The 222,081-nt window shown below is 43.1% G+C and overlaps 2 protein-coding genes across 19 annotated transcripts; both read left to right on the forward strand.

The window, feature by feature from the left end:
* Positions 1–22,668: 22,668 nt before the first annotated feature.
* On the forward strand, positions 22,669–74,505 carry Ddo (D-aspartate oxidase). 10 transcript variants are annotated; one of them, NR_133568.1, is made up of 5 exons: positions 22,669–22,749; positions 24,264–24,438; positions 30,003–30,179; positions 67,244–67,457; positions 72,004–74,505. NR_133568.1 is itself a non-coding variant. In NM_001316716.1 (5 exons), exons 2-5 carry the CDS (start codon positions 24,267–24,269, stop codon positions 67,260–67,262), a joined length of 504 nt encoding a protein of 167 aa, NP_001303645.1. In that variant the 5' UTR covers positions 22,669–22,749; positions 24,264–24,266; the 3' UTR covers positions 67,263–67,573. The 10 variants fall into 10 exon arrangements, 9 of the variants coding, with proteins under 9 accessions (NP_001303645.1, NP_001303647.1, NP_001303646.1 ...); NM_001316716.1 differs by lacking the exon at positions 72,004–74,505 and adding an exon at positions 25,569–25,704 and having other exon boundaries at positions 67,244–67,573; NM_001316718.1 differs by lacking the exon at positions 72,004–74,505 and adding an exon at positions 25,596–25,704 and having other exon boundaries at positions 66,344–67,573.
* A 597-nt stretch (positions 74,506–75,102) lies between these two features.
* On the forward strand, positions 75,103–205,391 carry Mettl24 (methyltransferase like 24). 9 transcript variants are annotated; one of them, XM_006512767.4, is made up of 6 exons: positions 75,114–76,322; positions 122,645–122,785; positions 130,333–130,472; positions 138,990–139,218; positions 157,591–157,628; positions 203,064–203,095. In XM_006512767.4, coding segments are annotated over exons 1-6 (858 nt in total). In that variant the 5' UTR covers positions 75,114–76,013; the 3' UTR covers positions 203,065–203,095. The 9 variants fall into 9 exon arrangements, with proteins under 9 accessions (XP_030100990.1, XP_030100992.1, XP_006512828.1 ...); XM_006512765.4 differs by lacking the exon at positions 157,591–157,628 and having other exon boundaries at positions 75,112–76,322; positions 203,064–203,744; XM_006512768.4 differs by lacking the exons at positions 157,591–157,628; positions 203,064–203,095 and adding an exon at positions 145,612–146,165.
* The last annotated feature ends 16,690 nt before the right edge of the window (positions 205,392–222,081 follow it).

Below are 222,081 nucleotides of genomic sequence, written 5' to 3' on the forward strand. Positions count from 1 at the left end.
ATTAAGACACATTTATGCTGGCATCCTGCTTCATCCAACCCCAGACTACCTCATTAACTGTCACATCAAAACTTGCTTCCAGGACAGCTTCAAAGTTCCTGAACCGAGTTGGTCCAGCCTCTCGACGGTTCCAGGCAGGACTTCATTTAAGGCCTGAACTTTTTCAGCACACAGAGACTGGACAACAAATGTTGTCCATCTTTCTTAAGACTGGCCAACATCCCAATTTTCTTTTGGCTTTCAAAAGAAACCAATGCCACCAGACAGCAGGAAACAATTTAAAGAGACCAACACCTCCATTCCCAGGAGGTGGGTTTGGATGGCTTTTGGTCATTTATACGGTGATGAACATCTGTTGTTGTTAAAGGAAGGTTGTAGGCATAAATGTTTTGCAACCTACCTTTGTAGTGTTCAACCTCTCCTCTAGCCCACCACCCACCAGAGGTAGTGGAATTAGGATATGGGGGAAGTGGACCTGTTCAGCCATAGTTCTGTGGGTTGAGCTCTATCTTCTTTGGCAGCAGCTCAGTCCTGTAGCAAACACCAAATATGACTCAGCAGCTGTAGACCAGTCTTTTAGGCAGGCAGACACCACACACAAACCAGCAGCTTCAGTCCATTCCTCTAGGCAGGCAGACACCACGCATGAACCAGCAGCTGTAAGTTTAATCCTGAAGAAAGCCCTCAAGGCTTGTCAACCGGCCCGAGGTGAGGCCACAGAAGCTGCAACCCGCATCAGGAACCCCAGAACAGTTCTCGGGTAAGTTTCTTTCTGGTGTCACCATTAGTGGAGATCATCAATGCTATGTAAGGTGAACCAATACATATGTGTCGTTAGTAAAGAATTGGGAGGCAGAGCAAACCAAACTGATGCTTAATGCTCATCTCCCACTGTCTGTGGAGTCATATTTATACTCCTTCTTCATGGGTTCTTCCAAACGTTTGCTATATCAAAGCATTCTTTCACCTGTGTCTGCTGCAGGAAAACATTCTTTCATTCTTTTGCTGAGCTGCACCCTTACCACACCTTCTACAAATACCAAAGGCTGAGGTCTTCTGGAGGAGTCTCATGAATGCAGAAAAAGTCTGACCATAGAATGGAAACCATCTTTTGGGACAGCTTACTGTGCTTTGTTGCCTCAGAGGGTCCTGCGGCATTCTTTGCTCTGGGCTCAAGGCTCCGGCTGTTGCTCAGGAGTCTCCCAAGTCTCTCTGGGTGTTCAGCTGAACTCAAAGAACAGGTGCTTCCTCTGGAGGTGGTCCCAAGTGACGTTCTCCTCTGCCAGATGTCGCCTGCCCTCTTTGGTGTTTCTGTCCAATGTCCTCTGCTTTCTGCAATATTGGTGGGCTTTGTCCTTCTCCAATTACCTTGGGCACCAGATATAAATATATGTTTTATTTGCCTGATGTAGTTGTCTTGGAGGCTTATTACTGAGAAAGCTCACCCTTTTTAGTTCTTTCTGAACTCTTCTTTTTTTCTTCCTTTCTTTCTTCTTTCCTTTCTCCCTTTCTCTCTCTTTCTTCCCCCCTCTCTCTCTCTTTCTTTCTTTTTCTTCCTTTCTTTCTTTCTTTCTTTCTTTCTTTCTTTCTTTCTTTCTTTCTTTCTTTCTTCCTTTCTCTCTCTCTCTTTCTTTCTTTCCTCTTTTTCCTTCCCTTCCCTTCCCTTCCCTTCCCTCCCCTCTCCCTTCCTTTCTTTTTTCTTTTCTTTCTTTCTTTTTTTTTTTTTTTTTTTGGTTTTTCGAGACAGGGTTTATCTGTGTAGCCCTGGAACTCACTTTGTAGACCAGGCTGGCCTTGAACTCAGAAATCTGCCTGCCTCTGCCTCCCAAGTGCTGGGATCAAAGGTGTGCGCCACCACACCCAGCTCTTTCTTTTTCTCTTTCTTTCTTTCTTTCTTTCTTTCTTTCTTTCTTTCTCTCTTTCTCTCTCTCTTTCTTTCTTTTTTTGGTTTTTCGAGACAAGGTTTATCTGTGCAGTCCTGGCTGTCCTGGAACTCACTCTGTAGACCAGGCTGGCCTCGAACTCAGAAATCCACTTGCCTCTGCCTCCCAAGTGCTGGGATTACAGGTATGCGCCACCACTGCCCGGCCTTCAAATTCCTTTCTAAAATGACTGATTTAATCTGACTTATCTCAGCTTCTCACTGAATTGCTCTGCTTGTCCTCAAACTAACTCTGGTAATCTGTTCTAATCTTCTGATTCCTTTTCATTCTCTTGATCATTCTGTCTTCACCTGTGTCTAACTTGTTCTCAATATAATCTGTCTCTGTACAACTGTCCTTGTAAAAACTGCCTCTGAAATTCATGAACTTAAATACCATGAACCCCACTCCACCCCACTGCTTCTCAGCTCACTGACTCAACCAGACTGACTGACTTGAACTCAGAACTGCCTCTGTCTCTTGAGTGCTGGGATTAAAGGCATGTACCACCACACCTGGACCTAAGCTTTTCTTTACCTGAAATTTGCCCTATACCAGGCTGGCCTTGAACTCAGAGATCTGCTTGCTTCTGTCTCCTGAGATTAAAGGCATGTCTATATACTGACCAGATCACACAGACCTAGAAGGTCTTTGGATGTGATCCCTTGCCAGAGCAGCCATGTTGCTGGATTAAAATTCCTCTATATATGTGCACCGGTGAGTCTGGGAGTCCACTGTGTGAATTTAAAAGGAATTGCTAAAATAAGGGAGCCATTTGACCTAAATTATTGAAACATTTTATATTAATTCAGTTCCTAGGGTAATTGCTTAGATCTTCATTTGGACTTTACACTTGTAAAATAAACAAAAATACCTTTTCTCCTCTTAAAATTGTTGTGCCTGTTTTATGAACCCAAAAGATCACCTATTCAGATGCAATCACATTAGGATCTTTAGTCAAGCTTGAGTATGGGCTACACTGTCACCACTGACACAACAGGATGAAAGGGTGAAGCCCTGAGTTTCAAGCAAGCATTTATAGAGGCAAGCAAACAAGCAAGGAGGTATCCAGATTGGCACACATCTGATTGGGGGGGGGGCTATTATAGAATTTGATGCTCTTTAGAATGACTGGCTGGTGCTGGGAGCCAAACCATAAACTTTTTAAAGTAAATATCTTTAGGTACAACTGTAATGTCTGCTTTTTTCCTTATTGGTGGTTGTTAGGGAGTGACCTGGAGACTAGGACTAGGTGCAGGCTTGTTGATTAACTTGAGTTCAAACTTAGGTCAGGCTCTCTAAGATGAAATCTGAACTCAAGATGTAGTTGGTCTGGTTTCTCAAAATAAGGCAAAATAAAACCAACAGGAGGATGAAGAAAGAAAAGTGTCTCAGGACCGCTATGACAAAATGCCATGAGCAGACGTACCTTGGGGAAGGAAGGGTTTGTTTCAGCTTACAGTCTCCATCACTGAGAGAGGTCAGGGCAGGAACTCAGACAGGGCAGGAGCTGATGCAGAGGCCACAGAGGAGTGCTGTTATGTAACAGCTCCCTTTTCAGCTAACCATTTCTGTAAAGACCTCATCTCCAACTGTAGTTACAGCCTAGGGAGTCTGGAATCCCATGTAGAGATTTGGGGTATTTCTTTACATTTTATTGCCTGATGCCCCATGCAGCTTGGGTTACAATACAAAAATATAAACTAGTTACTGAACCAAGAATGAGTTATTTGTCACTGTTCAGAAAGGTATAAAGTCCAAGATCAAGATGCTGACAGAGCACACTACATTATGAGGTCTCCTTCCTTAACTTGATGAGGAATGACATTTTACTGTGTACCCACTTGAGAGTGTAAGAAGTGTCCCATTCTTATGACTGCACAACCCCCAGGAACGTTTCAATGTTCCTGGTCACGTTGGGAGTTAGGGCTCTGACATTATTAGGGGACATAAATATTGAGACCACAGCATCCGTGTGTTATGTGTACCAGAAAGCATCCAGACAAAAGAAAGCAAAACAACCTAGAAACCATTCAAGATCTTTTAGTCAGAGAAGGGTTTAATGCATGAATCAGTTGCAAAAGTGTGGAGAGGATTTACAGGATAAACTAGACCAGGAAAAGCTTCCTGGAGACCAAGAAGTTGCTCACAGCTGGGCAGGAGCCCATTAGCACTGCTTCTGCAATGCTGGAAAGATAGCTTTGTTGCTGACCTGAAACCCACCCTTCTACCAATGAAGCTGTAGTCATGCTTTCAGCTTGAATTAAACAGAAGTTTCAGATTAATTTAGGGAAAGCTGAATCTTTGTTCTGCTATTATCTCTTCTGTTAATGATTGTCTTTGTGTCTTAGTTAAGGTTTCTATTGCTGAGATGAAACACATGACTAAAAGCAAGTCAAGAAGGAAAGGGTTTATTTGGCTTCTACTTCCACATTGTCATCCATCATTCAAAGAAGTCAGGACAGACAGGTCCCACCAGGAGAGAGCTGGTCTCCCAGGAGTGCTCTCACTCCCAGGCTCAGATGAGATCACCACTTTCTCTCCAATAACTATCCAAATTGGGACCAGCCAGGAGCACACAGGGCACAGGAATGGTGGAGCAGCTGGGACATGATCCTTTCGGTCACCATCTGGACCCAGGAGCTAAGGCTGTTCCATAGTCCCTGTACACAGGTCCATCCAGGAGAGAGATGGTCTCCTAGGAATGCTGACAGAGGCTTACAAACCCACAGGAGGGACAAGCTCCAGCCAGAGACAGAAAGGCCAACTAACACCAGAGATAACCAGATGTTGAAAGGCTCACACAAGAAACTTATCAACAAAAACCAAGGCTACTTGGCATCATCAGAACCGAGTTCTCCCACCACAGCAAGTCCTGGATACCACAACACACTGGAAAAGCAAGATTTGGATTTAAAATTACATCTCATGATGCTGATAGAGGATTTTAAGAAGGACATAAATGACTCCCTTAAAGAAATACGGGAGAACATAGGGAAACAGGTAGAAGCCCTTAAGGAGGAAACATAAAAATCCCTTAAGGAATTACAGGAAAACACAACCAAACAGTTGAAGGAATTGAACAAAACCATCCAGGATCTAAAAATTGAAGTAGAAACAATGAAGAAATCACAAAGGGAGGTAACTCTGGAGATAGAAAACCTAGAAAAGAGATCAGGAGTCATAGATGTAAGAATCACTAAAAGAATACACAAAGTAGAAGAGAGAATCTCAGATGCTGAAGATACCATACAAAACATTGACATAACATTCAAAGAAAATGGAAGATGCAAAAAGCCCCTAACCCAAAACATCCAGAAAATTCAGGACACAATGAGAAAACCAAACCTAAGGATAATAGGTATAGAAGAAAGCAAAAATTCCCAACTTAAAGGCACAGTAGATATCTTTAACAAAATTATAGAAGAAAACTTCCCTAACCTAAAGAAAGAGATGCACATGAACATATAAGAAGCCTACAGAACCCAAATATACTGGACCAGAAAAGAGATTTCTTCTGTCACATAATAGTCAAAATACCAAATGCAAAGAAAGAATATTAAAAGCAGTAAGGGAAAAAGGTCAAGTAGCATATAAAGGCAGACCTATCAGAGTTACATCAGACATCTCACCAGAGACTATAATAGCCAGAAGATCCTGGACAGACTTCATATAGACCCTAAGAGAACACAAATGCCTGCCCAGGCTACTATACCCAGCAAAACTCTCAATTACTATAGATGGAGATATTCCATGACAAAAACAAATTTAAACAATTTCTTTCCATAAGTCCAGTCCTACAAAGGATAATAGGTGGAAAACACCAATACAAGAAGGGAAACTACATTCTACAAAAAGCAAAAAAGTTATCTTTCAACAAATCCAGAAGAAGATAGGCACATAAACATAATTCCACCTCTAACAACACAAATAACAGGAAGTAACAATCACTTTTCCTTAATATCTCTTAACATCAATGGATTCAATTCCCCCCAAAAGACATAGACTAACAGACTGGATATGTAAACAGGACCCAACATTTTCCTGCATACAGGAAATATACCTCAGTGACAGACACTACCTCAGAGTTAAGGGCTGGAAAACTATTCTCCAAGCAAATGTTCCCAAGAAACAAGCTGGAGTAGCCATTCTAATATAGAATAAAATCGACTTTCAACCTAAGTTATCAAAAAGGATAAGAAAGGACACTTCATACTGGTCAAAGGAAAAATCTACCAAGATGAACTCTCAATTCTGAAAATGTATGTGCCAAATGCCAGGGCACTCATGTTCATAAAAGAAAGTTTACTAAAGCTCAAGGCACACAACTCACCCCACACAATAATAGTGGGAGACTTCAACATTCCACTCTCAGCAATGGACAGGTCATGGAAGCAGAAACTAAACAGAGACACAGTGAAACTAACAGAAGTTATGAAACAAATGGATTTAACAGACATCTACAGAACATTTTATCCTAAAAGAATATACCTTCTCAGCACTTCATGGTATCTTATCAAAAATCCACCATATTCTCAGACACAAAACAAACCTCAACAAACACAAGAATATTGAATTAATGCTATGCATTCTATTAGACCAAGGATTAAGGCTTGTCTTCAATACCTCATAAACAATAGAAAGCCCACATACACGTGGAAGCTGGACAGCGCTGAACTCAATGATAATTTGGTCAAGGAAGAAATAAAGAAATTAAAGACTTTTTAGAGCTTAATGAAAATGAAGGCACAACATATCCAAACTTATGGGACATAATGAAAGCAGTAATAAGAGGAAAACTCATAGCTCTGAGTGCCTCCAAAAAGAAACGGGAGAGAGCATACACTAGCAGCTTGACAGCACATGTGAAAGTTCTAGAACAAAAAGAAGTAAATACATCCAAGAGGAGTAGATTGCAGTAAATAATCAAACTCAGGGCTGAAATCAACCAAGTAGAAACAAAAATAACTATACAAAGAATCAACAAGACCAGGAGCTGGTTCTTTGAGAAAATCAACAAGATAGATAAACTCTTAGCCAGACTAACAGAGGGCACAGAGACAGTATCCAAATTAATAAAATCAGAAATGAAAAGGGAGACATAACAACAGAAACCGAGGAAATTAAAAAAAAAAAATCATCAGATCCTACTACAAAAACCTATACTCAACAAACTGGAAAACCTGGATGAAATGGACAATTTTCTAGACAGATAGCAGGTACCAAAGTTAAATCAGGATTAGAAAATGATCTAAACGCTACCCTATTCATTCTATGAAGGCACAACTACTCTGATCTCTAAACCACACAAAGACCCAACAAAGAAAGAGAACTTCAGACCAATTTCCCTTATGAATGTTGATGCAAACCTCCTCAATAAAATACTCGCAAAACCGAATCCAAGAACACATCAAAACAATCATCCATCATGATCAAGTAGACTTCATCCCAGGGATGCAGGGATGGTTCAATATATGGAAATCCATCAAAGTATTCCACTATATAAACAAACTCAGAGGGAAAAAAAATCACATGATTATTTCATTAGATGCTGAGAAAGCATTTGACAAAATACAACACACATTCATGATAAAAGTCTTGGAAAGATCAGGAATTCAAGGCCCATACCTAAACATAATAAAAGCAATACCCAGCAAATCAGTACAACATCAAACTAAATGGAGAGGAACTTGATGCAATCCTGCTAAAATCAGGGACTAGACAAGGCTGCCCACTCTTTCCCTATCTATTCAATATAGTACCCAAAGTCCTAGCCAGAGCAATCAGACAACAGAAGGAGGTCAAAGGGATACAAATTGGAAAGGAAGAAGTGAAAATATCATTATTTGCAGATAATATGATAGTATACTTAAGTGATCCCAAAAATTCCACTAGAGAACTCTGAAACCTGATAATTTCAGCAAAATGGCTGGATATAAAATGTATTCAAACACATCAGTGGCCTTCCTCTACTCAAAATATAAACAGGCTGAGAAAGAAATTAGGGGAATATCACCCTTCACTATAGTCACAGATAAAATAAAATACCTTGGTGTGACTCTAACTAAGCAAGTGAAAGATCTGTATGACAAGAACTGCAAATCTCTGAGGAAAGGAATCAAAGATCTCAGAAGATAGAAAGATCTCCCATGCTCATAGACTGGCAGGTTTAATATAGTAAAATTGGCCATCTTATCAAAAGCAATCTACAGATTCAATGCACTCCCCATAAAAATTCCAACTCAATTCTTCATAGAGTTAGAAAGAGAAATTGTCAAATTCATTTGGAATAACTAAAAACCTAGGATAGTGAAAACTATTCTCAACAATAAAAGAACTTCTGGGGAAATCACCATTCCCGACTTTAAGTGGTACTATAGAGCAATTGTCATAAAAACTGCATGGTATTGGTACAATGGCAGGCAGGTAGATAGATGGAATAGAATTGAAGACCCAGAAATGAACCCACACATCCGTGGTCACTTGATCTTTGACAAAGGATCCATCCAGTGGAAAAAAGACAGCATTTTCAACAAATGGTGCTGGTTCAACTGGCGGTTAGTATGAGAAGAATGCAAATTGATTCCATTCTTATCTCCTTGTACACAGGTTCAAGTGTATCAAGGACCTCCACATAAAACCAGATACACTGAAACTAATAGAAGAGAAAGTGGGGAAGAGCCTCAAGCACATGGGCACAGGGGAGAATTTCCTGAACAGAACACCAATAGTGTATGCTCTAAGATCAAGAACTGACAAATAGGACTTCAGAAAATCCCAAAGCTTCTGTAAGGCAAAGGACACTGTCAATAGGACAAAAGAGCAACCAACAGATTGGGAAAAGATCTTTACCAACCCTACATCCTATAGAGGGCTAAAATCCAATATATACAAAGAACTAATGAAGTTAGATTCAAGAGAAGCGAATAACCCTATTAACAAATGGGGTACAGAGCTAAACAAAGAATTCTCAACTAAGGAATTCCAAATGGCTGAGAAGCATCTAAAGAAATGTTCAACATCCGTAGTCATCAGAGAAATGCAAATGAAAACAACCCCGAGGATTCACCTCATACCAGTCAGAATGGTTAAGATCAAAAATTCAGGTGACAGCAGATGCTAGCGAGGATGTGGAGAAAGAGGAACACTCCTCCCTCCATTGCTGGTGGGATTGCAAGTTGGTACAACCACTCTGGAAATCAGTTTGGAGGTCCCTCAGAAAATTGGACATAGTACTACCTGAAGACCCAGCAATACCACTTCTGGTATATACGCAGAAGATGCTCCAACATGTAATAAGGACACATACTCTACTATGTTCATAGCAGCCTTATCTATAATATATAATAGCCAGAAGTTGGAAACAACCCAGACATCCCTGAATAGAGGAATAGAAACAGAAAATGTGGTACATTTACACAATGGAGTACTACTCATCTATTAAAAACAATGACTTCATGAAATTTAAAGGCAAATGGAAGGAACTAGTAAATTTCATTCTGAGTGAGGTAATCCAATCACAAAAGAACACACATGGTATGCGCTCACTGATAAGTGGATATTAGCTCAGAAGTTTTGAATACCCAAGATACATTTCATAGACCACATGAAGCTCAAGAAGAAGGAAGACCAAAGTGTGGATACTTTGGTCCTTCTTAGAAGGGGAAAAAATACCCATGGAAGGAGTTACAGAGACAAAGTGTGGAGCAAAGACTGAAGGAAAGGCCATCCAGTGACTGTCCCACCTGGGGATCCATCCCATATACAGTCACCAAACCCAGACACTATTGTGGATGCCAAAAACTGCTTGCTGACAGGAGCCTGATATAGCTGTCTCCTAAGAGGCTCTTCCAGTGCCTGACAAATACAGAGGTAGGTGCTTTCAGCCAAATATTGGACTGAGCACAGGGTCCTCAATGGAGGAGAATGGATCCAAGGAGCTGAAGGGGTTTGCAGCCCCATAGGAGGAACAACAATATGAACCAACCAGTACTCCAAGAGCTCCCAGGGACTAAACCACCAATCAAAGAGTACACATGGTGGGACTCATGGCTCCAGCCACATATGTAGTAGAGGATGGCCTAGTCAGTTATCAATGGGAGGAGAGGCCCTTGGTCCTGTGAAAGCTCGATGTCCCAGTGTAGGGGAATGCCAGGACCAGGAAGTGGGTGGATTGGTAAGCAGGGAGAGTGGGGAGGACATAGGGGATTTTCGGAGGGGAAATCAGGAAAGGAGATAACATGTGAAATGTAAATAAAGAAAATATCTAATTAAAAAAAAAAAAAAGAAGAAGAAATCAGGACAGGAACTCAAGGAGCTGATGCAGAGGCCATGGAAAGATGCTGCTTAGTGGCTTGCTCCCCATGGATATGTCAACCTTCTTCTTATAGAACCCTAAACAACCTGCCCTGAGATGTTACCACACACAATGGGTTGGGACCTCCCTCACTGATCACTATATAAGAAAATTTCCCATAATTTGATCTTATGGATCTTTTCTCAATTGAGGTTCACTTCTTTCAGATGATTCTAGCTTGTTTCAAGTTGACATAAAACTAGGCAGCACACTGTTTGCTTGAGTTATCTTTTAATGTCTCTTAATGAAATATAATTTCATTCAAAACAGTCTTGCATAGTTTGGGTTATATTATATATGTATATATACATGCATATATATATATATATATATACATATATATATATATATATATATATATATATATATATATATATATATCATACATTTTGGGAGAATTTTGTACATACTTAGGATATGTTTTGATCAGATCTACCCCTATATCTTTTCCTCCAACTCTTCCTTTATACTCTACATTAATGTTTCTTCTTCCCTTCACTTCTTTTATTAAAGGCACTGAGTTCACATAGTGTTCATGGGTAGAGAGCCATCTACTGGAGCCTCATGGCATGTATTCTGACACTTTCCCTTCTACTGCAGCTATTAATTGCCAATAGCTAGGGGTTGGACTTCAAAAGCTTCTCTCTTAGTGATGCTGTGATTTTTTTTTCCAGCTTGGTCTTGTGCAAATCTTGTGTATGCAGTTACAGCATTCTGAACTCAGGTCTGCAATGGTCCTGTGGTCCAGAGACACTGTTTCTCAGAGGTCATCTGCTGCCTCTGGCTCCTACAATCTCTGCTTTCTTTCAAGATGATCCCTGAGCCTGGGGCAGGGGTGGTGGTAGTGTAATATACATGTCCCATTTAGGGCTGAGCTCTCTATAATTCTTTATTCTCTGCATGTTCACTAGTTGTGAATATTTTTATTGATTGTCATCTACTTCAAAAAGAAGTGTCTCTGATAAGGATTGAGAGATGTGCTAATCTGTGGTTCTCCTTTAGAATCTATGATCTAGACAGCCATGAGTTCTTGGTTTAGTTAACAGTATCAGGCATGAGTTCCATCCAGTGTAATGGGATGAAACCTAATCAATAAGTGTTTGGTTATGCCCCTAACATCTGTGCTACTACTATACCATTAGGCATATTTCCAGACCAGTTGTCATTGGTAGATTGCAGGGGTCACAGATGGGCAGGACTACTGAGTATTTTTGTTCCCCAGAAGTAGACACAGCAACCATATGCTATGTCATAGCAGCATGAAAGCCAGCCAGCAGAGATGAAGCTTGCAGGCTGACACCAGCCTGAAGAGTAATAAAGAACAACGGCAATAGCCTATAATGTTTGAGGTGACCTATGGGGCCCCCTAGATCAACAAGTCAAAAACCCATACCCAGTACAGGCTTTTTGTTTAACAGCCCATGGTGTCTGAGAGGGGCACTATTCTCCCCCCACTGGAATGGAACTCAAACTAATCTTTTTATTAATTACATTTATGCATTTCATGAAGCTTCTACAATAGCTGGTTTCCAGATGGCTTCCCCAAGGTCTTTAGTGTTTGTTTTCCATCCCCCAATCCTTCGTGTTCCCTGTCTTCCCATCCTCCACCTCACATGACCCTGGCTACTACTCTTTCCTTTTTGATGCCACCTGCTTTCTGCACCCCTCCATCCCTCAAAATTCCCCACAAAGGATCCTTACTTTACCAACCTACATGGAACTGCCAATTTAAACACATCTAAAGAGTCAAAGCTAGGATCCACTTCAAGTTTTGGCACAGGTGAGGACCCTCTGAAAATACTGCAGTAGTGCAAGGATTAATACCAACAACTGATACACGGGACCTCATGAGACCAAAAAAGCTTCAGTAGAGCAAAGGGCATGGTCACTGAGTAAAGAGGAAACCTAAAGAATGGGAAAAATCTTCACCAGCTATACATCTGAGAAAGTGTTAGTCTCTAGAACACATAAAAGAACTTTAAACACCAAAAAAAGCTCTATTTTTAAAAATAGGGCGTGTAACTAAATAGAGTTCCCCAAAGAATTATAGTCAGCTAAAAACTATTTTTAAAAATATTCAACATCCATAGCCATAGGGAAATGAAAATTAAAACCACTTTGAGATTTCATCTTACCCCAGTATTAATGGCCAAAATAAAAAACCAAAACAACACTAATCCCTCCCAAACAAAACAAATAAAACCAATTAACAGCAAATGTTGCCACAGCTACAGGGACATGTAGATACTTAGTCACCATTGGTGGGAATGCAAACTGGTGCAGCCACTAAAGAAAAGCTAGAATTAGATCCACCATATGACCCAGCTGCTCCTCTCTGGGCTCACTCTCTGAGAACTCCTGTCTTCCTGTAGAGACACCTACTCATCTATGTTCTCTGCTGCTCTAGTCACCATAGCTGGGAAATGGAAACAGCCCAGATGCTCACCAGCTGATTAGTGGATAATGAAAATGTTCTGTATTTATGTGGCTCTCCCTGCCATCAGGGATCATCGGCTGATACAGTCCACAGGGGCAAGGGGAAGAGAGATGTTCAACTGGGGATTAGGGAACTCTGGGTACATCCAGTGAATGATTACATCTGGACCAGCTTCAAGGAGGCAGATCAACTTTACTTGGGGTAAATAATATAACTTGGGGGACTAGGAGTAGGAACATCTGGGATAGGCAAAGGTCACTGGCTGAAGGCTTAGGGATTATGTTGCCTCATTAGCATGGGGAAGCTTTACAGGAGTCTCAGGGGCCAGCTGAATGGGTTCTTATCCCACTCAGCATCTATCGAGCATCGAGGCTGTTTCCAATCCCAGCTATGGTGACTGGAGCAGCAGTGGACATGGATGAGTAGGTGTCTCTACAGGAAGATAGGAGTTCTCAGAGAGTGAGCCCAGAGAGAAATGAGCCCAGAAGAAAGGAAGTTGAACCAGTAATCTAACTGGTAGATGTGTGTGTGTGTGTGTGTAGGGGGGTTTGAATTCCCCAGACAAAGTCAGAGAAAGAGAAGCCCTGAATATCAAGGGAGTCCTAGACTATATCCTTAGTTAGTTAGTTAACAATTTACACATTGGAATTTCATCCATCTGTAAAAACATGAAACTTGCAGGTAAAGGAATGAAGCTGTAAATAATAATATTTGGGTATATTCATTCCCAGATGTAAATTTCTATGACAATTAAAAATGCCCAGGTACTCCTTCTGGTCTGGTCTGGTGCCCTGAGCAGACCTTGGGCAAGAATTCTGCAGCCAGTCCCACAACACCTAGAGGAAGAACCCCTCCCAGGTGCTCTAACATGCCCAGGATCAAAGGATCTGAGGTGCCCTGAGCAGACTTTGGGCGCTAAATTTGCAGCCAGTCCCCCAACACCCAGAAGAAGCTCCACTCTCAGGTGCTCTAACATGCCCAGGACCACAGGATCCCAGGATCCAAGGATCCCAGGAACTTGGTCACACCAGGATCTCAGGGTCCAGAGGCAGCTTGACTCCCTAGAGCTCTGAGACACCCAGGAATTCAGGATCACAGGATTCCAGAATCAAAGGAATACAGAAACAGCTGAACTCTGAGGAGTTCTGACACAACCAGGATCACAGGAAGGACAGTCAGATATAGAGAGGACAGGTAGCACTAGTGATAATCAGATGGCAGGAGGCAAGCATGAACATAAGCAACAGAAACCAAAGTTACTTGGCATCATCAAAACCCAATTCTCCCACCATAGCAAGTCCTGGATATACCATCACACCCAAAAAGCAAGATTCGGAACTAAAATCACTTCTCAAGATTATAATAGAGGACTTTAAGAAGGACATAACACCCTTAAAGAAATATAGGAAATCGGCCATCATTGGAAAGAGAGTCCCATCGGTCTTGCAAACTTTATATGCCTCAGTACAGGGGAACTCCAGGGCCAAGAAGTGGGAGTGGGTGGGTAGGGGAGTGGGGGGGGGGGGAAGGGCATGGGGGGACTTTTGGAATAGCATTGGAAATGTAAATGAAGAAAATACCTAATTAAAAAAACAAAAAAAGAAATACAGGAAAACACAGGTAAAAAGCTAGAAGCCCTTAAACTGGAAACACAAACGGCGCTTAAAGAATTACAGGAAAACACAATCAAACAGGCGAAGGTAATGAACAAAACCATCCAAGATCTAAAAATGGAAGTAAAAACAATGAAGAAATCACAAAGAGTGTTAGAAAACCCAAGAAAGAGATCAGGAGTCATAGATGCAAGCATCACGAACAGAATACAAGAGATAGAAGAGAGAATCTCAGATGCAGAATATACCATACAAAACATTGACCAAACAGTCAAAGAAAATGGAAGATGCAAAAAGATCCTAACCCAAAACATCCAGGAAATCCAGGATACAATGAGAAAACCAAACCTAAGGATAATAGGTATAGAAGAGAGCAAAGTTTCTCAACTTAGAGGCACAGTAAATATCTTCAACAAAATTATAAAAGAAAACTTCCCTAACCTAAAGAAAGAGATGCCCATGAACATACAAGAAGCTTACAGAACTCCAAATAGACTGGGCCAGAAAAGAAATTCCTTCTGTCACATAATAGTCAAAATACCAAATGCAAAGAAAAAATATTAAAAGCAGTAAAGGAAAAAGGTCAAGTAGCATATAAAGGCAGACCTATCAGAGTTACATCAGACATCTCACCAGAGACTATAAAAGCCAGAAGATCCTGGGTAGACGTCATATAGACCCTAAAAGAACACAAGTGCCAGCCCAGGCTATTATACCCAGCAAAACTCTCAATTACCATAGATGGAGAAACCAAGATATTCTATGACAAAAACAAATTTAAACAATATTTTCCATAAATCCAGCCCTACAAAGGATAATAGATGGAAAACACCAATACAAGAAGGGAAACTACATTCTAGAAAAAGCAAGAAAGTTATCTTTCAACAAATCCAGAAAAAGATAGGCACATAAACATAACTCCACCTCTAACAATAAAAATAACAGGAAGCAACAATCACTTTCCCTTAATATCTCTTAGCATCAGTGGACTCAATTCCTCCAAAAAGACATATAGACTAACAGACTGGATATGTAAACAGGACCCAGCATTTTCCTGCATACAGGAAATGTACCTCAGTGACAAAGACAGACACTACCTCAGAGTTAAAGGTTGGAAAACAATTTTCCAAGTAAATGTTCCCAAGAAACATGTTGGAGTAGCCATTCTAATATTGAATAAAGTCGACTTTAACCAAAAGTTATCAAAAAGGATAAGGAAGGACACTTCATACTGGTCAAAGGATAAAAAATCTACCAAGATGAACTCTCAATTCTGAACATCTATGCTCCAAATGCAAGGACACCCACATTCATAAAAGACCATTTACCAAAGCTCAAGGCACATATTGCACCCCATACAATAATAGTGGGAGACTTCAACATTCCACTCTCAGCAATGGACAGATTGTGGATATAGAAACTAAACAGAGACACAGTGAAACTAACAGACGTTATGAACCAAATGGATCTAACAGATATTTATAGAACATTTCTTATCCAGTAAAATACTGCAAGAAAGCATGCAAGACCCTCCACACTATCGCAGGGACAAATTTGGAGCATTCTTGCTATGGGAATGCCAAGGTTCAATGAGGCTGTTTCCATGAAACTCTTTGCCTCAGGACTGCATCCAAGCCTTTAGGCCTGTCACATAGACTTCACTGGAGTGGGTGTGGCAGGTACCCACATTCATAAAAGGTTACTAAAGCTTAAATCACACATCAAACCCCACATATGAATAGTGGTAGTAATCAACACCCCACTCTCACCAATGGACATGTCATCCAGACTGAAACTAAACAGAGGAATAATGAAGCTAACAGAGGTTATGACTCAAGTGGAATTAACATATCTATAGAATATTTCATCCAAACACAAAAGAATATACCTTCTTCTTAGCATCTCTTGAAACCTTTTCCAAAACTTACCATATACATCACAATGCAAGCCTAAACAGGTACAAGAAGATTGGAATAACTCCTTGCATCTTATTAGATTATCATGGATTAAAGCTGGACTTCAAAAACAACAGAAAGCCTACAATCTCATGGAAATAGAGCAACCCTCTACTCAATGACCATTGGGTCAAAGAAGAAATAAGAAAGACTTTCTAGAACTCAACGAAAATGAAGGCACAACATACCCAAATTCATGGGATATATTGAAAACAGTGCTAAGAGGAAGGTTTATAGCACTAAGGGCCTTCATAAAGAAATTAGATCTTATACTAGCAACTTAACAGTACACACAAAAGCTCTAGAATGAAAAGAATCAAACACTCACAAGAGGAGAAGATGGCAGGATATAGTCAAACTCAGGGCTGAAATCAGTCACAAACAAGAATAATTCAATCAATGAAACCAAGAGCTGCTTCTTTGAGAAAATTAACAAGATAAACTCTTAGCCAAATTAACTAAAATGCAGAAAGACAAAAATCAGATTTGGGGGGGGGCATGACAACAGGCACTGAAGACTGCTAGCAGAATACAAGTTTCCAGGCAGCTAGGATGAGGACCTTTTTTTAAAATTAGGTATTTTCTTCATTTACATTTTCAATGCTATCCCAAAAGTCCCCCATACCCTCCCCCCCACTCCCCCACCCACTAACTCCCACTTCTTGGCCCTGACGTTCCCCTGTACTGAGGTATATAAAGTTTGCAAGACCAATGGGCCTCTCTTTCTAATGATGGCCGACTAGGCCATCTTCTGATACATATGCAGCTAGAGACACGAGCTCTGGGGGGTACTGGTTAGTTCATATTGTTGTTCCACCTATAGGGTTGCAGACTCCTTTAGCTCCTTGGGTACTTTCTCTAGCTCCTCCATTGGGGGCCCTGTGATCCATCCAATAGCTGACTGTGAACATCCACTTCTGTGTTTGCTAGGCCCCGGCATAGCCTCACAAGAGACAGCTATATCGGGTCGGATGAGGATCTTATAACCCACAGTGACACACCTACTCCAATAGGGCCACACCTTCTAATTGTGCCACTCCCTGGGCGGGGCATATACAAACCATCACACTAACCAAGCAAGTAAAAGATCAGTGACAAGAACCTCAAGTCTCTGGAAAAAGAAACTGAGGAAGATATCAGAAGATGGAAAGATCTCCCATGCACATGAATCAGTAGGTTTAATATAGTGAAAATAGCCATTTTACCTAAAGCAATCTACAGATTCAATGCAGTCCCTATCAAAATCCCAACACAATTTCTTAGACACCTTGAAAGAGCAATTCTCAATTTCATATGGAAAAACAAAAAACCCAGGATAGTTAAAACAATCTTGAACAATAAAAGAACTTCTGAATCACCATCCCTGATCTCAAGCTGTACATACTGATTAAAATCTGCATGCCATCGGTACAGAGACTGTTGTGGGAAATAATAAAGGGGGAATGGCAAGTTCCCTAGCTACACCCAGCTACTTTTTGCCCCGGCGGGCTGGACGGCTATGCACTGGTGGCAATGGCTGGCCTTTTCTTAGAAAGGGGATACTTTCTAACTCAGAGCTCCAAAATCTCTCCACCTACCTCACTAAGTTCCCATTGGCCAGCCCCATGCTTCAAAACCGCCATGGCCTTTGTGGTGCACACGTGGCAAACCCACACTTTGCTGCTGTACTGTTCTCTCTGGAATGCCACACAGGCTTAGTCCAGAAACAAAAATAGACATAGTGATCAGTGGAATTGAATAGAAGACCCCAAAATAATCCCCTATGGACACTTACTTTTTGATCAAGAGGCCAAAACCACATAATGGAACAGAGAAAGCATCTTTAACAAATGGTGCTGGTCTAACTGGGTGTCTGCATGTAGAAGAATGCAAAGAGATCAGTATTTATCACCTTGCAGAAAACTCAAGTCCAAGTGGATCAAAGACCTCAACATAAAACTGAATACATAGAATCTAACAGAAGAGAAAGTGGAGAATACTCTTGAACACATTGGTACAGGAGACAAGTTCCTGAACAGAATGGACACCAATAGCTCAGGTTCTAATATCAACAACTGATAAATGGGCCCTCAAGAAACTGCAATAAGGCAAAGGACATCATCAATAGGACAAAATGGCAGCCTACAGTTTAGGAAGGAATCTTCACCAACCCCACCGCTGACAGAGGACTAATGATATCCAAGAACTCAAAATGTTAGACACCAACAAACCAAATAACTCAATTGAAAAGTGGAGTACAGAGCTAAACAGAGAATTCTCAACAGAGTGGTCTCTAATGGCCAAGATCACTTAAAGAGATGTTCAGTGTCTTTAGTCATCAGAGAAATCGAAACCAAAATGACTCAGAGATTCCACCTTACACCAATCAGAATGGCTAAGATCAAAAACTTAAGCAACAGTACATTTTGGAGAGTATGTGGAGCAAGGGGAACACTCCTCCATTGCTGGTGGGAGTACAAATGTATACAACTACTCTGGAAATCAATTTGGCAGTTTCTCAGAAAATTGGGAATAGGTCTATCTCAAGACCCAGATGTACTATTATTGGGCATATAGACAAAAGATGCTCTAGTAGACCACCAGGACACTTGCTTCACTATGTTCATAGCAGCCTTATTCATAATAACCAGAAACTGGAAAGAACCCAGATTCTCCTCAACTGAAGAATGTATAAAGAAAACTTGTCATTTACATAATGAAATTCTACATAATGAAATTTGCAGGCAAATGGATGGAACTTGAAAATATCATCCTGAGTGAGGTAATCCAAACCCAAAAGGACATGCATGGGTATGTACTCACTTATAAGTGGACATCAGCCATAAGGTACAGGATAGCCGTGTTACATTCCACTGACACAAAGAAGCTAAATAATAAGGAGGGCCCAAAGGAGGATGCTTGAACCTCACTCTGAATCAGAAATAGAATTGTCAACAGAGTTGGATGGAGGGAGGGGACTGGGAGGGAGAGAGGATGGGGAGTGGACAGGGGTGGAGGTGGAATCAGAGCCTAGGAGAGAGGGCTAGGAGAGTGAATAGAAATTAACGTGGGAAAGTGGGGAGGCATTTCTAGGATGTACCAGAGACCTGGGATGGGGGAGGCTCCAGAGAGTCTATGAGAGTGACTCTAGCTGAGGCTCCTAGCCATGCAGGATACAGAGCCTGAAATGGCTACCTCCTGTAGCCAGGCAGGACTCCCAGTGGAAGGATAAGGACACCAACATACCCACAAAAACTCTTGACACAAAAACTGTCCTGCCTACAAGAAGTGCCACAGAATTAAGGGATCCCATGGACAAGAACCAATCTCTGACACTATTAATGATGCTCTATTATGCTTGCAGACAGGAGCCTAGCACAACTGTCTTCTGAGAGGTTCCACCCAACAGTTGACCAAAACAGATATAGAGACTCACAGCAAAACTTTAGATGGAGCTCTGGAAGTCTTGCGGAAGAGTTGGGGGTAGGATTGAAGAATCTGGAGGGGACAGGGATTCAGAAAGAAGACCAAGAGAGTCAACTAACTTGGACCCTTGGGGCCTCCCAGAGACTGAACCACCAACCAAAGAACATACAAGGCCTGGACCTAGCTGCCCCTCCTCCCACATGCATATGCAGCAGATGTGTAGCTTGATCTTCACGCTCCAAGTCTTGGTCTCCTGGAGCAAGGGCTCACCCTGAGTATGTTGCCTGCCTGTGGATCCTGTCCAGACTCCTAACTTGGCTGCCTTGGTTGACCTCAATGGGAGAGGATATTCCTAGTCCTGCGGTGACTTGAGGTGTCATGGTGGGTTGGTACCCAGTGGGGACCTCACCCTTATCAGAGATGAAGGGGAGGGATAGGAGGAGGAGTGGTGTGAAGGGGGGACTGGGAGGAAATTGGAGGTTACGATCAGGGTGTAAAGTGAATAACTAAGAAAATTAATGGAAAATATAAATAAATAAAAAATCACACACACACACACACACACACACACACACACATACACACACACACAGAGAGAGAGAGAGAGAGAGAGAGAGAGAGAGAGAGAGAGAGAGAGAGAAATCCTTAAATCTTTTAAAGTCTTTGAAGTGTTCCTTGACAGAGGGACTACTCTATAAGCAGTTCCTGATTTTTAGCTGTGTTCAATAAAATATGGATAATAATATAAAATATGGATATGGGTAATAATAATAAAATATGGATATCACCTGGGATATAGTGCAGTATACATTTGGTTTTTATTCTCAAATCCTGATAGCTCCTAAAACTCTTAGCACCTTGAGGGTTAGGAGTGTCTTTTGTATGCAGACTCATCGATTTGTTGACGATGGCCTCTGCCGTGAAGGATCCTTCCCACAGAAAAGAACAAGGCATAGTTAGAAGGTAGAGACTTTCAGCATCCTCCCTCAGATTCTAGGGAAGTGAGATGTATAGCCAGTCACATCTGTGGATGTAAGTCAACATAAATATCTAAAAGGACAGGTGTGGTGCTTTGAGTATGTTTGGCCCAGGAAATAGCACTATTAGGAGATGTGGCTTTGTGGGAGATGGTGTGGCCTTGTTGTAGGGAGTGTGTCACTGTGGGTGTGGGCTTTAGGACTCTCATCCTAACTGTCTGAAAGCCAGTCTTCTGTTTGGCTTCAGAAGAAGATGTAGAACTCTCAGTTCTTCCAGAGCCATACCTGCCTGGATGCTGCCATGTTTCCCACCATAATGACTGAACCTCAGAACCTGTAAGCCAGCCCCAGTTAAATGTTGTCTTGTAAGAGTTGCCTTGGTCATGGTAACTGTTCACAGCAGTAAACCCTAACTAAGACACCAGGGTTAGTGGTTTCTTTGCAGCCTTTATATCAGACTAAGCTCTCCTGAGTTCTACGAGGTACTGCAGCAAACGAATTGAACCCAGTGTGGGCAACCTAGAACCCCAAATTTGTGGTGGGACCCAAGGCACAGGGCACAACCCGAGGTTTGAGATATGCATCTGACCTTTGATAAGGGGTAAGTCTTAAGACCTGAGCCTCCAACCTGTGGTACCAGATACCATCTTCAGGTAGAAGGTGCCAGAATTGAAAGAGAATCCTGCTGAACCGGATGTGTCTGCTGGAGAGTCTGCTATATTGGTTGCTGGATGTGTGTGGAGAAAGAACCCATTCCCCTAGACACAGAACTGTTCCATTTTCTGTGACTTTGGGATTGTGGACTGAAGGGACAATGCCCTTTCTTTTCCATTTTGACACCCAGACAGCCTTGTATAAAATCGTACCTAGCTGAGCTCACCAGAGGCTCATGGCCACATGCAAAAGGAATCATCTTTCTCTCCTTTTCAGATGGGAAGACAGACTGAGACAGCCTCTGACTTGCTCAAGATAAGATAGTGAGGACCCTGCTTTGACAAAGAGGACCTCTGCTTGGCTGAGAGCATGCATAGGGAGTCTGCTACACAGAATGGCCTTTATCACACAAGAGACCATGGGCTTTTCCACATGTCTTGGAGCCTCGGTTTATATCTGTAGAATAAGGAGGATACGTCTCATTTCACAAGAGAATGGTGTTACGTGGTGATACAGTCATGGCTAAAGCGAAATCTCTTATTAGTATATTAACGTGGTTAATATTATTCTATTAAATATTATCTGGGCTGGAGAAATGGCTCAGCGATTAACACATGTAATTGCCAGCACCTTCATCAGGTGGCGCACCACCACCTATAACTCCAGCTCCAGGACATCTGGTGCCCTCTTCTGGCCTCCATGGGCACTGCGTGCATGTGAGAACAACATGCAATAGACCACAGACCAACAGACCACAGCAATTTAAATGTAAAACAAATCTTTAAGATATATTATAGCTATTGTGATACAACCAATTACGTCTCTAGAATCAAATGACTTTCAGGGAGGTTTAATGTGGGCTTTTCCTACTACTGAGCTGTGTGTGTTTCTGAGGAGGTGACACTCAGCAAATACCAGTTCCCTTCTATAAATATTTGGTTCATCCTAACTTATTTTCTGAATAAATTTTCCATCTGCCACCAGGCCGGCATCTCAGCTATCAACAACTCTGAACAATGCGGCAGGGGAAACGAGTGCTTGGTTCTAGCTGGGACTTTTTGGAAGTCAGACAGACCACCCATTTATTTGCCATGCAAACAAATCAGCCGGAGAAACTCCAGGCTGGTGGCAAGCTGAAGTTCTTGAAAGCCAGACAAAGACAGGTCATAGAGGACGAAACTTCCCCTGCAGGCTTGGCAGAGAGGCAGTTCCACAGAGCTTACACGTGCCTCTCTCCTGGGGAGTCAGAGGCAGACACTGTGGCATGGACCAATGGAGGGTAAGCTTAGAGAGAGTGTCCTTAATAATTTCCCCAATGGGAAGGAGTTTTGTTTTCCCTGTCTCTTAGGAGACCAGGCTAACAGGTCACTGGAAAACAAGTGTTGGTGCCAGGACCTCCGGTGGATACCAGACTGCTTTTTCAGAGACAGGTATTTGAATCCTCACTCTTTGCTCTAGGGTCGTTCTGTATGCACTCTGGGATTTTAGGGGTGTGTCTTGGTGGGGTTGGGGCCAGAGATTGATAGGTCACACTATATCAGGACATGCCCTATGTTTCTGGCTCTCTTTCCACTCCACTGGCAGCTGGTTATTCTTAGCCACAGATTGCTTTTCACCCTAGTGTTAACTTATTAGAGCTGTGGCGCAAGGCTGCTAGATAGGCAACTAGTAAGATCATGGCCGTCTGTCTTCTATTACCTCCTCTGGAAACAAGTCCAGGACCTCCCTCTCCCAGCCTTCCCCACTGGACTGTGTCCTGCTGGGAATCTTCTCTTGTCTTTCTTCAACCCTGGCAGTCTGACATCTCAGCTCACCTGCTCAGAAACGCACACGGCTCAGTTGGAGGAGAAGCGCACATTAAACCTCCCTGAAAAGGCTTCAAGGCTCACGGAGTGGGAGTCAAGTGGAGCTAGGGAGGAGGCAGAGAACCACTCATAGCCAGACCTCATGATGTCTGCCATGGCTAACCTCACCTGGCCTGATGCCCTGTTCACTGCCTGTTGCAAGAAGGGATTGTACCAGGGGTGGGTGGGATTTAGGCTAACAACACAAGCAGCTGGCTGAGAGAACTTTACCCCTAAGGAATGGCTATAACTAACTGGAATAATTACGTTTTGTCCACTCTCCTTAATCTGGAATTGAGCCAGATAGAGGGAGTTGGGCATGGAGCACACATAGTAAGACAAAGAAGTGAAGGCGGGCAGGAGGCTGACAGGTCAGCACCAAGTAACAGATTCCTGCTGCCTCTGCGGAGAGCGTGGAGGACACTGACATCTTTGCCCCTCTCTCTACCTTCCACACAAGATGTCAGCCTTGGGGTGCCTGGCGCAGGCGCCTGGTATCTACATTTTCCCTACATCCTCCCACAGGGGATCTATTTGGGAGACAGCCTCAGCGGCCTGCCGTTTACTACTCAAAGAGGCTAATAAGAATTCATTTGGTGCTGTCTTCAGGTGAAGGCACAGAGGCTAAAGGACCGCGGCCATTTCTTCCTGTTATGCAATCATCTGTGGCAGCCAGACATGACCTCTGTGTCTGCTCCCTAGAGTCCCGGGAGCAGAAGTCACAGCTCGGCTGCTTCCCAGGACTAGCTTACCTCCTCAGCAGTCCCTAGAATGTGCCCATAGGGAAAAAGTTAGGCAAGGGCACTATGACTAGAATTCTACCCCCGAATGCCATGTGATTAGTGCTGGTGAGCACGGCAGGCAAACCTAGGCTGATTCTGTTTTGGTAGCAATTGCCCGTAGAGAGACCTCGAAGTTCGCACTGTTATTTATGGAATGAGAGCTTAAAAGGTTGCTGGGCTGGGTCCTGGGGACCCTTTTTCGGAAGGAAGTTTTACTCTGAGAGGCTGCCTGATGTAAGGAAAGAACTTTAGGGTCAGATTTCATCCGGGGAGAATAATGCCCTAAGCAAGGTGGTCCATTTGCGTTTTCCTCCTTAGGCCATGGACACAGTGTGTATTGCGGTCGTTGGAGCTGGCGTGATAGGGCTGTCTACTGCAGCATGCATTTCCCAACTGGTTCCCGGATGCACCGTCACTGTCATCTCAGACAGGTTCACTCCTGATACCACCAGTAATGTAGCGGCTGGGATGCTTATTCCTCACACGTGTGCAGGTGAGAGACGGTACATTTGCAAGATGCTAATTTCACACCGGCCACCAATAGGCATGAGTGATCCTGAAGATGGCCTGGTGTCTCCCAGTCATCTGAGAGTTCCTCCAAACACGAACCTCCACTCTCTCTGTGGCTGAGTGCCTTGGTCTCCTGGATCAGCTGCATTTTCTTTCTGCTGTTGTTAGATGAAGGCTTTGATTCGGTCCCCACATTTCTTCCTTAGACATGATTCAGATCAAATACTTTCTACTCCTATGCCTATCCAGCGGCAGGCTCTTGTGAGGATTAAATGAGCTAATCACAAAGTTCAGAACAGTGCCCTGCACAGAATCAGCCCTCTATCAGCATTTGCAATTACTCCTGCCTCTCTGGCTACCAGTTTTGCTTGACCAGCACTTGAATATGAATTAGGTCACAAAGCTTGCTCGATCCACAGTTGAATTGGAACTGTCTGTTATTTGGGGATGATTGCTGTAGCGTGTGGCTCTTGGCCACTAGTCTGTTGTTTTTAGGTTCAGGGGCAGGAACATGGACATGCATATTAAATCAGCTCTCCACACTGACATAGGTCCTTGGCTGACAGTCCATTGAGGTCTACTGTAATCATGCAATACAGCTATCATTTCTTCTTTATCTCTAAACAAGCAGCCTATCTGAAAGTTATCGAGAGAGTATGGCACTCACATGGGTATACTTTTAATTGATGTCAATGCTTAGTCAGTATTATGGAAATATTTATTGATTCTATAACCAGTGCTTTATTTAAAAGTCTTGTTACTAATATATCCATATTGACCTAGGGTCCCTGCTTGTCACCTATTGTGCTTCCAACCCTCTTATAAAGAGCCTCTCAGGTCTTTCTATTGTCCCAGAAATAAGCCTGGCTGGATTTCCCAGTCATACACCCATTCCTTCTCAGGATGGCATTTTAGGATTATACCTTGTACCAAAGACAAGTTTCTGGCCCCTACGTCTTTTACTTTGCCTAGCCTGTTCCCACTCCATCAGTAGATCATTACAAGAGTGAGTCAGACACATCAGCATGTAAAATTCTGGGAATTCTGTCAAAATGTTCCTCCCTGAGTATCTTTGTGGCAGAAGCATGGTTGCAACCATTCCCTTCATTCCAGCCTTTGCTTTTCTCCATGACCTCTCAGATACCCCGGTACCCACACAGAAGCGATGGTTTAGAGAGACCTTCGAGCATCTTTCTGAAATCGCCAAGTCTGCAGAGGCTGCAGATGCGGGTGTTCACCTGGTATCTGGGTAAGGAAAGGATTCTGAAGTTGTTGTAGGGTAAACAACACAGACATCAGAGGTCAGCAGAACATTTGCCAGCCTTAGGGAGGATTTAGAAAAGACTCCAGAGAACTTGAGAAACACTACTTACAGAATTAGGGGGATTGCTTATTTTTGTTTTGTTTTTAACTGCTATTTCTTGTCAAAATATATTACTAAAATATAGTAGTATATTTTATATAATATAATATAATATATAATATAATATAATATATAATATATGTATAATGTATTGTATATGTCTAATATACATATAATGTAACACATGCATAGTACATTGTATATGTATAATATAATATACTATATTAGGTATAGTATATGTGTAAGTAGTATATAAATTTACATATAGTATTATTACATATAGTATAAGTTTTATATATGTATAATTTTCCTGAAGGAATGTGAAGTGGTTTGTAAATATGGAAAAAACAAGCAAAGGTCCTGAATAGCAAATAAACCCTGAGTCTGGGTATGTGGAGGGTGGCATAGCTGATGGAAATGAGACACAGTCATGGGCAGAGACCTTGGGCAGAGGAGAGTCTAATTTATTTGAGAATCATTAGAAAACAAATGGCCCCCAAAGTAAGTTTTGTGCATCCATCACTGAAGTTGCTTTTGTGGGGAGGGGTAGTGTTGGAAATTGAGCTTAGGGCCTGTGCGTGCTAGGCGTGTGCTCTACAACAGAGCTTTATCTCCAGTCCTAAAACTACCTCTCAAAGCGTCATTTGGAAAATAGTGTTTCTGAAAAGATCTATACGCTTCTATCTGATTGTTACTATCTGATTGGATGCACACTTAAGTGAGGTTTGAGGACATATTGAATTTAGCATTTCTAACGCAGACAGCACTCAAAGCATGATGATTTCATCCTACACTCTCCTAAGCAGAGATTGCTAAATGTTCTAGCATCTTTAACTCAGGTCATCAAATTAATTGGTGTCGTCAAATGACAAAAGACGTTTGTCACCCGTGTTATCCTATGTGCCAGCACTGCCTTCTGAAGAGCAGAGGGTTTTCAATGGCAATTCTATCTTTGTGAAATTAAGACAGGTTAAAAAGTACCAGTCTCGGAACTGGAGAGATGGCTCAGTGGTTAGAAGCATTTTCTGTGCTCATAGAGGACGTGGGTTCAGTTTCCAGCACCCACAACACTTCTCACCACACCCGCAGCTCTGGTTCCAGGAGCTCTGCACTTCCCCCTGGCCTCCGTGTGGCTGCCTACACACAGTTTTCATAAACATTTGCAGACACACATATAGTAAACAAATAATATTGAAAAAACAGAAGGAAGAAAAGTACCAGTCTCTCCATTTGATGCCAGGCCCTGAAGGACGCCTCTTCTAAGTTCATGCGTGTATTGAGTGCACACTTGTGTCAGAAGAATTTCTACTCTCTCTCTCACGCCTTCCCTCACCATAGAACCAACCAGGATGGATGTGAAAGCCTTACTTTTCCAAAGCCCCTAGCCCAGATGGCAGATTTTGCTTAAACATGAAGCATCGACTTCTTTCTATCAATGGCAGGGTCTAGTCTCCCTTCCCAACGTGAGTTATTGAGCCACATTGAAGCATGGCATTCACTGTGTTATGGTCGTGCTTAACTTGTTCCAAAACCAATAGGATTCACCGACACTGCCTCTAAGTAATTCTTAGAAACAGATATGCTCTAATTCTCTTTCCCTTTAGAATTAAGGCTTTTCAAATATCTCATGTATCTCCGATATGACTTTAATCTTCAATTCATTTCTTCAAGAGGACTTTTGACAGCCCTCTCTGCAGCAGGTCTTCTAGGACTTAGGGATTTGGCAATAAGGGACTTCATATATAATAAATGCTTAATGTATTAGTTAGGGTTCTCTAGAGTCATAGAAGTTATGGATAGTCTCTATATAGTAAAGGAGTTAATTGATGACTTACAGTCGGCAGCCCAATTCCCAACAATGGTTCAGTAGTAGTTGTGAATAGAAGTCCAAGGAGCTCATAGTTGCTCAGTCCCACACAGCAAGCAGGCGAAGGAGCGATATAGCGCGACTCCCTTCTTCCAATGTCCTTATATGGTCTCCAGCAGAAGGTGTAGCCCAGATTAAAGGTGTGTGCCACCACACCTTTAATCCCAGATGGCCTTGAACTCGAAGAGCTCCCTGTCTTCAAGATCTCCATACCAAGATCCAGGTCAGAAACTTCTATCTCCCAGCAGATTAGGGTCACTGGTGAGCCTTCCAATTCTGGATTGTAGCTCATTCCAAATATAGTCAAGTTGACAACCAGGAATAGCCACTACACTTAATAAATATGTGTTAAGTGAATTTTGCAGAAGACAGACACAGTCCTGTCCTCAAGTGATTGTGGCCTATGGGGAATGTCCCAAATCTTATTAATTACAAATGAAGCATCAGTTACCAAAGGCTGGAGTACAAAGAGCTATGGAAAAATATACAGAGAGAAGACACTTGCTTTAAAGACTCATCAGAAGCCACGTAAGAAAAAGTGATTCTCATGAGACCCTCAAGAGGAGTGTAAATTCATGCAGATTGGAGCTCAGAGGAGACAGGTCCAGGAAAAAAGAAAGGCACACACACACTGACCTGTCTCATGTGACTGTGGTGTATTGGAGAACTCAAACAAATCCATGGTATTGAACACAATGAGGTAACTGTTCAGATTTGCATTGCAAAGGCATTTTATCTGCAGTGGAGAGACTAAACTGTGGAGAGAGGTGATAGTAGGATACATTGATAGTGAGCAGACAGATTAGTAAACTGCTTAAGAGGAGACTAGATGAGTTCAATAGTTAAGCCAAACCAGAGGCAGGGAGATCTCTGTGAGTTTGAGGCCAGTCTGGTCTGTCAGGGAGACACTGTATCCAAAAAAAAAAAAAAAAAAAAAAAGTGTTAATGATGTGGGGAGCTAAGGATCAAGGAGGGCTCTTCTGGGCACCTGGCAAGATAATTAACATTTTAGACCTGGGCCCTGTTGGAGGTGACATGAGGTGACATGTGGAGGAGGGCCTCAGAACCCAGGAAGGGTTTGCACATTGACAAGGAAAAAGACTTGCCCTGCCCAAGCCATACTTCCTCCTTCTCAGGGTCTCCTCTCTGAGTAAACTGGTGTACTTAAGAGACACAAACTCCGGGATGTCAGCAGCCACGTCTTTAACATTCAGATTGAGTCTTGCTTAGAGCAGGGACAGTGGTCAATTGCTGACAGAAACAGCCCAGGATTTAGCAAGTCCCCAGGCATGGAGCAGCTCCAGGCAGCCGGTTGCAAGCTTTTTTTTTTTTTTTAATCTAAAGTTTTGTTCTTTTTGTTGTTAATTCTTTGAAAGTTTCAGGCAATGCCCTCTGTGGTACCAGCTTCTTGCTAATGACCAACAGTACTGGTGACCCTCCACCCCAGCTGCGCTGTGGCCCCAGTACCCCCTCCATAGTCTCCTCTTGGTGACCCCTTACTTTATGACCTAGAACTTGACTTAAAAGTCACATGCCTGTTTCCTTCCATTATCCAGATTTGGTGATGCATATCTTTAATCCCAGCACTCTTGTTAGTTTCAGGCCAGCCAAAGTTTCATGGGGAGATCCTGTCTCAAAAACAAACAAAATCCTACTAAATAAGATATCATGTTCAAAACCAAGGCTATGCTTTGGATTCCTTGCCTTTGCCTTTTCTCCTTCATGTGAAGAGTTGTGCAAAAACATTAAAAACTTTTCCTCTAAAATACACAGTCTCATTTAAATAGTGGAAATCATGGAAAAACATTTCAGAAAAAAAAAGTCTAGTTTGTTTTGTTTTATTTTGTTTGGTTTCTCTGTGCAATCCTGGCTATTCTGGAACTCACTCTGCAGACCAGGCTGACCTCGAACTCACAGAGATCCACCTGCCTCTGCCTCCCAAGTGCAAGGCACGGACCACCACTGCCTGGCCTAATAAGTACAAAATTTTAAAAGGCATACTATTTATTTTTATTTTTCTGTCATGCTGGGGGTTAAACATCTGACCTGTTGAGTGCTAGTTAGGATTTATTCACCGAGTAAAGTCCCAGCCTTGAGAGTGCTTTATAAACACCCGACGCCTTCAGCTGTGAACGTCTGAAATCTAGCTACTCACTTATCAGAGAATGGAGGGATTCCGCTGTCCCTCTTTGTGTTTATAGGAAGTAAAGTTTTTAAATGCCTTATTGAGTTGTATTTGAATGGAGTTTAGGGAGTTAATGAAAAACACACAACTTCACCAAAACGTAAGGCGCACTTTCTACCTCTGGTGCTTCAGTTGGCAGATATTCCGCAGCGTCCCCGCTGAAGAAGTGCCTTTCTGGGCTGATGTGGTGCTGGGATTTCGAAAGATGACAGAGGCTGAGCTGAAGCGGTTCCCTCAGTATGTGTTTGGCCAGGCTTTTACAACCCTGAAGTGCGAGACTTCTGCCTACCTCCCGTGGCTGGAGAGAAGGTTAGTTGAAATGTCTCTGTGTTTTGTCCTGTTTGACATGGTGATAAATTATTGTACAGCCTCCTAGCTCACGCAGCAGACTCTCTGGGACTTTCTTGTAAGGTCTTGCTGCTCACAAAGGGCCAGGGGTCTATGAACGCATCTGGAGAGTGTTTGCCAGGCAGGGACTAAATCCTTAGCACACTCGTGATAACTTGGTGTCTCATTCATCGCCATTCCCTCAGAGCAAAACCAGTTACTAAAATCTTAGTTTCCTCAGTTAATAAAAAAAATTAAAAAAAGGAGGCATTCGGATAATACAGACCTTTAGTTCTTATGATTGGAAAAATCTTATATTGATCGTGAATTATTGTTTAATCTTTTTCTCATCTTCAGTAAAAATAGCTTCACTGTTTATTGTTGCTAATGTGTGATGGGTGAGAACATTAAAACTGAGAACCTTTCGGAGGCCTGTACTTTACACCTTCAGCCTTTGACAGTTCATTTTGGCTTGGCTTCCGCACATCCTGTGTCCAGCTTGTTAGGAGTCACAGCGAGAGTGTTTTCGTTTGCGACACACCAACAAATCTCTGGCTGATTTTCTTAGCCATTGCATGATGTTTGCGGGGGGGGGGGGGGTCGGGATGGGTGGGGTTGTTAAATATAAGCGCTGTCAGTCCCCAAAGCCGGATGTGATGCAAAGAACCCGAATCTAAAATGTTTGGGACCGGAGGCATTTTGAAATTAGTTTTCTTTTTGTTTTGTTTTTTAGTATAACTAACGAGCCTGGCATCTGGCCAGATGACCAATAGGGGATGGCGTGGGTTACCTGCCCCCTTTTCTTTCATAAAAGGCATTGTGGGACAGAGCAGGGCCTCATAGCAGCCCAAGGGGAGGCCTTCAGGCTGGAGGGAGGTGGGGCAGTGAAGGAATTGGACATCTGGGGCTCACTCTGTGGGCTGGGCAGGCCCAGATGGGCAGTCACACAATCCCTGCTGCTTCTCACACTTGGGCCTGTTCTGTCGCCTCCTACGCCTCTCCCCCACAGTGTGAGCACTCGGTCTTCTGTGTCCTGATTCAAAAGGGAACATTCCTCTCAGTGAGCTTTGGAGCAGTGTCTTCAAAACCCAGAAAAAGCCTATTATTTTATTACAACTTAAATCGTTCATTCGTTTCCAAAACCAGCAAAGGTCATCATACCCTTCTCAAAAATTGCCTAAACAACCCGATACTCAAAAGCCCTCAGAGGCTTAATCACCCATACAGGTAATATTTTATATCTTGGGACAGTAAAGTCACACACTTGGCTGTGTTTTTTTTTTTTTTTTCCTTGCCATCCCAGGAAATGAATCACAGAGACAAGAAGTCTCCTGCCAGGCAGCCTACTTAAATACATTATTCTGAAGGGAGCAGAGTCACCCTGCATTTGACGGCATCTAGAAGGCCTGGTGCTTCCTATCCGCGCTGGAGGCCTGTAATTTAGACCAGCTGATTGCTTCCAGGATGCCAGGCTTTACCCTGTGGCCCACACAGATCACACCGCTGACCTCCCTGCCCACGCTGTTGGCTTTTCTGCTGTTTTTCTGGGCGGGCATTGAATCCCTGAGACTTCCTCACATTCTTTGTGTTCTTCTCCCTGCCTGACACCGGTGATTTCCTAGATTATATAGAAATACACACCTACCCTGCACGTCGCCTAGGGGGCAGGCTGTCCCAGCTTTATGCTTGACCAACTTGCAAGGGCCTTTTCTTGTGTGTGGAGCAGACTCCTGTGCCCCTCTGGCTCAGCCCACACTGGGCCTACTGGAGCATAGCCTGTCTGAAGCATCCCTTAGGGACCGCCACCCCAGCCTATCTTCTGTCCTCCAGTGTCCGTTAGAGGAATATGAGACCGCACAGGCTGCAGACACAGTTGAACGTGCTCACTGTTGTTTTTCCCCGGGTGTAAGCAAGGACGAATTGAGAGAACACTGTAAAAGGCAGAAAGAGGCTGGTGCCTGCTTTTCCTGGCACTGGCGGTAAGCTTTGTAAGGAACAGATGCAGGGTGGGTGCAGTGGCCTCTGCAGGTTTATTAAGGCCTTCGTCTGCTCGGAGGCATCTTCCTGGCTGTATCTTCCTCGCCACCGCTTCTGTGAAGTTAAGGGAGTGTGACTGTTTCCCTTTCAGGCCTGCCTGCCTACAGAACCCCTGGGCCACGCCCATACACCCTCCGTGGAGGGTCCAAAGGACCGGAAGCTGCTTTATACCCGATGTCTGATGTGCTTGGAGTGATTTGTGTGTATTCATGGAGTCGGCCAGGCTGGGGTGGACGGACACTCCCAGAGGGTATAGCAGCAGCTCATTGTCAGAGAGACAGTGATGGCGTCAAGACGGAATTAGACCATATGCATCTGGCGGCTTTGCCAACCTAAAATACATTTTAAAGCTCTAACTCTGGAGCAATGTCAGGCTATGAAGAAACCAGTCTCTAAGACTTGCCAACTGAGACTTTAAACTAGGCTTCTTCTTGTTTCTGAACAAACTGACTGAACATAAGTGACTTTTTGTTTTGTTGTTTTTAAATCTCTGATGAGAAGGTGCTGTTCTTTGGGTTGAGATCTGCGAGTTAGCTTTAAAGCTGACTAACAGTGCACATGCAGAGAGCAGTCCTAACACAACTCGCACAAGTTCGCATCGTCCTTGAGTCCCACCCGGCCATCCTTAGCTCTCTCTTCATCCTCAGTGTGGCTGTTTCTCACCTCTCCACTTCAAACCTGTTTTCCTATGATGCCTAAAAACTCATTCTGATTGACTTTAGAGACTCCTAACAAGGTTGCCTCTATTCATTCTCGAGTGAGAGGAGACCTAACTCCATACCAAGAGAGATGTTTTCCTTCAGATACTGAATGGTTGGGCCAGAGCTCCTGGCAGCTCTAATAAGCCATGTTTGGCCCCATTCTCCACAAGCCAATTAAACAATGGTGAAAAGCAAAGTGGAGCAAACAAACCAACAAAAAGGAGTGTTATTCAGTCTAGCCACATTGTTAACAAAATCCAGTCCACCCTCCAGAACCACACCCACCATCAGGTTTAAAGAGAGGGGAGAGGTATGTGTCACTGAAGCGCTCCGGTCAGGGTGTGGTCTGGGTACCACGCTGTGTCCAGCCGCAGTCTTTTCTGCACATGGTCTAACAAGTTGTCAGGACTGCCTGAATCTCTTTCCAGGAGACACTCAGCCTCTAACACTGGGGTTCAGCCTTCCTCTCTCAGCATGAGATTCCTGGGGGAAAATGGGGTCCATTTTCAACAGTCTGATAGCTAAAGCAAGGGGACAAACGTCTCTCAATTATCTTCGCTCCTACCGGGATCCATTCCACATTCAGCTCTGAGCCCCAATTCCAGGCAGCCTTGCTCGGCCTCCAGCCTCCTCCATTCTATTGGGATGGATGCTCTCATCCTCTGAGGTAGGATGCACCGCTGCCTGAGTGTTGTGTCTGGCCAGCAGATCACAACCTGGGTTCTAGCCTGGAAAGGCATTTTGGAAACCTGGAAGAGAAGAGGGGTTGGGCTGCGCGACATAAGGAAGGAACCAAGACAAAGCTCTCTGCTCAAGGTTCAATTTTTACTATTTCAGCACTCAGTTATAAAGGAAGGGGGAGGTGCCCAATTCCCGCCAAATAATCTTGGAATCCAGTAGCAGGGTGATCACGTGATGGTTTCGGAACAGCAAAGCGGCAGGTTCCAGCAGTAGGCGTGGCAGAAAGATTGAGCGGGAAGCTCCATCCCTGAGCAAGCAGGTTTCAGGCTGGGGGAGGGGAGACTACACCTGAGAAGCCGGCTGGGCATGGGCAAGGTACCAGCCTCCTTCCTCTCCTCTAGCTGCAGAAGTCCTGGGCAAGTAGTCTTCAGGGACATAGCCCCAAGTCTTTTACCTTGTCTCTGACATTGACTTAATCTGCAAAAGGAGTTTTCACCTTATAGCTTAGCAATGCAGGGGCTTACTTGGGTAACATTCTCAAAATAAGGTATAGTCTGTCTCAAAGGAATGTTTGCCAGCTTAGAAACCACATAAAATTTAAATGATTTTCAAATGTCTACTGTTCTTCCTTTTCTCTTCATCAAGTTCCTATTTAAAAATTAGAATGTGTCTCATAGGTTGGTCCAGGTGAGTGGGTTCCAGGGCACGGTCGGGCAGTGCTGTGGGGTGAACTTGCCCTCTGCACTGATCTGTTCCCTCCACCCTGCCCTGCTCTCCCATCCAGAGCTCTCTGCTCCCTCCTGCCAGTCCTCACTACAATATTTCTCCAACAGAGCCCCTCCTTCTGCCTCAGTGCCCTGAGCCAATACAGCTCCCTTTTCCTCATGGGTTCTCAGCCATGGCATGCTCCCTCTACAGGATGGGCTCTCCCTCAGTTGCCAAAGGCCCAGAGGGAACTAGTTGAGTGTTTTTACAGCCCTAGCTTCTGTAATAGCAGCTTCATATAGATAATGATGGGTGGGCAGCATCATGCATGCCCATTCAGACAGCCCGGGCTGACCTGCCTCTGGACATGGACAGCAAGTCTCCTCCATCCAGTCCAAAAGGACTCGGCACAACAAGCCTGGCCAGGCCTTCCAAAATCCCAGCCATCCGCCACCTGGCTCCTCTCCCGTAACATGTTGGACTTTTATCATAGCTCCCAGCGAGGGCTGTTGAAATAGAAAAGAACATTTGCGTTTATTGAATCCTCTCATAGACCTAACTACTCTTTGAGCGGGCCACTCACTTATCCCTGGGCTATTAAGGAAACAAGTTCAGTGAATTTAAGAAAATTACATGAACCCCAAGGCTGAGAAGTCCACTTACCTCCCTGAATTAGAAAATTAACCCTGAGTTCTGATTTGAATGATGGGGCACAGGTCAGAACGTTCAAAGACTAGCACACAGAACCCACAGCCTATTAAAAGAAATCAAAGCCAAGATAGCGTTTAAAAAGAGCAACCACATAAAGCCTTTAAAGAGACAAATGGTTGTAGTTAAATATAAGCAGTACGAGGGTGTGAAGCAGGGCTACCCCCAGGTCACAGAGCTGGGATTGTGCTTTATAGTGACCAACCCTTGAGTGTCTTGTTTTTCTAGGAAAGCAGCCGCAGCAGTTGTGGTGGGTCACAGTCTGATACTTGCTCCTTTCAATTTCACAATGCGCTGAAACCAGGGCCTCACAGCATTATGGCGGAAGAAGCTAGCTTAACAAGGTTGCAGGGACAGCGAGGGGAGATGGCTCGCTCCCCAAGTCTTTTCCTGGTCCTTGTCTGCTTTTAGTCTTTGACAGTGTGTCACACATTGAAGGACTTCTAGTTGTTTTCAGTTCCCGTTACCCTCTCTCCTGCCTCTGCCTCCTCTGTTCAAACGCTTTGTCCTTGCTTGCTTCCTGCTGCTGTGAGCAAACATGGTCAAAGGAACATGGGCAGGAACATGATCATGAGGGAAAGTCAGGACTCAAGGCAGGAGCTGATGCAGAGGCCATGGATGGGTGCTGCTTACTGGATTGCTCTGCGTGGCTTGCTCAGTGTCTTAGGGTTTTATTGCTCTGAAGAGACACTATGACCATGGTAACTCTTATAAAGGAAAGCACTTCGTCGGGGCTTACAGTCCAGGGGTTCAGTCCATTATCATCATTGTGGGAAGGGTGGCAGCGTCCAGGCAGCCACGGTGCTGGAGAAGGAACTGAGAGCTCTATATCTAGATCTACAGGTGGCAGGAAGTGACAATGAGACACTGGCCAGGCTTGAGCTTCTGAGACCTTAAAGGCCATCCCCTCTAGTGACACACCTCCTCCAAGAAACCCACACACACTCAGCAAAGCCAAATGTCCTAATCACACCATTCCCTTCGAGCCAAGGGGGACCATTTTTATTCAAACCACCACATCTAGTCTGCGTTCTTACATAACCCAGGATCTCCCGTCCAGGAATGGCACCACACACATCAGTTACCACCCAAGGAAATCCCCTTCAGGCTTGCCTGCTGATGGCAGCATTTTCTCAATTGAGGTTCCTTCTTTTCAGATAACTCTAGCTTTTATCAATCTGGCAAAACAAAACAAAACAAAACAAAACAAAACAAAACAAAACAAAACAAAACAAAACAAAACAAAACAAGACCAAGCAGCTCACCCTTCCTCCGGACAGCTCCTGACCTACTTTTGTGTATTTTTTTTCTTTTTGTGACCCACTGAGTTTAATTAAAACGTGTGTGTGTGTGTGTGTGTGTGTGTGTGTGTGTGTGTGTGTATGTGTGTGTCTCTCTGTGTGTGTGTGTGTGTAGGTTTATTACTAGAACATGGGCACATTATCACTGGCTACCCCTCTGAAATAAACAATACCTCTTCCTCCAGAAGCTACCAGGGAAAGGAGGGGCCTCATGAGCCCTTCCCTATCCAGGAGGAAGCATTGATGGGCCCAGTCTGTGCCCATCTTTTGCAGGTCACACCGGCTGCTGCCAGTTCACGGTTACAGCAGCTAGAGGATGTCCAGAAGACCGACTCACCGAGCACTCCTCCCCACCTTCTGGCTCGCACACTTTTTCATTCCAGGTTTCTGTGGCATTGGTGCTTATTGTCTTAAACACCACCAAACAGTGTGCTGGATAGAGTCACCACAAAGCACCGACTCATCCCTCTCTCTGTCTGAGAGAATGGCTTCACCTTTAAAGACAGTCCATTAATGTACATCCAACTAACATGATCTTGGCTTCCAAATTGTTGCAAGGAGAGAGCAGAAATTTATGTCCATGAAATAAAAGGTTCTGTTCTCACCTATTTAAGTCACTCCATCATACTAAAACTTTTCATGGTTATTTGTGGTCGGTGCCATGAATGCTTGCCAGGGTCTTTGATTTTCTCGTCCCAAGTAAATGGCATAGCCTTTCACTGGTTTTCTGAATAATAAGCAAGGATGCACAGGGTGAAAATTAGTGCCTGAAAGGACCTCTGGACCGAATGGAAAGAAAATACACTCCAGGTTCGAATTACTGAGGGCTTAGCATAGCTGGCCTTCTGTAAATATTTAGTATATGACTCAAATCCAGAGGTTTCCAGCTGTCCTTTAAATTGCTCAGTGGTGAAATGGTCCCCACAGTGGGAGGAATGTGGCGGTTGACAGACCCATCTCCAGCCACCCTCAGCTGAGCTGCGAAGGCAGCTGTCGGGTCTGTGACGCTGGGGAGTGGCAATGTTCTCGTATACTCTCCTCTACTTGTGGCGTTTTCTAGAAATGAGACCAGTGTCAGAAGGCCAGTTCCTCACAGACCTCAATGCAAGTCTCAGTTGAACTTCCCAGCTAGCAAGTGGGAATAGAAAGCCAGAGTCTTTTCTTGTTGCGTCAAAATCAACAATGAAACTGTGCCACCATTTCCAGCCACGATTATGCTGTCTGGGAGGTTCTGCCTTTTCTTGTGTTTTCCTTCTTGTGAAACCTTTGCTCATCCAGAATGGAGGAGGGGTGTGTTGAGAACTGGCATGTGAACTTCTGCTCTCTCAGAGGCACAGAGGGTACAGGCATCCAAACCTCTGTTTGTGCTGTCAGTCAAGTCGTCCCGGGTTCTCTCTTGAGTGACAGTATACAGGGAGACAAATGTTTCTGTGGTACCAGTCTATTTGTCAGAGTTATCCAGAGATGGAGCTGATTATGGGTTTGTGTGTGTATGTGTGCACCCAAATGCATGCATATGTGTGTGTATATGCATGCACATATCTGTATGTAAAGGCATGGACATGTGTGTGTGTATGTATGCACATATCTGTATGTGAATGCATGCATATGTGTGTGTATATGTATGCACATATCTGTATGTTAATACTTCATTCTTTCAGCTAGCTACACACTCTCCCAGTTCTTTCTCTGGCCCCTGAGAAAGAGCACTGGGTCTTATTAGATTTTGTTCCTCTTAGCAATGTTTTGCTTCTAGATGGCCAACCTGCATCTGTTGAACAGTACTGCCAAGAGTCTCTTAGAGTAAATCCCCTGTATCCTATAAGTAACCCAGGAATACGATTATAAGATTACAGGGGATTAAGATTATGATGACAAGATTACTGGGGTTATTTTTTTTAAATGGCTACAGAATTTCTCCATTCAATAAGAAAAGTCTCTGGGATGGGTGGTGGTAAGGGTCATACAATGATACAAATGAGCTTAGGGCTACTGAGCTACTTAGAAATGGCCCCTGTGGTGAGGTTTTACTCTGTGTGTATTAGCCTACAATTCAACAATGATTATGAGGCTTGGCTAAGCCATTCCTTCTCATTTGGTCCAACAATAAGTGGTCATTTATTCCATCAGTTCTCTGTATTGTTCCTTTTGTAAAAACATCCCTCGTACCTGTGAGTGAGCAGGTGTTTGTGTGTGTGACAGACAGAGATAGAGACAGAGAGGGAACATGGAGCAACCATCTACTAGAGAGAGCTGACAAATCCCAAGGCACATGCAAGAATTAACAGCCTATGACGGAGCAGGAGCAGGAGCAGGAGCAGGAGCAGGAGCAGGAGCAGGAGCAGGAGCAGGAGCAGGAGCAGGAGCAGGAGCAGGAGCAGGAGCAGGATCAGGAGCAGGAGGAGGAGCAGGAGCAGGAGCAGGAGCAGGAGCAGGAGCAGGAGAAGGAGCAGGAGGAGGAGGAGCAGGAGCAGGAGCAGGAGCAGGAGCAGGAGAAGGAGCAGGAGCAGGAGAAGGAGCAGGAGGAGGAGCAGGAGCAGGAGCAGGAGCAGCAGGAGCAGCAGCAGCAGGAGCAGCAGGAGCAGGAGCAGGAGCAGGAGCAGGAGCAGGAGCAGGAGCAGGAGGAGGACCAGGAGCAGGAGGAGGAGCAGGAGCAGGAGGAGGAGGAGCAGGACCAGGACCAGGAGCAGGAGCAGGAGCAGGAGCAGGAGCAGGAGCAGGAGCAGGAGGAGGAGCAGGAGCAGGAGCAGGAGCAGGAGCAGGAGCAGGAGCAGGAGCAGGAGAAGCAGGAGCAGGAGCAGGAGCAGGAGCAGGAGCAGGAGCAGGAGGAGGAGCAGAAGGAGGAGCAGGAGCAGGAGCAGGAGCGCAGGAGCAGGAGCAGGAGCAGGAGCAGGAGGAGCAGGAGGAGGAGGAGCAGAAGGAGGAGCAGGAGCAGGAGGCAGGAGCAGGAGCAGGAGCAGGAGCAGGAGGAGCAGGAGGAGGAGGAGCAGGAGCAGGAGCGCAGGAGCAGGAGCAGCAGGAGCAGGAGCAGGAGCAGGAGGAGCAGGAGGAGGAGGAGCAGAAGGAGGAGCAGGAGCAGGAGCAGGAGCGCAGGAGCAGGAGCAGGAGCAGGAGCAGGAGCAGGAGCAGGAGCAGGAGCAGGAGGAGCAGGAGGAGGAGGAGCAGGAGCAGGAGCAGGAGCGCAGGAGCAGGAGCAGGAGCAGCAGGAGCAGGAGCAGGAGCAGCAGGAGCAGGAGCAGGAGGAGCAGGAGGAGGAGCAGGAGCAGGAGCAGGAGCGCAGGAGCAGGAGCAGGAGCAGGAGCAGGAGGAGCAGGAGGAGGAGGAGCAGGAGGAGGAGGAGGAGCAGGAGGAGAAGCAGGAGGAGGAGGAGGAGCAGGAGGAGGAGGAGCAGGAGCAGGAGCAGGAGCAGGAGCAGGAGCAGGAGCAGGAGCAGGAGCAGGAGCAGGAGCAGGAGCAGGAGCAGGAGCAGGAGCAGGAGCAGGAGCAGGAGCAGGAGCAGGAGCAGGAGCATCTGAGCAAGGAGTGCTTGGGTGTTTAAAGCACAGCTCAATTTGGTATTTGTTTTGCATCTAGATAAAGGAACTCTGTGGAATATTAGAGGAACAATTTGTGATTTTTCTTTGGTTTGGATTTCCAAAGATTAACCACAGGAATCTCTACTGGCCAAGCACAGAGCCCGACTTTGATGCGATGCGGGTGAACCCTCAAAGCGCCCGAAAGCCTTTTGTTCCAGTCACCCTTCATTTCTGGGAAGTGGGTGAGCGGTGGCTACCAAGGCTCACCCCAGTCTCTCTTTCCCAGGATAAAGGGGAGTGGAGGTCTGCTACTCACCAGGAGAATAGAAGACCTGTGGGAGCTGCAGCCATCTTTTGATATCGTGGTCAATTGCTCAGGCCTGGGAAGCCGGCGACTTGTAGGTGACCCCATGATTTCCCCGGTAAGGGGCCAGGTGCTCCAGGCACGGGCCCCCTGGGTGAAGCATTTCATCCGAGATGGGGGCGGGCTGACTTATGTTTACCCTGGTATGTCCTATGTAACCCTGGGAGGAACTAGACAGAAAGGAGACTGGAATCGATCCCCAGATGCAGAACTTAGCAGAGAGATTTTTTCTCGATGCTGCACTCTCGAGCCTTCCCTCCACAGAGCCTACGACATAAAAGAGAAAGTGGGGCTGAGACCCAGCAGGCCAGGTGTGCGGCTGCAGAAGGAGATCCTAGTCCGGGGACAACAGACGCTGCCTGTGGTCCACAACTACGGCCACGGGAGTGGGGGCATCTCTGTGCACTGGGGCTCTGCTCTGGAAGCCACCAGGCTGGTGATGGAGTGTATCCATACCCTCAGGACCCCTGCTTCCTTGTCGAAGCTGTAGCTGACACCAAGTAACAGCAGCTAATCCAGGTGATATGGGTCAAAGCACAATTTAAGGTCCGTAACCGGGTCTCGTAACTTTCATACTGCTTGAACGTTGAGTCTGACCTTCTTTGTTTTTACGCAATGAGTATCAGTAGACTTAGAAAGCTTGTCAGTAATGACACAGAACACAAAGCTCGGTTTTTGTCAAAATATGTGCTATTTAAAAATACTTGTTCTATGGGGTAGATTTGGGGAGGATCGAATGCTAACTTATATGAATGATGTAAGCGATAGGGAGTTCGTATTTTTGGCTCAGAAGCACATAAGCACATAAGAGAAGATTAATGTGTGAGAAATATACTTGGCTCCCTGTCAGCCCTAGAGCTGTGCATGATCCTCTCAGGTCATAGAGCCAACAGAGGAAGTTATCATCCCACTAGATGGGACCACACAGTGTGGACCCCCGGTATTTAACCGAGGGTAGGCAGCAGCAGCTTCCTCACGCCAGCTGGTATTCATGGTAGCTGACAGAGGTGGAGTTGCCCTCGAAGGCTGCGCCAGTTTTGGAGCAACTTTGTGTCTGTTTTGTTGTTTCTGGGACCAAACACCTAACAGAAACAACCTAAAGCATTGTTCATAGCTGCAGCCCATAGCGCCAGGGAGGGCCTTGTAGAACAGAGCTGTTCAACTCACATCTGCAAGAAAGCAGTGTGAACAGGTAGCAGGGCAGATGGGGTGACAGTGTCTAAGCGCTCATTCCCAGTTGTCTACTCCCCGTCCCAACTTTCCTCCTATACCTCTACCATCTCCCAACAGTTCATTTAATTCTCAAATCTGTCCATGGATTGAGTCATCGATTAGGTCATCCATATCTAGAAACACCTTCAGCCCCACCCAAAGGGCGGGCTTTACGTCTGTCTTAAGCAATCCCCTATCTTGTCAAGCTGCCAGGAGGGATTTACCATAGCAATCGTGGAGGCTGCATACTTCATTACCACAAATGATCAAGAGCTGCTGACTGCGCAGTGAATGAGCACTGTTGGAGACTGAATCGTCTATGCGACCTAGGAGCTAATTTGCTAATGGAGACGAAACAATCATTTTTTTAAATGACATACGACACAAAGTGTTCATGTCGCAAGTATTGGGGAGAAAGGGAATATGTCTTGTGATAATGTAAGTTTGAGAATTGCTGAGTTGAATAATTTTACCTGGCTCCCTAACTTCAGGCTACTCAGAACCTTTACCGTCCCGGGTTCATTGTAGGTCCTCGGGAGGGTTTTTGGCCTGGGAGAAGATTGTTCACTGAAGTAAGCAATCCTGGAGCAGGGATGTCATTACATTTTGGAGAGAAGTACTTTTTTGTTGTTGTTGTTGAATAATAAAGCCTGTTTTGAACCTCCTAGGAGTCTTACGATTGGCCATAAGTATAGGGACAGGGCTGGAGAGATGGCTCAACAATTAAGATTGCTTGTTGCTCTTCCAGCAGACAAGAGTTTGTTTCCTAGTGCCCATGAAGTGCCTACAACCTCCTGTAACTACAGCTTCAGGGTTTCCAACATACTCTTCTGGCCTTTGTAGGTACACACACACACACACACACACACACACACACACACACACAGAGGAATTAAATAAATCTTTTAAAAACATTATAAAACTTATGGACAAGAAGCTTGTGTTTGCGTTTTTGTTGAGGTTTCGTGTGCGATTTTGTTTGAAGAGAGCACTGAGCTGGGGTTTCATACCAAACAGTGTTTAATGGGCTACAAAAATTCTTGTTAAATCAAGCAGTCTCATTTCTATTAATTTTCACCAGGGGGCGATGTTGTATCAATCTCAAATAAACCAGAGCATCTGAAAATTTAGAAATGACAAGATATAAAATAAAATAAAAATAAAATAAGGAAGTGTGTGTGATCTCTTCTCTTCTCTTCTCTTCTCTTCTCTTCTCTTCTCTTCTCTTCTCTTCTCTTCTCTTCTCTTCTCTTCTCTTCCTCCTCCTCTTCTTCCTCCTCCTCCTCCTTCTCCTCTTCCTTGTTCTCTTCCTTCTTTTTCTTTTTATTGTGGAGACTAGAGTTCCTATGGCCAAAATTAAACTATTCTGAACTCTATTTAAAGTAGACAAGAAATGCCTGTATTTACATCAATTTAGAACATGTGCACTGCATGGGAAATGTAGCATGAAAAACTGGCATCTTAACATGACAAGGTAACCTTTTTAATGGTTACAAATAAAAACAAAGGGTGTCACTTGATACAGCGGGAGTCTTGTCCCTCACGGGGCAAGTCACATTTTTCATACAATGTACTTTCTCATGCTTCCCCCTTTCCTAGGCAACTCAGACTCTCCTCACTTCCCTATCCCCACACCTTTATGGTCTCTCTCAAAAAACCTAAAACACCCACAAGAACTCAAAAATGAAAAAAGTGTAACCCCCTCAAACCCCCAACAAGACAAAAAAATCCAAAAAACCCCAAAAACCTAAAATAAATGGACAAAACCAAAAAGCCCATTTAAAAAAAAAAGTAACCCAAGCAAAACTCGAAGCTACAGAATTCATTGTGTACGCCTGGGCATGCCGTGGAGTGTGGTTGATATGTGGAGTGCCACACCAATGGAGAACACTGACTTCCACTTTGCCATCAGGTGTCGACTGTAAACAGCACCTTGGGTAGGGGTGGGGACCTGGGTCTACAGCCCCTCAGTGCTGGGACACCATGTGGCTCGAACGTGCTTTAAATGTCTCCTCATCCGGTTCTTGCACCATGTGGATGCCCAGCCTCTGCATTTTGCATCTCAAGTCTCCCACACTCCATGACCTCTTCCTGTTTGCCATTCTGGCTCAGTTTCACACCCATTTTATATCTCTAAAGCTCCACACTGTAAGACTGAAAGATCAGAGGCGTCCTGGCTACCTGCCCCGATTTCATTGTCACTAATTGCTGAAGGCTTCCTTGGTATTTCTCAAAGGATATTATTCATGTTGGTCATGAGCTGCCCTTCTGGGCTGCATCTTAAGATCACATAGGGAGTTAAGGGTGGGGGTGGGGGTGGGGGTGGATCCTGTTGCTCAGCCTTGCTCTGTTACAGCAGAATTTCGAAGACAAGGGGTGAAGGAGGAGGAGGTGCAGCGGCATTAGTGTGTGTTTAGAGCTGTCCACAGGGCTCTGACTGAGCCTTTCCCTTAGAGCTACTGCTGCTGCTATAAGCTTACCTTCCCTCCCATTCTCCCTTGCCACCATGTTGCAGAGCTGGGAGAGTGTGCTGGCTTCAGCAGGTTCATCCTTATGCACTCTGGAGAAGGCGGCCTGTGAGAATTAGCTATCTCCTGTAATGGCTCTCTAGAAATGCTGGAAATTACCTCAACAGCTGGAGGTTAGCTGCTGAGAGACAGCGCCTGTCTGAAAGATGAGAGGTAGACTATACACATGGACAACAGCCTGCACACGTAAGACAACAGAGGTCTGAGCCATGACCTGCAGCCTTCTGTCCAGGGAATCATCCCCCAAGATGCAGCACAGGAAACCAGCCTGCTGTGTGTCAGACTTGCATGGCTCCAATCCAGAAACCTAAACAATACTTCTGTAAGGATTGACACAAAATGCTCAGAGCATGATTGATAACCAAGATCTTCCTTAATTTTGTCTTTCCTTCTAAATTTGGATCAACCCAAGGAATCAAAATATGCACCACTATCCAGTGATTGTGGATGTCTGTCTTTGTGGGCCTGCTTGCCGTTTCCCATGTGGAAGGTCTCCAATCAGCACATTACTGATGCCTTCCCCCTCTTCTATTCCAAAGCTTTCTAACTCCTCTGCCTTCTTTGAGTACCTGCCAAATGCAAGGGATTCAGGCCGACTCCCACACAAGCATTAAAGAACTAGCCCTCATTTTTCTTTTGGCTGGTATATTAGTCAGCATTCTTCAAAGAAATAAAGCCAACATACAGCTCTATAGAGATTTATCATAAGGGGGCCATGACAGATCATGTGATCATGGAGGCTGAGCAGATGGCTCTAAGATCTCCATTTTGCAGATGATGGAACTCTCCACCTTCATCCAGGAAAGCAAGTGGTTCAGCTCTAGTCCAGGCCTGAAGCCTGAGAACCAGGGCAGCTCCAGTCTGGGTGTGAAGGTCAGGAGACAGCCCAGTTCCGGCAGAGAAGAGATTCATCCCCCCCACCCCCCCTTCCATCCATTCAGGCCTGCACTGGCTGTCTCATGCCACACTTCAGAACTCAGTCATCATCTCTGGTCAGTAAAATAGCTCAGTGGATAAAAGCATTTGCCACTCAAACCTGACTGTGGGTCAGAGAACCGTGGTACCAGAAGGAGCAGGCCTGGAGCAAGAGTGGAGTCAAAGCCTGTCCAAACCCTGAAAATCTCATCCCGAAACTGACAGGAGTAGGATCTCTCCCACTCCATTCCTGGGCCTACATGTCCTGGCATATGTAGTCCTGTGCCCCCATCTCCACCCCCATCTTTGCCCCACTTAGCCTGGCAAACTTCCTTTTGTCTTATAAGGTCATGTATTCCTCTTTGTGCAAATGAGGCATTTCCAGAACCCTGGCTCTGACCAATGATATACATATGCCTATAGCCCCTACCCACCCCCAAAGGTTTAAATAGCCTTTGCTCCCCCAATCAACGGAAACAGTTCTCTGAAGCTGTTCCCGCATGTGCGTGTTCTTTGCACACTTGCAGTTGATCAAGATACTGCCTGCACGTACCCAGGTCCTTCTGAGCTTCTCTTCCTCCAATTCAGCCTGATGCACCACAGGCTTCGCTACCCTGAGGGGGAGAAGCAGACAGGGGCCAGCACCTGACAACCGAAGTTCATCTTCCAGGACCCACAGCAGAACCCACAGTAGAAGGAGGGAACTAAATCAAAGGCTCATCTCTTCTGGAGACATTCCCATATCCACACCCATGTCCACATTCGACCAGCTATTTGGGTGCTTGTAACCCAGGCAATTAGCACATGAAATAAACCACCCATAACTGGTCTTTATTTCTAAGAAGATTTCACTTTATGTAAGTAGGATTTTTTACTGGAAATTGCTGCTGTCTGAGAATGGGACACCTGTTTTACTTCTCTGTTTCCAATTTTGGAACACCATTTATGATTTTTTTTTTTGGTGCTTTTTAGACACAGAGGACAACTGATTTCTCTCTTAAATCCCTGCTTTCAAGTGTGGGGCCTTTGTGGCTGAGTGTGTGCCTGCTGTGCTGTGACCTGGGGAACACAGCTACTTTGAGACACTGTCATTGTCAGCATGGCGCTTCTGTGGACAAAGGTTATGTTGAGAGTTTGGGATTTTATTCACTTGGAAAGAAAAGATGTTGAACAGAAAGACCACAGCCCAGCTGTGTGTAATGTATAGAAGATAAGCTATTTTAAAATGACACATATTCCTATTACAGAATAGATGCATTCAGATGAGCTCTCTTTCTCTCTCTCTCTCTCCTCTCTCTCTTTCTGCTTCCCCTTCCCTAACTCTTTGCCTCTTTCCCTTTTCTTTCCTTCCTTCCTTCCTTCCTTCCTTCCTTCTCCTTTCCTCTCCCTAACCCTTTTCTCTTCTTTTCCTCCTCCCCCCCCCCCCCCTTTATCAAGACAGGAACTCACTATGTAGTTCTGGTTGTCCTGGATGTTACCATGTAGACCAAGCTGGCCTTGCACTCACAGAGATACTCTGCCTCTGCCCCTGCCCCTGCCCCTGCCCCTGCCCCTGCCTCTGCCTGTCTCTCTGTTTCCTGAGTATGGGGATTAAAGGCGTGCATCACTATACTCAGCCTTTCCTACAGGGTCTGTAGCAGCCCAGGCTGGCCACAAACACCAATTGATATTTAAGCCAATTTTTCTCAGTCAATTAATAGTTTTTAGAAATAATGGAGAACAGTAGCGCCCTGCCTGCTGGGAGTTGTAGTTCTTACAAACCTGCCACAGTCTCTGCTAATGTCAAAGGTTTGAAATGAACACAGCTTTTCTAGTATTTCCTTCCTCAATCTCTCTCATCTTTCTTCTTGAATGTGTGACGGATGGAGATACTTTTGAAGCCTTTTTCCTCAGGATATCACTCACCGGAGAAAAGCGGATTGAGATGTTTAAATGGTATCTTTCTTCTTGAAAAATCTCAGCAGTTTGCTGCCAGACCTGGGGGTTTTATTATCCTAAGTGACTTTGCTGTCTATAAATCACAGCCCTAAGTAGCCAAGGGAACACGTTAACCAGATCCCTTAAAAATATAACAGAGGCTTTCTCAATTGTTAGTGGAGCAATTGACTTCCTCAGCTCAGGGCACCTGATGACCTGGCCCGGAGCCAGCTGCTCACAGCCTTCACCCTGGAACTGAACTTACCTTGGCTTATATTGTATGGCATCAACCCACTCCCAGTTTTGTGATGGGCCTTAGTATTTCTCTTCACTCAGACCCAGGTTATCTGGCATCATGTACATCTTCTGAGTGCTTAGCTGGCTCTGCCCAGGCCCCTTTCTGGATCCCTGCAGGGATCAGCTCAGCCATCTCACCCATGTCCTGGGCTTTTTTGTGAGAACAAGAACATTAGATATAGGTTCAGTTGCAAGGAATAGAAAGTCCCCAAATATTTGCATAAATTAGCATGAAGGAAGCCAGGAAGTGGGCTGGTTAGGGCTGTAATCACCAGTGGCCCAAGCACCTTGGATATGGTCCTGTGCTCATGAAAGGAGAGACTCCAGCTAGCGCATCATTTTGTCTTCCCTCAAGGAAACGCTCCAGAAGACTCACGTGGCATTCTGCTTTCATGTTTCTGTGTGAGATTTAGTCCCAGGACTCCACAGAGATTCGAAAGATGGTGGGAATCTAGTCTGCCAAATTGGTGGCAAGAAAAGGCCAAGTTCTTAGATCTGTTTAAAGTATTAAACTATTCATAGAGTTTCACCAGCTAGAGTAAGAACTTGTTCTAAGTGGGCTGGAGAGATGGCTCAGCAGCTAAGATTGCTGCTCTTCTGGAGGCTCAGGGTTAGATTCACAGCACCCTCAAGTTGCTCACTACCATCTGCAACTCCAGTTACAGGGAATCTAACATCCTCCTCTGGCCTGTTGGGCACCAGGCTCATAGGTGGTGCACAGACATACATGCAGGCAAAACACCCATACACATAAAATAAAAATTAAAATGTTTACTAAGGGATTTTGTAATGGTTTCCAAGTGACTACAAGTTCTAGAAACATGTAGACCATAGCTGACAACCAGATGATTCAGATTTATGTGGGGGAAGACAGGCAAGGCAGAAGAAACCACGGTGGCAGAGAGGGAAGCTTGACAAGGGGCCATGGAGGTCTGAGGATGCATCAAGGTGGCTTCAGATCCTGACCCTTTGTGACGTCTGAATGTGCACAGTCAATTCTACGCTCCTCAGAAACTTTCCATCAGAAAATAAAGGAAAGAGAGTAGAGGAGAGGAAAGGTGGAAAAGGGGGAAGAGAAGGAGGAGGAGGAAGGAGAAGAGGAGGAAGACGAGGAGGAGGAAAAGGAAGAAGAAGAGAGGAGAGAAAGTGGAGGAAGAAGAAGAAAAGGAGAGGAGAAAGGGGCAGGGAGAGGAAAGGATGTTTCAGATTCTCTAAGAAGTTTCTGCGCTGGAGAGAGAGAGAGAGAGAAAGAGAGAGAGAGAGAGAGAGAGAGAGAGAGAGAGAGAGAGAGAGAGAGAGAGAGAGAGCTCAGTGGTTGAGAACATGTTCTGCTTTTACGCAGGATCAGAGTTTGGTTCCTAATACAAAAGTCAGGCAGCTCACCACTGCCTGTCACTTCAGCTTCAGAGGGTCTGATTCTCAGTTCTGGTTCTCATTGGCACTTCCAGTCATGTGCTTGCTTGCAAGAGCGTACACACATGTGATTAAAAAATAAAATAAAATTAAGGGCTGGAGAGATGGCTTGGTGATTAAGAGCACTAGCTATTCTTCCAAAGGTGCCAAGTTCAATTTCCAACAACCACATGGTGCCTCATGACCATCTATAGTGTGATCCGATGCTCTCTTCTGACACTCCAGTATACATGCAGGTATATACATAAGAATAAATAGTGCTGAAGAGATGGCTCAGTGGTTAAGAGCACTGACTGCTCTTCCACAGGTCCTGAGTTCAATTCCCAACAATCACATGATGGCTCATACCGTCTTAATGGGATCTGATGCCCTCTTCTGGTGTGTCTGAAGACAACAACAGTGTACTCACATATATAAAATAAATAAATAAATCTTTTTAAAAAAGAATAAATAAGTCTTAATAAATAAATAAAATACATCTTTTTTAAAAAAAAGAATAAGAAGTTGCTTTTTTGGGGGCCTGAAGAGATGATTCATTGAGTTAAGTGCTTTCCCTGCCAGTGTGGGGACAAGGGATCCAATTCCCAGCATCCACAGCAGGCCAGGCAGGCATGGTGGCTGCTTGTGGTCCAGCGGCAGAGCCAAGGAATCCCTGGAACAAGCTGGCTGACTGCACTACCCAGAATTGTCAAGCTCCCAGTTCAGCGAGAGACCTTGCCTCAAAATACAATTTTAAGAACCATCTAGGGAGACATTCAATATTACAAGCTTGTGCATGTACAGTATCGGCATACACATATGCTCATACATGTGTAAATACACATACATCACACATCACACATACATCACACCACACACACATACAAAATCTTTTCTTTTCCTCTGCAGTAACTGTAGTCAAATGCTTTTCTATGGTGGTGAAGTAAAAATTACAGGTCATTGCTTTTTTCTAAGATCACACATAGCCATATAGATCAGCCTAAAATAAAATGAAATCACTCACAGTAAAGATGAAACTAAGCTGTTTATCTGACCTTCCAAGAAATTAGGGTCACAGAAGCAAAGGCCAAGTTTTCCAGACAAGTCTGTGTCAATTGATATGATAATGAAATTCTCTCGGCTGCAGTAATAGCTGCAGTAACAGGTAATAGAAGGTAAGGCCCTGTCAACCAGTCAGTTATTTTTCTGTTCTTGTCTTGAATGACCAATAACTTCTTTTGCTTCTGATATTTTTCATTTGATAAAATCAACATCTTCTCTTCATACCATTAAAACACTTAATGTATTTCATGGAATGAAGTTCTGCCTGAGTCCAGAAAGGAAAAGAAAGCCAGTTGTGGTGTTTGAGTAAGAATGGCCCCCGTGGGCTCACATATTTGAATGTTTAGTCAACAAGGAGTGGAACTTTTTGAAAGGTTAGAAGGATTAGGAGATGTGGCCTTGTCTGAGGAAGTGGAGGCATGCCATTAGGGTGGGCTTTGAGGTTTTAAAAGTCCATGCCATACATAGTCAGTCAGTCCGTCAGTCAGTCAGTCTGTCTGTCTGTCTGTCTGTCTGTCTCTGCCTGCAGATCAGGATGAAACTCTCAGCTCTTGCTTCAGTGACAAGTGTGCTGCTATGCTCCCTGCCATGATGATAATGGACTAAGCCTCTGAAACTATAAACAAGCTCCCAGTCAAATGCTTTCCTTTGTAAGAGTTGCTGTGGTCATGGTGTCTCTTCACAGTACTAGAAAACCACTTAACTAACCTAAGTTTGTCTTCTAGCACTAGGTAGCTCAAACCTACACGTACAGTGCAAACTCAAGGTTTGGTGACATGTGGCTTCATTTCCTATCATCAGAAAGGGCTCGTTAATAAACTCATATCTCATCTGTATCATCACTCGTTGCTAGGCTAACCCAAGACACAGATACCCAAGTAAAGCCCCAGGATACTCAGGAAACACTGTTCGATTCTATGGAACTAGCCCTGAGCATTTCATTAACTTCCTGGTTGGAATCGCATGACCAATGGTAACTTTAGCAACGTTGATTTTGTTTTGGACAGGGCATGCAGTTCAGTGGTACAAGGCTTGCTTAGCTTTTGCTGGTGATGAAAATCAAAGAAACTTGTTGAGCAGTGTAGGGCAGGGACCTGGAAAATGCTTCTTGCCCTTGGCAGGCAGCTCTGTCTTGTCCAGAAGCAGGAAATGTCTTTGGTTTTATGACATTTTATCCTGGCCAGGATATCAAAATTCCAGAAATGTTTAGGGGACCTGGCTTGTGTTCTGGTTTCTTGTTATGTTTTTTCTCTTTTGCATATGACTTAGTCAGGGTTTCTATTCCTGCACAAACATCATGACCGAGAAGCAAGTTGGGGAGGAAAGGGTTTGTTCAGCTTACACTTCCATACTGCTGTTCATCACCAAGGAAGTCAGGACTGGAATTCAAGCAGGTTAGAAAGCAGGAGCTGATGCAGAGGCCATGGAGAGATGTTCTTTACTGGCTTGCTTCCCCTGGCTTGCTCAGCATGCTTTCTTATAGAACCTAAGACTACCAGCCCAGGGATGGTACTACCCACAAGGGGCCGTCCCCCTTGATCACTAACTGAGAAAATGCCTTACAGCTGGATCTCATGGAGGCATTTTTCAACTGAAGCTCCTTTCTCTGTGATAACTCCAGCCTGTGTCAAGTTGACACAAAACTACCCAGTACAGCATAACAACCAAGTGAACCCGGTTTATTAAAAATGAGAGGATTAGAGGTGGAAGACATGCAGAGGCTTGCCTGTTGTGTGTGCAAGTGTGAGGTGTACAGATGAGAGAGAAAGAGAAGCAGAACAGTTTGAGCATTATGAAGAGAGATGGAACCAGGGACTCAGGGGTGGAGAGAAGTAGCCTGATGTGAGCAGCCTGCACTGCTACCTAAGGCCATGGTGAAGTTCCAGGCCATGCTGCTGCTTAAAGCCATGTCTGTGGGTTCATGATCATGCAACAGCAGGGGTTTGTGTCAATGTCTGTGGCCCATGTTACCACCAAAGGTACCACCAAAGCTGCCTCTACCTCTCACTGGCTATAGCACTCAAGAGAGCAGGCCCTGTACTTTGCCTGGACAGCATAGTAGAGCTGGCTCTGTTAGTGGGAGTGGGAATGAGCCAGCCTGGTCCCTCATCTGTCTTGAGAGTTGGCATGGGTGTGGTTGAGCCACCCCTTAAGTCATGAAAGCAGGAGAGCTGTCTCTGCCCCTTGCCGACTGTAACATTGGCTGAACTACCCAGGACAGTGGCAAAGCTGGCTCTGGTGGTGTAGGTGTGGGAGAGCTAGCAGGCTGCCCAACTTAGCTACCACTTAGGTCCAGATCCAGGGCTTTGAGGTAGGCTGCCCCAGTGTCTACCTCATCAGTGAACTTCTGGAGTGAGTGAAGAGGCTAGATTCAAAACTGCAGGATCCCCATGACATAGGGCAGCAACAGGATATCTGAGAGGAGTCCCAGTGAGGATCCAATATTGATAGTGTAGCAGAAGCTGTATAGACAGAATGATACATTGTGGGACACACTGTGACATACTGCAGCAAGATTTTTGTTTCTTTTTCTTTTTTCTATTATTTGGGGGGTGGGTTGCAAGGGCAGGGGGTGGGACAGGGAGATGAATGGGGTTGGGGTGAATGATGTAAAATTCACAAAGAATCAATACAAAGTTTTATAAAAATGAATGGATTGCCATGACATAGAAATAGTTCAACCATCTACTAGGACTAGATTGACAAACTGCTTTCATAGAGGTCCTGACAGCAAATGATCAAGGTCATGCCGGCTACAGAGGCTCTGTTGTAACTTAACTACTTGATTCTTCAAAATTGTCACTGTAGCCTGAGAGCACTCATATATAATGGTAAACATACAGCCATATTGTGTTTCAATAAAGCTTTATTCACAAAAGATTTATCCAGCATAGCCTGAAGGATAGAGTTTTGTCAACTCAGTTTTTAAGTTACATATGGGCAGGGACATGTCTGATTTGTTCGACACTTTTATACCTATCTGGAGGTACCAAGCCTAGTATATGACAACATTTCTTGAGCAAATTATCAATGGACTAATTACCCAACTTAAACTGAAAGATGTAGTAAGACCCATTTATCAAGATTTCTTGTTAGCTTTTTCATTGATTTTCTTCAAGAACTGTCCTACAGAGAATATACAATAATGACCAGAATCCTTGGGTAGCTCAATTATCTAAGCATCTTTCAGGACTAGGCCAGTGAAGACCTTCTTGGGAGGAGACCCGCCATCTCTGTGCTTTGGTCATTTCTACACACATTCCCTGGCTCAAGTCTACTAAGCTGAGATTATGGTGTATGAGGTGCTTTCTGGCGGTGTCTTTTCCCTGAGTCTGTGATCTTGGTGGCCTCCAGGCCTTTTAGACTTAGAATGGAGCTCCTCCCACAAGATGAACAATATGGAAACATCAAACCTGGGTTAGAAGCGTCTTTGACCAAAGGCCTCCTGGTAAGACTACTACGGTGCTGTCTTAGTTGGGGTTTTACTGCTGTGAACAGACATCATGACCAATGCAAGTCTTATAAAATATAACATTTAGTTGGGGCTCAGTCCCCCAACCATAAGTTCAGAGGTTCAGTCCAGTATCATCAAGGTGGGAAGCATGGCAGCATCCAGGCAGGCATGATGCAGAAAGAGATGAGAGTTCTACATCCTCACCTGAAGGCTGCTAGTGGAAGACTCACTTCCAGAAAGCTAGGGTTAGTGTCTTAATTCCACACCCACAGTGACATACCTACTCCAGCAAGGCCACGCCTCCTAGTAGTGCCACTCCCTGGGTGAAACATATTCAAATAATGTCATTCCACTCCTTGGCTCCCATAGACTTGTTCAAACATATGAGTATCTATGTTTAGATAGATACCCAAATCTAGCCATAGCATAACAAAAAGTACATTTAGTCCAACTTCCAAAGTCCCCATAGTCTATAGAAGTCTCAATAATGTTAAAAGTCCAAATCACCCTCAGCAATAAAGTCTTCCATCTTCCTACTCGGTTGGCCCACTAAGCCCCATGTAAAGCATTCCACTGCTTTCCAAATCCAAAGTCCCAAATCTACATTCTTCTAGACAAAACCATGGTCAGGCCTATCACAGCCATCCCCCAGTCCCTGGTACAACTTCTGTCTTAGTTAGGGTTTTACTTCTGTGAACAGACACCATGACCAATGCAAGTATTATAACAGACAACATTTAATTGGGTCTGGCTTACAGGTTCAGAAGTTCAGTCCAGTATCATCAAGGCAGGGACATGGCAGCATTCAGGCAGGCATAGTGCAGCAGAAGCTGAGAGTTCTACATCCTCATCTGAAGGTGGAAGTGGAAGACTCACTTCCAGGAAGCTAGGGTGAGGGTCTTAATCCCACACCCAAAGTGACTCGCCTACTCCAGCAAGGTAACACCTCCTAATGGTGCCACTTCCTGGGCCAAGCATATTCAAACCATGATAGGTGCCTAAGCTTAGCCCTTCTTTGCACTGACTCCTGAGTCCTGCTGCCCTCCTGGCCACCAACAGCACTGATCACAGGCTTGTGATCACTGATCCACAGGCCATACTCATCCACTGAGTATGTGTAAGTATCAAGTGGGTTGCTATAACACAAACAAACAAAACATTCATACCTTGGCCCCAGAATCTCTCCATTGGCAACTGTGGGCAGCAGCATTTTTACTTCTAGAGGATCTGAACACGCATGGAAGATAGAGAGCCACTGACCTAGAGTTCTAGTCCTGGTGAGAAGCACTGCTTTGTTTACTTTAACAGATGCATGGATGTTCATGCTCTATTCAAGCCTTCAAGGTCAGAGTCTCATAGGGTATGGGAACTGAGCTGTGTCTTTCTGAAATGAAAGCTCAAGGGTTTTTCTGATGACCCATCTTGATCCCATTCTTAATGGCAGATTAGATCTACAGTGAATTCTGGGCTTAAAGTCCCTTCTCTTACCATCTAGAAGATACTATTCCATTATCTTCTGGTCCCAATTGTTGACATAGAGAGGTATGATACAGGTCTATTTGTTGACTTTTTGGGTAACTGGCTTTTTCTGCCTTTCCTCATACTGCAGCTTGTTTTTGGACACTGCATTACATATAGCTTCATGGTATTTCTCTCCTCATCCCTCATTCTGAAGTTTTAATGTCTCTATTATTCTAGGAAAATTTCAGGAACTTTTCCCCCCATTCTGTTTATTTTCTCATTGGAGAAATATTCACAAACTGTTTGCTTTAATTGTATTAGGTGAGAATTGGGGCATGTTTATGTTCTTCTTTGGACAATCTAAAATCATTTTATTTCAGAAAGATATGTTAACTGCATATTTCTCAACAATGGTAACATAGAAAAGAAGAGAATTCATTGTTCTGAGTAGTTAGAATATTGGAGTAAATATTTTTTAAAAAATATTTATTTATTTATTATATGTAAGTGCACTGTAGCTGTCTCAGACACTCCAGAAGAGGGCATCTGATCCCATTACAGATGGCTGTGAGCCACCATGTGGTTGCTGGGATTTGAACTCAGGACCTTTGGAAGAGCAGTCGGTGCTCTTAACCCCTGAGCCATCTCACCAGCCCCTGGAGTAAATATTTAAAATCCTGGCCTGAGGTTTCTACCCCACCTGAGACCATTTAGTTCTTGAATGAAAAACACACTTGAAGCCTTTTTATTTACAATAAACCCTAAATGGCACAATAGCTGGGCAGCTGCCCACCCTCCATGCTGTAAGAATCTACTTTCCTACTGATAACCTCGAGTTATTACTATGTGCTATGTTCCATCCGGGCTGCTCTTGACTGCAATTGGGCAACCCTTAGGGTTCTCTTGACCCATGATGGCTTCTCCTTCTTCCTCTCCCACACCTTCTCTTTTTCTCATGATCTTTCTCTCCCCCAAAGCCCTCAAAACCTAAACCCCACCTATTGCATTTCTGCCCAGCTATTAGCTCAGCTATCTTTATCTACCAATCAGAATTACCTTGGTGGCAGGGTCTCAGGGGTTTTGTGCAGACTCCAGGTCTTGGGGGCCTGCACTTAGCATTACAGTAGGTAGTAAAAGGAGAAAGCCCAACACTGGGGGTCTTTAGGAAGAGCAGTTGAGGAGGGATTTAGTATGAGGAAAGCATCAAGCAGAGGACTGAGTTGTGAATGTGTTGTATGGAAATGGACACAGCAGGTGAGACTAAGCCTTCTGAGAAGAGAAGTTCATCTGTTCCTTTAGGATGAGAGAGATCAGATGCTGAAGGAAATAGTCCTTAGGGTAACAAAAAGCCACGCCCAAGTGTTAACTGGTGTACACATGACCACTCACCCCTGTAACCTTCCCGGCAGAATGAAGTTGTTCTAAAGAGAAACTTGTGCCCTTCCTCGTGACTGTCATAATGTGAAAACTGGTCCCCAGGAAATTAGAATTTCCCCCAGGATTCTAATGCTGAGAGAAGGAGAAAGCTGAAGCCTTGTACTAGTCAGAGGCTGCACCTGTCTCCTAGGAAGAGTTTTCACAGTCTAATAACTTGTAAACCACCTTGCAGGAGAGACGAGCTCAGATGATGATGGGTGGGACCACGCCTCGATCAGGACTTTGTAGGTCTCTGTACTTCCTGTCCTCTCTTTAAACCTCAGCCTCACATCAGGACTGTAAAGGTGGATTCAGACTGATCCCAGGACCTCTTCCCAATGCAGCCACACTGAATAACTATCTGCCTTCTGTGTTTGATTATTACTTGTCTTTTCAGTTGGTTCACTTAGGACAGGTGGTCTAGTCCAGCTTGTTAGGGCTGATGTTAAGGCTCAGGTTCTGATCCTAACAACTCTGGTAAAACTGAGAAGGCAGTGAGAGGCAATGGTAGAGAGAAATACTGTGCTGAGATAGCCAACAAAGGGAAGCGGCTTCGGTATGTCCTCAGGCATGGCTAATAGTCTGCTGGGGTTATCACCTGATGTCTTCGATTGTTCCCTGAACAGTGGGGAAACAAAATCTTTTGCTGTTAATGAGTGAGAAATTGTAGCATCGGTATGGAGAGACCCCTGAGAGCTCTGTTCTAGTTTGTTTCTGGTGTTGTGGAAATCAAGTCTGAGAAAAGCAACTCAGAGAAAGAAGGCTTATTAGCTCACAGTCCCGTGGCGGGGAAATCGCAGCAACAAGAGTAGGAAATAGCTAGTCACCTTATATTCACAGCCAGAGAGAGTGATGATTGCTCTGTGTCTGTGCCCAGATAGCTCTTCTCACTCTTAAACAGTTCATCATCTCCTGTCTAGGGAATGATGCTACCCACAACAGGTGGGTCTTTCCACCTCAACCAAAGCCATCAAGATACTCAGTCCCCCACAGACATACCCATAGGACAAGCTAACCAATACAATGGTTGAGACTCTCATCTCAGGTGATTTCAGAATGTGTCAAGTTAATAAAACAAACTATAGACTCTGACTATTCTCATATGCTGTTGCTCACTAAGTGATGCCTGGAGGTTAGTGATCCTAATGTCAGAGCTTCGATTCTGCAAATTAATTAATTGGTTAATTAATTAATTAACAAGTCACATTTATTAAACTGTAACACTGTATCAGGTGTAGTTCTCCAACAAAGGAGTGTCGAACAAGAGCTGTCTTCACATAGCTAATGTACAATCGGAGGATACATGATATGTAAGTGCACACTGCGCTCTAATGCTATACGGTGTGTGCTGTGAAGAAGGGCGAGTTTCTTTTGAAGTGGGGGATCACCACTTAAAGGAACTATTTTTCTATTCTTGCACTTCAGCTGGGTTTGTCCTTGAAAAGATGTTTGCCTGATGTAAGGGAACAAAGATCCACATGAAGAACTGAATGAAGGACATTTCAGGCAGAGTGAAATGTGCTTGGTATACACAAGGAGGCCAGTGCGGTAAGGAGACAGGAAAAGACTGAGCCATGATCCAGATCCAGTTGAGATCATGTGGTATTGGATCTGTGTGGACCTAATCTCATACATAAAATGCAATGGAAAGCTAAAGACTGTGATGGCGTGACTTACATTAACCTGGTTTATATTTGGAGAGTGTCTTAGGGTTTTATTTCTGGGAAGAGACACCATGACCAAGGCAACTCTTATAAAAAAAAAAACAAAAAAACCAAAACCCTTTAATTGGGGCTGGCTTACAGTTTCCAAGGTTCAGTCCATTATCATCATGGCAAGGAGCATGGCATCATCCAGGCAAACATGATTGAGAGTTCCACATCTCCATCTGAAGGTAGCAAGGAGAGACTGTCTTCTGCAGACAGCCAGGAGGAGGTTCTCTTCCACACTGGGCAGAGCTTGAACACTAGGAGATCTCAAAGCCCACCTACACAGTGACACACTTCCTCTAACAAGGCTACATCTATTCCAACAAGGCCACACCTCCTAATAGTGCCACTTCCCACGGGCCAAGCATATTCAAACCATCACAGAAAGTAAACTGAAGAAGGGGCAAGAAAGCAAACAGAGAGACAGGGTAAGAAACTCATTGCAATGATGCAGGTAAGGAGTAGTGATATTCTGCAACCATTTTGAAGGTAGTACAGGCTTTGCTAGGCATTGGACATGGGGTGTGAAGGTTAAAAAAGAGGGGATGCTGACTCAGCAAAGTTTGGTCCGAGCAGCTGCATGAATGAAACTTCTGTGTTCTGAGGTAGAGAACATTAGTTGCAAGGCAGGAGTAATGGCTATTCTGGAGTTTGGGGCATGTTAAATTTGAGATCTGTATGAATATGTAGGCTGTGCAGGTCAACAGATGGTTCTGAGCGCAGGGCTAGCATGGAGGTATAAATTTTAGAGCTGTCAGGATATTTGAGGCTATGGGAATTTTATGGGGCCACCTGGGAAGTATGATAAAAAGAGAAAAGAAGATGCTGGAGAAGGCAGCTGAGGCCAGCCAGCACTTAGATGGTGGGATGAGGAGGAGGCAGCAGGACAGAAGACAGAATAAGACTCTTCCATGGGGAGAAGAGAACCTGGGAATGGGGGGGGCGGTGGAGCTGAGTGAGGAGGGAGGATATGATTTCCTGTGTGGGACACCATTGGAAACTGAGGCCTGGGGCTTTGGCGGGAAATCACTGGTGAGGAGAACTATGTCTCTAATGTGTAGGGAAAGATTCTGACAGGAGTGGGTTTAAGAGATGGCGAGGAGAGAGGAAGAACAAATACCAAGTGGGAGACAAATTTTAAGGGGTTTAGAGATGACCAGGGACAGAGATGAAAAGCAGCAATATGAAGAGAGCCACTGAGCTGTTGGGCAACACGGAGGATATGCATTGTGGCACTAGGTCAGTTCATGGCTGATGGACTGTAGGGTGAATACAGCCAGTGTGGTGGTTTGAATAGTTTGGCCCTCATAGACTCATGTATTTGAATGCTTGGGCCAGAGGCACTATTAGGAAGTGTGACCTTGGAGGAAGTGTGTCACTGTGGGGGTAGGACTTTGAGGTCTCCTATGCTCAAGCTACACCCAGTGTAGCACCCAGTCTCTTTCTCCAGTAATATGTCTGCCTGCATACTCCCATGCTCTCCACCATGATTATAGTGTACAAAACCTCTGGAACCTCAATTAAATGTTTTCTTTATAAGAGTTGCCTTGGTCATGGTGTCTCTTCATAGCAATAGAACCCTATCTACGACAGTGAGGGACATAATGTGGAATGATGCAAGGTCAGTTCATGGCTGATGGTCTGTAGGGTGAACCCAGTGTGGGAATGGAGGCAAAACCACCTCGGGCACTGCTCAGAGTAGCTGAATTGGGGCCCCAAGGAGAGGCCAAGGAGGTGGGCTGTGGTCCTGGAGAGGGTTGGGTGGCCAAGGAGGCAGGTTGTGGTCCTTCAGAGGAGAGACACAATGGCAAACGAGGACAGGACATTGTTTTGTAAAACGTAGTCTACTTCAGGTTCATTGGTGTTTCTCGACATGTGAGTGCCCTGGAGTTTTGAGTGACAGCTTGGTGGCTTAGTTAATCAAGTCCCAATGGCCTATGCCATATTCTGCCCAGTGGAGTTGTTAGATACTGAGGGTGTAGAAAGTTTGGGCCTTATACACTTATCTTCACTCACCCACAGGTGAGCATCATGGCAAATATCTTGGGAAGAAGAATGTGAGCTTGAGCCACAGTTTGGCTCTAGGCCTCTGCTTCCAGGGACCAAGATTAAAGACACTTTACGTTGGCTTGTAGCTCTCTGCCCAGCCTCCTGGGTACAACTCCAGCACACAGCAAATGCCTTAAAGTGGAACCCAGCCACTACTGAGGCTTACATCAGCTGTTTCCATCAGTCTCAGAGGATCCCTGGAAATGTCACTTAACCCCCCCCTGTCTTAGCCTACACACCACATTGACAGATGTTTCCAGGGGAAGAAAATCTCCCAGAAGACACCCACCCCACCCCTGTCCCTGGAATCCAGTTTTTGCACTCTCCAGTCTCAGCTTCTACAGGTCTCATCCAATGTCCTTTAGGAGACTTTTGGTTATTATAATGTACTATGGCCCATGAACATGGAATGGACAAGATAGAAGTATAACAATACAATACACCTGAGCAGAATGGGGGGAGGGCAGGAGAGTAAGTGATAATAGATGAACAGCGCAAAAGCATACTTCTTTCTCTTCCTCTTCCTCCTTCTCTTCCTCCTCCTCCTCCTTCTCCTTCTTCTTACTACCACTGGGATTTGAACCCAGGACCTCACACATTTTATACAAGAGCTCTACCACTGAGCCTCTCCCTAGCATGCTTTATATCTTGAGAATGGGTCTAAGTTTGGCCTTGCACTCATGAGCATCCTGCCTCAGCTTCCTGAATTATTAGGACTGTAAGGGTCTAAGAGTTGCTCAGTGTGATTCGGGAATCATATCACTGTGAACCTTCTATGGCTGGGTATTTGTGACACTACTTCCTAGTGTTTGAGGAGGACACATGCAGGAGCTAGCTGTCCTGTGTTGTAGCTGATGTGGCTCAAGCCCCTCGAGCTGGCAAGGCTAGCCCATCCTTCAAGCTCCAGCCACTGATCTTCTGATATGCAATATAAAATACAAATGGGGTCTCTGTGTTGGGATTTAGAATGAGAAGATCATTTGATATTTTATGAAGAAAAGCCTTCTGTGTTTGCTAAGAGGTCTGGTGCCAATTTCTGGCAAGAGAGATGTGAGCTAGTAGTCACACACTAATGCTTGAGGAAGACATATCCAGCTCCGAGAGAAGAAGGAAAATGTGGGCAGATGTTTATCCCTTGGGACTAGACTGTAATTTTTTTTTAGGTTGAGGACGTTTGAAACTTTTAAGATTTTACCTGTGATGGCCATTCTTGATTTTCAACTTGATTATATCTGAAACCATCTAAAAACTCAAGCAGCTAGGCACACCTGCAAAGGAATTTTTGTTAATTGGATCATTTGAGGTCAGAAGCCACCCTAAATCTGGGTTACACCTTCTGATGGCAGCCTACATAAAAGACTGGGAGGAAAGGGGCTTTGTCTTTTGTCTTCTTGTCCTCATTCTTGTGGGCAAGCTCATCTATCCTGCTGCTGAGGCAATTCTTCACTGGCACTAGAGCTTGCTTTTTCAGGATCCTGACATATACTGAAGACTAGCTGAGACATCCAGCCTCATGGACTGAACTGGACTCTTGGACTTTCAGTTGGAAGACAGCCATTGTTGAATAGCTGAACCACAGCCTGCAAGCCCCTCTAATCTCTCTCTTTCTCTCTCTCTCTCTCCCTCTCCCTCTCCCTCTCCCTCTCCCTCTCCCTCTCTCTCTCTCTCTCTCTCTCTCTCTCTCCCTCTCCCTCTCCCTCTCCCTCTCCCTCTCCCTCTCCCTCTCCCTCTCCCTCTCCCTCTCCCCCTCCCTCTCCCTCTCCCTCTCCCTCTCCCTCCTCCTTGGAACCTAGGGAAGTGTGAAGAGAGGCAGGGCTAGAAACATCTGCTCTTGCTGATGCAGAAGAGGACAGGGGACCATTGTCCAACCTCAGCTGCTTCCTGGTTCTGCTGCATACTTAAGACTGGAAGGGGCTTTCCCAGCAGGGGCAGAAGCATCCAGGAGTTGGCCCTTAGCACTCACCTTTCTATGATTCAGTAAGCCACAGACTATGTAACAACTACTATCATTGGATTGAATGAAATCTAACACAACTTCTGTTGCCCCTCATGCCAGATGTTTGAGAATCTATCCAACCCCATCTCCCTAGCTAGCTCTCAGGACCTTGTGCCAGGATGCTGGTTGTTGGCTAGCTTGCCTGTAGACCAGGCAGCACCCAAGGCCAGTGGCTTCTAAGCTTGGAATGCTCTCTGTTGGTGACTTAACTGTCCTCAAGTTTCACCTGAAGGAGTCCCACCCTTTCAATCAGCTTAGCTGAAATGCAATGCACCTCCCACAACCCCACCACACACACACACCATGGAATGACTTCTTTGCATATTTTGGAAGGTGTGGCCGGAAAGAGACACTAGCCATGTACAACTTGCCTTGAATGTGTTGCAAGTTTCAGAGAGTGGTTGTCTTTGATAGTGTGAATTTGGCAGTGAGAAGGGCTTCAGGGTAAAGGGTGAAAATAATTGGAAAACTCATATGTGTGTAGTGTCTGCTGGAGCCAGAAGCATTTGTTGCCAAGGGTGATGGTACTTGGAACATGGAGGTGGATGAAGACAGTTTAGCTGAAGGTGGGCCACACCATCACTGACTAAGGCTTAGGTGAAAGAGTAGAAAATACTGATACATGCAGATATAAAGAGCTGGTGTGAATGGTGGGCAATGCTTTTGCTGGCTTGCTAATTCCTTCCCAGGCAGCACAAGGCTTCCCAGGAAGGCACTGGAGAGATGGTATGACCCTCCTCCCCACTTGCTGTCAGTCATGCATTTAACTCATTTGGGCTATGGATGGGATGATCTTAAAGAGCTATTCAGAAACCAGGGAAGGAGCTGCTTGGTTAGTTGAACCAAGAACGTTTAACGGTTGAGATGGAGTCAGTAGAATTACTTACAGGTTACAATGACATGTTTACCCACAAAGCTTTGCTCCATTCTTTCCCAGGTGATTGAGGAGCAATTTCACAACGATCTAATTTGAATTTTCCCAGGAGTCTTGTGAGGTAGCTAAGAACCCTTCCTACACTTTTTTTTTTTTAAACAGTTTATAAAATTCCATGACAAGTATTTTCCAAAGAAAGCACCCGGGGCCGAAGTGTGAAGCCAGCCAGATAAGTCTGTCTGCTCAGGGCAAAGCTGTGCATCCTCCCTTCTTTCCATTCTGACCCCTGGGCCACCAATAGCCTTCAAGTGTGGTCACCCAGGGCTTGGCACTGACCGACAGTAGCCCCCTAGGAATGTTAATGTTCAAGACTTTCCTATGGCCCTGGCCCTGGTCTGTGCATAGAGAATGATTTCTTCAGCTGGGCACTGCAGAGGCCTCAGAGTTGCAGAAAAAAAAAAAATTGAGACAAGATATTGTGAACCCTTGGGGAGTGGTCTTTGTTGGGCAACTCAAAAAGGCTTTCTTGGAGCAGGAACTGATCAGGAAAGGTAGATTAAAAAAGAAAGATTATTTGCCATTGTCTTCTTATTCTATTGTCTGAGGAAAGAAATAACACCGTTGCTCTGCCCAGCTAAGTTTTACTGCCGTCAGCAACAAAGGCTTGATTTCTACCGCTGGTGATGAGTAACAGGTACAGTGTATCTGAGATTGTTCAGGCCCTGAAAGAGAACGGAGATTCTTCCCTTTGTTTAACACAGGATTTGAAGAAGGTTACATGGAAATAGCTTTATTTCATGAAAGCAGGCAGTCAAGGAGAAAAAGACCCGTTGTGTGGAATCGAATTTCTGTTTAATGAGATCAGATTGAGGCGGGCTATGGATTTATTTTTGATTGTATTTCTTATCAATGACTGCTTAAGGCATCTCCTTTTCATATTTAATTGCTAAAAGGAGCTTAGGCCTGGAGGTCCCTTGCAAAGTCAATTCTTTTTTTTTTTCCATTTTAATCTAGAATTGGCAAAATGAAGGACATAAGAGGTCATGTGTGATGCCCAGCATGTGCCCGCTTGGCACTTCAGCCGAAATTGAATTCTGGAAAAGATTGCAGTGGCTTCCAAACAATCTCTAGTATTGTCCTCCAAACTTAGCAAGCATGTAATCTAATATACTAAATATACACACATGAGGCTCCCTTAAAACGTCATCAGTGCAGCTAGAGGTTGGGGGCGGAGCCTTTGATGTACAGCGGCACTCATGGCTCCGAAGCTGTTGGTATATTCTTTGTGCTTGTTGGAAACCTGGATTACTCAGAAATAAATATGCTATATCATTATCTAATAGTTGGGCAATGACCACAGCATTTTGTTAAATCCTTATGGATTTATGGCAGGACACTCTACAGTGAAGGGAACCGATTCAGTCTTGGGTGCTAAGGGTAAGTCTTTGTTTACAGTCATAGTAGTTTCCCCCCAGAAGATCTATAATCAATAGCTAATGCTTTGTGTTTTCCACGGTGAGATGCTGTTTTATTCTGAAGTTGATAAGACAGGGCATTGGAAGGACCCTTCCCTGCATTCTGAGGTCTACCAAGGCTGTCGTCAGGGTCTATTCTAAGCCATGCCAATGTCTGCTCAGAGATCATCAGTGACTTGAGGCTGGAAAGAAGGCTCAGCAGCCAAGAGCACTTGCTGCTCTCTCGGAGGACCTGGCTTTGGTTCTCAGCACCCACATGGTGGCTCACATGACCATTGTGACTCTAGTTCCTTGGGATTCAAAGCCCTCTTCTGGACCCCCTAGGCACTGGGAACACATATGGAGCATAGGCATGCACACAGGCAAATACTCATATACATAAAATATAAATTAACCACCCATATAAACCATCAGTGACTCCCTGTGCCGATAGTAGATCCAAACTCCTCAGCCGCCTGTTTTTCAAACCAACTGTGATTGTCCCATTTCTTTTTTTTGGTTTTTCGAGACAGGGTTTCTCTGTGTAGCCCTGGCTGTCCTGGAACTCACTCTGTAGACCAGGCTGGCCTCGAACTCAGAAATCTACCTGCCTCTGCCTCCCAAGTGCTGGGATTAAAGGCGTGCACCACCACCGCCCGGCGATTGTCCCATTTCTATCACAGAGCTTTTACTGCCAGGTGCAGAAAGTGACCAGGGTAAAGGCCTAGAGGCAGGAAATCACAGTGCCTGCCTTGATAGTGAATGAACAGGCCTGAAGATTGGGCCTGTGCCATGCTTGACATGGGAAGGCTCCTGAAATTCTCTGTCACACACATTGTACTGAGTTGCTGCCAGAGACGGGCTGATAGCAGGGAGGCAGAAACTATGACCTCACCATGCCAGCTCCAGCCTGCATCTTCTGTGGGTTCAGGGCCGGTAACAATCAGCGCAGATGCGCTAACAGCTTTGACATCTGCTCAGGTCCTGGTCCTAGCAATAATGGAATGTTTTCTTGATTTAAAAAAATGTATTTCCTCACATTATAGCACTATTTAAAATCACAAAGACCTTAAATAGAATCCTTGGCTATTAGAAACTTAGCAGTGACATAGCCGTAGTGGCTGAAGCAGCACATGCGTGTGCAGGTCCACATACGTGAGCACACACACACACATACACACACCACAAACCCCCATAAATACACACCACACAATTTGCCAACATACACCACATACTCACACACACACTTACATACCATACACATATCACACACACATAAACACACATACCCCATACCCACACACACACACCATATACACATGCACACACACATACATACATACCATGCACACATATACATACACATACATACAAACATATACACACATATGCACACATACACATGCACACTCATACACACATACACATACCACACAGATATGAACACATACATATATACATACACACACACTTATATATTACACACGTACTCATACACTCATACATATACACACAGGTATACATACATACTTACACATACAATACACATACTGTACACACTACACATACCACACACACACCACACACATACACACACATACACACACGTATACACACATACTACACACACATACATATACACACATATTACACACACACACACACATGTACACACATCCCTCCACCCTCTCTTTGTTGTCCACCCCGGGTGGTGTTTCTCCTGGCTATCCTTTGTGACACGGAGTGATTTCTCCTCTCTCCTAGCAACAGCAGAGTCCATTTAGAAGGCATCTATCTTCCTTTCTGAGCAACTGGCTCAGTCAGTTGGGAAAGCGGGAGACAAGGCAGGGGGCGGCTCTAGGCCTCCTGCTCCCTCTCAGTGGAAGCTGCTCTCAGCTTCGGAAAATTCCAGAGGGAGGGATGCTCTGCAAGGGGTTTGCATCTGATAATGAAGATGTGAGGTCTAGTGGCCTCTGGCCGCTGATGCTGTTCTGGGGGGGTGGGGGGGATAGAAGGGCAGGTGGAAGGAACATAGAGGTGATGTGGCTTTAAGTACCAACCGAGAGTGAGCTGCAGAGACAGAGAGAGGGTGGGGTGAGCACCCCAGTGGAGGAAGAGGAGGAGATAAAAGTGTGGGCTTCATGCTGCACAACAGTCCGAGACACAGAAATGAAAGGAGAGCTCTGTTAGCACGGTTGTTAGCACTGTACACATCAGAGGGGATGATCCGCCAGTTAAGTCAGATCAGTGTACTTTCAGAAATAACAGGAACTCTGGAGAGCGCCATCTCCAGGCTTACAAGGCACCGAGGAGAAAGATCACAGGCTGGGGAGGGTTGGCGATGGATGGGCAGACAGACAGACAGATGTAGATGGTCATCATCCTCTTCTTATTTCAGGTCATTTGAGACCCTGGAAGCCCAAGGCACAAACAGTTCAACTGAAGGCAAGGGAAGGAAAGCATAAATCGCTGCAAAACACAGAATGGAAGCAAAGGTCCCTTTAGATTCACAGACAACAACGTCAGCAACAAATTATACTGTGGGCCCCGCACATCCCTGCAAGCTCTTTAGACATATGAACTCACACAGGCTTGGTGGCTTGGGTGGGTAAAAGCAGCTGTCTAGTAAATATATGAACCCATTTCATCATTACAACAACCCCATAAAGAAGTTATTTGCATTATTTTACTATTATTACTATTACTACTACCTTTATTTTATTTTATTTTATTTTATTTTATTTTATTATACCAGTTTTCCAGAAAAGGGCACTGAGGCAGCTGAGAAAGGCTATTTCTCAGCTGGAGGGCACTGCCTCTCAGCCAGGTTAAGCAGATTTCCTGTTCAACTGTAATAGAGATGCCTACTCTACTGTTCTGGGGACTTCCAAGAGCAAACTGGGGAAGGAAAAATGGAGGGATGGGAGGAGGGACTCTCTTCACCTCTCCGTGAGAAGAGGTGGGCGAAGACCAGGCTGCCCTGGGAGAGCTAGCTTTGGACACGGAGACTCTTTGTCCACGCTGGCAATCTTTGTTAGTGTTTGTACGGAGGGGACTGACTTGACTCCTCCCACACTTCCTCCTGCTCCAGGGGGTGGGGGCAGTGCCAAAGCATCTACAGCCTGGACCACGGGCCACCTGAAACATAAAAGGACCGCCTCCGCCGAGAACTCCCCTGAGGCGGGGCTCTTGCCACTGTAGCTGAGCAATGCTCCAGCAAGATTGATAAGCACACCTACGCGTTTGAGAGTCTGTGCGTTCTGATCTGAAAATAATACAGTTTTTGTGTTTTCTCTAGGGCTATTGGCTTACTGTGAGGAGAAACCAAGATGGCTTTTGCCCTCAGGATTTTTAACCTAGTCACAAGCTGAGCTGGAATGACAGAGCCCTGAGAGTTTTGCCTTCGGGCGTGCTCTGCCTCAAGTCTGTCCTGTCAGGTCCCTGGTGATTTTTTCTGACCTTGAAAGGTTGAGGAGAGCTCACAGTGATCTACATCTGGGGGATGATTTCTGGTATGTGTCATAATGGTAAGATTGGTGGAAGGTATAGGAGGGAAGTGCTCCCTAGGTGGTCCTATGAAAAATGATGTTTTGGTCATTCCTAACCAAATTAAAATCTTGGAATGTCTCATCGTGGGAGCTAATTTATATAAACACATTTTCCCCCCTAAGAATGCTTGAAGTTTGTTTCTAGAAAGTGTCTAGAAAGTATGTGTGAACATGTGTGTGCACATGTGAGTGTGTGTGTATGTATGCATATGTGAGGGCATACATGTGTGTACACAGGCGCATATGCATATGAGTGTGGGTATGTGTGCATATGTGAGAGTGTATGTGTGTGCACACAGGTGCATGTACATATGTGAGTGTGTGTATGTGAGTGTGTGTGTGCATGTACATGTGTGTGTGTGTGAATGTGTGTGAGGATGTGTATGTGTGCATATTGAGTGAGCATGTGGGCTCACACGTGCATGTACATATGTGAGTGAGTGTGTGTATGTGTGCATGATGAGTGAGTGAGCATATGTGAGTGTGTGTTACATCTTTTGTCAGTAAAACTTTCTGACAGAAACCCAGGACCTAGGGCTGACATCAGAGCCAACTGTGGTTTCCACCCTTCTTGAGCACTGTTATTTCCACAATTGTTTATTTGATCTGTGCCGTTTTCCTCCCAGTGAATTCCATGACGATGGCTCTGATTATTCTCTGGGTCCTACAGAGCAAGAGGTAGCAGGAGAGAAATGCAGTCTGTGAGCAGGCAGTCTAGGTTTGGCTGAGACTCTTATTTGGTTGAGATAAGACAAGCAACACGGTCTGTTGGAAGAAATGCTGTGTCTTGCATCCAATCACTCCATAGGGTCTGTGTGATTCCTGTTGTTCATCGATCATCCTGTCACGTGGTTGAGACCAATCCTGTGGAAGGCTTTGTGGGAAGAGGCATTAAGGGAAACAGATTCTCCATCTCTAAGTGTGAGAAACATCCCACAGGTCTACAGCATGACCAACAGAAACAGTGTAACAACCAAGTGTAAGAGGTCACAAAAGAGAGAAGCAGGTTCCTGCTCACATTGCCAAGCAGACCAGGAGGCTCAGATACACCACCCGGGTACTTCCTCCGGCCAGCCCATAGCCAGCTCGCATAGCTTGAAGACTAGTCTGTGAAATGGTATCAGTCAGGGCTCTGGGTCTCAAATAGGCACAGCGACTGTTCCGTTACAACTTTAGCTTTGGTCTTGAGAGCTTCCAACTTTGTGAGTTTGACCTTGAACGTGGATGTTTTTGTGATGCATGCATGAGTCATGTTCAGCTAGTTTCTTATGTAGCTATGACTCCGGGAGATGGGGGAAACGAATTCATAAGCCACTGAACACAAATCCTGTCTGGGATGTGGTTTGGGAGGCATTTGAGGGGAGGTAAGTATTGGAGGAAGTAGGAGACCAGACTTGCTGAGGTCATTCTTCTGTTGCAGCAGGCTCAAGGCTACAATGTTTCCCAATTATGGTCGTTACATAGGATTAGAACAGTCTTTTTGTGGTATGCTTGTAACAACACTTTTCATCAAAAGACAAATTTCCCTCAAATTAGCATTCCACTCTTAGGACTGAATATGACAAAATAATTAGTTACCAAGCTAATGTTTAAGGTATTGGGGCAGTAGCAATAACTTGGATAAACAGTCCTTGAGCCCTTGGAGTGTATGATATGGCTTGGGAAGACACGGTAAAGGTAACACATTATTCTCATAGGCAGTTCTCAGTCTACATCAGAGGTTCTCAACCATTTTTATTAGGAATAATACTGACACCCTTTAATATAGTTCATGTTGTGGTGACCCCAACCACATAATTTTTTTTTTTGCTACTCCGTAAATGTAATTTTGTGACTGTTATGAATTGTAATGTATATATCTGATATACTAACTCATGCAAGGGTGGCGACCCACAGGTTGAGAACCACTTGCCTATCTTCTAATCGCTCCCCTCAGCTTCTTCCCCCTAGAAGTACATTTTTCACTCTGTGTTACTGCGGGCAAACTGTGAGGTTTCAAAAGTCCATGCCACCCTCAGTTCTCTCTCTCAATCTCTCTCTCTCTCTCTCTCTCTCTCTCTCTCTCTCTCTCTCTCTCTCTCTCTCTCTCTCTCTCTGCCTTGTGCTTGTGGATCAAGATGTAAGCTCTCAGCTGCTGCCCAGCACCATGATGGCCATAGACTTACCTAACCCTCTGAAACTGTAGCACCCCCCCCCCATAATCTCTTCTTCTGCAAGTTGCCTTGGTCATGGCATCTTATCATACTTGTAGAGAAGCACCCAGGACACTTGGTTTCTGAGATCCACGTTCTCGTATCATGCTAGGCATCTAACTCAGCACCTTTATTGAGCTCTGCTTGTGTTTCTGACTTTAAATTGGTGAACACTGGAGCTAAGTGCTCAGAATCTTCTTATCTCCTCCTCTTTTTATGCCGATGGTCTGAAGTTATGTTTCAAGTCCTTACAACTTCTAGGAATTTTAATTTCAAACCCACCTGCCTACTCTACTTCTCACTAGAGAAGTTTTCAAATTTAGCATAATCACTAAAATCAAACTCTTGGTTTTCTGCCTCAAGAGTCTTTTTCCTTTCAGTCAACGACAACTTCATCCTTATAGTTACTCAGAAAAATCTTGGAATCAGTCTTGACTTCTTTCTCTGATCCTGCAGAGATGTTCACAATTGTGTTTTTTTGAAACGTAGAACCTTGAAAATGATGTAACTGTTCGACAGTGGAAGAATAGATAAATCGTGCTACTCCTAGTCATTAAAATAATATTGAGATCGCTAATAATCATAGAAGGTAAAAGAAAAAACACGATGAGATCCACGAAGATGGTGTTACACAAAAGAGAAGAGATAACACCTCTTGACAACAACTGTAAGCAAGGATGTGGGAACTGGAGTCTATGGTGGGTAAGAGTATAGATCGGTACATTGATCATGACAAATATGGTAAGCCTTCTACAGGAATTAAAACTAGACATGTCGCCAGGCGTGGTGGCGTACGCCTTTAATCCCAGCACTTGGGAGGCAGAGGCAGGCGAATTTCTGAGTTCGAGGCCAGCCTGGTTTACAGAGTGAGTTCCAGGACAGCCAGGACTACATAGAGAAACCTTGTCTCGAAAAATCAAAAAACACCAAAAAACCAAAAAAACCAAAAAAACAAAACTAGACATGTCATACTGGCCAACAAGCCCTCTTCTGGATATATGCTTAAAGAAGAGAAAACCACCACTTTGTAAAGACATTTGTGTCCCTGCCCTCACGGCTTTATGGTTCACAAGAGCTAAGAAATATAAGTGCCCATCAGTAAGCATGCATAAAGACCACGTAGTGTATTTATATGATGGCATAGTATTGCCTTTGGTCTAAGAGGAGGCGTTGTTATTACCTACAATATGGATGGAGCAGAGGACGTTATGCTAAGTGAAATAAGCCACAGGCAGCCATAAAAATGTTACATGATTTTTATTACAGCAGAGTTCGAGTATACAGACAATGAAATAGTGATTACCATTGATGGAAGAGGAGAGGAAGGGAAGTGGGAACAGGCGGGTCAAAAGGAAGATGAGTTTGAGAGGACTAATGTCCAATATGAAATCTCTGATTAGCGGAACCGCAGTGCATCCTGTTAAATGTCATTACTAGATAAATACCCCATTTCTCCTTTACCTGACTTTTGATTTCAACAGTTTCCGTTTCCTGAAGATAACTTAGGTGGGAAAATATTAAGTGGAAAATTCCAGAAATAAAAAAAAAAGTTTATACGTTTTCTTTGTATACTGTTTTGGTAGCATGATAAATCAGCCATCCCTTTGGTACACCAGTGCTGAATGCTCTACTAACCAGCCACACGGTGTCTCAGTTAACACACTGACTTTTCATTCTACAGCAGTGCCTGGGTCTATTCTACAGCTTCAGGCATCAGTGTGGGTCTTTGGAGCAGATCTTCTGTTGGTGAACAGTATCTGGACTACTGAGATTTTAGTCAATCTTGCCCTCCCCAAATAGGAACCATTTGAGATTTCAGATGTTTGAGATTCCAGATGTGCCAGTCTTTACGATAGTGACAATGGGGACCATCCACTCTCTCTGACAACATCTTATAAGCTATCATGAACTGTCAGTTGTGTTATTTTAAAAATGTAGCTACTAGCTTACAATTTAATACATTTTTATCGGGCATGACTTCAAACATGCTTAGTGATATAGAATTGTGAATCCATTACCAAACTGTAACAACTTACAGCCGTTTTCTGCTTTGTTTATGCCCTACTCCCCCTCCCCCACCTCTCTGCACAGGATTATTTTAATGCAAATCTCACATGTACTATTTACAAGTGGTGATTTTTATCTTCTTTGGGTATATATAATAACTTTGGGTATATAATAATGTAAATATTATGTTGCAAATGTAGATTTCAGGAGAATGCATATGGTTTCCCTCTGGTAAACAGGGAAGAGGTTGACAGGATACTTTCCTCTGAATAAAAACAAATGACTGCTCACATCCTCCTTGGTTTGTATAGATCTTGCCAGTGTACATGTGGAGAAAAGACGATGGCCGTTGGATGAAGCTGTTGATGCCCACCCTCCAGCTTTATTTGTCATGAAAACCTGATTGCATTGGTTCACCCCGAGTGCTTCTGCTTTACACAGCAGAGCAGGCAGAGCCAATCCACGAACGTGAGAATCGTTTCCGCTGGTCTCTCTTTGCTCCTTGGCACGTCAGTCATTTAAAATTTCAATATCAGCATCTACCATGGCAGCATGCTTTCTCATAGTCAGCTCTGCTGACATCTTGTGCTGGACCATGCCTTATTGTGGAAGGCTGTTTATTTCAGTGAAGGATGTTTATTAGCATCCTGGCTCTTTACCTATTAGATCCTAGTATCATCTTCCTCTCTCCCTACCAGCTGCAATAATCACAAGTGTCTTCGGGCATTGCCAAGTGTCTCTTTGTAAGGTAAAGCTACCTCTGGCTGGAAATCACTGCACTCCAGTGATATATATATATATGGAGATTAGCGATAAAAACTTTCATTCATTTTATTGGCTAAAACCTCATGGAGAATGTAATTTGTGATCTGCTAAAAGTTGTTATTGTGTTTTACTGACCTGCATATCTAATTGACAACTGATGACACAATGGCTAATGATAATCTGCAAATTTCAGACATACCCAGGAACAAACTTGACTTGGTCAACTCTGAGAAAAGCAAAGGTCGTGAATGAAAGCCTGCTTGCCCGCTGTGGCGGTGACCAGTCACATTTGTCTCTCCAGCTTACCCTCAGAATGCTTCAATAGTCTTTACCATCCACAACACAGGGAAATAGTGTGTGGAGGTTAAGAATGGAAGATCTCTGCCTAGAGAATTAATGACGTTCCATACGTGTCGATGGGTCTTTTGATCAGTAATGAAGATGTAGACGTGGGTGCAAAACATAAAGGGGAGGGTATCTAAACATTGTGTGTAATTTGGAGGGTTTCCCCATCCCTTAGTGGAAACGCTTCATTGAGAAGTGTAAAATGAGATAAGGGGGAGCATGAGACCACCTCGCCCCTTCTCTTCAAGGGCTACACTGTTCTGAAGTCTCCCTTCAAGGGCTACACTGTTCTGAAGTCTCCGTGTCTCCGATGCCTTCCCAGTCCACAGTCTTATTAAATACCCCCATTTTAGCAATATAAAAAGTCCCACGATTCCTCTCTATAGATACTCAAAGGATAAGCAGAGGGCATGAATTAGTGGTGCCATGGTCTTTGGAAGATTTTATTTAGTGGCACTGTGTTAGACACATAGAAACAAAACACAAGGAAACAAAACCTAACCAAAGTCCGCCTCAGACATTGCTGAAAAGGATTATCAAACACTGTACGTGTTGTTTTAAACAATTCCATCTAAGTATACAACTCACTAGAGTGCATTTGCAGCATCTTGAGTTTGGGAATGGACGTCAGGGCCTTGCACACGCTAGGGGGAATATGAAAGCTAGTGCTTGTCCACTGAGCTCCAGCTCCAGCCCTGGGATCATGAGTCTAACGTGTCCTTGAAACTGTTGATGCTTTAGTCAGGTTCGCTAGAGGAACAGAATCAAGTGGGTGAATGTATTATCAGGTAAGCTTTAAAATAACGACAGCCAAGTCACATCTGAGACAGGAGAACCCAGCTCTCAGCTCCTCGATCTCTTACTGGGAGCGACGCCTGTAGCTGCCCAGTCCACATCAGTAGTCCCAGGTGGATGCTGGAAGCCCACGAGGTTCTCCGAGAGCACTGGTCCCCATTCTCCCATGAAAGCTTGGAAATGCTGGCTGTGCTACAGCAGACAAATCCATCCCTCGGCCCAGGAGCAGTGAGGGAAGGGTCAAGCAAACCAAGGTGAGAATTAACCGACTTTGAAATACCCTCACTGGATCTGAGCTACCACCTAAGGGTGTCACCCACAGTCTGGGCCGGCTGATTCACATCAGTGGAGACAATCGGGAAAGTTCTTCAGGTGAGGCTTTCCACTGAAGTGACATTAAATCCAACCATAATACAAAGTATATGCTAATTATATGTAACAGCGGGCTTCATAATGGAGATTTTATGTACAAATATAACCTATTTTTACCATATCAGTTGGGAATTCCTAAGCCAAGAGAAGATATTTATAAATCCTAAGTCAATGGTAAGATGTCTATAGATCACTTTGTCTTATATTTGCCCATCTTTTAAAAAATGCATACTTTTTGTGACAATATTCATAATTTTGTTATTGGTAAATTATTATTATTTAGGTACTAAATACAACATAGTTATGCAATATATGTAACCCTAAATATTGGTCTATTTTCCCACAGGAAAACAGAAGCTCAGAAAAGATACATATTTTGTTTAGTGTCTCATATCACTCAATGAGAGGGTCGTGAATCAAACACAGTTCAAGTAAATAACTGCAGGATTTGAGGCTGTCTCTCTCAGCTTGTGTGAATGAAAGTTTATAATCTTAATAAAGACTTTTAGCTGCAATTTCCCTGGAGGTGGGCAAGTAGATATCTGTCTGTCTGTCTGTCTGTCTATTCCCATCACGTGTGTATACTTTCAAGCATAATAAAACCTCCAAGCCCCTGAGGACCGGTGATGGCCAGGGAATGCACTGGATTAGGCTGATAAGTTCTGTGACTGTGGGGAAACAGGTTTAATGCTCTCTGACAAAGAATAATTCTGCCAAAAAGGAATGGGAATCTCAGAGAGCAGAGCTCCCTATGGAAAATCCCAACATTCAAATGAGGAGGTGGCCAGACTTCATTCTAGATCTCTGTTGTCCGTGTCGCAGGCTAGGGAGAGAGACAACCTACATAGAAGCATGGAAAATATATCCATATGTGTGTGTATGTGTGTGTGATGTGTATGTGTGCTTGTGTGTGTGTGTAATGTGCATGTATGTATGCTTGTGTGTGTGTGTGTGTGTGTGTATGTGTGCGTGTGTGTATGTGTGTGTGCGTGCATGTGTGTGTTGGGGGTGGGTATCTGGCCATGGTTTAAAAAAAACAAAAGAATCCCAAAGAACCTGAATGTAAATCTAGAAATCAATGTCACCCTAAACAGGTGGAGGGAAAGAATCCTAACAAAAGTGGGATACCAACCCCATTTGTGAGTCCAAACTATGAGCATCTAGATTTCTTTAATTAAGGTCAAGGTGACAATGGCAATCCCGGCTAGGGAGCGTTTTGCCCAGAGATAAATATGTCCCTCTGCATTTCTGCCAGGCAGCAGGGAGGTGTGTGTTTGGAGCTAAATTAATTTGATTTCCAGCACTCCATGGTAACTTCTGTTCCCTCTTTCCCGCTGTCAGATGTCTTCGCTGGCTGTCTCCCTTCCCTTCACCCCCACACATTTCATAACACCGAGGGAGAAAGCATGGGCTGGCTTCGGGCAGAATTTAGAAACTGAATAACTAATTTGATTCTTCTGCACGGAGTGCTATTCTCTCCTCTGTACGGAGTGCTATTCTCTCTCTCTCTCTCTCTCTCTCTCTCTCTCTCTCTCTCTCTCTCTCTCTCTCTCTCTCTCTCTCCCCTTGAGGGAGAGAAGTTGTAAACCTGAGCATAAGTATGATTATTTTTATATCATGCTTAGTGGCAAAAACTGCTTGACAACTTTTTCTTTGGGGCCAAACCTGGCGGCTCACCTCTCCTCTTTCCTTGTGTCTAATACTAACACCAACAAATGAAGTCAAAGCTCAGGCGCCCCGGAGGAACGTGCTCTATTCTGACTCTGGCTCTCCCCACTAGCCAGACTTTACAGGCTGGTCACACCTAAGGACACCCAGCCCTGTTATGGCAGCCTGGGTGCACGCCTAGCCCACCGCCCCTCGCTCTTCCTGCTGCGGCTGGGCAGGATAAGGTTACGCCGGGGCCTCCCCGGTCGCAGGGAAGAAGGCGGGCCGCTGGGGAGTTGCCACAGTTGTCAGCCCGGTCCGTTGGGAACGCTTCTCTGCAGGCGGCTGGGAGCTGAGGGTGGGACCCAGAGCACAGCCGGAGGTCGAGGTCCCCGCCATGGCCACTGTCAAGCCTCCCGGGCGTGGTTGTGGAGCCCTGCCCCGGTGGCTGCTCGGTGCCGCGCTGCTTCTGGGCCTACGGCTTTGCATGGAGTTGCGCCACGCGGGCTCGGGACCCCCGGGCCGCGGCGATTCCCCAGGGCCACCCCGGACACACCTACTGTCGGCGCCCGGCTCCCCACGCGGAGCCAGAAGGAGGCAGGTGACCTACGTGCGCAGTGGGCGCCGAGTGCTGCCCCGGGGTGGCGGGAGCACGACGTCCCCAGAGCCGAGCTGCTGTGCCCAGGGCGGGCTTCTCCGCAGGAAGGTCAGTTGCAAACCATGCAGACATGGACCTTGGAGTTGAGCCTGCACCCAGATGGCGCTAGGGAGCCTTCTGCTCAGGCCACTGGGACCTCAAGACTCTTCTATTTCCTTCTAGCTGAGCTCTCCCTGGAACTTTCTGTAGTCTCACTCAGTATCCCTATAGAATGAAGTGGAATTGAGCAGGGATCATGCAAATTCAACTAACGTTTGCTGAGCGCCTACTGTGGCAGACCTCCTTCTAGGAAAGGAGCACCAAGCAACCACACCCATTTCAGCAAGGGAGGGGGCGCTGAAAGGGAAGGAGGCATGGCTTGCCATTGTGTTTTCCCCACCCAGGCCTGGACAAAACCGGATGGGTAGACACTATGAAAGGCTCATCCAGGTGATGGTCAAGATCTGCCTTCCAGTAGCATCCAGACACCGCCCCCTTCACCCACTCCGACCCCAGAGTCCCTACCCAGCAGTGGGAACTGGCACCGGGTGAGAAGCCAAACCCATAGCACCACTTAGTGGGAAATAATCGGATGCTCCAGGGCCAGATCCTTGCCTTGTTAACTTCCCGCACTTCATTGAGTAGGTCAGTTTAAACCTCTGGTTGTTGAAGCCTCACCTTACACCTTCTTTTGGGAGCTCTGTGGTACCTAGGACTGAAAAGATTAGGAATTGGATATATGAGCTTGCCACATCCTTACACCTGCCACTCTTGCTTCCAACTGCGGTGCCATCCTCCGAAGCAAGGCTGGCTGTGCTGCCTGGAGTCGGGTTTTTCTTGATGGCATCTGAGCACCCAGCCCCCACCTGCGAGCTGGCCCCTGCATTTACCAGCCTGCTCTTCCTTTGGCTCCTCTACTCTAACACCCCCACTACTTTCAGTGATTTTCTTCCCCCACTTTTATATGCCCTGCGCTCAGTCTTCCCACATGGCATTGCTTAACAGGCAATTCTCTTATGTTCTGGGACGCACACAGCTCTTTTTTCTGTCTCCGAAATGCACCTCCTATATAAAGACTTAGCTAGTTACTCTAAAAGAGACACCTCCTTCTCACTGTGTCCATGCAGTTCCCATGATGCTGTGCTAAGCTTTCAAAACCCTTGCCAAGGGCTTCCACTGGATGCTGGGTCAAGTGCTGCCAGCACAAACTGAATTCAAAGTGTCTGGGGCTCAGGAAAGTCATACAATTTGATTCAGGCCTTGAACCTATGAAGAAAGATCAAAAAGTGAACAAAGGAGACATTTGAACTGAGATTTGATATTTTTTTTAAGAGTCTGGCCTCCTTTGTTCCTCTGTGGACACCCTTGAACACTCTGTCTTTGATAATCTCCCCTTTCTGAGTGATTCTCCACAACTTTTGTTTCTGCTGTCTCCTGTTTAAGGAGACCTAAGGGGTTGTCTTCCAGGTTATTGGTGACTAGAGCCTGCCTCACAGTGTTTAGGTTTGGAATGCATAGAATCAGGGGGTCACTGGGGGTGTTTGTGGGAAGTTCACCTCTGTCCCCTGTGGGATGCTGGAACAGAGATCAGTCTGAAAATGGCAGGCAGGTGGTAGCTATGGAGGTGGCGAGATGTAGCAAACATGGGGAATGTTGGAAAGTTACGGGGAGAAGCAGCTATCTTGGTTTATCTCTGTTATCTGTTTATCTTTGGTAGATTACAGATAGAATGTGCTGACCCCAGATAACTTTCAAATATCTTTTAGTGATTCAGTTGGAAATGCCAAATAGACATTCAGACACATTGATCTGGGGCTTAGAGGCAATGTCCAGGCTGAAGTAGCAATTTGGGGCTATTGCTCGCAAGTAGCATTAAAACTATGAGATGGTATGAGGTCAACTGGGGGTGAGTGTGACTTACAGGACAGGAGTCTGAGTACTGGGGTTCAGTCATTACAATTAAATTAAAAAGAAGATGAAAGGAAAATGTTAGTGTCTAGCATGCTAGAAACACAATGTAACAACTTTTATTTTCTCTAAGTTGTCTGAAGCGTTAGCTGCTCCTCAAGTGTAAACTGTTACAGAGTATTTACATTCTTTTGCCATATCCCGGTCCTGCTCTGCGCTCCAACCTGCATCTTGTCAATCTTCTGCCCATTCCTACTTCAGACACTTAGGTCAAGGTTCACTGAGAACCCACTCCTATCTCCATGCCGATCTCTCTGCAGCCTGTGATGGCAACGGACAGCAATGCCTTCTGTGAGTTTGAGTTGCTTTGTTCCTGCGGAGACCTGAGAATCCATTTCAGATGGGATGCTTTGTCTGAACAAAGTATTCTCCGTTGGGAGGGATTTCATTTCCCATGGTTACCATGGTAAACTCCGGAGACACTAACATGTGAAAGGTGGATACAGCTACTTCTTGAGTTTCTAAATGTCTTTATAAAAAGTAAGGCTTATCACTATTGTAAAAAAATTGTTATTAGCCTCTCATGGGAACATTTGCCTTACTTAGATTATCTTCTCCATAGTTAGTAACTTATTTTATATGAGATTTTTGAAATTATAAATTTATAATGAAATTATAAATTTACAAATATATTTTATATATAAGCTATATATTTCATATATAAATATATGTAATTACAATTATAAGATTATAAACTTTACTTACTTCATAGTAAGCATTCTTATACTCATTATGAGAATATTTATCTCATCTCACTAAGTTCCTAAACAGGATTTTGGATTTGTTTCACTTTGCCAGTCTTTCACAGCTGAGTTAAAATATTCCTCAAAACTGGAAAGGGCAGTTACTCCATCTGTGTTCTGATTTATGGGGATGGAGTTCACCATCTTATATCCTGGGATAAACTTTGTTTCTTTTGAGCCACACAAAGCAAGGTATAATTTAAGGTGATGCACCATTAATAAAAGGAAATAGAATTTGGAATTTACCCATGGAACTTTTATGTATTTTAACTTTATTATTTTATTTTAATTGCTTGAGAATACCGATCAACAGTTTCACAAGATTTTCGGTTCCTTTGCCCTGGGAGGCTTCCACATGGGTAAAGAAGAACAGATTTCATTCCGTGAGCAGCTTTCTGGGTGATTGATGAGTGCTTGTGTGAAACACTTACCTGGGTTGCAGAGTGTTTCTTGCCACCAAGCTTTTGTTGCAGGAGTGAGAGGTACAACCATTCAGCAATTATATTACCACCTTATATGCTGCTCTTAATGGAAACAATCTGGAGATACATGCATACGTGCACACACACAGAGAGAGAAAGAGAAAGACAGACAGATACAGAGACGGACACACATACACACACAGAAAGACAGACACACAGATAGACAGACAGACAGACAGACACACACACACACACACACACACACAGAGAGAGAGAGAGAGAGAGAGAGAGAGAGAGAGAGAGAGGATAGTCCTCCTGTAATTCGCTCTCTCTTCCCGCATCCCCCTTTGCCAGGCTATATAGAGCTAGCTCTAAATATGAAGTCCTGTGTATAAAGAGTTCTACTCTGTGAGCACTGGGAGGTGGGGACAGATGGAAGATGGTAGGAAGCACTGCCTCTCCTGATCGTGACGATCTTGGAACCTATCCATCCCTGAACATTAACCTGTGAGCATCTCACCAGTGCTCTTAGTCCATAAACTTCCCAGAGTACATATGTGTTGAAACATCCCTTATGTCTGTCTTTACTTTCTGTTTCCTGTATGTGTCTGGGGTTAGCTGTTGTTCTCTTTCTTAAATAGGCATCTATGGTTCCTATGGATGAAGTTCTTTTGTGGGGGAGGCTTTTTTACATAATATTTATGTGGTCACTATGATATAGGCTTCTTATGCACTCTTGGGGTGCACGTGGTACCCCTTACAGGTCAGAAGTCCACCTACAAGGAAGCAGCTTTTTAACCCCTAGGCCTTACTTGTTCTGGTGATACTTAACCGAGGACCAGGCTGCCAGAAGAAATGTCTTTTCAGAGCTATGTCACTTGACATTTAATATCCTGGCAAGAAAAGTGACTTGTGAGTCACTAAGCTACAGAACCCAGCAATGTGCTGCTGACTTGTCTGGTATGCTACAGATCCTTTGGAATAGTGTGCTTGCATGAATGTCTTAGTGTGTGAATGCATAGGGGTGTGTGTGTGTGTGTGTGTGTGTGTGTGTGTGTGTGTGTGTGTGTATGTGTGCATGTGTGGGTTTGTGTGTGTGCCTACATACATACATGTGTGTGCATGTTTGTGTGTGTGTTTACATGTTTCATGTGCATTCTTGTGTGTACATGTATGCATATGCGTGTGCCTGCATACATACATGTGTGTGCATGTGTACATGTTTGTGTGTGTGCTTACATGTTTCATGTGGATTCTTGTGTGTGCATATATGCATATGCATGTGCCTGCATATATACATGTGTGTGCATGTGTGCATGTGTGTGTTTGTATGTATGTGCCTACATATATGCATGTGCATGCATGGATGTGCTTAGGTGTGTGTGTGTGTGTAGGGGAAACTGTTTCCTCTTCTGACCAAATGGCAAATGTAGTCTGGCTTCTTGCCCTTCTCTTAGTTCTCTAACTCTGTAGTTGTCATCGAGAAGATGGGGAACTGGCATGTGTGCCCTCCAGGTCTACCCAATTGTCTTAAGAGCCCTTCTTGTTTTCAGACTCCTTGCAGGAGAGACACAGAGAGAAGACATAGTCCTGTGATTTGCTTTCTCCTCCCCTTTGCCGAGCTCTGTAGAACTAGCTCTAAATATGAAGTCTCCTTGCACATGCAGAGTTCTAATCTGTGAGCACCGGGAGATGAGAACGGATGACAGATGGTGCGTAAGCACTGCCTCTTCTGATTGTAACAATCTTGGAGCTCAGCAGTCATGTCCAGCCCCTCCGGTTGTGCATATGTACCCATACTTCTGACGTGCAGGGATCAGCATGAGTCAGCCCTCACCCACTTCCCACAGAAAGCTGAACATTTCCATTTGAAACAAAGTCAGTAGAGAGTCTGTGGGTGTAAAACAGCAGTTGCTTAGTTTCATTACAAAAAGTGGGTTTTTATTACAATTTTGATGTGCCTTAAGGGCTCTGCTTCTACCCAAACCCTACAGTTAATTTCTTGGAGTGTGTTCTGTGGGCAGAGGACTGCTAATGGAGGCCCTATTGTTTTTCAACAACCAGAGGTGGGGATTTGGGGTTTTTGTGTATAGTCTGCACAGTCCATTTTCTCTAAAGAGAAAAATCACCTGCTAGTTTTCTCGAATGGAATTGGTTTTCCTTTTTCAGTCTGTGAAGAGAATCAGGGCCTCATCATTAAATTGAAGACTGGCAAGGGTGGAGGGCCCTTGTGTTTTTCCATCTGTACAATGATACCTTTGCAGGCCTTCTGCCTCTGAGAAGTTGGGCTCTTTGTTCTCTCATACAGGGGAAGTAACAGGAGCCTGCTTCATTTACCATGAAGTCTCAGCACAGCAATCTGCCAGCAGAGATAAGCGTCTTTTTAAACAGCACCTGGGCCCTCTGGATATGTCACAATGGACCCATTAGTGTCCTGTGGAGCTTTCTGATAAAGAAGGGTGGGAAAATTTACTCTCCAACAAGCATTTTTATCCCAATCAAGTGATTGAAAGAAAATTGAGTTTTAGAAGCCTTACAATCCAGGGGCATGTGTAATTTAAAATAATAGCAAGCTAGCCTGTTAGTTACCCTGAAGGTAAATATAGCCAATGAATTTGAATCACATAGCATTTTTTTTCTCTAGTAGTGGAAACTGAACTCATACCTGCTAGTGCTCTACCTCTGAGCCCTACCTTCACTATAATGCAAATGTCTTTAGATGGGATATCCAGTGGGATCCAGCACTAAGCCCTGTAGAAAAGTTTTGATGCAGGTCACATTGAGTGACCTGGGTCTGTGTGATCCAGCTGGAATGCAGACATGCCACATACCTTTAATCCCCCTGATGGAGTACAGACACAGCTTTAGTACACACCATTATGGTAAAATTAGTTTGTAGAAGGAAGCAGCCATGTTTGAAAGTAATGTCTGGTTGAGAGGCAAAGTGACAAATCAGAGAAAGATTTGACCAAATGAATCAGAGACAGGAATTGCCCAACTCTCATGAGACTAGCACAGGAAAAAAAAAAAGCTATTTAAGAGCAATTCAGGGAGAGAGAGTCAGTTGGGAGACAGTGCAGTGCAGTGCAGTGGAGTTGAGTTCATTCTTGAGTTCAGTGCAGGTTAGGAGAGGCAGTTGAAACCAGAGAGTGAGAAGAAGCCAGAAGATTAGAACCAATTACCAGAGTTAGTTTGAGACCAAGCAGGGCAATTCGGTGAGAAGCTGAGAGAAGCCAGATTGAATCAGTCAGTTGGAGAGGAATGCTACCTTCACTTGCCTCTTGGTATTTTGTTCCAAAAGTGAGAAAGCAACAGATATGGGTGAATTACCTGGGGGCAGAAGTAGACACTGGGGAAGATGCTCATAAGGAAGTGTATTTACTCAGGGTAGCACTGCTTTGGGTTTTACAACAAAAACAAGAACAATTACAAATCACCCAGTTTTTGTTTTTTAATATTTGTTTATTTATTTATTTAATGTATTGCGTACACTGTAGCTGTCTTCAGGCACACTAGAAGGGGGTATCAGACCCCATTACAGATGGTTATGACCCACTGCGTGGTTGCTGGGAATTGAACTCAGGACCTCTGGAAGAACAGTCAGTGCTCTTAACCGCTGAGCCATCTCCCCAGCCCCAGTTTTTGGTTTTTAAATAAGAAAATTGCACTCTTGCCTGATTTAAAACAAACAGAGAGAAGAATTAAAGAAGCCTGTTGGGGAAAGCTGGTGAATCCTCACTGAGCCGGAGGGGAGGAAGAGCTCAGTCCTTCCCTTTGGAGGAGGGGGCTGTTCAGAAAACTCCAGTTTTCAGAGTCTACTGTCCTCATTTCTGAAGGGTCAACAGAAGGTGGCTTTCCTTGCTCTACCCTGGGACTAGCTCCCTAATGTCCACTTTGAATTGGCCAGCTCTGACCACTTGCTTTAAACACACCACAGGGTCATCTCCTGTCCTGAAAGCCATTCTTAGAGTAAGGGAAACTGTCACTAAGTCACAGGCTCTAAACAGCTAAGTCCTTACTGCTCCCTAACCACTTGGAATATTTTTTTTGTTCTCCTCCTTAGACTTTTGTTTTCTCACAGTTTATATGATTTTGATTGACCCATTTTGGAAATCTTGGGCCCAAGTCCTAGAAATAGGTTATTACTTTTGTTTTGCTTTGCTTTTACTAGTCCCAGACCCTGTCCTGTACGTGTGAGTTTATATGGTAATGTAGGTGTCTACTTTTATCTCATAATTATTTACCTGTTAATTGTATCTTTGGGGTGTAGGCATTGTTTGTCCCCATGTGGAGACCAGGGGTTGATATTAGATATCCTGCTTCATTGCTTTGCTATTTTTAAAATAAAGATGTATTTATTTTTAATTCCTGTGTATGAGTGTTTTGCCTGTATGTACATATGTACCATGTGCAGGTCTCGTGCCAGAGGACGCTGACAGAATGCATTGGATCCCCTGGAGCTGGGGTTTCAGGCAGGTGTGAGCTGCTGGATGGTGGGTTCCTGGAATTGAACTGGGGTCCTTTAGAGGAACAGCAAGTGCACTTAACCACTGAGCCATCTCTCTAGCCCTGTTCTCTAACTTCAATTTCAAGACAGTGTTTCTCATTAAATCTTGTGTTGACCTATTGGCTGGATTGACTGGCCAACAAACTCCTGGGATCCTCGTGTCTCTGACTTTCTATGCCAGAATTATAGCTATGCAATACTAAGGTTTTCACATGAGTGTGCGGAATCTGAGCCATTCCCCAGCCCCTGTTTATTATAGTCCAGTCTTAGGGGTTTACTGCTGTGAAGAGACACCATGACCAAGGAAACTCTTACAAGGACAACATTTAATTGGGGCTGGCTTACAAGTTCAGAGATTCAGTCCATTATCATCAAGGCAGGAAAGGAACATGGCAATATCTAGGCAGGCATGGTGCAGAATGAGCTGAGAGTTCTACATCTTCATCTGAAGGCTGCTAGCAAAATACTGGTTTCTAAAATACCAGGCAACAAGTAAAAGGGCATTAAAGCCCACTCCCACGGTGACATACCTACTCCAACAGTGCCACTCCCTGGCCAAGTATAAACAAACCATCACAAATCCTATACCCAGGTTGTATTTGGCAAGAAAGTGGCATCTGATGCACACTCAGTGGGTGTGTATACACAGAGTCCCTATGTATGGGTTTCCATTCATCCATCTATGCCTCCATCTCTTTTTTCTCCCTCCCTTCATTTCTTCTTTATTACTTTTTAAAAAAAATGTTCTTTGGAAAGACTTATAGAAAAGTAAATAGCAATAGTTAGCTCATCATCTCAATTTAGGTTCTCAAACCCAAATTAGAGTCTTATAGTATTTGATTTTTTTTTTGTTAGTGCAGTTCCTTTTCAAAAAACGTCCAAGTTATTGCATAGTATGCCTGCATCTTTGCAACCTCCTTTTTTTCTTTCTTTTTCCTTTTTTATTGGATATTTTCTTTATTTACATTTCAAATGTTATCCCCTTTCCCAGTTTCCACCCTCCCAGAAACTCCCAATCCCTTCCTCCCTCCCCCTGCTTCTATGAGGGTGTTCCACAACCCACCCACCCACTCCTACCTCCCCACCCTCGATTCCCTTACACTGGGGCATCTCTCGAGCTTTCATAGGACCAAGGACCTCCCCTCCCATTGATGCATGACAAGGCCATCCTCTTCTACATATGCACCTGGAGCTATGTGTACTCCTTTGTTGATGGCTTAGTCCCTGGGAGCTCTGGGGGGCATCTGGTTAGTTGATATTGTTGTTCTTCCTGTAGGGTTGCAAACCACTTCAGCTCCTTCAGTCCTTTCTCTAACTCCTCTGTTGGGGACCCCGTATTCAGTCCAATAGTTGGCTGTGAGCATCTGCCTCTGTATTTGTAAGACTCTGGCAGGGCCTCTCAGGAGACTGTCATATCAGGCTCCTTTCAGCATGCACTTTTTGGCATCTACAATAGCGTCTGGGTTTGGTAATTGTATATGGGATGAATGCCCAGGTGGGACAGTCTCTGTGCTACACTTTATCTAAAAATTTGCTCATGTGAGTATTTTTGTTTTCCTAAGAAGGACCAAAGTACCCACACTTTCATCCTCCTTCTTCTTGAGCTTCATGTGGTCTTGAATTGTACCTTGGTTATTTGGAGTTTTTAGACTAATATCCACTTATCAGTGAGTGCATACCTTGTGTGTTCTTTTGCAATTGGGTTATCTCAGTCAGGATGATATTTTCTAGTTCAATCCATTTGCCTAACAATTTCATGAATTCATCTTTTTAATAGCTGAGTAGTACTCCATTGTGTAAGTGCACCACATTTTCTGTATCCATTCCTCTGTTAAAGGACATCTGGGTTTTTCAGCTCCTGGTTATTATAAATAAGGCTGCTATGAACATGGTGGAGCATGTGTCCTTACTACAAGCTGGACCATCTTCTGGGTATATGCCCAGGGGTGATACAGCTAGCTCCTCAGGTAGTACTATGTCCAAATTTCTGAGGAACCGCCAAACTGATTTCCAGAGTGGTTGTACCAGCTTGCAATCCCACCAGCAATGGAGGAATGTTTCTCTTTCTCCACATGCTCGCCAGCATCTGCTGTAACCTGAGTTATTGATCTTAGCCATTTTGACTGGTGTAAGGTAGAATATCAGGGTTGTTTTGATTTGCATTTCCCTGATGATTAAGGATGTTGAACATTTCTTTACGTGCTTCTCAGCCATCTGGTATTCCTCAGTTGAGAATTCTTTGTTTAGCTCTGTATCCCATTTTTAATAGGGTTATTTATTTCCCTGGAGTCTAACTTCTTGAGTTCTTTATATATATTGGATATTAGCCCTCTATCGGATGTAGGATTGGTAAAGATCTTTTCCCAATCTGTTGGTTACCTTTTTGTCCTATTGGCAGTGTCCTTTGCCTTATAGAAGCTTTGCAATTTTATGAGGTCCCATTTGCTGATTGTTGATCTTAGAGCATAAGTCATTGGTATTCTGTTCAGTAATTGTCCCCCTGTGCCCATGTGTTCCCTACTTTCCCTACTTTCTCTTCTATTAGTTTCAGTGTATCTGGTTTTATGTGGAGGTCCTTGATACACTTGAACTTGAGCTTTGTACAAGGAGATAAGAATGGGGAGATTTGCATTTTTCTACATGCTAACAGCCAGGTGAACCAGCACCATTTGTTAAAAGTGCTGTCTTTGTTCCACTGGATGATTTTAGCTCCTTTGTCAAATAGCAAGAGACCATATGTGTATGGGTTCATTTCTGGATCTTCAATTCTATTCCATTGATCTTCCTGCCTGTCTCTATACCAATAACATGAAGTTTTTATGACTATTACTCTGTAGTATAGCTTGAGGTCAGGAATGGTGATTCCCTCAGAAGTTCTTTTATTGTTGAGAGTAGTTTTCACTAAGCTGGGTTTTTAGTTATCCCAAATGAATTTGCAAATTGCTCTTTCTAACTCTATGAAGAACTGAGTTGGAATTTTGATTGCAATAAATCTGTAGATTGCTTTCTGCAAGATGGTCATTTTTACTATATTAATCCTGCCAATTCATGAGCATGGGAGATCTTTCCATCTTCTGAGATCCTCTTCGATTTCTTTCTTCAGAGACTAGAAGTTTTTGCCATACAGATCTTTCACTTGATTAGTTAGAGTCACACCAAGGTATTTTATATTATTTGAGACTATTGTGAAGGGCATTGTTTCCCAATTATTTTCTCAGCCTGTTTATCTTTTTGAGTAGAGGAAGGCTTGTTTGAATTAATTTTATATCCAGCCACTTTGAAGTTGTTTTATCAGGTTTCAGAGTTCTCTGGTGGAATTTTTTGGGATCACTTATACTATCATATCATCTGCAAATAGTGATATTTTCACTTCTTCTTTTCCAGTTTGTATCCCTTTGACCTCCTTTTGTTGTCTAATTGCTCTAGCTAGAACTTCGAGTACTATATTGAATAAATACAAAGAGAGTGGGCAGCCTTGTCCAGTCCCTGATTTTAGTGGGATTGCTTCAAGCTTCTCTCCATTTAGTTTGATGTTGGCTACTGGTTTGCTGTATATTGCTTTTGCTATGTTTAGGTATGGGCCTTGAATTTCTGATCTTCTCAAGACATTTAACATGAAGAAATGCTGAATTTTGTCAAATGCTTTTTCAACATCTAATGAAATGACCATTTGGTTTTTTTTCCTTTGAGTTTGTTTATGTAGTGGAATACGTTGATAGATTTCCGTATATTGAAACATCCCTGCATCACTGGGATGACACCTACTTGATTGTGGTAGATGATCGTTTTGATATGTTCTTGGATTCATTTGGCAATAATTTTATTGAGTATTTTTGCATCAGTGTTCATAAGGGAGATTCATCTGAAGTTCTCTTTGTTTGGTCTTTGTATGGTTTAGGTATGAGTGTAACTGTGGCTTCATAGAACAAATTGGGTAATGTTCCCTCTGTTTCTATTTTGTGGAATAGTTTGAAGAGTATTGGTATCAGGTCTTCTTTAAAGGACTAATAGCATTCTGCAGTAAACCCAGGTGGTCCTGAGGGGTTTTTTGGTTGGGAGGCTATTAAAGACTGTTTCTATTTCTTTAGGGATTATGGAACTGTTTAGATGGTTTATCTGATCCTGTTTTAACTTTGGCACTTGGTATGTGTCTTGAAAATGGTTCATTTCATCCAGATTTTTCAATTTAGTTGAGTATAAACTTTTGTATTAGGGTCTGATGATTTTTTGAATTTCCATGGTTTCCATTGTTATCTCTCCTCTTTCATTTCTGATTTTATAATTTGTCTCTGTGCCCTCTGGTTAGTCTAAACAAGGGTTTATCTATCTTGCTGATTTTCTCAAAGAACCAGCTCCTGGTTTTATTGATTCTTTGTATATTTCTTTTTGTTTCTATTTGGTTGATTTCAGCCCTAAGTTTGATTATTTACTGCCATCTACTCCTCTTGGGTATATTTGCTTCTTTTTGTTTTAGAGCTTCCACAAGTGCTGTCAAGCTGCTAGTGTATGCTCTCTCCAGTTTCTTTTTGGAGGCACTTAGACCTATGAGTTTTCCTCTTACCACTGCTTTCATTGTGTCCCATAAGTTTTGGTATGATATGTCCTCATTTTTAATAAATTCTAAAAAGTCTTTAATTTTGTCTTTATTCCTTCCTTGACCAAGTTATCATTGAGTAGAGTGATGTTCAGCTTCTATGTGTTTATGTGCTTTCCATTGTTTTTATTGGAATTTAAGACCACCCTTAGTCTGTGGTGATCTGATAAGGTGTATGGGATCATTTCAATCTTCTTGTGTCTGTTGAGGTCTGTTTTGTGACCAATTATATGGTCAATTTTGGATAAGGTACCATGAGATGCTGAGAAGAAGGTATATTCTTTTGATTTAGGATGAAATGTTCTATAGATATCCATTAAATCCATTTGGTTCATAACTTCTGTTAGTTTCACTGTGTTTCTGTTTAGTTTCTGTTTCCATGATCTGTTCATTGATGAGAGTGGGTTGTTGAAGTCTCCCACTATTAATGTGTGAGGTGCAATGTGTGCTTTGAGCTTTAATAAAGTATCTTTTATGAGTATGAATAAAGTATCTTTTATGAACCAGTATGAACTGTCCTTTCCTTATCTTTTTTTTTTTTGATAGCTTTTGTTGAAAGTCTATTTTATTCTATATTATAATGGCTACTTCAGCTTGTTTCTTGGGACTGTTTGCTTGGAAAATTGTTCCCCAGCCTTTTACTCTGATGTAGTGTCTATCTTTGTCACTGGGGTGTTTTTCCTGTATGCAGGAAAATGCTGGGTCTTGTTTATGTATCCAGTCTGTTAGTCTATGGCTTTTATTTGGGAATTGAGTCCATTGATGTTAAGAAATATTAAGGAAAAGTGATTGTCACTTCCTGTTATTTTTGTTGTTAAGGGTAAACTTATGTTTGTGTGGCTATCTTCTTTTGGGTTTGTTGAAAGATTGCTTTCTTACTTTTTCTAGGATGTAGTTTCCCTCCTTGTGCTGGAGTTTTCCATCTACTATCCTTTGTAGGGCTGTGTTCTTGCAACGATATTGTGCAAATTTAGTTTTGTCATGGAATATCTTGGTTTCTCTGTCTATGATAATTGAGAGTTTTGCTGGGTATAGCAGCCTGGGCTGGCATTTGTGTTCTCTTAGGGTCTTTGTAGGATCTGCCCTGGATCTTCTAGCTTTCATAGTCTCTGGTGAGAAGTCTGGTGTAATTCTGATAGGTCTGCATTTATATGTTATTTGACCTTTTTCTCTTAATCCTTTTAATATTATTTGTCTGTTTAGTGCATTTGGTGTTTTGATTATTATGTAATGGGAGGAATTTCTTTCTGGTCCTGTCTATTTGTAGTTCTGTAGGCTTTTTTTTGTATGTCATGGGTATCTCTTTCTTTAGACATTTTCTTCTACAATTTTGTTGAAGATATTTACTGGCCTTTTAAGTTGGGAATCTTCACTCTCTTCTATGCCTATTTTCCTTAGATTTGGTCTTCTCATTGTGTCCTGGATTTCCTGGATGTTTTGGGTTAGGAGCTTTTTACATTTTGTATTTTCTTTGACTATTGTGTCAATGTTTTCTATGGTATTTTCTGCCCCTGAGATTCTCTCTTCTATCTCTTGTTTTCTGTTGGTGATGCTTGCATCTATGACTCCTGATCTCCTTCCTAGGTTTTCTACCTCCAGGGTTGTCTCCATTTCTGATTTCTTTATTATTTCTATTTCCATTTTTAGATATTGTGTGCTTTTGTTCATTTCCTTCACCTGTTTGATTGTGTTTTTCTGTAATTCTTTAAGCAATTTTTGTGTTTCCTCTTTAAGGGCTTTTAGCTGTTTCCCTGTGTTCTCCTGTATTTCTGTAAGGGAGTTATTTATGTCCTTCTTAAAGTCCTCTATCATCATCATGAGATGTGACTTAGAGTCTTGGTTTTCCAGTGTGATGGTGTATCCATGACTTGCTATGGTGGGAGAACTAGGCTCTGATGTTGACAAGTAACCATGGTTTCTGTTGCTTATTTTCTTATGCTTGCCTCCAGTCCTCTGATTACCTCCAGTGCTACCTGCCCTTGCTCTATCTGACTGGAACCTGTTCTTCCTGGATCCTGATTGTGTCAGAACTCCTCTGAGTACAGCTGTCTCTATGATCATTTTATTCCAGGATCCTATGATCCTGAGATTCTGGGTGTGTCAGAGTTCCTGGGAGTCAAGCTCTTTCTAGGACCCTGACATCCTGGTGTTACCAAGGCTCCTGGGATCCTGAGATCCTGGGATCTTGTGGGTGTTAATGTGCCTGTGATTCGAGCTTCTTTTGGGTGCTGTGAGACTGGCTGCAGAGTCTCTACCAAAGGTAAACTGGCTCAGACCATAAGGAACCTAAGCCACTACTCGCACTGAGTTCCTGCGCCCCTGTATCCTGCTGTTCCCAGTTACTCCTGGTGGTGTTGGAACTGATGCGGTGTCCTACTTAACACTGTTCCTATGATCCTGGGCATGTTAGAGCACCTGGGAGTGGAGCCTCCTCTAGGTGTTGTGGGACTGGCTGCAGATTTGCACACAAGGTAAACTGGCACCGACCAGAAGGCTGCAACCTCCTTTCTAATAGGCTAGTTTAGGATTCCTTAGTATAAATTACTTCTGTATCACTTAGGACTTGGGTTGTGAGTGATGGACCTAGTTGAAATTTGTAAAACCAGAGAATGGTTAGAACAGTCTGACAAGACAAAGAAGAAATACTGAAGCAGGGATAGCTCCAGAAAATCCAGCAGGGGCTAAACTGAGCCTGAATACCCCAGCTATCTGGATGACTCCGTGTTGCAGTGTAGTGGATATCAACTGTTAGTTGTGCCTGTACCTTTTCCTCCTCTTCCTGTGTTTGCAGAACGATCTATATTTTAAGAAGACATTTTTCAATTTTTCCTTGCACCTGATGTTTCTTCAAGGGACCTGGGCCTCATTCCTCAGACACGCTTGCAAGGGAGATTGGATTATGCTTCACAGATGTAAAGAAGTGGACAGCAGGAGGACCACAGCATAGTTGAGGCCAGCGTTCTTGTGATGGGGAAGTGGGAGGTTTGTGGTGTCTGTATCCAGTGGTGAGGCAGTGCAGTCTATACTAGTGTGTCTGAAGGTGGTTTCTGTAAGCCAATAAATCTTTAATCAATTCCCTTTCTGCTTAACTAGCTAGAGTGGTTTCTGTTGTTTACAACGAAGAACCTTGACAGAACAGTAAATTAGAGCTGGTACTTTGGCATATTGCGACTATAACTTTCCTTTTCAGTTTTGCCTGGGTCTGTTTAATTCAGGTTTTGGAACATAATAATCGAGTGCTGGGTGAACTATGGGCTGAGGGATCTCTCCCTGACAAGATGATAATATTTAGTTTCAGACACTAAATTATACAGATCTGCTAACTCATCTCTAAAAATATCAAGCCATGTTTCATAGTGTCGTTTGCCTGGGGTATCAGGAAGGAGGGAACATGCGCTTGAGGATATCACAAATAACAGACCAGGAACAGGCCTCACACTGCTGTAGGTTCATTTCTGGCTGGGCCATGTGTAACTTATGGATTGCATGGATGTGTGCCATGCTATTCTGAGTTATAACTGTTCTTTCCCTGGACTCAAGTTTCTTACTTACCTAAGCATAGGATAGGTGCTCTGGTGAGCTTTGCCTGGCCTTATTAAAAGCCCCAGCCTGGGGACTGGAAAGATGGCTTGGCAGTTAATAACCTAAATGTTCTTTCAGAGTATGTATTCAGTTCTCAGCACCCACAAGGAAGTTCACAATTACTGGTGACTTCAGTTTTAGGCTTCTCTGGACTCCTGCACAGGCATGGTACACATGAACATATACAGGGATATATGCAAACACATAATTAAGAATTGGAAAAAAGAAAGCCTAGAAGGGACATAGCTCTCTCTTGCACACAGTACAATGTTTAGAGATACCCAAGGCCAGCAGTGTCCTCCCACCAGATGCCAGAAGACAGCTGCAATGTTTAGTGAGCAGGGCAGTGTCATTACAGAATGTAACCTCTCAATCATGGATGTCTTTGTGGACACTGTCTAGGTCATGTTTTATGTCTATGTTTGGAACTCCTTGCTGATCGGCATGTTTGATAGTATTGAAGAAAGCATGGTTGTTTGTTTTCCGGGGCTGAGATATGAAATGAAAAAGCTGTCTGTGATGTTTTGAATGATAATGGTCCCTATAGGCCCATAGGGAGTGGCACTTTTAGGAATTGTGGTCTTGTTGGAGGAAGTGTGTCACTATGGTGGGCATTGAGGTCTCAGGTGCTCAAGCCAGGCTCAATCTCTCCCTCTCCCTCTCCCTCCCCCTCCCCCTCCCCCTCCCCCTCCCCCTCCCCCTCCCCCTCCCCCTCCCCCTCCTCCTCCCCCTCCTCCTCCTCTTCTTCTTCTTCTTCTTCTTCTTCTTCTTCTTCTTCTTCTTCTTCTTCTTCTTCTTCTTCTTCTTCTTCTTCTTCTTCTTCCTGCAGATCCAGATGTATAACTCTCAGCTCTTTCTCCAACACCATGTCTGCCTGTGAGCTGCCATACTTCCTGCCATGATGATAATTTTCTAAACCTATGAAACTGTAAGCCAGCCCCAATTAAATGTTGGCTTTTATAAGTGTTGCCTTGCTCATGGCATCTATTCATAGCAATAGAAACTCTAAGAAGTTGGTACTGGGGACTGAAGTGTTGTTGTGGTAGGCCTGACCATGCTTTGTTTGTAGGAATCTGGTCTTGGGACTTTTGATTTTAAAAGCAGTTGAATGTTTTTAGTGGGTCTAATGCGTCACATTAACAGAAACATGGAAAACAGTGGAGCTGAAGGTGATTTGAATGGGGCCTGGCTCAAGAGGTTTCAGAGGAAAGCAATTTTAGTATTATTAATTGTATTACTAGTATTACTAGGGACTGTTCTTGGGATATTTTGGTGAAGAACATGGCTTCCTTTTACCCTTGTCCAAAAAAGTCTGCCTGAGACTAAATTGAGAAATTGAGTTTTGGATTGATTGTGTTGGCAGAGAAAATTTCAAAACAACCTAGAATGGACTCTGTCCTGTGGTTTTTAGTGTTCATCTTTGTGCAGATCTATAAAGACAAGGAGCAGGCTGAGCAAGGAAAACTACAAAATACACAGCTTGAGGAGAAAGGGACACCAGGAAGTGGAGGTAAACCAAGGTAAACCCTATGTTCAAGGAGACAAACAGACTAAAGAAAAGCTTGAGGTTAAATGGAATAAAGGGAGTGGTGATCTCAGGACAAGACCCCACCTGGCTAAGCTCCCAATGTGTGCAAAGGAACTAAAGAAACGCCCAGGGATGGGCGTACAGCACTCGGATGTCGAGGTTGATGGATCTCTAAATTCAAGGCCAGCTGGGTCTTCAGAGCTAGTAACAGGACAATCAAGCTTAGGAAGTAAAGGAAACCAGCAAAAATAGAGCTGGTGAAAAATGTGTTTGAACAATAGGACCATGTTCATCCCCAGCAAGCAGAAGAAGAACTTGGCAGCTTCTTATCTGCTGAGGTCAGGCATATGTCAAGGGTGTCCCTCCACGGAGACTTAGAAAGGCCATTGCATGAAGCTATGAAGTTGAAGCCTGGATTGCCTTGAAGACCCCCAGAGTTGTCAGAGTTGTGGGATACCTGCTAAGAAAAGCTGCTAACAGGGTGTGGAAACAGCCTAAGAGAGAGAAGAGTGATGCAGTCAACAAAGCTGAAAGGAGTTGTAGATCTGAAGATGGTTTATGTTAGAAGTATGTGATCTGTTTTTTCATTTTGATTTTACAGAGGATTACAGTTAAGAGATTGCATGAGTCTCAGAGGTGACTTTGATTTAAATAGTGCTGATTCTGTGATAAACCATGGAGACTTTTGATGCTGGGCTATCATACGGCTGCAAGTCTACGTTGGCCAGGGAGCAGAATGTGGTGATTTGAATGAAAATGGCTCTCATAGGAAGAACCGACCATAGGGATTGGCACTATTTTGAGGTCTTGTTAGAGGAATTGTGTCACTGCTCAATTGTTAGAGGAATTGTGCCTCAGATGCTCAAGCCAGGCCCAGGGTTGCTCTCTTCCTGCCGCCTGCAGATCTGGATGTAGAACTCTCAGCTACTTCTCCAGTACCAGTCTGCCTGCATGCTGCTGTAACAATAATGGATTAAACCTCTGAACTGTAAGCTAGCCTCAATGAAATGTTTGCTTGTATAAGAGTTGCCATGGTCATAGTGTCTCTTCACAGGATCAGAAACCCTAACTAAGATACAGTCTAAATTTAGTAGTACTGTGTAATAAAAACAGACTTAACATATAACTTAAACATTGCTGGAACTAATCCTGGCGTCTGTTAGACACAATGGTTCTTGTTGACTTTCCTTATGTTAAACTCTTCCCAGGGCAGATGGAGGAAACAATTTATTAAATAAAATTATGAATGTAAAGGACTGGGAGATGGCTCAGCTTCTTCTAGAGGACTGGAGTTTGGTTTCAGCACTCATGTTAGGTAGCTCACAACTGCCTGTAACTACAGCTCTAAGGGGAATCTGAGTCCTTCTGGCTTCTAAGAATATCAGCATGCATGTGCTCATGATCTCACACACACACACACAGACACACACACAAAGACAGAAACAGACAAGAGACACCCACAGTCACACACACAGATGCACAAACACTCCAAAGCACAAACACACACAAGCACACACATTCACAGACACACAAAGATGCACAGATGCACACACAGACACACACACACACACAGACACACACACAGATGCATACACACTCCAAAGCACACACAGAGACACACCCAAACACAGACATTCACAGACACACAGAGATGCACAGATACAGACATACACACAAATAATCACACACAGATATATACACACACAGAGACAAAACACACACAGATATGCCCATAATTTGCAGGACACACACAGACACATGTATTCACAGACCCACACAGAAGCATTCACATAGACACACACACAGACACTGAATCTGTAAAATAAACAAGCCATGGATGTAAGTGGAAGGCTTCCAGTAAGAGGAGTCAAACACCGTCTCTAAAACCATGTTTGTGGTGATCATTTTCTCATTTGCACTTGGAGTTAACTGAAAGAACTCAAATATACTTCTGGAGCATGGTTACAGATTGAAGGCAATACTTGAGGTGGATACACACATAACACAACATGACAGCCAGCAATTTAGTTTATTTCTTATCTACTTTGAGTGTGGAACAAGAGATCGCTTAAAAGTCCTGCTTAGTTAAATGCAAGGCCACTCAGAACTCCAAGTGATTAGGGGGCAGGAAGTGGCTTTTTTCTGCTGACTCTTTTGAGAGGAGAGTTTGGAAGAATGTTAACACACGAGATCCTAGGACACTGGCGACATTCATTGAAATGTCATGCAAATACTCTGATACAAGTAGCTTGCTTGTGAGGTTTCTGGATTCTCTGGTGTTCTTTTCTGTGTTATGAGTCAAGCCCAGGGCCTTGTATATGTTAGGTCCAGGGCTCCCATTTTTATGTTTGAGGTCAGGTGGTAAAATTCTGTTCTCGTACATGTTGAATGTAGACAAGAGAAGTCATTTTATGAACTTCATTTCCTTCTTTTCCTCTTTTCTTTCTGTCTGTCAGTCTGTCTGTCTGTCTGCCTTTTTCTTTTCAAGGTTGAATTTCAGTTTTTAATTATGCGTGGGTGTGCATGTCTGCCTGTGGGTATGTGTGTCAGTGCAGGTGTCCTCCAAGGCCAGGGGCAATGGAACCATCCCTCCCCACTACAGCTGGAGAGTTACAAGTAGTTGTGACTGTGAGCTGCCCAAGCATGGGTGCTGGGGGCTTTAAGGAGGAATTTGAGTCCCTGCAAGGTCAGTAAATATTCTTAACCACAGAGCTATCTCTCTGCAAAACAAAACTAGTTGGTAGTGCATAACTCACGGGGCTTCTGTGAAGGTGGAATGAGAACATGGGGGCAACAGAAAACGTCAGCAGGGTGTGTGGCCCAAGGACAGACACACTCCTGTCACGGTCACTGGTGTGCAGCGTTAGAGAGTGACAGGTGTGGTGTCTGAGGAATGTGAAGTCAAGTGTTGTGATTGTGTTTCCTCAAAAATAATGGTAAGTTTGTCTGTCTATTTTAAACAAAAGTGCTGTTGAGTTATTTTTGGTTTGTATTAGTGTTGTAATGTTATTCTAAGCTTTTGCAACATAATCTTTCCTCAAAACAAATGTTTACAAATCTATTTATGGCCTCATCTATAAACACTCTATTATCTTTACAGCAAGGGAGGCCTGGTGGTGCATTCAAGAGTTAATTGATAAATTGGTTTGCTGTTTTTGTCTCCTACATCTTAGCCATGTCGAGTGACTATTATTATATTCTGTATTTTATGTGCCTTTTAAAGATAAGCTTGACCCAACACATCAAACAGCATGTACATATTAATGTTGTGCCTGGAATTGGGGGATATAATTCCTTCAAGCAGCATAGACTTTGAATGAACCAGGAAGAGACCATTCTCCTAGGTAGGAATTGTCCTAAGCCTGCACACAGGAATTCAGTTAACACTGGAAGGACTGGCTGGGTGCACAGCTCAGTGGGAGAAGGCTTACAGAATGCAAGCTAGACCCCAGCTCTGCTAGAACAATTCCATTATCACAAAAAACATTTGAAAAGTACAAGAGAATGAAAAGACAAAAAATAATGCGCACATAGCTAAGGGTGATCCACTCTACTGATATGTGGGGCAGGCAGATCGAATAAGATTTCAATGAGATTATATTTCACCCACATCTTATTGGAAACAAATACACCATATTTGATAAAAGCTGATCGTGTGGCGAGAAGCACACTCCAGCACTCTGCTTTATTCAGAGTTGCTTCCAGCTCCTACTCTTTAATACATTTATTGTCTCCATGACACCACTTCTCTGCCTGTCTTCATCTCTGTGTGTGTGCTGTGTGTGTCTCTCTGTCTGTCTGTTTCTGTTTCTGCCTCTGTATCTGTCTCTGACTGTCTGTCTCTCTCTTTCTCATGTTTGCAGTTTCATGCCTCATGAAGCCATGAAGGCAGAAAGCTCATCTGACTTGCTGACAGTTCTATCCAAATTGACTGCAATAGTGCTAGCACATAGTAGGTATTCACTAACACTGGCTGGGAGAATGATTTTCTTCATCGATCCTGGTACTAGCCAATGGGTTTGAAGCCACATGAATCTGTTCAGTGCTGTGCTGTGTTCCCTCTGAGGTCGCTCATTTCCAAGATGCTGAAATCCTACAGATCTTGGCACAAAGCAACCACCGTTTACTTTGCTTCTGACTACAGGATGGAGGCTGGAAGTCACATCCGTCCCACACCTGTCCTTGTGTGGCCTGGGAACTCAGAACTACTCTTACAAATAGACCTTTGCAGTCATTTTAATGTTAGAAACATCAATCCTGAACACAAATGAGACAAAATAAATAAAGTAAAAATTCCAATTTTTTCTTAGTAGTTCTACATTACTAAAATTTATGTCTAATTGCTATTGTGGCTTGGATTCTTCATGAGAAATGTAAGATTGTCCTTTTATCTTGTCACGTGACCACAGCCTTTGAGGGTTTATAGTTGTGAAGGTCTGTGTCTTGTGATCATAGCCATGCAGTGAGCCTTTGAGTGGTTTACAGTTGTGAAGACCTTTGTCACATGACCATAGCCATGTAGTCAGCTTATGAGTGGTTTGTCATTTTGAAGGCCTTTGTCTTGTGACCATAGCTATGTAGTGAGCATTCAGGTAGTTTGTAGCTGGCTTGGCTTACTAGGACCTGCTCTTGATTTTCTAACATAACTGTAGGGTTGTTGGACAAAGTCTGGGGTCACTTACATGCAAAGGGCATGAGCCACAAAGTAGATGTCAGTATCTTTCCTTCTGTATGATATCTGATAACGTCTGGGAGCCTCACATTTTCTGTCCATGTCTCTGAATCTGACTTCTAGTTCAGTTTCTCTTCTCTGGCCTGCCCTACCCACTTCTTTAATCTTCCAGGGTGATGCCACAGAGGCCTAAGGGGATCAATTCAGCTCAAAACAAATAAAATCAAAAGCATTCTAAAATCAATTCTTCAAAGTTGTCCTGGCAGTTGGGTCTTAGAGGCTGGCCTTTCTTCTCAGGCTTCTACTACACAGTTGTTGCCCTCTCTAAACACCTTCTTCCATTGTTGAGCTTTCAGTCTCAGACCACTCTTTCCTCTCTCAACCTCCTAACAAATTACCAATCCATTCTCTCTCTCTCTCTCTCTCTCTCTCTCTCTCTCTCTCTCTCTCTCTCTCTCTCTCTCAGCTGAAGCAGGTTTATTTTACTTTTCAAGTCTGCTTTTATATCATTCTAGGTGCATACAAAGAATATGATCAGTCCTAAGGCATAAACAGAGCAGTCAAAGGAAAAGAAAAAAACAAACAAACAAAAAAAAAAAAAAACCAAGGCATAAACATAGGTCTCCTGATTGCTGAATTCAGTCTTTTTTTTTTTTAGAACATGATTTTAATATTTTCAACTGTTAATATTTAACAAACAGAATAATTATTTTAAGACTTATTTCATTGTTATGTCTTCTTTATTATTTCTGATTTTATTAATTTGGATACTGTCTCTGTATCCTATGGTTAGTCTGGACAAGGGTTTATCTATCTTGTTGATTTTCTCAAAGAACCAGCTCCTGGTTTTGTTGATACTATCTATAGTTCTTTTTGTTTCTATTTGATTGATTTCAGCCCTGAGTTTGATTATTTACTGACATCTACTCCTATTGAGTGTATTTGCTTCTTTTTGTTCTAGAACTTTCAGATGTGCTGTCAAGCTGCTAGTGTATGCTCTCTCCAGTTTCTTTTTGGAGGCACTCAGAGCTATGAGTTTTCCTCTTACCACTGCTTTCATTGTCCATTAAGTTTTGGTATGATATGTCCTCATTTTTATTAAATTCTAAAAAGTCTTTAATTTCTTTCTTTATTCCTTCCTTGACCAAGTTATCATTGAGTAGAGTGATGTTCAGCTTCTATGTGTATGTGTGTTTTCTGTTGTTTTTACTGGAATTTAAGACCAGCCTTAGTCTGTGGTGACCTGATAGGGTGCATGGGATCATTTCAGTCTTCTTGTATCTGTTGAAGCCAGTTTTGTGACCAATTATATGGTCAGTTTTGGAGAAGGTACCATAAGATGTTGAGAAGAAGGTATATTCTTTTGCTTTAGGATGAAATATCCTATAACCTACCTGTGAGATCCATTTGGTTCATAACTTCTGTAAGTTTCACTGTGTCTCTGTTTAGCTTCTCTTTCCATTATCTGTCCATTGCTGAGAGTGGAAAGATGAAGTCTCCCACTATTATTGTGTGGGGTGCAATGTGTGCCTTGAGCTTTAGTAAAGTTTCTTTTATGAATGTGGGTGCCCTTGTATTTGGAACATAGATCTTCAGAATTGAGAGTTCATCTTGCTAGATTTTTTCTTTGACCAGTATGAATTCTCCTTCCTAACCTTTTTTTATAACTTTTGATTAAAAATTTGTTTTTAATCAATATTAAAATAGCTACTCCAGCTTGTTTCTTGGGATATTTGCTTGGAAAATTGTTTTCCAAACTTTTACTCTGAGGTAGTGTCTGTCTTTGTCACTGAGGTATGTTTCCTGTATGCAGGAAAATTTTGGATCCTGTTTACGTATCCAGTATGTTAGTCTCTGTCTTTTTTATTGGGGGAATTGAGTCCATCCATTCTAAGAGATATTAAGGAAAAGTGGCTATTACTTCCTGTTATTTTTGTTGTTAGAGGTAAACTTATGTTTGTGTGGCTATCTTCTTTTGGTTTGTTGAAAGATTGCTTTCTTGCTTTTTCTAGGATGTAGTTTCCCTCCTTATGTTGGTGTTTTCCATCTATTATCCTTTGTAGGACTGGATTTATGGAAGGATATTGTGTAAATTTGGTTTTGTCATGGAATATCTTGGTTTCTCAATCTATGGTAATTGAGAGTTTTGCTGGGTATAGTAGTCTGGGCTGGCATTTGTGTTCTCTTAGGGTCTGTATGGAATCTGTCCAGGATTTTCTGGCTTTCATAGTTTCTGGTGAGAAGTCTGGTGTAATTCTGATAGGTCTGCATTTATATGTTATTTGACATTTTTCCCTTACTGCTTTTAATATTCTTTCTTTGTTTAGTGCATTTGGTGTCTTGATTATTATGTGATGGGAGGAATTTCTTTTCTGGTCCAGTCTATTTGGAGTTCTGTAGGCTTCTTGTATGTTTATGGGTGTCTCTTTCTTTAGGTTAGGGAAGTTTTCTTCTACAATTTTGTTGAAGATATTTACTGGCCCTTTAAGTTGGGAATCTTCGCTCTTTTCAGTATCTATTATCTTTAGGTTTCGTCTTCTCATTGTGTTCTGGGTTAGGAGCTTTTTTGCATTTTGCATTTTCTTTGACTGTTAATGTTTTTTATGGAATCTTCTGCATCTGAGATTCTCTCTTCTATTTCTTGTATTCTGCTGGTGATGCTTGCGTCTATGACTCCTGATCTCTTTCCTAGATTTTCTACCTCCAGGGTTGTCTCCCCTTGTGATTTCTTTATTGTTTCTATTTCCATTTTTAGATATTGTGTGGTTTTGTTCATTTCCTTCACCTGTTTGATTGTGTTTTCCTGTAATTCTTTAAGAGGTTTTTGTGTTTACTCTTTAAGGGTTTCTAGCTGTTTCCCTGTGTTCTTCTGTATTTCTGTAAGGGAGTTATTTACGTCCTTCTTAAAGTCCTCTATCATCATCATGAGAAGTGATTTTAGTCTTGCTTTTCCGATGTGATGGTGTATCCAGGACTTGTTATGGTGGGAGAATTGAGTTCTGATATTGACATGTAACCTTGGTTTCTGTTGCTTTTGTTCTTATGCTTGCGTCCCATCATCTGATTACCTCTAGTGCTACCTGCCTTTGCTATATCTGACTGGAACCTGTCCTTTCTGGATCCTGGTTGTTTCAGAACTCCTCAGAGTCCAGCTGTCTCTATGATCCTTTTATTCCAGGATCCTGTGATCCTGAGATTCTGGGTGTGTCAGAGTTCCTGGGATTCAAGTTCTTTCTGGGACCCTGAGATCCTGGTGTGACCAAGCTCCTGTTATCCTGTGATTCTGAGTGTGTTAGAGAGCCTGGGAGTGGAGCTTCCTCTGGGTGTTGTGGGACTGGCTACAGAGTTCGTGCCCAAGGACTTCTCAGGGCATTGGCCCAGACTGGAAAGCTCTCTCTCTCTCTCTCTCTCTCTCTCTCTCTCTCTCTCTCTCTCTCAAAGCTGGCATGATTTATCTCTGTGTTTTTCCTTTCCTGCTGGCCTGACCTAATGATGCATTAAGCTGCCATAGTGGTGCAGAACTTGTTTTCCTTTGGTGGTGATGGGGACTGAACCTGAATCACTGTGTGTGTTAGACAAGGGTTCTACTGCAGTTCCAGACTCCCAGATCTAGCATGCACGTGGAAGCAAGAGGACACCCTCCAGTGTCTAGCCTTCTTTTTCACCTTGTTTGAGACAGATTCTTGTTGGTTGCCAGTGTATATATAGCAGGCTCAGTGGCTAATGATTCTCCTATTCCTACCTCCCATGTCTCCATAGGAACACTAAGAGTACAGATGTGTGCTATCGTTGCTGGCCTTACATGAGTGCTGGGGCCTTGAACCGGCCCCATGCTTTCTAGGGCCTTACTCACTGAGCAATCTCCCAGCCCTATAGAACATATTTTTTAATGTAAAATTTGTGCTGGGATATTTAGAGCAACCTTATAACTTCCAGAAATAAGAAACCACTCAAGTGTCTCTTAGCTGATGAATGAACATGTAAAGTGTGGTTTAGTCAATCCAACAGAACTTATTCAGGAATTGAAGGGAGTGAGGTGCTGGTGTGTGCTAACATGTAGATGAACTTGGGAAAACTGTGTTAAGTGAAAGAAAACACTCACAAAAATATCACATATTCCATGAACCCCATTTTAACAAAATTATCCACCAATGACAAGTGTACAGTCAGAAGGTAGGTGTAGGGAGGAATAGAAATGGTGCTCTTGGGAACAGCTTCTTTCTGAGAATATTCTGGAAGTGGCAGTGATTACACAACTTGTGCCCATCCAAACCCCGCTGGACTGCACACTTCAAATGGCACATCTTGTGGTATGTGGATTGAAAAGATTCCTAGAAGCCCACAAGTGACAGATGTGAAGTTCCATTCTCTGCCCTGTTCAGATGAAGATAAGCAAACCCCGAGAGGGCCCGAGTCACCCCAGCCTGCTGCTGCTCATGGATCAGCATGGTCAAGCGCAGCAGGGATGTATCTGTCTGTCTGTGTGGCTCCCAGGATGTGTTTGCCCGTCTGTGTGGCTCCCGGGATGTGTCTGCCTGTCTGCGTGGCTCCCAGCTTGGCCTTTCAGAAGTTCCCACAGCTCTTCAGACCTAGCAACAATTGCAGGCTTTGGCACATCCAGTTCTTTGTTTGCAGATGAAGGAGAACCTCAAGGTTCCATTGTTTTGAGCTTGCTGGCAATTACTGCTCCAGATTTTGGCAGGAAAGATGGTGGGGAGCACTATGGTTTGCAAAAGAAAAAGAAAAGGAAAAAGAAAGAGAAAGAGAAAGAGAAAGAGGAAGAGGAAGAGGAAGAGAAAGAGAAAAAGAAAAAAAGAAAAAACAGGTATCAGCATTATAGCTCACTGCACCTCTTAGACCAGCAATTTCTTTTATTATCCATCAATTAATTTATTCACTTTACATCCTGATTGCAGCCCTCCTCCTCCCAGTCTTCCACTCATTCCTCCCCACTCCCTTTGTCTTCTGAGAAGTGGAGCCCCCCCCCCCCCGCCACCCCCCCCCCCCCCGTACAGACTTCCTGTGACACATCAAGTCACTGCAGTACTAGACCACCCAGGTCTTCTATGTACATTGGCTTTTTCTCCTCTTCCTCACTCTCATCCATGTGATTTCTTTTTGTCTTTGCAATGATTTGTGAGGTGGTCCAGACAAGGCTTTCTACCTTACAAAGGCTTACTCTTTTGTTACCCTAAGTGGGCCTTATGTAGTGCTGTGTGTACAGCATTCATTACTCTCTTTCCATCAACAGGGAACCTGGTTGCGTTTCTGGTTCTATATGAAATAAGAGTGTGAACCAGGTCTGCTGAGGTCAGATTTAAATCATGCCTACTCTCTATTATCAGTTATTACTGTTGAAAACCAAATTGCAGAAAATTGGTTGATTTCTATAGAATTCAGGTTCTATATCAAAGTGAAATAGCTAAGATATTTTCCAAAGCAACCAATATATTTTAGAGTTTGGCTTCAGCTATGTCTTTTAGGTAGAATTTCAAGTATGCCTTACACTGCTTAAAAACAAATTTGGACTGATTATGTAATTATGATCGGGAATGTTCTTTTGGGTGGTGAATATTCATTTTGCGCAAAAATAGTAAGAAGCTGGCTTATTTAACTAATGTGCACTTAAAGGACCCTCAGTAAGGAGCAGGCAGCCACATGAGTTTTGAAACTGAAATGGCTTGAATTTATTTGGCTACCTTGGAAACAGAAAATTGTTTTGGAAAATCTGATGCCCAGGTCTTATTCTTGGACAAGGAATGTTCTTATTTACAAAAGCCGAGCGAGCAGGGCAGACTGACACTTAGCACACGCAGCAGCATCCAATTCTTCCTTGGGATGGTGATGCACAGAGGCGAAACCATGAAAACACTGTATTATCCGTCTGTATAGGTCTTACTTTTACAGGTAATATGTGGTACTAAGAGTTAAATAACATGTGTGTTTGGTGCCGTCATTAACTTCACAGTAAAACCAAAAAGTGTTTCTAAGGTTTGTTTTTAATGCTTTAATAACAAAACCACACAGACATGGAAGGAGTTGGAAAAGGCACTTTGGAAATTCAATTTTCTATGTCTTTTATTCAAGGAATTTTTAGGTTATAGCTATTTTGAAACCAAAAATTTTCAACTTAAAAATAGAAGTGAAGAAATAGGAACAGATTGCAGTCTTCAACAAAAAGTAAAAAGAGAGTGGGGTGGGGGTGGGGGATTCCGCAGAGTGGAGGACTGACAGGGAGCACTGGTACTTGGTCCTCCTCTGATGTTCCAGAGTGGAGGACTGCCAGGGAGCACTGGTACTTGGTCCTCCTCTGATGTTCCAGAGTGGAGGACTGCCAGGGAGCACTGGTACTTGGTCCTCCTCTGATGTTCCAGAGTGGAGGACTGCCAGGGAGCACTGATGCTTGGTCCTCCTCAGATCCTCAGGGTGCTGCCAGTGAACAAGCAGTGAAGACATGGGCTGAGAACACAGCTGTGCATGTCCATATTTATTTATTTATAGTTACAAATTTGTGACAAAGATGGTTTGATGAAAGCTGTGGAAAGCATTGCTGAATATTGAACATTACACACAAATTTATGCACATTAACATATACATTTATACACATACAGTTTACACACACAGCTCACATACATGGAGCTTCAGTTAGGGAAGTGCCTTCATGAGATCTAGCTGTAAGGCATTTTCTCAATTAGTGATCAAGGTGGGAGGTCCCCTTGTGGGTAGGAACATCTCTGGGCTGGTAGTCTTGGTTCTATAAGAGAGCAGGCTGAGCAATCCAGGGGAAGCAAGCCAGTAAAGAACATCCCTCCATGGCCTCTGCATCAGCTCCTGCTTCCTGACCTGCTTGAGTTCCACTCCTGACTTCCTTGGTGATGAACAGCAGTATGGAAGTGTAAGCTGAATAAACCCTTTCCTCCCCAACTTGCCTCTTGGTCATGATGTTTGTGCAGGAATAGAAACCCTAAGACACACACACACATGCATACACACACACACTCATACATTCACATACACACACATGCATACACATGTACACTCATACATTAACATGCACACACATGCATATACACATTCACTCATACATTCACATGCACACACATATGCATAAACACACTCACTCATACATTCACATGCACACACACACATGCATATACACATTCACTCATACATTCACATGCACACACATATGCATACACACATTCACTCATACATTCACATGCACACACACATGTATACACATGTACACTCATATATTCACATACACACAATGCATATACACGTTCACACATACATTCACATACACACTCACATGAATACATCCTCTCATTCACATAAGCACACCCCAACACATGCACAGCCACACTCTCACATACTCAAATACTCACACATTCATTCACACATATTCTCTTACGCACAACTCACATGCACAACCACACACACACACACACACACACACACACACACACACACACACTCAGCCCTGATTGTCCATGTCTTAGCCTAACACTCTCCTCCCCTAGGGGTGACCCTTCACAGAAATCCCTGGCTGGGTGAAGTAATTAATTTTGTTGCTCAGGGGTGAAGGCAGTCGTGACCCTCCCGAAGCTGCAAACTCTTAACTGTGGAAATGGTTCAGTATGACTCATGGGGGTTTCCAGAACTCAGACATTTCACCTAGTCAGGGATTTCTGTGACAGGTCTCTCCTCCAGGAGGTGAGTGTTAGGTTAAGATGGGGACAGATAAGGTTGAGAGGGCTGGCTCCTTTCAGTGAGAGGGCCCCTCCCCCACACAGCAGGAATTTCTCTTCCGGTGTCTCTTCACTGTGGGCGGGGCTGAACTGAGTGACACTCCAGAGGGGTGGAGCATGCTGCTGTGAAGCATAGCCTGCAGAGTGGGGGCCATGCCCGGGCGGGCTTGGCCCAGCTAAGCATTCCCTGGCTCTATGACACGCATCCATGCCCGGGCTAGCCCCAGCTAACCACTCCCTGGCCCTGTGACACGCATCCTACAGATGTCCAGGGTTGTTTACCTTGGCCTCCGTAAGTTACACCGTCAAGAAGAGCTGTATTTTCTTGTTCGAATAGAAGCCACTGGCCTCTCCTTGCTATTGATTTTTGTGTTATTTCATTTGTAAACAGCGCTTGCTCTGTGCTATAAAACTAGTCAATGCTAAGCAAATTTTTGAAGGTTGAAAATTCAGCTTCTAGTGAAAATAAATATGAAGGAAAGCATAGGCCAGCTCTTCCATCTTGTGCACATTCCGATTTTTGTTTCTATTTCTCCAGTCTCACACCTATACTGGGCTGGCATCTTTCTGTGCCGGTCAATAGCATCGCACCATCTCTGACTAGGTATTTGTGCAGTGTCTCCAACTATCCAGTTATCACGCTGAGTCAAAGCCCTGTGTCGACAATCACCCACTGCAGTAATGAGGTCAGTTATAGAAGAGATAAAGCAGTAAATCGCAAAACACACACGCACGAGGTCTGCTTTAGCTGCAGATGTGCCTGTATATTAACCTGCCAATATTACTTTGCAGCCTGTCTTACAAAAATCCATCGAAACTCCATCTCCCCACCCTTTCCAGTTGGTTTCTTCAAATGGAGCAATAGCTTGACACCTGCGAAGCAGTTTAAGTGCAGAATGCTTTGAGATGGTAGTAATTAAAATATTCATTCACAGTCCGCTAATCCATACCTAATATTGCATTCTAAAAATTGTCACGGTGACACAGTTCCTGCCAGAAGCAACTTAAGGGAGGAAGGGCTTGGCTTGGCTTGGCTGGTTGCTTGCGGTTGCTGTGCATCACTGTGGGGAAGGCATGACAGAAGTCCACCGCAGTGAGAGCCTGCCAGAGATGTTGCGTACACACGTGGTACCAACCAGCAAGCAGAGCACTGGGGTGGGAGCAGGTGGCTGTAACCCTCCAGGCAACATCCCAGTGACCCAATTCCTCCAGCCAGACCCCCACCTTCTAAAGGTTCCTCAAACAGCACCTTAAGTTGGAAGCTTAAACGCATGATCCTGTGGGGGGACATCTCACAAACCATAAGAAGTACCTAACCTGCCCTGATTTCATTTTTATACCAAAAGAATCTGTTCTTTTCCTGGACTTGCCTAATGACCAGTTAAGCTGTCATTTCCAAAATCTGTCAAACTGGTATGGACTGGTCTGGGAACAAATGCGATGATTGCTAGTGAAAATAAACAAAGCTGTTAGCAGCAGGGGTTTACAGCAAAGACACTTCGAATGTCAGGTCACTGATTTTGTGGAGATACTAGTGTTTCTGTGGTGGTGTGTGCCTATAGCCTCAGCACTCTGGAAGCCAAGACAGAAGGATTGGAAGCCAGCCTTTGGCTACACACAGTGTGACTGTATCTCAGCCCTCCCGGTCAACCTCTCAAAGTGTTTCTACTATAATGTATAATGACTAGTATATGAGTGTTTAATTAGAAAAGAAAAGAAAAGAAAAGAAAAGAAAAGAAAGAAACAAATTTCTGGTTTGGTGATACTGAGGACCCCAGAAAGTCACCGTGCCACTGAGCTACAGTCCCAGCCCCATAAATCTGCTTAAAATATTCATGTGTGAGCATGTTCGCATGTGTGTGGGCACATGTGTGTGTGCACGGATGTGGCATCCCAAGGTTGATACCAGCAGTGTTTCCTGATTACTCTCCACCTTGTTCACTGAGGCAGTGTTTCTGCCTTGAGTCCAGAGCTTGGCAATCCTGCTAGTGTGTGTAGTAAGTGAGCTTGCTCCTGGGATCCTCTGTGCTGAGCAGCTGCCATGCCCACTTGCCATTTCCTGGCATTCTGGGGACTTGAACGTCAATCTTCATGTTTGCTGTGTGGCTGATAGTACTTCCTTTGCTGAGCCATCTCCTTGGCCCACAAGCGCTAATCTTTCATGACATGCTTTAAATTCTCAAAAATACTTTCTGTAATTTCTCCTCAAAATTTTGGCTAACTCTAGTTGTCATCCTTGATTTTTCTTTAAATTAGTATTTTTATTTATTTATTTTTTTTATGTGTGGGTGCTTCATGCCTGGTGCCTGAGAAGGCTAGAAGAGGCCGTTTGCAACCCCTGGAATTGGAGTCACAGGTGATTGTGAGCCACCACATGGGTGCTGGGAATCAGACCAGAGTCTTCAGGAAGAGCACACAGTGCTCCCTGTAACTGCTGAGCCATCTCTTGTGGGGCATTGGGCTATGCACAGACAGCCTGGTTTCCAGTTGAGGCTAGATGTTGAACCCCTGGTGGTGATAAATTCACTCATTCTCTCATGTCTCCTGGAACTCTGGCTCCTGTAGAAGTTACAGCCCCCACAGCTCCCACAGCCCCCATAGCCCCCACAGCCCCCACAGGAGAAGCATGGCTAGCAGTCACATAGACAATGTCCCAAGTTTCTGACCTTCAGGCTTAACTCCTTCCCAGTTACCTAGCAACAGTAAAGATAACAGGATACAATAAGAGGGGCTGCTTGGCCCTACCTCACTCTCTTACTCCTCACTCTCTTGCTCTTAGTGCCCTTACTCTCCTCTCACTTTCTCCTTCTCTCTTTCTTACTCTCTAGCCTTTCTTCTCTCTCTCTCTCTCTTTCCCCCTTCTCCCCTCTTGGCCATGGCCGGTCTCTCTCTTTCCACTTCCTCTCCTTTCCCCCTGCCTTTCTACAATAAAGCTCTAAAACCAAAGACTGTCTCTGTTCATCAAGACCCAATGCGCAGACTCTCACCTGTGTGAGAACCTCTCTCCCTCAGCCCTCTCTCCTGTAACCCTGGGGCTACAGGGTGTCGCTCTGGGCCCCTGGTTAGGGGCTGCCCCTTGTCCACCCCTCGTTGAGTGGGGTCAGTGACTTAGATGCCCACCCAGGGCTGAGTGGAAAATGTCTGGCAGCCCTCCCAGAAAGCGTCAGTCCGCCTGCCCAGAGCATAGGAAGAACTCTGGCCGGACGTGGGCTATTCGCTCTCCCCATTTCTTCCCCTACCCCCTTTAGTTCCCACAATCTCTCTAGACCCTGATTTTTATTTTTATGTGAGCAGAACTGAATCAAGGACTCTCAGATTTCACAGCTTATTTCTGTCTGAGTAAAAGCAGTTATATTTAGCTACTTTAAGGTATTTCTACAAAGCCAAGTTAGTGAATTCTCCTACCCTGCCCCCAAATTAATAAAAACGCCGTTCTCAACTCTGAGAGATGTATCATGCTCTTTTCTCTCTGGCATTTAAACTAATGTAAAAATGTCCCTTGGAACCAGTTCTGTGGGGGATTGCAAGGGACATGTGGTGTCTTCATAAGGCTCCTAGTTAAGCCAACTCCCCTGCATCAGATCATACCAAATAGTACAAAGTGAGAGGCAAGAAGAATATCAGCAAAGCATCTGCCCCACGTAGTTTACTTTGCACATAGCAGAGGCCTGAAAAACTAGGACTCTTAAAAGCAGCTTGTGACTAACACTGGACCAGAAAGGATAAGCCAGCTTTGAACCTAGTACAAGTTAGTGAATTCTCCTACCCTGCCCCCAAATTAATAAACTAATAAAGAAGAGGGAGGGTCCTGGACAGGAGGGGAAGCCCTGGCTCAGTGTGGTATAAGCCAGATGCACTTAGAGAACAGATCACACAGTAGGACTAGTTTTGCCACAGAAATTTCCTTATAGGTTCCTTCAGAGTGTGCCCTAGCTCCTCTGTGTCTTGACTCTCAGTTGTCCTTGGCTGTATTTCTTTTCTTTCTCTATCTAAGAATCCCAAACAGCCCATTGTTTGCCTGTTCCCTCTATTCAGTCTCTAAAGGTGTGGCACTGGGAAGATTCTGTGACCATGTGGCCATCTCAGTAGTAAATGTCTTTTACCCCCTCAGTGCCTGTCAGTCAGGACAGGCTAGGTAATGCTGCAGTAACAAACATTCATGTGGATTTCAAATTTAAGAGGGTTTAAAACAACTAATTTTATTCCTCACTCTTGCTACATATTCAGTGTGGGTTGGAGAAGGCGATGAAGCACACAGTCTCAATTGCTGCTGTCATTCAGAGGCTCGTGTGACCCTGATATCACCATCCATCAGCACGGCCTAGATCAACTTAACCCTCCCTTTTAACTACTGAGCATTTATTATACATAACGTTGTCAGATGCATGGGCGAGTTTCTTAGCATGCCCGCTATCTTATGGATAAACAGTTTTACAAATTTGTTCCCACTGCATCAATGACTGTGTGAGTGCAGGCCAGCCACTGTGCTTTTCCTGCATAGGCCCTTCTGAAGTTTCTAGTAGCTTGGCCTATCTATAGGATCAAGACAACCATGAGTGGGGAGTTAGAACAGAGCCAGCATGGAGGCAGGATGGCGTAGAGAGCAAGTGTGGGGCTAGCCATTTGAGTTCCACCGCTGTCTGCCACCTCCTCCTTGGGACTTGGGTTTGTCACTTTGCCTCTTGCAGGCTCATTTTCTTTGATAATTGTGTGGAGGACATGACACAGTGTGCTCTAGGTTATGTTTAAGGCTCCTTTCAAGACAATCATTCTCTTCAAGCATAACGACTGTGCCTTCTATGCTCTCTAAAAATTGCAGTTTTAAAAAGGATTTTAAGCCGGGCATGGTGGCGCACGCCTTTAATCCCAGCACTGGGGAGGCAGAGGCAGGCGGATTTCTGAGTTCGAGGCCACAAGTTGTTTTCTTAATTTTATTTTATTTTTTGAGATCCTCGTGCATGATCCACCCTCCCTCCCCTCTCCAATCTCTCCAGTGCCCTCTCCTCCCAGACTCATGAGCTCTTCTTTAATTATTATTGTTACTTATGTGTGTGTGTGTGTGTGTGTGTGTGTGTGTGTGTGTGTGTGCACATAAGCCTATATAACCCACCGAGTCTATTTATTTAGCTTTGCTCATGTGCGCATGCGTCTGAGGCTGAGCACTTGTGATTGGACGGTCCGTGTAGGAGTCCCTGGGGAAACTGGGTCGGGCTGTGTCAGAAAGCATCGAGCTGTGGGACCAGGTGGAACTTCCCTCCGTGTTGACCCGCCCACTCGTGTTTTCATTTTGTTAGTCTTGTTCAGGCAACCAAATTGTTGAGAGTTCGTGGTGAAGCTCCCCTGTCATACCTAGAAGACACGTTCTCCCAGCTGCTGACATACTATTAAGAACGCTTACAGTGCGGGTCGTGGTGATGCATGCCTTTAATCCCAGCACTCGGGAGGCAGAGGCAGGCGGATTTCTGAGTTCGAGGCCAGCTTGGTCTACAGAGTGAGTTCCAGGACAGCCAGGGCTACACAGAGAAACCCTGTCTCATAAAACAAAAAACAAACAAACAAACAAAAAACAACGCTTACAGAATCTCCTCAGCTTATATCTGCGCTATTTATTTGCGTAGTCTGTTCCTTCATTATTTCCAGTCTGCCGTGGGGAAAGGGTCTGGGTAAAACCCATAGCCAGCAGCAGCTTCACTTCCAACTTTGGAGAGGCTCATTCTCTTGTCGCAAAAGAATCCCAAGGCCAGATGTTACACAGCAGCAAGCTGATAATAGCAGACCCCCAGAAAGGCCTGCTTCCTTCAGCAATTCCTCATGTTCTGAGAGGGGCACTTAGTGAGAAAGAAATTTTCCTTCCATTTAGGTTCGAGGCTTAAGTGCTTTTGGATCCCGAGGCATCCAGCCAGCTTTGCCTGCCTTCTTTCACACGGTTGGCAGTTTCCCACAGAAAACCTTCACTGGGCTTTTGCTAATGTGTCAGCCACTATGATTTATAGTACATTCGGGAAGAAAAAATGTCCTATAAATATAGAATCATGCAAAGAATATCCTGGAAGCAAAGTCTTATCTCTAATTGTCAGGTAGGATTTCCCGAAGCTTCCAGGACAGTATGAGTACCTAAGGGCCAGAGGGGAATGGTGTGAATGCTATGAAATATGGACATTATAAGATGAGAAATAGTTCACGTGAATAAATGCACATTTAACACCGAGATATGCACACATGTACACATGCACAGTTATGTGTATCTGATGCCATTTTCAGAGGGACGTGACAGCTTTGTCTGTAAACTCATTTACCATGAGTCCTATTTCATGGTAAATGGTATGGGGCTCGGCTGGGAGCCTGTGGGCATTTGGTTCTCTCCCTCGTGCCTGTATGAGCTGTTCTCACAGGCGCCATCTTTGCTCAAGCATCGCCCAGTGTCTCCAGTGACTTCCATTGACAGCCTTGCTTCCTCTCAGTGTATGCACAGGTGGCTGCTGTCCCACTGTCAGCTGTGGCGGTGGCTGTGGGGTGATACTGCCGTTCTGTGTTTCCGAATATCGTGCATGCATTGCATTGGGTGCAATCCTTCTGCCAAGATCCCCAGACCTGGTGGCTGGGGTAAAGTTGCATCTTGTGTTGAGTTCAGAACAGCAACATGTCTCCCGGTCTAGATAAGATGTGAGGACTTAAATAGTTGAGAGCCAGCAAAGAGACCGTGGGAAGCCCTTGTGAACCACTGTGGGTCCTCATGAACCTGCAGGGGTTGCAGGTACTGAGAGGAAGCCCCACTTCGTTCTCTGCTTATAACCCTTCCAGTTTTCTTCTTCATGCTTACCCCATACAGTGACTTTCCTGCCCTTCCCTCTTGCCCACTCATTTGGACGTTGTTTTCTTATATGCAGACCTCCATCCTAAGAGGATAATGTTTTCAGGGAAGGTGGCTGTTGGGGGATGCTGATGGGTTTTTTTGACTGAGACGTGGACACAGCAGATTGATGTTGATGTGAATGATGCTAAGCTCCTAGAATTCGGGGACCCGACATGTCATGAAAAGGTTGTGCATGCATGTAGAGGGGTGTGCATGTGTATGCACGAATGAGAGAGACAGACACACAGCAAAAACAATCCTGAGGATTGCTTATACTTATTCTTTGCTAAATTTTTATTTGCTTTCCTAGGCAAACATTTTAATATAAACTTACCTCTAAAAGAAACAAAAATCCCCCTCCTTCCCTAGTTGGTATGCATGCCACCCTAGTGAAACTCCTAATTTGACATTTGAATCCCCACTGTATATGCAAATAGTAAATAGCATCTACATTATGCAAACTAGTAGAAACCTCTGGCTCTCTCTGGATCTATCCTAGGTATTTGGCTTCTCTTTTTTATGCCTGTAATAAAACCCAGAAAAACATGAGGTTTTATTCTCTTAGCCTTCCCTTGGGGTGTTCAATTGGAGACATTTCAACGTGCACAGAAAATGCAGGGAACTTAAAGATGTCTATTCCGTAGTAGGAAGAAAATCCTACTCTAATTTGCTTGTCTTCTCTTTCCAACTTAGCAGAATAACTTTGAAAATAAATCTAGAGTGTTTATTTCTCCTTCTCCATTCCTCCATCCTCCCTAAAAGTTATCAGGGCCTGCTTGAGTTATAGTGCGCTAGTTCCCTCGTCCCTTGCCTCCCAACCCACACTCGGTGTAATGATGCTGTGGTGGCAGATTGATGGAGTGAGGATTTGAGATGCCTCTGTGGCTGTGGATTTCAGCATGTCTGATGCTGCCGCCAAAGGCTGTTAGCAGACTTGGTGGAGGTGAGGTGGGCTTGGGCCTCATAGCGAGTATCCCAGGGACTCTACCCTGTGACCTGGATTGCTTCTGTGTGTTCACACTCAGCCCTGATGGCTACAGCAGTGACTGACTCAGCTTTCTTGCTATTGTCTTTAGTTTTAGGTGGATTAGGATGTGCATGGAAGTAAAAATCCTTTCATTTTGTGATTTTACACAAGCTCACCTGCATGGGGGTGGGGTGGGGGTAGGGGTGTTGACCCTAAAGCCTCACACACTCTAGTCAGACTCCACCACTGAGCTGTATCCCCATGCCCCTTGTGTGGAGCTCAGTGAGTGTTTCTCCTGGGAGTTTGCTGAGCCCTTTGCTGCTTTAGATTTATGTATTTGTCAAAACTGGGAGCCTCTTAAGTATGATTTGTTTGACTGCTATTTTTCTACCCTGTGTTCTGTGCCTCTGGGATATCAAGGCTATGAGTGTTGGACCTCTTGGTATTATCATAGATGTCCCCAAATCTTAAAAGATTTACATTTAATTGTGTGTGTGTGTGTGTGTGTGTGTGTGTGTGTGTGTGTGTGTGTGTGTGTGATTATACCTTGAGTGTCAGTGCCCTGAAGAGGTGGAAACCCCTGAGATGGAGTTACAGACAAGTGTAAACTGCCCACGATGGGTGCTGGGAACAGAATGTGCATCCTCTGTGAGAGTAGCACAAACTCTTAGCTGGAGGCCGGTGCCCACACCTCAAGCTCTTTTCATCCCATGACCAGCCCTTTTTGTCTCTCAGTTTTCCTTTCTATTGCTTCATCTGTACTCTCCTGACTCATTCTGCTACCGAGTGCATCCACTGAGATTTTATGTTAGTCGCTACATTTATTGTTTTCTGTTCAGAAATGTCCATTTGGCTCTTCTTAGCTCCATGCCTGGGCTAAGTCTTCTCTTCCTTTTCACTGGTTTCAGAGGCACATCCTTTTATAACAGTTGCTTGTCAGTCTCGGTCAAAGCATTCCCACGTGTTCTGTGCTGCAATTGGAGTCCAGGAATTGTCCTTTCTCATCGTAGCTGGGAGTTTTCCGATTCTCACATGCTCAGTGGTTTGGGATTGCATCCTGGACGTTTTGAGTATAATCTAGGACCTCTGGGTTGTAAGTACTATGAATAATAGTGATCTATATTATATTACATTATATTAAATTATATATTCTATTTTATATTCTACATTCGATATTCTATTATATTCTGTATAGAGTATATTCCACATTCTATGTTCATTATTTATACATATTCTATATTATGTATTCTATATTTTATACTTTATATCCTCTAGTCTTTTACATTCTATTCTCTATTCATTATAATATGGGACCTTCCTCATTGGGCTCAGGCATAAAATTCCAGCCAGCTTTCCATGGTTTTATGGGTTAAATATGGAATGTGCCCCCAAGCAATTTGTTGAAGGCTCTTACTGCTTTTAATATTCTATCTTTATTTAGTGCATTTGTTGTTGTGATTATTATGTGTCAGGAGGAATTTCTTTTCTGGTCCAGTCTATTTGGAGTTCTGTAGGCTTCTTGTATGTTCATAGGCATCTCTTTCTTTAGGTTAGGGAAGTTTTCTTCTATAATTTTGTTGAAGATATTTGCTGGACCTTTAAGTTGAAAATCTTCATTCTCATCCACTCCTATTATCCATAGGTTTGGTCTTCTCATTGTTTCCTGGATTTCCTGGATGTTTTGAGTTAGGATCTTTTTGCATTTTGCATTTTCTTTGCTTGTTGTGTCCATGTTTTCTATGGAATCTTCTGCACCTGAGATTCTCTCTTCTATCTCTTGTATTCTGTTGCTGATGCTCGCATCTATGGTTCCTGATTTCTTTCCTAGGATTTCTGTCTCTAGCATTGCCTCACTTTGGGTTTTCTTTATTGTTTATACTTCCATTTTTAGATCTTGGATGGTTTTGTTCAATTCCATCATCTGTTTGGTTGTGTTTTCCTGTAATTCTTTAAGGGATTTTTGTGCTTCCTCTTTAAGGCCTTCTACCTTTTTAGCCGTGTTCTCCTGTATTTCTTTAAGTGAGTTATTAATTTTCTTCTTAAAATCCTCTACCAGCTTCATGAGATACGATTTTAAATCTGAATCTTGCTTTTTGGGTGTGTTGGGGTATCCAGGACTTAAAGTGATGGGAGTGCTGGGTTCTGATGGTGGTGAGTGGTCTTGGTTTCTGTTAGTAAGATTCTTACGTTTGCCTTTCACCATCTGGGGATCTCTGGAGTCAGTTGTTATAGTTGTCTCTGGCTGGAGCTTGTTCCTGCTGTGATTCTGTTAGCCTCTGTCAGCAGACCTGGGAGTCCAACCCTCTCCTGAGTCTGAGTGGTCAGAGCACTCTCTGCAGGCAAGCTCTCCTCTTGCAGGGAAGATGCACAGAGGTCTGGAGCTCAACTCTGCTTCCTGGCTGAAGATGAAGGCCCGAAAGGGTCCCTGTCCCAGAAGCTCTGTTGCTTCTGCAGCCCCCGGGCTCTCCTGCGCAGACTGGTCTCTGAGGGACCCAGGATACAAGATGGCTCTCTCACCTGCTCCAGCAGTCAGAGCCCTCCCTGGAGGACACCTCTCCTCTGATGAGGAAAGTGCACAGATGTCTCGTGTTGAAGGTCCTAAGCTGGTGACATTAGTTCTGGACTGGGGGGCAAGTCTTTGAGAGGCATCTTGACCTGACCTCTTCCTGCTGCTCTGCTTGCTGGCCTCTATGTGAGCACTCTGTGCCTTCTCCACTATTATGCTCTGCCTCACCAGACCACACACCCAGAAACTGGCCATGGGTCGAAAGCCTGTGAGCCAAGGTGAGTCTCCTCCAAAATCATTTCTCTCTCTGGTACTTGGTGCTGGGATGAGAAACCGTGTAGATTGTAAGCTCTATGTCAGTCATGTGTGCTACGCGTCTGTAGTGTGTTTCTGTCTACTCATAGGCCTGTGCCTACGTAGCCAGTCTGGGATCTGGGCAGGGATCAGCCTGTCTGGACTGAAAGGCCAGGGTCAGATCTCAGTGTGTGCTGGACCTCATAAACTACCATGGCATTTCCTCAGCTGATATTTCTTCCTGGTGGCCCCAGTGACATCTAGTTCCTGATGGCTTCTAACGCTCTGGACAGAGGTTTGAGTTTTAAGAAGCCTCACGCTTTTGTTCACATTTCTTCAGGCTGGACCTCAGTGCAAGGCCATTGAGGGGTGAGGGAGACACAGCGCCTTCCAGGAACTAAGCCTCAGCTCAAATCACAAGCTGCTTTTTCTCAGAAGATTTGTAGCCTTTTGACCTCAATTTTCACTTTTATCAGTTCAGTGGAATTGCCTTGGAGTTAGGATACAAGAATGGAGACCAGGAAAGGCTGGGGGAACGGGTGGCTGTCTCTGGGGAGCAGCAGCTGCCTTCCTTCCCTGAGTCTGAGGGGGAGGGCTTCTCTGGCTTCCGTCCCTGCTAGCCGGCCTGAATGGGGACAGGGCCATAGCAAAGAACAAAAGAGTTTACCATTGACTCCATTGTGCTTTGAAGTCTAGGCTTTCCCCGACATCTGCCTGCAAGCATTTACTTGTCTGTGTTTCTAAAGAACGATTCTTTGTTTCCCATCCCTCATTGTGTGAACTTGGGGGATGAGGACACACTTAGCCATCTATCTGACCTATACCTGAGACTCAACTCTCATTCCAATATTTTTGGTAAGGTATCACTCACTACAAAACGTATGACTGACCCTTACTTTTACTAAGTCAGGGCTGAGTCTGAGAACCAAGGCAGTAACAGAAGAAGGTTTTTGGAATTCTGGTATCTAAGAGCAGCATAGCTTGTAGAGGCCTGATGCCCATCAACCCTCAGGCAAGGCTGGATTTATGTTCCATCCAGATACTACTGTGTTTCCCCTCCCCCAACCACTCCCACCACCCTCTTTTCTCTCTGAAGAAGAATAAACAGTTTCCTTCATTGGTCCCTGCCCAACAACAGATGCTCTCAATTACTGCAAAATTGATAAATAAATCTATTTTACTTGTTTTGGTTTGTTTCCCCAGGAAGCTTTGGCTTCTCCGATCAACACATCAACACACGCTCAGTTCCATATCCTGTTTAGTTTGAATCAAGGATGTACAAGGCGTCTCTGTCCTTTGGCAGCCACCGTGCAGAGACCCCATTGTTAGCTCCCTCTCCTGGTGGAAGATGGCTGGCTCTGAACCCTCAGGGGCCTGGCAATGTGCCTTTGGGAATACACTGATAAAAACAACCCCCAGTACTCCATCATAGCCAAAGAACTGGCCATTTAAACCACCCATTACATGACCTCCCAAAGGAACAGGTAGGGCCAATAGAAATAAAATATTCCCTTTTTGTTTGCTTTATCTTTCCTCTACCTGTCCCAGTTTTTAAAAGGCTTGCATAGAAGCTGCCTGTACTGCTATGCCCAGTGACATGTGCTTATAAATCCTATGACTTGGGAAGCTGAGGCAGGTTCGAGGTCAGTATGAGCTACATAGTGAGTTTAAGAGCTGCCTGGGCAAGACAGTGAAACCACAAACCACACCTCAAAGGCCACAAGTTCGCTGTTTTTAGTTTGACACTTTTCTCATGGGCTGCATGAGATTGTGTATGAGAGTGAGAGGAGGCTTGTGAAACAGAAAACTGTTATTCTAAGTTTCTAGACAACGCTTTTGCAAGGCAGCGCTGATGGCTTTTTTTCTAGGTCAAGGGTGGGACTACTTTAAAAAAATTTTTTATTACTACTAGTTTAGCTCAAGACCTTTGTCTTGAATTAATGATTGTAGGCTGGCAGGCAAAAAAATATTTTAAAGGATTGCTTTATTTTTTTCATTATTGTTTGGGAATAAAATCTTAGAATCAAGCTTCCTGGCTCTAAGAGATCCAGTTCCGAAAGAGAGAGAGAGAGAGAGAGAGAGAGAAAGGCAGGCAGGCAGGCAGGAAGGAAGGAAGGAAGGAAGGAAGGAAGGAAGGAAGGAAGGAAGAAAGAAAGGGAGACAGACAGACAAACAAAATTTAATGTTAAGGTAATACTTGATTAAAAATATCCCCAAGCTTCATATCTGTGCTTGGTACAGGCTCATGAAGTCGGACCCCTTGTTTGTTGCACGGGAAAAGCCTTTTTCATTTGAAAAGCAGAACCACAAATGTCTGCAAAATAGCAGGGAGGATGTGAGATAGCTTCTCAGAAAACCTTCTGTCGTCCTTGAGCTTAATGTTTGGAATTCTATGTTTAAAAAAAAAAAGCATTCTGCCTTCCTTTTAAGATGTAAACCTTGAAGTCCTGCTAGATGGGTAAAAGATTGCTGTTCCCTTTTCTGAGGCATCCAGGAACTTGCCCTCCCGAGAAGCTCACGTGATAGGAACCCCACCCATCACTACTTCTAGTGAAAGCCTGGTGTCTGTCATACAAAGCAGGACCACGGATTTTTAAAGGTCTGCAGGGGCTTCGATCCTTGGGGGTGGGCTCTGTGTAACAACTCCTTGTAATGCTGTGCTAGCCATTTCCACACAGGCCCGTGGGCCGCAAACACACAATACGAAGTGACTCTGCGCACTGCCATCTGCTGCTAAGAGACTGTTTACCCGCCTTGGGAGTCCGCTGATGGACAGAGGGCTCTGGGAGTCCACAGCCCCACTGCCTAGGAGTAATGGAGGTGGTGTTGTTGGTCACTTGATATTTGAAGCACACAGATAATAGACACACAATGCACCCTGGCATTTAGGAAATTGTGTGGAGCAAAACCATCATCATCTATTTTTTTAAGAAAATTATGGGTTTTCCTCTTTTGAATTAAACTTGCCTGGGTATTTGAAGGTGCTCATAGAATTCCATTTGTGGGAATTTGGGAAAGGCATTGTGTTGATGTGGAGAATTAAGATGAATGGTAATTGAAAGAGAAGATAAAAGCGAGTGGTTTCCATGGGGAAATAATCACGACCTGCTGTCAGATTGATTCCAATAAGAACACTGCTTTATGTGAAATGTTTTTTAAACAGCTAAACCAAAGCAGTATGTGAGAGCTCATCTGAGAGCGTGTATTGCTGTCTGTGTGCTGTTATTAGACCTCCGTCTGAGATTCCTTGACGTGCATTATCCACCAGCACAGCTGTGTTTTAGCTTCTTTGTGGTCAACTCTCAGCTGGAAATGAGGAGTATCAGGTTGCAGAAAGATAATCCTATATTTAACAAGATGGATTCACAACTACCAATGTGTGAAGTAACTCCTGTGTGCTAGCCCTGGCTTAATGCTGGTGCTGAGTCTGACGTGTCCCTGTAATGTTTCCAAAACACCTTGCTGCGTTTGGAAGCTTTTAGCCATAGAAATTCTTCCCTGTGATCTGTATCCAAATTTTTTGTGCATCTTTTGTGAGTAATCCTTAAAGACGCCATTTCCTTGTGCCCCTATTGTATCCCATAGAGAATTCCATCAGAGACCCTAAATAATTTCTTGCATTTGTTGCATGACACCGCTGTGCCTTGCATTAAATGGAAAGAAACATACCCTGTAGGCATGAAGCACAAATGCCTACAGAATAAATAAATGAATGAATGAACTTTGTTTCAAACCTTGCTTCCATTTCACCTCCACTACTCTACCATCTGGGACCCTGGGGGTGGATGTGATGGGCAGGGGGCGGGGAAGGGGGGACTGACAGCAGGGGCCAGTCTCAGTTTTCCTCTCTGTGGATTTGGCTCACAGAAGGCAGGAGACCATCGGATGTGGCAGATAAGGTGATATATGTAATAGATTTGGCTGTTTTCCTTTCTTAAAGTCCCTCTCCATACCATTTCCCCAGAGGGTCCTCTGGTGTCACCTGTCATTGTTATCACCGTAATTCCTTTTTACCCTTAATTCCTGCCTACAACTTTGTAAACGGTCTCTTTGTGAAGTTCTCTTCAGTCAGTCAGTGTGACAGGTCCCTGACTGATATTTGCCTAAGCCACAAGATGACAACGTTGGCTAATGTAGACACAACAGTTTGGCTCTCTTGCGTTCTAACTAATAAATGGCCTAGGAGAGATCTATGAAAGTGCTCTGTCTGTTTGATGCAGGAGAGAGTGTGGCTGGGCCTGAGGAGGTGTTTGTCTTTAAATGTGTTTAACTTGTAACTTCAGAAACCGTTCTCTGAAAGGAATGACTCTCTTAAATGTGTTCCTATTTCCTTTTCAAAGTCATTATGTACAAATCTGATGTCTGCTCCTAGCCATGATATCTCCTGGGAAAGTTTACATCGTATTCAGTTTTGTATTTATCCTTGCCTGGTCCATGCTGGTGCTTGATAAATATTGACTGACTGAATGGTAATTAGCATCTAATAAGAGAAGAAAAAAATCAATACAGGCATGGAAGGTGGATTGGATAGTATTCCTTGACGCTCTGTGCTCTCCCTTCACAAGACAACAGCTATAAGACATGGCTGTCCTCAGAAAGGCAGCTTGGAGAGCAGAGTAGCTACATCTTTTTCCCCAAGTTAGAGTCTTTCTATGTAGTTGTCTTAGTTTCCTTTTCTGTTGCTCTGATAAGAACCCTACCAGATGCAACTCTAGGGACTTTTGGCTCACAGTCTGAGGCAGAAAAGTCACAGTGACACATGGAAGCAGTGGGTCCCATTGCAGTCATAGTCAAGAAGCAGGCAACAATGAATGCTTGGGCTCAACCCACTTTCTTCTTTGTGTGTACTCTTTGATCCTAGCCTTGGGAATGGTGCTGCCTGCTTGCCTTACTCCTTCTCGGTTCAGTTTCATCCAGAGTCCCCTGGGTGACATCTGAGGGGAGACAATCACATTTTTAAAAAGTGTCTCATGACCATCTTGTTTAAATGTTTCTGTTGGTTGGGGGTGGTGGTAGTAACAGCTCTTGCCACTGCCTGGAGAATAATGTATGTACATGAATGGTCTTTCTATCTGGTCCCCAGATCCTTCCTCAACATAAATTGAGCTAGGGGCCAACTTGATACCGTGCAGGATCTTCTAGTCTGTGACCACTAAAGTCTCTCTGAAGCTAGTCATTCACCATGCCAGCCCTTGGAAGGTCTTTTGCCCTCCATTGCTGTTGCTCTGTAGGCTGGGCCCTAGTCTACACTTGAAATCGCTGAGGTTCCTGGAGGTCTCTAAAAGGTGACTGTCTAGGAGAGGATCTATGAGTTCTACCAAAGACTTCCTGACCAAGCTTCCTTTTACCTGCAGACATGCCCATTTATGCTTCTTCCAGCCCACTGCTCTCCCTCGGTCTTTCTGCTGCCCACCCATGCTGTGAGCAAGGCTCAGGCCCCATCACTAGCCATATAGTACTGATAATACCTCAGATTCTCTGCTGACAGGTGTGAGCGGTCTCTATGTGCTAGAAAGCCATCCTTCTCAGCTCAGCATCCTTGTCCCACACACCAGCTCAGCAGTAGGTCTCATTACCCATCTCTCTCAGTGCTAAGAAAGATGACCAAAGGCCTCAGTGTCTCTTCCACCATGCACCTCAGCTTTTTGGTGCTGTGACCCCCAAAACTGTTCTTTAGGGAACAGATTCTTGAAACTCTAACCTTAGAAAGCAGTAACAGGTAATGAGCATTCCTCTCTGAGTGTGAAGGGGTATCATGTATCCAGTTGCGTTAAGGTCCTTTCAGGTGGAGTCAGGTAGAGTTTGTCTTTAACTAGACAGTCCCCAGGGGCCATTGTCACTGGCTTCTTAACTTGGCCACTGGACATCTCCTGTGGCTTATGCTGCCTTCAATGACAACAGTGCTGGGCACATATGCTGATACCTTGGCCTAACCTTGTATTTCTTCTGTTCTGCCCAGATCCTGAATCTTTACAGACCCACTGTGTTCTCTGTCCTTCACAGGGTTCCCGATGGCACATAGAGCTCCAGCCATGGGCAGGCCCTTCTCGGTCCCTGGATGAAGAGGCCTCAAGGTTCCTGAGCTACATCAGTACCACTCAGGTTGAGTTTCAAGCTAAAATAGGTTTGGGAATAATGTCAAAGGTACTGACCAACCATTGCAAGGAGATTTTGCCATCTAGGTCCTGGGAATTTTGAGGAGCTCCTGATGGGAGCAGGGTAGGGTCCCCTGTTGCTACTCAATTTTTTCCACACCCATGAAGGCAGGGAAGATAGCTTCTGTTAGCCTGTCATCTTCCTAGATTCTCACCAATCTGGAATGTTCTAATGATTCATCCCCATGTGTTTTAAAGAATCACTTTAGAAAATTGCTTTGGAAAGCCATTTGAAGAGACAGATTTGTCCCTGTGAGTAGGCAGTCAGGTATGTCACAAAACCAAACCATCTTCTTTCCCATTTGGAAGCATCCGGCTGTATGCTTCCCAGCCATGGGCTCTTGGCAACCAGGCTGTGATAGGCAAGGAAAACGGAGGCTCTGAGAAGAGCCACGAGAAGCTAGTGACCCCAGCGCTCACTTCCCTCTCCTTGGATCGCCCTAAGTCATCACTGAGCAGCCCCAGTATGGATGGCTTTCCTCACAGTGGCAGCTCCTGCGCAGCTCCGGGAGTGAGGCAGAGTCCGGTCCTGAGGAAGCAAGAGAACATTCATTAAAGTGACTCTCAGGCTCTTGACACATTAATTAGAAGGTTCACTGTCACGTTGCCCGATCCTAGAGAAGGCAGATGTAAGGGGGAGATGAAGGCCCGAGGGATGCTTAGCCCTGGACTGAGAGGAGGAGGAAGGTAGAACTTTCCGAGCCTGGGAACTGAGCACAAGGTTACCCTAAGAGGCCCCCTGGGCACAAGTGGCCTGCGGGAAGGGGTGCTGGATGCTTATTTTCTTAAGTCCACTGGCCCTTACCGCTGCACTGAGCCTCACGGCAGCAAAGCTCACCGTAAAGGATGAGAAAGAATATGGCCTTACTTTGAGACAGATTCTGGCTGTTTAGCCCAGGCTAGCCTTGAACTCCTCCTGAGTGCTAAGGTCGCAGGTGTATGCCATCATGCCTGGCTTGTTGCCAGAGCTATAGGAGGTTAGTTTAGGTTAAAAATCTTACTTCTTACATGATGCAGCAAAACACTTATAGGAATTTTAATACTTGTCCCCGAGACATGGAAATAAAAGCTTGTGGAGTTAATTGTGACTGATAGAATGATAAATCAGTTCTCGTGCTTTATAGAAATTTATCTTATTTTGGCTGCTTTAAATTAATTTGGTGGATTTACCCAGGCTTAATTAAAATACTGAAATTTTAATTTCACAATTATGGTTTTAGATGAAGGATAGAATGCTAGATCTCTTAATTACAACCTAAAAACACTCTTTAAAAGCCTGGAGAAAAATTAGAGGCATTAAATATATAAAGTGAATTTGAAAATGATGAGCCCCATCCTCCAACATTAATTTATTGAGCACAACTCTCCAAACCCTACTTTACATGTATTTTGAGCTAATGTTGCTTAACTTTTATGTGTTTACTTGCAAGATGCACTTTGGGCATCCAGTGGTCATTTCAGACTTCACTTGGGGCTTTCTCATGAGCCATGGTCTGAAAGGGGGAAAGGTCTAGGAATAAGAAACACATTCTGATGTGATATGGGCTAATGCTGGAACCTGGACCATTGATTTTGCCTCTGTGACTGTCCCTGTTCTGATCCCAAAAACCTTGAGGTTGGACCAAATGCTTCTAAGATCTTCTCCATGGCTGAGAAAGTAGGTGAGGGTGGCTATTACCCAGGCATTCCTGAGCAGCTATGTGGCCAGGCAATTCTGAAGGCAATGGGCTTGCAGTCTTGGCCTCAAGGAGCCCAGAGATGAGTAAATATATAATCATTAGACAGCTTGAGAAGATCCATAAGCAAGAGCGTGTGTTTGAAGCGGTGAGAGAAAGATTCTTCCCACCTCCATGTGCTGTGGGCTCCATAGCAGGATCTTAGTTCCTAACTGATACAAGAGCTGGGAAGTGCAATACAAGAGCAAATGACAAAGTTTATGCTGAACTCAGTGGGTGTCTTCATAAGACAGTGCTGCTCTAAGACATGGCCAAAGCACAATGCTTTCATGCTTTGCACATGGAGAAAGAAAGGAACTTGGAAAGGAACAGGACAAATGGATTTCCTCTAGATCCAGGCAGTAAGTTCTAAGGATGCTGCCAGGAGATTTGTGGTGGAGACCTCAGCTGCAGGGATGGGGCGGGTGGGGCAGTGAATCTAAGAGCTAGTGGACAATGAAGAGATGAAGGCGACTTAAAAGTTTATTCTGTCTTATTGCAACCCCAGTGACCAGGAGGATTCAAGGCTCTTCCCCAGCATCTGCATGGGACGGCCACCCCACTCAAAAGAATCTGTATAGCTTGTTACATATAGAGGGAGCCAATTGCTCCCTGTGAAGTTATAGTCCCTTGAGAGAGTGCAGTTTGAGGTAATGATTGTACCAGGTTGGAATATTTTGAAATGATATGGCCCGAGTTCCTTTCAGACTCAGTGGAAGGCTTTTTGTCCTTCAGAAAAATGTGACAGATTGCAGACCTCTCAATGGTTTTGTAATCAGGAGACATTTTATCCAGGTGATGGCTTCCAGGTGGGAGCCGTCATAGATGACACTGATTCTCCGTTAGATTCTTTCACTAACTATTGCTTCCGCCCCTTCTCTATGCAACACGGAGCTTTGCCGATGCCTTTGTGACTTATGCCTCATTTAGAAATCATGTTAACAATGGAGGCCTGCAAAACTTGCAGAATATTAAAGTCACTGTTACCTAAAATTTTCTGTTAGCAGCAGTGAGCCACTGAGTGAATTCCACCCCCATCTTCCTCTGCTGCTTTAAAAAACAATCCCTCAAATCTATGCTCAAACTGGTACAGTAAAGGCCAGCACTTGATAAGCTCATGGCTGAGTTTTTCATGTGTCAATCACCTACCCAGGGCCTGGCACTCTCTCTCCCGGATCTCAAACCTTAATAAAATGCCCTTCTCAAATGGCAATTAAGTAAGAGGGGTGTCTCTCCGAGGTTGAGCATGTGGGTGGGCGTTAGACAGTCATGGGTGTGGTACCCTTCTGCATACTGATGACCTTGGTGGCATGATTATGGTCCTGAATTTTTATATTTTTATTTTTCTTCCTTCCTTCCTTCCTTCCTTCCTTCCTTCCTTCCTTCCTTCCTTCCTTTCTCTCTCTCTCTCTCTCTCTCTCTCTCTCTCTCTCTCTCTCTCTCTCTCTCTCTCGGCTATGGCATTTGACCACAGTACACAGAGCTTCAGGTTCAGGTAAATTAGCAATATTGTTTTTCATAATATGAGAGGCCCTGATCACACTACAGAGTTCTGCATGAATAATTCGGTGAACTGCTAGCAGGAAACAGTTAACTCGTGGGCACTTGCTCTGTTCTGATGGAAGGCTCCAGAGCCAGCTTCTTAGGGCAACCCCCACACCATATGCCTCCAGGAAGCAAGGCTTTGAGTACAGAGTTCATCTAAGCAACAGTAGCTGTTTTAAATAAGAAAAATGTTTTAAAAATCTGTTTTTCTGACTATTACTACCCATCTATTATCTGTTATTTATCCAATTACCTATCTGTACTTGCAAAAACAAAAACAAAAACCCTTTGAAGTCAGGCTGGATACACAGATTAGAACTTTGCAACCATGTATCAATAGTATGTATTATATTTGTGCTCTCCCTCCCTCTCTCTCTCTCTCTCTCTCTCTCTCTCTCTCTCTCTCTCTCTCACACACACACACACACACACACACACACACACAGAGAGAGAGAGAGAGAGAGAGCAAAAAAAATTCATTTTTTGCCTTTGAGCCTTTCAGAAATAATGTAACCATATAAAAATAGAGTGAATTTTTAAGGGATTCTTGTCAAAACTCCTCAAATATTAAGAACCTCTTTGCCACATTCTATTCATGAGATGGTAGACTTGCTATCCAAACTTTTGGGATACAAAACGAAATGGAAATGTGTTAGACCTCTTTAAGCTAAATAAATAAAAAAAAATTCACAAAACAATTTTTTCCTGGAATCTATTTGCTTCTGTTCAGACCTAATTTACTTTATATGGCTAAAATTACAAGGGAAATTAGGCAGGCAGAGAGTATAATTACTTCAGCTGGAGCTTAGCTTGAAGTTGCTGTCCTCGCTTATTTTGTTTGCAAGGGAGTTTTTGAAACCATGGCTATAAATCTTAGCCAGAAAATTTGAAAAAAAAATCAATATTTAATTATTTTTTAAGAGCAAAGTTTTATAGAGGACTTCTAGTTATTTTCCAAAAATGAATGTCCGTCGATAAGATGGTTAATGAATGGTTAAAATTGGATAATTCCTGTGCTGTATCTTTTAGATAAGACAAGAAGGGGAGTGGAAAAGAGTGTCTCTCTGATTAAAATATCTGTGCATGATTAAATCTTAGAATAAGGAAAAAATGTAATCAGATAAAGTACAATCCTTATAGAGAGGACTCTACGTTAGTAACTGTCAACCTTCTTAATGTTATAACCCTTTATCCTCCCAACCATAAAATTATTTCATTTCTCCTTCATAATTGTAATGTTGCTACTCTTATGAATTGTAATGTAAACATCTGATACTCGGGATATCTGATATGTAATCCCTGTGAAATCCATTCAACCCCCAAAGGAGTTGTGACCCACAGGTTGAGAGCTGCTGCCCTTGACCGTGTGGCGGCTCAGGAGGAACCACTGGCCCTATAAGCCTGACTCGCTCTCTCCCAGAGTTCCTTACTTTGAGAGGCCTCTGGTTAATTGTTGGTGCCAACTTCTCTGCCCTTTGTTGGGGGTCAAAGAGGGTGATGTCTTCACTTGAAAGCTCTGGCCCAGGTCTAGTCTCTTTCCTTAACATTCTAAGGTTCGGGTGAGAAGACCACGTTGGCTCTTTTTTTCTGGGGCTTTATAAAAGGCCAAACCCTCCAGTAAACTCAAAGGGCCGCCTTCCCAAGGAACATCTCCCTGCCCCACTGTGGGGTGTGTGAGAGAAAACTTATTATACTACGGGTTCCCCAGGGATCATGATACCTTGTGAATCCGGAGTGGAACACAGAGTGTAACTTTTTTTTCTTTTTCCTTTTTTTCTTCTGCAAATAAGGTGATTTGTAGTGGAGGAGCCGTGTTAACCATCACTTACATGGAAGTGGCCAGAGCAGAGTTTTGATGCCATCAGAAAGGCAGTAGGAACATACCCTGTGTGTCATTGTGGAAAGGCTTAGAGAGAAGTGTCCACAACAAGTGTCTTATCTTCAGAGCAGGGCACTGCCCTGGAGCAAAAGGCTCAGGCTTAGGCAGCCCAGGACCCTCAAAAGTGCCTCCACTAAGCAGCCTCCTGGAAGAGGCACAGCACAGAATGGAGCACGGAGAGCTCAGGTTTAAGACACAGCAATTTTTCTATCAGTGGACCAGCTCTGACCAATTAGATTGGCAACAACTCTGTCCTTGGGTGGGTGAGGAAGAGCAGCAGGTAGGCAGACAGAGGCAGAATTTCCACTTCTGTCTGGCCAAATGGGGAGGATGGATTGTAAAACCAGAACACTGTACTCCGTTAACACACGAGTTCCATAGTTGTTGCTTGGGAGAGGACTCAGTTCCATTTTCCGATGACTAATTTCTTCTTTGAACAGTGGCCGGAGACAGCGAGGTGGAAAGACACTGAGCTGAAAGGAGAGAAACTTGAGTGCTTTTCCTTGCTTTTGCTGTTTTGTTTTGTTTTGTTTTGTTTTGTTTTGTTTTGTTTTGTTTTGTTTTGTTTTGTTTTGTTTTGTTTGTTTTGTTTTGTTTTGTTTTGTTTTTTGAGACCTCAGATCTCATGTGACTTAGGCTGGCCTCAAATTCCTTCCGTAGCTGAGGAAGCCTTGAAGTCTTCATGCTCCTGCCTCCACCTCCCCAGTGCTGAAATTACAAACACGTGCCACCACGCCTGGCTATTTTTTTGCTTTTGTTTATTTGTTTGGAGATTTTATTTATTTTTATTTCATATATGAGTGTTTACTGGAATGTATATTTGTGCACTGTGTGCATGCAGTACCCCTGGAGACTAGAAGAGGGCGTTGGATCCTCTGGGACTGGAGTCTGACTATTGGTCAGAGCTGATCCACTGATAGAAAAATTGCCGCATCTTAAACCTGAGCTCTCCGTGCTCCGTTCTGTGCCGTGCCTCCTCCCGGAGGCTGCTTAGAGGAGGCCACTTTTGAGGGTCCTGGGCTGCCTAAGCCTGAGCCTTCTGCTGCAGGGCAGTGAGAGCCCTGCTCTGAAGATTAGACACTGAAGATAAGAGTGCTCAGAAGAGCAGCCATTGCTCTTAACCACTGTGTGTGTGTGTGTGTGTGTGTGTGTGTGTGTGTGTGTGTGTGTGTGTACAGAGTCTTTCATTGAACCTGGAGCTCATTATTCAGCTAGACTAAGCTGACTGTGGAGTCCCCAGGGTCTTCCTCTAATCACGAGTGCTTGAGTTACAAACATGACACCATGACAACATTGCAGTTATAAATGGTCCAGGACAAGATTTCTCAGCAATCACTTTACATGCTGAGCCATCTTGCCAGCTCTAGGATATCTTTTTAATAATAATAATGATAACTGCCCTGCTATTGTTTTCCAATGAACAAAAGCAGTGAACCGAAGAGCTCCTTTGTACCAGGAGTGAGTGATCTCTTGTCTCCTGGGTGATGGCTCCTCTCAGCTTGGAAAGTCTTGGAGGATAACGATAAGGGGACTTTTGATCACTCAGTAAGGCAGGTGTCTGGGACTCAGAGCTGTTTTCTTCTATTTGATGAGCCCTGACCATGCACAGCACCAGCCTTAAACCCAAGCCCCTTTCCATGACCAAGTGCATTGGCTTTTCATGCACTTGGAGTTAGAAGTCTCTTAGCCAAAGTCCACATTCCCTTTGGTTTTCTTATCTCATTTTCATGCAAGGGCTAGGAGAAACACTTGGGTTTCGGGCAGTACTTTTCTGCTCCAGAGCTCCAGAGCGGCTCTCCCAGGAGGCAGCTCATTAGAGATGACCACAAAGTACTCTCTTCTCAGTGACCACATCCCTCTTCCCAGCAGGAATGGTCACTTGTCCCAGGATCAGCTATGCCCACAGGTGGCTTTTCTGGTCTCAGTGGTCCCTCCTTACCTGTCTGAGATAAGGCACTCACAACCTTGTGAATGTCTTGGTCAGGGTTGTGTCATATTCTTGTGGTAGCACACTGCCCAGTTCTCAGTCCAGACCCCTTCTCATCCATTCATCCCCCAGGCTAGTCAGACTAGAGTCCCTCTCTGCACAGCCTCCTGACTCCTCTTCCATTCCATCCTGGATTCTAATTTGCAATCTAGGCAGATGGCCACTGCAGCCCTTAATTTCCCTTCAAACCCGCACTGAGTCTGCGAGGTTGCTTCTTATCTGGCACGTAATTGAAATTCCTCTGAACATTTTACAGCGGTCTTGTGGTTCCCTGGGGAGGAGAGTAGTTAGCAGCGGAGGACATAACTCTCCTATTACTGTTTTCAGGAGCGGGAAAAGCAGTTAAGTCTCTACCTGTCGTTTATCATCTAGCATTTTAAATTATTCATATTGATTTCCAATCCTTACAGATTGCATGCGATCACATGGGTACAGACAGCTTGGCTACTGACTCCAGCCCTGCACCGAAGCCCTGGCTGGTGTGTCTTGATGACAGGTTTGGCTTAGCTCATCAAATCCGCAGCAAGCGGTGCCGCCTCTACTCTTTAGGGTAAGACATACTTTTTTTATAGCTGAGGAGAACACAAACATGCGTGCAGGCGGCCAAGGTCTTTTCCGTGACAACGGGGTGGAGGGTGCAGCGTGTGGTCGCTGTGATTGGTCTCATGCCTCACTTCAGGCTGATCTCCCGTGCAGCTGCTGGTGCCCGCAGATCACCAACTGAGGTCACCTTGGCTGGAGCGCCGCTTTTTCTCCCATTCTGCTGGTAATGAGGTGTCAGCTTCAGTTCTCAGCATCAGGAGGATCCCCTTGGATAAACCAAAGGCTTCCAGTGTGAATCAGATCATCTTTGTTAGAGATAGAAAAGGTATCAATGGTTGTATTGAGGAAAGAAGAATGCTACACACTGTAATGAATGGCCCTAGACAGATAAGGCAGCTACTAGTTATTTTGGTGTTTGGTTTCCGGTGTGTGTGTGGACCAGTGCCAATCTATGTATAGCTTTGTATTTATGGGGTGCGGGGGTGGAGGGTGGGGAGTAAAGGAATCCTTGCAACAACCATGTATGTTTGCCCAACAATTGACTGGGTCATACAGGTTGAAAAAGACCTCGACATGCACACATATTTAGAGAGGTTCCGTGTAAGAATGAATACGAAGCAGTGAGACAATTTCAGCAAGTCCACCAGCACTTTTGTAAATTCCTGAACTCACAAATTCTTGCATCTTAGCTTTCCATCGCTGGGCTAGCACACCATGACCAAAAGCATGATTTAAGCTTACAGCTCCACACCACGCAGTTCACCCAGGGAAGTCAGGCACAAATCTTGAGGCAGGAACTGAAGCAGGGGCCAAGGAGGATGCTGCTTACCATGATGTTGTGGGGTGCTTTCTTATAGAACCCAGGACCACCAGTCCAGGGATGGCGTCACCCACAATGCACTGGGCTCTCCTCCATCAACCAGTAGTTAAGAAAATGCCCTACAGGCTTGCCTACAGCCAGATCTTATGGAGGTATTTTCTCAATTGTGGTTCCTTCTCAGTTCACTGTATCGTGTATCGAGTTGACAAAACAAAACAAAACCCACACACAAAATAATAAAACAAAAACAACCAGGAAAAAATGATGCCTATCTCAAAACAAAGCATTTTTGTTTGGAGTACTCTGCTCAGTAGGCTATTTATAGAAGCCAAGTCGGTTCTTAGGTTAGACCACTGCAGCATTTTTAAAAAGCACTTTTAAAGAAGACTCTACATGGTGTCACATGCTTGTTACTCACAAATTCTTAATGTGACATAAAAATACAGTCAGCAGCCACAACTTCCCAATCTTCCTAGGGTCTTGAAGCATAGCTGGTGGCTTCCAGGAAAATCTTGGTTCTAAACAACAGGCTACACAGCCTCTGTCTGGCTCAAGCTTCATTAGCCACAGAGCCAGGGTCCCCTTCTCAAGGAACCCTTGACAACCTGTACCAGTCTCACCTACAGTTTCTCTTACTCCATTCCACTGTCCACATTTAGACATCTTCCAGACTCTGTGTTCACGGGAAGGGGCAGACATCTGGGTGTTGTGGAGACCTCCCCCAAAGGAGCTAGTTAAGAGGGGACCCAATCATGGCTATCAAACTATTACAAGCAGTGTGTGGACAAGAGATGTAGCTGAGATCTGGAGTGTTTGCCTAGCATGCATGTGGCCCTGCCCTTGATTCTCAGTTCTACAGAAGCAAGGCATGGTAGCTCACACCCGGATCCAGAGGCAGGATCAGAAGTTCAAAGTCATACTCTACTGTATAAAGAACTCAAGGCCAACCTGGGATTCATGAGACCCTGTGTCAAAAAAAAAAAAAAAAAGTCATTGTGGATTGTGGATTTAAAAAAAAAACAAAGAAAGAATTCAAATAAAAGTGTGAAGTTAATGAAATATTCACAAATGTGTCAAACGGAGGTGTCTCGCAGGTCTCTGGGTGGGACTTGGTGTGATGATATCAGCTGTGTCAAGGGTTGCTTGAGAAGGAGATGCTGGCTGTGTGTCCAGTGGAGCTTGAGTCAGACAGGAGCTGAACAGCCCAGTATTAAGAACTGAGATTTTTCTGGAAGTCACCAGCTATGCTTCAAGGCCATAGGAAGAATGGGTAGTCCTGACAGCAGACTTTATTTTATGTCACATTAAAAATGTGTGAAAGTAGGTAAAAAAAAAATAATTGCGTAGTATAGCATACAAATTGGCAATGTCATCTCCATCCTATTTCCTGGTTCCAAACTGCCTTTATGTTCTGCTTAACATCTTACATTCCACAATAATTTCATTTAAAGTGTATAACTGAGTAAAAGAAAGCTGGGGAAGTTATTTAGGGGGTGTTTTGAAATCCCCCCTCTTATTCCTCCAAGCTGTTGGATAGGACAGTTCTGCAGGAAGATTTCAGGTTATTACACAGAGAAAAAAATGTCTCTCATTTACATTCAAAAATCAGCTATACAAAAAGCAAACAAGATACTCTGAATTACACTGGAGACAGAAATGAGTAGATTATAGGGGTCAATATTTGAATAAAACCATGAAAGCTTTTATTACAAACTGCAATCTAGCTGGGCCTTGGTGGCACACACCTTCAATCCATCACTCAGTGGACAGAGGCAGGTGGATCTTTGTGAGCTCAAGGCCATTCAGTCCTGTCCCCAAATGAAACCCTGTCCTCAAAACAAAATACATAAACAACCAACCACCAAACCCACACCAAACAAAAACAAAAAAACCCACAAAAAAAATAAGGAAAAATAAAATGAAGACAGAAAACTGGAGTTTAAAGAAATTACGTGTGGTAGAAAACAAAATGACGTTTGAATTGTGTAAGGATGGTGACTGTGTTATGACTTGGGGTCTGGGATCTAGACGGCCCTCCTGTCCTGATGAACCCTCTTGTTGCAGGACAAGCAGATGGCAGCTGAGAGGAGACATTCAAACAGTGGTTCTGATGCGAAGAACCACCACAGGGAACGTTGGCCCTGGGTTACCAGTGTCTGGGAGTGTTGGGACAGATGTGTGATAAGTAGGGGGTCAGAGTCTGTGACCTTCACATCCAAGTGTGTGTCTGAGTGCCAGAGAGGGCTAATGAGGAAGCTATACCTCTGCTGGCCCAGGCATTCCCAGGCAAACCGCAGATACAGAGCAGCTGTGGGGACCATTCCTGCATGAGACTCCAGGAGTCAGAAGATAAATGCTGATGGCCCTGGGTCTGATCTGCCTCACTATCTCTCCTTCACCCTCATCACTGTCTCTCTCAGGCTGAAGTTTCTCTGCTGGCTGTCAAAGTTTCATACTCCATAGTGGATTTAAAAGACAAGCATCTAGCACAATATGTGCTATTATGAAAAAGTTAAATGCAGATCCTTTCCAGTTTTCAAAGAGTGAAGAGAAGACCAGTGACCATACAGGAGGGGACAGGAAAGGAAGGTAAACACTGACGAGAAGAAAAAGAAGGGGGATGGAAAAACAAACAAACCAAACCAAAGAGAAAACCCAGATCAGCTTGTAGGCTCAGAGGATAGTTTACACCTTACAACTTTAGACGGGGCACTTCCCAGCAAGTCTTCCAGGGTAGAGCCTTGTGAGGGGATTGTCCAGGTGTGGTGGGAGAACAGGGGATGAGAGGAACAGAGGGAAGAAACCCAGTCGACTTTCATGCCAGTGGCTGTGTTTTGGGGTTGAACTGCCCGTGGAAATGACAAGGAGAGGAAGCGAGGTGGAGGCCCGCTGTCTTCATCTCCCCTTGCCCTGTGTTAAATTATACCACTCGGTTTCAAGACATAATATCTTGGTGTAAGACAGAAGATTTCCTAAGTCACACTTGTCGAGGCAACAGGAGTCAGTGTTTTAGACAGAAAACCTGCAATTTCTGGCGGCTGGGAGCATTTCAAGAAGGATGAATGAGTCTCACAGCCAAATACGTTTGTTTTCCAGAGCTTGAATGGAGGCAGAAGGAAAGTGCTAGCACAGGGTATGTGAACGGGGAAGGAGAGGACTGTGGCTCTCAGTATTTCTAGATACTTGCTCCGACACCCTGTCTGTTGTCTGGTAATACCACAGGCACACAGATACACATCATGCCTATGGTATGTTTTTCCAATGTATAATATCTATGCTATATATGTAAATAGAGGAAGTGTGTGTGTGTGTTTCTGTGTGTGTGTGTGTTGTGTGCATGCCTGTGCTCCCTAAAATCCATTTCATTCTTTTGGGAGTGGTACTGTTCTGAAAAGACATGGGTTTTATTTGTTTTTTAAGATAGGTTTCACCAGGTAGTCCTGGCTGTTCTGTAACACCCTACATAGACCAAACTAGAAACAAAACACACAAAAAGCCTCCTACCTCTATCTCACCTGCTACTGGGATTAAAGGCCTGCACCCCCATGCCTGGCTCCATGTTTTAAATGAAATTGTGGAAATTTGCAATGTTACTAACACACAAATCAATACTTATAAACTGTAGTATTAACTATCCTCCTTGTACTTTCAGACCCTACACACACACACACACACACACACACAGAGAGAGAGAGAGAGAGAGAGAGAGAGAGAGAGAGAGAGAGAATGAATCAGCAGTTTATAGATCTAGTTTAGATTCTGCCACCGGGCTACAATGCCTTTCTTGACCCTGCTGGTGTGCTCCCCCTCTGGAGGAAAACATTTCTTACGGGTTCCAGCCCTCTCTTCTCAGTGATGAGGGCTGAGAACTTTGCTGATCTGTATTCTAGATTTATTTTTATTGGATTCTTTCTTGTATTTCTCTCTCTCTCTCCCTCTCTCCCTCCCTCCCTCCCTCCCTCCCCCTCTCTCTCTTCTCTTTCTCTCTCTCTCTCTTTCTTTCTTTCTTTCTTTCTTTCTTTCTTTCTTTCTTTCTTTCTTTCTTTCTTCCTTCCTTCCTTCCTTCCTTCCTTCCTTCCTTCCTCTCTTTTTTAAGCTTTTTAACAGCTTTAGCTACATCTAGCTCATATACTTAAGTACATAAACTTAAGTCACTACCCTTAAGTTTAAAACATTATCTTTACCCTCTCCTTCCCCAAAGACCTGGACCGAATATGTATCACTCCCTATTTCCCTCTAGGCTTTATCCCCGCAGCTGTTCTGCCCCTTCCTGCCTACGCCCTGGCCATGAGCAAACACTAACTGACTTTCTGTCTACAGCCACCTATTCTAGACATTTCATGCAAACAGGGTCATGGACTGCGTTGTCTCTAACACATGTTTTCAGAGCTCACCCACAGCAGCATGTATCAGTACTCCATAGCCTTTATGTCTGAGTCAGTCCAGTGCATGGAAACTCTACAGTCTGTCATGTCACCCATCAGGTGATCCCATTGCTTTGATTCCCTTTTTAGTTATTATAAATGTTGAGATGAACATTGGTCTATAATTTTCGAGACTACGTCTTTTAAATTATCTTGAATGGATACCATTTTACACCTCCACTACCAATCTCTGACTGTTCCAATCTCCCCATGTCCTGTCAACGCCATATCGGACTGTTCAATTATACCCCTCCTGGTGGTTGGGATGGGATAGATCATCCTGGCTTCAAATTGTCTTTCCCTTCTGAGTAACGATCCTGAGTAGTAGCCCTTCATGTCTTTATGGTCCAAGCTTTTGATTCTGAGGGAACATAAGACCCACTTACGTGTACACTATAATCCTGTTTGTTTTGTTTTTTTTTTAATTAAAAAAAAAAAAAAAAAAAAACCAAAGACCTGCCACAATCTGTGGTATATAAGAGCTCAGGGTGGCAACACACACAGTTCACATACTTAAAGCACACCCGTAGTTAGTCCAGAGAGCACTTGCATACAACTTTCCAAAAAAAAACAAAAACAAACAAACAAACAAACAAACAAAAACAAAACACTCCTCTTTCAAGAACTCTTAGTGCCGTCCACCAGGAAATTATTATGATTTTAAGGTGATTCTGTATGGAAGGAGTTATTTAATGTACACCACACACAGCTACATGCAGAGAACCTGGTTGCTTTACTCTGAAACATCAGAGATGGAGGGCTAACATGGCTGTCCTGATATTCCAGTCTAGTCTACTTTTGGGAATTTAGCCCTGTAAGTCTTTCCCTTCTTTGGAAAAACCTGTTAGATTTTATATCCTTGCTGTGCTGAAACATTCAGTGTGCCCTAAGATCCCAGCACCGGTGTGATGGTATTTATTAGTTAATCGGATGACTTCACCTCCCTCTTACAGAAGGAGGATGGCCTTTGAATGAGCAACTTAACTGCTGAAGTGCTTCAGAAAAGGACTGTGGGGGCTGCTAATTGTGCCCTACTGTTTAGTCTCCAGTTATTCCCCTGGTAACATAACTCGTGAAGTTAGCAAAACACACAGCCACTGTGTGGATTCCTGGATTTCCTGACTGTCTGTATGAATAATCTCTTGTGTGCTATGTGGAAGTAGCACCTGTCAATAAAATCTGATGGCCAATAAGCTGAGACAGGGCTAGAAAGTGGGACAGAAGGCAAAGAGAGAGGAACCCTGGGAGATAGTCAGGTGCAGGAAGATCCCCCCTCCCACTCTAATGAAGTAGGACATGTGAAACTAGCCATGTGGAAGACAGAATAATATAAATGGGTTACTATGAGTTAGGAGCAAGTTGGGGAACAAGCCTAGTTTATGGCCTAAATAAGCTTCCAGGTCGTTATTCGGGAACTGGGGCGTGGGTAGAAAAAGTAGCTGCTTTCCTTGTAGCTTCAATGGCCCTGTGATTAGCTGTGAGCAGTAACTGTGGGTGGAAGAAATGCGTGGAGGTTTCAGAAGAAGAACATAGCCACTGTTTCCCCTTTTACCTGTTTGGCTGCTGCAGGAGAAGGGAAAACTGGACCAGTCACTGCTGACCTTGAGATGGAAGCCAGACATCTGCTCTGTGCTACTTGCTCTGTGCACTAACCCTAAAGTAAACAATTCCACTGAGTAAACTTGTCTACAGCAAATTTCCTTTGCAGTTAAATAACAGTAAAAGATGGTTTTTATCTTTGTATTTGTTTGTATTAATAACAGGTATCATGACTATTTGTTTAAAATGCTCTTTCCTTATCTCTGTCTTGTGAGTGGCCTCAGCTCAAGGGCACTTAGACTCTACTTGTTCCCATGCCAGTGGATTCCTTACTTACGTAGAGCATCCCATAAATACTCATTTCCATATGGGAGTAAGTCAGTGAACTGGAGGCTGCTCTGTGCTACATCTGAATGCTGTTGTCTATCCTGGGAGCTGGAGACATTACATAAAGTGTTCTGTGGAAGCATCATGGCTCTACCTGTCACCTGTCTGGGGCACAGGGGAGTTAGGAGTAAGAAATGACAATGCAGCTCACTCTCTAAGATGTGACAACTTTCCAGACTTTGAGAGGAATGTTCCTCTAGATCTCTGTGTCTCCGATCCCCTACAGTGAAGGAGAGAACCCACAGAGCACCTGCTTTGGAGGTGCCAGACATGGATCCCTCTTCTGGCTCTATTATGCTGGGATGTGTGGCACAACACTTTGGCTCTTCCTCTGGCCTTTTACGTATGCCATGAAACTTGATCAATGTAAACTAAGTCTGGGAAATGCATTATTTTAAATACACAAAAGGCAAAATTGCACACACTAAGTAAATGAGCAGAGCTCATGACTTCCTGACAAAGTACATATTTATGTATTAAAATTAAATGGTGTGGAAATGCCATGGTGGAACCCCACTTCTTGATAGTCTATATGCACTAATTGTGATGGTTAATCTTGTCAGCTTGAGTAGATTGAGACACACCTCAAGGATTAGTACAGGGCATCTCTAGGGGTATCTATGAGATTACAGGTCTCTGACGTGAACGGATTAAACCATTGATGGATTCAAGATGTGAATCAAGTGTTGGGAGGTGGTAGAACTGAGGAAGGTGAGAGCTAGTTGGGCGTGTCCTGGGGATCTGTCTTGCCCTGCCCCCTTCCCGTTACTGTTCCTCTCTGCTCCCTGCCAGTCACACTGTGAGCTGTTCTACCGTGCCTTACTCTCTGTGATGGGATGAAACCAGGAGCCAGACTTAGTTATTCTCCTAAGTACTATTTTCCCACAGCTACAGACTAAAATACTGCTAAGAAAAGAAAGGAATTAAATAGATTGAGCAAAAGTAAGATCAGTTAATAAAAATTACAAATAGTTTCAGATCATCTGCAACATTATATAAAATATCGCTATTATGTAATAATCAGCATACATCTATATGCATGTGCTTCTAATAATTTAGAATAGAGACCATTCCTTGTATATGTTTATGGGAAGACACAGGAAAACTACTAAACATATTAATCTCTAGAAGTTAATGGTGTGTGTGTGTGTGTGTGTGTGTGTGTGTGTGTAGAGCACACATATGTAAAGTTCATTGAATGTGTACATCTGAAGTTTTTAAACAGAAAGCATGATGTCACTAGGAAAGCATTAGAGGTGTCAACTTGTTCATCTAACTTTGCTTCATTATTCATATACATATATATGATATATATCATGTATATATCATAGTTTTTTCTGTCTCTGGTCTCTAGGCTGGGGAGTGATGACACACACTTTGAGGTGAGCATGGCCAACGGTGGATGTGAAGTGCATCGTTTTGATCCGAGTGTCAAGTCAGCCCATGTTCTGGAGCGGCAGGGCCTCTGGCATCACCGCTTGTCCATCGATTGGCGGGATCCGCATCCAGCCGTGGCTGCTCAGAAGCCGCACGGCAACACCAGAAAACTGGGAAGCATTCTGAATGAATTTGGGCACCACAAGGTAAGACATCTCATTTGATTTTATAATTAAGTAAAGTGAATGAACCCATCAATGTAAGAAAATAAAAACCGAGATTAAGAACGTGGACACTCGAAAGTTGACGGCGTGGCTTTTCCGTTGTGCTGGTGGCTCAACATTACTTGTAAAGGCGACCTGCAGAGGTGATGTTTTGGTAATGCCAGATCTGTTTAGGTTGAATTGAGGATTTTAATTGTTTTAAAAATTTGTTTTCAAAAGTTCCAACTATAAAAAGTGACAGAAGAATGGAACTACATTTTGATATCTGTAACTCTGAACTATGATCATATTGTTTTAATTTTAATTACAAAGAAGCTAAAAGAGAATTGGCATATAAATATCAATTTTCACTTTTAGGGAATATATTCCAAGAAAATAGAGTAATGTTTATAAAGATCTACTAGCACACCCATGTTTATTGATTCACAGCAGCTTAAGTATAGAAGCAACTTGCATCCATCAACTGATAAATGTATAAAAAGTACAGTATAACTGCATATAGCATTCATATAATAAATAAAATGTGGTAATTAGCAACCAGAAAACCATAAATTCCAAGAGTTCATATAATAGACATGTAGTTGTGAATATTATAGCCTGTCAGGTAGGCCAGGAACAGAGACAAATGCTATAGAGTCTTGTACACAGCATCTAAAACAAATTAACCTTGAAGAAACAGTAAAAAAAAAAAAAAGATGACCAAGAATTGGTGCAAGTGGAGAAATAATATGAATGTTCAAAGCCTGTGTTAAAAAGTAATGGTATTAAAACACATTTCTCTGAAACCAATGGGAAGTTCATGTTGTGAAATCTGCATGTAAAAAAAACAATGGTATTTCTCAGTTTTATTTAAGCTTGGCCCATTTAACCAGTCTGGCCTGGCATTCTTTGAGATGTTTTAGAGTTAATTTTAATAAAAAGATTAACTGTGAGAGAAAAATGCATCTGATTCATGCAAACTATGCAATGAATGTAACTTTTAAAAAATACTTTTTAATAAGGTATATTTATTTGTTTTTAGGTATCAAATTCTTATCTTGTGTTATAAAATCAGAATCCTCAAGAAAAGCTAAAGAAGAGATGTAAATAGCAGAGCTGTAAATTGTATATGAAAATCATTTTGATATTTAATTTTACCATTTCCAAAAGCATTTTCCAATAATTCCATTGCCAGTGGTATATGTGTATGCATGCGTATGTGCAAGGGAAAGGCTACGAAGAGCAGAACGGTCTTAATGGCAAAGAAATCAGTCTAATGAGCTGCAAGCAGCCAAGCTTCATGAATAATCAATCAACAGGAGCTGTTTTGTTCCAAATTACCTAATTTGATCTTATGTTATAAAAGTTAATTTAAAGATCTGAAAGCACTCGCTCCTCTCCAGTCTCTCCTGCTTACTTCTCCATTTTTATTGGCATATACTTGACGAAGATTGTGTGCATTCCAGATATATATGATAATATTTGGACATAACTTATTTGAGGTGAAAAATGATCACCACAGTCAAGCTAATCTGCATATATGCTAACTGTGTTTGGTAAAAAGACTCAAGAACTTCTTGGTTAGCAATATGAAATATATGACACCTTATCACTGATACTGTTACCATGCTGTGCATCCATTGTTCAGAACTTGGTGACCATATGACTGAAACTCTTTACCATTTGACAAGAGGTTGACTCTTTTTTTTTAAGATTTATTTATTTATTATATGTAAGTACACTGTAGCTGTCTTCAGACACTCCAGAAGAGGGAGTCAGATCTCGTTATGGATGGTTTTGAGCCATCATGTGGTTGCTGGGATTTGAACTCCAGACCTTTGGAAGAGCAGTCGGGTGCTCTTACCCACTGAGCCATCTCACTAGCCCAAGAGGTTGACTCTTAAAGAGCAGAAAATACATGTAGCTTTGAGTAAAATCTACTTTATAAAATTGAATGAACACCATGTATATTAAAAATTATATGATTATGTTAAAGGATGTAAAATATATGCAAAGACTCCGTTGTGGAGGAACAGTGGAAAGAAATTCCCTCTTTGAGCAATGTTCCTTGGGCCCAAGTTTTAGCATCACGTAGCCCAGCTAAGTGAAGTCTCTAAGCAGATGATGAAAGGGGTTCTGACCGCCATTGCCCTCTTTGGTCTCCTTGATGTTAACCTGTCTTAGCCTATGGTTCCCAGTCCTAGGTGCCATATAATTTAAAACACGTCAGAATAAGGGTCCATTTGTGAGACAAGGTGTGGGAGACTTTGAGTTTCAATTGGCTTATTGATCTTTAATAAAAAGACTTTCCCTGTTATTCCTTCTCTTCTCTTTTTTTCTCTTCTCTTTCTTCCCTTCCTCCTCTTCTTTGTTGTTTTGTTTTGTTTTTCGAGACAGGGTTTCTCTGTGTAGCCCTGGCTTCCCTGGAACTCACTTTGTAGACCAGGCTGGCTTCGAACTCAGAAATCCACCTGCCTCTGCCTCCTGAGTGCTGGGTTTAAAGGTGTGTGCCACCACCACCCGGCCCCTCCTCTTCTTTGAAAAAAAAAAAAATCCTGTTTAGGGTTTTTGCTGCTATAATAAAACACAATGACCAAAAGCAAGTTTGTTTCCTCTTACAGCCTGTAGTTCATCATTCTGGGAAGGCAGAGCAGGACCTCAGGGCAGGGGCCTCAAGGTGGGAGCTGATATAGACAGAGGGCATAGAGGAGTGTTGATCCCTGCCTTGGTCCCTAAGGCTTGCTCAGCCTGCTTCTTATAGCACCCAGGACTACCAGCCCAGCAATGGTAGCACCCACAGTGGCTCTGGGCCCTCTGACACCAATCATCAATTAAGAAGATGAACCACAGGCTTGCCTACAGGCCAATCTGGTGGGGACATTTCTCTTTCCAAATGACCTGTGTCAAGTTGACCCAAAACTAGCCAGTGCACTCCCTTTAATCAGACAGTCAAAGCCTTTTCAAGAACAACCTTAAAGAATTTATTGTTCCACTAACATGGGACTAGTTACTGGTTTATGCTTTGGTTTTTGCCACCAAGAATATCCAGCACCCTACAGTCAGGAATCTTAGTGCCTCCTGCCTAGAATATTTTGAGTAAAATCTGTGAACAGAACTTTTCTTCATGTGCTACGAAATTTTTAAGAGACGTGAGAAGTGGGGGTATTTTTCAGAGTTCTAGTCTAGATTACTCTATTTGCCGCTCCTACATTTAAAAACCTGCCTTTCTTTACTGCTGAAAACTACAAACCAATCCCCTAATATGTCAAGTCTAGGTTATTCATAGAGTGAAGATTCTTTGTGTTCAGTAAAGAGTCTTGCTGTCCCTCTCTGTGAGTGTCACTGTCTGGCCCTGTCCTCCTTCACTCTTCTGAGACCAGACTGAAGAGGCAAAAGAGGTTAATTAAAGTCAATACTCTTTTGCATTTTCCCAATAACAGTTTAGCAAAAGAGCTGCTAGACAATAAGAGAAAACGAGGCTTTGAAAAAGCGATGTATGTACATAATTTATTCCAGCACATTTGCTATAAAGAGTATGCTTTGGGCTAAGGAGGCACAGACCTGAATTGCTCCTGTGTGGCTCCCTGGGAGCAGCAGTGGGCCAACCTTTATGCTGAGGGTCATCGTGTGCAACATTTTATCCCTGAGATAGCAGAAGCATTTCCAAGGATACTTACTTACAGAGGAGAGATGATTAAAGGGCTGCTTTGTTCCTATGGTGATTTATTCTTCTTTTTAAAAAATTAATAACAATGAAAATGATCTGCCTCTGCCTCAGAGTTACCAGGTATGTACTCCCAAACAGAAACAACAAAAACTAAACTACCAGTGAGTGATTGCTTTCATTAGAAACACACTTCCAGGGGCTACACAATGCCAGATAAAAGGAAACCTCATTTGTGGCCCGCAGAGAGCATAGTCTGTTTTCATTTCTCTCCGTGTGTGTAGACATTGATAAATAGGACATGGCTGAAGCAAGGGAGGGAGTTAGAGCAGAGCACTTGAAGGTATCAGTACTTCTTCCTCTTTGTCCACTGATTCCAGAAGCGGCAACAGAAGCCAAACAATGCTGCAAAGACTTTAAAATATCTCATAGAGTTCTGTAATAATTTCCATGTTCATTTGTTTTTCTCTTTTCTTCTCTGCATCCAAACCTAGTTTCTAGTCAGGCAAGGAATGTGAGAGCCAAATGCATGCAGTATTTGGAGATAGTGACAGAAAGATGCATATGGCTTTTGTGCTGCTGTAAAAACTCTTTGCTAATTTTAACTTCGAACTATAAATCAAGAAAAACCTTTGCAGAGCGCCATGCCGAAGCAGCTGCGTCAGCAAAGCCGTGTGGTCCTGAGCCCGGTCTGCCAGGGAGTATATCACCTGGATTCAGCCTTGCTCGGGATGATTTACTGTCCAGCTTGTGCTGAAAAGATTGTTGCTGTTAACTAAATCTATGGATTTTTCAAAACTGTTTGAAGATTAAACCTGAGGATTCTGTTCTTATTCATTTTATTGTGTGGCGTTCCCCCCAAGCCCCGCCAAACTCTTTATCACAAACTCAGCATTTCCTAGATGAACCCGGCTCGGTAATGATAAATTATGTTCATTATTGCTTCCAGTAAGCCAAGGGTTCTTTTGCCACGTTTGGATGGAAAATGTGGCTGTTAAATTGAAGCTCTCTTAGTGCCAGCCGCTCTGAGTCTAGGATATTGAGAGCCTCTGATCTTTGCTTTTAGCTCTGCCACTCCCGCGCACGCACGCAGGCACGCACGCAGGCACGCAGGCACGCACGCACACCACCTCTCCCTGGCTTTGGGCTGCGGTGCCTGGAGCTTGCTGTTCTTCCGACTCTTGGCTTTCTGTAGTCTCTCTCCTGCATTGTCTTGTCTCTCTACAGCCTTTGCCATCTGCAGTCTCCAGAGTCTCAGCTCTCCACAGAAACACTTCTGCAGGCCCTCATAATCCTCCCCTGACTCTGTTTAGAGCCATTCTCTGGAACTCATCTGTAGCCCTCTAGTTACTACTGGGGAGAGCCTAAGGCTGGAGGCCCAGACAGGTGTCTCCTTTTTGTGCTACCAGCTCAACCCACTCTATCCATAGTAAAGACCACAAGGTAGGCAACAAGACCACTTAGAAGAGGCTCTGAGAATGCCTAGTGTCTCAGCTCACTAGAATAGTGCAGGAAGAAGATCTAGCTAGACCCAGGGCCGCTCACCCATGTGCACAGTCTGTCCTCTGCCTACAACCACAAACATACAATCAGTGCCCAACTTGACTGAGGGTTTGGGGTCATTTATGGAGTGGCTGTGGCTGATCATCTGATCCTGTCAATGGCTGATACAACATTTTCAAGAGTTGATTTAGAGAGTGCCCTGGAATGGCTCTTAATAAATGACCTTTTTTTTTTTTTTTTTTTTTTTAGAGCAAAAGCCGTGGTTTTGGCTAGTAGTCATGAAAGCTACTGTTGGTTTATATTGTTGGAAGGAAACCCCTTTCAGGCACCTGTGGCTGGGCAGAAGCCTTCCTCAGCAGCCATGAGGTGGTCAAAATAGAGCTCCCAGTGCAACAGCTGGAGGAATTACACAAGCGATAGCTGGCTGACTGATGGCTCTCATGATTGCCGTGACAAATGGAGCTGAAGTCATAGCTGCTCCCATCCCTGATGAGATGACACCAGTGACATTCCCAGTCCCACTAGATATGAGAATCATGGAGATAGCAGAATAGATCCCCATCCAGACGCAGTCCGTTATGGTCCTGGAATCAACCCCTGGCTGGGCTCCTTAGCAACCATGGTAGCTGAGCACAAAAAAAGGATTTTTTCTGACAGCTGTTAGTCAAGCAGCTGACTAGCTCACCCCTGGCAAGTCCAGTCACTGAGAAAAACAACAACAACAAGCAAACAAATGAAGTTTACAACAGAGATCTAACATGGACATCTCATCCGTTGTGCACTCTATTTAATAACACCTAACCCCTAGCTGCTGTCCTGAGAACGTGATGGGTTCTCCTGCATACATCTTCCTTATTCCATCCTTTAGGCTTCACCATGCTGCTGACTGCAGGAAAAGATGCCTTTCTGGGTGCTCACCTCAGTGAAGGCTTCAATCTAGATTTGAATCTTAAGTCTGCTTGCTAAGCATCTGGAACGGGACAAGGACCTGATCTCTCAGGCATTCCGTTTGACCATCTGTAAAAGCAATGACATTAGTAAAGTGTGGCTTTTTTCGGGGTGGGGAATTAGATCTGAGAACACAGTGTGGGAGTCTCCAGCCGAAAGCCTGGCATGTGTTCATTACTTAATCTCTTTTGATGAATGTAAGGGATCGTGATCCACGTTTTCAGTAACTGTTAAGAGAATAATACAGGAGATGTTTATTTTTTTTCTTTGTTTGTTTTCAGGGAGAATGTAGCATAGATTCATTTGGACATTGCTAACTACTACTAACTTCAGTCAAGAGTTGTGCATGGAAGCTGTGTGTGAAACTAAAGGGCTCTTGGTCCTTCAGATGTGACTGGAAGAGAATTATTATGTTTGCTGCCTTGGGGCGCTGAACAGCTTTGCCTGGTGATTGTGTAGAAAGTAAATACTGTGCTTCAAAGAGAGTAAATAAGTCACTGAGAATTAATTGGATTCTGTTTCACAAGAGCAGATGTCCACCTCAGGGCTTGGCTGTCTGGTCAGATGGCTCTGGGTGACTGGGCTTCCTTCCTGTCAGCTCAGGTCTCTGCCCCTGACAGTCCTCTGGCTCAGTGTCCACTTGGGCCCTAGAAGGACTGTAGTCTCTGCCTTCCCGAGATGAGAGATTTCTATTCAATCCAGAACATAATTTTCTTCTACGGTGTGTGCTCTTGGAGAGAATATGGGCTCTGAATATCAAATAAATCCCCTTTTCTTCCTACTTCACAGTCAGCTTCTGAATGTCTGTGAGGAGTGTGCAGAAAAGTTCATTGATATAAATAGACTTTGAATCTGGTCATTTGGGATATTTAATGTTTTTTATTTGCATTTTTAAATAATAAAGTTTGTTAAAATGCTTTAGAAGATTTTTAAAATGAGACAAAAAACATCTGTAGAGCTATGTATAGGCAGTGCGAGATAGCTTATTGAGTATGCCTAAGGCTCTAGATTTGACCCATTGCAAAAAAAAAAAAAAAGCCATAAAAACTAAAACCAAAAAGAATACAGAAAGCAGCTGATGAGAAACAGATCACAGAAAAGGAACAGAGGATTCATGAAAATCACTCAAGCGTGCTCATATTAAGAGAAATGCAAACTAAAACTGCACCTGAATGTTTCATCAAGCCACCAGCCCCAGAGCAGCAGGAATGGGAACCGGCACAGATTTTCTGCAGCAGCGGCTTGCAAGGGCAAACCTGCACTGCTTCTGTGAGCCTCCATACCCCAGGCTCCCATGTGTGTGAAGGCAGCCGAATGAACGAGATCACCTGTTTGCAGCACTATGTGATTGGGTAATCCACCATGTGGGGTACTGAAATGCCAGATATCTTTTTGTGGACTCCTGACAGTGCCGCAGTGACACTGGCATGGAACTATTATTCAAACAAACACACACACACATTATATACATATGCATTTGTGTATAAATACCAATATTATATATCAAAGGAAGTCACAAGGCAAAGAAACTCACAGTTTTGAAGAGTGAACTGATGACTTACACTAGTCGAGTCTAAAATTTAAGTTGTAGCCGTCAAAATAGTATTATATTGACTTAAAGATAGATATAATTGGACTGTCAAGAGAACTTGCAAATAGAACCATATATGCAATATATACATATATGCAATACACACATATATGCAATGCATACATATAATGGGTTTTGGCAAAGTGCTGATGCAATTCAACAGTGAAAATGATAGTGTTTACAACAAAAGATGTCAGAACTGTGTTGACTGTCTGTATGGGAAAACATTTATATGACACAGTTTGATCACACCCTCCACCTTCCTCTAGTGCTCCTGCACTGCCCCCTCCCACCTTATGCTCTTGTTATTGATAACCTCCTGAGTCCCACTAGTGGTATCCATATGCACTCCAGTGTGGAGCCATCCCCGGGAAGCATGGATAACCAACTAGCAGTCGTGTTCCCAAAGGAGAGTGATTGTCCCTCCCTCAGCAGCCATCACTATCAAGAGGCCACCTACGACGCACAGGACCTTGGGAACCCTCCTTCTGCCACGTCAGAGTTTTGACTGGCTTGACATTATGCAGCTAACCACAGCTGCTGTGAGTTGATCTGTACAGAGCGAGGTCTTGTGCAGAAGTTAGCGTCTCACAGCTCTCCTTCTCTTATGGTTTTGCTTTTCTGTCCACACTTCCATGATGTTCCTGAACCTTGGATACAGGGTAGGTTAAAAGACATGATTTGTCCACAGCTAGTCGCTCATGGCTACTTATACTTGACACCTTGTCCAGTTATGGGTCTGCATTGACCATCACTCATTGTGAAATGAAGTTTCTCTAAACAAAGTTGAGACATTAAAATAATATAGGCATACACGTAGAAGGCAAAATTATAAAATTTTTGGAGTTGTTTAAGACCTAGAAATTGGCAAATATTTCTTTAAAATTTTTTTGTGTATGGGTTTTGGCCTGCATGCGTGTCTGCTCACCACGTGTGCGCCTGGTGCCTGAGGAATCCAGAAGACAGTGTCAGATGTTCTGGAGCTGGAGTTAGGGGTGGTTATGATTTACCATAAGGATGCTGGGAATCAAACCTGCAGTCTTCTGGAGAGCACCAGTTCTCTTAACCACCAAACCATCTCTGTAACCTAGGTAAACATTTCTTAAGACAAAAAATAAATAAAAGCATAAGCAATAAAACACTTTTAAAAGGTAGTGTTTCATGAAGATACTCACCCAAAGACATTGCTAAGAACACGAGACCTAAGATTAAAATATTTACCACAATGTATCATCAGATTTCATAGCTTTCATCCAGGATGAACAAAGGATGTTCACATTAAAATGTGAAAAGAAAGGAAGCAGGCAGAAGCTCAGCTCAGAGCTGGGCAAAGATCTGGACAGACACTTTCCAAAAGGAGATAAATAGAAGCAAAAACACACGAGGAGATGCTCAACATCATTGGTCATCAAGGAAATGAAAGTTGGAGCTAAAATAGATGCTTTACAATAGTTACAAAGCAAAAATGATTGACAAGAAGCGGCAATGGAAGCACGAGATAACGGGACCTCTCAGGCACTTTTGGTGGAAATGTGACTGCTTTGGCAGAGTATGGTGATTTCTAGTTAAGTTGGAACTATAGTTTAGATTGGAAGTGTTCCCCAGAGGCCAGATATTACAGCTTGGTCTCTAGCCCGTGGCATTATTAGAAGATGATGTGGGAGGGCTTCAGGGTGTTAGGTGTGTGCCTTTGGAAGGACTACTGGGACCCCAGACCCTTCTTCTTCTTTCATGCTCGGTGTTTTAGTGTTTTATTGCTATGAAGAGACACGAAGACCAAGGCAACTCTTATAAAGAAAAACATTTAGTTGAAGCTGGCTTATAGTTACAGTATTATCATCTTGGCAGGAAACATGGCAGCATCCAGGCAGACATGGTGCTGGAGATGAAACTGAGAGTTCTACATCTTGATCTGCAGGCAGCCAGGAAGAGAGTCTTTTTCTACACTGGGCAGAGCCTGAGCATAAGACACCAAACCAATGGTCACCCCTGCAGTGATAGACTTCCTCCAACAAGGTCATACCTACTCCAACAAAGCCATACCTCCTAATAGTGCCACTTCCATTGGGCCAAGCATGTTCAAACCACCACACCCTGGCCATAAAGTAACCCACTTTGTCCTGCCATGATATGCTACCTACAGGCCACAAAACTATAAGCCAATCAATCATACATTAAAGCCTCCAAAATAAATCTTTCTTCTTTATAAAGGTGGTTAACTCAGATATTTGTAACAGTCATAGAAACTCAATGACACAGTTGAACATATATTTACTAATAGATCTAAAGGCCTGTTTCTAGACATTTAAGCAAGAGAACTGAGCATGTATGTCCACACGAAGGCATTGTGCTTAAAGTTCATGTAAGCTGTATTCATAATAGCCCTAATACTATCAGTTCAGACATGTATTAACAGGGGTAGTAGTTATTTTCGTAAACTTGATTTAAAATTGCCTAGGAGAGACATCTTTAACATCTTTCCAGAAAGAATTAACTGAAGAGGAAAGGCCCACCCTGATGTTGATGTTTATCCCATGTGCTGGAGACCCAGACTGAACATAAGGGAAGGCAGGAGAGAGCCAAGTGAGCACTAGCACTCTCTCTGCAATCTGTCCCAGATGTGAGCAAATAGCCTTATGACTCCCCCATCAGGCCCTCTGGTCCATGATGGGTTGTAGTTGCCAATACCACAAGCCCAAACCACTTTCTCTATTAAGTTCCTTCTTGTTAGGTAACTAAGTAATACAACATTTGAACAAATAGGCTATAGTTTGAATATATGAAAAACAATATTCCATATCATCCATATAGACTGAATATAGTTTAGAAAATTTTTTTAAAGGGGAATAAGCTTAGTAACTTACAGAACATGAACCCATCTTACAGATTCCATACTGGATAGAAGAAAATGTCATGTACAATTTTGTACTCATTCAGACTCTAGGAAAAGAAAAGCCCTATTAGCTAGTGGTGGGAAGCTGACCAATCATGTCCTGGTGCCACTGAAATAGGAGTAAAGAAGGATGTAGGAGATCACAGGGGGCTTTGAGGTGAGTGAATGTTCTGTATGGACATGTGTTGGTGGCTTATATGGGTATTCAGGAATGCCACAAGTCTTTGGGCTGTACACTTGAAATGTACTTCGCTGTATATTAGTTATACCCTAAAAAAGGAAAAGTACAGAAGAGTATGTAGGCTTTGACATTCCACTGGTCACACAGTAGTTTTGGGTTGCCTAGCCTCTCTGGGAAAGCAATGAGAACCTAAGAAGGTCTTTTGCTTCTAGGGAGAATAGGTCACTCAGAAAGAGACTCTATGCTGCACATCTTGGATGTTGTATCTTGTGAATATTCCCAAAGACTGGTGTGCTGTAGGCTTGGTTCTCAGCTTGACACTGCTGGGAGGGATGGAACCTTTGAGAGGTGCAGTCAAGTAGAAGGAAGTTAGGTCACTAGGAACCTGCCCTGGAAGCCTCTTGGGACCCTGGTCTGTTGCAATCTTTCTCTTTTGCTTGCTGGGGGCCATGAAGCAGCCTTTGCAGCCACCTGTTCTTTCTTTGAAGTTCTGTCTCACTACAGGCCTAAAAGCAGTAGGAGGTCCAGTCAACCATACATCAGAACTGTGAGCCAAAACCAAACCCTCTCTCATTTGGAGTCTTTTGCCGCAGGAGTTTTGTGCCGATGACAGACTGATAACTAACATCCTTTCACCAGTTCCTTATTGATGCATTCTGGAGCCTCTCTCTCTACCCTCTCTCTCTCTCTCTCTTAGTTGCTTTTTCATATTTTTAAAATGTCATTTATTATCATACTCTGTGTGGATGTCTTAGTAGCAGCTTCCAACTCTTTCTTTTAAAACCGCATCCAGTACAAAGTTTATACCACTTATTGATATTTTTTACTAGAAAAATAACTTTTTACTTTCAAGATTTTTTTAATTGGGATCCTTCCTGTCCATCTGTTCTGTTATAGTTGTGCATGTTTTATTTAAAAACGTAGTGCCTCTGCTTACATCTTGTGAAGGCAGATCTTATTTTTGACTCCCCTGAGCATCCTAAACACACCATTTATAGCCAGACTGTTCAGTACAATTAATTTTGGAGTGGCTACCGATCCATTTGTTGTTGGAGTTGCCCTTGCTCTCATCCTGTGACTTGTGTGCAAGTTGGAATTTGGATTTGCTGACTCATTTTCTGCGGAAGGGTTTGGTTTGGCTTGCCTCTCTTCTTTCTTTGTTGGCTCACCCTTCTCTGCTAAGTGCTTTAGCCTCAGAGACCTTGTCTTACACAAGCATATGGGGGCTTCCACTCCCTTCAATGATGCCGGGAATGTCCTGCCACTGAGCCATCTGAAGTATGCCTCATTTGCCATTACTATGGTGTCTTTCTTGTCAATTCTCCTTGGGAAAGTAGCTAGTTTTCAGTCGGATCTTCAGCCAGTGGTGGTCAGAAATTTATTTCAGACTCTTTTCTGGAGCTAGGGAGCTCCACCCTAGCCCTGGCTTTAATCAGTGGCAGTGGCTCTGGCTTTTGTCTAGAAGCCCCGCCTCTGTCTAGGCTCCTCCTCTGTGCAGAAGACGGACTCCCAACATCGGTGCCACCTCCTTGAAGACTGAAAGCAGTCATCCTGGCTTCAGTCCTGCTCATGGCGTGAATGAGACACTCTTCTTGCTTTTGAGCTCGCCTCTGCTCTTTCCTTTCCTCTTCTTGAAATGCCTTACTCCCTTTTGTTTTGTGTACGGCATGGGGCAGGAGTCTACCTCACCTCCGTACAATCACTCAACTGTGCTTTAAATGAATTCAACCTTCCTGGACTTAGGTAGATTATATTCAGGGGTCAGCTTCCCTAGTTATCTTTCCTAACACTTAAAATGCCAGGAAAGAATGATTTTGAGATGTTTACACTGCCTGAAAATTATATTCCATATCATGATTTCTCAAATGGAATGTAGATGTTAGCTACCTGGAACCTAATTAAACCGATGGCAATGGCGGCAGCAGCGGTGACGGTGGCAGCAAGGCGGAGGTCAGAGCTGGGGCTGGAGTCCTGTATTTCTCTTAGGTTCTAAGATGATGCTGGAAAGTCAGGCAGTTGGTGGTGCATGTCTTTAATCCCAGCACACACACACACACACAAAATGCTGGATCTCCTAGATGGAGAGCTATGCTTTCCGTAGCAAGTTCTATAATCTACTTAGCAACCCACAGGACCTGAGGATCGTTAATAGCAATGGTCAGTGCCGGAACTTGAACCTGAGTGACATTCCCCAGAGCCAGAGCACTTAGCCACATAGCTCCTGTCTTCTTCTTCCACACTCAGCATGAGTTCTTGTTAATGTGGAACAAAGGCTAAATGCCATGCCATAGGTCAGTGTTTTACCTGTAGCATATGACACCAGGTTTCTGTCATCTGTTGGGAGCCGCCCCCACATTCGCCGTCACAAGATGGCGCTGACAGCTGTGTTCTAAGTGGTAAACAAATAATCTGCGCATGTGCCAAGGGTATTTTTCCACTACATGTACTCTGCCTTTCCCATGACGTCAACTCGGCCATGGGCTGCAGCCAATCAGGGAGTGATGCGTCCTAGGCGAAGGATAACTCTCCTAAATAGGGACGGGGTTTCGCTTTCGTTTTGGGGCTTTTCGTTTTTGGGGGCTTTCGTTTTTGGGCTTGGGGGCTTGCGCTCCTGCTCCTGAAGATGTAAGCAATAAAGTTTTGCCGCAGAAGATTCTGGTTTGTTGTGTTCTTCCTGGCCGGTCGTGAGAACGCGTTTAAGAGTCATCCTGACATCTGAGCTGCCATCCTGGGACAAATTCTCCCCAGCTGGCCCATTACATCAGCTCAAGGCCCCAGCATGGCTGAGTTCTAGATGATTATTGATCAACCTTTGAGCTGAAACCTTCATCTGAGATGTGTGCTCCCAACTGAGCCATGTCCCTCGACCTAAGATCCCTTATATTAGGCTCTCCCACTCCACACAACTGACCGAGTACTGTGGAAAGCCTAGGGAGCTTGCCAACCTAAGTTCTCCCCAGTACCTTGCTAAGTCCTCCCCAGTACCATGCTAAGTCCATACCAGTACCATGCTAAGTCTTCCACAGTACCATGCTAAGTCCTCCCCAGTACCATGCTAAGTCGGATGTGCAGTGCTCCAATGCCTCATCTTTTGGCACAACCTAGTTCAATACCAGGAAGCACAACATTAATAAGCAGCAGGCACAAGCATACAGATCTCTACAGGAGATTAGTAATGTCTCCGATGAGCTTTTGTGAGAAAGCTTGCTGAAAACCAGCTCTGCTGCCGTAAAGGCTATTTTAGGCTCAAGTGCAATCTTCTACCTAAATTCTCTTGCACTTCTTTTTTTTTTTTTTTCAAAATGAGCTGGGTGTCATTTGTCATTCCATACATTTGAAGGCAGCTTCATCTTGTGGAATTACTATTTAATCATGAAGGTTCTGTGTTTCTGTGAAATCAGCCAGTGGTGATTTAACAGTAATGAGTCATTCAAGGCTCTGAATTGCAATTGGAAAAGCAGAAACGTCTTTCCACTTCCATCCATCTGCAGAGGACCCCGAGGATAAGGCATCTAGAAACAGGAGTCCAGAACTTTGCGATTCCACACTTAAGAAATGAGGAGTGTTGTTTTTTTTTTCCTTTTTCCAGTTTTGTTCACTCATCTGTAACAGTGAATTTTTTCCTGTAGGGCACAATATCTTGCAATATCGTTTTCAAAACACCCTGTATTTAACTCATAGCACAGACCTACAAAAGACTAGAAAAGTTGCCCAGGAGAGAACTAAGCACATCTGGATTAAGTCGTGGGTGGCATGGTTGTGTTCTCCTCACTGTATTCCAGGGGCAGAGGGTCTGAGTGACAAGCTTGTAGGAATAGCGTTCTGGGCCTGGGGCTCTGCTGCCACCTGGATGGGGACAATGGCAAACAGTAGGAAATAAACCAATATGGTAGCGAGGTACACGGTAATCAATGAATCCCAACTGCAAGAAGCACTTGATTGAAATGGCAAGTCAGGACCAACCCTCCAGAAGGGGAGGAAGTTAGGTCCCTGAAAATATCTCCTTGAAGAGGTTCTTGGAACCCTCCCTCTTTTCTCCAGCTAGCACAGGTTAAGTCAATTTGACCATAAGCTGAGACCTTTGAACTATGAGCCAGAATGCCTATTTTTTTTCCTTTTAATTTGATCATGTCAGGTCTTTTGTCACAGCATCGGAGCTTACTGTCTTTGCAGGAGCCTCTGAGGCTAGTGAGGGCTTGAATGACATAGGCTTTCATTTGAAACCTCCCACTTCCTGCTGTGAGTAAGGCCCTGTAGCAAGAAGATCCTGACTGCCCACTTCTGCAGCGTCCCCCCTGCTTTCTCACTAGTCTCCGAGTCTGCTCAGTTTCCCTGTTATAAGATATATAATGTGATCGGTCATGTAGCCTAAAAGATCCACCACCACTGGAGAATGTGATGCAGGCAAACGAACTCATACTGGGGAGAAAAAGGAAGCAGAGGTATTCGAGAGGCACAGAAGTGATTATACTTTACGGAGAGTAAGGACTGCTGTGGCCCTTGGAATGGGAAGGAGACCAGTCCTCTTAAAATGAAGGCGATTTCCCGCGTGGTGGGACCCAGCCTCTGGGTGCTTTTTCTTTGTTTTTGTTGTTTGCATGCACCAGGAGTGGGCGGATTTGTCTCAGAACCTTGCCATTTTGAGTTTCCAGAACGAGAACCAAATGAACCTGGAAAGGTTCTCTAGACGCGTCCTTGATTAATCTTTGTATGGTGCCCTTTGGAGAGTCCTGCAGCCCCACGCTGGCTTTGTGCGTGTCTAATAAAAGCACAAAGCCTTTGATAGTAGAAGGCATAGGACTTGCAAATCCTCTGAGAGCATGTACCCCTGAGTAAGCAATGGGGTTTTATATTTTATTTATTTGTTGCTTATTTCTTTGTTATTGCTGTGTGCGCACATGCGCGTGAGTGTATATTTGCAGGGAGGAGGTCAGAGGACAGCTTTGTGGAGACGGTTCTCTCAACATTTAAGAGAGTGCTGAGAATAGAGGCTTAGTTGGTGAGCAAATTCAGCACTGAGCCTGTCCCAGGCCCCCCGAGCAAAGTCTTCCAGGTCACATCTGTGAGGGCCATTTTGTCTCTGGAGCTGAGCCGGAGCAGAGCAGCCATGAGTTAAGTTTCAGGTGTCTGAGAAGCGATGGACAGAGTCGACTTAGACATTAAATCTGCTTTCTTTTCCATCCAGGGAAAATACCAAGAAAGGAAGTTTCATTTGCTACTATTTAGTTAAGAACATGAAGACCCTTAAAAACCCCACAGCTTTCCCAGCATGGAGTGATATTCAACAGTGTTGCAATTAAAACGATAATGAAACTTTTTCTCCCTAGCACTTCCCTTTAAAATCAGTGTGATGGGTACACAGCACACCATTAGGAGGAATTATGCAAAGCAGCCTCCCTGTTCCAAGTTTTATTTTAAGATTTAATTTATTCCAGATTCTGCAGGAAAAAATGCCCATGTGACAAGCCTGCTAACAGATGTCAATTTAGTTTTATAGCACATGCCTGCATTGCGGAGCCAGAAAATGGAGATTATTCCCCCTGCCTGCTGTTTATGGCACACTACAGCCTCGCAGCGCTGAGCTCCAGAGGGCGGCTGATTACTAACCTGTGGGCATGCGACTTTCCCTGCTTCCTCAATGGTGCTCTCCAGTGTAAACCTCAGTATACACTGTCAGGTGAATAGAGACTCTGGGAAGAGCAGAGGTGTCTGCATATGGACTTTTCTCCATTTTAATATCATCTAAGCCAAAGGATGGGTTAAATTATGTTATGATGTGAGAGAAAGAAGAGAATTGTGTATTTATATGTACAATTCATTTAAATAATAGGTACTAATAAATAGGTCATTATTTAATATTTATTTTCTTATTTCCTACTATTATTTTGGGTTTTTGAGACAGGGTACCACATTCTAGCCTTGCTGGCCTATTAGCAGGGTAGGGCTGGCCCAAACTCACAGCAGTCTTATTACCAGTGCCTCTAGTATGCAGGAATAATAGACACATGCAACTCATTTGGCCTTGTTATTTTCAATTGTGTTCAGGTGAATATAGAATAAGAATTGCTAGCTCATCAATCTTAAGTGGCTCAGCAGTGTGTGTTAGCGTTAAGTCCAGTGATGGTCTCCAGAAAGCCAATACCCATTAAGCAGTAGCTGCCCTAGTCCCCACCCCCTACGTCCCAGTGGCATCCTCTTGCTGTCTCACACAAGTGGAGTCCCACGGAGTGTTTGTCCTTATTTGTATGTGGCAGTATTTCACTTGGCATGCTGTGTAAGAGAAGAAGTTACTCTTCTCTCGCTGTGATAAAATACCATGACTAAAAGTGACTGTGTAAGAAGCAATTTATTTTCGAGAATGGTTCCAGAGGTGTTCTAGTCTGCCATGTGGGGAAGCAAGGAGGCAAGCGGCAGGCACGGCAGTGGGAGCAGAGAGCTGAAAGCTCACATCATCAACAGCAGGCTCGAAGCAAAGAGAGCAATCCAGGAGAAGAGCAAAGCCATGAACTCATGATGCCCACCTCAAGGGATGTGCTTCCTCTCCAAACAGTGCCACCAACTGGGGGCAAGTATTCAAGTGCCCAGGCCTGTGGGGCGTTCGTTTCTCACCACACACACTTCCAGGGTTCCACCACTGAAACCACCACATGTATCAGAAAGTTCTTCCTTATTTATTTATGTATTTATTTATTTATTTATTTATTTATTTATTTATTTGTTATTTTTTGAGACAAGTGTCTTTCTATGTAGCCCTGGCTGTCCTGGAACTCTGTGTAGACCAGGCTGGCCTTGAGTTCACAGGGCTCCGCCTGCCTCTGCCTTCCCAGTGCTGGGATTAAAGTTGTACGCCACTGCACCTAGCCTTCCTTCCTTGTTAAAGCTGAAAAGAGATTTCACTATATGTATAATGCATTTAGCTTATCAATTCGTCTGTCAATAGCCACTTGATTTGTGTCTAGCGCCTGTCTGTCATGGGTGGTGTGACTATGAACATGATTCTCTATAGCCTGCTTTCAACTTCTTTGGATGTATATGGACTATGAGGTGGCTCTATTTTAATAATAATATTAATAACATTTTATAATAATATGTACTTATAAAATATTTTTTATTTGGCTTAGACGATATTAGATATATAAGCTATTTTATATATTACAGCACATAATTTATAATTATAACAATAATCATTATTATTTTGGTGGTGCTGTGAATTGAACCTAGGGCATGCTAGATAGAAGCTCTGCCACTGGGCTGGATCCTCAGTCCCTACTTATTTATTTGTCTGTCTGTCTGCTTGTTTGTTTTTGAGGAACCACCATACATTTCTCATAGTGTGTACATCATTTTATATTCCCATAAAAAAGTCATTTGAGATTAAAACGTTGTGGAAAACCAGAACTCTTGTTATAAGCTACAAAGAGGAAGTTGGGTGTGCCACGGGAGGGTTTATAGAAAAAGCTAAACTTAAGTGTGATTTGTTTTGTGCTCCTGCCAGCCAGGCCACTGTGGAAGCTGGGTAAGTGATGGGTGGGGCAAGGGGTCACCCTCACCTTCTGTGACTCAGCCTCTTCCATTTTCTTCTTCCTGTTCTCCAGTGCCCTCTACTCTACAGGATGGCAGTAGAGAAAGATTGGTGAGTTTGCTAATGAGTCCAACCTCTTCATGGTGACCTCTGTATATCTCTGTCAAGTTATAGAAAAACATGTTCTCAGTTAGGTTATTTTCCTTATACTTCATCTAGTCTTTAGAGATGTTTCTACCAGAGATGCCCCTCCCTTGCCTTGAGGGTGGAGGAAGAACGTGCCCATTGGGCTGGGATGCTGTTAGGAAGTGAGGGCATCTCAGGGAAAGACTGCTCTTTCTATTCTTAGGAAATTGGCTCCATTCTCTAAATCTCTAAGGAATTGTTTTATAAAGAGAACAGAGACTTTTTGCTTATTTTCTCATTTGGCTCAAATTAGTAATATTTTGCTCAATTGCACGCTGTATATAGCTATTTTAAATTGAAGCCTCTGCCTTGAGACACCAAGAGAGTCTCAGGTAGTAAGTCTATAAAGAAACTACATTAGAAGACCTACCTTCCTTCTTGTACTTGACTTTATAAAAGAAATATGTTTATGCCGAACATGATTGGAAAACTAGTAGAGGGTACAGTTATTCTAAGTTTTGCTGTTGTGGTTGCTGTTAGCAATCAAGGCAAAGAAAAAGGCTGGCCACAAAAACATTTGGCTCAGCTCTTTCCTTAGAAAGTTTTGTGTCTTGCTGTTACCATTCTGATTAACTGAAGACACTAATTATCTTTCTGAGGGGAGTTCTGAATTCCTCAGGGTGGCTCTGCTGCTGGCATGGGAGAGTCAGATTGATGGTGTTTTCAGGATGCCTCTGGAACAGTCAGTACATACTGAGCCACATTGCATGGTTTCTGCAGAGTGAGGACAACTTTCCAAGCAAGAAACTTGAGGGCATGACCATAGTGCGCCATTTGCTCCTGGTGGAGCTGACTACTGAGTGAGACGGAGCTAATGACTTTAGGACAATGTTCGAATATTGAGATATAGTATCATGACATAGCTGACAGTGTGTTTTGTTACTCTTTTTACCTTCTTAGTGGTCATGGGTGGATTTCTTTTTATTATTATTTATTTATTTTTATTTGATATTTTCTTTATTTACATTTCAAATGTTATCCCCTTTCCTAGTTTCCCCTCTGGAGACCCCCCCTATTCCTTCCCCACTCCCCCTGCTTACCAACCCACCCACACCTGCTTCCTGGCCCTGGCATTCCCCTACACTGGACCAAGGGCCTCTCTTCACATTGATAACCGACTAGGCCATCCTCAGTTACATATGCAGCTAGAGCCATGAGTCCCACCATGTGTTTTCTTTGGTTGGTGGTTTAGTCTCAGGGAGATCTAGAGGTGACAGCTATATCAGGGAGATCTAGGAGACAGCTATATCAGCTATATCCTGTCAGCAAGCTCTTGTTGGCATCCACAATAGTGTCTGGGTTTGGTGGTTGTATATGGGATGGATTCCCAGATGGGACAGTCTCTGGATGGTCATTCCTTCAATCTCTGCTCCACACTTTGTCTCTATAACTCCTTCCATGTGTATTTTGTTCAGTAACCTACTATATAAACAAACTCAAAGGAAAAAGAAAAACACGATCATCTCATTAGATTCTGAGAAAGCATTTGACAAAGTCCAACATCCGTTCATTGATAAAAGTCTTGGGAAGATTAGGAATTCAAGGCCCATACCTAAACATAATAAAAGCAATATACAGCAAAGCAGTAGCCAACATCAAACTAAATGGACAGAAACTTGAAGCAATCCCACTAAAATCAGAGACTAGGCAAGGCTGCCCACTCTCTCCCTACCTATTCAATATAGGACTTGAAGTCCTAGCCAAAGCAATTAGACAACAAAAGAAGATCAAGGGGATATAAATTGGAAAGGAAGAAGTCAAAATATCACTATTTGCAGATGATATGTTAGTATACATAAGTGACCCCAAAAATTCCACCAGACATCTCCTAAACCTGATAAACAATTTCAGTGAATTAGTTGGATATAAAATTAATTCAAACAAATCAGTGGCCTTTCTCAACACGAAGGATAAACAGGCTGAGAAAGAAATTAGGGAAACAACACCCTTTACAATAGTCACAATTAATATAAAATACCTTGGTGTGACTCTAACCAAGAAAGTGAAAGATCTGTATGATAAGAACTTCAAGTCTCTGAAGAATGAAATTGAAGAAGATCTCAGAAGATGGAAAGATCTCCCATGCTCATGGATTGGCAGGATTAATATAGTAAAAATGGCTATCTTGCTGAAAGCAATCTAAAGATTCAATGCAATCCCCATCAAAATTCCAACTCAATTCTTCACAGAGTTAGAAAGAGCAATTTGCAAATTTATCTGGAATAACAAAAAACTTTGGATAGCAAAAACTATTCTCAGCAATAAAAGAACCTCTGGTGGAATCACCATGTCTGACCTCAAGCTGTACTACAGAGGAATTGTGTATAGTGACAGACAGGTAGATTAATGGAAGAGAATTGAAGACGCAGAAATGAACCCACACACCTTTGGTCACTTGATCTTTAACAAAGGAGTTAAAACCATCCAGTGGAAAAAAGACAGCATTTTCAACAAATGGTGCTGGCACAACTGGTGGTTAACATGTAGAAGAATGTGAATCGATTCATTCTTATCTCCTTGTACAAAGCTCAAGTCTAAGTGGACCAAGGAATTCCACATAAAATCAGAGACACTGAAAATTATAGGGGAGAAAGTGGCGATGAACAGAACAGCAATGGCTTGTGCTATAAGATCGAGAATCAACAAATGGCTCTTGCTCTTCCTCTCTCGTCCTCTTCCCCCCACCCCCACCCCCCCCTCATCCCTTCCCCATTTCCCTTCCCTCCTCTCAGTCCAGGTGCTCATGGTTGGCCTCTATTCCTATTCCTCCTCCTCCTCCTCCTCCTCCTCCTCCTCTTCTTCCTCCTCCTCCTCCTTCTCTCTCTCTCTCTCTCTCTCTATCTCTCTCTCTCTCTCTCTTTCTCTGACTTTCTCTGTTTCTACTATCCTCTCCTATGCCCTAAATAAACTCTATTCTATACTAAAAAAAAAAAAAATTAACAAGTGGGACCTCATAACATTGCAAAGCTTCTGTTAGGCAAAGACATTGTCAATAAGACAAAAAGGCAACCGACAGATTGAGAAAAGATCTTTATTAATCCTAAATCTGATAGGGGGCTAATAGCCAATATATACAAAGAACTCAAGAGGTTGGACTCCAGAAAAACAAATAACCCTATTAAAAATGGGGTACAGAGCTAAACAAAGAATTCTCAACTGAGGAATGCCAAATGGCTGAGAAGCACCTAAAAAATAATGTTCAACATCCTTAGTCGTTAGGGAAATACAAATCAAAACAACCCTGAGATTAAACCTCACACCAGTCAGAATGGCTAAGATCAAAAACTCAGGTGACAGCAGATGCTGGCAAGGCTGTGGAGAAAGAGGAACACTCCTCCATTGCTGGTGCAATTGCAAGTTGGTACAACCACTCTGGAAATCAGTTTGGTGGTTCCTCAGAAAACTGGACATATTGCTACTGGAAGATCCAGCAATACCTCGCTGGGGCATATACCCAGAAGATGCTCCAACATGTAAAAAGGACACATGTTCTTCTATGTTCATAGCAGCCTTATTTATAATAGCCAGAACATGGGTGGATTTCTTTCAGATCAACCATTTGCTCAGATGTTGTTAAATGGGGAGGGATGTCAGTATTCTGGATCGGATCTTGGAAGTACTTGGAACAGAAACAGTGAGAGTTTAGGGTCCAGCACTCCCTTTGGTGTCTTTGGAACTGATTTTGCTACAGTGACAGATATGGGCACACTGGTGTGTGGTCGTGTGCTTGCTTCATGATGTCAGTAGAAATCTCCTCTAACACTAACGGGAAATAATCTAGGTTCTTTGGACATTTTTATGACATCTAGCAGTGGAGCCGTACCTCTCAGTGGTTTTGCCCTATGACATTCATTTCTTCTGGCTCCCCAGTCCCCATTCTCCATCTCTGTATCTTGTCTAAATCTCTCTGTTATCTAATTTTGACACCTTCTGGTATAGTAATAAATTCGATATTCTGGAATTTTCTAGATAGCTTAAATTATCTGACTAAATCAAAGAGGGGCGGCCACCTATCCTTGTCATTGTCCCCAAGCCTTGCCACTTAGTTGTGTTAAGTGAAAACATCTCACTTGATATGAAAGGTCTGAACGTGTGTGTGTGTGTGTTTGTGTGTATGTATGTGTATTCATACCAGGGGTCGACATCAGGTATCTTCCTCTAGCACTTTCCATATCATAATTTTTTAGAATTACTTATTTATTTTATGTATATGAGAACACTAAACTATCTTCAGACACAACAGAAGAGGGCATTACAGATGATTGTGAGCCACCAGGACCTCTGGAAGAACAGTCAGTGCTCTTAACTACGGAGCCATCACCTCTCCAGGCCCTATATTATACTTTTTAAAACAGAATCTTTCACAAAGGCCAGAGCTTGAGAATTGGCTGGCTGGCAGTTGAGTCCCTGTCTGCAATGGTCCCAGCACTGGGGATTGTAGGCACACACCACCTTACCTGGCTGGGACCCTGTACTGGCTGGTTTTATGTGTCAACTTGACACAGGCTGGGGTTATCACAGAGAAAGGAGCTTCAGTTGAGGAAATGCCTCCATGAGATCCAGCTGTGGGGCATTTCCTCAATTAGTGATCAAGGGGAAAAGGCCCCTTGTGGGTGGGACCATCTCTGGGCTGGCAGTCTTGGGTTCTATAAGAGAGCAGGCTGAGCAAGCTAGGGGAAGCAAGCCAGTAAGGAACATCCCTCCATGGCCTCTGCATCAGCTCCTGCTTTCTGACCTGCTTGAGTTCCAGTCCTGACTTCCTTTGGTGATGAACAGCAGTATGGAAGTGTACGCTGAATAAACCCTTTCCTCCCCAACTTGCTTCTTGGTCATGATGTTTGTGCAGGAATAGAAACCCTAAGTAAGACAGATCCTAAACCAGATGCTGTGATTGTGTAGCAAATTGCTTACTCACTGAGGCATCTTCATAGCCTCTGAACTCAATTTCTAGCTGGTTACATTCCCTAGTATATTCCTACAGATATCTTTTTATTTTTGAGGCAGGATCCCACACACTCCTAGCTGGCCTTGAACTTGCTCTGTTTGGCGTTGAGGATGGCTTTGATTTCTCCAGTGGCCCAGTTTCTGCGTGCTAGGATAGAGCCCAGGGCTTTGTGCATGCTCTGCTAACTGAATTTCTCCATCCCTTCCGTTCACCGGACTGGGTGGCCTTACTTCCATTTGCCCAAATCCTTCCACTCCATATAGCATTGATCACGATTTCCACTGTTTCTAATAGTTTTCCTGTATTTGAACAAGCAAAGATATTACACTCATCTTCTGCATCCCACTCCAAATGCCATTTCTTCCACAAAGTCTTTCTCACGCCCATTTAGTTTTTACTGCATATATGATGTACGTTCACTGTCAGAAATGTTGATGATAGAGAACCCAGGAAGGAAAAGAATGAAGATTAAAATCACAGTTAATGATTCTACCACTGGTGATGCCTTCTGTTAATATGTGCAGTCTTTCATTCCAGAGTTTCCCTTCCTACAGTATATGCATTTTAACCATTACTGCACTATCATACTATATATGCTATTTTACACCTGATTTTCTTTTAACTTAAAATACCTTTAACATCTCTATATATCACTAAGTATTTGATTTAGGTGTATTGCAGTATCATGTGCAATAGCAAAAATCTGGAAACAACACAATTATCTTGTTGAAGGATGGAGTAAATGAAAGTCACTAAAAATCTATATGGCCAAATAATCAGTGACTATGAAAAATACCCTATCATATGGTGGTAGTGGGACATGCCTTTAATCTCAGCACTCAGGGGTGGAAAGTGGGCAAAGGCAGGTGGATCTCTGAGTTTAAGGCCAGTCTGTTCTACAGAGTAAGTTCCAGGACAGCCAGGGCTACACAGAGAAAGCCAGACTTAGGGGGGAGAAAAGAGATGTACTTAAAATATCTACCATATATCTGTGTTTTATTAATATGGAAAATATCTGAGCTAAATTGTTAAGAATTGAAAGCAAAGTGCCAGATGGGTGTATACTGTGACACCCACAATCTGAATAAATATAAGTCCGCATTTAACCCTATGCTTGTTTGTGTACTTTTAGGTAAGCAAAGGTACTTTTTGGGGTACCATTAGATAAAGGGATATTTTGCATATTCATGATAAATATTCAAATGGGGTAGAAAAACCCACCTCGTTGTCCTTTGGGAAGGCTGATATTTTACACATGTGTACTTTATTTACTTTTAATACATTCGTATTGAATATTTATGTACAATGTAATCTTCGATGGCCATATATTCTAGTGAATACCTGCATCATAATGTATGGGATCACTTCTTAATTGATGTGGATATAGGCTACTTCAAGGTTTTGAGTACCCTACACCATTCAATAATGATCTTTCAGTATGTATTGCTAAATTTCCCACAAGAGACTTTGCTCTTAAAAAAGAAAAAAAAAATCCCCAAACTGAGATCTTCCAGTGGATGTGATTGCATATATCTTAGAAGTCCCAATCAACTTAATTTGCAAATCTGTTCTATGAGAACTAAATGAGGTTTCTTCCACCACTGTAGAGGAACACTGGATGCTCATCTTATACTCTGAGTCCTCACTGTATCTCTGGCTATATGAATTATAATGTATATACATTAGACACTTTGAAATGCCAGATAGTGATTGTCCTATTTGCTTCCCTTTCCCCACTTCAACATAGGGTTGAAGAGAATCATAGCATAAAACTCTGAGTTTCACATAGTGAATATCTTTCTAAAATGATGGTAATGAAATTTGTCCAACTGACTATCCTGGGATAGCCCTCTTTGTAGATCACTATAAACTACCCTCTGTAGAATCTCATGAAATACCAATATCTTCAACTATTTGAACTAAGACAAATTTACCTATTCATATGTATGTGTACATATGTATATATATATATATATATATATATATACACATGTGTGTTCATATATGTGTATATGTCTATATGTGCATATATGTATATATGTGTGTATATATACATAATTATATATACAAATATGTTTGTACATATAGACATACAAACATATATATAGACACATATACATATATACACATTCATATGTATATACACATATATACATGTGTATATATACACATTCATATATGCATATATATAAGTACATATCATATGAATAGATATCATAAATTCATGTAACCAAGCTGCAAAACTAAGCAATATTGACTGCTTCTGGCTTCCTCATTAATAATTAGCTGTCACTTGTCATTTATTTTCCTTCTATTGGCTCATGGTGGCAGACAATTAGCAGTCAGTGTGGAGGCAAGAAACACTGATGAATTTTGTCGTGTGGGAAATTACCCTGATGCAAATAGCCTCTGCATATACTCGAGGTGAGCTATCCCAGAGGTTATGGATCACAAATTAAGATGCCTGAGTTACATGCTTTATTGAATCAATTAAAAACACACAGTGGGAAGTAAGGGGAGGGAGGTGGAGTACGTTCATGTACCAGTAGGATAGAAGAACAATTCTGCATGAATCCTAATCAGCCATCAGCCTCCCTGCCCCCTCCACCATCTCTCCTCTTCCTCCCCTCCCACTCTGTCTCCTCTGATCAGCCTTCCCTGCGGATGGTGGGACAATGAGGACCAGAATTAAGGTTGGGAGAAAGGAGACTCCATCCCAGAGATCCAGGTAGAAGTCATTTCTGTCACAGCCGTGAGCTCACTTATTTAGCTGGTAATTGATGGCTCCCTGAATACTGATTGACTCCTGAACACTCAATGCTCATTAGCCACTTGAATGTTTAATCAACATTCCTATCTCTTTCTAATTCTCAGCACACATACATTCTGTAACTGTCCTGGAAGGAGTGACAATATTCTAAAAGGACTCTGGTACCCTTCTCATTCGTAACTGAACAGTAGAGACAAGGTATTCCAAAGGAACTACAATTTTCCCAGGAATCTCCTGCTGGAAAATTGTAAGAAAGAAGGAAAAGGCTGGGAGCCTTGTGTTAGCCAGAGCAGAGCTTGTCTCCCAAAAAGAGATGTATAACTTGTCAGACAATTTTGTGGGAGAGACTGGAGCAGAGAGACAAAGATACAACCACACTTGGCCTGGAACGATTAGCAATTCACACCTCTTTTACTTCTGCTTAAGCCTAATCCTCATGTCAGGACCCAAAGATGGATTTGAATGTGTCGCTAGGCCTTTCTTCACTTTCCCAATATGGCCATGTTGAGTAAACCTTGGTTGGTTTTTTGTTTTGTTTTGTTTGCTTTTCACTATTATTATTTGTTTAATTGGCCCACTGAAAACAGCGGTCCAGCCTGATTTGTCAGCCTATGGAGGCCTAGCCTTAGTGACTGGATCCTAAGTTACTTGTTCACTATACAAGGTTTTGTGAAGTTCATACTTTCCATTTGCTGTCTCATCTTCTGTAGAACTAACTATTCTTAAATACAATAAGTGACCACTACCAGTTTAAAACCTAAAGTAGACAGAACTGTGTTGAGTGTTCATTTTCACCATTAACACATTTCTGGGATGGAACTCCTCTTTGCAGGATCCTGAGACAATCACTGATGGGTTGTTATGAATCAGAGTGAACAAAGTGAGGTAGTCGTTCCACCATCCTGAAGACCCATCCTGAGTTCCATTCTTATGGTGGCTAGAGAGTCATCAGAGACAAACCTGGCTATTGCCCAAAGGAGAAGTCTCCTTTGCAAACATTTCACTTTTAAAATCACACTGTGTGTGTGCATGGGAGTGTTCACGAGTGTATGTACATGTATGAATGTGTGTGCATGCACTGTGCACCCACGTTTGTGTGCGTGCAGGCATGTGTGTATGTGCATATGTTCATGCCTGTGTTGTGTGCACATGTGTGTGCACACAACTGTGAAGTGTGTGTGTGTGTGTGTGTGTGCACAGGTTCCTATGCAGATCCTGTGGGAGTCAGGTCACCTCTTCCAGCACATGGATAGTGAGGATAGAACTCAGGTCATTAGGTTGGATGGCAAATGGCTTCACACTCTGAATTCTCACACTGGGAGAAACTGTTCAGAAAAAAAAAAAAAAAAAAAATATATATATATATATATATATATATATATATATATACATGTACACACACACACACATTGGCACTTTTCAATGTTCCTCAGTACTCAGGACATTATTTTATGACAAGTAGGAAATTTCATTTTATGGTTGAATTCTGGCTAACTGAGATTTAAAGATGGTCTGCTGAGGACATGTGTTTAAGGGACAAAGTCTCTAGTGCTAGGCATAGTGCAAGTAAGCTCTTATCATTTCACAGAAAACTAAATGCCCCAATTACTGTGACTCTTTTGTTAGCTCCCGGTCTTTCCTCAGTGTAGGCTTTAACACATGCTTTTTCTAAGAGGAATGTACAGAGATAAAGTTTAGCATCTCCCTGCTTCCTTGTAAAGATCAATATGATATAGAAAAGCCAAAAGCACCAGCAAGGTAAAAAACAAAAGGAGTGCTCTACCTGCCAAGGGGCTGGCTCCCAGTCTACCAGTACTGTTTTAACACAAGGGAGCCAGAGATGAAAGACTTAGCATGCCCATGAAATAATTACCTTGGCCTGAAAAGTGTCATAGGAAGTAGAAAAGATAGGGATTTGGCTAGCAGTGTTGTTCCTAAACTCCATGCACACACATGCATGCATGTATGAACATGGGCACACACACACATACACACACAAGTGTGCTGATGGCACTAAGGGCAAACCTGTAAATGTCCCCTCTGAGAGTCACCTGAAGTTTTCTCTCATAGCTGGGCTTATCACAGGCAAGAGTTGAAGAAAATTTGTCTTGTGAAGGAAGCTGAGTTCCTTCTCTAGCTTCTTCCACACTCTGTTATCAGCAGTAATTTATCTTGAGTGCTTGGAAGAATTCAGAATAATAAGTTTAGTTCAACTAGAATATCCCTATTTGAGTTTTTATGTGCTAAAGGCTTTTAATCAAGATAGAAGAATGCTAATTTATTTAGACAGCAAAATATATTAAGGGAGATTTAGCTTTCTGCAACATTTTTCCCTGACAATTTCTTTATTATAATTTAAACTGCATATTTTGGAAAGCTTTTTCCATTTAGAGTGAATTTAACATCCACAGATATAACGTAGGATAGCAACTTCTTAGAAATTATTGGACAGCAAACGATAAATGAGTCCCGTTCCCTAGGCAACCACATGGAAAGATGTAACATCGCTCACACTCTTAAAACGAAGTTTAAGGTTGCAACTATTTTGGATTTCGGCTTCCTCTGAAAGTGGTTTTTATTTCTCAAAATTATTCTTTGCTATAATGAAGTCTGAGCCCTTTCCACTCCTCTTTGCCACGCTCTTGTGTGTGACAGCTCTCTATCCTTTGATCTCAGTGTGCTCGGCTGTTAGGGGAATGGGCACCGTGCAAATGAGATCAAACTGAGGCTGGAGACTAATATGGATGGAGACAGGCAGCGCCGAGTGTTCCCAGCCCTTTGGGAGGCTTTGTCATTTGCCTGGAGTTTTGTGACCTCCTCACTCTTTTGTGATCTTTTCTTTTTTCTTTTTTTAGCAGATGTGGTATGGTGCACTAACCTTTAGATGAAAACTGTTCTCATGGAAGAGCTGCTGATGCATGTATGTTTCTGGTTCTTCTAACTGACTTTTCTGTATGAGGGCTAAGAGCCATCTTGGCTGTGGAATCATCCTTTCTTTTCTACCAACGCTGGCTCAACTCTTCATTCTCCTTCCCCTGCTCTGCGTGTCTTGGTGATTTTATTTCAGTATTGCCTAGTCTACTGTGCCCCGAGCACTGATCCCTTAGGGAAGGCACCCTGCTATATCCCTGCAGAAGCCTGGTATCAGCACCTTTCAGTAATGTGAGGACTACTTGTTGGCGGTCTCTTTCCACCATGCTGTCTGTGGCTGGGGGTGTCTTGTGACCCAAATGATCCAAGTGGCTTCTAGAATAAAAATCTCTCTTTCCCCTATTGCAGTGGTTAGACTTTACATTAATTAGGGATATTTTAAAGACATTTCTTAGTAGACCAAGCATGTTTTTGCCCAACTATCAACTACTTAAGTTATAAACTCTAATTGGTCCCTCTCATGCCATATGATATTTGGCTGTGGGCATGAAGATTGACCAACATGGAAAAGAAGAACGTCTCATCTGTGACCTAGTGTGTGTGTGTGTACACATGCATGCTCTATAGCTACCCAGAGGGCATCTGCTGGTAAAGCTGGGGGTACAAAGGTACAGGGGGGAGAAAGGAGCAGAAAGAATGTTGGCAGAGGCGAGCTCTGGGGGCAGTTTGCTGCCTTTGCATTTTGGCTGTGTTGTGGGGCTATGGATGCTCCTTCTCCAGACTGTAGAGGTACACGTCCTCTGTGTGGGCCAGTGTAGGCTAGGCATGCTGCGTGTCTGTATTAACTAGCACCACAAACCCTCAGTCCAGATTTTTAGGCCCATCTAATGTTTTGAAACTGTGACAGAACATCATCTACAAACTTGACCCTCAAGAGCTGCACAGTCAAGTTATGAAAGAAAATAAATCCACCAAAAACTCTTAGTGTTTTATGTACGTTTATGATTTATTTTTTGTTGAGCTGAATTCATCTCTATCCTAGGGTGTAGGCAGGGCACACCTGAGAGAAAATGGATTTGGGTTATTGATTGAATTTGCTAGATTATATTGAAAAAATTTCAGTATCTTAAAAATACTTTTTGACCTTTTTTTTGCATAAAGAACTAAGAGTGAAGGGCTAGTGCCAAAGGTCATTGCCCTCAGAGATAGCACCAGCTGTAAAGATTATATATGGTGCACACAATGCCTCACACTGTCAGTGGCTTGGGGATCCATGGGTGGGACGGGGTTACAGGGGACAGTCTATGTCAAATGGCTCTTGGCAATTATAGAGGAGTTTAATTTTTGTTTGTTTAGTTGGTTGGTTTTTATTTATTTTTATAGTGTTCAGGATTGAATCCGAGGCCTGTGTATGGGAGACAAGCACTCTAACTCTGAGCTACATCTTCAGTTTCAAAAGGAGGAAAGACAGTAGACACAAGGACATAGATATGAGAAGGAAAGAAAAGAAAGGGAATTCTGAGGGTGACTGAAGAATCAGCATATATTGTGTTCACAGATGAGTACTAGAGAAACCAGGAATGTTGAACAATTAGGCTTGCCTCTTCAAAAGAAGAAATGTATAGCCTGTTTCCTGTCCAGAAGGCTGGGAATGGAGGCCGTTAATATTAATAGCATAGCCTCAGTGACCTCTGCACTACTTACAGGTCAGGCCACATCTGGCTCCCCCAAGCTATCCAAGACTCCTACTTACAGGACCTTTGTGCTATCTGTTGGGCCAGGCCACATCTGGCTCCCCCAGGTTCCCACAAACAGAACCGGAGGTGATTAAACCCTAGGTGACCCCTGCACTATCTGTAGAGCCAGGCCATACCTGCCCTCCCCCACAGACCTTTACAAACAGGACTGGAGTTTGTTACTAGCCTGGAGACTTTTGAGACCACACCAGATCCTCTCCCAGGCCTTTAAGATGATACATACCGTCAATCTATAGAGCCCATCTCCATGGAAGAAGGCATGTGGACTTTGAGAAGAGTTTGAATGTAATTATGCCTTAAGCTTTATTGTGCACACTGGATTGTGTTACACCAGAAAACTTTTTTTTTTTCCAAATTGTACTGTACTTATGTGTGCGTAAGATAAAGTGGCCACTGTGAGACTGGAAGTTAGGACCAGCACAGCTACTGAGTCATGTTGAATCTGATTTCCTTCTTTTTGTTTTTTGTTTGTTTGTTCGTTTTTCCAGACAGGGTTTCTCTGTGTAGCCCTGGCTGTCCTGGAACTCACTTTGTAGACCAGGCTGGCTTCGAACTCAGAAATCTGCCTGCCTCTGCCTCCTGAGTGCTGGGATTAAAGGCGTGTGCTACCCCCCACCCGCTCTGATTTCCTTCTTGCCTCACGCAGATCAATCTAGGCTGGGGGTTACACTGCGGGCTGGAAGGGAAACGCTGGAAAGTCAATCAGTCCTTTTGTAGCTGAAAAAACTAGGAGAGACTGTAAGCAAGCCTTAATCATTGGTTTTAAATGGCCTGAATTCGGATGCCTGGTGGAAGTTGGACAGTTCAGGGTCCAGATCCTCTGAGAAAGTAGGCAGGCTTCTCTAAAATATCCTGGGCAAAGCAAACGTTAGAAAGGGTGATCTCAACCAGTGTTAAGGAAGGGGACATCAGTCAAGACTGACATTTTAGTAACAGCTATCATTTCTGTCAGCAGAAGGCAAAATTTAAAATGTGGACAGGCATGACATACCTCCCTTAGCTCTGTTTTTATGACTGGCTTTCATAGAAACACACTTGTTTTTGAAAGAGCGGAGAATCAAATCCCACCGCAATAACGCTGAGGCATCCACATGTTTGAAAAACCCTTAGTTAATAATTTATTTTCCAAAGAAATACTTACTTCTAAAACACTGAAAATTACTCTAGGGATTTATATGAACAGATTTGAACTCTGTTGGTTTGTTTTGTTTTGTTTTGTCTGTGTAGAAAACAAAATATGTCACGTTTCCCAGAAACAATGAGAGCAATTTCTGCATTGTCAGCAAGTTATCCCGTTCTGCCAAGGACCCCATTAATGCAAACTGTAAGGAACCCTAAACAAACATCTATTGTGAACACCTGCCTTACTTTTGAAATCACTCTATAGATAACTGAGAATTGAATTTTCTGTGAAATTTGTAGAGGGCTTCTTCACGTAGCCTATGAATAGTTCTTTGTTGATACTTCTCCGTTAACTGGTTTTTTTGTTGTTGTTTTGTTTATTTCGTTTTAGTTCAAGTGCATATCTGAGTGAAATATTCCAGTTCATAACTAATACAAGTAATTCATCAAATTCAATATTTAGGGAACGGCAAGCTGAAAAGATGTGCTTGTAACTGAAGATGTTAAAAGTTGTAGTCAGCACAAATTCAATAGACACCCATCTAATTCCTGAGGTTGCATCATCAAATTTGGCAGCTCCACTTCTGTAGAAGGCATAGTTTTCCTTTCCTCAAGTTTGATAAGGGCAAAATGCTGGTGTGAAGGTAACAGCTATGTGAACTCAGAGGAACTTAAAGTTACTACTTTCAAATCTTATAAAAGACATGGACTTCTTTTGTCCACGTGAAGTTCTGCCCAGGAAGTTCAGGGAAAACACCATTAGGTCTAGCGGCACTTCTCATTCTGTTTAACATGATTTGAAGTCACAGTCGGTGCCTAAATGATGTCTGCCTGAAATTGCCCGCTCCCTGGAAGATGGAATGCTCATGGTATTGAGGGACAGTATTCCTGGTGATAGGAGACAACAGTCTCCTAAGCTCTGAAACGTGTCTGCACACCGGAGAAACTGCATTCTACTCTGATTCCATTGGTAAAAATGCTACCAGAAAACTCCTCTGATCCTGATACAACTGCATTGTCTCATGATTGAAACTACCAGGCATCAGAAATTCGTCTAACGAAGGAAGATACATGGTGGGCAGAGAATCTTGGGGCTTCCGTTTCAGAAGCTGCAGAACCAAGCCCACCAACATCAAACAGGATGATGGTGCTCTTGGCTGGCAACCCACTGGGTGTTGCTGGGTACCTCTAGGCTCTGTTCCAGGCCAACACACACACTTTTTTAAAAAATCCATTACATATATCGGTCTTTGATTCTGTTAGAAAAGTATATTTTTGGATTGTTTTCAAAGGATAACCATTTATCAAAATGTCCATGTTAGACAAAGTAGTCACAGTATCTTCGTGCTTTGGCCGCCATCCTGCAAGTTTCCTGGCTGTAAATTTGGGACTAGAGAAATGATTTGGAGCCAAGAGGAGAAACCCCAGCCTGATGTCCTGTAAAGTCCTCTCCCACTCCATATCCCCTCCCCCACCCCTCACAGCAAATGGATTAGGCCGTTTACCTTACATGAACGCCTAGGTGAGCCCTCTGCTCCTTCACTGTGCTGCCTGCCTTTTTTTGCTTCAGTATTTGCAGTCTTCTCTGATTGTGGGGTGGGGTTTCTCACCAGGTGTGGAAAACAGTGGATGTTGTAAAACATTAAAAAGAAAATGTCTCTAAATTTTAGTTAGCATGAGACTACAGTTATAACCACGTTGTTGTGAGGCTCCACAGAGATTAAATTGTATGACTACAACTTCTATGAGACCCTCCATAAAAAGAAAAAAACAAACAAACAAACAAAAAACTTCAGGACATGGGGCTGGAAAGATGGCTCATTGGTTAAGAGCATTGGCAGGTCTTCCAGAGGACCCAGCTTCAATTCCCAGCACCAACATGGCAGCACACAACTGTTTGTGATTCCAGTTCCAGGGGATCTGATGCCCTCACACAGACATACATGCCAGCAAAACATCAATGCACATGAAATAAAAATTTAAATTAAAAATTAAAAGAAAAAATTCCTGGGACACATTACTGAGTTTCTCTCACGAGAAGCCCAGGCTGTCTGTCAGCACACGCCTCCAGAGCCTTCAAGTTAAGCTGCTGAAATGATCTTTGCTTGAAATATACAGGAGTTGTTTATGAATATTAAACAGATGGCCTTTTAAAATAAAATAACTGTAAAGCCCACAAGAAACAGATCTCAGAATTATACACACTGTGGGGTGTTGATTATTTTCCGTGTTGGATGAAATGCTTGCAAGAGATAAAGAAAGCTCTGTAAGGGGAGCAGCCATTTCTTCTGGGAGGTGGGTGGGTGGGGGACTGGGACAGTGGCTAAAGGAAAGATGTCTAATATACCTGCGGCTTTAGGGTCAATCCCCTAGTCCTGAGGAGGAGGGAGGAGGGGAGGGAAGGACAAAAAAGAAGGGAGAGGGGAAGAGGGAAGAGGGAAGAGGGGGGAGGAGGGAGGAGGGCAGAGGAGTGGGGAAGGAGGAGAGAGCAAGAGGGAGGGGACAGGAGGGGTGTGAAGGGAGAAAAGAAGGCAGAAAACTAGAAAAAGATCTTGTTTGGGGACCAGAAGATTGAATGAGCTCCTTTTTCTCTTCCATATACCTTTCTGTAGTTTCCTAATTGTTAACAAACACCATGTGTTAGGTTTTAATAGTGGAAACCAGCTCACGGCTTCCTAAATTGTTTTCCCTTTCTGGGGTATGGAAAGGCCTGGGTGGACCTGTGTGCTACATAGCTTTTTGCTATATTGAGTCTTAAGCAACTTTTTTTTTTTTTTTGACAGTTTAATTTTTAACACAGTGGTGGCTACAGACTTGGCTCCTTCGTAATCAGACCCAGACCTGAATTTAGGCCTTGAAAAGAGTAGGAAAACCCTTTTTTTTTTTTTTTTCTTTTCTGATTCGCAAGGGGATAAATTACTTGGGGAAACCTTCTGCAGCAGGAGCAGGGGCTTTGTGTTACCTAGTTCAGCTTCCACCGATGAAAATGATGTCTTTCTTTTTATTTGATAATCAAGCACACTTATGTAGAATTTTATGAAACACTAAATGGCAAAAAGTGTCCTGTCCCCAAATTACGCCATCTGGTGATAAGGAAACCATGATAACAATATGGATAACTACGGGGTTGTTTTAGAGGAAGTATAAGAACGAGGAGGCCAGGGGACACCAGTTCCTATAAGAGCCTTGGTTGGGTACAGAGCGCATGCCATGTCTAAAGCCAGGAGCGAACACTGCTCTCCTCCCCTTTCCCCGTCCCCTGCCGCCGCCCTGGGATACGCAGCAAGCGGATCACCCGGATCACCCGTGTGAGAGAGAAGTTCCTTAAGGCTTGTCCTTCGATAGACCACACTTGCTTTTCTCCCCTCTGTCATTCATGCAAAGGAAACTAGAAGTCTGAAATCCTCATCAAGGTCCCCTTCTGTGCTCCTGTCCTTTACTGTCCCAAATCTGAACAAACAGGAGGCAAGAACGCTTTGACGTCAGAGTCCTTGTGACCCGGACTCTGTCAAGAGCCAGTGAAGATTTGGGGAAATCCTCCTCTAAACATTTTTACTGAGGTGAAATTTTTCCATCAGATCCATATCTGAGTAGCTAACATCTGTGTGAAGACGTGGGGTTTCAATGACTACGTGATGGTATTTTTTTGTATAATGCCGCTCCCCATTAAAGCTGCTACACAAATATAACAGGAAGTTCAAATCCTGCTACTTGATTTTTTTCTTACCTATTTTGTTTTTGTTTGTTTGTTTTTTCCTCATTTGGCTTTCAGTCACGCGCAGAGTGATTCTCTTCCCCTGGGCAGATTTTTATTTGTCTTGATGATAAGCCGGGTGGTTTTACACAAAGTTGATGAAGTCTGTTGATTGGAGCCCCTCATTTTTGTGTTCACAGACTCCTTGAGAAGACCCATACCTAATTCTATATTAGGTACAGTTGTAATTCTGCATTTTATTTTGCTTGTTTGTTTTATATTTGGAGAGGTTTGGGTTATATGAGTTTTTGTTTGTTTGGTGTTTTTTTTTTGGGGGGGGGGGAGTCATGTAGCCCAGACCAGCTATGTAGCCAAGGATGGTCTTGACCTCTGCTGTTTCCCCTCCACCCCACTGGTGTTGGGTTTATTAGGTGTGTGCCACCATGGCCTGGTGTCTCTACTCTTCTTCCTCTCATTTTGCTTGTTTGTTTTTGAGACCAGCTCTCACTATGTAGCCATGGCTATCCTTGAACTGACAGATACCCAGTACCTCTGCTCTCTGATGCTGGCATTAAAAGCATGTGCCAACATGCCAGGCTCTCTTCTATTGCTTTGTTAAGGTTTCTCAAATTAAGTAAACTTCAAACTCCTCACAATGTCATTCTGTCCAAGTTGTAAGTTAAAAAAATTTTTTTGGATAAAAAAGATTTGACATTTTTGATTTCCAATTATCTAAAACAAATAACCTCTCTCTCTCTCTCTCTCTCTCTCTCTCTCTCTCTCTCTCTCTCTCTCTCTCTCTCTCCCTCCCTCCCTCCCTCCCTCCCTCTCTCCCTCCCTCCCTCCTTTCCTCCCTCCCTTCCCCTCCTTCTCCTCTCCCTCTCCCTCCCCACCTCTCTCTGTGTCTCTGTGTATGTGTGTGTGTGTGTGCGCGCGCACGCACGCACGTGTGTATGCATGGGTTATGTGCATATGGATTCAGGTTCATATGTGCAGAAGCCAGAATGCAACCTTGGTTGTCACTCAGCCTCTTTTGCAAGACAGGGTCTCTCACTGGCCTGGAACCAACCAAGGAAGCCAGGCTGGCTGGCCTGCAAGCCCAGGGGTCCTCCTGTCTCTGCCTCCACAGCACAGGGATCACAACACCACCACACCTAGTTTTTGTTTGGCTAGTCGCTGTTGTTTTCCACATGGCTTCTGGAGATCAAACTCAAGCCCATGCACTTATGTGGCAAGCCTGTCACCCGCTGAGCTACGTCCCCTGCCCTTAAGTGAACAATAGTATGGAAGCAGAACAAGACTAAAGATGTTATTCTCTCCTTTTACTTGAGGTCCTGAAAGAAAAAGATTTAAACAAACAAACAAATTTATTCTTTCATTAAAGATGTAGGGACAGGGTTGCTAAGATGGCCTAGCAGAGTAAAGGTGCTTGTCACCAACCCTGGCAACCTGGGTTCAGTCCCCAGGACCAGTACAGTAAAAGGAGAAAATCCACTCTCACCAGGTACTCTCACAAATAAAATAAAGTAAAATACTTAAAATGTACAGACATGTACAATCCCCTGGTGATTCACAATTAGTCAATATCTGGTTTCTTAAAAATGGTATAGAACTACAAATGTATTGACTAGAAAGAAAAAGAGAGCTAAGTTAATTAGCATAATACTTCAAATGTAATGTTTTCATACTAAAAGAACTGGCTGAGTGTGATTTTGATGTTAAGTTTTACTCTTCAGTGTAACTTCTAGACAAAGAGAGAAGGGTGCATGGAGTGGTGGTCTAAGGAACTGCGGCAGGGGATTTGATTCTGGAACAAAGGAAACAGAAGAGAACAAAATGTCTGGAGAACCTGGAAGAAAAAAAATGTAGATTCTAGAATTAAAAAGTTATTAACTGAGATGCTAACTAAGAACAATGGATTTTCAGGCAATAGTTTCTTTGCATTTTTGTGACAAAATGAATATAAGAAAAACAAGGAAGAAGAAGAAAGGCTTACTGTGGCTCAAAGTTTCAGGTGTTTTACTCCATGGCTGCCTGGCACCATTGCTTTTATGTTGTGTTAATGTAGAGCTATCATGATGGAAGGGCTCACTCGCCATAGGAAAGCAGTACAGTTCAAAATTGTCTATAACTCTAGTTATAATAGTTAAATGCCTCTTAAATATACATGATATCTTCTGAAGCTAAAAGTAATATGCACTCAACCAGTTTAAAAGATAAAAGTAGAAAAAAACTCTTATGAAGTCCTCTATGAAAGAAAATTGTGACAAGTTCCTGATTAGACAGAAACAATGTCTTCTTCTGGCCTCTGTGGACACTGGGAATACACAAGATACATAGACATACATGCAGGCAAAACTGTCATACACATAAAATAATAAAACTTTTAAAAAAGGAAATAAAACTAAAGCAATTTCAAAACCTGGCAAGGGAAACATTAAACAACCTGGCAGCTAGGTACATGGTGGCAGGATGTGGGTCCCCAAAGCCTTGGGAAGTCCTGCTCTTAGTTGCTGCTGGGGACTCATGTGAGCCCTCTCCTGGGCTGGCATTTGCTTCCTACTCTGACCTGTCCATATACCATTTGACCTGCCAGATCTTCTCTGCAGCCTGAGTGGAAGCTGTGACCCTACAACTTTTTTCTTCATGCCTGCAAAGTAAGCATTGTATAGGCATTGAGAAGGCCTGATGCCAGCTGTACCATGACCAAGGACACTTAGACCATGGTCCCTGTGACTCTGGATAGGTGAACATAGGGAACGCTTCTCTACGGGACCGCCTTAAAGCATGATCTCTTGAATGAATGGTACAGCTTCAAAAACTTAAGTCTGTGGTGAATTGGGTTCAGTCAGAGACTGAGAGCTCAGATTGTCAGGCATCTATCCTATTGTCTTCATGTAAAATACTTAGCTGTTTTCATGGTGTTAATAATCTAGTTACCATGCCTTCCTTGCTTGTCACTTTATTTTTTATATTTCATTTTTTATTAAACTAATAAAATTTATTTTAAAATATACAACTCAGTATTAACATTTTTAAGTCATCAAAATAATTTATAATAGTTAAATGCCTCTTAAATACACATAATATCTTCTGAAGCTAAAAGTAGTATGCACTCAACCAGTTTAAAAGATAAAAGTAGAAAAAAACTCTTATGAAGTCCTTTATGAAAGAAAATTGTGGCAAGTTCCTGATTAGACAGAAACCATTCCATCTCCAAGGGAGAATACTCAGCATAACTGTGGCTTCGTAGAATGAATTGAGTAGTGTTCCTTCTGTTTCTCTTTTGTGGAATAGTTTGAGGAGTACTGGTATTAGGTCTTCTTTGAAGGTCTGATAGAATTCTCCACTAAACTCATTTGGTCCTGGGCTTTTTTACATTTGGTTGGGAGATGTTTAATGACTACTTTTATTTCTTTAGGGGTTATAGGACTGTTTACTCGATCCTGTATTAACTTTGGCACCTGGTGTCTGTCTAGAAAATTTTGTTGAATATAAGCTTTTGTAGTAGGATCTGGTGATTTTTTTTTAATTTCCAAGGTTTCTGTCGTTATGTCTCTATTTTCATTTCTGATTTATTAATTTGGATACTGTCTCTGCGCCTTCTGGTTGGTCTGGCCAAGGGTTTACCTATCTTGTTGATTTTCTCAAAGAACCAGCTCCTAGAGTTCTTGATTCTTTGCATAGTTCTTTTTGTTTCTATTTGGTTGATTTCAGCCCTGAGTTTGATTATTTCCTGCCATCTACTCATCTTGGTTATATTTGCTTCTTTTTGTTCTAGAGTTTTCATGTGTGCTATCAAGCTGCTAGTGTATGCTCTCTCCAGATTCTTTTTGGAGCTATAAGTTTTCCTCTTTCATTGTGTCCCATAAGTTTTGGTATGATGTGTCTTCATTTTCATTAAATTCTAAAAAGCCTTTAACTTCTTTCTATATTTCTTCCTTGGCCAAGTTTTCATTGAGTAGCATGTCTTTCAGCTTCCATGTGTTTGTGTGCTTTCCATTGTTTTTGTTGTTATTGAAGACCAGCCTTAGTCCCTAGTGATTTGACTGGTTGTATGGGATTATTTCAATTTTCCTGTATCTATTCAGGCCTGTTTTGTGACCAATTATATGGTCAATTTTGGAGAAGGTACTATGAGGTGCTGAGAAGTAGGTGTATTCTTTTGATTTAGAATGAAATGTTCTATAAATATCTGTTAAATCCATTTAGTTTTTAATTTCTGTTAGTTTCACTGTGTCTCTGTTTAGTTTCTGTTTCCATAATCTGTCCATTGCAGAGAGTGAGTTGTGGAAGTCTTCCACTATTATTGTGTGAGGTGCGATGTGTACTTTGAGCTTTTGTAAAGTTGCTTTTATGGATGCAGATGCCCTGGCATTTGTAGCATAGATGTTCAGGATTGAGAGTTCATCTTGTTAGATTTTTCCTTTGATGAGTATGAAGTGTCCTTCCTTATCTTTTTTATAACTTTTGGTTGAAAGTTGATTTATTTGATATTAGAATGGCTATTCCAGCTTGTTTCTTGGGACCATTTGCTTGGAAAATTGTTTTCCAACCTTTTACTCTGAGGTAGTGTCTGTCTTTGTCACTGGGGTGTGTTTCCTGTATGCAGCAAAATGCTGGGACCTGTTTACATATCTAGTCTGTTAGTTTGTCTTTTTATTGGGGAATTGAGTCCATCGGTGCAAAGAGATATTAAAGAAAAGTGATTATTGCTTCCTATTATTTTTGTTGTTACAGGTAGAATTATGTTTGTGTGGCTATCTTCTTTGGGGTTTGTAGAAAGATTACTTTCTTGATTTTTTTAAGGGTGTAGTTTTCCTCATTGTGTTGGTGCTTTCCATCTATTATCCTTTGTAGGACTGGATTTGTGGAAAGATATCCCGTCCCATGGGACAGTCGAACAGGGACTTGAGAGGCATCTGGAAGAGAATGGAAGACAAGAAACACAAAGAATGGACAGCAAGACAAGAGGTCCTATTCAAGCTGACAAATTTGTATTTTTCCCACACAGGTTATAGACTCATAGGAGCAGGAAGGGAGTGGAGGGGGATTGCTTTGTCTCTGGGTAATGCACCTGTTCCCATGAACAGGATTGACTGGGTAAACAATTCAGCAGGAAGATCAGAACAGAATGGGTTATTAGGCACCTACCCACAAGATTTATAGCTATGTGTTCTCTGCTGACTTCAGGATCTATGTCTATTTGTACGCAGCTGGGCTAGTACTTTCCCACAGAGGCCAAGACTTTATGCCAGCAAGCACTTTATGCAAGCAAGGCAGTAAATGTTCAAACAAGGTCGCTCCCAACATAAGGATATTGTGTAAATTTGGTTTTGTCATGGATTATCTTATTTTCTCCATCTATGGTAATTGAGAGGTTTGCTGTACATGTATAGTAGCCTGGGCTGGCATTTGTGCTCTCTTAGGGTCTGTATGAGATCTGCCCAGAATCTTCTAGCTTTCATAATCTCTGGTGAGAAGTCTGGTGTAATTCTGATAGGTCTGCCTTTATACGTTACTTGACCTTTTTCCTTTACTGCTTTTAATATTCTTTTTCTGTTTAGTGCATTTGGTGTTTTGATTATATGTGATGATAGGAATTTCTTTTCTGGTCCAATCTGTTTGGAGTTCTGTAGGCTTCTTGTATGTTCATGGGCATCTCTTTCTTTAGGTTAGGGAAGTTTTCTTTTATAATTTTGTTGAAGATATTTACTGGCTCTTTGAGTTGTGAATCTTCATTCCTTTCTATACCTATTATCCTTAGGTTTGGTGTTTTCATTGTGTCCTGGATTTCCTGGATGTTTTGGGTTAGGAACTTTTTGCATTTTGCATTTTCTTTGACTGTCATGTCAATGATTTCTATGGCCTCGTCTGCCCCTGAGATTCTCTCTTCTATCTCTTGTATTCTGTTGGTGATTCTTGCGTCTATGATTCCTCATCTCTTTCCTAGATTTTCTGTCTCCAGGGTTTTCTCCCCTTTTTATTTCTTTATTGTTTCTATTTCCATTTTTAGATCCTGGATGGTTTCAGTCATTTCCTTTTCCTGTTTGATTGTGTTTTCCTGTAAGTCTTTAAGAAATTTTTGTGTTTCTTCTTTATGGGAGTTATTTATGTCCTTCTTAAAGTCCTCTATCATCATCATGATCACCATGAGAAGGGATTTTAGTTCCAGATCTTGCTTTTCTGGTGTGATGTTGTATCCAGGACTTGCTATGGTGGGAGAATTGAGTTATGATGATGCCAAGTAACCTTGGCTTCTGTTGCTTATATTCTTACACTTGCCTCTTGCCATCTGGTTATCTTTAGTGCTAACTGCCCTTGATATATCTGGTTGGATTTTGTACTTCCTGTAATCCTGGTTGTATCGGAACTCCTCAGATTTCAGCTGTCTCTGTGATCCTGTGATTCTGGGATCCTGGGATCCTGGGATCTTTGGTGTATCAGAGCTCCTAGGAGTCAAGCTGCCTCTGGGACCCTGAGATCCTGGTGTGGCCAAGCTCCTGTGACTCTGTGATCCTGTGATCTTGGACGTGTTAGAGCCCCTGGGAGTGGAGCTGCCTCTTGGTGTTGTAGGACTGACTGCAGAGTTAGCACTCAAGGTCTGCTCAGGGCACATCTGATCCTATGATCCTGGGTGTGTTAGAGCGCCTAGGAGTGGAGTTTCTTCTGCTGTTGTGGGACTGCCCTGCCTGTCACTTTCTAAACTGTTTTAAAATCCCCTCTGTTCTAATATTTGTTCCCAGTTCTCACTATAAATCTGGCCCAAAGCAATCAGCCATAATAGTGCTGCCTTGGAACTTCCTGGGTTGGCCTCCACAAAGTCTCAGGACATGGACAAAATGGAGACAAAATTTCATGCCACAGTGTACCAGGAGTGGTAATCCCTAATACCATGCTCTTTTCCAACTGAACTCTCACAATTCAATCTTCACCACATGTCTTCTTGGCATTCTGATCTTTAACACTCCTACCATAATCACACACTAAACTCTGTGGTCTGTGTCTTCATATATTGATTTTTTTTTCTTTAGAGTCTTTCTGATGACTCTGAACAATATGGTCAGTGTGGTGATTTGAGTGAGAATGCTCCTTGTAGGGTATCTATTTGAATACCTGGTCTCCATTTGGTGGAACTATTTGGGAAGGCTTAGTGGATATGGCCTTGTTGGAGGAGGCATGTCACTGGAGGTGGGCTGTGAGGTTTCAAAAGCCCACATCAGGACCAATCACTTTCACTCTGCCTCCATCTTGTGGATAGATGTAAGCTTTTGGCTCCTGCTCCAATGCCATGCCTGTCTGCTACTATGTTCCCGACCATGATGGAAATAGACTAAGCTTCTGAAGCTGTAAGCAAGCCCCCAATTTAATGCTTTCTGTTATAAGCTGCCTTGGTCATGGTGTCCCTTCACAGGAATAGAATGGTAACTGAGATAGCTAGGAATAGTCAAAGCAATGGCTCCACTTCTTGGTACCGAGTTTCTGTGCTGAGTTTATTTTTGTGTGTGAGGGAGAAAATACTTGAGAAAATATTTAAAAAGAAAAAAAAATAATTTTGATTCATGGTATCAGAGGTTTCAGTCCCTAGTGACATGGCTACATTTTTTTATGGGTTATGAAAAGTCAGGGGCATGTAGCAATGGGGCAAAGCTATTCACCTCATAACAGACAGGAAGGAAAAAGAGAGATGGAAAGGGACCAGGGACTCATATTCCCTTAGTAGCATTCTATCTATAATCTACCTGTAAACTGTCAGCTAGGCCCCAGCTCCTACTAAGCCCATTCAGTGTGGACTTACCAGTGGGTCTGGAGTCTACTGGTGAAACTAATACTGTCATGATTCAATCATCTTTCAGTACTTCCACTCATTGGAAACCAAGCTTTTGGGGGAACACTTTATATCCAAACTGTAATAGATGGGGATCAATAACTTCTAATAGATATAAATTATTAGTCTGTTGCACTGATGCCCACTATTTCTTCATGGAAGTCTTCAGCTGTGCACAACTTTTAAAATATGCACCCCATTCTTGGAAGGTAGCCAAGAATAGTAGCATGTGATTCATATATGTAAGATTAAGTTGAATTGCATTTGGAAATAAAACAAACAAAGCAGTGGCTTAAGTGACAGAAACATTTCTTTCCCTTGCATAAAGTCTAGACCTAGGTGGCTCAAGTTTCATGTGGAGATACCAAGGGGACCATTGCTTCTATCTTTTCCTCTTTCATCACTATAATATAATGCTTTTTCTCTTGGCCCAGAAATGTTGTCGAAGGTTCAGCCATGACAGTTTCACTCCCAGCAAAGATTGGAAGGCACATTAAGTAAGAAAACTCGTTGGAAATCTCACATGACAGTTTTATCTTATTGGGTAGAATTTTGTTGCCTTATTGCACAACTATTGAGAAATTAGAAAACAGAGCCTTTTCCCAGGGCACATGTGACTCTCCTTACCCTTGTGGATCATTGGCAGATATCGTTCCATGTGGGCAAAGGGAGCAGAGACAACAGGGAGGGGAATTTGGAAGTTCTGTGTGTATGTGAAAAAGACATACAAGGACCAGTTTCAGGAAGGCAGATCAACTTTACTTGGGGGTTATTCAGTGCTTATGTAATTCGAGGGACCAGGGGTTGGAACATCCAGGAAGAGGAAAGGTCATTCATTGGCTGAAGGCTTGGGGACTGAAATGCCTCATTAACATGAGGAGGCATTTTTAGGAGTCTCAGGTGCTAGCTGAATGAGTTCTTATTGGGGAGAAAGGAAGTTGAACCTGTAATCTTACCCAAGGCTACATGACATTCTATAGGTAGAAATGTGGGGAGTTTTTGGACTCTCCAGATAAGGTCAGAGAAGGGGAAGTCCTGTCAATGAAGGGAGTCCTCCATACTGTGCTGAGCCCCAGAAGGCTATCTGAACAATGGTAGACTTTGACATGTATGAGCAGAGTTTTCCCACAGGCATAGACATACACATAAATACAAAGCAAAAATAAATGTGAACAATGTTAAATGTGCTGAAAGATCACTCAGCAGTTAAGAGAACATGATACTCTTGCAGAGGACCCAAGTTAGAGTCATCTGTAAATCAAGGGCTTGTTGCAGAGGAAGAAAGATAAATAGGGACATGTGGGCAAGCAGCAGCTCTACTAGACTAGTTACCTTTGAAATATCATATACATATATAGACATATATACATACACACACACATATGCACACACACATATATATATGTATATATATTCCCCATTTTGTAAATGCGTTTCTCAAAGAATTTTATGAGACTTCCATGTATTAATATAAAAACTTGTATTGATCAAAAATAGGTTTAAAAAAACACCAGATTGTGCTTTTGGTACAAAGAGATTCTTGGCAGAAAGGGAGGCTGGGAAGAGAAAGAAGATGTGCATCCTACTAAAATATGACTGTCTTTAACTTGGCCACCTGGTTAGGTCTTTAAATCTCCCTCCTTTTATTTCATGCCTCTTTCCCTACCTTCTCCTTTCTATCTGATTCTCCTCTCCTTCTCCTTTCTATCTGATTCTCCCCTCCTCTCCTCTCCTCTCCTCTCCTCTCCTCTCCTCTCCTCTCCTCTCCTCTCCTCTCCTCTCCTCTCCTCTCCTCTCCTCTCCTCTCCTCTCCTCTCCTCTCCTCTCTGAGCCATGTTTGAGATTAAGGCTTTATCACCGAATAAATAATTTGCGATCTTAAATGTGTCATTTAGGCCTTATCTTTTAAATGAGGAAGTTGGGCCAGATGTCCACAAAGCCTAGACTAGTAGGCTCTACTCTATAACAGAATACAATAAAAGAGCATTAGTCATTCAGCTACCTATCCATCACCCATCTATCCATAAGAATCCCATTTATATGTCCACTAATTCAGCCTCCCAGATATAGAGGAGCACCTTCCAGATCCCTGGGAGTGTACTAGAGGCTGGGGATTCAAACCCAAACCATCATCTTACAATTGAGCTCAGAACTTCTCTCTCCTGTCAGATAAATATGTAGTTGAAGAAACTGTCTTCACTTGCCAGTGTGCCACGTATAGATGACTCATGGCTATCATGTTTAGAGTGCCTCTGTATAATTCATGTAGCAAATTTTAATATTGCTTCCGAGCTATCTACCCAAATGTGGGTGTTATGAAGCATAGAAAGCACATTTTGAAGTTGCCTTAAATCAGACACTCATTTAAAATTTATATTTAGGTTTTAATTGTGTGTATATGGCTGTGTGTCCGGGTAGGTCTGTGAATGTATAAGTGCAGATACCTATGGAGTCCAGAAAAAAGAGTGAGATCCTCTAAAGTTAATGTGGTTGTGAACTGCTTGGCATGGGTGCTGGGAACCAAATTCAGGCCCTGTGAAAGTACAGTGTGTGTCCCCAACCACTGAGAGATCTGCCTTTCCCTCAAAATCAGATACTCCTAACTTTTTTTGGATTTCAGATTTTAGGAAGAAATAATAAAAATCAGGAGGTGTCACTGATGGACCTGACTCTGCTCCTCACAGACATAAATGGAGATGTTTGAGGTGTATTTCTTGGTTAGCCCCCAAATGGTCCTATGGTATGGAATATGCTGTTTTTCTCCAAGTCACTGAGAAGGTAACTTGTCCCAGACAGTTTGATTTGCCAGTATGCCCTAGATCCAAGGTCCCCAGCCATTACACTGTTAATAGAAAAGGGTTCATGTGTGCAAATACATTTTTTGTACACAGTCCCAGGGAATACAGCTCTCACACGGAAAGCCTGTGAACTTAGCAGACTTTGACCTGATGGAATCATAATCTAAAAAGCAATTAGTTGTAAAGCCACCATCAGTCTTCCAAGGCCAAGTATCACCTACATGCAAATACTTTTCTGCATTTGTTGATGAGAAGGCATGAAGTCAGCTGAGCTGAGGATGAGAGTCTCAGACATTTGTGACAGGAACAGCTCAGTCAGTGTCATCATCAGAGATTCTCCAGGTGTTGTCCTTGGACCAGCAACATCACCATCAGCTCGGCTCCAGTGAGAAATACAAATACTCAGCTCATACCATATCTACCAAGTCAGAAACTGTTCTCTGAAGCCCTTCAGATGATGGAGCGGGGGTGGGGTGAGGGGAAACACAGTACTCTGCACAGTGTACTCACAGGAAGTGCTCCACCAGTGAACCTCTGGTTAGAAATGGAGCATGTCTAACACGGTAGCCATTTGCCATATGCAGTTACAGAGCACTTGAGGTACACAGGAGGACCTGTTATGTGCTTGGCACATATGGTAAATGGCTACTTTACAAAGCAACACAGATGAGCAGCATCCTCAAATTCTTTATCTCTTCTACTGAGCCCAGTGCAAATAATCTTTACGTGATTTTTCTCAAGCAGTGTATTTCAGTTGCGTGTTTTATAGACACGTTTGTCTGCAGCTGTGAGCACACACTTGTATCTGTTCTTACCTATTCAGCATCTAACTCTATAGCTCGTCCACAGCTAACCCCTTTCTTACTTTCATTCAAAGGACAGCATTTCTCCTCAGATTTAAAAAGTCTTAATAACGCAGGAAGTTTATCTTGTTTCCATGTAAATAAGTGCTAGGCAGTCTTGCCTTCTTGCATTTGGGTCATATTTGGGGTCCACAGGCTCCAGCACGTTATCTTTCTGGAGAGTATTTTTATGCATGCTTACTTGATTATTTATTGTTTATACATCTATTCATTTAAATTCAGCTTGCATTATTTGGTAAAGCTGGCTATATGGCCAAAACTAAGTGCTTGTAAATGTTTAACGCTATTTCCTTTTAAATCCTGGAACTTAGCTCTATAGATGCACATTTTAAAGTTTTTTTTCTCATTTTAGAAATACTTCAGAATATTTGCATCAATGCAGTAGGCCAGAAGAATAGACGAACCAGAGAATGCAACTTTTAGGCATTGTACTTTGAACTTACCGTTGCAGGCCCATGTGTTGTTAGCAGAAGCCCTAGGGAGGAGAAAGCTGCCTGCCTGGCTCTGTTCTTGGTTCTGTCCTTTCTACCTGGCTTTGTTTTGGTGCAGGATGGGGAGAGACTCTGTGTGTGTGTGTGTGTGTGTGTGTGTGTGTGTGTGTGTGTGTGTGTGTGCGTGCGTGCGTGCGTGCGTGCGTGCGTGCGTGCGTGCGTGCGTGTGTGTGTGTGTGTGTGTGTGTGCATGCACACATGTGCAGAGGTCAGAGGAGGACTTCAGGTGTCACTGTTCATCTTCAGAGAGAGGCAGGGTCTCTCATTGAACCCAACATTTGCTGTTTTGGCTAGGCTTGCTGACCATCAAGTTCCCAGGATCCTGCTTCGATCCCTCAGTGCTTTCAGGTGAATATGGCCATGCCTGGCTTTTTATGTGGGTTCTGGGCTCTGAACTCAGATCTGCATGCTTGTAAGACTCGTGTCTTAACCACTGGAGGTCTCCTAGGCCCTTTGATGTTGTTTTTCTCCTGGTCCCTGGATGCAACCACAATAAAGCCTGCTTCTTGGTCCCTTACTATTGCAGATCTCCAGGATGCTGGTTCTACTTCTTGACTTGTCATAGGCTCAGCCATCCGCTCGTCCCTAACTTGGGCATCTGGGGCCATTCTTAGCATCCCCTTGCTAAGGCAGTGGGTTCTTGCCTATTAGCCTCAGATTAGAATCTTCTATCAAGCTGGATATCTGGAAGAACAGTCTTTGTAAATGTCATTTCCTTTAAAACCCACAGAGCGCTGTTCCCTGCAGAGGTCATTTCTGAGAGCTGATTACCACATAAAATATTTCCCTTTATTATTAGTTCAGAATTGGTTTCATATTAGCTTAGTGTGACCCTTTGTGCTTCTCATTATGTGCAGGGAAGTTCTTGTCTTTCAGACCCTAGTGGTGGCAGAAATTTTGCAGTTACATTTCTGGCAGTTGACAGTGTTAATTGAACTTGATTTAGTGTGTTTAAGGCTTCAGAGGAGACTTTTAATCCTCCTGCTCATATGTCCTATTTTTCTACAGTAAGATCACTTCCCAGTGCGTTAAGCATCAATTTTCTATGTGCATAGCTATCTTCCTTTAAGTAGACTTGATATATAGAAGCTTAGATTTACTTTATCATTAAATAACAACCTTTCTTAATTAAACTAAAAAGAAGGAAGAATTGATACTTGTATATCCTAATTGAATATTGACCCACACTGTAATAATTGTAGGGAATTAATATATTTTGATTTCTTGAGATGTAAATAATTCATGATAATTCAATTTTTAAAAATATTCATAAATAGATGATGAGTTAAATGGCAGTTAAAATATGAGATCAATTACAAAACTCAATTTCTATACTTCTTTTCATGAATCTTTCACAAAATGAAGAATGTCCATAAATATCTCCCTGTGTGTGATCTAAGCCTTATGCTCAGACAGCTGCTAATGAGGAAAGGTGTGTTTGCAGGTAAAATGCTGCCCGTGTGGTTTGTCCCTGTCTGGGCTAGGTGCGTGGTAAGCTGGTGGTTTGTAATGACAACTTATCAATATCATTTATGCAGTTTCAGGTTCTCACCCCAGAGTTTGATTAATGAGTAATCTTCATTATTGATAGAAGTAGCCATATTAAAACTGCATGAATGTTTTCCAGGCTGAAAAAGAATAATCTATACCTTGAAATTTTAGTATAGAGCAATGTACATCAGAAGCATATTTGTTCAAATGATTCAAGTCACAAGTCTTAAATATTATAATATCAAATATTTAGTTAAAATTGACCCATTTTGTTTTTGGGTTTTTTTTTTTCCTTTAAAAGACATTCAAATTTCTGTGTCATCCAGTAACATAAGAACACAGGCAAGCTTAGAACTCCATCGAACAGGGTTGAGGGTGTAATTGAAAGGTGGAGTCTTCACAGTATGCTTGAGATCTTCAGTACATTGAGGAACAAGAGTGTTACATGGCTTCAAGGTAAGAGAAGGAGCCATGACCCGTGACAGTGACGGGTCTCTACAGTCCAGTCTGTTTGCTCTGAGTCTTAGCACACCTAGTTGGTCCAATTGTCACAAGTGCAGAGCCAGCAGAGACAACAGATTAATCCCCTGCTTCCAGAAATTTCTGTCAAAGGAAATCACAGGACATGTTCAAAGTCTGAGCTGCAAGTTTATTGATTGTATCCACTTGTAATATTATCAAATTTGTGAGAAACTTAGAAATCTGTCTGAAATTTAATTAACTGATCAAATAAGAGAAACCATGATAAAGACCTAAAACCTTAAAAAGGTATGAATGGGAGCTTTCAACGTTAAAAATAAACACGAGTGTTCTTATGCAAAGTGATTTTCTTCATCTCTAGAGGTTCAAAACGTTAAACATGAAATTAAAGGGAAGCATCTCCCAGTGAGGGGTGTGTGTGAGGAGGTCACCTTGTGACTTCTATCAGAGCCCTCATTACTTCAGCCAGATTCTTAAGGGAGACTTAGCTGGAGAAAACGTTTTAGATGGAAATTCACCCATGTGGAAAGCCATTCATGATCTGACACATTACAACACAATTGAGACTAGGGGAATCTCAGTGGTGCAGCCCTCATGCGACATTCGAGTGCTGGGCTCATTCTGCACACAGCAGAAGGCAGAGCACAGGCAAAGCATTAACTCTAGTTTAGTTTAGTTTAGTTTAGTTTAGTTTAGTTTTTTAAAATTGTGTTTTAGACATAGTCACACATGTTTTATGTTTATTGTGTATGTTGGTGTTTAGAACAAAACTTTTAAGCTCTTAATTATAAGCTTTAGAAATCTTTTTATTTTATTTGAGTTTAAATGTTGAGTTCTAGTTATTGATTGCTGCATAAATGAGACAGCTTACAAACTTTAACAACTGATCATCATTCATGTGAGGTGAAATTTAGGAATGGTTCTTGCCTTAGTTGGGGTTTCCATTGCTGTGAAGAGACACCATGTCCAAGGCAACTCCTATAAAGGACGACATTTAATTGGGGCTGGCTTACAGGTTCAGAGGTTCAGTCAGTTACCATCATAGTAGAAAGCATGGCAGCATCGAGGCAGTCGTGGCACTAGAGGAGCAGAGGGTTCTATATCTTCTTTTCGAAGGCAAACAGGAAAAGGCTGGCTTCCACATGGCTAGGAGGAGAGTTTCAAAGCCAACACCCACAGTGATACACTTTCTCTAAAAAGGTCACACCTACTCCACCAGAGCTGGGCCAAGCATATTCAAACCACCACAGTTCTGCTGGATAGATCTGACTCAGAGTCTCTAATGTAGCTGAAGTCAGGTATTTGACTCCTGGTTTGAGGTTGAGCTCTTCACATGATCTCTCTGGTAGGGACTGTTCAGACTTTCTCAGAACATGGCAACCTGAAGGGCAGTAGACACCTTGCACAGTGGCCAGTTTCTAAGAATGAAGATGTCAGTGAAGGTGGATGCTGCAGTACCTTCTGTGGCCCTGATAGGTGTGACAGCAAGGTACATGCATCCATCCAGTCATAAACTCAGCAGGTTCAAGGATGCTGGCTTCATGATTTGTGGGGCTTAGTAAAACTGAGATGAGGATTCTCTTGTTTAAAATGAATTAAGGCTTTCAAGAAAATAATACCAGAGCACAAAGCAAGCTTAGTACCCATCTCTGTGTGTGGCCTATGTGATTGTACAGGCTGTGGGCCTGCAAAATTCACCATAGGGATCAACCTGAGGCTATCTCTTAATGAAAGGAGTGTCAAGGTCACACTCTATGAAAGCTTATGAGGTAGAAATTAGCATCTCCCATAGTCTCAGTGACTTACCTTCAATTAATTTGGTGGCTCAGATGTGTGCTAACTAAAATCAGAGATGGCCGTTAACAGAGGAGAAACAGTTACTGAAACAGAGACAAGGGTATATTTGACATATTGGTAAAGAGAATGGTTGCTTCTAGATAAAGCATTGCAAAATATAATACATATTTTATTAATAGGGCTAAAATTGTGTCTTTCTCCAAATATAGAGATGGTCCAGATTTATAGTTGTGTGAGAAGAAATTAGATATCCTGAGAGTGAAGATCAAACTTGTCCCTAAGGAATTTGATGCCCCTAATCAGCAGGAAGTAGTATTCCAATAATGTCACTCCCTTTCAGATCCCTAACTTTATTCAGGGATCTCTTTCCTTTCCTCTCCATCCTTACAGAGGCCAGAAGAAGGCATCAGGTTCCCCAGATCTTGAGCTACATATGGTTGAGCTGTCATGTGGGTGTTAGAAACTGAACTTGGGTCCTCTGAAAGAGCAGCCATTGCTCTTACCTGGTGAGCCACCACCCCAAACCAAGATTTTTACCATATTAATGTTTTGGCTTTCCTTCATTGCAATGGAACCTTTGTATGCTTCTCTTGGTTCATACACCCTCTACTGTATTTACTTCTTTTGTATTTTCCTTTTGATTTTGATAAAACAGAAGTCCAAGACTATAAGTTGGAAGAAGCGTCCATTATTCAAACATAAGAAGAAAGAGCACAAAAAATTCAAGTTGCTTCTTTAACTTGAATAGACTTAAGCCTATCTCAGCTTTCATAGTTTACTTGGGTGACGCTCGCTCATTCTATGTATGTCAACGTTTAAAGGGTGTTGTTAGCTGCCCTCTCTCACTGGCTCTAGTCCTAGGATGGTTCTCACTCTTGAAGATGTTGATGGGATACCCATGAGAATGGACAACTGTGCTCATGTCGGGCCACTGTTGTAAATCCAAGACTTCTGAGCAACCTTTCTCAAATGTCTCTATTTATTTCACATATTAGAAAGTAGATCATGTGCCAAACAGAAACACAAGAGTTCATGTGAAGAATTGGTATGTCTTTGCAGCATCTGTATTAAGAATAGTTTTAAGGGGTGGAAGATGGCTCAGCAGGTAAAAGTTTTTGTCAGACAAGCCTGGTAACCCAAGTTTGATCCTTGGGACTTACTTAAAAGTGGAAGGAGAGAACCAACTCCACAAAGTTGTACTGTGACTTCCACACATGTGAATGTGGCATACATTTACACACATGGACATCATGCACACACATGCACATACACACATACACACCACACAATTTAAAATTATTTTTTGGCTTATAATGGATTTATAGAATGCCAAATATCCTAGTGTGCTTTCTGTTTCTGTGATAAACACTAATGACTGAAACTACTTGGGTAGGAAGGTTTGTTTGGTTTACATTTTTTAAATTATGTTCCATCATGAAGGGAGGGTAAGACAAAAACTCAAGCAAGGTAGAACTCTATCAGGAACTGAGACCATGGACAAGTGCTGCTTACTGGCTTGCTCCCATAGCTTGCTCAGTTTTCTTTCCTATACAACCCAAGACCACCTACCTGGGAGTGGCACCACTGGGCTGAAGCATCCCACATGTCTCTTTAATCAAGAAAATTGACTACAGACTGTCTGTAGACCAAACTGATGGAGGCATTCTCTCAACTGAAGATTCCTCTTCACAGTTAACTCAAACTTGTATCAAGTCGACAAGAAAGAAAACAAAACAATACAACACAAAAGAGTAATAACAAAAACCTAACCTGCTCACCACACTTTGTTCAATTGGCCACAGGATTAAGTTCCTTCCTTCGTTGCTGGTGTCCATGACTCTCTGTGGCCTTGTGCACATAAGACATGATATTTAGGCATATCATTTGCTCTACCCATGCCTTTCATTTAGACTTTTATGAAAATTACAATTAATAGAATTTATGTAAACTTGCTAAATGTAGTGAGACTTTTTACTTCCACACTCAACTTTAGGGACATTAGAGTAAAATTCTCTGGCTTTTACTAATTCCTGCCTATTACTGTGAGCTTTTCGACCTGGCCTCTTTGTCCCCAGAATAATGACTTTGAGACTAATTATTTAATAATAAATTCCTAGGCCATAAACTTTGCCTTGTTCCCCTACTAGCTCATTGCTTCAATTTCCTATTTATTCTATTCTAGGAGTATTACATGGCTAGTTATCTCTACTTCTGTTTTATGTTATCATCTTCCTTAGAGTTCAAGGACAAATTCTCCCATGCCTGACTCTATCCCAGAATCCAACCCTCCTTCTCTTTCTCAAATTCCGCCTCAGCTCATTGGCCATAGGCTTTTTTTTATTAGCAGGTTATGCTTCCATACAGCGTATAAGAAATTCTCTCTACCTTTTCCACCACACATTTTTCTTTTCTTTCTTTTTAAAATTTGTTTTCTTGTATTTGTCTTTTTGTTGGAGTACATTCTCAATTTGTAGCCCAGGCTACTCTGAAACTCATGTTAACACTAATCCTCCTGCCTCCTGAGTACTGGAATTACAACTACTATACCTGGATCTTTGTTTCTTTGACTAATGGCATTGGCTATTCTCTTCATGTAGCATGCACATCTTCATTGGCACTCTTTGAATTTACTTAAGTAAAAGGACTTGTGCGTGTGTGTGTGTGTGTGTGTGTGTGTGTGTGTGTGTGTGTGGTGTCTTTGTGTGATGCTAAGGATCAAGCCTACTTAAAGAAAACACTGTAATGAAACAAATAATTGAAATAACCCACCAAGGAAGCTCTGTCAAGGTGAAATCTGGTAAGTAATTTTAGGTAATTACAGTAAACGAAGAGAATTAGAATTAGGCTTGTGACAATTACATTAATTTGTGTTGGGTAAAACATTTTTTATTCCTTTTTATTTATTTATTTATTTTTTTGGGGGGGGGGGTTTCGAGACAGGGTTTCTCTGTATAGCCCTGGCTGTCCTAGAACTCACTTTGTAGACCAGGCTGGCCTCAAACTCAGAAATCTGCCTTCCTCTGCCTCCCGAGTGCTAGGATTAAAGGCGTGCGCCACCACGCCCGGCTTACATTTTTTATTCCTATTGCAATATTTAGGTATTTACTGCTCTAGGTGTTACATAAATGAAATATCAATTCTTGTTTCCCTGTGGTTGTAGTGAGATGTTCAAAGATTCTACTGGGGCAGATTTGCCACTCCCATACAGCTCTTTCCTTTAGTTGACAGGGTAGAACATACTGGGGTCAACAGCATCTGCTGATGCTATTTTGCCCTTCATTTTCAATGAGCCCAAATCCTCCTCTCATTTGGTTCCACATACATTTTTCAGATATTAGCTCTATTTGTATATCTGTGGTCTCAAACACAGCCCCTGTACCTCAAAACCAATGGTCATCCTGCTTACTCCCTGTAAAGGCAAAAGAGCAATATAGTACTGTGCTTGTTTTTAATTTCACAGTTCAATTATATGTAAATAAATCTGTAATGAGGGCAAGGAGATTATTCTAAAAATGGATATAACTCATTGTTATTGATTGATTGTAGAATTTAAAAAATATCCCAGAGTCAAATTTCTGTGATAGCAAACACATGAAACTCAAAAAGAAAGAAGACCAAAGTGTGGACACTTCACCCCTTCTTAGAATTGGGAACAAAACACCCCTGGAAGGAGTTACAGAGACAAGGTTTGGAGCTGAGACGAAAGGATGGACCATCCAGAGACTGCCCCACCTGGGATCCATCCCATAATCAGCTACCAAACACAGACACTATTGCATATGCCAGCAAGATTTTGCTGAAAGGACCCTGATATAGCTGACTCTTGTGAGGCTATGCCAGTGCCTGGCAAACACAGAAGTGGATGCTCACAGTCAGCTATTGGATGGTACACAGGGCCCCCAATGGAGGAGCTAGAGAAAGTACCCAAGGAGCTGAAGGGGTCTGCAACCCCATAGGTGGAACAATGATATGAACTAATCAGTACCCTCCGGAGCTCGTGTCTCTAGCTGCATATGTAGCAGAAGATGGCCTAGTTGGCCATCATTGGGAAGAGAGGCCCCTTGGTCTTCAAGCATTATATGCCCCAGTACAGGGGAATGCCAGGGCCAAGAAGTGGGAGTGGGTGGGGAGGGGAAGAGGGCAGGGGGAGAGTATAGGGGACTTTCGGGATAGCATTTGAAATGTAAATGAAGAAAATACCTAATAAAAAATTGGAAAAAAATTCCGTGATAGCATCTTAGTTTAGGGTTTCTATTGCTGTAATGAAACACCAAAACCAAAGCAGCTTGGGAGGAAAGGGTTTATTCAGCATATGCTTCCATAGCACTGTTCATCAGTGAAGGAAGTCAGGAAAGGAACTCAAATAGGTTGGGAACCTCAACTATTTTTCAGTGTTTTCTATGGTATCTTCTGCACCTGAGAGTCTCTCTTTCATCTCTTGTATTCTGTTGGTGATGCTTGCATCTGTGATTCCTGATCTCTTTTCTAAGTTTCTAACTCCAGGGTTGTCTCCCTTTGTGATTTCTTTATTGTCTCTATTTTCATTTTTAGATCCTGGATGGTTTTATTCAATTCCTTTCCCTCTTTGTTTGTGTTTTCCTGTAATTCTTTAAAAGATTTTTGTGTTTCCTCTTTAAGGTCTTCTAGCTGTTTCCCTGTGTTCTCCTGTATTTCTTTAAGGGAGTTATTTATGTCCTTCTTTAAGTCCTCTATCATCATCATGAGAAGCAATTTTAGATCCAGATCTTGCTTTTCTGGTGTGGTGTTGTATCCAGGACTTGCTATGGTGGGAGAATTGGGTTCTGATGATGCCAAGTAACCTTGGGTTCTGTTGCTTATACTCTTACACTTGCCTCTAGCCATCTGGTTATCTCTAGTGTTAGCTGGTCTTGCTTTCTCTGACTGTAGCTTGTCAACACTCCTGAGAGACCAGTTCTCTCTGGGAGGAATCAGGGTATTGAGAGTTGTGGCACAAGGTCAGCTCCGGGGTGCAGACAAAAACCAGAAGGATTCCATCCCCAGCTGTTCCTTGGTTCCTGTGTCCTGATAGCTCTGGATGGGTCCACTTTGGGCCAGGAATTTGAGCAGAAATGGTGGTCTTACCTGTGCTGACAGATGTGTTAGCACTCCTGGTAGACCAGCTCTCTCCTGGTATTTGTTTATGGAGAGCTGTGGCACAGGGTCAGCTCTGGGTGACAATCATTTGTATTCTTAACACTTAGTTGTTGCTGATTTGATCTGATTTTCCTTTATCTCATTACCATGTATTCCTAAAACTCACTGCTGGCACATACTAAATGGTTTTTGGACTGAGTAGTTATTCATGTTTAATATTCTTTCCATTGTGTAACATTTTTAGTACAATTTAATTTTTCTAGATGTTTGTCTTGATTGGTACAATGTGTGCCAGGGTCCCAACTCTAACTAAGCATGAGTAGCCACACTCCCTTGTGTGCATTTCCCCCAGTCTCTACTGTACCTTGTAAAGAGATCAAAGAAGTGCCAGAGATGAACACTAATTGGCATGTTGTTTCCTTGGCTTCGGTCTTCGAGGATGTAGATCTGCAGGTTTTATTTCAGAAATCACTCAGGTTTCAGTAGCCATTAACTATGTTTGTATGGTGTTTATCAAGTACATGGTAATTTAAAGAAAATGTTTCATTCCTTCAACTATGATGTGCTCAAATCTGTGACCATTTGTTATGCAATGAGAACATGTGGCCTGCATTAAAAGGACCACCATTGGATGCTTTTTTTTTTCTTGTTAGAGATGTCTATAGCATTGACAGTTAGTGCTACGGTTTGTCAAGTAGCCCTTTCAACATTTTACTTGTGAAATAAAAGGAAACTAACCACTTAAAAAATAAAACATGCAGCCGGGCGTGGTGGCGCATGCCTTTAATCATAGCACTTGGGAGGCAGAGGCAGGCGAATTTCTGAGTTCCAGGACAGCCTGGTCTACAGAATGAGTTCCAGGACAGCCAGGGCTATACAGAGAAACCCTGTCTCGAAAAAAACAAAACAAACAAACAAAAAACAAAAAACAAACAAAAAACAAAAAACAAACAAACAAAAAAAACATGTTTTGGTTTCTCATCTTAGTTTTTCTTTCTTTCTTTTAAATGGAAACAGGATCTTGCCAATGTAGCATAGGCTATAGATTGCAGCCTGGCTTCAAACTTCCCATTTTTGTGCCTCAGCCTCTGGAGTGCTGGGGCAATGTAGCAGTCTGTCATCATACCTGGCCTTGATATTTTCTTTATTAGTTATCCTAATCCATTGGCTATCCAGTTTTCTCTGTCACCTTCCAAGAAAAGATATCTGTGTAAACAAATGCCATGTATAATTAATATTCCTTTCTTAATAATAATTGTCCTAGTTTGCTTCTGTAATAAAATACTGAGCAAGGGAAATTTTGGGAAGGAGAGGGTTTATTTGGATTGCAGGTTATATAGCATCATAGAGGAAGCCAGGGAAAGAACTGGAGACAGAAACTGAAGTAAAGACCATGGTGGTACAGGCTCGCATGCAGGCTCATACTCAGCCACATTTCTTACACAGCTCAGACCCACCTGAGTAAGAATGGTACTGCCCACAGTGGACTGGGCATCTCACATCAGTGACAATCAAGAAAATGTCCCACAGAATGCAACAGTCCTTTTTTCCAGATGTGTCAAGCTGAACGAAGGCTTTCCTGTTCATTTCTTCCTTAGCTCATACCTCCTAAACATCCATTTCTATGATTTGCATAAAGTACAACTGCTTTTAATCACTGGGGCCAATCATTTGCAAAGATGGCCATGAACAAGTTCTCCCTTTCTCTCTCTGCTTGCCCCTTCTCCCCGAAGTGGCTAGAATCTATTGCTTTCTCTGGAATCTGAGCTGGCTTTGTGATTTATTTTGACTGATAGGATGCAGTGAAATTTTGACATCAAGACTAGGTTCGACTTGAAAGGTGCAGCTCCCATTATTGCCCTCTTCAAAGCCAGCCAGCATGAGCAAGATCTGCTCATCCTGCTGAAAGACCTGCTAAAGAATAATCTTAGATGGAGACATTCTATAATGAAAGGATGCTGTGAGCCTGGAAGTGACACAGGGGAATGGGGAGAGATTGTGGGAAAGTGCCCCAAAAAGGTTGTACATGATTGCATGATAAAAAGAACCAAGGGACAGGATGTGGGCATGTTTCCATGGTGATTTTGGTTGAGATTTTTTTTGCTTGTCTGGGTTGGGTATTTAGCAAGGTTGAAGCTGCCAGTCTTGGCTGATATAGTGCCTGGCAGAATAATGGTCATAAGTGCCTTGGATAGTTGCTACCTTTGGCTCCCTTTAACAGGACCTCCTGTCTAAGCAGCAGTTCCTGAGTAGCCTGTCTTGCAAAAGCCCTGTTGCAACTGTTGCCATGAGCAATGTTTTGGGCTAAATCCTGCTTCTCTGGCACTACAGAATGTGGCCTTGATTGTAAATACTGTTGTTGCAGATATATTACCTAAAATGAAGTCATAAGAGAGCATGCTTGGCTCTAATCCAAGATGGCTGACACCTCTATGAAAAGAGGGAACTTGGGCACAAACACAAAGGCACACAGAGAATACTATGAGACGATGGAATCAGAGACCAGGTGATGCAGAAGCTAAGGTTGTTGAGCCTAGAGAGGAGGAGGAACAGTTTCTCCTTTAGGGAGAGACACGAACTTTCAGATGTTGTAATGGTGAGGTGACAAAGTTCAGGGTTTCAGTCACTGGGTCTAAGCTCACTCCCATGCACATCCCTTCCCTTCAGTGTCTCCCTGCAGATCTGGATGGATCAGTCCAGGGGTAGCCTTGCACTTTGGATGAGGATGTTGCCAGAGGCATCACATATTAATCCAGTTAAAATTAAAATTCTCATTGCTTCACAAAGTTGTGTAAAAGGCAACTTATGGGATCTTGGAAGCATAAGGAGAGGAAATAATATTTGATGCTAGAAGCTTTTCAATACCTTTAAAATTAGACCAGACAAGATTGTTTCCTCTACCATCTTTGAGACTCTTCTATTAAAAAATGTTTTCAATTATTGCAGAGTTTACTAGACATTATCACTTACTTGTTCTGCTCAAGAAACATGATTTAACCAACTATATTAAACTTGGCACTTGTTAATCCCAATATACTCATTTGCATGATTTGGGATACCATAATTGTTGCAAGCTGGTATTAGGATCTTAAAAGTGGCACGTCTTACCCAGAAATCTTTAGTACTTTATAATAACAATAATATTGTCTGCATTATGCAGTAATAATGTAAATTACATTTGCAAAATAGTTCATGGTAATGGGATCTTCTGAAATGCAAGAAAAAGGAACTGCATAATGGGAGAGATAAGTTTGATTCGCTGCATTTTGGTTGCCTGTATTCTCAGGTTGGGAGGCAGGAAAGAGCTTGTAGGCAGCTCCATGCCCCACGCCCCCGAAGGCTGAGCAACAAGATCAGCCTGGACAGTTCACATTAGAGTGAGGACACTCAGGCTCTGGGGTCAAAGGTTTGGCGTTGCCTTATTTGCATACTGCTTGTTCTTTAGAAGAGATTTTCACCAAATGAGTAAAAGGTGGATTTCTAGAGCTAGCACATATTGGCTATAATTCAGCTTTGTTTGGTTCTCTTCTAGCTGCTTATGACTTCTGATGGATAATTTACTTAAGATACATCAGGGGGATGGGGAGATTTCTCAGCAGTTAAGAGCACATGTTTGTTGTTCTTACAGAGGACCCAGGTTTGATTTCTAGCACCCACGTAGCAGCTCACAACCATCTGTAACTCCAGTTCCAGGGGTTCTAATGCCCTCTTCTGACCTCTATGGGTTACCAAGCATATACACATGTATATACATACATGTAGGCACAATACCCATGCACCTATAAATACAACTCTTAAATGTGCCTGGACCATATGTGATATATTCCTTTGTATCTTTACCAGAAGAGATTTTAGGTCAATATAAAGTTAATGGATTTTATCCTGCCTCCCTGTTTACTCACCCCTGACTTCCTTCCTTCCTTGTTTGTTTATTTCCTCATGTTTGCTAAGTAACCTACTCTATTGAGCTACCCTGTCCTTTTCACATTTTAATTTATTTATCTTACTTATCGTATCCAAACTCGCAGAAAACTATGGTGAAAATAAGTCTGTAGGGAACCTACAGAATTCTTGGCTATGTGACTCAATACAACACATGCTGCTCTTTGAATTTTGGGTGTTTTCTGAACCAATGAAGACATTTTGTGAAATTTTGATTAAGCATTTCCTTTGTTAGCTTAATTACCCTTAATCCAGGAGGAGTCTGTCTAAAACTGCAAAGGTTAAACAAAGCTATAGGAGTGCCAGGGAACTGAGATGCAGAAAGGGGTGAGCTCATTCCCTCGGGTCCCATTCATGAGAATTAATTTAGCCTGGCCCATATTCCCATAGAACCTATCTTCGCTCAGTTATCTCCATGCAGAAGAATGTTGGTTTTCACCTTTTCCGTTTGTTTTGAAACCACTGTCCCACAGCCAGTTTACAGATACTGACTTTCCTAAGGCCTCTTGGTTTTTGGTTCCAGGAAGTCCAAGCAAGAGTGCTAAGCCATGTGTTTCAGGTCTCAGGGTGTTAGGCAAAGCCTAAAATTCAGTAATACCGGTTTAAGCACCTCACTGACCCACATTCACTCCAAACCTTCCTGGAACAGAGTTACACTTTCCTTTTGTGGTTTCCTGGAAGGGTGATATTCTTTAATGGTTAGGAACCCCTGGGGAGCTGAAGAGAAGATGGCTCAGGTGGTAAAGTGCCTGCCCTGCAAACATGAGGACCTGAGTTCAGATCCCCAGCACCCACAGAAATGTGGGCATGGTGGCATCTGTAACCCCAGTGCTGGGTGTGGGTGTATCTGGAGTCCAGCCACAAGCACGAATCCTAAGTTCAACAAAAGACCCCATCTTGAAAAGTAATAAGTTGGAGAAAAAAATAGTAAGGTGGAAAGACACCTGATGTTGACCTCTGGCTTCCACACGTGTATATACATGTACACACACATATGTGTATACACACACACACAACCACAGGCTGTTCATATTTCACCACCGCCTGTCCAGTTGTGGGACTGGAGTGGGTTACTCACCGAGTCTGTTTTCATAAATGATAACTAAGGTCTGGAGAGACACCATGACCATGGCAACTCTAATAAAATATATCATTTAGCTTGGGTTGGACCCCAAGTGACACACTTCCTCCAGCGAGGGCACACCAACTCCAACAGGGACACACCTCCTAAGGTGCCTCAAGTAGTGCCACTCTCTGATGAGCAAGCATTCAAATATATGAGCCTCTGGGGGACATTGCATTCCTGATTGGCACAGTCACAACAGAATTACGCTTTCATTAGCTGATATGTAATTACACGGAGGTTGCACAGGGAAGTCCTTAGCTTGCGGTTTGGCACATATTAGTAACTTGGTAACTTTTTTATGGTGCCGTCATTGAAACTTGGGACCCCGTGCCTGTCAGCTAGGAACGTGCACTGCCACCAAGCCACGCCCACTCTGCTTCCATTTCTTTCAAGAGGTATTTCAGTTCATATTATTCCAATGGATTTTGTGCAAGTCCAGCAGAAGGAAGCTGATTCTTATAACCTGATTAGCTGCAAAATTAATTTTTCCCATTCCATCTTCTTCTTTATTGCATCTTAGGAAGTAAACCAAGTCAGACAAACAGATGTTTCATGGTTTTTTGTTTTGTTTTGCTTTGTTTTAGAATGTTATCCTGGGATATAAGTAAAAGAAATCCTAGAATAATAATTCCAAAACTCAGAAACCCCAAATCTCTTTCTTAGGCTTCAAATTCTAGTGAAGCCTCCAGAGAATGACCAGGCAGGCAGGGGCTCTCTGTCATTCACTGTGTGGCTGTCATTCCATCAGGACTTGTCTGGGCTCCTTGCAGTGGCACACAGGTTGTGGGAAAAGCCTGTAGGGTATGGGGCTCTTTGCAAATGTGCCCTAGTTTTTCCTCCTTTGACATCTACTGCACAGGACAGAACGCACAAGAGTTCACCATGATGTTCACCTGCCATTTCATTGTTTTTAAGTCATTAATGGTATGGAAGAGGGTTGGAAATCTATGTCATAAATTGCCGCAGACCCTCTGGGTCCCTATGTCTGCATGGAACGAGTCTCTGGGGCAGGTGGGCAAGGCATCGGCGGGTGACAGACAGACCAACACTCGAGATTGTGTAGAATCTGAATGTATTGTCACAAAGTGAACACCAATCTTATATAGTACAGAAAATACAAGGGGTCGGAAGTCACAGCAGGCAAGGTACATTGAAGTTACCTGATACAAAACAAAGGAATGACTTCAAAAGGATTTACAGGAACCAGGTAGATGTTTACAGTAAAGATAAAGCAGTCCTGCCTAGGGTCAGCTTAGTGACAGGTAAGAATTTCACACTCTAGTGCTATGCCTTTGAGCCTTGTGAAAGCTAGCACCAGGGGGTTCTGCTCTAGCAGACCTTTTCATGAATACTGCAATACCCCAACCCCCCTATTTCCTGGGTCTACAGAAGAATTTACCAACTTGCTTCTAATGTGAAGCTTGCTGTACCTAGCTGTAGAGAAGATCTCTGTCTCAGTGGGATTCCCTAGCTCTATTATGATATTCCCTTGTTTGGGTGAGATTTCCTACTGTCCTTAGTAAATATTTTGCAGACCAGCTCTGAGCTACTGGCTCCGTCTTTTGTAATGCTCAATTAGTTACTGAATAGGTAACTTCCTTACTGCATTCCTGCAGGATTCCAAGCTCGCTGGCTTCTGGGACCTTGGAACACTGGGGAGACTTAACTATATTAGAATTTAATCTTAAAAGGCATTTATAATAAAATACTAAAAGAGAGCTCGTAGTTCCATACACCAGACTAACGCGGGCATAGGGTATGAGTCTATGGGTAAATGAGAACGCCAAAGCTCCAGGAGGTGAGTTTCTGTGAAACTCTTCCTCATGAGTGTTTACAGACTTTTCAGCCTGTCAAGCAGACTTGACCGGAGTGTGTGGCAATAAATGGCTACTTGGTTATTTGAATCGAAACACACACACCTAAAGCTTAAAAGCTAGCACCAATATATAAGAAAACAAGCAATATTTGGGTTTTTTGGATCTTGATTAGAAAGATAGGGAGAATCTTGGAGGAATTGAGGGAGGGGGAAGAATATGTTCAAAATATATTGTATACAGGTATTTAATAACATTTTAAAATGGCTACTTAGAAATGATTTCCAACTCAAAAAATTAAAAAATCCTGCTGCCATTGGAGGTAGACATTATTGATACTATCATACAACACAACAGAACACAACACAATAAGATACAATATGACACAATACGATACAATATGATATGGAGGTGATACCGTGAATGATCAAGTCTCATTGTATTGCTTTGTTACAGATCGACGTTCTCAAGGCAGATCTGGAAAGTGCGGAGTGGAAAGTTCTGGAAAACCTTATTCTGGAGGATGTTCTTGAGCAGATCGGCCAGCTCGTCTTCGAGATTCATCTTCACTGGCCCGGTTTTGAGGTTAGCGGCAGCGAGAGCGGCGTGGTGCGCTTTTGGTACAGCCTCCTGAAGGAGTTGGAGCGGAAGCACTTCCGACTTTTTCACACCTATAAAGACTTAACGAAACCTCAGCTTTTCCTGAAGAAGGACCTTTTCAACGCTAGCAGCTGTTATACCTTGAGTTGGGTGAATACAAAGTGGAGGTGAGATGAAGCCTCCGGCACGTACAGCACAGGTGGATACGTCCGTCCTTCCAGTCATGGAGTTACGTCTCCAGTCTCCCCCGGCTTGTCACTTGCTTGAAGCAGGGCTTGGGTGATTGTCTCCTGAAGTACGTAATGAAGCCTTGAGCTTGGCCTTGAGCTTGGCGAGTGACAGTGACATGGGTGAATACCTTCACTTGCCCAGACTAAGACCTTCGCCTTCTTAGCCTTGGACAGAGTGGGGGTGTGCCCCTTTACTGTCCCTAGGATGTACAAATACCCTGCGCAGGCCAGCTTGTGGCTTTCTTAAAATCCATTATGTATCTACAGCTAATGAATCTACATTAAAATGAAATTTTATTATTTCATACTTTTTACTAGGTCAATCAGATTTTAAAATTAACTGTTCGTTTCTTTTTCTTTCTTTCTTTTTTTTTTTTTTTTTTTTGTATTTATATTTCAAATGTTATCCCCTTTCCCAGTTTCCCCTCTGCAAGCCTCCCATCCTACCCGCCCTTACCCGGCTTCTATGAGGGTGCTCCCCTCCCCGACTCCTGCCTCACTGCCCGAGCATTCCTCTACACTGGGGCATCAAGCCTTTACAGGACCAAGGGCCTCCCCTCACATTGATGCCAGATCAGGCCTCCTCAGCTCCTTCAGTCCTTCTCCTAACTCCTCCATTGGGGGTCCCTGTGCTCAGTCCAGTGGTTGGCTGCCTCCATATCTGTATTGTTCAGGAGCCTCTCAGGAGATAGGTGTGTGCACTGTTCATTTTAGGTTGAGTCACTCTGCAGAGGGGTGGGGTGGTACCTGCCTTTCATCCCAGCACTCCACAGAAAGAGGCAGAAGGGTCTCTGAGCTTGAAGACAGCTTGGTCTATAGAGTGAGCCAAGGCTACACAGAGAAACCCTGTGGCTGGTTTCTCTTGTCCAGCCAGTGAAGGCCAGTCTTTATAGCCTGTGGACTTCAGTCATTCTTTGCGGTCCTTGCAGAGGCCATGCCATGGCTTTCTAAGAACTGCTGAGTCTAGTTCCCGGGAGCTTTCGATACATGAGGTCCTGTCAGAATTTCAAGAACTTCAGTTAAAACCTCTTTCCAGACTCAGCTGTAAACACACGTCATCGTCTGTGAAACTAGGCACAAAGCAAAACTGAGTGCTGTGCTATTTATTCCCTGTCAACCCTTAAACCTGCCTAGCACCTCAGACCTACCTATCTTGTCAGACTTTCCAAATACACTCTCTTAGGGATGAGGAGATGGCTTAGTCAGCAAACTGCCTGAGCAGAAACGTGACGGCCTGAGATTGCATCCCCTGCACATAAAAGCCCGGCATGGCCTGCAACCGCTGTGCAGGGGATGAGGATGGGCTGGAGACAGGCTGGGCGTCATTGGTCAGGCTAGCCTAGGTGAGTCAATAGGCTTCCGGTTCAGGGAGAGGCCCCGTCTCAAAAACTTAGGCATGGTGGCACACACCTTTAATCCTGGCACTTGGGAGAAAGAGACAGGTGGATCTCTGTGAGTTCAAGACCAGCCTGGACTCCCTAGTGAATTCCAGGACAGCTAGAGCTACAGAGTGAGACTCTGCCTGGGGCGAAGAAACATACATTGCACAGAGATAGAGGAAGACACCAATCACCAATGCTGACTGCTCTCTCTCTTTCTCTCTCCCCCTGTCTGTCTGTCTGTCTGTCTGTCTGTCTGTCTTGCTGTGTAGCCCAGAGTGGTCCAGAACTCACTCTATGTCTCAGGTTGGTTTTGATCTTTGATCCTCCTGCCTCAGCCCCTGATTTCACTTCTTTTTCACAAGGTTTTTGTTGTTTGTTTGGTTGGTTGGTTGGGTTGTGTTGGTTGTTTTTTGTTTTTTAAATTTAGCAGAACCGGTAGGTTCTTAATGGTTCAAATGATGTCTATTAATTCTCATTTATTGTCCTGTGGATGGTTTTCAAAATCTAATTTTCAAATTTAAATTTTTAAATTTCAAAATTTAGTTCTGCTAATTAAACAATATAAAAATAAACCACGTTAAGGGTTTAGGTGCACGTTTTTTTACATACAGTGTATGAAAGCTGTGTGTTCATTGTTCAGAAACCCTGTGGGAGGCAGCGGGGTCCTGGCTCTCGCCACGCCCATCTCCTGTCCCAGGAGTCCCTTTCCAGGGCTTGCTTCTACCCTCAGATAGTCCTGGTCCAAGTGTTGGTTTGGAACTTTGAAAATATCATTTCTCAAGTGAGAACCTGACAGATGTCAGAATGGGATGATCTCTCTACCTAAAGGAGATCAGAGTTTCTGAAGTAGTTGAGATAATTAAAAAAAAAAAAAAATCTGAAGTTTTAATTCTTAAAACTCACAGTGCCTGAAAAAAAGGGGTAGAGAAGAGCACCTTGAATAAACGCAATCAGCAATGGTGACTCAATCTCCTGAGTGCGCACGTGTATTGCAGCTGCCCATGAGCACAGAGGGGTCCACTCGAGGTCAAAGGCGGTTCGTACTGGTAGTTTGTATGGTGTTGTTTCTGAAGAAAGGTAACTTTATTCTGCCTTTGTTTGGATTTTCGTCACAGACTTTTTTTTTTTTATAGTACTTTAATGCACTGGAGTGTATATATACAAGTAAACATTCTTCAGCAATTTATAGAGTGCATTAATTTTAAGTGTGGCTTACCCCAAGATGTGTGCACACCTACAGCAAGATTGTTAGTGCATGGAATTGGAGATTCCAGAGAAGTGGTACGCAGCACTGGCTCCATCACACCATGTAACAAAACAAAACAAGCAAATGAAAACAGAACCTCCGCCCAGACCCACTTAGCAGGCAGCCGGAGTACTGGTTATGATATTTATGCTTAATTTTCTTAATAGACAGTTTAGTATTTACAGTGGATCTTCTGATGGCTTCCCTGTCTCTAGAATTTATTGTGCTTATGTTAGTCAGGGTCCCTGCATTGCTGCCATTTGGAGCTGGGGAAATCTTCAAGAGTGGGAAGACTGTTCCGTGCACTGTAAGGTGCTTAGCAGCATCCCTGAACTCTACCCATTCGAGGGCAGGAACAATAATCTCACCCTCTAAATTGTCGCACCCAGATGTGTCTGCAGCTTCAAATATCCACTAGGGGGCAATCTACTGCCCACACCCTCACCTCCAATGTGTGCAAGTACTGAGAAGTAGGCCAGGCTACTGTAGCCCTGGTGTTTGCTTTGAGAGGAGGGGTAACACAAATGGCTTGTGAGTGACAGACAAAAGAAGAGCCACCTCCCCTGATGCAACACAGGCAGAATACATCAAACAATGAAACCAACGAAATGGAGAGTTACTGTTTTTGTGAGCACTTGAGACAGTGCAGGCAACAGTCATTCTGTCTTCTCTGAATGATCCAACAAGGAAGTATAAATTTCCAGGTATATGGGCTAAGAAACTAAGAGGTTACAAAGCCTGTATTCTGACTACTCATCTAGCAGATGGAATGTGAATCTACAGTCCCCATCAGATCCCACAGAGGAGGAAAAACAGCTAAAACACTTTAAATAGCCCTGCAAAGTGGTTGCAATTATGCTGAGCACTTGGGTTTGCTTAACTTGGACTTAATTTAAATAAGCCTGACAGGTGCAGGCATATCAAGGAAATACGGGGACCCCAAACTTGTCTGTTAGTGTAAGCTAGGCTTCTGTGAGGCTTGGTGGCCCTCCTGCTCCTGCCTGCCACCGTGCATGGCGTTCTCCTACCATGTAGGAAGGATGGCAGCTGTGGCTGCAGCATGGTTCTCCAGTGCCAAAAGTTCATCTTTGGTCTACACATAAGTGAGGAGAGACTTAAGTATCTGTGGTACACACTTCCTTAATCAGTGCTTAGATGTGTAGTGTTGCATAAATGGTCCAGAAAATACGAATTTAGTAAACACTGAATTATCTCAAAAAGCCGGCACTTTTTAAAGTGAAGAAAATGGGAGGATGTAAGAGAATCAGAAGTTGTCTTTTAGCATGAACTGTGTGGCAGTCCAAGGAAACCCACCTCTTCTTGCATGTTAGGTGTGGTCGTAACAGAGCCTGGGAAAGGGGACAAACCTACACAATTGACTGGCTGGCACTCCAGGAACATTTACATGGGATAAAAGAGCAGTAATTTCATGAATTTACAGTGTATTCAAACCTGTTATTCCCACCAGCATTTCTACCTTGGATATATGATCTTTTATGTAAACATGGTCCAAGATGTGACTTTCCTGAGTGTTAAATGCTTGGATTTGGCAACGCTGGATTAAACCCAGAGGCAGGCTCATCCTGGCTCAGCTAGTGCAGCTGCCCTCCGGTGATGAACTCAATGCTGGTGGGGGTCTTGTCAACCAAACACAACTAGAGTCATTTGGAAAACTCTAACCTCAACTGAGATAACTGCCTGCTCAATCAGTCTGTTGGCATGTCTGTAGTGCATTTTCTTGATTGATGATTGACAGGGGAGGGCCACCATACATCCCTGGGCTGATGCTCCTGGGTTCTATATGAAAACAGGTTGAGCAAGCCAGGAGGAGCAAGCCAGTAAGCAGCACTCCTCCATGGCCTTTGCCTCAGCTCCTGCCTCCAGGTTCCTGCCCTGACTTCCCTCAGGGATGGAGTCTGACCTGAGAGTTGTAAGCTGAGATAAACTCTTTCCTCCCTAAGTTGCATTTAAGATAGGCAGTAATTATTGTCTATTAGCTGATTGCTGGTACTTTCTTATGGACCTGAACTTTATAAAGCCACCACCTTAAGATTCAGTAAATTCTTAAAACTGACTCAATATTGAGATTACTTTAAAAATTGGAATACTTTTATGATATTTGCATTCTCAAGAAAAATCAATCAAGCTGGCCTAATGCCATACTTCATGTTTAGAGTGACAGAGGAAAATGCTACATTATCAATGTATTAAAAAAGAAATTCTAGCCGGGCGTGGTGGCACATGCCTTTAATCCCAGCACTTGGGAGGCAGAGGCAGGCAGATTTCTGAGTTTGAGGCCAGCCTGGTCTACAAAGTGAGTTCCAGGACAGCCAGGGCTATGCAGAGAAACTCTGTCTCAAAAAACAAAAAAACAAAACAAAACAAAAAAAAAAAAACCAAAACCAAAACAAAAACATTCTTGTAGATAGAGGGATGTTAAAAGCACATGTCTACATTGGCACCTGCACTCACACACCCAGACCCCTCACATACACATAAATAAAAAAATAAAAAAAAAATAAAAATAAATCTTAAAGAAGGTGTTTAAAAACCAAGAGCTTCATATTGTCTCATGTAAAATTTCTTTCTTTCTTTTGTTTTTTTTTTTTTTGTTTTTCGAGACAGTATTTCTCTGTGTAGCTCTGGCTGTCCTGGAACTCACTCTTTAGACCAGGCTGGCCTCAAACTCAGAAATCCACCTGCCTCTGCCTCCCAAGTGCTGGGATTAAAGGCGTGCGCCACCACTGCCCGGCTCATGTAAAGTTTCTTAGTAGCTGGTTTATAAAGGATTATATTTGGCCAGATTTAAATTCTAATACATGATACAAAAGTCCTAGTTTACACAGTGGAAGGGATCTGTTGCACACACACACACACACACACACACACACACACACACACACACACACACACACACACACACGTATGTGTGTTCCGATCCTTGAGAGAAAGGATGTACACATGTGTACTCACATACATGCATATATACATATGTGGAGAGCTTTTGGTACTGCTTATAGAAATTTGGTAAGTACTTGTCATTGGGTTCAAGGAAGTAAGCTCAGACAAGAATTCACATTTGGGCTAATGCAAGGATCAAGGTGAACTCAGCTAAGGAAGGTGTGACTTCCCTTTTGCCTTGGTAATCCTGCTAAGTCCCCAGACCCAGTGCCTCGGGAACTTTTGCTTCCTGCTTTGTTTGATTACTACCTGGTGTGATCTCTTTGTTCTTTGCCCTGTTTAGTCACTTCGTCTTTGATCTGAGAACTGACCCTATTCTCTGCTAGTACCGAGAATGGTGTAAAAGCTGGCTGGGAAAAACTAAAGTCACTTCCGCCTCAGCACTGGCTGGAGTCATGTTATAATGTTTGTCTAATTGTCCTTCTCTTTTCAATCCTCACTCCTGCCCTTGACACCCTGTTGACTGACTGAGCTGGCTTGGTCAGATGGCGCCTCAACGTTGGAGCTCGTGTAAGCAGGATACAGTGAAGGATACCACGAAGGGAAACTCTAGCAAAGGCAGCAAAGGGAAGGAAAATGAAAAAGATTTGGGCCAGCGGTGAATAAACCTTGTAAGAAGGGACAAGGTAGCTAGGCGTGGTGGCGCACGCCTTTAATCCCAGCATTCGGGAGGCAGAGGCAGGTGGATTTCTGAGTTCGAGACCAGTCTGGTCTACAAAGTGAGTTCCAGGACAGTCAGGGCTATACAGAGAAACCCTGTCTCGAAAAACCAAGAAAAAAAAAAAAAAGAAGAAGAAGAAGAAGAAGAAGAAGGGACAAGGTAATGGTAGAATGTAAATGAAAGCTAAAGGGAAATAAAGTAGACTTGGAATAAACCTTTTTTAAGAGGGACAAGGTAATGATAGAATGCATTTGTGTATGTGTTTAGACTCATGCTAAAACATAAAGGAGCGAAGATAATTTTCACAGATGGTTTTAGTCTTTGGACCCTGACTAGAAATAGTTTAACCCTGGATATGAGAGAATGGGTTTCAGAAAAGCATTCTTCTCCCCTGTCAGGGATGTTTCGGCAAAAGAGAGGGAAAATGAACATAAGCTGTTCTCCTAGAGACAGGAAGAGATGTCCTGCCTTCTCTCTGGCTCCTATGGAGGAATGCTTAGCTCTGGTTCTGGGTCTCTTAGGTAGGATATCAGGGTCCCTTTGGCACATCTAGTTCTCTTCCCTCTCTGTCTATTGTCTGTCTTTGTCTCTGTCAGTTTATGTCTTTGTTTTTGTTTCGTTGTTTGATTGTTGCTCTGTGTTTCATGTTGGAAAGAAAAAATGATTAAAACTTTGCCTGCTAGCTGGGCATGGTGGTGCACGCCTTTAATTCCAGCACTTGGGAGGCAGAGGCAGGCGGATTTCTGAGTTCGAGGCCAGCCTGGTCTACAAAGTGAGTTCCAGGACAGCCAGGGCTACACAGAGAAACCCTGTCTCGAAAAAACAAAAACAAAAACAAAAAACAAAAAACAAAAACAAAACAAACAAAAAAAAAAACCTTTGCCTGCTAAGTCATTCACCCCTTGGTTTAGTTTTAACTCATTTCAAAACAAAACAAGAGGCAGTATCAATTTGCACAACAAAAAAATGTTAAGTTGCCCTGCACCCCTAGCTAGGAGTCAAGCACAACAGGAGAAACCCTGCCAGCGGCTTGAAATTACAGCTAGAAAAAGTAAGAAAATTTTGTCAAGTGTAAATATATAAGATGTGTGTGGCCACTCACTTCATGTTTGTTTCTGACTAGTCTTAAATGTATAAATATGCTTTGCATGTCTTGGTTATAGATTATTGGCTTATAAGTTATTGAGTATGATTAAAAATTGGTAACATTGGTAACAGAAAGTTAGCTTAAAACTGATAACTCAGAGTTGGAGACATTCTAGACAACATGTGGCATTAGCCAACCTAGGAAATTAGGTCTCTATGGATACCTCAAAATTGGGATAATATTTTATTTAATTCTTGTTCCTGAAACCAGACTTATAAAAGATAGGATTTAAAATAATGAGGTATTAAAAGCCACACCATCATGCATTCATATGCATGCAACCAAACATGAAAGGAACAAACTTGGTGTTGATTTTAGAGAGAATGGATTCTTTATACTGGTAAAACTTGGTTTTATGCTGAGCGTTGGTGGCGCATGCCTTTAATCCCAGCACTTGGGAGGCAGAGGCAGGCGGATTTCTGAGTTCAAGGTCAGCCTGGTCTACAAAATGAGTTCCAGGACAGCCAGGGGTATACAGAAAAACCCTGTCTCGAAACAAACAAACAAACAAACAAAAAATTGGTTTTACTTTCCAAAATTATGGTTATGCTCTAATATTGCAAAAGAAACTTTAAAATTATAGTTAAAATGCCAATTTCCATTAGCTGCAGTTTACAATTCAAGATCTTAACTAACCCATATTTGTAACTAAGAAAAAATCAGGCAAGTGGAGACTATTGCAAGATTTATGAAAAGCTAATGAAACTAGCAGCTTATGAGAACATTACAACCTGACTTACCTACTCCAGCTGCCATTCCAAAAAATATGTACACAATTATTATAGATTTAAAAGATTGTTTTTATACTATTCCTTTGCATTCTGATGGTTGTAAAAGATTTGCATTTAGAGTGTTTTCTTGTAATTTAAAAAAAAAAACAACATGAAGTGATATCAGAAACTTGCCACAGGGAATGGCCAATAGCCCTTCATTATTTTAAAAGAATTGTTGCTGCTTCAATATAAGAAGTTAGGACTTTGAATCCTTCAGTGCATATTATTCATTATATGGATATTTTATTAGCTAATCCCTCTGAAAGGGATTTTTACTACAAAAACCTTTGCTCTTATTCAACAAGCTTTAAAATTTTGGGGAGTAGTTGCTGCTCCAGAAAAGATTCAAAGATAATATCCTTTTCAATATTTGGGGCATCAGTTATATTCTAAGCAGACTGTGGTGCAGAAAATCCAAATAACAATAGTTTACTTACTTTAAATTATTTTCAAAAGCGTCTAGGAGACGTTACTTGGCTAAGACCTCATCTTGAGCTTACCACAGGAGGATTTAAGCCTCTGATTGATATTCTCAAGGGGGATGCACAGTAACTGCTGAGGGATGGATAGCTTTGTAGAAAGTAGAGGATATAGACTATAGATCAATTGTTGGCTGTTTGCGCTATTGTTACTCATGTGCCCACAACAATTCTTTGGCAAAAGGGACCATTAATGTGGATTCATCTTTCTTCATCTCCAAAGAAAGTTTAAACACCCTGTTCTGAAGCTGTTGCTGTGTTAATACAGAATTGTAAGTTAAAATCACGAAAGTATTTTGGGAAAGAACTTGATGAAAAATACATTTCTTATTCCAAACAGCAACTAAATTGGTTATTGCAGAATAACGATATTTGGCCTATTGCATGTGCAAACGTTTTAGGCAAAATTGATAATCATTATCCAAAAGACGTTACAATTTGCCTCTCTGAATGCTTTTGTATTTCCTGTAAGTTTGTGTATATAGCCAATAGAGAAAGTGCTATCTGTATTTACAGATGGTTCATGTAATGGGAAAGCAGCATATGTGATTGGATCACATGTGTATTCTCTTGACTTTCCCCCGTTTCAGCAAAGGTTATTGAATTGTGTTGTAACCACTGTTTTTGAAATGTTGAAAAAAATCAAGCTTTTAATTTTTATACTGATAGCTAATATATAGCACATGGTTTACAACTGCTTGAAATTGTTCCTTTTGTAAATATTACTAATTCTCAAAATTTGCAATTATTTATGCAAATACAACTTAATTTAAGCAATACACACTGTTCCTTACTTTATAGGACATTTAAGAGCTCATACTGGATTGTCTGGACAGACCCCTTGGGGCAATGCCAAAGCAGATTTGTATACCAGGCAGATTATAGGCCTTCCACAGGAACAATTGGCCATACAATCTCATTCTTTACATCATCAAAATAGTAATAGCTTGAGACAACAATTTGGTATTTCTAGAAAATATGCACGTCAAATTGTAAAGACTTGTTCTCAGTGTCCTCAATTTCAACCTGTATCACATAATGGTGTTAATCTTCAAGGACTTGTACCTAATTAATTATTGCAAATGGATGGTACTCATATTTCTGATTTTGGAAAATTAAAATATGTACATGTGACTTGACACCGTTTCAGGCTTTCTAGTTGCAACTGCTTTAACAGGAGAAGCAACTAAAAATGTAATTAGTCACTGCCTGCATTGTTTCTCTATGCTGAGTGATTTAAAACAGATAATGGAACTGGCTATTGCAGTCAAGCATTTGAGATGTTTTGTCAACAATTTAATATTACCCATATTACTGGGATTCCTTATTATCCTAAAGGACAAGGTATTGTGGAACAGGCCCATGGAACTTTAAAACAGCATCTTCATAAAAAACAAAAAGGGGGAAATTATATCCCTGTACACCACATTATTTATATCATGCTTTTCACTTTTAAAATTTTAAAATTTGGATGCCAAGGAACTCTCTGCTGAGTGTCTATGTCACTCTACAACCAGGCATACTTATGCCTAGGTGAAATAGAAGGATCCACATACTGGCATATGGCAGGATCCTGATCAGGTATTTAATATGGAGAAGGGGGCATGTTTGTGTTTCTTCCACAGGATGCTGCAGGAGTATGCTAGCTGCCAGAGTGATTGGTGTGACATGGTGATGCTGGGACAAAGAATGATGCTGACCTGTGAGCTTGCTGAGTGCCCTGACAATGGTGACAGGAAAGCTGTATTGGACATATGTTCCTGACCCACCTTTGCTTGCCTATATCCCAGATTGGACAAGCTGCCTTGCTTCAAGCTTTTAGACCTTGTGGGACAGAGAACATGGAGACTGTGGAAACTGCCTTCAAAACTTAATCAAAAAGAGAAGTTATAATGATTCATCTATTTCCTTCAATGTGACCAGTTATTCTGACTCGATCATAGACTGGTCTAGAAATCAGTTCAATATTGAAAAAAAGAAAATGACAGTCTTCATTTGGAAGGCTACTTCTGGACATTTTCAGAGACATATTTGAAAACTGACAACTGTCTTGCATGATGTTACGTTTGCAGTGATTAAAACTGGGACAGGATCTGGACTTGGATTTCAAACAAATGTTAGTGCACGTGTTAAGGCTCCTAATCTATTATTAACTGGTCATGTTCAAATTATATTTATTTCTTCTATGATATTTGATGTAAGTTGCATTGATTGTACACTTTCTAGTTGTGATAGCTGTTGGGAGCTATTAAGACAACACAATTGTCCTGATCTCCGAATTGGGCCTCTCCCACTGAGAAGAAAAGGGGGTCAAAAGCGGGCCACTGATGCACCGCACCGAGAACAACCACAGATTGTTCCAGCCCTAAGTCAGTACCGGATGTCCTGACCACAAGATGTACCCTGATACCACCAAGTTCCTGCTTCCCTATGTAGTCGCCAAAAGAAAAATTTCCGCTGCCCCATTCCTCCTGCTGAGAAGTACTTCCCCTTTTGCTTGTGCATTTAAGCCTTGAGCCTTGCTAATACAGTGACACCTTGATGCTAATCAGACTGGTTCCGTGTCATTCCTCGAACTTGGTGTTCGTCTTTCTCTCCCCCAATTTGGTTCTTAGGAGAAGGTCCCCTCGGGACCCTCGAATAACTGGACCTGCTGGACGGGTCAGTTAGTATATAGAAATCTGACATATGTATTATGGTGGTCTATCAACCAGCTTTTGCCTGTGAGAATTACAGGACCATGGTATTCTGTAAAAAGCTTGCAAGTACTAGAAAAAGCGAGTCAGTCTTTAAGCAGAAGCAAGAGGGTCGTGGGCTACATGATTGCTGGCATAGCAGCTTTAATTGCATTGATATTAACTGCTTCTGCAATTGCTTTGACACAAGAAGTTAAGACAGCTACTTTTGTTAATCATTTAGCAGAAAAGGTTACTCAGGCTCTGAGTTCAAGAAAATTTAGGCAGACTTTGGAACAACGGATTGATGCTCTTATGATACTATTCAAATTATTGGAGAGGAGGGTCAGAAAGAAGCCATCTCGAGTGTCATACTAAATACCAATGGATTTGTGTTACTTCTAAGTACAGTGCCTTACCAACCTAAGACAGAATAGCATTGTTTTTGAAAATGCTAATTCCATGACGGGTAAGGAAGGCATCATTTTTGTCAGAACCTAAGGCAGACACAGACTTGTTTATTAAATAAAAAAGAGGGAAATGTGGAGAGCCTTTGGAATTACTTATAGAAATTTGGTAAGTACTTGTCACTGGGCTCAAGGAAGTAGGCTCAGATAAGAATATTCACATTTGGGCTAATGCAAGGATCAAGGTGAATATAGCCAAGGATTGTGCGACTTCTCTTTTGCCTTGGTAATCATGATAAGTCTCCAGACCCAGGACTCTGGGGACTTTATTGCTTTGTTTGATCACTACCTGGTGTGATCTCTTTGTTCATGGTCTTGTTGAATCACTTTATCTTTGATCTAAGATCTGACCCTATTCTCTGCTAGTACCTAGAATGGTATAAAAGCTGGATGGGAAAAATTAAAGCCACTTCAGCCTCAGCACTGGCTGGAGTCATGTTATAATGTTGTCTCATTGTCCTTTTCTTTTCAATCCCCACTCCTGCCCTTGAGACTCTGTTGACTGACTAAGCTGGCTTGGCCATATATATATATGCCCCTATTCTTGATAGAAAGGATGTACACGTGTATACACACACATACACACATATATACATATATTCTCAGTTCCTATCCTTGATAGAAAGGGTGTACAAATGTATACTCACACATAGATGCATACATACACACATGTACATGTGTACACACACACATACACACATATATACATATATTCTCGGTCCTTATCCTTGATAGAAAGGGCCTAATGTCATCTTACTTTCCTTTTATCACTAAATAAGTAAAACATTGTTTGCTCAAATATGAACTGAGTGTACTATATTATAATTTACATACTGACTCAGAAATGATTGGCTCTTGAAAATCAATACAAAGAAGGACAGTGAGGAACAAGAAGGAAGACTGGAGTGACTGTCCCAATACTCAGATGGATTATCTAATAACTAAGCCTTCGTTATTACCATATCTATTCCTTTCAGTCATTAATTAGCTCTCACTTCCCCAAGGTCAAGGCTAAGGTTAGGGTCTTTCAGTCAGGAGTAAAAACCACAAATTCAGTATAATAAACAACAAAAGGACAACTTTATATTTATATCTAAATATAAAGTAACAAGATAAAAGAATAGTAACTCAACTAATTTCTAAAAGTGTTTTAAATATTTTTACTGACAGAAAACTTCCGTAAGAAATCACAAAATAATTTTAATAATTTTATAGGAACATTCTAGTTGTAAGAACATTTGAAATTTATACCCAAGAATACCTACTGATCAGGTTCCTAGCAGGCTCCATGGTAGGCACTGGGGCTCTAGGCTGCATATATGACCCTTACATGGAGCATACACAGAGCACACACAGAGCATACATGGATCATACATGGAACACACATGGAGCACACACGGAGCACACATGGAGCATACATGGAGTATACACGGAGCATACACGGAGCACACAGAGCATACATGGATCATACATGGAACACACATGGAGCACACACGGAGCACACATGGAGCATACATGGAGTATACACTGAGCATACATGGAGTATACACGGAGCATACATGGAGTATACACGGAGCACACACAGAGCATACATGGAGCACACATGGAGCACACACAGAGCATACATGGACCATACACGGAGCATACATGGAGCACACACAGAGCATACACGGAGCACACATGGAGCACATATGGAGCACACATGGAGCACATATGGAGCACACATGGAGCATATAGGCTTCTGGGAAAGGCAGACATCTTACAGCAGAGTAAAGGCAGGAGAGCAGTCAATGGAGACAGGAACCTGGAGACCTTACCTAGGGGTAGGTGCTTCCTCAATCCCACCTCAGTCGTTCAGAAAAGCTTTCATACACACTTAATAACACTTCGATTGCTACATAACTGGCTTCTCATCGAGGCTACAGAGTACACCTGGACTCTCGTTTCTTACATATGTCCACCCAGGAGTAGCTATCTAGCCCAAAACTCAGTCTCAGAAGACAAGCAGAAGAGAAGCTAGCTGCAGTGTTGAGGCAGGTCCTGGAGGCTGCCTGCCATAACTGGGCAGTGCCTGTCAGTGCCCCTTTGATGAGGAAGTTGAGGCTCTCCACAATAGAAAAAAAAAATCCCTTGGAACTCAGGACCACAGTGTTAAATTAACTATGTTAGCTCTATGGAAACTGGGTTTTGCTTTACTTGTTTGATTTTGTATAACTATGTTCGAAATGTTTCATGGAATGTTTCACTTTTAAGTTAATAAATAGAACCATCTGTATTTATTATGTATGAAAATCTTTGGTATATGGAAGCAGGGTGGAATGACTAAACCTAACCTTACTTCCATTGTCGCTCAAGCCTCCCTTTTGCAGCTTTGTTTCAGATGAGAATATTTAAAATTTACTTTCAGTAGCTTTTATACTTACGTAATTTTAATGATCCAAGAGACACTGTTTCTATAAGATGAGATGAATAACAAGACAGAAGTTAACAACAATACCAAACAACCAGACCCCCCAGAGCTCCCTGGGACTAAACCACCAACCAAAGAGTACACATGGGGGGACCCATGGCTCCAGCTGCACATGTAGCAGAGGATGGCCTTGTCAGGCATCAGTGGGAAGGGAGGCCCTTGGTCCTGTGAAGGCTTGATGCCCCAGTGTAGGGGAATGCTGGGATGTTCAGGTGGGGACAGGGGGAGGGGGAGGGGATAGGAGGCTTGCATAGGGGAAACCAGGAAGGGGGATAACACTTGAAATGTAAATGAATAAAATAACAAATAAAAAAAGAGAGTAAAATTCAAGGCAGGAAAGGTATATTTTCAAGACTGATGTATGCACCAAGAACATATCTCTGTGGGCAGAAGAACTGGTGGAGGCCTTCTCTAAGGTAAGGGACCCTGAGAAAGTCTTCAGGAACAGGTTCTCTCTCACTAAAGGAAGGATAATCATATGTTGATAATTTATTTAGTGTGTGTGTGCAGACCTGTCACAGGCAACATCTGGAGGTCAGAGGTCGTTTACTTCTTTCCTCCCAGCATGTGGTGGGGTCAACATGGGAATCGAATAGTGGTCCTCAGGCTTGGTAAGTGTCCTTACCCATTGAGCAGAGACAGCTCGATGAAATCACGAAGATTAGGACATAAGTGTTAGTTTTAAGACATTCATATAAGTGTGGAGGCAGGACAATGGGGCCAAAGGAATGAAGAGACCCAGACATTGCTGCTAACTTCATCTCACCTTCTTGCAGGAACATCTCACTAGTTTGACTCCGTGATTAGGTGACGTAGTTGGGTGACATCTTGATTGTGTGTCTGCTGAGTCTGAATGTCCTTCCAGGCTTACCCTAAAAGCTAATAACCTGTGCCTTGGCATTAAAGGCAAGGCATGGGTGAGGTGAGTAGATTATGAGGGTAGAGCCTTGATGATTGGAATCAGGGTACTTTAAAAAGAGGCCGGGGGAAGACTGCTTCCTGTTCCCACCATGAGAGGAAGCAGCAAGCAGGCGCTGTGTGAGGAGGCAGAGTGATCCCAGCTTAGACACTTGCTCCTGCTCTTTCTTGAGCATCTCGGCTTCTAACACAGCGAGTGATACATCTGTTGTTTATGAATTATTCAGCCTAATACATTTTGTTACAGAAGCTTGTCCAGACGGAGACACTTGCCAGGAAAGGAAGTTATAGGATATAATGTGCTTATTCATTTAAAAAGGGGGGGAGGGCAGGTAAGAGGAGAGCTCATTCTCACGGTTCCCCAGAAAGCAGAGTACTCCTAGGAGGGAATGCCTTTCTCAGTCACGTAAACTCAGGGTATAAGATGAGAACTAACTCAGGCTTTATAGGTTCTCCTAGCTTATTGTTTTCAGATTGTCCCAATACCATGGCAGAATGCTAAATAGAACTATGAATAGCCCTAAAGATTCTTTCACATGCATACAAGCATATATGCATATAAGCATATATGCATATGTATATTTGTGTAGGAGGTGTAGGTGTGGGGTGGATGTGGCTCGATGTCCAAGAACGAACATATAAAACCTAGAGCAGAAAGACAGGCAGGACCTCAGACCAGTCTTAGGACTTTAGTGTGTCTGTGTCAGGAGAGGTGGAGGGCAGTAGAGATGAGCCTGCAGCTGGAGGAGGACTGGATTCTCGGAGGGCATGGCCTTAAGGAAAACATAGTCACACAACGTCACACCCAACAGCACCAGGAAGCTTTGTGCAGAGGCAGAGGCTTCGCACAAGAAATAAACCTCAAGCTTGTGCAAGGGCTGCACTGTGGAATTTATTTTAATCACAAACGAACAAAACTGTAAGCTGAGGGGTTATGACAACCACTTGGTTCTAGGGGTTCTAGGGGTGATGCCCTCTGGGGGACATGGCAAAAGTGGATGCAAAATGCTTTGAAGGGACCCTTCACCAATCCAGGCTACTAAGAATTTCCTCAGAGGAGACTCATTCATAATAGAGATACATCTGATAAGGAAATGAATGGCGTACCATGAAGCAGAGTCAAACACACACACACACACACACACACACACACACACACACACACACACACGTTATTTTAGCCTTGGTATTTGAGATAACTGAATAGCACTCCCTTTTGGAGGGAACAGTAGAGAGATGGGACCAGGCACCATCTATCCCAGGCTGTCTTTAACCCGCAGCTGAGGATGAGCACAGGTTCTGACTCTTCTGTAACATTTTCAAGAATACAGAATATGGGGCTGGAGAGATGGCTCAGCAATTAAGAGTATTTGCTGCTCTTCCAGAGCACCTGAGTTCAATTCAAAGCATTCACATAGGGTAGATCACAGCTTCCTGTAAAAATGTTACATGCGTGTGCTATGCACACAAACACATAAATAAAAATAAATCTTAAAAAATACAAACTATTCATGATTGAAGTCATAAAGGACTATATAAACCTTAAGAACAAAAGTCTATGGAAAATAAAAAGACATATATACAAGATCACATAGTGCTCCCAGAGAAGGAAAACAGTGGCTGAATTGAGAACCTTAATGGATTAAAAAGATTAGACACACCAAAGAGAATTTAAAATTATCTGGACATAGGTGGGAGGAAATATCCCAAATGTAACCCACAGCAGGACAATATGAACAACAGAATTGTTACACGAAACCTGTTATGAGCATTTTGGACCTTAGAACATCTTTTAAAAGATGAAGCAGTCACACTTGGTTACTTGAACTCTTTATGTGGGGAAAAAAAGTGGTCCTAGGGCCACACTGTGCAGCACAGTACGGTAGCTGCAGGCACAAGCTGCTGCTATTTGTGTTCTTACAAAGTGGCTGATTGAGACAGTGCTCATCCATGCTCATCGATGAGTCACAGATGCTAGGACATGGGAACAGCTGATGAATGAGAAGGTGGCTCCTGTAAACAACAGAATTCTGTTCAGCTATCCTGAAAAATGAAATTATGAAATTTGCAGGTAAATAGATGGAGTTGGAAAACATACCAAGTGAAACGAGCCAGACCCAGGACTGGCATCACAGGGCCTCACTCACGTGCTACATGGTGCTGAACCTTCAGATTTGTGCTGACTTGGAATGCCTATAGAATCCAGGTAAGTAGAAAGAGAGCTGGTGAGAAAGACAAGAGAGATCCTAAGGGGGGGAGGGGGAGTAGAACACAGGTGAGGTAAAGAGGAAATAATGCAGAAGGCAGGTTAAGTTCAGAGAGGGATGAGAAGGTAGAGCAGAGAAGAGAGAGTGAGAAAAGGGGTAGCTGACCCTAAGGATGCTTGGAAAATCAGAACCACCTGTATAGGGAGCCTGGCAAATTGAGAATGTCTTAATTAAGACGCCCCTCCCCCCAAATGTGGGTAGCACCTTCTAATAGCAGCCCAGACACAAAGGGCATTCATTAGCAGTGGGGCAGTATTTGCCAGTTGGTGATTTGGCCTTGCCTCTTACTGCTGAGTGAGTTGATTTTGTACTGCTACTGTGCTATGACTTCTTTGCTGATATCAAAACCAGTGTTGCCTGGCTTCCATGGGTGACTGAGGACCAGCATCTCTCCAGCAATCCTTTAGGTCCTGGGTGAGCTTTGGACTGCGGAGCCACCCAACCTCAAACGCAAGCAACTACACAGTTCTCAGTCTCTGGGGTGTGCTGCAGCTGATGTTATGATTTCAAAGCAAGACGACTTAACAGTCTTTGAACACATTCATTTGTCCTATTGGTTCTGTGCCTCTACAGCTGTGATTTTCAATCTGTGGGTGCAACTTCTTTTGTGGTTTGAAAGACTTTCACAGGGTTTGCCCAAGACCATTAGAAAACACTGATATTTACATTAGGACTCATAACAGTAGCGAACTTAGATATGAAGTAGCAACAAAGATGATTTTATGGTTAGGGGTCATCACAACTTGAGGAACTGTAGTAGGAAGGTTGAGAACCACTGCTCTAGAGAAAGTTGGCTAAACCACCTCTCTCTGATATGTTGGCCATGAGTGTCCTAGAGCCTCCAAAACCAATACAGGTTATCTTCATTGTTCTTGGTTGCCCAACAGAATTTGATGATAAGACCCCATTGCTGAAACCACCACACATTTCGGTCACAGGATGTGGAGTCTTGAAGATGGTACTGACAGGGAGTTATCCTAGCTGATTGGCTTTCATAGTACGGTAAGGTGCTGTGGAGCTTGCTGCGGGTAGGTCAACAACAGTCCGTTGTAACCTCCATGAACTACGACGACGACCAATGTGTAATAGCTGTGCTAGCACTGCAGAGGTAACCACCCAATTCCTGCTTGGATCTAAGATCTGCTCCACAGGAGAAAAAGAAATGTTTAGTGCTGTAAATCTTGCCAAGAACTCATGG

The sequence above is a fragment of the Mus musculus genome, chromosome 10 (assembly GCF_000001635.26).
Source record: "Mus musculus strain C57BL/6J chromosome 10, GRCm38.p6 C57BL/6J".
NCBI classification, from domain to species: Eukaryota; Metazoa; Chordata; class Mammalia; order Rodentia; family Muridae; genus Mus; species Mus musculus.

Excerpts from the sequence above, each read along its gene's own strand:
- Ddo (XM_030245266.1), top strand. The coding sequence starts at position 24,267 with ATGGACACAGTGTGTATTGCGGTCGTTGGAGCTGGCGTGATAGGGCTG. Across the intron at positions 24,439-25,568 it reads TATTCCTCACACGTGTGCAG|CCTTTGCTTTTCTCCATGAC; the intron begins GTGAGAGACGGT and ends CCTTCATTCCAG. Across the intron at positions 25,705-30,002 it reads GGTGTTCACCTGGTATCTGG|TTGGCAGATATTCCGCAGCG; the intron begins GTAAGGAAAGGA and ends CTGGTGCTTCAG.
- Mettl24 (XM_006512765.4), top strand. The coding sequence starts at position 76,014 with ATGGCCACTGTCAAGCCTCCCGGGCGTGGTTGTGGAGCCCTGCCCCGG. Across the intron at positions 130,473-138,989 it reads TGCCGCCTCTACTCTTTAGG|GCTGGGGAGTGATGACACAC; the intron begins GTAAGACATACT and ends TCTGGTCTCTAG. Across the intron at positions 139,219-203,063 it reads ATGAATTTGGGCACCACAAG|ATCGACGTTCTCAAGGCAGA; the intron begins GTAAGACATCTC and ends GCTTTGTTACAG.